This window comes from Periophthalmus magnuspinnatus, chromosome 14 (assembly GCF_009829125.3).
Source record: "Periophthalmus magnuspinnatus isolate fPerMag1 chromosome 14, fPerMag1.2.pri, whole genome shotgun sequence".
Classification (NCBI taxonomy): domain Eukaryota; kingdom Metazoa; phylum Chordata; class Actinopteri; order Gobiiformes; family Gobiidae; genus Periophthalmus; species Periophthalmus magnuspinnatus.
In genome coordinates, this window is record NC_047139.1 from 7,860,302 (window position 1) to 8,148,659 (window position 288,358).

At 39.9% G+C, this 288,358-nt stretch overlaps 2 protein-coding genes across 2 annotated transcripts; both read right to left on the bottom strand.

Annotated features, from left to right (window-relative positions):
* Positions 1-71,962: 71,962 nt before the first annotated feature.
* On the bottom strand, positions 71,963-155,431 carry nsg2 (neuronal vesicle trafficking associated 2). Its single transcript, XM_033978748.2, has 5 exons — positions 155,160-155,431; positions 154,668-154,848; positions 133,532-133,642; positions 83,829-83,939; positions 71,963-74,500 (listed from the first exon to the last, which is right to left on the bottom strand). Exons 2-5 carry the CDS (start codon positions 154,797-154,799, stop codon positions 74,300-74,302), a joined length of 555 nt encoding a protein of 184 aa, XP_033834639.1. The 5' UTR covers positions 154,800-154,848; positions 155,160-155,431; the 3' UTR covers positions 71,963-74,299.
* Positions 155,432-157,302: 1,871 nt separating this feature from the next.
* Positions 157,303-199,012, bottom strand: cpeb4b (cytoplasmic polyadenylation element binding protein 4b). The gene is made up of 10 exons (XM_033978747.2): positions 198,628-199,012; positions 196,008-197,230; positions 180,567-180,657; positions 171,912-171,962; positions 167,478-167,645; positions 167,267-167,356; positions 166,161-166,279; positions 164,903-165,017; positions 163,495-163,676; positions 157,303-161,415 (listed from the first exon to the last, which is right to left on the bottom strand). Exons 2-10 carry the CDS (start codon positions 197,181-197,183, stop codon positions 161,188-161,190), a joined length of 2,220 nt encoding a protein of 739 aa, XP_033834638.1. The 5' UTR covers positions 197,184-197,230; positions 198,628-199,012; the 3' UTR covers positions 157,303-161,187.
* Between the last annotated feature and the right edge of the window lie 89,346 nt (positions 199,013-288,358).

Consider the following 288,358-nt stretch of genomic DNA (forward strand, 5'->3'; position numbering starts at 1 on the left):
TTTATCTCTCTCCTTTCTCACACCCCGCCTCCCTCTTTCTCTCGCTCTCTTTCTTTTCTTTCCTTTCTCACCCCTGGGTCCCTCTCTCTCTCACTCTATCTCTCCTTTCTTACCCTCACCCTCTCCTCACCTCTCTTTCTCTCTTTTTCTCCTCTGTCTCTCCCCCTCTGTCTGTCTCTCTCCTTTCTCACCCCCACCTCTCTCTTTCTCTCTCTCCCTCTGTCTGTCTCTCTTCTCTCTGTCTCTCCTGTCTCACCCCGCCTCTCTCTTTCTCTCTCTCTGTTCTCACCCCGCCTCTCTCTTTCCCTCTCTCTCTCCCCCTCTGTCTGTCTCTCTCTCTCTCCTTTCTCACCCCGCCTCTCTCTTTCTCTCTCTCCTTTCTTACCCCCGTGTCCCTCTTTCTCTCGTTCTCTCTCTCTCTCTCCCTCTGTCTGTCTCTCCTGTCTCACCCCGCCTCTTTCTCTCCCTCTCTGTTCTCACCCCACCTCTCTCTCTCTGTTCTCACCCCGCCTCTCTTTCTCTCTCTCTCTGTTCTCACCCTGCCTCTCTCTTTCCCTCTCTCTCTCTCCCCCTCTGTCTGTCTCTCTCTCTCTCCTTTCTCACCCCGCCTCTCTTTCTCCCTCTCCTTTCTTACCCCCGTGTCCCTCTTTCTCTCGTTCTCTCTCTCTCTCCCTCTGTCTGTCCTGTCTCACCCCGCCTCTTTCTCTCCCTCTCTGTTCTCACCCTGCCCCTCTCTCTCCTCTCTCTCTCCTGTCTCACCCCGCCTCGCTTTCTCTCTCTCTCTGTTCTCACCTTGCCTCTCTTTCTCTCTGTTCTCACCCCACCTCTTTCTCTCCCTCTGTGTTCTCACCCCACCTCTCTCTCTTCTCTCTCTGTCTCTCCTGTCTCACCTTGCCTCTCTTTCTCTTCTCTGTTCTCACCCAGCCTCTCTCTTTCTCTCTCTCTCTGTTCTCACCCCGCCTCTCTTTCTCTTCTCTCTCTCTCTGTCTCTCCCCGCTTCTCTCTCTCTTCTCGCTCTCTGTTCTCACCCAGCCTCTCTTTCTCTTCTCTCTCTCTCTCTCTCTCCTGTCTCACCCCACCTCTCTCTCTGTTCTCACCCAGCCTCTCTTTCTCTTCTCTCTCTCTCTCTCTCTCCTGTCTCACCCGCCTCTCTCTCTTCTCTCTCTCTGTTCTCACCCCGCCTCTCTCTCTCTCTGTCTCTGTTCTCACCCCGCCTCTCTCTCTCTTCTCTGTTCTCACCCCGCCTCTCTCTCTCTTCTCTGTCTCTGTTCTCACCCCGCCTCTCTCTCTCTTCTCTCTCTCTGTTCTCACCCCGCCTCTCTCTCTTCTCTCTCTCTGTTCTCACCCCGCCTCTCTCTCTCTTCTCTCTCTCTGTTCTCACCCCGCCTCTCTCTCTCTTCTCTCTCTCTGTTCTCACCCCGCCTCTCTCTCTCTTCTCTCTCTCTGTTCTCACCCCGCCTCCCTCTCTCTTCTCTCTCTCTGTTCTCACCCCGCCTCTCTCTCTCTTCTCTCTCTCTGTTCTCACCCCGCCTCTCTCTCTCTTCTCTCTCTCTGTTCTCACCCCGCCTCTCTCTCTCTTCTCTCTCTCTGTTCTCACCCCGCCTCTCTCTCTCTTCTCTCTCTCTGTTCTCACCCCGCCTCTCTCTCTCTTCTCTCTCTCTGTTCTCACCCCGCCTCTCTCTCTTCTCTCTCTCTCTGTCTCTGCTATCTCACCCCACCTCTCTCTTTCTCTCTCTCTCCCCCTCCGTCTGTCTCTCTATCCCTCCTTTCTCACCCCGCCTCCCTCGTTCCCTCTTTCTCTTCCTCCTTCTCTCTCTCTCTTCTGTCTGTGAATACTTTTGCGCAACAAGTGGCGCCGCCGCTGGGCCCCGTGGGCATTAGAGGGTTGAGTGGCGTCCCAAAAAGCCGTAATTACCCTAAAAAGGCTCAGGTGATTTAAGAGTCCGTGAACATGCTGACCCACGCACAACACCTACACACACACACACACTCTACACACACTTTACACACACTCTACACACACTCTACACACACTTTACACACACTTTACACACACTTTACACACACTCTACACACACTGACATCTTCCCTGTGAAATATGGGACACATTTACAGGTTTAGTTTAAAAATATGAAGATAAAAAAACGCGGTAGTGATTCAAGATAAAATCTGACTTGCAGCTATGAGCCGGAAAATGTAGAATAAAATATGCAGTGTCTTTGATGTGTAGTTTATAACGTTTCGGGCTAAGTATATCAATGTTTTTTTGTGTATTTTTGCATCATTTTGATTTAATTTGTCGATAAAACTTGGCGTGAAACCGCTGTAACCATGGTAACCTGTCTCGTGTGCCGTCATAACACCACAACATGTAATCTACTAAAAGAAGAGTTACATGTGGATCCTGTGCCACATTTCACACTGAAATACGAGGCGTGTGTCTGCTGTGTGTCATTTTTGTTGTCGTTTGCTCATTTTAAATCGTAATTTTTATCTAAAACAACTTAATAAAAGAGAAAACGCTGCGTTAGAAAAACTGTGGAGCCCAATATCCAGTGGAGGAATGTAAAAAAGTTAAAGTAGTACTGCAGCAAAGTACATTTTAAAGTGGATACATTTTACTTTTACTTCACTACATTTGAGAGTAGTATCTGTACTTTCTACTTCACTACATTTCTGAACAGGACTGAAAAGTTAAAGTACTTTTTTTAAAATTATTGTCTGAAAAGGGTGAGGGTTCAGTTTTAACACGCTCATAATTTGCGCAAACAAAAATATACAAATAAAAACTGAATCTTTATCAAAAACTGTTCATTTGCAGCTTCATACGAACTCAAAATACGCACAAAATACTTTTACTTTTTATTCTTTAAGTACATTTTCAAACAGGTACTTTAATACTTTTACTTACACAGATTTGTTCATGCAATACTTTTACTTTTACTTGAGTTTTTTGGATATTTTTATTTATTTTTTTGCTCCGGTATGCGTACTTTTCCCTTGAGTACTTCTTGCGCCACTTCCAAATCCTACGCAGCAGTGGGCGGTAAAAACGGGGGTTGATTGACAAATAACGTCATGATTGAAATTTAAAGATGGCTGAAACGTGCATCAATCACTCCAAATACGACTTCGTGTGAGTAAACGCTGACGGGAAACTACTACGAACATGAAAAGTTGATTCCGCAGAACGGGCCTGCATTAACAAAACAAAAAAAAATCCATTATTTTATCTTCTGCAGTTGTTTTATCGGTTTATTTTTGGACAGAAAAGGAGCTAGCGGGACCCTACAGATGCTTGACCCCTACGCCAAACCCATTATACTTTTCTAATTTTACGGCCTCTTGAGTTAAGTGGATTCTGACTAAAAACTTTAAAATACCTGGCCCCGTGTGTGACAGGCTGTAATTCTGCATAGGTTCTTGATCACGGGTTGCTCTGTTCTCCACTCCCCTGCAGACTGCGCGGTGACACTAAGAATGTTTCTATTTAACAGGGTCAGAGCTAACGCGGCTAATGCGCGCGGGACGTCCCCCACCTCCCACCCTCACCCCACTGCCCCCCTTTTATCTTCTGCCTCTTCCAGTTTTACAAGTTTTACCTCGATGAGACTGTGCAAAAAAAAAAAAAACAGACCGGAGTGTTTGCGCAAAGGTCCACTCGAAACGCTCTCGTTAATGGAGCGGCAGGTGAGGGGTTCGGAGGGAAAAAGCGGAACAGAAAAGATCCGAAATGAAAGAGTGTTTAGAGCACATGGGTCAAACTCAAGGCCCGTGGGCAAAATGTGACCCTCCGCATCATTTTATGCGGCCCTCGACAGGGTAAATTAAAGGTATGATGGTCTTAAAATGTCGTTTTAGCAGGAGATACGCAGTGACACAGCCATATTTTTACATCTAGGCAAATACATACGCAATATTTGTAACCTGAATAAGTAATAAATACAGAAACAGTTAATTAAAAAGTACTTAGATTTATTTTACATCTGGCCCTTTGAGAGCAGACATTTTACTGATGTGGCCCTTAGTGAAAATGTGCTTGACACCCCTGGTTTAGAGGGTCAAAGGTCAGGGTGGGAGTGTAATTGAGGAGAGAATTGGTTTGGGTTATTAAGGAAAACGTTGCTGTTTTTAGTATCTAGAATGAAGAGGATGTTATACTTTAAAGCGTTGTAACTGTCTGGAGGTGGCTCTCAAACAGAAATATGTCATACTGTGGAACATTACAGCCAAAGGAGCAATTATTTCCATGGAAACAAGGAGGAGATGGTTCATTTCCGAGACAAATAACAGTCAGGTTTGTGGAAATGCAAGCCTGCTCACAGTAAGTATGCACGTTTTTTTTGTAGAATAAGCACAACCATAATAAAACGTTTTTCGCCAATGTTTAGCTAAAAGTTACATACGTTGGCTTTAGTACTTCGCTGTTTTTGGGGAATTTTCGAAGAGAAGTAGTAGAAGTGTCGAAGAAGTATCCAAAACAAATAGCCATAAATGTTGAATCAGCACTTATATTATTAGGTATTCAGTATATTCAGGTGTCAGCTGACCTCATTCTGCTGAACCTCGACCGGACCAACTGCAGCAACATATTTGCTTAGTTAAATCCAGGTGGGAGTTTTTTTGTTTGTTTTTTTTTTTTGGCTGGAGTACTGTTACTGCAAACTCTACTGTCCTCATTAGAAAATCTGGCCCAGAAGTGACCTGTCAGGAGTACCTCGCTGGAGGATTGGTCTATTGTATTGTAGAGTAAAACAGAAGGTTCAGGGAAAAACACACACACCCTGCAAAGAAAGGACTTCGGATTGAACCAAGGACCTTTTCATAAAATAGATATAATCCCACCTATAGGACCTTTCATTTGGACAATTATTTCTGGTTATTTATGTTTTGATTTCTCGTATTGTGATTTTAACGTCTTTCTTATTCTGTAAAACCACTTTGAAATACCTTGTGTACGAACTGTGCTGTACAAATAAACTCGCCTTGGCCTAATACACATTATAAATTGTAGATAGAAGCACTTACTGTATAAACTGACCCAGTTTCGTGACCTCAAATAGATCCATGCTTGTATCTTTACTAAAATAACACATGTATTATGCAACGTAATTACTAACTGGCAGCATTAAAATAACAAGGTAGACAATAAACTAGCTGTTACTGTTTTTAAGTGGCCTCAAGTTTTGGCTAGGTTAAGATTAGTTTGAGTAAAGTTTATGTTTGGCGTGTTTTGTTTTGTCGTGAAATATGGGGTTTTATTAGCTCATGTATACGGCAAATAATAATGCACTGCCTGGTAATATAAAGGAACGATTTAGACGTAGAGAGGGGAGGCATGGACTGAGAAGAGGGACAATTTTCAGTTAAGTAAACATCATCCCAACTACAAGGACAAGTTTCTGTGCCTGTGTGTGTCATGGCGAGCAGTACAAGTACTCACAAACGTAAGAAAATACATAAAAACATCATATTTTCACAGTAAAAAAGCAAGCAGCTACGAGGGGTTTTACACTTTATTTATTTAAAACAGACCAATTCTGCAAAATCGACTTTTCAGAGCGTGTTACAGTTGTTTCCCCCTCACCAGAAGCTGTATTTGGAGTGATTCTTGCATGTTTAAATCGCTTTTCTTTCAAGACGCCATATTGCCGGTCAAACCATTTTTGCCACCACCAGTATACGCCCATCGCTCTGTACAGTGTTCCCTTGTTTATCGCGAGGGTTACGTTCTAAAATTAACCCGTAATAGGTGAAATAAAGCAGTCAGCTTTATTTTTTACAGTTATTCTATATGTTTTTGGCTGTAAAACCCCTCACCACACACTTTATACACTTTTCTCACACAGACGTTAACATTTTCTCACATTTCTCTCTCGTTTAAACTCTCTCAAAGTTCAGAAAACCTCCGTAGGCGTCTTTGTCGGTGCAAAATGTTTTAACGACATTGTGGGTTTTGTCGGGGAGAAAACAAATTGCAAACGTACAGCACTTCAGAGTCACACTGCGATCCAACGTTTATGTAAATTTGTCTGAACACATTCTGTACTGTACAGGAGACACGGCACGGAGGAGACTGATGGACAATGGTCTACAGTCCAACAGCCAATCAGGACAAAGAACACGATACACATTTATACGATGTAAAAAACACGTAAAATTGCCCTAAAAAAATCTGAGAAACCGAGAAAGGTGAACAGCGATATAGCGAGACACAACTGTACTTACTTCGTTCTCCAATTTTAGTTTTTTAAGCAGTGATACACATAGGATTGGGTAAAAAAATAAATAAAAATCCGCTACCTACTAATGCGATGTGCGGCCGTCCATCAGAGGTGTCAACTTTTTATTGGGATGACGTTTATGTCGTCGTCAGCCCGGCTTCCAACGCAAAAGTTAATGGACTTGTTTATTTTATTAAGTCATTTTAGATAAATATTATGATTTAAAATGTTGAAATCACAACATAATGATCCACAGATGTCACAGATTATAACTATAGAGCAGGCACAAGGGTAATAGCTCTTCTTTAATTATTGTTATCAACCCGCGCTGTAACGGCTTTGTCTTGAGGAAGTACTTAACTATCACTTCCTCCCACTCCCTTTTCGAGCAAAGAGACTTTAGCCCAAAGACGTTTTGTTTATGCGATACATTTCATGCATTTTTTCCCCTTTTTTGGTAAATAATCCCAGATCAATGCTCATAATAAACAAATAAACATCATCACGCGTTTAGATCAGAAGATTTAGGCAAGAATGCGTGGAGAGAAGTTATGGAAAGGTCACCGGCTCAGTGCTTGGTATGTAACTGTTTAAACACCAGATTTTCACCATCATTACTCACCTAATCACTTTTACAAATAAGCCATGACTCTTTTACAATGTTATCAGCGGTTCATTTCACTACACCGAGCCCCGTCACTGTAGACTTAAGAGCGCACAACCAAATTACTTCAAGAGTTATGTTCCTTCAAAGTATGAAGCCGTCTCGCGGGGAATACGGTCCTGTTTACTTACTTTTATATGTCTTTTAAATCAAGCCGGCACTGTTGGTGGTCTCGACTCGAACTTAAGTTTACCAAAATATTTAACCAGTGTAAGTATGTCAAAGTTGTTTTTAAAAGCAACGCCACCACGTCTTTGAGAAAGGAAAAACCTCCAAACTGCGTTATCCAAATGGAACCGTTTTCCATTGACTTGTGTTTTACCAAATGAGCTATTAGAGCCGAGCGTCTCCCGGTCCTGACAGCGCCGGGTAAAGAGACGGTGCCTTTTCACATGTAATCCCTGCAGTTAACGCTGAGGTGCGGTGAATGACCTCAGTGGGATTAGGGATGACCTGACAGAGAGGAAAATTGCTTCTTAATTTGAAGTTGTGAAGAGCATGAAATACCTGAGGCTCTTCGTGCCGTGTCTGCAGCGGCGGTTTGATGGATTAGCCGACGCGCCGCAGCTCTCCTCCTCCTCCTCTTTTTCTGTTCTCAAATCATAGTTCATGTTTTCAGATGTCGTTGGCGCTCGTGTTGTTTTCCTGCTTGTGTCTTATTGGTCAATTTGTGGTTCATTACGGAGGTTGTAAATGGAAAGGAGCAAAACGTGCAGAGTCCAGTTATCCACCGAGTAGATTCGCTAACTGCTGTTGTGTCCTTTGGCAAGACACTACTTCTCTCTTGACTAAACTGAATGTGGCTTGTGCATTTGAGTGACAGCACCAGGTGTGGAGTGAATGAAAAATGCAATGTAAAGTCTTTGAATGTCCAAAACCTACTACATAAATCAGAAGCGTTACTATGAATTATAATCTGATTTTTCCTCTATGCAAATTGGGAAAGGATTACAAAATTGGTAAAGTTAGACAAACCTTTTACAAACGTCTTTATCTTTAAGCACTACGATCTAATGCTGCCGCAGTCTGTCAGAGACACATCTCCATATCGTGAGTTGGGTTTGGTCATCATGATTTAGCTGTTGTGCATGTTTCGGGTTGATCAGGAAAAAACAGAAAGCCTGGCGTGAAATCCACCCAAACTCCGCACAGAAAAGGCCTTGGAATTGAACCTGGAACCTTCATGTTGAGTCTACCTGAGTCAGTGCCACCCATAGACTGTAAATATAAATAGACATCCAGCGTTTTCCAGAGTATAAGTCGCACTAGAGTATAAGACACGCTGGAGTATAAGTCGCACTGGAGTATAAGTCGCACTGGAGTACAAGTCGCACTGGAGTACAAGTCGCACTGGAGTATAAGTCGCACTGGAGTCGCACTGGAGTATAAGTCGCACTGGAGTATAAGTCACACTGGAGTATAAGTTGCACTGGAGTCGCACTGGAGTATAAGTCGCACTGGAGTATAAGTCACACTGGAGTATAAGTCGCACTGGAGTCGCACTGGAGTATAAGTCGCACTGGAGTATAAGTCACACTGGAGTATAAGTTGCACTGGAGTCGCACTGGAGTACAAGTCGCACTGGAGTACAAGTCGCACTGGAGTATAAGTCGCACTGGAGTATAAGTCGCACTGGAGTATAAGTCACACTGGAGTATAAGTTGCACTGGAGTCACACTGTAGCATAAGTTGAACTGGAGTTGTGCTGGAGTATAAGTCGCACTGGAGTTGTACTGAAGTATAAGTCGCACTGGAGTCGCCCTGGAGTACAAGTCGCACTGGAGTACAAGTCGCACTGGAGTACAAGTCGCACTGGAGTATAAGTCGCACTGGAGTATAAGTCGCACTGGAGTATAAGTCGCCCTGGAGTATAAGTCGCCCTGGAGTATAAGTTGCACTGGAGTCGCACTGTAGCATAAGTTGAACTGGAGTTGTACTGGGGTATAAGTCGCACTGGAGTCGCCCTGGAGTATAAGTTGCACTGGAGTACAAGTCGCACTGGAGTATAAGTTGCACTGGAGTCGCCCTGTAGTATAAGTCACACTGGAGTATAAGTTGCACCTGCCAAAAAATGCACAATAATGAAAAAAAAAAAATTTCACATATAAACCACATCTGAGTATAAGTCGCACCCCCGGCCAAACTATGAAAAAAAAGTGCGTGCTTCTGGCTCCATCGAATCTGGCTCCTGTTCACTTTACATTAAAAAAAAACTGTGGCCCCTCTGTCTGTAAATGCAGCCGTGGGCATCGTCATTTTGGTCTTAAAATGTTCGTAATAACCCACTTTACATGATCCTGATATTTCGCTATTGTGTCCATAACTCAAGATACAAACATTAATCAGCAAATCAGCAAATCAGCTCCCTTCTTTCTCCGAGGTTGCTTCTTTTAGCATTAGCAACAGGTTTGATCAACAGCATTTGCAGGAAAGGGCGTTATCTTCAACAGCTACGCTCCTGATTGGCTCTTTGGTTGCTATGATACCGGTGACGTCACACTCCTTTAGTCCACTTCTTTATCCGGTCTATGGAGCCACTTGATACAACACTGCAACATCCCAATCCTTATCTCGGGTCATCTAAAGCGGTCAGTCGTTTGCCCTTTACCTCAGACTAAATACCTGCTGTGTAGTTGTGTGCGAGTGTGTGTGCGTCAGGTGGGACAGACATACCCTTCATTACAGGCCTGACATCTGTCCCTCTGTCCCCGGTGCACAATACCAGGTGTAATGAACGCCTTCGCTGTCACCATAATGAGCGTTGTGTGTATGTGTGTGTCTTCTCTCACATTATGGACTCTTCTGTGTAACTGCAGCTCAAGTGGAGGTGCTCAGCTCTTCTGGGGTTTAGCTTTGTTCTAACGCTGCACTTTTAGCTGAGCCTAAGTGGACCTAACCTACAGTAGTACTTAAGTTTATGACACAATGATTACAAATGAGCGGACACTGACTTTTATGTTCTTATTTCGAGGGATTTTTGTTTATGTAGGCTGACGTTTGGCGGTTAGACGTCAGCTTTGTCCGGTGCGAGACAATAGTTGAAGTTGAGTCATTTGGCGAGACGTTTTGCTCACTTTGCTTGTGTTTAAGGTGGATTTGTAGTGGTCAGATATGTGCTAAAGGTGCAGATTAATAAATAAAAGGACAGTTAATGCAAAAATTAAGTAAAAATAGCTTAAAATCACCCATTGCATTTGTCAAATTATGCGTTTTTATCGCTCAAATCGCTTAAAAAACATGCACTTTTGCTGTAAAGGGGCTCGTCTCTCCGCAGATCTAACCTGTAACTGCTTCCAACAGCGCCATCTGCTTGTTTCCGTGGCGACATATTTACAAAAAAAAACTCCTCACCTCCTCCCTCTTCACCTCCGTTCTCGCTCTGAGCTGTCACTTTCAGGAAGGCTCAAGTTTCAGCCTCCGTTCTCTCTCGCCGTTCCCAGGACCCCCCCCCCCCCTCCCTCACCCGTGGTCACGTGACTCGCCGCGTTTGCTGTGAGAACGCGCCTGCAGATCTCCGGCGACACGCAACAAAACATCATTACACAGCCCTGAAATCTAGACTTAAGACCTGTCAACTGTCAAGACCTGAGCCAGTCCAGAAACCAGTTCAGGGTTAGACCAATTAGAGCGGAGCCGCGCGGGTAATTGGAAACATTCAATCATTCGGCACCTTGAAACGTAGACAAAGAATCTGATCGTACGGTTTGTTACGAAGGAGTGGAGGGCTGCCATTATAAATACAATTATCATCTTAACTTAACTGTTTGTGTTACTTGAGTATAAACTAACTGAATGGAGGTGACACCAGAGGAAAAGTATAAAAACAGTTTGCACTATCGCGAAGTTGATGTGGAAGTTGAAGTCGTAACTGCACATGGAGGGCAGGGGGATCTATTACTGCATAAAATAAATACGTTCACATATGAATTTTGAGCCTCATAATTTTTGCTAAGGCTTGTGTTTATGCATAACGCAGCAGAAAATGGGTCGTACTTTACTTTAGTGACCTGTAATAGCATGAAGAAAGGATGAAAACTGTGATATGTGGGATTTGACGACATGTTTTCTTGTCTTATTTACACTGTGCATAAAATAATCCTAATCCTAAATGAGGTTAAACGTGTGAATTGTAGTTACCACGTCATAAATGTTGAGCTTCTTCCATTGTTACGTATATTTATTGCTGTATTGATCAACCAAAGGGACACTGAGCCCGTCTTAAATGTGTCTTTGTGTTAGCTTTTCAAAATAAATCACATTTTGCAATCATTCGTCTCAACGTGCAGTAACACTTGGCAATTACATAATGCACTAAATGATTTCAAAACACTGTTTAATTAATGAAGCAACAATTCGATTATATATTTGATGATTGTTACATAATGCAGTATTATAATGCGGCTGTGTACACTCACTTGTCATAATTAATCTATCGGTTTGAAGTCATTCCAACTGACGACGACAGCCACGCCTTTGATTAAATAACGTCCGCACTTTGAAAGTATTTGCAGAGAATGTAGTGCGTTGTTGTGAAAAAGTACATTAAAAGAACTGTACCTGATTTTTACCATCTTAAAAATGAGAAAAACAGTAAAAACAGATTGCATAAGTCCAAACTTATTTCACAACTTTCATAGGGCAATCAAAATGTTCATGTTAAACTGGGATTACAGGCCTGTGATTGAGTTTCCCTGTGTGCATGTAAACCTGAAGTAAACTGTGTACATGTTACACACTGGAGCTACGTGATCTGCTCCAGGACACGTCCCAATGCCAAGTGCTGCTCCTGGCCCGGCCCGGCTCTTTCCAGCACCTGTATCATTTTTATTTGACAATCAAAAATATATTAAGAGATTTAACGCCGCGTGTCTCCAGGGTCTAAGAAACAAACACGGCTTTTATTCCAGGTTGATTAATAGTGAAGTTTACTGATCTGTAATTAGCTCATTTCACATGCTGCAAGCCATGGTCCAACCACTGGAGCAGGAGACGCAGGAGAGGAAGGAGACGCAGGAGAGGAGGAGAAGGCAGGAGACGCAGGGGAGGAAGGAGACGCAGGAGATGCATATGAGGCAGGAGAGCAAGGAGACACAGGAAAGACAGGAGAGGAAGGAGAGCCAGGACACGCAAGAGACGCAGGAGACACAAGAGATGCAGGGGAGGAAGGAGAGGAGGAGAGGAGGAGAAGGCAGGAGACGCAGGGGAGGAAGGAGACGCAGGAGACACAGGAGAGGCAGGGGAGGCAGGAGACGCAAGTGAGGCAGAGGTGGAAGGAGAGACAGGAGACACAGGAAAGGCAGGAGAGGCAGGTGAAGCAAGGGACGCAGGAGACGCAAGAGAGTCAGGAGAGGCAGAAGAGGCAGGAGACACAGGGGAGGCAGGAGACGCAGGAGAGGAAGGAGAGGCAGGAGACGCAGGAGATGCATATGAGGCAGGGGAGTCAAGAGACGCAGGAGAGCAAGGAGACTCAGGAAAGACAGGAGAGGAAAGAGAGGCAGGAGACGCAGGAGATGAAAGATACAGAAGAGGCAGGAGACGCAGGGGAGGTTTGAAAGGCCGGAGACGCAGTAGACGCAGGAGAGGATAGAGAGGCAGGAGACGCATTAGAGGAGGAGGAGACGGGGGACGCAGGAGACGCAAGAGACACAGGAGACGCGGGAGACACAGAGTAACAGAAATCCAACCTGAACACAACTCAAGTCCACAGTTTCTCAAGCACCACAAACAAGTGAACCATCCCATAATATGTGAGTTTATTATTTACCAAGTTCACATATTTACACCAGATGCCCTTCCTGCATGAATCATTGTCCATTAGCAGAGACGTAAAGAACATTCTGGCGTCTTGTGCCTGATTATGGTATTTATTAAGTACTTACTAACACTGTATTTGTGCTTTTTTGTTTTTTTTTTCAGGTCTCCATTATTATTACATCACCTGGGGGAGTGGGTGGAGGTGGGTGTGGGTGGAGGTGGGTGGGGGTGCGGGTGCGGGTGGGGGTGGAGAGTACCTTTCCACTAAATTAAGCACTTATTAGACTTGAAAAGGCCGCAGGGTCCGTGCGGCGCGCCTCTGGGTGAGCCGGATTATCCTTCAAAGCTCAGCGTTTGGTTCTAGTTAGTCGTGACACTTCATATATTATGTCAGTGTCACAGGAGGAGGAAGTACTCACATGTGTACTGCTTCAAAGTACTTCAAATGGACAAACTCAAGGAAGTAAAAAAAAAGAACAGTGAGTTTCCGCGTCCGTCATAGTTTTTATTGACTGAAGTATGAACAAAAATCCTATTGTGTACTACTATTGTGTACTACTATTGTGTACTACTATTGTGTACTACTATTGTGTGCTACTATTGTGTGCTACTATTGTGTACTACTATTGTGTACTAATATTGTGTACTACTATTGTGTACTACTATTGTGTGCTACTATTGTGTACTACTATTGTGTACTACTATTGTGTGCTACTATTGTGTGCTACTATTGTGTACTACTATTGTGTACTACTACTGTGTACTACTATTGTGTGCTACTATTGTGTACTACTATTGTGTACTACTATTGTGTACTACTATTGTGTACTACTACTGTGTACTACTACTGTGTACTACTACTGTGTACTACTATTGTGTGCTACTATTGTGTGCTACTATTGTGTACTACTATTGTGTACTACTACTGTGTACTACTATTGTGTACTACTATTGTGTGCTACTATTGTGTACTACTATTGTGTACTACTATTGTGTACTACTACTGTGTACTACTATTGTGTGCTACTATTGTGTACTACTATTGTGTGCTACTATTGTGTGCACTACTATTGTGTGCTACTATTGTGTACTACTATTGTGTACTACTACTGTGTACTACTATTGTGTACTACTATTGTGTGCTACTATTGTGTGCTACTATTGTGTACTACTATTGTGTGCTACTATTGTGTACTACTATTGTGTGCTACTATTGTGTACTACTATTGTGTGCTACTATTGTGTACTACTATTGTGTGCTACTATTGTGTGCTACTATTGTGTACTACTATTGTGTACTACTATTGTGTACTCCTGTGTGTATTAATACTTTGAAGATAACTTTTCTAGTGTCCATCATATTCTTGACTCCATGGAGATGTTACGGCTTTGACTATAATGTTCCGCAGTAAGGCATTAGCAGTGATGGAAGAAGTATTCAGTTTTGTTACGTAAATTAGAAGTACAGATACTACAGCAAATAAAATATTCAAGTAAAAGTAAAAGTATCATATGAAAAAGTCTATTTAAAAGTATTAAAGTATTTAGAAAAGTGTTTAGAAATGTACTTAAAGAGTAAAAAGTTAAAGTATTTCGTGCAGGTTTTGAGGTTGAATAAAGCTCAAAGTTTTGTGCTGAAATTGAATCGATCATTTTTTCATAGCGGTTTTAATTTGTGTATTTTTATTTGCTCAAATTGTGAATATGAAAACAAATAAACTGCTCAGTCTTTCCAGCCGGTATCAAATTATCATAAACGTACTTTTACTTTCCAGTCCAGTTTAAAAATGTAGTGAAGTAGAAAGTACAGATACCTGCTCTCAAAAGTAATTAAGTAAAAAATGAGTCAGTACAGTTTTGAGGTATCTGTACTGGCTCCTAGTACTTCACGACTTTTACTTTATTACATTCCACCACTGAGCGTTAAACTTGGCATTGGGACAACTCCAAAAAGTACCAGAAAACCTCACCTGCTTATTAATGCTTTATACTGGAACATTTAATACCAGATCACATGACTGAACCGAGAAGGAAGAGAGGATTTTACTTCCTTTACTTCACAAAAACAGAAAACACTTCAAAGAAAGTAAAAGTAAAACTGGACACTCTGGTGACACAGTAGCAATTTAATAAACTGATAAACTTTATACTCAAACCTGCAACTGTTTTATATGGACTTGTGTACTTTGGTTTTGTGTGTTTTTTCTGCTTGTGTTGTATTTTAAACAGGCGCCCGTGAAAAAGAGACAAGAAGATAAATAAATGGATAAATAAACAACAAAAATAGATAGATAGAATGATAGGATAGACAGATAGAACGATAGATAGAACGACTGATAGAACAACAGAACAATAGAATAGATACAGATAGAACGACAGAACGATAGATAGACAGAACAATAGGATAGACAGACAGATAGACAGATAGAACGATAGATAGAACGATAGAGATAGAACGATAGATAGAACGATAGAGATAGATAGAACAATAGATGGAATGATAGAACGACAGAATAGATAGAACGATGGATAACCAGAACGATAGACAGAACGATAGAACAATAGATAGACAGAACGATAGAGCTAGATAGAATGATTGATAGATAGAACGATAGATAGAATGATAGATAGAATGGCAGAATAGATAGAACGACAGATAGAACGATAGAATAGATAGACAGATAGAACGATAGAGATAGATAGAACGATAGACAGAATGATAGAGATAGAACGACAGAATGATAGAGATAGATAGAACAATAGAGAATGATAGAGATAGATAGAAAGATAGAGATAGATCGAATGATAGATAGAACAATCAATAGAACGATAGAACGACAGATAGAACGACCGAACAATAGAACAATAGATAGAACAATGGATAACCAGAACGATAGAAAAATAGATAGACAGATAGAACGATAGATAGAATGATTGATAGATAGAACGATAGAACGATGGATAGACAGAACAATAGATAGAATGATAGAACGACAGATCAAAACAAAACAAAACATGTATCTCTATGATGAAAAACAGGTCACTTCACCAATAACAGGCCAGAACAATAAAGAGGCAAAAGAGGCAAGGTAAAAGCAAAGGTTAAAGGGCATGATTTTTATTTATTTTTTTTACTTTTTTATTTGATCACTTATTTTTTTTTTTTCAGTAAAACACCATCAAATAAATATAAGATTCCAGACGATGTAAAAACCCTTCCACATAGACGAGCATGTGCCTCCCTCCACTAAAACATCCACAACTTTAACCTTTAACCTATTACACTGGAGCTGCTGCGGCGTTTTTTATTTTTTGTTATTGTTTTTTTTACCTAGTACCGCTCACACCCTCCCGTCGTCATAGCAACATTTCAAAGATTTCATTGTTTCAGATTTGTTCGGCTTAAGTAACACTCTGTTTATTGAAAATGGACTGGTTTCATAAAGAGACTGACAGTGATGAAATGTGCGTGTTTGAGTGTTTTGTGTGAACACGTCAGGCTAACGTTTGCCTTAATGACTTATTAAGTATCTCATTACTTGATTTGACAGTGTGTGATGGATAAATTAGCCCACTTAAGGGAGAACATCCTATCCCCAAAAAATCTCAGTTAAAATTACATGTGTCAAACCTCCTTCCCCCCTGGAGGCAGTGCTGTTGTTTAGGTAGAAGCCAGAGGATTACTGTTACATAAGCCTATTAAAGATGTCATGGAGTCTTTCAATTTCAAGCTATTAGACTTTAATACAGTCTAGGCGGCCCGCCTAGACTTTTTTTTTTTTTTACCAGTAGATGGCAGATGTGAAACGTGTCACCCCTTCTGCCTCCCCTCACCTCGCTTTTTGTTTTTGCTCTCTGGTCTTCTTCTGTCGAGCCAAAGCTGGCGCACTATTGGAGAGAAATAAAGTAGGCAGCATCTAGTGGTGAAATGTGAGAATACAACAGGGCTTTAACCCTTTAAGGACTGAGCACTTTATAGACCAGTATAGCTCGCCTAGACCTTTGTTTTTTTAGCCATAAAAATCATGTTAAAGGAAGTATCAGCATGTACTTTTGCCTTTTTTCATACAACTACCTCTATTTTATGTATCCATCCTTATTTTTCTTTTGATGCATCAAATAACTGACTGGCAGAATCCTGGCGGCACCTACGCTCTGATTGGTCGTCTTCGAGGGACAACGTAAGCACATTACCGTAATGACAGTAACATATTTAAAGAGTCACATGTCTCTGCTTTGAAACGAAATTGCCAATTTGAAATTGAAATTTACATAAGAGCACAGTTGGTTGCAGAGTTACGGTAACGGAAAGTCCACAACCGCGAGTTTATCGGCAGCAATAGCATCGGACGCTATAGGGTTAATACACAGGTAACACACAATGTTCTTTACATCTGGACACTTTTCACAGTGTTGAATAACAAGAAGCAAAAGGGACACAACTTAAATAGAAGATAGATTTGGAGTAGCTTGTTTTGGGCTATTTTAGTTAGTTTAGTAAAAGTGTTATGCCTGTTTTGTTGGATGTTTGTGGTCAATATTTATATAGAGAGATGTATAGAGTAAACTGTACAGTAAATTGTGAAAAATACTTAGAGTAATTACACTGGTCCCTCGTTTATCGCGGGGGTTACATTCTAAAAATAACCCGCAAACGGCGAAATCCGTGAAGTATCAGCTTTATTTTTTACAGTTATTCTATATGTTTTTGGCTGTAAAACCCCTCACCACACACTTTATACACTTTTCTCACACAGACGTTAACATTTTCTCACATTTCTCTCTCGTTTAAACTCTCTCAAAGTCCAAACCTTCGTAGGCGTCTTTGTCGGTGCAGAACGTTTCATCGACATTGTGGGTTTTGTCGGGGAGGAAACTTGCAAACATACAGCACTTCAGAGTCACACTGCGATCCAACGTTTATGTAAATATGTGTATGTATGTGTCCCCCCTACAGGACTAAATGTAAAACCTGGAACTCCCCTCTTAAACACATACTTATTCACACTCAACATCTTCAAAAAAAAAAAAAAAAAAATCCCCGAAAACCCACATGTTTATTATTATAGTTGTTGTTTTAAATATAAATTGGACTTTTCTCAAACCGAAGTCAATAGAAAACAGCTCATAGCAAATCCTAACACATACAGAAACACAAAATATGTCCTTTCTAGACTTTATTCAGGGTAAAACGACACAGGACTTGACCCTCTTCCTATTCATTTATATTAAAGTGGACCCATGTGAAGCTTCTTGCCCCTAAAACCCCACATTTGTGTTGCCGGCCCTGCTTGGACTGTCTCCTCGCATTATAATTACCGCTTAAGTATGTGGCATGTACTGCGTGTATACTTTTAAAACTTCAAAGCTCCATCAGCATCGTCCACATAAACAGCCTGAGTGTTAGTCAACCGCTGGGCCCCTCCAAGTCCCAAACACAAGACCACAACCATGATTAAACCGCTCCTCTCTGCCCCACCGAGCACTCTGTTTACACACAGGCCTAATTGTAAATCAGGATTTTACAGGCTACAGTTAGAAAGACATTACGCTGTAGACATTAAGGCTAAATTAATCGCTGGGAGACAAACAAACACAAATCTGCTCCTCGGAATGGGATGCTTGGGATTCAAAATCAATGCAGCGGCGTAATGCGAGAACTACACGCTACAGCTGTTAATGTGAGCAGGTATGGGAGCATTACTATAGGCCAATAAGTAAACAAAAGTCGTATCTGCCATTGTGGTGTGTGGAATTTGCATGATATTTTATAACCAAGGATGAAAAAAAAAAAAAAAAAAATACAGCATTTTCTGGAGTATAAGTCGCACCAGCCAAAACATGTATAATAATGAAGAAAAAAAACAATTTATTGTCCAAAATCCGAGACTAAGAACAGACATTTCATCTTTAAAGGCGAAAATAACAATAATATAGAGAGCAACAGGCTGAATAGCAGCACAGCACGCTAACGTAACACACAGACAACGAACTGAGTGTCTGGTATGTTAACGTAAGATATTAACAGTTAATCAGACAACTAAAGCATAGAAAAGCAAGTTTACTCTGGATCTCACTCCATGTCACCAAATCCATTGAATTCTGTCGCTTCTGAACAACTTCGCCAACTCTGGAGGTAGATGAAGCGCCACTTCCTCTTCTGCGTGGCTGTCATCAGACTCAACAGAACACAGTTTTCGTTTAGGGGGCGTTTTTGTTCTTTCTCAGATGTCTTTCAAGTTACCATAATGTTGATTTTTATTTTATTTTTTTCCAATGGTACAGGAGGAGTAGATACTGTTACACAAGCCTAGAGTGTTGGTTGTGAGTGTGACAATAATGAAGATGTGAATATATATTTGAATCATTTCACATATAAGTCGCAACCTCGGACAGACCATGAAAAAAGTGCAACTTATAGCCTGGAAAATACGGTACATCAGGGGTGTCCAAACTTTTTTCACTGAGGGCCACATACTGAAACATATTTGAAGAGGAGGGCCAAAAACCAGTGTTACAGGGAGTCGAACGGTGCATTTAACACAGGTTTGACAGAGACATTGAAGCACTGATAGGACTTGGAAGATTATTTTTAGGTCTGTGTCACAATGCAGTGTGATGTTATTCAGGTTATAGAGGTAGAATCTCTGCAGTTTTCAAGTAAAAAATACTTCCCGATCAATTGGGCCAGTTTAGGAGGAGGCATGAGGGCCAAAAAAATTGGTCTGAGGGCCGCATTTAGCCCCTGGGCCGTAGTTTGGACAGCCCTAAGTACCTCAGTATTGTCTGTTGGTTTTGTTCTGGAGACATAACAGCACTGAGGCAGTAAATGTCAATGGAAAGAAATAGACACAAATAAAAAAACTAAAAAAAAACATTCAGACACAGTCACAGTAACAACTAGCATGCTAACAGCGAACCTGCATTAGGCCTACTTATTACTGCTGGTAGCCTAGTAGGGTTTAAACTGCATAAATGTGAGTACAACCGCTTTACTTTTCCATGGATTCACATACGGGTCACACTTACTCAGATGGTAGAGTGTTTGTCCAGTGATATGAAGGTTGGCGGTTCGACTCCCACGCTTGACGTAAACATCACTGGTCAGGATCCACTGGCACACAGGTTGGCGGCGCGATTCCACCTCCCACAGATGAATGCTGTCGTTGTGTCCTCGGGCAAGACACGTGTGCGAATGGACGGATGAGTAAACGTTGCTTTGAGTGCCTTGAAGATGGAAAAAAAAAAATTCTAAAAATGTGACCGTTTACATAACATCCTCGCTACCACTTCTGTTACCAACATTTCTGAACAAGTTTAGCGAGATGACTGATATGAAGTACTTAAAAATAAACAGGCTGTTGCTACTACTACTATTACCACATCTAAGCATTTCAAAGATAATTCCCATGGGACTGTAACTTTAACCCGAAACGATTTATGAGCTTCCAAAAATCCCTAAAAATCAAAGTAATGATCCCCTATAGAGCCCGAGGAGGTTCTTAAAGACACTTACAAGACAGCGGGCAGTGGGAAGAAAAATCAGCAGATATTTTTAGCCTTTTTTGACGTCATACAAAACAACTAGTCCCTGTGTAGCAGCATCTCTGGAGTAATGTATCATGGAAAGATCAAATGTTTTTTAAATGTTGGTTTGTGTTTTGACCCAGACAAAGCGACTCTGACAAAGCCCCAAATGTCAGACCACAACAACAGACTTTTACATTTATATAGATTTTTTTTACAAGCAAACAAGAGGATAAAAAGAGAAATGAAGATGGAGGAGTGTTGGGCACAGTAAAGTTGTCTAATGTTGCCTCAGACGGTAATGAGGGTTAAGGAAAAAAAAAGCGAATAGTTCAAATTGGTCAGCGACATATAACGTGCTATAACTGCTACTACTGCAACTAGTACTACTGTGAATACTGCTATTACTATCGTTTACTCAAATGTGGTTTAAACTTGGTACTTTCTTATAGTGCAGTCAATGTGAGAGGCTCTACTACCACTACTACTACTACTTCTACTACTACTACTACTACTACTACCTAGGCTGGCCAGATTTTCAAAATTCAAAACTGGGACACACCCGGTTTGTGATGGTTGGTTTGTTTAGTATAAATAAATTGTGAAAAGAGTCTAATCTGATCATCTGAGGGACTTCTACTGGTGTTTTTTTTTTTTTTTTTTGCGTTATGCTGAATGACAATATTGCACTGGTTCACATTAAATCTTAGAATTGACGTTAAAATACTGCTGATTACTTTTAAAGCCATCCACGGCCTCGCTCGTGTCAACATTTATGAGTTATTGTCACCATATGTCCCAAGCTGCTCCCTGCGCTCCTCAGAGACACTCCTCGCTGTGTCTCCCTCCCAACTGACCAGAGGGAACGAGGCCTTTTTGGTCAGGGCACAAAGCTCTGGAACGCACTGCCAGAGGAGATCTAATAAATAAAAAAAACATACAAAAAAAAAACAAAAAAAAAACACTTTTATAGAATGGCCTACTATAATGTATTTTTTCAAATGTGGTTTCCTTTTTAAAAATGTGTTACTGCTTGTTTTATTGTTTCTTTGTATGAGGTATTTACATGTTGTGAAGCATTTTGCAACTAATTTTTGAAAAGTATTATACAAATACAGGTATTATTATTATTATATTCTCTACTTTACTATTTGTGGATATCAGATTGGCCAAAAATAGGGACAAACTTGTGACATTTCTTGAATAAAACTGGGACAAATCACTGGTTCTGGATAAACCCGCTGTGACAGGTGAGACAGGGCTCAAACTTGGGGCTGTCCCGGTTAAATAGGGCAGTCTAGTCGCCCTACTACCCTACTACTATATAGAGTTTAGTGCGTGTGTACCTGCTCTCGTGAGTGCTACACAAAAGCATTTCTCCAGAGACTCTTACGGGGCTGAGTGGAGATTTGAGAGGCGTTTAAGTGACTCCTCTTCGCATTCACCAGCCTCTGTTGTGCTGAAATTGAGACAAGACATTTATGACAGAGAATAGAATGTGCCAGATTGGGTTACTTTGTTGTGTCAATGGGCTTAAAGTGGCGCCCCCCGCTGGAAATCCGGTGAGCAGCCTCTTCACTGGAGTAATCTGATAACAAAAGTATTCACATGAAGGTAATGCCACTGGGACTATATAGGAAAGTGTATTTTATTTCAGTTTGAATGCAGGTTGTGCAAATTTTAAATATTTCCCATCCACAGCGTTGCATTTTGTTGTTGTGTGCTTGAGCAAGACACTGAACCTATCTGCTGTGGAAACTGTAAACTACAACTAAAATGATCAACTGCGTATGTTCATTTACTAAACCAATTCTGAAATAAGAATGTTGACTACAAATCATAAAAAATGTTCAAGATATTTTTTTTATTTTTATTATTATTATTCAAAATTTCTTTCAGAATTCATTGATTTTTTTGTTGTTGTTTCATTGACACATTTTGTTGAATCTGGGTGAAGTTTGACCATAACATTTGGTATACAATGACTCCCCCTTGTGGCCAACTTTAGTTAACAACTTTTGTGCTAAACTTCTACAATCATTTCCTAATAATTTGCTTCTAAAACTATAGGAGGAAAAAGGATATTTTATGTTAGAAAATCATTGTCCGAGATTAATAATAATGACTTTACTGTTTTACTAATTTATGAACTGTGGTTTATTTTCTTCTTCTTCTTTCTTCAGGGTCACTGCTGCATGATGCCCTGCCTAAACCAGCACATACTGTTACCCCACTTACTGTGTTTTTGTTTATGTGTGTTCATGTTTTTCCACTTTCCCCTTAAATTGGATAAATTAAGTGCACACATGTATCTAATCTGTCTTGTCTTTTTAAAGAATGGCCAGCAGAGGTCACTATCACCCAGCCTCCACAAAAGTAGCTCCCTCACATCATATAGGTGTGTTTAGTTCCAGTATCCAGTTGTTTTGCATATAGATATGTCATGAATAAAACATCCCTGTGTCCCTGCAGAAAGTGACCGGCTCCTGACCGCTCTCTGCAGCTAAACCTTGGTCAGAAAGACATGTTTTAATGTAAAGCTTTAAGATTTAAGACCATAAAAACACATAATAGGTGATATTTTGAGAAGAAGAAGTAGTCCAGGATGATATATCTGGGAGGTAAAGTACAGACACAAGTGTATTTTGGATCCCAGGAAACTAGTTTGTTCAAATACGGAGACAAATTCAACCTATTTACCTTCCTAACACGCTTCTGGCCCCTGCTCGTCTCCATGGAGATGTTATTGCTTTGCCTGGAATGTTCCACAAAATGGCATTAAGCTTTTTCAATTTAACACCAGAGATGATCAGTGATGTTAGGTAGAAGGTGACACACTTTTAATCCCACACTACTGGCTGTAGGGCTGTACCTCTGTGTATTCTGTGTGTGAAGACGTAAGGCAGAGGAGTCAAACTCAAATTCACAGTGCGCCAAAATTAAAAACAGACAAATTCACAGGCCGAACAAAACGTGGAACAACTCAAGCTTGATATTACAGAGAGAAATTGAATTTGAAATAAAAGACACATTAGTAGTGTTCATTTTTTTACTTAAATAAATAAAATAAATTATGTCTCTCTTTGTAGTAATTAATTTGGCTGAGGTGACTAGTAGCTTGGTTGCTAATGAATGTCAACAGAAAAGGAGGGGCTTGCGCACCACCGTACTAGCAAAGCATTCTGGGATTTGTAGTATTAGAGGTGCGTGTGCTATATATACTAGCGGGCCAGCTCTAATGCACATTTGATATGATCTCACGGGCCAAGTATAATTACGCCGTGGGCCAGATTTAGCCCCTGGGCCCGAGTTTGACATACATGAGTGCAGTTCTCTCATTGACAATCTGGACACGTGGACTTTTTGTGTCTCAGCTACACCAAAAAATTACAGCTGAAATATCTTCTTTTACAGGATGGTAAATAGCACTTTTCTACCTTCAAGGACTCAAAGCTGTTTACGTCAAGGAACCACTCACACATGCCCAGTGTACGGAGACAACTGGGACAAAGTGGGACAAAGTGGGACAAAGGACACAGCAACACCATTCATCTGTGATAGCTGGAATCGCACCGTCCCAGTCAACTACTGCACCCGGGAATAAAAGTGAAGCGTGTGTCGTCCATTGGCAGAAGTTAGTTTGGACAAGATTTGAACTGGATATCCTGTGGTTGGAGGGCAAACACACCAGATTTGTATAAATGCAGAAATCTCAAGCTAAAGAAATGACTAAAGCTTAAAAAAAAATCAGTACAGATCAGCTCAGAATATAATACAAATAGAAATACATAAAACAATTAACGCTTTTTAGTCCAAAATTGGTCATAAATTTAAACTTGGTATCATTATATTTAAGATTTTACTAAAAAATCTTACCTGGATTTTTGTTTTTCTTTTGTTTTTTTTAGTTTTATCATTTTGTTGAAGTCTATAATTTGATTTTCTAGTTGGACGCGGGCGGCAGATCGGCCTATGACAAACGTAAAGGTAATTTCATAACTGTTACCTAGCAACCATAATGTTAATAACTTGTATATCTTGCCAATACTATTAAATAACAACACCTTCATATGTTTTAAAGAATGTAGAGGTATTGCTGTAAAACTATGAGAAATAATTACTACCAAACCAAGGAATAACTAGATCTACTGGCAATGGCGTCAACAATGGACTTTAACACTAATCTAATGTTTTGTTAGATGCTGTTTTCCATACGCGTCGGTAAAATCGAGTGTGTTTGTGAGCAGTAACAATATAAAACAGCAAAGTGTGTCAGTGCAGTGCTAAATGTAAAGCCCACTCCAACATGTAGCATTAGTCAGGCTAATGGGCCCACTCTGTCAGACTGCAGCGCTCTTTGTTCTAAGTTAATAATGAGCAAATGCCAAGTCTCCAGGGCCTCATTTAAACACATAATATTATCTGTCTTATAAGAGGATCCTGCAGTTTACAGAGGAGGAGTGCGCAGGAAAACATGATCCAGCTCATTGTTCTGTGGTTTCATTCACCTCTGCAGCTCACGGGAAGCAACGCATTCAAGAGAGTTTTTTGTTGTTTTTTTTTAACAAATGATGCACTGTGTAACTTTTTTGCATTAAAATCGAAATGACTATTTGAATGTACAGTGTGCGATTAGCAAATGACAAAGGCTGGATTTTTAAAAAGTACTGTATCATCATTTTCTCCACAAAAAACAACAATAAAAAACTGCCAACAAAGTGAAAGTAGTAAAGTACTGTACTGCAAATGTTAAGTATCTGTAGGTTACTTAAGTAAATTTTAAAATGGATACTTGTTACTTTTACTTTACAGTGGGTACTTGTTACTTTTACTTTAACAAGTATCCGCTGTAAAGTAAAAGTAACAAGTATCCACTGTAAAGTAAAAGTAACAAGTATCCACTGTACTTTTACTTTACAGCGGATACTTGTTACTTTTACTTTACAGCGGATACTTGTTACTTTTACTTTACAGCGGATACTTGTTACTTTTACTTTACAGCGGATACTTGTTACTTTTACTTTACAGCGGATACTTCTTTTACTTTACAGCGGATACTTCTTTTACTTTACAGCGGATACTTCTTTTACTTTACAGCGGATACTTCTTTTACTTTACAGCGGATACTTCTTACTTTTACTTTACAGCGGATACTTCTTTTACTTTACAATGGATACTTCTTATTTTTACTTTACAGCGGATACTTCTTACTTTTACTTTACAGCGGATACTTCTTTTACTTTACAGCGGATACTTCTTTTACTTTACAGCGGATACTTCTTTTACTTTACAGCGGATACTTCTTTTACTTTACAGCGGATACTTCTTACTTTTACTTTACAGCGGATACTTCTTTTACTTTACAATGGATACTTCTTACTTTTACTTCACAGCGGATACTTCTTACTTTTACTTCACAGGGGATACTTCTTACTTTTACTTCACAGCGGATACTTCTTACTTTTACTTCACAGCGGATACTTCTTACTTTTACTTCACAGCGGATACTTCTTACTTTTACTTCACAGGGGATACTTCTTACTTTTACTTTACAGGGGATACTTCTTACTTTTACTTTACAGGGGATACTTCTTACTTTTACTTTACAGGGGATACTTCTTACTTTTACTTTACAGTGGATACTTCTTACTTTTACTTTACAGTGGATACGTCTTACTTTTACTTTACAGTGGATACTTCTTACTTTTACTTCACAGTGGATACTTCTTACTTTTACTTTACAGTGGATACTTCTTACTTTTACTTCACAGTGGATACTTCTTACTTTTACTTTACAGTGGATACTTCTTACTTTTACTTCACAGTGGATACTTCTTACTTTTACTTCACAGTGGATACTTCTTACTTTTACTTCACAGTGGATACTTCTTACTTTTACTTCACAGGGGATACTTCTTACTTTTACTTTACAAACTATATCTGCTCTCAAATGTAGTGAAGTAAAAGTAGTAACGTACTGTACTACAAATTTTACGTATCTGTACAGACAGCTATCAATCAATCAATACATTTAAATAAATAAATAAAAATAATAATAAGGTGGCGGTCCCTGCAGCAGTTTTTGAACAAACAAACCAATTAAATATTATGTTGGCATTATATTTGTTTTCCTGCAGCGTGGTATTCAGGTATAAGGTGCTTTGGGGATTTGGTGGGATGATACCGGGAATATTTTTGTCATCACTTAAGTGGCAGTTGTGGGAAAAAAGGTTGAGATGTACAAAAATGCAGGAAGTAGCTGTGAGTCCTAAACCGGAATACACCTACTCTGTCATCAACACTGAAAATACACTCAAAGAACGCAGTGTTGTTGAATCTTGTTAACATTCTGGTTGGAATTACTTCTATGTGGATCGTATTCGCTGCTCATGTCCAACCAGGAAGTAGAATTACAGTATAAACTTCATTCAAAACTACCCAAAATAGCTATGTTTTAGTGTAATTAGTATTCGTCAAATGTACTTTTCCCTTCTGTTTAATAGCACTTAGGCCGTTCCATCCACTTAATAATAAAAAAGTAGTGCATTTTCATATAGGAGAATCCGTACGTATAATTCCCTATGAATAAGCTGCATAGATTTCCCAATTGCTCCAAATATGTGTCGGTGATGAATGTGAACGCTGGTGTGTGCGCAGACAGGAGACAGGAGCAGATTTTCACTATGGGTTTAATGAGTGTGAGTGTGGATTAGCCCTGATCAAAGACACTCTTCTGTGTGCTCAGTCAATGAGGATCAGAGAGCACATTACAGGGACATTAGCAGCTCATTTTGCATTACAGTCCAGTTACACGGGCTGCAGTACCGCTCAGGGACCTATAGGAGGTGGAAAATGCTACGAAAAACCCATTGGTAAAAAAGTAAATGTGATAAATACGTGAGGTTTTTTAGTATTATTTCCGGCGTTACATCCAATTAATAATGAAAACACACTGGACTTTTATATAGAATCTTCTTTTTTTTTTTTTTGTTGAAGGGTCTGCCATCTGTTACGTTCCACACTCTGGCATTTAACAAACACATTTCTCAAGACAAGACAAGCAGATGGCACGCTCCAGCCAAGATCTGTGGAGAGGCGGTCCCACTGAGAATGTAAGAATGAATATTTTTACAAAGATATTTCTCCCAATAAGAACAGCTGTAAGTGAATGAATGGAAGATAGACAGGTTTAATGCTGTACTAAATACGTCACTGACACTTTTAAATCTTCAGTAGTTGCTATAATTCTTAAGTTAAACTCACCAAATTTTAGCAGTAGGTAAACGGAACCTTCTGAGATTTTTGTCAATTTATACAGTTATAATTGTTCACTTAGACTTGAACTTATCACTACTTAAACTAGAGGAAGTAAAAATGACCAAATTTTTTAAAATAATGTTTTTTAAGTGTCCACCATTTTTCGTTTTCTCCCTGAACAGCCCGATCCAACACACTTTACTTAACATTTCAAAGCATTTCCGGGCTTATGTCTATTATTTGATCCTCAATACTATGTTTTAAGTCGTTTATTGTCTGAGGTTTATTCACAAACATCTTTTCTTTAAGGTCGCCCCACAGGAAGAGAAATCAGGACTAGTCAGGTCTGTGGAGATCACATACTACCCCCCTGTCTTTGAAAACCACTTATTATTCCTTTAATGGCGTTTACGCTCAGGGCATCTCTGGGATTAAAATGTCGAGTTTGACCCATGTGACTCAAAGTTCCACTGAACAATGAGGGTTCGTTCCTCGGTGCTGTATTTGCTCAGATTAATGTCAGAAGGGTAGCTCTAAATGCTCTGAAAAAATAAAATAAAAATATTTAGAAACAAAAGAGTTCAGATTTTTTTTTTTTCAACCATCAGTGACTTTTGTATAACATAAATTTAACGCCATGCTCCAGGCTCCAATAACTTAATACAAATAATAAAAAGTGGTGGACGCCCTCCCAAAAATGTTATAGTGCACTTTTTGTACCAGTGACAGTAAAGTTTTTTCATTTTGTTTTGGAGTGTTTTTAGCTTTAAGCGTGAAGCCACAAAAGTCACATCTTTCATGAGTTATCGAGTGTGGTCCTGTGGCTCTGTCTAAAGTGATAAAGCCTCACCAGAGATTAGTGCATTTCCAGACTGCGTGGGACAGACTGAACAGTTTGGAAACAACAGCACAGCATCTGCTTCTCCACTGGACCAAGAAGCGATCGTTTGCTGTGAAGTCACGCATCAAAGCTAAGACTACAAGTTTAAAGAGTGTTTATTTTAGATTAGTATACTGCACCTTTCAAATTTACCCAACCAAAGTATAATAAGGTAGATCAATCTGTCTTCTGTGTTTGACCCATCCTTCAATTTCACTGATTTAGAGGTTCACCAGATATTAAGATACTGTTTACAATCTGGAGTAGCTAGCTGGAGGATTAGCAAATTAGCAAAACACCATATAATACACATAAGGCATGAGAAATAACATGAATTTGCTGTCTGTGTAATTCCTCAGTCGTCCAGGTCCGATCCATAGCAAAAGATGAAATTAAATCTGTCAACTGAACAAATTGTTGTAGGAGTGAAGACGTTTCTGCTCATCCAAGCCGCTTCTTCAGTTCTGGTCAGATAGCTGGTGGACACTGCCTTATATCTGTCTGAAAGGAGGAGCCAACTACACTGAAACTGTAAACAGATATTGTTTCCAGTTTCAGCCTTAAAGACCCTATTTAACCTGTATTGTTCTCTTTGTTCCTGTTTGTTTTGGGTCTGAGGATAGAGTTGTAGATCAGTGAGAGATGATGTCTAAGACCCTCATTCCTGTTTAAGGAAGAATTGTCTTTCCAAACAAAAATAGCTTCTTTAACTCTCCTCTCAAACCATTTCTTTTCTCTGGCTAAGATCTGGACTTCACTATCTTTAAAGGAGTGGTTAGTGGCTTTGAGATGGAGATGTACAGCAGACTGGGGTCCTGAGGAGCTCTCAAAATGGTGTTGGTACATTCTCTTATGGAGTAGATGTTTAGTTTCTCCAATGTACCTCTCCCTGCACTCTTCACTACACTGAATGCAGTAGACCACATTACTTTGCTTATGGCTCAGTGGCTATAAACACTTTAAGACAGAAACTGGTTCACCCAAAGGACAAAACCCCGAGCCATAAACAAAGTAATGTGTTCTACTCCATTCAGTGTAGTGAAGAGTGCAGTGAGTGTTACATTGAAGAAGCAAACAGCTACTCCATAAGAGGATGTACCAACAGAGACCAACATGTACCAACTGCGTGAGAGCAGCTCAGGACCCCAGTCTGCTGTACATCTCCATCTGATCTGGATGAGCAGCAAAACGTCTTCAGTCCTACAACTATTTGTCCAGTTGACAGATTTTATTTCATCTTTTGATATGAATTTGCTTTATGATTATCCCCAAACTAGAAGTAAAGGAGGGCATGAGGCGTAAACCATGGCATACTTAAAGGAGAGTGTTTTGCTTTTGGTACCTGAAAACAAAAAAATGATTTAAGTGTTTGTTTATGAAACTCGACGTGTATCAATAATGTGGATGGAGATGCCCTCTAGTGGATTTTATGGTGTTCAGTCATCCATTAACTTCAGCATCTGCTTTTACAACTTGCCATTTAGCCTTTCTGACAAACAACGACATCACCACTGGTAAATAAACTCGTATTTTCTGTGTGACTTCATGTTAATATCAAATCAATATTTAATCTAAACGTGGGCGATCATAACCAGCTCAGGATCCATAAACCCCCTAGGGACAGTTTCGTTGTTTATGTCAGAACAGATGAGTGAATTTAAACGTGCGCTGTTGTTAACTTGTGTTTTGGCGTCCATCTTGGATTTGTGCGTGACTCCAGTCTTCCTCATTGGGGTTCCCATGGTGACGGCACTTTGATGTGGGATTTGGTTGCCCTTTTTTGCTCATTAATCACAGCTTTGGCCTTTAGTCGATGTGCACACTTTGCTGAGTGGCTCCGCGGCAGGGGGAGTGTTGTTTGTTGAAAGCAGGAGAGAAATTAAGAAATGAAGGCAACTGTAAAAGCAAAACAACAACTCCACTAACAAATCAGAAAGTAATCAATAGAGATACAGTTACTGGGATTGAATATCGGCACTGATGTTGAAAAATGAGCTGGTTGGTTATCAATTCCGTGATATTGGTTCCAGTTTGGACCCAATTGGATGAAAGAAGACTATTTACAAGTTCATAATGTTTGAGCTTTTATTCATACAAAGCTGTTCAGTAGCTATTTGTAGAAGAAATAACAGTTGCATAACACAGTTGGATCTTTTATGTAATAAGTTAACTGTGTTTTAAGAAAATACATGTCATTTTCTGTCCTTACCAGTTAATATCGTGTATACTCAAAGTCCAACGATCGATATTGGTGTCGGAACTGAACAAAGCAGGATCGGTGCAGCCCTAATAATCAAGGTAGTTTAAAGCAAAACTGAACTAAAACTGTGCAAAACCAGGATTGCAGAAACATGGAAAGGAAAAGTAGTACAGGTAGTAGTCGAATATCATGGACAAACTAAAACTAAACTATACAAAATCATGCTTAACAGTTGCCTGTGATCCAGAAAACACACTTCTTCAATACTTTATGAAGATGTGAGTCTGGTCACTGGTAAATCTTCCCGTTTTCTGATGGGCGTGATTGACAGGAGGATTAGCCAATCGGGGGCAAGTATGGTCCGTCCAGATCATAAAAAAATAAAGGAAAAAAATATTACATGGGACTGAAAAACGTCACGGATTTCAGCAGAATCAATGAGCAAAGCACTAAAACTCTGTTAATCTGAGGTGAGAGGAATTTGATTTGATTTGTAAATAAGCTCCTTTGTTTCAGTGAAAAGAGACAACGCTGATTGCACGTTGACATTTGGCCGGGTTTGAGACGCAACGAAGGACGTGGGGACCAGACTGATATCAATCTGTATAAAAATACACAGAGATATCATTCTGGATTTATTTAATTTAACACGCGTATACTGCCTAACTGATGGAGTAAACCAGGACAAAGACTTGATCTAATGAACTAACCCAGAATGGGCGAGGTAAACATATGTATATTTAAGGTGGAGGGTCTGAAACTTTATATTTTCCATAGACGTGGTGTTGTTTTCTCTGTAATGTTTCACAATCAGAATCAGAACCAGAATCAGAAGACTTTTATTGCCATTGTTAGTGAACACAACTCACAAACTAGGAACTTACTTCGGTGATAAAGTGCAACATAAAAACACTGAATAAGAATAATATAAAAAGTAGAAATATAGTTATTATAATAAATAAATATACACAACAACATCAGAACAACAGTGCAAACATGACATATTAAGGTGACCTGTGTTATAAAGTGTCCAGTTTCTGTCCAAAATGGCTCCACCAAAACAAGTATACAGTATAACGCCTGGAATTAAATGAGCAAAAGAAAACTTACATAGTGCACCCAGCTAAATAAACCATGTCAAAACCAAGTGTAGACAAGGCCTAATCCTAAATTAAGGTGAAAAGTAACCGTTGAGTAAAGTACTGAAGGCTCTAGACTAGGACTAAACCAAAGAAATTATGTCAAACCAAGTCTTATCCAGAAAGGCCAACCTAGTACCAGTCCTACTACATCAATTCTTACTCAAGTCTAATCTAGCACCAAATCTTCCGGACATTTTTCTACGTACATTTCATGTGGTGCATTGAAGCCGAGATGGCACGGTCTTTGGTGTAGTCTGGTGTTGCCGACAGCAGCAGAAGAGGATTATATTTGTATTATAGTTTCACTTCTAATCCATGTATCACTGTGAGCTGTGTAACAGGCTCCACTCCACAGCTCTGACACTTCTCATTACAAACTCGTTCAGAGGGTTTAGTCCAGGCGCCGAAGTCAGGTTTCTAATGGGCAGAAAGCATGATCCACTGGAATAAAGTCTGAGTGAGAAGTAATTACTTGATTCGGGATATGGCTGGACAAATGCAAGAGGGTTTCTGGTTTAGGCAGTTTCAAACGCACAAAAATGATGTGGTTTCCTATTTTTTTGCTTTGAGAGTGGTGAAAAATTAGCAAAGTTAGAACTATAGAAGCAATTCAAAACACAATATGACATTTTTTGAATGGTCATAGTCCTCAAAATGTCACGAGAAACAAGGAAAAAGCAGGTACGTGCAACATGTTTGTAAGATTAAAAAGGTGCATCTAAACCAACTTACAGGTCAAGGTATTTTTTAAACATCTGCTGAATAAATAAAAGATGGATAAGTTTGATACCATACTGTGGAACATTTCAGGCAAAGTGATATTATATTCATGGAGTCAAGCAGGCAGTGGACCCTCCTCAAAAAGTGACAAAAAGTCCTCAAAAAGCCTTCAAAAAGTCCTCAACAAGTCCTCAACAAGTCCTCAACAAGTCCTCAACAAGTCCTCAAAAAGTCCTCAAAAAGTCCTCAAGAAGCCCTCAAGAAGCCCTCAAAAAGTCCTTAAAAAACCCTCAAAAAGTCCTCAAAAAGTGCAGAACTGCCTAGTCTGGCCAGCCACAAATACTTCTTCCTCTGAAAACAAGGTAGACTGCTGGATTTTCATCTTTTATTTTAGAGGAAATGTCTTTAGAATTGTATAGACGCAAACAAATTTCACATATGACTATACTGTGTCTCTAATCCATCTTCATGCAGGAGCAAAACCATCAGCCACCTCAGCCTTTCCACCTTCCACAAATCTATTAAACTTTAACGTGGGGCTAAACACCTAAATTCAGCCTAAAACCACATTTCAAAGCTGCTGAACCTGAGCAGTACCAGGAGGACTAAAGAAGAGAAAGAGAGAGAGGAGGAAAAGGAGGCGCGGGTCTGGACTTATGAGGAATAGTGTGATTGGTCCACACTTCAAACTCCGCCTCTGCAGCCAGGTGTTTGTATTTCGAGGCGCCGGGCTGTAATCGGGGCAGTCGTTCAGGATGTCACCAAATACCTGAAATTGGCAGCGGCCACTGGAATCAGGACACAACATAGACTGTATACATAAACAGACATAACTAACCTGCTAGCTGCCGCATTTCAAATAGAAAGTGACCGTTGTCCCGCTTCCAGCTCCATCGACACTGGCTCCAATTCACTTTACATCGAGAAAAAAAAACATTCCCCTCTCTCTGTAACTGCTGCTGTGAGCCTTGTCATTTTGGTCTTAAAATGTTCGTATTAACCCGCTCTACATGATCCTTGTGTTTTTATTTCGCTATTTGTCCATAAATCAAGATATGAACAGACAAATCAGGTGCCATCTTTCCCCGAGGTTGCTCCCACTAGCGTTAGCAACAGGTTTGATTGACAGTGTTGCTAGGCGCCTGCTCCCTGCTAAACTAGAGGTGCACGTGGGAGGGGGTGTTACCTTCAACAGCCTCGCTCCGGACAGGCTCTTTGGTTGGAATTCTAAATATGGAACGCAAAATTCGCCTTATATTTGATAGCCTCGATGAGCTTTGACTGGAGCCAAACGCTATGGGTGACGTCACACTCCCTTAGTCCGTGTCTTCGTACAGTTTTTATACTTTTTTGACCACAAAGTTGCACTAGAACTGCCAAAAAGTGACCAGGAACAGTAGACAATGCTATTCCAACGCCGTATACCAAAAAAAAGCAGATTTAGTGTTTAGTTTCAACTAATTCTTGACGTTTCTATAGCAACAACAACTTCTATGAATGGATGACAACTTTACCAACTAATTATCGGTGCAAAAATAAGCAAACGGGCTATATTCTTCATAATAGACTCTTTAGATCAGGACATAGCTCGACATTCAGTTTCCATTGTTTGAATGTATTTAGTGAACTGTGCTTCACTGTTATAGCTGCAGGCTCCTCTCTCTAGACTCTTAATCAGCAAAATGAATGAGTCAGACTTGTACATTTTTCAGCAAATACTTTAAAAGACAACTACGCCGTGAGTTTGTGAATGCACCACCGAAACAGAAGGCAGCTGGCTTTAAATCTTGCTTATCTGTCTTACCATTTGTCTGAGAATAACTGTAAAAAATGCATCAAAGGAATTCATATCTCTCCATGTTAAAAGACTACACTCTATATTTTGGTAATGCTCATTCTGAAGAGATAAAACTAATCTTTGGTGCACAGCGAGCTATGGAAGATATCTATACAAAAGCAATGAATACTGAAACATGGTGATACTTAAAAGTTCATATAAAAGACAAACTCATGCACAAGAGAGAGCTTTAAACTACATGTGGAAGTTTTATTGTCCGAAATTGATTGATTAAAAATCCAGTCCAGTACTTTCAATTTCGAGCTAATACATTTTTAATCTCATTTTACTGGCAAATTCAGGTGATTTTCCATGATGATTTTTTATGCAGTATTGAGACCAAATCAAAACAGGAATTTAATGACAGAATTTGGAAAAGGCCTGATCTAAGTCCACACAAACGTTAGTACATTTGCAAAGTAGAATTTAAAAAACCCATTTTTACTTTGTGTTTTATCAAATGAGTTGCTTTTTTAGAGTTTGTCAAATCCTTGTTTAGACCTTGTTCATTTTACACAAACACATTCATTATACTAATTAAATGAGTTAAAGGTGCACTATGGAACTTTTCCGCTGAAGAGTTCACCACGATGTTATTGCTTTGCCTAGAATGTTTCATAGTATGGCATTAAATTTATCTAACTCTTTGTAAATAAACAGGTGGGACCTCCAAGCCGATGCAATAAAACACCAGCAGTTAAGAAGAAGATGAATAAGAAAATGAGCAGAAGGAAGGAGAATGTTTGCCCCCCTCTCATCCCAAAGCTGTACAGGGGTGATATGGACTGTCTGGTGGGGTGGCAGAGGGCATGACTGGAGGCGTCCCAGAAGCTGGTGGTGCTGCTCCTGGAGGTGGATGCTCTGAACCAACCAGGAAACAGTCCAATAATTTACCATCTCCAGCTCTAAATCCCCCCCCCCCCCCACACACACACACACACAGCCAAAACATGTCATTTTAGACTGAACACACAAGCCACAGTCCAATTCTTGTTACTGTGGTCTTCCTCATGGAACCCAACATGATTGTTTTTATTGCTATATTTTACAGATCTGCTGTTTTACATAGAGATGTATCACTTCAGATTTGAATAGTTTCCAATGTTTTACTCCAACCATTCAGACACAAAGAGATATTCACTTCCAATACGTCCAAACCATTTTTGGTGACTTTCCGTACCTTCATCTGTTTTGCCCAAACATGACTATGTTTTGTATAGGGTGACTGCAGAGGGCACAGGGAGTGGAGCTAAAAGTGGGCACATTTAAAAATGAATAAATAAATAAATTCTTTGTAAAATTCATTTGGCTTACTGCAGAGAAATGGAAAAAAATCTCATTATCTTACCCCCCCAAACTCTAACCCCCCCCCCCAAAAAAAAAAAAAAAAAATCAAGGTGAAGATAATTTTGACTTATGATGAAAGTCAACAGATACACACATTTCCAAAACATGCTCATTGTCTAAAAACTTCATGTTGTCAAAATTGGTCTGATCAGAATGAAACTCACACATGTCTGAAAACCTGTAAAAACAAACACCTGTGTGAACTTTCATGACAATCGAATAACCACAGCCAAAGCTATCACGATAAATGTACCCAGATACACACATTTCCCTTCACAAGGCACAAAGGGTTAACATGTTTTATAAATTTCACTTTTGTTTTTGACACTGTTGAGTCCGCCCTCCCTGAGCTAAGTCGCTCCCTCTTCAGAACGCTAACACACCCGCTAATGAAAGGGAAACTGAAGTTGTTGTGCATCATGTTTTGTATATTTATAGAGAGCTGTCCTGTGGGATCATGGGTGTTGTAGGTTTGTGGGCAAAGCATTAGACAGAATCTTAGAGCTAAACATAAGGAGGATTTGAATAATGCCCAGGAGAGAACGCTAAATTAATGAAACGTGCATAAACGCTAAATCAATAAAACATAAATGGATGATATCTAAAACCTCTACAGCATGTTTTTGATGACTGAACATCGTTATAACATGGTGGAAATCTCAAAAAGCTTATAGAGCGTATTTTTAATGCTATACAGCGGAACATCCCACGCAAATCCAAATAAACTCAACCGCGTGGATTGTGACATATATTGCTGCCACAAATAAAATTCTGTAGTTTATTCAGGTAAATACAACCATAACACGAAGTTCATCTGCTGTTTTTTATCAAAGCACAAAAACATCCCTTTGTATAAACACAGACCCAAGAAATCCCCCTATCCCCATATGTGTCCCTTCAGCTCGGTGTACTACCACGCCATCATTATCCAAAGTCTACCGTTCCCATTATAATTTTAGCTCGGCGTGTCTCCCCTCACATCAAAAAAGAGGGAAAATTCACAATTCACAACATAGGATTTCCATATGAAAGACACAGCACAGATCCTGTAGACGCACCGAGGCTTTGAAGAGTCTGTGCTGTTCAATTAGACAAAATGCCAGAAAAACTTAAGCTAAGTCTCAGCAGGAGGCTAGAATAAGATTAATGACTATAGACGTATGGACGTATTCAGTATTTAAATGGACAGTTGTCGTAAAGATTCACCGTTTCCTCTGTGTTGACCAGGTCTTTTCAATATTATCCAAATGGAACCTATTGTATTTTCTATTTAAAATGAATTACCATTGGCGTGTGGATATTCCTTTACTTTCTTATAGTACTTTTGAGACGCTAAGATTTAATTGGATATGCATTTTAAAGTGGCTGTACGTGATCGTTTCCATGTATTTGTCTTGTCCCAGATATTGTATAAGCAGCTTGTGAGGTGAAAATGAAAATGAAAATTGTATCGCTAATAGTTTTTAGCGTCAAAACTCCCCTCTGGTCTCTGAAAGTTGTGAAACGGGCTTGGAAACTCATCTTGGTGAATCATTTGGATGCTCAGAATGCGTACCACCGCACTGGACCACTGCAAATCGTCAAACTAGTTCTGTTTTTTGTGTTTTAAGACTGCAAAAATCAGAAACAGCGACTTTATGATTACATTTTGGTTACACTAAAAAACTGCCATGACAGGTACACTACAATTTACAGTTTACCTCTGCAATAGTGGACAAGCACTCTCCTCTTATTTGAACATAGCCTGTGTACAGGTCTATAGGGGCGACGGTAGCTCAGTTTTGGTCCATTTATCTGAAGGTTGGCAGTCGACATAAACATCATTGGTTGAGCGCTCGGATCCGTTGATTCCAGCTCCCACAAGTGAATACTGTTGTTGTGTAGGCGCCATATAAAAATGTGACCATTTACTATACGTCTACCACATCAATTCTTGACGTGTGGTTGCTATAGACTGTATATATAAATGGACATAGCTAACCTGCTAGCTGCCACGTTAGATAGAAATAGGAAGGTAATCATGGGCGCTCTACATGATCCTGGTATTTCTATTTGGCTACTGTGTCTGTAACGCAAGAGATGAACATTAATAAAAGACAAATCAGCTGCCTGCTTTCCCCGAGGTCGTTCCCACAAGTGTTAGCAACAGGTTTGATAGACAGTGTTGCTAAGCGCCCGCCTCCTGCTAAACCAGCGGTGCGGTGCGGGCAGGAAGGGGCATTAATTTCCACACCTTCACTCCAGATTAGTTTAAATTTGTCAGATGAAGATGTTTTGCTGTTTATCTAAGCTGCTTCTTCAGTTCTGGTCAGATTGCTGGTGGATGCCGTTTATCTTCAGACCCAAAGCAAACAAAAAGAACAATAGGAGAGTCATTGACGTTTGAATAGGGTCATTAAGGCTGAAACTGGAGGCAATAGCTGTTTATATAAGGACTGATATAAGGCAGTGTCGAGCAGTAATCTGACCAGAACTGAAGAAGCAGCGAAACGTCTTCACTCCTACAAAGATTCGTCCAGTTGACAGATTTAAACATCATCTTATTCATGCTCAAATAACGTAGAAATATTCATGACGCCTTTCTGAAAACTGAGTCTACAATGAGGATTTTTTTTAACAATTTACTCCACGTAGACATTTATTCCCAATAGACATCTCAAATTGTTTACAGAGCTAAGCCACTCTCTTTTTCCTCTCCAAACAATACGCCTAATTAACTTTTTTAAATACACCCAAACATTTGCGATCTTCAGATAAACAATGCATATTTTGAGTGCCCATAGTCTAGTACCCCCAGAGCTCGATGTATTAAAATAGGCGCACTGACTTTTGCCTTCCTCCATATTTGGACAACAGCTGCCAGATGTTGTTCCCTATTAAACTGGAGAATAGGGTCATAAAGGATCGCTCTATCAAATGCACAATAGTAATTAGCAGAGAACCTCAAAGTGAAGATAAAAGTGGAAAAAAAAAAAAACTGCAAGTACTCCTGGCTATAAAGCTTATGACGACCTCGACAATAATTACAATTCCTCATTATCCAACCTATCCGAGTTGTTGATTTCTATCTGAGAGTAAGGGAGATCTTTTATTATCAGAACAGACCAGAGGGCAGAGTTTCTCATCTTCTCGGTTTAATTGTAGCGTTTGCAACTGAGACTGTCTGTAATTACTGAACGCCGATTCACTCCTATAGAAACTAAGAATTGATCTGTTCATTTTCTAAACTTGGGATGTCTTTATAGGAGCAGAGGATTGGATTGGCGCAATTAGTACGACGCTCGCGATCAACTAATCTACTGGGTAAGTTATTAAAGCTGCACTCTGTGATTTCTCCAGCGAAGGGTACACCTGTTGTCTCCATGGAGATGTTGTTGCTTTGACGGGACTGGTCCACGGTATGGCATAAAAGGAGCAGAGGGTTGGATCGGTGCGATTAAAACTGTAATCTACTGAACTGGACTGAGTAAGTTATTAAAGCTGCACTCTGTAACTTTCCAGTGAAGGGTACACCTGTTGTTTCCATGGAGATGCTATTGCTTTGACTGGAACGGTCTACAGTATGGCATAAAATATATTTATCTAGCATTATGTCAGTGCAGATGGTTTTATAAGTCAAAAAAACGCCTTTAAAAACATCAATTTTTTACTGTGTAGGGGGTTGCCTCTTCACAGATCTGACCTGTAACTTGGCAACGTGGTGCCGCCTGCTTCTCTAGATAGGAAATTTCAAGCGGGGAAACTTCCAGGCAATGCAACTCCATGGAAATAAGCAAGAGACAGTTACACAGAGCTTTTAATAGCCCAATATGAAAAATCGAAGAAGACTATTCTCTTGAGGGGACGCTGTACAGTAACAATTAATACACAAAAAGTATATATACACAGAATATAACACAATATGCTTTTGGGTTATGACAAAGAAAAGTGAAGACATAGTGTACAAACCATTACCATACATATTTAAATTGATACTGGAGGCACTGCTCTGTCTGAAGCTCAAGTTAGACTTTATCCTGACCTTTGTTTTAACACAATTTAACCCCAAAGAACTGACTTAGCTTGAACTATAAGAGGTTATTCTGTGCTGTTAAACAAGTCCCTCTCAAATTACATAACACTCATAAACTAGCGAGGATTAGCCAATGTTTTTTTAGTTAGTCACGCTCATCTTTTTGTTGAAAATCAAACAAATAAACAGGACGATGATTCATATTAATCACAGGCTCCTGGAAATGTGTTGTTTAAATCCATTTTGTACTTTATCCTGAGTTTTCACATCATCTAAAAACATATCAGGCGGTGTTTGCTAATATGAGCATTGCGCCATCATGGTAACTGCTGAACATTCTGCCATAAACATGCATGAAGAACCCCTCAAGCATCATGTCACTGCAAAGTATCAATAGGAATGCATCCAGTGATTACATATATTAAAAGATAGATTTATAGTAAGAAGATAAGTCATAATAAAGTGTTCAAAACCGTGTTACTGTCTGTACACTCAGCTCTCGGTGCCATGTACAAACTCTCTCTCACTGAATTTAAATGGATCCAAGTGTAGCACATCCAAAAGCTGCCACTGCTGTGTCACTAGACTTCTGTTTATTACATCAGACTTGTCATTTAAAACACGGGGAGCGTCAAACAGATCTCTGCGGCGGCACAGTTTGGTGGGGTTTGTTTCCCGATGACAAACAGTAGACACAGATCTTTCAGATTTCTGGATGGGGTCAGGTTTTATACTGTAATGCCCCCATCTCAGGCAAGAAGTACACGTTTTGCTTTCTTCAAACGTGTTTATTATCCAATGATGGCTCTCAAGATCTCAGGATTCAGTCCCGCTTCACTCAAACCCATAATATAACAACTACTTCACGCTTTTTGAACACGGAACACACTCATAAAACATTCCCAGCGCCGCTTTCTAACACAACATGAACAGAACAAGGACATGGACCGGTACAATTACAGAGCTATTTCAATACTTCTATAGGGTTGGTCTGTATTTGAATACTGCACTCAAGCTGTGCTCCTGTAGTATTGTAATCATAAGAAGTTTTTAGTTCAAGGATGATCTCACCGCTGCTGCTCTGGCAGGAATCGCACTAAGCCACTTCAGCACTGTGCTCTGTAATACTGAGCTATAGGCCACATGATCCTCATATTCTCACACGCAGCATATGCACTACACAAGATAAATGATATACTACGGGAACTACCAGCTGCTGCAGTTTCATTGACAGCAGCTGGTTGAATGAAATTGCTTGAGAACTTGTCTTACAAAAGTATATACTGTACTATGCTTTTTCATGTTATCTCACTTCATAAATATTTCATGAGTTCTTGTTGTGTTTGCGCTGATATGTTTGAGTCTCAGCCATTTGTGGATTGGACCAATCAAAGTAAACATACAAAAGCAACTATTGACTCTATTTTAAAGAACATATGGATTCTTATGGCTTTAATTCCACTTTAAACATGCTTTAAGTCTTGGGATAAGTATCTTTCACTTCCTAATTTAAACACAAACACTTTAGAAACCATACCTCTATTTCTAGTGAGGTATTTAGGTACTGAACAATGGGAAATAAGCTAACACCATTTGCCAGAGGTCGTCCGGAGTTGGCGTATGGAGTTAAAAACGGAGCAGAAATCTGGATTTTTACCTATGACGCAACAATTCGGGCAAAACGCAAACGTAGCATGTTTAAATCCTCAAAAATGAAAACTTTGGATTCATGGATTTACTGAAAATTCTGTGTTTTCCTGTCTGCTTTCAACCCCCCCGCATTCCCCAATTTCAGATAGTTTACCCTAGTTTTAGCTCTGACACATTAGTCAAGTCTCGCTAACAAAAAGTTGATACTCTCCAGTACATTTTCTTTTCGCAAAGTCCTCCCTCTTAACAACAATACCGCACTGATTCATTATGTGTCTTTGTTTGGCTTCTTCCGGATGGCGCATGTTCCCATTGTCCCCTGAGTTTAAGTGTGGTTTTTGTGCCTGTTTTAACTGCACACGGAGCACTCTACAGTCCTTAAACCACTCACGGACTCGGTTGCCATTAGCTTAAATTACACCCTCTGCTCTTAACGCCATTGTGTGCGCTGGCTAAAAACCCCGGCACTCTCGCAAACTCTCTAATTACTTTTTGTTCTGATTTTAACAAGCACATAACATACTTCGCCATATCACACGGGCTATAGGTTTTCATTTTAGATTTACAGCATCGGGTCTCCCTGCGTTTTAATAGGCGGCAAGGGAAATGTCTTACAAGCAGCCGCCGTTATGTAATGTCGTCTGTACGAGGTAGGACTGCTGTGAGGGGCAGGTAGTGAAGTCTCCGGAGTGCCACTGCCTAACTTTGTTTTTCTTGTTTTCACGTCTTTAATAGCCAAATACACAGGGTCTGGAATATGTGTGTAGATGCAATGTATAAAAGTAGCAAAAGACGAAATTTAAATCTGTCAACTGGGCAAATCGTTGTAGAAGGACAGATTTAAACTTCGTATTTTGATATAGATCAGACCTGGACGACTGAGGCATTACACGGACAATGTAAATAAGTGCAAACTGATTATATTCCAGTGTTGCGCATCGTCAAATTAGCATTTTACTTACAAAATGGGGTCAGTTTTTACTGGGTGTTAATTGTTAGCACATGACATACTGTATTTAGATCACCACGTTACCTTTTGTTGTTTTGAAAATGCTGCATTCGGCAAAAAGAACGTATTAAACAGGAGAATTAGTTTCAGTTTCATTTTTGACTTTGAGTAATACCAGGTTTGTGAAGTTGTAGTGTATTGCGCTCTTGTATATTTATGAAAAATTGTCGTGTGGGAGCATGGGTGACATGGTAGCTCGCGGGCTCATATTGCTAACAGTAAGAAGGGTTGGAATAGAGCCTAGTAGAGATCACTAGATTACTCAAACGTGCATAGGTAACATATAACACGACATCAGACATGTTTTTGATGAGGGAACAATGTTTTAACATGGTAGAAAGCGCCAAAAAAAAAAAACTTCTTTAAGAAAATGCTGCCAATTACAACTAAAAAAGTCAGATATTTTGGAAAAGGAAATGTGTATGCAACAGTGCCCAAGTCCAAGTGTAAAATCTTCAAAAGTTTAAGTATATTTATCAAAACATATGTAAAATGGCTGGGTTTTAGATCACAACATTCTATAGGGCAATATTATTTAATACAGATGGGGGCAGCAAAATTAATATTATTTAAAAAGCAGATTTTCATTGTAATATAGCGAGGTCAAGGGTCGAGTCTCTAATAGAAATGATCAGGTTCAACATTTGTGGATTTACCTTTTGGATATTTCATTTCATGTCAAAGCGCAACGTAATCAATAAGGATACGGCTAAATCCACGCTTGTAGCTCATTAATTTGTTGCTGATAGTTCCGACAGCGTTCGCAGAAAGAATTCCTTTTGCTTCTTCCTCCAGAACATGACCAAATTATATTAAAAAGATAAAAGTAAACCTTGTTCAATTTACCTTTTTGTTGTTGATCTTTTCACACATGATAAAGCTGAATGGGAGTTTTTCTGCTGTGTTTATTTAACTGAAATTTAATAAATAAGTTAGTAGTTTAATTAATGCATTTGGAAAATAATTTGTACAATGAGCCTTGCTACATGTTACAGGCCAAATCTCTAAAGTAATGCACACACATATATATATATCCTGACCCGGCCCCTCTGTCACATTTTAGAGCGAATTGTGGCCCGTGTGTCAAAAAGTTTACTCACCCCTGGACTATGGCAGCAATATATCGGCCTCCACTGCAGCCTCTACGGTCTCCACGGCAACAGACCACAACAACAAGAACCACCTGTGTGTCGTACCTGGATGAGTTCTTGGGCTGTTTACAGATTACAGGTTAGTCGAAAAACATCACTAGAAATGGATAGTTTAGAAATGGGAGACGAAAGAGCGAAACATTGCATTGATCTGAGTGACTTGATCGACTCTTGTGAGGTCTTTAAATCGGTCCTGGACTCTCTCGAGAAAAAACAACGTCACTCTACGACAAGAGGTCCTAGAGGCTTGTAGCGAGAAAGAGAAATTTATTTTCCTTAAACTCGCGGTGAAAGCGGCTCTAAAAGAAAACAAAGCCCTTATAGAGAGGAACGAGCAGCTCACGAAAAAATACAAACTCACGAGAGAAAGCAAACAACCGGAACGTGAGATTGAGATGTTAACGAGCCAGAGAGACGAGTCTGTGAAGACCAGAAAAGACCAGAAACAGCGCCACCTTGAGGTAGGAACTGAGTATAAGTAGAATGTAGAAGATGCCAAACGTATATATGACAAAATATCGAGCGTGACACAGAAATTGGCCTCGGAGAAGAATTTGAGACAAAAAAATGGAGCGCTGGCAAAGCTGGGAGGTGTTTTAATAAAAGAAAATGAGAGGTTAAGGCAACATCTTCAGAAAATAACAAAACAATATGACGCGGACAAGATAATAGAATTTGGATATGAACAAAAACACCTGCAGATAGCGGATCTGCTGGGTTTTAATAATGAGATTCTGCGGGAAATTGAAGCGATGCAGAACGAAATTATACACCTGGAAGCTTTGTCCGATTGTCGTAAGGATAGTAACGGGAACACGGCAAAGATGAACGCTAAAATCAAGAAATTACTCAAGAAACAAGACAAACTTCGCAACGGACTGAAGAAGATCGTCTTCATCGAGTCTCAGAAGGCGAAACGTACAAACGATTTAGATAACGTGAGGATGGAGAACTCTGGCTTGCTTAGCGAAATCCACGCGTTGAATAAGGAGATTAAAGACCCTCGCTTGATCAAAATTCATTTGGAAATGTTAGAAAGTGAGGAGAAGGTGCTGATGCAAAGAAAATGCGTCGTAGAGAATAAGTGCTCGAGATTAATGAAGGTTAAGAAAAAGCAGGAACCTTTAACGGTCGAAGATAAAGATGGAAATTTGCGACGAGACAATGAAGGATTACAAAATGATTACGCAGAGGTGACGATTTCAGATAGCGGACGTTTACAGGAACAAATATCTGTGATGACTCAGAAATTGGCTGAAAATGAGATTTGGGAAAAGAAATGCGCAGACTTGGAGATGGCTGCGCATTTCCTGAAAAGCAAAAATGAACAGATAAAGGAAAGTCTTTGCAAAATAAGTAAAGAATACAACGGAGAAAAAGTACTAACGTTCAAATACGACCAAAGACTCCGTGAGATAGAGCGTCTGAAGAAATTAAATCACAAAATCCAGTAAGAAATTGACAAAATGCAGAGCAAAATTATAAACAGCATAGTCCTGTCTGACACTCATAAGAGAATTGATCCGGAATTGGAATTTAAGAAAGCTAAAAACAAGGAATTGATAGAGAAACATGACCACATTCTCCGCAAACTGCACAAACTTAAAGAGTCTCAGGAAGCGGTGCAGATATTTACATGTAGCACGGTTTTCTTGAATAACATTCGATCTGTCACTAGACCGGACATGGGCAAACTACGGCCCGGGGGTCTCACACGGCCCTTTGGGTTTATTAATCCGGCTACTTATTAAAATGACGTGATCTGTGGCAAAATGTTTACGCCTCCATCTGGTTGTATGAACTTATCACTTTGTAGAATCTGAAAAACACCAATAGCTTTATTTGCTTATTATAGTGGTACCAAATTAACCCCTAAATGAATGGAGATGTATTTTTTTAGGACAGCATTGAGAAAATGAGAATAAAAATGAGAAAATGAGAATTGATTACGATTATAGTGATTTGTTGTGTGTTGGCGTCGTTGCTTTAAAAATACCAACCCATCCTGAAGAGGTCAGTAAAAAGCATGTGATCAAATGTGTACAGTTGTAATATATCACTCTTTTCACTAAGGCGAGCTTTTACACAAGAAGAAGATCCATGTTTGCTTTAAATCCACATATAGCACTAATCTAATCTGGCAAAAAACCCAATATATACACAACCGCAATACATTATGCACAGTTGTCTATTTCTTTCTTCTTCTTCTTTCAAATGTGGATGTGTTAATTACAGAGTGGCAAATCCAGTGTGTGAACAGATACCACAGTGACATGATGTTTCAGACATATGTCACACACGTACACACGCCTCTGAGCTGTGCTACTGTTCTACATGAAGCTGCACCTCCGCACTGCAGGGGGCGCTCAAACGTGATGTCTTATCCGGCCTCTGTCCACTGCGGTCTATCCTCACAACATATTTGAGGAGGAAGGTAGTGATCAATTACATTTATTTGAGTAACTTAAGTAAGAAATTGTACTTTTCTGGCAGCATACTTACACCCCTCCTTGAGTCATATTATTATTGAAATAACAGTACTCTTAAAAGTTCTGTTTACTCCTCCAGCTGTGAGTAAGTCTACAAGTGACAGGAGCTTTATTTTGATATATATGAAATGATTTGCTCTGCTCCTTCAGATATTTGTCTCATGTTTGTGTCTATCTTTTGAAAATACCAGATTGTGTGCATTAGTTATTGTTCTGTCCTTCAAAATATATTAACTTCAAATTATAAATCAGATGCTATGTCCCAACAGTTTGCTCTTGAATGGTACTTTTTCCAAATACTTTTTTACTTGAGTAACTTCTTGGACCACTTCTACTTGAGTAATGTTATTCTAAAGTGATGTTGCTATTACTTGAGTACATTTTTTTTGACTAATCCTTTGCATATCTATGAAATCCAGTAGTTTGCAACCTACTCTGTCATACAAAGTTAGCATTTAGCATTGCATAGAATTATAATTTGTCATTTTACCATTTCATTTTATATTGTTTTATTTTAAAGGTTAAATATTGTGTTTTCTATTTGAATTTACACAATAGCGATGGCTCTTATTTCACTCATCAAAAATCAAAGGTTTACTGTCAAAACCAGACTTGGAGGGACTTATCCTTGCATTTGTCTCCAGTAGGTTAGACGTCCTGCTCACTGACCTCTCCGAACGAGCCTAAACACAGCTGCAGTACATCCAGAACACAGCTGCAGTACATCCAGAACGCTGCTGCTCGGGTCCTGACTAGAACCAGGAAGTACAAGTACATGTGTCCTGTGCTCAGGTCTCTAGCTCCTGTGACTCAGAGAATAAACTTTAAAGCAGCTCTGGTTATGTACAAGTCTCTCCTTGGCCTAGCACCAAAGTACATATCTTGCATTTTGAGGACCTCAGGGACCGGCCTCCTGCTGGAGCTCGGAGTCAGGACGAAGCAGTGATGCATAAAATTTGATCTTGATTTTTTCTTTCTGCAACATCAAAACTAATATTAAAAGAAAAGTACGGGGTTATAGTCTGTGTCAGAGTGGTCTGCTCTAATAACCCGTTTATCAAATAACTGCTATTGCCTTGCTTGGACATAGTGTTTTCCACAAATACATTGTACTGTTGTGTTTAATAATGCTCTGTTTGTACATAATATTTGTATCCTGCTGTTCTTAAAAGGTCCAAAACTGCATATTTGTTCTCGGCTCTTATGGTTTATATTCTTAAAACAATTTAGCATTTATATTCCAAACTTTAACTTATAATTAAATATATTGTTCAGTGCTGAAAGAGATTGATTACAGTGAAGGTGATATGGACTTTTACAAATGCATTTTTAGCATTTGTTCTGAAGGAGACAGCATCAAAACCAAATAAATCAAACCGTCCTGGGCAAAGTAAACCAAATCATATCAAGATTCCACAGTATTATATATTATATGTTTTGCTCGTGTGAATCTCTCGTTAGAAAGGATTGATTTTAAAGTGATTCAGAATGACTCACTGCTCTTGTTATCTCCTGTATCAGTGTCAGGTATGTTTGCTAATGTCATATTCATTGTTCCATTGTGTCTCCTAATGATACATCTGTGTTTCAATAACAGCCTCTTCTGATCCCTGTCGCCATGGAGTTCAGGCGCTGTAATTTAGTAATGCGACTCGTGTTTGTGCAGTGCTGACAGCCAATAACCCAAGCAACTGCTGGTTTTCAGATTCTACTGTGATAATGTTATACTCTCAGATGGAGGGCCAGAGGCAGGTTACTTTGTTCATTACATTGTACTTTACTATAAAATATCCAAAAGGTAAATTACACCTGGAGGAGGCCTCAGGCGAGACACAGGACATGTCTTTCTGCTGGCCTGGGTGTGTCTTGGGGTCCCACCGGAGGAGCTAAAGGACATGTCTGGGGTGAGGGAAGTCTGGGAACCCCTGCTAAGACTGCTGCTTCCACTAAGACCGGCCCTACCCTTTAGGACGCCCTAAGCAGTATTTGCCATTGGGGCCCTCACCTCTTCATTGCCACATATTCATATTTGACCAAATTAAGACATAATCTCAAACAGCTGCAAAAAATACTGAAAATTATAGAGGCTCACAACAGATTCACAACAGCAAAAGCCACAAGTATAACAGATTTGTGGTGCATTTGAATGTGTTCCAGTTACATAAAGTGAGCTTACATTTACTCTACTCAAAAAGCACAAACTAGTGATCCAAGTTATAGGATCTAAGTCTGGACATAACATTAGATTTAAAAACATCAGATGATTTGGAAGAACTGAACATTAAATAATGCACAACATCTATTAACTTCAAAGAACAGACACAAAAAGAGGATTTTAGGATTACATTATTTTGATTGTTGTTAGTTTTTTGTCAGGTTTTGGAAGCAAAGTTTAGGCAGGACACATATATTTGTATACAAAATTAACGGAAATTTAGTGTAAATGCACATATTTCCGCTGTCACTCTTATTTCATGCTCACAGCTCATCTCAGCTGAGCAGTGCTCTGTGCTGTGTGTGTGCTCTGTGCTGTGTGTGTGTTGTGTGTGTGCTGTGTGTGTGCTGTGTGTGTGTGCTGTGTGTGTGTGCTGTGTGTGTGTGCTGTGTGTGTGTGCTGTGTGTGTGTGCTGTGTGTGTGTGCTGTGTGCTGTGTGTGTGCTGTGTGCTGTGTGTGTGCTCTGTGTGTGCTGTGTGTGTGCTCTGTGCTGTGTGTGTGCTCTGTGCTGTGTGTGCTCTGTGTGTGTGCTGTGTGTGAGCTCTGTGCTGTGTGTGTGTGCTGTGTGTGTGTGCTGTGTGTGTGTGCTGTGTGTGTGTGCGCTGTGTGTGCGCTGTGTGTGCGCTGTGTGTGCGCTGTGTGTGCGCTGTGTGTGTGTGTGTGCTGTGTGCTCTGTGTGTGCTCTGTGTGTGCTGTGTGTGTGCTCTGTGCTGTGTGTGTGCTCTGTGTGTGTGCTGTGTGTGAGCTCTGTGCTGTGTGTGTGTGCTGTGTGTGTGCTGTGTGTGTGCTGTGTGTGCGCTGTGTGTGTGCTGTGTGTGCGCTGTGTGTGCGCTGTGTGTGCGCTGTGTGTGTGCTGTGTGTGTGCTGTGTGTGCGCTGTGTGTGTGCTGTGTGTTGTGCTCTGTGCTGTGTGTGTGCTGTGTGTGTGAGGAGCTGATCATAAAGAAGCACATTAACTGTTCGGCAAATTAAGCTCAGCTTTAATCACATGTGACTGTCATATGAATGATAAAAATATTTAGTATTAAAAAGGTTTTTATAGTTCACAGAGGACATCAGTGCAGTGCTTGTGTTTACAGTAGCATCATGCTAACGTTGCTAAGTGGCTCTGGTGATTATTTGTTCGTGCAGCGACTGAACAGAGCGGATTAGAGCTTTAAAAAGACGCACAGCATCAACACATGTGTCACAGTGTGACCCTGGGAAAAGTAACACAACACTCACTGTTATGCTAACAACTCGTTAGCAGTTAGCGCTTTAGCAGTTAGCTCGCTAGCAGTTAGCTCGTTAGCCCGTTAGCAGTTAGCTCGTTAGCAGTTAGCCCGTTAGCAGTTAGCTCAGGGCACAGTCTGCAAAGACAAAGTGTAAATATTACAGCCAGGTGTTTATCTAAATAAATGATATTAGAATTACACCTAAATACACTGATTTCAGTAGAATTTAAAAACAGCCTCAAATAAGTGTTCTAAGATTAAAAAATCCTATGAAATTAAATGAATTCGATTTACCTCTAGAATCAAACACCTGTAAAAAATAATGCCTGGTATCAGTACTTGGTATCAGCACATTCACAGGTCGTTCTCTAGTTCATCAGATGTAACAGGTTTGTGTCATGAGGTTTGATGTCACACAGGAGCAGAGACACTTTAACTTCACTCACATCATCTGATGTTTAGAGACAAAAGGATCAGACACAACCACAGTGTAATAAAGAGACTCACCTGGTGTCCTCTGTCCCTCTGAGGTGTGTCCTGTCTGCAGAATGAGCCTCGTCCAGCTTCACTCTTTTGTCCTGCAGGTCTCATGGTGTAAACTGGGACATATTTCGAGTCTTTTCTCTGAAAAGTTCTTCTTTCCCCAAAACCATCTTCCTCTGGACTCTTCATGCTTTGTCCTGTACTTTAGATAAACTGAACTTCACTAACCTTTTACTTTGTAAAACACTCATTCAAATGTCCCTCTGCTGCCTCAGAGCTCCCAGAGTGCACCTGGAGGGGAGGGGTCCATCATATAGCTGTCCACACCACTGCCCGACTCAAAAACAAATGTAGGCAGAACATATTTAGCTACTGGAAATAAAACTCATTCTAGAGTGACATGTAGACTAGTACAAACACCCGAGTACTGTTTAGTTTCTAAAAAAAACATTAGAAACATTATTTTCAATATAAATGTATGGGTTCTTGGGGCCCCTCTGGTGACCTTGGGGCCCTTAGCAGCTGCTTAGTCTGATTATAGGCTTTCACTTTTCAGTCCTGTTCAAAACTGTAGTGGAGTAGAAAGTACATATACAATAAATGTACAGTACTTTTAGTAAAGTTCCAATGCCTCCTCTTACTCTTCTTTTCCTCACCCTTGACAAATACTGAGTCCACTCCACAATTTCACAGTAGTCCAAAAGTGTCTAAAAAGCATGTCTTTTGTACCTGCTCATGGGGAGGTAATGATTTGGGACATTTTGGTGTAGCTTACGTCAGCCACACCTGGGTCTCCATGGCAACAGCCTGAAGCCAAACCACAGGAGGCCGGGATGGGACGTACACAGTCTAAACAGATCAATTTAGATTATCACTGAAATATGAAAGAAAAGAATCAAATGTGTCAAAATGATCAAAAGCAGTTTAAATTTTATCTGTGCCGAGTGCGTGTATAGATTTAAAAGAAAAATATTATTTCAATTCCTCTCTAGGTTAATTTGCACGAGGAGAAGGTTACCGTGTTTTTACTTTTGCGCGTGTACCAAAATTACTTTGAGCCAGAGGAGAATTTCTTCAGGTTAATAAAGTTAGCAAAAAACCCACATTCTGAAACACGTAATAAAAATATATTCAAGTTAAAAACACAAAATTAAAACTTTCTACATTTGTTCCCACGTATTTGAGCAAAATTCGCCTTGCCCCAGAGCATATTGTATAAGCAGCTCTTTAGGTAAATGCTGTGTTCTGTTTGCATCTAATTATGAAACGTTTTATTGTGCGATAATAAGGAGGTGCACCGTTGGCATGCTAATCACTTTAAACGCTTATAAACTTCTCATAATAAGAATAATTAGGATGCTCAGAATGCATAAGGAAAGTGAGGAATAACTTTTGACCACTGTAAATCCTCTTTTTTTCACCATTTTAAGACTTGTAAATTAAAAACATTAATTAAGTACAGCATCTTTAATTACATTTAAGATAATACAAAAATGGTCACACGGTCATATAGCGCTTTACAGGTTCAAAGCGCCCAAAGACGTAATGATGTTTATGTCAAGAGTGGGATTCGAACCGCCAACCTTCAGATCAGAGGTCAAAAACTCTACCCTCTGAGCTGCTGTTGCCCCTTTGACTTTCTAACTGTAGAGGGATACGTGTTAGCTGTGTTTACGTAACATTAGATGGCAGTGCGCATTGAAAACTCACATGATTTGAATTGACTAGTACAGCCTCAGTGTGTTAACCTTCACTGTAACCTCTTCTGACCTTTAGCTGCAAGCGCCACTGCCTTTTGTCTCAAAGAAATGTCACAAAATGGAGGACACACACACCGGCGCAGGTCAAGATTTGTGAATGGATCACTGCTCACTTCTGCCTCATTCAAATCTCATCTAATCCCCCCGTAAATGTCACAACACCACGCGAAAGAAGACGCCGACAAAGAACAAGCGGTGTCACGAGGAGGAGGTTTAATATATGAGCAAGTGAACGTGTTAATTAGGATTTCAATTCAGTTTTATTTGTAGAGCACAATTCATACACAAAGTAATTCCAAGTGCTTTTCAGAATAAGTAAAACCACAATATAACAAATTAAAACATAAATAATCACAAATAATCGTCATAAAGTTTACATCAAAAGAGAAGAGTGCAGAATAAAAACCTTTCAGTCATATGTACAGCTAAACAGAACCATCTTGAGCCTGTGTTTAAACATTGTAAAGTAGAGGCTGCAGTAGCTCCCTCAAATAACGAGGACCCATAGACATTAAAACACAATCAGTCACATTTTGAGTTGTACCTGATATGAAATAGGAGCCAGTGCAGGTGAGCAGCACAGGTGTGATGTGCTCTTGTCTCTTTGTGAGCAGAGGAGCTGCAGTGTTCTGTAAGTGCTGCAGGGAGGTCTGGTCCAGTCCCGCATACGTACACACACACACACATACACACAGATACACACACACACATACATACATAGATGCATACACACATACCCACATACAAACACACATCATACACACATACATACACACACACATACATACACACACATACATACACATACATACATAGATGCATACATACATATATACACATGCAGATACAAACATACACACGTACATACACACATACATACACACCCCTACATACACACACACATACACACACACATACGTACACACACATACATACATACATACACACAAACACACATACATACATACATACACACACATACACACACATACATACACACACATACACACACACACATACATACACATACATACATAGATGCATACATACATATATACACATGCATAGATACAAACATACACACACATACATACATACATACATACATACATACATACACACACACACACCCCTACATACACATACACACACACACATACACACACACCCCCACACCCCTACATACACACCCCCACCTACATACACACACACCCCCACACACACACATACACACCCCCACACACACATACATACCTACAGATGCAGCATTACAAATGTGTGAATTGCTTTTTCAAACTCCACCTGTGGAAGGTGGAGCTTTACTTTGGCACAGAGCCTCAACCAAAAGAAGCTGGACTTTATGATAGAGCAAAGATGCTTATCCAGTTTGAACATGGAGTCCACAATCATCCCACGATTCCTCACTGCAAGACGACAATAAGAGGACAGAGGGACAGAGGACCAATCACACTGTCAGGTCCAAGCAGTGGGTGAGTTTGACCAAACACCACAGTCTCAGTTTGATTCTGATTTAAGTTCAGGAGGTTTGTGTTCATCCAAGTCTGCACATCCCTGAAACAGTCCTCAGCCATGTTATGAAGCTGCTACCTCCTCAAAAACATAACCTGTTATTGGTTTTGTGTGTTAAACGTCTGTGAATGAAACAAAACACAACTCCAGGTTTGTTTGTGATGAGGAAACAACATTATAACATAGATCAGAAAATAGCTTAATACGGACTTTTTAATCAAAATCAAATTAAAATAAGATTAAATCAAATGTGCAATATTATAAAATTCATAACACAAGACACGTACAAAGTCAGTCTAGCTCATGGATCTGTTTTAGACAAAGGACTTACTGTTGTTGTCATTTATATATTGTTTACTTTTTTATATATGTATTTCCTATTTTATTTTTGAAAAGTACTTTTACATTAAGTTCTTGCATTAGCTATAGGTTCAGTTAGGAATTAGCTTTGTCTAGATGTCGTGTTTATGTGTGTATGTGTGTTTGTTTTGAGCTTTAGCATTAGTAGACCTATAGCTGTAGTGTAGATACATGCATAGATCAGTATTGAGTTAGTAGATATCTAAGCTGTTCACTTTCTCCTTTGGGATACTTTACTCACTTTACTCTCTCCTCCAGCCTTTACCCTGTGGGCTCAATAAAGATCCGTCATTTCTACTACTATATCCTGACTTATTCTCCATGAAAAGTACTACTTCAAAGTTCAAACTACTCCTATTATAAACTTATATTACTTTTACAACTACTTCTTCTTCTCCTACAACATAAAGCTTTTTCTGTGGCAGCGTCCAGATGATGGAAGAGCCTCTCTCCGCCTGTCTGATCCTCTCAGCCTTTAAAGCAGTTTAAGACTAGACTGAAAACCCACCTCTTCTCCCTGGCATTTAATACTAGCTAGACAGGATATCGCTGTGTTTTATTGTTCTTTTCCAATATACTGTCATTTACATAGCAGAAATAATGCATGCAGTTTGTAGTGAATGTGCAACACGGCCACAAATTGCACATTATTTATTTATGTATGTTTGTATTTATTTATTTATGTATTTAATTGTTTTATTTATGTTTTATTTATTTTTTAATGTATTATTATTATGATTATTTATTACTTTAATTTATTTTTTTTATTTTTTTTGTATTTTTGTTTTATTATTACTTTTTTTTTTTTTTTTTTTTTTTTTGCATACACCTAGGTTGATAAATGAGCCCCATAGTAATTTACCTGCATTCCCTTCCAGCTGTAAAAAGTGCAGTTCGATCTTCGTGGCTGGATAGTCCACATTTTCCTTCAGCGTTTTTCTATTTAATGCAATACTTTTCTTTTGTGTGTTCTAGTGCCTTCTGGAGACTCTTTGCTGTGGCGGTTCAGCTCCAAACTGTGGCTCATTGTTCCCTTTGTAACAAACAACTCCTTCACGAGATTCGACACAAGCCGACATTGGCAGAGCTGTCACTGGTGTTTACATCACTGGATTGAGATTTTAAAGTTATTACAAAGAACATTTCGCTAACTATGAATTCATTTATTTCCTGGCTCTCCTCACTGTCACAAAGATAGTCGTCACTGTCACAAAGATGCTCTGTTCATGACACACGCAAATGAGTTTGCTATCAGCTATACAGGCCTGTATGCAAAATGCTAATTAAAACAGCTCATTACTTTGCCATAGACTCCATTACAGTTATGTCATTTAGAACGTGCCAAACCAAAGAGGTAACCGTTTTCTATTCATCTTTGAGCTACATAGCCACCAGCACATTCTATCACACAATTCTATTATTATACACTCAAAATATAAGCTGCTGTGGTGGAGAGAGAGCGGATGGTGACCAGCAGAGAGCCATAGAAAAGATGCAAATTTATTATATACTTATTCTTTTTTAATTTTACAACTGTATTATCATTATTTTATTTATTTATTTATTTATTTATTTATTTATTTATTTATTTATTTATTTATTTTTATTTATTTATTATTATTATTTTATTTTTATATTTTTCTTGTATTGTTATTATTATTTATTTTTTCTTTTCTTTTTTTAATTACATATTCTGTGTGGTTTGTGTTTTGCTTTCTGGTCAACTTCTGTGCCCGTATTATTACTTTCCATAAATATTACCAATATTATTATTCATGCATTTATTTATGTATTTAATATTTTTTTATTTTTTTATTTTAAGTACTTTATGTATTTTTTTTTTCCATTTACATGTGTGTATGTATATATACTTTTTCTGTTCCTGTGCATCTGGGTGAGAGGGGTGGGAAGGCTGTAAAATGTTAAAATACAATTAAAAAAATATATGAATAACAAAAAAATATATATGTATAAGCTGCAAAATAACCTTAAAGATGAGGTATGATGCAGATTTTGTTTAGCTTTCTACCATGTTTTAATGTTTCCCCTCATCATAAACATGCCTGAAGAGGTTTTTGATGTCATCCATGCACGTTTGAACCTATTCAAACCCTCCTTGCGGTTAGCTGTAAAATTCTGTACGAGGCTCCGCCCACAAGTCTACATCACCCATGCTCCCAAGCGACAATTCTTCATAAACATACAAAAACATGATACAAAACTGCACACAGCAACTTGAAAAAACTTGATGCGATGTGCAGCAGTTTAATTAGCGGGATGCATGCGGATTGTGTTGTAAAAGTGCTCTGAGGGGGGAGCAACTTAGCGTGGAGAGCAAATACGAAAAGTGTAATTTATAAAACATGTTAATACGTTATTTTGGGGCGAATACAGCATTTTCAAAAGGTAAAAGGTAACGCAACATGGCAACCTAAATACGTAAGTACAGTTAATACCCCGGAGAAGTAAAATACCTCCTCTTTGACATAATCTTTGGCTAAAATATCATCAACATACTCCTGCACGAAACGTCTTTTCAAAGATTTGTAAAATGAATAATACATTAAGATGTCGTTCATTTTACCAGATGAGAATATGCAATGCACAATGGTCAGGAATTAAGTCAATGGGATGCTTATGAGGCCGCACTCATAATTATTATTTAAATTAATTCATATTTTAGCCCTGCTTCATGTCTCTTCTGCCTCTGCTAACCATCACATCAGCACCCCGCTCACAGCTGAGAGAGAAGAGAGGGAGAGGAGGGGAGGAAAGAGAGGATTGACAAGGGAAAGAAAGATGGAGAGGAGAGAGAGAGGGGAGAGAAAGGGTGGACAAGAGGAAGAGCGAGCTGGGTACAGGAAAAGAGAGGAGGATAAGACACAGAGGAGAGGGAGAGGGAGAGATGGTCTGACGCAGTGCTCCTCATTTTCATTCACTCCTCGTGGCTCTCGCTAATTAAACGGATCAATATAGTTTCCTGTGGCCCGTAGAGAGAGCTGGAGGATTTTAACTTCTGCTCCTTCTCACTTTGTCTCTCATTACACAGACCACTTTTAACTTCTCACAGGGTCAATTTACCAACAAATTGTTTACTTCTCGCTATGTGTCTTGCCCAAGGACACAACAGTTTTCACCTGAGGAAGCGGGGATTCGAACTTCTAATCCGGCCACAAAATATCGTCTCGCGGGCCGTAATTGGTCCCCGGACTGCGAGTTTGAGACTCCTGCCCTACAGCCAAAAGGTTGAGGGTTTGATTCCAGACCGAGTGGGCCCTTGTACATTCTGTGTGTATCGGTCTCTTCTGTGTGCTCTGGATTCTGCCGCCACTAACACATAGAGGTACATGGATAAAGTAAACCTCTCCATCTGATCAATGTACACCAGATAGTATAGTAGTATCAGTGTATGCCAGATAGTATAGTAGTATCAGTGTACGCCAGATAGTATAGTAGTATCAGTGTACACCAGATAGTATAGTAGTATCAATGTACACCAGATAGTATAGTAGTATCAGTGTACACCAGATAGTATAGTAGTATTACAGTAGTATCAGTGTACGCCAGATAGTATAGTAGTATCAGTGTACACCAGATAGTATAGTAGTATTACAGTAGTATCAGTGTACACCAGATAGTATAGTAGTATCAGTGTACACCAGATAGTATAGTAGTATCAATGTACACCAGATAGTATAGTAGTATCAGTGTACACCAGATAGTATAGTAGTATTACAGTAGTATCAGTGTACGCCAGATAGTATAGTAGTATCAGTGTACACCAGATAGTATAGTAGTATTACAGTAGTATCAGTGTACGCCAGATAGTATAGTAGTATTACAGTAGTATCAGTGTACACCAGATAGTATAGTAGTATTACAGTAATATCAGGGTACACCAGATAGTATAGTAGTATCAATGTACGCCAGATAGTATAGTAGTATCAGTGTACACCAGATAGTATAGCAGTATTACAGTAGTATCAGTGTACTCCATTCGTAATAAAGCACTTTACTATTTACTTCAAATGTAACGGTTGTTTGTGTGGAGAAATAGCAGACACTGATTCTGTTCTATAAAAAACAGCAGTCAACATCAATCAAATCATCAAAATTCTTGTAAATATATTGTACAAATGTAACACTAAAGCTCCTATATTACACAAAATTGACTCTTTTTTAGTCATGTTGTAATGTTGTTACTGCCTGTTCCACCTTGTGATGTCATGCAGTGGTAGTTTTCAAGTTAAGAGCTGCCGTTTACCTTTTGTTCAGTAGAGATCGGTATTTTCAGGGCTCAAACCATCCAAATGATTCTAGTGAATGTGTATACAGTTTAAATACACAATGGAGCACTTCCTGTTTTACGGCATGACATCACAAAGTGGAACAGAGCGTTTTCAGTTTGAGACAAAAACTCTCCTGAACTCTAGTCTAAATATGTAGGGTTAAACATGTGCGAACAACAACTCCAGTTATGTTTGTGATGAGGAAACAACAAACTAGAGATAACTAAAGATTAGATGATTGTAAAACTTAAAATATGAATAAATACAGTGTTAAATTTACGGTACCTGATTAAAACTTTAAAAATGTCTTAAAAACATCAAAAACAAAACTTTAAACGGTTTGCAATGATCCAGAGTTATTCCGAGCATTCTCATTATTCACCACAATGAGTTTATAAGCACTTTTCACTGCACAGTAACACTCACAACTACCATGTTAACCACACACGTCCTGATTCTCAAATAATAAAACGCTTAATCATTAGATGCGGACAGCACACAGTGGACCTATTTTGACTCCAAGAGGTGCTTATATAACATATCTGTTCTGGGGTAAGATGAATTTAGCTCAAATACGTAGGGAAAAAACGTGGTACAGGTCCTTTAAAACAAATAAAATCTAGTTCAGCGTTAATGTCGCCGAGTTCAGCTGTGAATAGGTCCTATATGTGTGACGGCATGAAACCCTCCATTATGTCGGATTTAGCCTAATAACACCTCTGCAGCCCCTTGTTACAGCCCGCCTCTATTCTGAGACAAAAGCTCCATAATGCTTCTGCTCTTTGAACACGACCTACTGCCAGGACTGTTTTACTAACCATTATTCTACAGCAAAAAAAAAAAAACTGCTGCCTGATTTTTGTCTATTTAGCTGAGCATAATTAGATTTGCCCCAGTACAGATATTGTAAAAGCAGCTCTTTGTGTAAAAAGGTCGCAGTGTACTGTCTGCATCTAATTATGGAGTGTTTAGCATGTTGTTGTCAGCTTTACTGTCATGGCAAAAGTGAACTCTGCTCGGTGAAAGTTCGAAAACATTAACAATTTGAGCTAATGTGACTTAACGTGGAACTAAACACTAAATCTACTTTTTTGCTACTAAACTGTGTGTATGTGGTGTTAGGGTAGCATTGTCTACTGTTCCTAGCCACTTAAGGTCATTTTAGTGCAAATTATGTAACTATGCAAATACAGTATGCATTTTTGTGGTCAAAATGGGTGTGTCCTGGTTCCAGTCACCACTGCCAACGTCAGGTTTTGATGACGTCATGCGCCTCAGCCCCAATTACATGCGTCTGATTGCAAATACCTGGCGTCAGGGGCGGAGTTTGAAGTGTAGATACCTGTTAGACTCATCACACTGGCCTTGTCCCCAATTTGACAGTCGGACACTTCGACATTCAAAGTACCCAGCCAACGAAGGGTACTCCTCTGTTGGCTGCAAAGGCCGTGTCGAAATGGGACAGGCCTATGCCACAGAGTGTACTTCAACTGCAGCTTACGGTACATCGCTTACGTTATGTCGCTTACATTACGTCGCCTAGCAACCGTGGCAGCTGCTGATTAATGAGTTATACGGCTGTTGACTCATGAGCTAAAGGTGTAAAATGGACAGAGAAATCATTACAGTTTTATTTTTTAATCTTTATTTTTTCATAGAAGAGTTAAGCTGTCGTCGTCGCAGTCATTTATTTCTGTTTAGATTGAATGTAGTAAGGAATTTATCTTTCTCTTTGAATATCAACAGGCAAATATAACATTCTAGGTGATTTTTTTTTCCCCAATTGTAGCTAGTATTACATAACTTTAAAAGAAAAAGAAAATATACCTTGTTTCTCCCGTAGAAGAAGTCACACGCGGTGCATGATGGGATATAGCAGTGCTCGAAGTGTGCTCGGATGCATGCTCTGTTCACGGCCAATCTCCATGGAAATGCAGGGCACATTTGTCGGCCGCAGTCGTCAGGTGGATGAAATGGGACAGGCCTCGTTGCGCCGGAAGTGCCCTTCAATGCGCCTGACGAAGTGTGCAACCATCGAACTGGGACACGATCACTGTTCCTTTTACCTCCAGACTCGCCCCACTCTCCCCTTTAGTCGTCCAGGTACTGCCCAGGTAACCAGCTCTATTTGAAATGTGGTTTTGGGCAGAGTTTAGGTGTTTAGTCCGACTTAAACAATAGAGACGGGTCAAATGCAGAACAGATTCTTTGCAGCTGGCTCCATCTCTTCATAGATTTTCATTTAGGCATTATATATTTTGTTTTATGGCTATGGAACGTTTTTGAAGAGACCTAGACTAAAAAATTCTCAAGTAAGTAAAGCCATGACTTAAATATTCTGAGCACTGATTCCTCAAATGCAGAAAATACAGAATTACTCAAATACGCATGAATGTATCAAATGAATATATCTTACATTTGTGCTTCATGGTGCAGATTTACTTGTTTTTGTCCATTTCATGTGCACTGGACAGCTGTCTGAAGTGACTTGTCCCTTTATATATTTTGCGACTTGCTCAGTGCAGCGTTACAAATGAAGCTGTACCATTTGATCCATGGTTTTGTGTTTCTATTATGTCTTATTTGATTTGACAGCACCGCATGAATCACAAAACCACCGCCACCGATTGTTTGGGTCACTTTCTCTTTGGGAGTCGCTCTGACTTCCAAAGAGAACGCTGACTTGAAATAACCTTTTCAAAATAAAAACATGTCTGAAAGTCTTGCCCTGGAGAAAATTTCCTAATTAATGAGGTTTTGATACATGGGTTTAGTATTGATTAAGCATAAAGAAGAGTTATAAAATACGTATGGCATATTTATAATGAGCTATTTAACAGAAAATCATTTACAGTGAAGAATCTGTTTAGTTGAGTCTATATTAAAGTTAATATTGTGACACATTGTCCAATCCTGTCCCCACTTAAAGAGGGACCCGCAGAGCATTATGTTATAACGTGCACATTTTAAATCGCAATATTCGTCTAAAACAACTTAATAAAAGAAACAAGTCCATTGAATTCCACGTTAGAAAACTGTGGTCCCCAATGGGACCTGAAGTTGCCGTAAATGTCACCACAACAAAGAGCGTCCTATAGATAACTGCACACGAGCGAGTAGAGTTTTTATTTTTATTTTTTCATTGTGTCAAAAGGACTGTGCGATGCTCCTGAGATTACATATTACAGATTAAGAAGAAAAAAATGGAGAATGAGCAGTGTACAGAGCAGTGGGCTTGAAAAACGGTTGATCGGATGATGGCGTCTTGAATATAGGCGTGTTAAGGTTACCCAAAAATGCACGAATTACAACTTTGAGAAGGTAAAGTAGAACGGGAATCGACTATAACATGGCTTAAAGCTCTGCCTGGCCAAAAAAAAAGTCGCCACCTGAATTGAACTAAGCAAATAGGTTGGAGTTGCTGCAGTTGGTCCGGTCGAGGTTCAGCAGAATGAGGTCAGCTGACACCTGAATATACTGAATGACCAGGTTATTCCATCAATAGATTTTTTCTTCCCTGATGACACGGGCATATTCCAAGATGACAATGCCAGGATTCAACAGGCTCAAATTGTGACAGAGTGGATCAGGAGCATGAGACAGAGAGAGACAGAGGCGTCATTTTCACACATGGATCGTCCACCACAGAGTCCAGACCTTAACCCCATTGAGAATCTTTGGGATGAGCTGGAGAAGCTTTGAGCAGCGTCAGACTCGACCAGCATCAATGTGAGATCTTGGTGGAAAATTAATGCAACACTGGATGGAAATAAATCTTGTGACGTTACAGAAGCGAAATCGAAACAATGCCACAGCGAATGCGAAAGCTAAAGGCGGAACAACCAAATATTAGAGTGTGTGACCTTTTTTTTGGAGGGGTGGCGACTTTTTTTTTGGCCAGGCTGTGTAGAATAGACGCTTTAAACCTTTACACCATGATTTTTGTCTACATCATCAATTATTTCTTACGTATGAGCGATTGGAACTTTCAGTGGTATTTCAAATGTTTCTTCGTATCCACTTCTCCCAAAATGCAGTATCACAGCATCCACACACGGTTTGGAGATCGATTATCCTCACCTCTCTAATACCTTGCCCAAGAGCACATTTAGCAGTTGACCACATGCTGGGTCTTGGGTTAAACTCTGGGATGGTGACTGAGGTCTGTGGGGGATTATCCCTCTGGCCCAGATTCGCCAGAGCTGAGTGAGCACAGAGGGGAATACACTGCAGCTACACAAAAATGCAAGAGAAGTGTGTGTGTGGGGGGCTCAGGGTCTTTTCATGGTAAATGTATGTACAAAGCAAATGATACAGAATGACAACACGACTGAGGTGCAAGAAATCATGCAGTTGAGAGTGAGGATTTAGTGACGAGAACACAATGCCAGTGCAAAAATGAAACGCATTACGATCGCAATAAAATTAAACTACTACAGTGGGATACTTAACAACAATGTTTTTGTTTTTTTCAACTTCAAAATCATGTTTAATTTAACTCCAAGCCAGATTTTTGAAACTTGATGTGGTTTGAATAGAATCACTCATTTACAATTAGCTACGTCGCAACAATCCTGGGAAATTTTAAAGCACGTATTTACATATCTGAGGTAACAAGGTAAAGGACTTTTTTACAAGTGTGTTTTAATGAGGGAACAATGTCATAAAGTGCCGTTTAAAGTCAAAACAATGCAATATTTTTCTGACAAATACTGTATATCTGACCGGGTTTGAACTCGGTGATTCCAGAGCCCACACTCTCCACGGTCCTGGCTGATGGGGGCATTCCCTCGTTCAGGTGGTACAGGTCTGAGTGGCACACCAAAAATCTATTTTAGGACAAAATACAAAAGGGAAACAAGAAAAACATTATACTAGAGCCTGGGATATGTTGAGAAATTGACTTTTGCCAATAGTAAAAAAAAAAGTTAAAATTTATCCCCCCAAAAAAAGGCGCAAAACAAAAAGATGTTATTCAAATGAAACAATCTTGCAATGTCATCTTCAATATAAGGGCATGAAGTGATATTTATGCACTTTTGTCCTCTCCAATAAATAAATAAATAAATTCAATTCATGCCACTACTCAAAACAACTTGGGTCAATTACGCGGTTTAACAATGATTTAAATCCACATCTGAAGAATTACTAAAAAGACATTGTTGCTAAAATGTGCTCAGGTTTGGTCTGTTATGAAGCCACTTTTACATAAGCTTCAAGTCTTGACATTCTGAACCGAGGAGCAGGTCTACGCCAACAGACACTTATCCAGTAGTATTTGACGTGTGAGTGCAGCGGTGACGCAAAGGTTTGGTAAGAACGGTCAATGGTCACTACATTCAAGACACTCAGGGAATCACTCACGCATTCACACGTTCATACACCAGTGTACACAGACACTGGGGACGAGGTGGGTTAAATGTCTTGCCCATGGACACAGTGACAGTATTCATCTGTGGGAGCTGGAATCACACCGGCAATCTTCGGATCAAAGGACAAACATTCTACCAACTGAGCTACTGTCGCTAAGAATTACACTAAATCAATCATAGTTGCATGTTAGCTTTTAAAAGAAAATACAGCAGCCTCTTTTTGCTGTTTTTACATTTTTTAATGGACAATAACTTACTTTCAGATCAACAAAACATCCCAAGACGGACAGGAACTGACATATACTGTACGTTATTTCTACACGTGCTGTTATTTTAAAAGCATCTCATTGTATAGCAGCTTTATTTCCAAACGCTAATTAAATTCTGGGCAAAAGTTTGTAAGAGTAAAGACGTTTCGACACTCATCCAAGTAGATTTTTCAGTTCTGAAGTCACTGCTTGATACGAGTTAACAACATGGAAACTAACACACCCTAGTTGTTTACACACCCTAGTTGTTTACATTAAGTCCATTGAACTACCCTAAGGTGTGAACTATCATCTGAGTTTTATTTTTGCGTGATCGTTCTTGCCCCTAATGGGTGTTTTTTTTTGTTTTTCGAGCAAAATTTGTTTTACCCCAGTACAGATATATTGCATATGTAGCTCCTGAGGTAAAAACAAGTCCACTGTCTGTCTTATCATAAAGCGTTTTACTGTCCAACGATCAGAAAATGAGCGGTTAGCATAGAGCATAGAGCGGTTACTTATGAAAAAACACTTGTAAACTCATTGCGGTGAATCATTTGGATGCTCAGAATGCATACAGTAAGTGAGGAATAACTTTGGATCACTGTAAACCATTTCAATTTCTGTTTTTCCATGTTTTTAAGTCGGAAAAAATCTAGTGCAGCGTTGTTTAATATATAGCAAATGAACACACACGTTAAAGTTGTTCTCATGCATTACTGTATTTACAAACCTCACCCCGAAATTGCTTTCCCCTTTCGCTAAATGACGACTTGTCCCTACCTGCGTTTGCCCGTAGAGACTTCCACTCCTCACTCCAGACACTTTGGTGAATAATTGAACTGCAAACTGGTGAATATTCCATGTCTCCCTGGGGCATAAGGGAGAGTGGACTGGAACGACATTCTCCTAAATGTCTGGGAAACTGGGTCAAACGTGGGACCATCTCCGCCGGGGCCCCTGTCTGCTCCATATTTTCACATTTGGACATGTTACATACATTATTCATCATTTCAAAAGCAGTTGATTTATATAAGGTGGGGACCCCTGTTGGTTTGTGGTCTTTGTTCTACGTTTCAAAGCGTTTGCAGACAGACCGGAGAGTGGAATAACTGCTTTTCTAAAACGATGAGTGGTCTGAACGGAAAAACGGAAAATAAACAACCTGGGATTAATGTCAAGACTATCCCCAATGTTTTTACATGTAGATTATTTAATTTTATAGATTATTTCAGTTCACAGACATGTTCTTTACTGAGCTTTTCACCTCATTTTACGTTTTTTGTGCTTTTTTTTTTTTTTGAGACGTGCACTGACAAGTCACTGTTCACCGCCTTATCTTTAAATATTTATTCATTTTAGTGCGACTCAGTAAAAATTTCATGGAGATACAATCGGACAGGAAGTAGCGACGCTCACACTGAGGTTGCACAAAGACACTTTTTGTACGCTAGATGCAATTTCTGTTGCAATTAGCTACGTTTATTCTGAATCGAAAGGAGACGGATTGGAGACGACAGTGGTGTAGTGGAAGGTTGCTAGTTCAATTACCGCCCAAGCAAGAATATAGGCCCACTGATGTTGTGTAATATTGCTTCTTGTGTGTGGAAGAGCATCCCAGATAAAACCAAATCATGCCACGTTTTTGTTAGTATTCCTGCAACTCGTCTGTGATGAAAAGCACCATTGCTGTAGCAGTTTAAAACTAAATATTCTATCTTTTGAGTGATGAAAAGTACTCAAAAATTGCGCTCATAATCAGGACGCTAATAGCTGCACTTTTAATAGCCTTAAAGTGTGGGGTATTATGCAAACTAGATGGGGTTTTTAGCTTTCTACCATGTTTTAACGTTGTTCCCTCATCAAAAACGTGCCTGAAGAGGTTTATAGATGTCATCCACGCGTGTTTCAGTGTTTTAGCGATCTCTCTCTTGCGGTTAGCGGTAAGATCCTACGCTCCCACACGAAAATTGTCCATAAACACAGTGGTCCCTCGTTCATCGTGGCGGTTATGTTCTAAAAATAATCAGCAATAGGCGAAATCTGCGAAGTATGAGCTTTATTTTTTACTATTATTCTATATGTTTTTGGCTGTAAAACCCCTCACCACACACTTTATACACTTTTCTCACACAGGCGTTAACATTTTCTCACATTTCTCTCTTGTTTAAACTCTCTCAAAGTTCAAAAAACCTTTGTCGGCGCCTTTGTCGGTGCAGAACGTTTCATCGACATTGTGGGTTTTGTCGGGGAGGAAACATACAGCACTTCAGAGTCACACTGCGATCCAACATTTCTCATATGTGCCTGGTGTTTCGAGCATTAAAAAAACTCGAGATGAAGTTATTTCCGGTCAGCGGTACTAAGAATCATCTATCAAAAGTGTTGCGCTCAAATGTTATTAACCGGCCGCAGGCGTGTTTCCTCGATGAGTCAGTGTAACCTGTGGCCAAAACGCTAATCTTTATATTCCCGCTATGTTCAATATAAAACACTCAGGTCTGTTTTGTCAAGCAGGAACTTCCCCTGTAGGCGCAAAGAATGGACTTTAATCTGCAAAAACTGTTCCTTCAATATCAAAACAACAACAGCCAATCACAACACGGAGAATTAGACGAGGAGGATTTGAATGGACTCAGCGGTGTGTGTAATTTTCTCCGTTTGTCTTTCCGGCGCTCTGCTTCTTCTGTTATCTGAAATATATTTGATTTAGACGCAAGAGAATTGAGTTCGGGTGTGGCATGAATGTGATACACTTTTTATTTATTTATTTGTTGAGAAAAAATGGGGGAAAAAGCAAAACTCTTTGACCTATTATTTAACATTTTTGGTATTGTGAGGTTTGGTTGAACAGTAAGCACAAAATTTTTACGTTGTTGTTTAAATATATTGTGTCACATGTTAAATAATAAAATATATACGCTATGTTTCTATTTGAATTTGTAAAAATGACTAGTTTTAGATCAAATAATTACATAAAAAAGGCCAAATAACATACTTAAATAGGGTCAACGTTTCATCTTACAGTTTGTGGAGATATGAACTAATCTCACGGTTGGTAGTTCAATGCCCGACATCTTGTGCTCTCAGGCAAGGCACTTCATTCACCACATGTAATTGATGGTGGTCACAATAAGTAATGTTCATTTTGTCCTGAGTAGTTGTCATATTGTATTTTATGAAATCCCAATAATATAGAGTTGCCAGATATTTTGCTCTGTGTTTATCTATTGTGTCATTTCTCTTTTGTTACATTTTGTAGTTTTTATGCTTCACTATTTGCCTGTGTCTTTTCTTCCTGATTTCCGTGGGCTCCCTGCGGCTCTCTCTCCTCTTCCTCCTCCTCTTCCTCCTCCTCTTCCTCTTCAGCTCCAGGACCCACCGCTGTGAACCTGTCTGACACCAGCGGGAGGTGGAGGTGAGGCTTGCGTGTGAGCTGAGAGCGTGCACGTGAGCTGAGAGTGTGCACCTGAACTGGGAGTGTGCACGTGAGCTGAGAGCGTGCATGTGAGCTGAGAGTGTGCACCTGAACTGGGAGAGTGCACGTGAGCTGAGAGCGTGCACCTGAACTGGGAGTGTGCATGTGAGCTGAGAGCATGCACGTGAGATGAGTGTGTGCATGTGAGATAAGACCGTGCACGAGAGCTGAGAGTGTGCACGTGAGGCGAAAGTGTGCACGTGAGCTGAGAGCGTGCACGTGAGCTCAGAGCGTGCACGTGAGCTGAGAGTGCATGAGAGAGGAGGCATTTGTCAAAAATGGATCAAAAGTGAATAAACATGAGATCCAGTGTCACATTCAGTCCACAGAGTCTGTGATCTCAAACACATCTGACCATGACTCAGTTTGTCATCTTCATTCAAGTTTGACTTAAAGTACATTTTTTTCGGGGCCAAACTGATTACATATAAATGGCCCGAGGGATCAACAGATTCATAATTTTCACTTCAAAAGTTTGTCTGCAAAGTAATGTATGTTTGCTTTTTAGAGGGATACACTGATATAGACTCACTTTCATCTCCTCACAGTATTTTCAGTGCAAAAATTAATTAAAACATATAGTTCTTACAAATCTCAGTATCCCTGCGTGGACTAAATTACACCCCCCGTCCCCACTCACCGTCCCCACCCCCCGTCCCCACTCACCGTCCCCACCCCCCGTCCCCACTCACCGTCCCCGCTCACCGTCCTCACTGAAATCCTCCTGCCAGGCCCAGTGTCTTTGTGTCTTTATGCAGTGTTTTTCTTAATGTTTAGTAAATGTGTTGTGTGTTACCTGCAGAGGCTCAGCAGATGGATGAGCGTCTTTGTGATCATGTGGTGTATTTACAGTGTCACTGTTACACATCTTCATTAATATGCACCGTCCTATCAAGTCAATACACTCAATAAACACACACCATGTTTCCTCTGGGCTGCATTTGTACTAAACACAGCGACTAGATCAATCAACACGAGTGATAGATGGATAGATAGATCGATGGATAGACAGATGGACGGACAGAAAGACGGACGGATGGAAGGAAAGACAAACAGAAAGATGGACAGATGGAAGGACAGACAGAGGGACAAACGGAGATAGATAGATAGATAGATAGATAGATAGATAGATAGATGAATGATAGATGGACAGACAGATAGACGAAAGGATGGAAGGACAGACAGAGGGACAAACGGGCAGATGGATGGATGGACAGACAGACACATAGACAGAGAGACGGAGGATGGACAAACGGATGGACAGACAGACAGACAGAGAGATAGATAGATGAATGGACAGACGGACGGACGAAAGGTTGGACAAACGGACGGACAGAGACTGACAGACGGGCGGACGGACGGAAGGACGGAGACAGACAGATTGATTAATGAATGGATAGATGGATGGATAGACGTATGAACGGATGGACAGATAGACAGGCAGACGCAGCCATATTGAAAGCATGTGTTCTATATTTCTCTCACCTTATTGAAATTGTGCATCCATTTTAGTCTTTTGTGTGTGTTTTGTGCGTGCTTTGTGTGTGTTTTGTGCGTGCTTTGTGTGTGTTTTGTGTATGCATGAATCATCTCGGTCTCAGTAAACAGAAGGAGGCCTGTGTGAGCGCAGAGAGAGGAGGTGACAGAGCTCGAGAGCGGGACTGGGGAGATGAAGTGTCTCAAAAACCAAACCCAAAATCACAAAAACAGCTCCAAGCAGTCTGCTGACGTCAGAGCAGGAGTGATCAGAATACAGAGAGGACATAAGAGGAGAGCGAGGAGCTGCCGAGTTATATCGCTAAAAAAAACCAACATACAAATAAATGTGATACTGCTGCTGTTACTATATGACTTTTACTATTGTTACTAATCCATATCACCTTGAGAATACTCAGATGTCACATGGGCCTGGTTAGTACTTCCTCCATCTTGTCTAGTGAGTGGTTGGTGGCGGTGGGAGGGGTTGAGGATGCAGATTGGCAGCCTCGCTTCTGTCAGTCTACCCCAGGGCAGCTGTGGCTACGATAGTGGTTTAGCACCGTGTATGGAGTGAGTAAATAATGCAAATAAATAATGCAAAGTAAAGTGTCTTGGATGTCTTGAATGGTGCTCTATAAATTCAAGGTTGCTCGTGCTGCTCGTGCTGCATGTTACAATTGAAACTCCTTTGTTTACTGTTACCACGACTACCACCCCCGCCCCCCCATGACTAGTACTTACCTACTTATCACCCACGCTACTGCTAATCACAATCTACCATCTGTAATATGAAAGCTCCTCGCTACACTTCAGTCGGTTTGGGCGTTACCTCTCCATCTCTCTCCACCTCTCTTCATCTCTCTCTCTCCATCTCTTTCTCCGTCTCTCTCTGCATCCCTCTCTTCATCTCTTTCCACCTCTCTCTTCATCTCTTTCCACCTCTCTCTTCATCTCCCTCTTCATTTCTGTCCATCTTTCTACCCATCTCTTTTCATCTCTCCTCATCTCTCTTCATCCCTCTCTCCATTTCTCTCTTCACCTCTCTCTCATCCCGCTCTCCACCTCTCTTCATCTCTCTATTCACCCCTCTCTTCATCTCTCTCTCTCTCCACCTCTCTCCCCCTCTCTCTCCATCTCTCTCTCTCCACCTCTCTTCATCTTTCTCTCCATCTCTCTCTTTCCATCTCTCTCTTTATCGCTCTCTACCTCTCTCATCTCTCTCCATTTCCCTCATCTCTTTCTCCACCTCTCTCTTCATCTCTCTCCCTCCACCTCTCTCCCCACCTCTCCCTTCATTTCTCTCTCTCCATCTCAAGGACAGGCGTATTTGGTTGTTCATTTCCACGTGTCAGATTTCATTTCCCACACCGCCGATCTCTTCACCTTTGCCTCTCCTCCCATCTTATTTTTCCCTCCCCTCTTTTCTCTTTCATTTTCCCTCCTCCCTCCCTCTCTCTTTCCCTCCCTCTCTCTTTCCCTCCCTCGGCACAGGTCTATCCAGTGACCTGTCGTCTCTAATCAGTCCCAGCACAGATCAGTATTGAATATGCAGATCTGTGGGGAGTTTAAGATGAACGAGAGCGCTCCAGTCATTTGCAGTGGTAATTACAGGGACACAAAGGGACCCGTGTGGTACAGGACGGGATCTGATTGTGGGACGGACTCGGCAACAGGAGGCCGGACAAATTAAAGCTCTATTAAACGAGAGAATGAACCTGCGGTGAAAAGACGGCATAACGATTACAATGAAGTGATGTCTGCAGCTTAATAAAAGCCCGGCACATTGATAAGGCTTATAATTGATTTTTGTTTAATTTAAAGGAGCACGGGGGAACTTTTCTGCTCAGGAGTACGTCACTTGCTTGTCTCCGTGGAGATTTTATTGCTCTGCCTGGAATGTTTCACAGTTTAGTGGAGACAAGTAGACGACACCACGGCAAGTTATAGGTTTGTTCACTTTTGTCACCAACGCTACAGCTGATCACAATCTGCCATCTGCAACGAACTCACTTCAGTCGGTTTGGACGTTACATCTCCATCTATCTCTCTGTCCATCCCTCTCTTCATCTCTCTTTCCATCTCACTGCCCATCTCTTTGTTCATCCCTGTCTTTATCTCTCTTTCTATCTCTGTCCATCTCTCTTCATCTCTCTCTCGCTATCTCTCATCTCTCTTCATCCCTTTCTTCATCTCTCTCTATCTCTCTGTCCATCCCCCTCTACATTCCTCTCTTCAACTGTCCATCTCTCTCTTCATCTCTCTCCATCCCTCTCCTCCTGTGCTCCATCTTTCTCTGGCTCTCTCTCCATCTTCATCTCTTCATTTCTCTCTCCATCCCTGTCTTCATCTCTTTCTATCTCTGTCCATCTCTCTCTTCATCTCTCTTCATTTTTCTCTCCATCCCTTTCTTCATTTCTCCATCCCTCTCTCCTTCTCTCCATCTCCGTTTCTCCATCTCTGTGTCCATCTCTCTCCTCATCTCTCTCTCCATCTCTCTCTCCATCCCTTTCTTCATCTCTCTCCTTGTCTCTCTTCTTCTCCCTCTGTTTCTCTCTCCTCATCTCTCCGTCTCTCTTCTCCATCTTCATCTCTTCATTTCTCTCTCCATCCCTTTCTTCATCTCTCTGTCCATCCCTTTCCACCTCTCTCTTCATCCCTGTCTTCATCTCTCTGTCTCTGTCCATCTTTCTCTCCATTTTTCTCTCCATCTCTGTGTCCATCTCTCTCTGTCTCTCTCCGTCTCTCTCTCCTTCTCTCTCTCTCTATTCCTCTGTCTGGAATGCTTCACAGCCTGGTTGAGACAAGTTACAGCTCAGGTTTGTGGAGAGGCGACTTGTCGTTCAATATACTGAAGCTGGAACATTATTTTTGGGCTCAGTTTTTATCGTGTGCACATTTTCTTTGCACAACTGGGACATTTTTGATCATTTTTGAGCTGTATGACACAATTTAAACCATAAAAGTCTGAATGAATCACTTCTATGACTCATTACAGACGCAAACTAAGAACTGAAGTGTTTCATTCTGCCGTTTATTTATTGCAACTCATACTTTTTTGTAGATTTGTGTTTTAAATCTGCTCTTGTGTCATTGTATCAGTGACATAAACTACATTCAACATCACCATTTATCTACATTTACTTCAGCGTTTAATCAGTCACACGCAGCTGTAAAAACACGCATTCTGACTGAGAACGGGCTCGCCGCTCCACAGATTAGACTTGTAACTTATCCTGAAGCAGTAAGATTGTGGCGACAAGCAATTCCAGTTTAGACCAGTCACATACGAGCTTATTTTTGAGGAAAAACTGAAGAAAACTGCGTAAACGTGAGAAGATTACGCACAAAGGATGAAGTATTTACGCATGGAGAATATCTTTGTGCGAACTAAACATTATTCTTCCATGTTCTAGTTTTTAAATATAAATAATCTGGGTCAAATTGAACTTCTTGTAGGAAGTGATACTTAATGATAATCTATTTACAAAGTATTTCCCAGCAGCGTCCTGTAGAGTCTCCCCCACTGTCTGTGAGTGTAGACCAACGTGAAGCATCTGCGTAAAGTCTCTCCTCGTCGCTCATGTTTCTTCCTCAGGCTTTGTTTTTGTTGTTGTTTTTTTTTTTTTTTACTCGGCGCTGCGATAAATCAAACTGACAGACACAGACGCAATCGCACGGGGCACAACTGTTTTATTCTCAATTCAAACCGAAAGAAAAGACACATTGAAAATACACCGGGTTATCGCTACATTTTCGACTAACAGCGTCACGATATCTGATCTTAAAAGCTGACAACAGACAACAGAAAAGCGGCGGGGGACAGTACTGGACTCGAGTCTACGGCGGATAGGATCTGCGGCGGAGGTTTAGGGCCACGACAAAGCGAATCTGAAAGAACGCTTTGAGGAAAATGGTGTTTGTCAGTGTCTCAAAAGTTTCCTAAAACCTTTTAATTGCTGCGATATCTATAACTATCTCACCGATGCCAAAAAAATAACGGTTCGAGTGGAGCAGAGATTAGCACTAGCTTCACTCTATGCGTCACATCAGGTGCAAGCTCTGCTAAATTTGTCCCTCGATAAATACATAAATAAACAATCACACGGATAGACGGATAAATACGTGACTTATTACGTGTTTGTCATAGAGGTGTTGGTTCAAACTCTGGTTAAAAAGTAGTGGAAAAACGAATACAGTGGTCCCTCGTTTGTCGTTTATCGTAACGGGCGAAATCCGTGAAGTATCAGCGTCATTTTTTACAGTTATTCTATAGGTTTTGCGGCTGTAAAAACCCCTCACCACACACTTTATACACGTTTCTCAGACAGGAATGCACATTTTCTCACATTTTTAACACTCTCAAAGTTCAAATCTTTCTCAAACCCCTGAAGAAGAAAGACTTTTTGACTTTGTGGTTTATCTGAGTTGGGAAAAGTGGAAAGTGAAGCTCATTTTTTTGTTGTATTGTCCATTTTATTTGATGAAATGTTCACTCAACGCCCTGATATGTTCTGGATGAAATGGTTGTTGAATTCTAATGTTTATAAGTTGGCTTCATTTCGATGTAAAGCCTGGAAGAAGCAGCAGATGAGTTTGTTTGAGTCTATTGTTTTGGACTATTGTACTTTGTTAATGGTGTCAAATCAATCAAATCAATCGTATATTATATCCCTCTTCCTTGACGATCGCTTTAAACGTGTTCGAGTGCCTCTGCCCCAGCGTTTATCTGCACAGAAACACTTATGAATCCAAAGCGTTTCTGTAATTTGTCGGTGCGGAACGTTTCATCGACATTGTGGGTTTTGTCCAGGAGAAAACTTGCAAACGTACAGCACTTCAGAGTCACACTGCGATCCAACGTTTACGTAAATTTGTCTGAACGGATTTTGTACTGTACAGGAGACACGGCACGGAGGAGACTGACGGACAATGGTCTACAGTCCAACAGCCAATCAGGACGCAGAACACAATCCATGTTCATACGCTGGAAAAAACATGTAAAATTGCGCTAAAAAATCCGAAAAATGAACCGCGACATAACGAGGGACCATTGTAAAACTTTTTTTGGAGTTACATTTACATCTGCAATTTTTTTTTTTTTATGTTTTGTGGCCCTAAAACTCTCCCAAATCCTACAAACATAACAAAAGCTGAAAAAGTGTTGTTCAAAACAGTCATACACATGTCTCGTTCTCATCGCGTGTTAACCAGCTTTCACATTATTATTGAGCTACAAAACTGCTAAAGCGAAACGTAGTCACATCAACACAAAGGAAAAAGCTACTACGATGCAAACGCACGAGAAACTAACTAGCGTAAGGGCTATGTACAGCAGGAATCACTGGGGAATTTCTGGTTTAAAACGCACAGCACAGCAACATGGATATGAGCTATGGAAAATCCCATTCCGTTAAGAAATCCTTAGACAATGGCTGCACCAAAATGGCAAAAATAAAACGCGTCTCCATGTGAAATCGTACAAACATTTGGCTGATATCGACTTACAAAACATCCTTATACAACAGTACAAAATAAATATATAACGGCAGTCAATAAATACATAAATATGGTTATGATCATAGTGAGATATATTGATAATTCCCCATCCAGACATTAAGAAATAGGAGTATTGTGGTAAAATTAAGTTCACTTTGCAAATATATGTTGTATATAGTATTTCAATCAGGCATTTACTTTGTTTTAATTGCGATAATTCTTAACAAAATACTTCTTTATTCTTCTTATAGTGCTCGAAATGAAAAGTACATCGTTTTATTATGTGCTGCAAAAAACAAATGAAAGCGTTTAAAGTGACATATAAGAAATTTCCACAATATTTCTATCGGTTGATGTAGCAAATTAGCACTGAAATTGAATGCAAATAATGTCTGCATGCATGTTTCACTATATACCATCTGCAGCTAGCATGTCCGTGTGTTTTTTTTAGTCCTAAACCTAAATGTTTCATATGTCTAGATGTGAATTAGCATGGTTAGCGCTGGAGCTAACTCAGTGGCCCTCTCCGCTGGGGGGCTTGGAGTCGTGATGCCCGCCCACCGCGCCACCACCGGGCAGCCAGGGGGAGACGGAGTGCGAGGTGGTCTGCTTGGCCATGCTGTAGTGGCTGATCACTGTGTAGAAGCGCCCCCTGGAGTTAGCATCCTGCGCGGCGTAGTAGGCCTCGAGGGATGCTGGGATACACCGCTTGTGCTGAGGAAGAGGGAGAGAGAAAAAGAGATTTCAGTAACTGTGGTCATATACAGTGCACCAAAAAGAATGGATTTTCATTTCTTTGACGGAGCGCCTGCGTACAGAGACGTAAAAGCGATTTTGTCTAAAGTTGTCGAATGTTTCCTCTTCTCATGTGTAAATAAATGTAATAATGTAAGTGTGAAGTTTATTTACCATCAGAACAGAACAAGCCTCTGGAAACATGAACCTTTAAGACATTGATACTGACGTCCATTATCTCTGCTTCATCTCTCTCTCCATCTCTCTCTCTCCATCTTGCTCGTCATCTCTCTCTCTCCAGCTCTCTCTTTCCATCTCTTCCTCCAACTCTCTCTCTTCATCTCACTCCCCACCTCTCTCTACATCTTTCTGTCTCCATCTCTCTCTTCATTTCTCTCTTCAACCCTCTCTCCGTCTCTGTCTCTCTCCATCTCTCTCTTTGTCTCTCTCCTCTCCATCTCACTCTCTTCATCTCTCTCTCTGTCTCTCTCGCCGTCTCTCTCAATCTCTCTCTGCATCTTTCTCTCCTCTCCGTCCCTCTCTCCATGTCTCTCTCTCCATCTTTCTTGCTCCATCTCTCTTCAACTCTCTCTGTCTCTCTCAATCTTTCTCTCCTCTCCGTCTCTCTCTCCATCTCTCTCTCTAGTTCTCTCTCCATCTCTTCCTCCAACTCTCTCCATCTTTCTGTTTCCATCTCTTTTCATTTCTCTCTTCAACTCTCTCCGTCTCTGTCTCTCTCCATCTCTCTTCATCTCTTCCCTCTCCGTCTCACTCTCTTCATCTCTCTCCTCTCTCTGTCTCTCTCTCCATCTTTCTCGCTCCATCTCTCTCTTCAACTCTCTCTCCTTCTCTCTGTCTCTCCCAATCTCTCCATCTTTCTCTCCTCTCCGTCTCTCTCTCTCCATCTCTCTCTTCTCGCTGGCTCTTGCTCTCTCATCATCTCTCTCTCTCTCTCACTGATAGCACTGTCCATTCTCTATGCGTCTGTTGTAGGGAGTATTATACCTCTGAAGACATAGACCACGATAATGAGGAGCTGACAGCGAGAGCCTCAGCACAGCACAGAAATGGAAATTCTCAAACAGTAAGCGAGTTTTTTAAATTTTATTTTAATGCAACACTGCGTAACTTTCTGGAGCTGGAACACCACCTGCATGATTCCATAAAAATAAAAAAGTTAACACCGGACTCGGGGTCATACATACAGAGTTAAAAGTGTCACACGGCCATTTACAACAATAAAAATGGTGAAATTGTTGCGCTTTAGACCTGTTTCTATTAAGTCGTTTAAAACCAATGCACTTTACAACGAACAAAATGCAAAATAACGATCTATATACGCTACAGCTTTACAGTAAATACTTGAGATTGTAAAAGCGTACGTATGTCTTCTTTAAACAGATCGACAGAATGAATCATCTCACCCACGCCAGACGGAAACCTCAAACTCAAGTCTTTTCGTTGGTTTGTGGCGTCGCATTTCCAGCTCTGTGTATACGCTCTAATCTTTGCCTGTAAGTGTAAGCGCTCTGCTGCTAAGAGGCCGCGGAAAGTGTTTAAACTGCACTTTCTTTTGCCTGATACGGGCTCGCTACAGATCTCTATGCAAACTGCTGACGAATTATCAACAGTATCGCTTTTGCTTTGACAGAAACGTCTCTCGTCAAGGTCAGCGGGCGGTTTAGACGTTGTTTTACGGCAGAAAGAAGTACAGAAAGAGACTCCGCCGCTACGCTAAACCTCAGGACAAATCAATACTTTTTCATTGCCGTGTTTGAAGTGGGCCTGGTTGAGACGAGAGCTTTTGAGAACGAGCCGGGCCTTGAAAAGTGCTTTTTTTTTTGTGCTTTGTGCCTATGTAGCTGGATCTGTTTTTCGCTCTCACACCTGTGCACTGCTAATAATAGCTCTTACAGAAAGCAGCGGAGCCCGTGCGGACAAAGGAGGTCTCAAAACGTTACCGAGAAAATATATTCTACCTGAAAAGATTCGATACGTCGAGCGTAGACGGGCAGACCAAGGTGACCCCAGAGTAAGTGCAGTTAGGCTCGAACACAGGCCTGTAATTTAACTTGTAAAGAGGGAACTGAAGTGACTTTGAAAGAAAATGGTGAGTTAATTATTACCTCTAACAAAGTGGCGGTAACTGTGTTTATTTTTAGCGCCAAGCTGAGACCACTGTGATTATCTAGACCAGGGGCGTCAAACTCATTTTCACCCAGGGCCACATCAGCAAAATGGCCGCCATCAAGGGCCAGGTGTGACTGTGCGGCAGTGTAAATGTCACTAAATGTAACTGAATGTCATGTAAAATAAATGTAATTACTTTTTTAACTTGTTAAATAACGGTTTCTGAGATAAACTGACATTTTTAAAAGTGTGTATCTGGTCGGGACACACCTCACAGACCTTCAGTTCGGCTTCAAATACGGCCTTTTACAGCCTTTTAATTATTGAACAATTTGTTGTTTTTCTTGCAGACTCACTTTTCCACACTTAGCTCCATGTTTGGTGTCAAAATGTCGATGTAGATTGTACCGACCCCGCCTCATAACACAAAAAACACACGTTTTTCTCCTCAAAGCGCAAACTTGTTTTCACCTTCACCTTTCTTCTTCCCAACTTCCTTCCACGCCGACAATTTTCCTCTTCATGAACATTTTTTGATGATTATTTGCAAATATTTCTTTGTTCCACTTGCTGTGAAAGTCTCATTAGTTTATTGTCAGTGCAAACATTAAAGCAGCAGAGACTTATTTTAAAATGACAGTCATGCCTTTTAATTTATCTTCTCACGGGCCAAATAAAATGATGTGGCGGGCCGCATTTGGCCCCCGGGCCTTGAGTTTGACACATGCGGTGTAGATACTCACTACATTATCGCACGGTAAAAAAAAGAAGACGGTCAGCTCATATAAAGTAAGGTCATTGAGTTAAATAATAAAAACATAATAATGATGTATCAGTGCTGTATACAGTGGTCCCTCGCTGTATCGTGGTTCTGCTGTTTTCGCATTTTCCATTACCGTAACTCCACAACCAATTGTACGATCATGTAAATTCAAACGGCATCTCAAAGCAGAGGCATGGGGCTCTTTAAATATGTTACTTATTTTACCAAAGATTACAAACTCATAAGCTGCAGAACTTAAGATATTCTTTAGTAAACATTCCAAAAAATATAACCTGGCAAAATCAATGTCTTAGCTGCATAAACGCCTGACATTTTTTTATAGGAAGAGCTGTAAAAACCTAACCCTAAGTACAATCTGCATAATCTCTTGTATAAATGTTGATTATTGTTCATATATGTAATTTAAAGTGTGTCTGAGCTGGCCAGATATTTTTTTCATTGTTTTCTTGCATAAAAGTTACTCAAAAGTACACTCGTTTTTATATTTTTCTTCTACTTAAAGCGGCATTTCACACTTATTTGATGCGTCAATGGAAAAATAAGGATGGATTTGTAAAATAGAGGTAGTTATGTGAAAAAGGGTAAAAGTACATACATGCAGATACCCCCTTTAACGTGATTTTGATGGCAAAAAAGAAAAAAAAGTCTACGTGAGCTATAATGGTCTATAATGTGCAAGAGAGAAATGTGCGAAAATGTGAGAAAACGTTAATGTCTGTCTGAGGAAAGTGTATAAAGTGTGTGGTGAGGGGTTTTACAGTCTTAAAACAAATAGAATAGGAAAAAATGACGCTGATACTTCGCGGATTTCGTCTATTGCGGGTTATTTTTAGAACGTAACCCCCGTGATAAACGAGGGACCACTTTTATCACGCTTTTCCAGACGCTTAGTCGCAAAAAGAGTTGGTTTGGCCGATATTAAACCTTAAAACAAGTTTAAAAAAAGTTAATAATGTTAAAAGAAAACTAGTATCGAAACTAGATACTCATTTGAGCAGGTATCGATGCTAAAAAAGCCACACAGTTTATCGTTTTTGTGCATTTATTCAGTTATAAGTGTTTTAATTGCCCATGAAAAACCTGCATTCTTATTGAAAACGGGGGTCACCTCTCCACAGATCTGACCTGTTACTCGTCTCCATGTAGGCAAATAAGTTTAACGCCAAACTGCGGAAAACTCCAGACAAAGCGATAACATCTCCACTTGAGAAAACAACCAGAAAAGTTACATAGTCCATCTTTAGTCTTTAGTTTGGATGTAGGTTTAACATCAGTGAAATCAGTTTGTAGATAAAAACGTAAAGTTATGTCGTGTTTTTGCTATTTATTTTGTATTTATTATGACTATTTATACGTTTTCTCTTTTGATTATATTGCAATTTTTGAGCTGCAGTGTCCAAATCATTTCCCTTGTGAACCTTGAACCTTCTACTCCACTGAAATTGATAATAATAACCAACGTGACATGATGGTTGCCAGATAATTACTGTCATTTGCTGTAATATCAGTGAAAAAACACACAAAAAACACAAACAAACATATAAAAACTCTCTTCTCGTATTGATTAATTAACGTTTGCTGGTCTAATTGCCCTGATTAGCCCCGAAGTTTGTCAAAAGCAGAAGTAGAGCAGGTGCGTCGGACCCCCCGCAGGAAGGGCCCGTCTCTTTATTTAGAAGGTTGCGAGTGCGCGGGGAGAGGCGCTGAAGGACGCGTTGCTCAAGGACACGGTGGCAGGTTTATTGTTTGCCATTACATGAGAATGACACCCGGATGGGAAAGTGTTTTATGAAGGCAATATGAAGCTCGTTTTGCCCTAGTTACAGGACGGAATTGGAGGCTAAGTCAATCGGATTTTGCTTTATAATTCACGGAGCTTTACCTGGATGTAAATTTGATCACCGCTGTATGAAAATCACACTCTGAATGGAGGCAATTTGCAAACTGTTCCGTCTTGAGTTGCGCAAAATTGCCTCTTGTGAGCGTTAAGCCGTGTTATAACGTTGTTGCATCATCAAAAACAGACCTGGAGTTGTGTTTTGTTTCATTCGCACATGTTTGAGTCATCGTTTTTTATTCGTCTGTTGACATTTACAGAGCTCAAAATGCTCTGTCGCACCTTGTGATGTCATCAAGTGATTGTTTCAGAAGTTGAAAGCTACATTTTACCTCAAATACTCGAATATAGAAGTAAAATATGTGGAATTATGCAGCAAAAAAACCCAAAAAACAGTGGTAAATAACTTATTTTTTTCTTTACAGTTGTGTCTCGCTATAACGCGGTTCACCTTTCATGGTCTCGCTGTTTTGGAATATTTTTTAGGTCAATTTTACGTGTTTTTTACAGTGTGTGATCGTGCATCGTGTTCTTTGTCCTGATTGGCTGTTGGACTGTAGACCATTGTCCATCATTCTCCTCCGTGCCGTGTCTCCTGTACAGTACAGAATGTGTTCAGACAAATTTACATAAACGTTGGAACGCAGTGTGACTCTGAAGTGCTGTACGTTTGCAATTTGTTTTCTCCCCGACAAAACCCACAATGTCGATGAAACGTTCTGCACCGACAAAGACGCCTACAGAGGTTTTCTGAACTTTGAGAGAGTTTAAACGAGAGAAATGTGAGAAAATGTTAACGCCTGTGTGAGAAAAGTGTATAAAATGTGTGGTGAGGGGGTTTTACAGCAAAAAAACGTATAGAATAAGTGTAAAAAATGACGCTGATACTTCACGGATTTCGCGTATTGCGGGTTATTTTTAGAACTTAACGAGATAAACGAGGGACCACTTTATCTCGCTTTTTCAGACGCTTAAAGTCAGAAAAAGAGTTGGTTTGGTGGATATTAAACCTTAACACATCAAGTTAAAACGAAAAAGAAGTTAATGTAAAAAAGTATCGAGAATCAGATACTAAAACTAGAATCGAAACTAGCTACTCATTTGAACGGGTATCAACGTAGCGTATAAATGAAATTACTACATTATTATTACTGGAATTACTACATAATTCCATATATCTTACTTCATATATTTGATGTCTTTTGCATCTATCTAAAATATAAAAAGTAGTACAAAAAAAAATGAGATGGTGTGTCCAAACTGTTGACTGGTAGTGTAAATCAGAAAATAAAATAATAATAATAATAATAATAATAATAATAATAATAATAATAATAAACTGAAAAAATAACATAAAATAAATAAAATAATAATAATAATAATAATATTAAATAATAATACATTGAAAAAAATAAAATATAAAAGAATAACATAATAATAATAATAATAATAATAATAATAATAATAATAATAATAATAATAATAATAATAATAATAATAATAATAATAATAATAATAATAATAATAATAATAATAATAATAATAATAAAGGCCCTGAAAGACTTGTGTTCTGAAATACTTGAGATTTTTGTATTAGTATCAGTACATATTTCTATCTTCTTTCAAATATCATGGCCCCTGGATGTGTCAAAAGTCTGGTCAAATCTTGTAGGTTTCGTCTGATGGAACCGTGAATCATTTTTACTCGCACCAAGCAGGAGATTTTTGATGGAAAGTGCCTCGATGTGAAAGTTACCGGCCGGAAAAAACCCTCAAAATCTTATTATTCATTTCATTTTGTTCTAATATTTAATGAATAATACATAATGGGCTTGATGGAAAAAGACTAATTATGTAATCAACCCAATCATGCCCGCGGGTGTAAGTCTGAACAAGGCAATATAACAAATGCTATGACATTAACAAAAGAGTGATGCAAGTCCCTGGACGTTTCTGTTAACCGGAGGCACTGCTCTGTCTGAAGCTCAAGGTAGACTTTAATCTGAGCTTTGTTTTAACACAATCTGACCTGAAAGAGCTAATTTAGCTGGAACTACGAGAGGCGAGAGGATCTGTGCTGCTAAACAAGTCCCTTTCACTTTCCATTACGGTCTACAAGCTAGCTAGCGTTAGCCAACAGGTTTTGGTTGAAAATCACCTGAACAGAGCCGCGAACGCTTGAAAATGTGTTGTTTTTTTTCCATTTTAAAACTATATTACAACTTATTTGGCAATGTTTGACCATGTGCGTGTCGCGTCACCATGGCAACTGATGAACATTTTACCATAGACATACAGCGGGGCAAAAAAGTGGTTATTTAGCCACCAATTGTGCAAGTTTTCCCACTTAAAAAGATGAGAGGCCTGTAATTTTCTCTTCAACTATCAGAGACAAAATGAGAAAAAAATGAAATAAAATACAGAAAACATTGTCTGATTTTTAATGAATTGATTTGCAAATTATGGTGGAAAATAAGTATGTGATCAGTAACAAAAGTTCCTCTCAATATTTTGTTATATACACTTTGTTGGTCTTGTGTGTCTTCCGTTTTTCTAATAATCGCTCCCACAGTTGATTTCTTCGTTCCGAGCTGTTTACCCGTTGCAGATTCAGTCTTCGGGGCCTGGTGCAGGTGTAACCCGCACTTCTTCAGTCTTTTATTGTGGATGCTACTTCCTGTTGCTGCGGTCAAAACGGGATTTCCGAACTCTCCACTTCTCAACGGCGAGTTATTGAGCACATCGGCATATTAACTTTAAGATTAGCGGTCGTGTTTCTGTTGTTAAATAACACTCATCGTTTTGTTTTGCCTCGATACAGCTCCCATTCCAAACTCCCTAGAGCCTCATGTATATTAGCACTGTCTAGTCGCGCTTGGAGTTTCTTAAAATATCGCTTATTTTGATTTAAATACAGAGCTAATTTAAGTTACGGTAAAGCCAAATTGTAAATAATAATAAAGTCACCAGGAGCATTGACTTTTATTGCTCTTCCAACTAAATTTTGTCCACATTTTATAACTTTTTGCGTGAACGCTAATTCAGCTATACGGTTTGTTTTGAATGTAGCTACGATTATTTCAATTTATTACGCAACTTTATTTTAATCTCAGCATCTGCTTGATTATTGAACTCTAATTATATTGAGTATTTTTGGATATATGGTGCATATATATAAGTGCACTTCTCTGTTTAATGAATTACTTATTATGATTGTGTTTAATAGTCTTATAAGTGATATATTGATAAAATGTATTATCTACAGCAGGGGCGTCAAACTCAGTTTCACCGAGGGCCACATCAGCAAAATGGTTCATGTCAAATTTGCAAAGATATAAAAAATATGTCTGTGTAACTGCGTAAGTCCTGATAAACTGACATTTTCACAAGACATACATTTAAATTTACCTTGTCGCGGGCCACATAAAACGACCTGGCGGGCCGCATTTGCCCCCCGGGCCTCGAGTTTGACACGTGATGTACAGTTTTGTTTGTGGTGTTGTTTACCAGCTCTTTGGTCTTGGCCATAGTGGAGTTTGGAGTCTGACTGAGGTTGTGGACAGGCGTTTTTTATACTGATAGTGAGTTCAAACAGGCGCCATTAATACAGGGAACGAGTGGAGGACAGAGGAGCCTCTTAAAAGAAGAAGTTACAGGTCTGTGAGAGCCAGACATCTTGCTTGTTTGTAGTGACCAAATACTTATTTTACTGAGGGGATTCACCAATTAATTCATAAAAAATCTTTCACTGTGATTTCCTGGATTCTTTCCCCTCATTCTGTCTCATAGTTGAAGTGAACTTATGATGAAAATGTGAAAGTGTGAGAACTTGCACAAACGGTGGCTGACTAAATACTTTTTTGCCTCACTGTACAAACACGTAACCTTGCGCAGCGAGTTCACCACCTCACGAGAATCCACGTCGACGTTTCCCAAGTGCGGAGCCAAAGGCAAAGCGCTCAAGCAACAAAAACAAACATGGCGGCGCCTACAGACGTACTTCAGTCTATTTTAGCATCAATACGACGAGTTTGTGTGTGAAAAACGTGCAGAAGGTAAACACTTTTGTAACAGGGAAGATGTCTGTGCTTTTCTCTCAACTGGATGTAAAAAGTTTGGTTTTTCATCTTGCTCCGCTTTTGTGATTTATTTAAGGCAAAAGAGATCAGTTTAATGCCGTACTGTGGAACATTTGAGGCAAAGCAACATCTCAACTGATACAAGAAGGTGGCAAACTCATCACCGCCATCGTTTACTTTAATTAGCATTTTTACCGTTTCATTTTTGCTTGTGAGGCTGAACACATGACCCACTGGAGCTACCGTAGTTGCTTATACAACACAATAAAATATGAAACTGCAGTACGGGCATCTGTCATAAAAACCCTACGCAGTACTTCATCCACAAAGTAATAAATGCATGACAAATCGCTTGGTTACTTTGTTAAACCAGCTGCACTCCCTTTTATTGACCCCGCGATCAAACCCAAAGACGAGTGTGCGTTTGTGTCGGTAAATCACACAAAGGAGGAAGTGGATTGGACAAGTATGTATTACCTTGTATATGAATCCATCTGGACAGGCGTGGTCGTAGGTGAAGGCTTTATAAACCACCAGGAAAACGATGCAGGCGAGGAAGGCCAGGGCAAGGATGATCAGTATGGTAACCTGCAAGGGACAAACTACGGTCAGTGCCACGGCGATGATACACAGCGAGAAGGATGGGATCATCGGTACGCTTTGGACGAGTAGAACAGGAAGAAGTAGGAAAAAAGTGATCTTGATTTGTATATTTACTTTACCATGGTTATAATAGGATGGGAACTGGACGGTATAACAAGAGATGAACAGTAAAAGTCAAAAGTAAAATCTGTCAACTGGACAAAAAATCCTTTTACTATGGATCAGACCTGGACGACTGAGGGATTATGCAGACGTATAATGAGATAAATGCATTTCGACACGCTTTTTCAATATTAACAATAAAATCCAAACTATTTTCCAGGTAATTTACAGTTTTACACTGGGTTAGGATGTGGTTTCCATTATTAGTTACAATGTAATTACAATAATAATACTAGTATTTACTGCGCTGTAATGTGCTACCAGAAAACAGCCACAGCAATCACATCAAAACTGGGACTAGAACTAATCCTGGACTAAACTAGGATCAACCCAGGACCAACCCAGGACCAACCCAGACCTAGAGCAGGATTAGACCAGAGCAGGATCAAACCAAGTCTACATCCAAATTGGGACTAGAACAAACGCTGGACTAGCCTAGGACTTAACCAGGACTAGAACAGGACTAAACCAGAGCAGGATCAAACCAGGTCTATATTCAAATTGGGACTAGAACTAATCCTGGACTAAACTAGGACTAGAACGGGACTTGAACAAGACTAGACTAGAGCAGGATCAAACTAAGTCTACATCCGAAATTGGGACTGGAACTAATCCTGGACTAAACTATTACTAAGACAGGACTAAACCAGAGCAGGATCAAACCAGGTCTAAATCAAAACTGGGACTAGAAGTAGTCCTGGACTAAATTAGGACCAACCCAGGACTATAACAGGACTAGACCAGAGTAGGACCAAACCAAGTCTACATCCAAATTGGGACTAGAACAAACCCTGGACTAGTCTAGGACTTAACCAGGACTAGAACAGGACTAAACCAGAGAAAGATAAAATTAGGTCTATATCCAAATTGGGACTAGAACTAATCCTGGACTAAACTAGGACTAGAATGGGACTTGAACAAGGCTAGACCAGAGCAGGATCAAACCAGCTTTACATTAAAATTGGGACTAGAACTAATCCTGGACTAAACTAGGACTAGAACGGGACTAGACCAGACCAGGATCAAACAAAGTCTACATCCAAATTGGGACTAGAACTAATCCTGGACCAGAACTGGACTAAACCAGACAAACTACTGTATTTTTCAGACTATAAATCGCACTTTTTATTAACAGTTTGTCCGGGGTTCGACTTATACTCAGATGCGACTTAAATGTGAAATTATTAAAATATAAAACTTCAGATCTTCGTTATTGTTACACTGTCAAACACTATGGGGTTGTGTACCAGTATCTACTACTCCTGTACCACTGAAAATAAAAAAGATTCAACATTACTGTCATTTAAAAGACATCTGTGAAAAATACGTTAGCCTGTTGTTCTCCATTTTATTGTTACTATTATAATTTGTCCTTAAAAATAAAATGTCTGTTCTTGGTCTTGGATTTTGTAAAATAAATTTCCCCAAAAAATGCGACTTATACGCGTTTTTTTTTCTTCATTATTATGCATTTTTTGGCTGGTTCGACTTATACCACGGAAAATAATACGGAAAATATATAAATAGTCTGCCTCACAACTAAACCCACAGAAGAGTTATGATATTGTTGGTTTGTTGTTATACGTATATTTGGATAATCGTATTTGCAGAACAATAACTCGCTTGGTGACACCCAAAGCACCCGTGTTAAACGCATGGGTGCAGAGGGGTAATAAATGGCAGTACAGTCGGTGTTTGGGGTCAGGCTGCGCTCAGGGCCGGTCGTGGCGGAGGCTGAGGAGATGGATGACTCCCACACTGTGAACGCACCACTCTTTTCCCCCAGCCCCGAGCAGATCCTTCAGATAAACACAAGACATCATTGACATAAGAGCGAAGATACAGTGGCCTAGAGGGACAATTTTATAAGCACATTAGTCTATGCATTTGGGAAGTTTGGGGTCCACGGGCAGTTTTTCAGATACTATAGCAGCATTAGAGGTTGTAAAAGTGTCAGAGTAATAACCGTAATTTAACCCAACGTTTTATTTTGTTGAAGGCTCGTTTTAGTTTTAGGATTTGTACTTTTAATAGGGATTGTAGTCTGGAATCCCACATGTATCAATGTTTTGTGCATGTTTTTGGATATTATGTAAAAAAAAAAAAAAAAAATTGAACAAAACAAGATTCTAAAAAGATCTTAGTTAACAAAAGTGATTTTTAACAATACGTCAATAGCAAATCCTTTACACATTGTTAAATTTGATGTCTCCTTTCTCATTAAAAGTGATGTTATAAATCATGATATTGCATGAAAAAAGAAAGGCAAAACCACACTTCACCATGATAGAGAAGTTTCATTCGAATATTACTGTTACGGCCCAGCTCGTGTGGGGAGTAACAAAAAAACAACCAAGATGGAAAAATGGTAAAGTAAGAAGTGATTTAATTAACAGGGATGGTAAGAGTAAACTAAACAAAAATGGAGTAAATATATATAAACAAATATTACCTTGCACCAGTTTAAACAAAACAAAGGTAAAGTTACTAAAACCAGAGTCAGTACTGACATGTGTCTCCTAACAGAGAGCCACGACCCCTGTACTGACAAAAGACACACACAGAGGCAGACTGGCCACACACAGGCCACACACAGGCCACACACAGGCCACACACAGGCCACACACAGGCCACACACAGGCCACACACAGGCCACACACAGGCCACACACAGGCCACACACAGGCCACACACAGGCCACACACAGGCCACACACAGGCCACACACAGGCCACACACAGGCCACACACAGGCCACACACAGGCCACACACAGGCCACACACAGGCCACACACAGGCCACACACAGGCCAGCAGCCCCAAACAGGTGTCCCAGTCTTCAGTAGGATGGGAGGAGGCTGAAGGTGGGGCCCCTTGATTGGCCAGGCTGGAAAACTGTCCTCCAATCACGGCCAAGGGATTCAACAGCCATGATTATGGGGAAAGAAGAAGACTCGGGGACACAGACAAAACATAAAGGACAAAAACAAACAACAAAAGGACTTAAGGCCCAGGACCGTAACAATTATAGCCAAAGGAACAAGATTTCCATGGAAACAAGCAGGGAGCGGCCCTCCTCCAGGCCAAATAAGAGTCAGGTTTGTGGAGATGCAAGCTCGCTCACAATATAAACACATGCATTTCTACATTCTTTAGTGCGATAAAAACATCCAAAATGACAAAAAGTGCATTTATAATCATGTTTTTTTTGGCTAAAACGTTACACAGTGGGGCTTTAACAGAACTTTACAGCAAACGTTTTCTAAACAGCGTCTCTCATCGATCCACAACCAGCAAATCAATCAATGTGTTGTTTACTATAATACATCCTCCTGTTTTCATCACCATCCCTCCTTCTCTCCCTCTCGCCTTGTCTTCCTCTTTCTCTCCCTCCTTCCTTCTTTTGCTCCTTTTCTCCTTCCTTCTCTCCCTCCCTCCTCCTCTCCCTCCTTCTCCCTCACTCCTTCTCTCCTTCCTTCTCTCTCTCTCCCTCCCTCCTCTCCCTCTCTCCTTCCTTCTCTCCCTCCCTCTCCCTCCCTCCCTCCTTCTCCCCCTCCCTCCTTCTCTTTCACTCCGAGGTTTCAATCAAATCGTCTCATTTCGTGTTTTCCATTTGTCCGTTATCCCACAGCCTGAGGTCGTGAGGCGACTCGTGCGTCACAAACAAAAACACAATTTGGATTTTAAACCAAACGTAAACGTCTCCATTCTATCCACGTTTTCGCAGATAGATATTTCGCGGCGACGTGCGGATAACGGTCGATAATGACGCTCAAATTCGATATGATGAGTTATGCGTTTATTCCTTGGACAGATGTAGACGTTTGTGCGTTTGACAGATTCATTTTCCAGACGTAATTTGTCACGAGTTGATTACCACATAAAAGGATGTGTTACTTTCGACTCACGGCCTGATTGGGTTTCTCCAGAAAAAAACACTTAATTAGAATTATGCAAATGTGAAGTGAAGGAGTGAAGTATCGCTCTGTGTAAAATGTACTGTCTGCTCCACGATGTACAACAGACTCTAATACTTTATATTTTTAAAGGTTAGAAAATGTTTTACCCTTTGTCAAATCTCTAAACATGTGATAAGGTGAAGGGGTTTGCAGACTGTGATGGGAGTAATAGTACAAGTAGAAAAGTAGATCATAGTAGTATTAGTAGTAGGAGCAGTAGTAGTAGTAATTGAAAGTTTCTATTCGTATCAGTGGTGTAGTGATAGTGCTTTGGGAAAAGTTATGTAATAGTTTTAGCAGTAAAACAAGTACTCGCAGCAGTAGTAGCACCAATAGTATCAGTAATGGCAGTAGTAGTAGAAGTTGTAGTAGCAGTAGTGACAGTAGTAGTAGCAGTAGTAGTATATGTTGCAGTAGCAGTAGTGGCAGTAGCACCAGTAGTAGCAGTAGTAGTAGCAGTAGTAGTAGTAGTAGCAGTAGTAGAGGCAGTGGCAGTAGTAGTAGCACCAGTAGTAGCAGTAGGTGCACCAGTAGTAGCAGTAGTAGAAGTATTAGCAATAGTATCAGTAGTAGCAGTAGCAGTAGTGGCAGTAATAGTAATAGTAGTAGTGTCAGTAGTAGCAATACTGGCAGTAGTAAGAGTAGTGGCAGTAGTAGTAGCAGTAATAGCAGTAGTATCAGTAGCAGTAGAAGTAGTGGCAGTAGTAGTAATAATAGTAGTGTCAGTAGTAGCATTAGTGGCATTAGTAGCAGTAGTATCAGTAGTAGTAGTAGCAGTAGTGGCAGTAGTAGTAGCAGTAATAGCAGTAGTAGCAGTAGCAGTAGAAGTAGTGGCAGTAGTAGTAATAATAGTAGTGTCAGTAGTAGCATTAGTGGCATTAGTAGCAGTAGTATCAGTAGTAGTAGTAGCAGTAGTGGCAGTAGTAGTAGCAGTAGTAGCAGTAGTAGCAGTAGTCGCAGTAATAGTAATAGTAGTAGTGTCAGTAGTAGCATTAGTGGCAGTAGTAGGAGTAGTGGCAGTAGTAGTAGTAGCAGTAGTGGCAGTAGTAATAATAGTAACAGAAACATATTGGTGTCTGTGGTGTAATATTAGTATTATGGGAAAAATTATATAACAGCTGTAACAGTTATTGCAGTAAAATACGTCCTAGTAGTAGCAGTAGTTGTATTAATACTTGTGATGTACTGCTGAGGTAGGAGTTGCAGTAGCTGTACTCTGCAACACGATTTACCATCAGTATCAGCAGTAGTAGCAGTTTTGGAAGTAGAGTTAGTAGAAGTACCACATTATCGCAGTAGTTCAAACATGCAGGTGTGTGATAGTCTGTCAGCGCAGTAACATCCAGCTCACTGCAGTGTAGCATTAAAGCTAAGTTACTATTACTACTACTACTACTACTACTTCTTCTCCCCTTTAACACACGTGTACTTTTAATCCCGTCATGTTTTTAACGCGTCTTTAAAGATTCAGCGCTCTTTATGGGACCTGTCAGTAATGTTTTATGTTCAGACCAATTAGCGCAGGTCGTTAGTATCCATCAGGTTTACAGGGGAGGACAGGGACACGCCGCTAAGTGTCTGTTTACACGCGGGACGGGGCTTGAAGTATTAGCCGCTGTTGACACTTGTGCTAAATTATATCTGCGCTCTTCACATATCCACATGAAAAGAACCCCCGCGTTTGGGAATAGTCCGCAGACAGATGATTAAAAGAGTTTGGTTTTTTTTTTCGATGGAAACACTTATTAAGACCAGGGATTACTGTAAAACTCTGCACAACTTTGCCTTGACACTTTAAAAGACTAAACGAGTGAATAAAATATGGGGAATTTTAAAATGACAGCGCTTTGAAATTTGTGGATAATTTGCTAAAAAAAAAAAAAAAAAGCAGAATTCCTCGCTCGTATTGAGGTCGTGGCATTGAAAAACATTGGCGTGGATTAGTGGGATTAACTGTGCCATAGAGTTAACAGTGAATGGGATTATGTGTAGTTTTAATATGTAAATAATCACAGCGTGCGTCAACAGCAGATGGGCCCATTGTGTGGAACATTCATCATTTATTATTCGCTTCTATTTAAAGAACTTGTTCAGTGTTTACCGTTTTGAGCAGTGGAAAAATATATGTATAGTTTGTTTTTAAAATGTTTGCATCTCATTCTTCACTTTTCTTACATCAATAATGTCAGATTACCTCAGAGCGATGAGTTTATACGTGTCACAACTGTCAGGGATTAAAGCTGCAAACAACTACACTGCAACAATTTACAGGTTTTTAGATGATGAAAATATTTCTATCAAAAATGTCCAAAGCGCTGTTGCTGGGCAGATTTTTTCTACTACTATTACTACTGCTACTGCTGCTACTACTACTACTGCTACTGCTACTACTACTGCTGCTGCTGCTACTACTGCTGCTGCTGCTGCTACTACTACTACTACTACTACTACTACTACTACTGCTGCTGCTGCTGCTGCTGCTGCTGCTGCTGCTGCTGCTGCTGCTGCTGCTGCTGCTGCTGCTGCTGCTGCTGCTGCTGCTGCTGCTGCTGCTGCTGCTGCTGCTGCTGCTGCTGCTGCTACTACTGCTACTACTACTGCTACTACTACTACTACTACTACTACTACTACTACTACTACTACTACTACTACTACTACTACTACTACTCAAAATGCTAGGTCCCCTTGACAGGTTAATGTCGCAACTACAATAAATTGATATTAATATGCAGATTTTTCTACTACTACTACTACTACTACTACAACCATTACTACCACTACTTCTCCTACTCCTGCTCCTACTACCATTACTACTACTACTATTACTACTACTTCTACTCAAAATGTTAGTTTCTCTTGACAGGTTAATGTCTCAACTACTATAAATTACTATTAATGTGGAGATTTTAACTACTACTACCACCACCACCACTACTACTACTGCTACTGCTGCTACTGCTACTACTGCTACTACTGCTACTGCTACTGCTACTACTACTACTACTACTACTACTACTCAAAATGTTAGTTTCTCTTGACAGGTTAATGCCTCAACTACTATAAATTACTATTACTGTGGAGATTTTGTCTACTACTACTACTACAAAATGCTACTTTCTCTTGACAGGATAACTACAAGAAATTACTATTACTGTGGAGATTTTTCTACTACCAATACTACTACTACTACTACTGCCACTACTACTACCACTAATACTGCTATTTCTACTCCTACAAATCCTAGTTTCTCTTGACAGGTTAATGTCACAAATACAACAAATTACTATGACTGTGGAGATTTATTCTACTACTACTACTACTACTTCTACTCAAAATCCTAGTTTATTTGAGCACCAGTTAATGAAGTTAGACGTGGTGCAGCATGTGAATGATATGAGAAAAATAATAATAAAAACAATAATAATAAATAATTACATTTTTGTGTCAAGCCTTGTGATTCAGATTAGATTTACAGTTTATAATAATATGATTCTATTCAAAGTTCACATTTTAAACTTGTCCAGAAGAAATCACAAAAAGACTTAAGTGACAAACTAATACAAGACTAATAGAAGAATCACGTTTGCACAGAACTACACGGTATTTTGTAGTTTTTGTGGAGGAAAATGTGTAACTCTTGCAGTTTTGGCGATTATCTAATTGCGTCGTTACGATTTTAACTCTTGCCGCTCTAGTTTGTGAAGTGACTTGCCCAAGAGCGCAGCAACGGTACAAATAACCTGCAGTACTCACACTCACAAGGTAAACTACTGCAGACTGAAAACACGCAGTACTTTCCTACGTTACTATATAAAATTCCCACTCACCTCGTCTCTGATTGTTGACGCAGCCGAGCTCCATTGAAATCCATTAAAAATCTATCTCGACCTTTCTCCATTATTCATAATCTGCAGTAAACCCGCGGAGGTCGTCTGGATAACGCATCACCCCACATACATGCAGTACTTTTCCACCTCGTAGGCTTATACTTGATAAATATCTAGAGCAAAGGGGAGCTCAGATTAACAGTCATGGAGGACAACAGCCGTGGTATTAAATATAGAACAGCTCAGTGATATTTTGAAAGGTTAAAACTCGACTTTGACGTCTCCAAACGTGGCATCTTCTCCTCCGATACTGCAGTAACACTAACAACGCTCTGCATGGGGCGAGTACACGCAGGGCCAGCAGAAAACCTGTGTGGCGTAGATAGTACTGCGTTCAAAGCTAGTTTTAGAGGGGTATATTTTTGAGATATTGTTAATTTTACTTGTGAAGATACTTTATTCTTATTCCAATCTTTAAGTGTTGTGGGAATACATGCAATAGTAGTAGTAGTAGAGGAGGAGGGGGAGGAGGAGGAAGAGGATTAGTAGTAGTAGTAATAGTAGCACGAGGAGTATTAGTAGTTGTGGTACTAGTAGTAAGAGTAATAGTAGTAGGAGGTGTAGTAGTAGTAGGAGGAGGAGGAGAAAGAGGTTTCATAATAGCAGTTTGAGGATTAGTAGTAGTAGTAGTAGTAGTAGTAGTAGTAGTAGTAGGAGGAGGAGGAGGAGGAGGAGGAGGAGGAGGAGGAGGAGGAGGAGGAGGAGGAGGAGGATTAGTAGTAGCAATTAGCAGTACTGAACATAGTAGTGGTAGCAGTAATAGTAACAGTAGGACAGTATTGTCCTACATATTACAGTGGTGTAATATGATGGATACAAGATGTACACAGTAGTTACAACTTAACTGGCATCAGCGTTGGTTGTAGTACTAATATTTGACTTTGAAGTCATCAAATGTGGCATCTTCTCCTCCGATACTGCAGTGACAGCGGAGAACGCTCTGCATGCCCCATGCAGAGCGTTCTCCGTAGAGCGAGTACACGCTGGGCCAGCAGGAAACCTCTGTGGCATAGATAGTACTTTGTGTGGCTTGTTTCAGGTCAGGAGAGAGTTTATACATTTCAGATGAAAACTGAGGCCAATGGAACTCAACAAGAGAGAAATGTCTGAGCAGAAATGTTCCTTGGGTTGAATCGAGTCTTTAAACTGATTTGTACAGGGTTAAATTCAGTTATTGCTCTAGATTCTCACACGAATAAACAAATATTTGACCCTAGGGTTGTGCAAAGTGTCAAAAATAGAAACTAATCCATACTAAAACTATTATTCAAACTAGATTTGAGCATTTGAGCGAGTATAAATACTAAAAATGTCACATTCACAGGACAGAAATGAACCTTTCCCAATAGCTTTAGAACAGACTAGTACAAACATGGACCACTAGACTTTAGACTTTACAGTTCCAGAGGGGAAATGCTTTTTCACAAACAGACAACACAACAGAGACATATCCAATTCAATTCAAGATTATGTATGTAGCACATTTAAAACAACTTCAGCTGACCAAAGAGCTTCACATAAAAGTCAGACATACAGATCACGTGATAAATAGGAAAAGAACAATGAAACACCAAAATCCTGTCCAGCTAGTGTTAAATACCAGGGAGAAGAGGTGGGTTTTCAGTCTAGTCTTAAACTGTGTTAAAGACTGAGAGGATCTGACAGGCAGAGGGCGCTGTTCCATTGTCTGGGCACTGCCACAGAAAAGGCTCTGGGAATCTTGGGATGAATGTGGACTCTATGTTCAAACTGGACAAGCACATTAGCTCTGTCTTAAAGTTCAGCTTCTTTCAGTTGAGGCTCCTTGCCCAAAGTAAAGCTCTACCTTCCACTGGTGGATTTTGAAAAAGAAATCCACGCATTTATAACGTTGCATCTGGGTTATGGTAGTTTTTTTTTTTCCGGTGGGGCTGGACCATGTCTGCCTGCAACTCTTATAGAATGTCCAAAACACTTCAGCTGACAGACGAGAGCACATCACGCCTCTGCTGTGACGCCTGCACCGGCTCCTATTTCATATCCAATGCAGTTCAAAATATGTGTTTTCTTTCTTTGACGGAGTTACTGCAGCTCTATACTCCGCCCTGAGCCCTGAGGTCAGCTGACCAGCTCCTGCTGCCCTCACTGCAGGACGACAATAAGAGGACAGAGGGACAGAGGACCAAGCAGTGGGTGAGTTTGACTGAACACCACAGTCTCAGTTTGATTCTGATTTAAGTTCAGGAGGTTTGTGTTCAGCCAAGTCCGCACATCCCTGAGTCCTGCAGAGCTTTGATTGTGTCATTGGCGTCACTGGCAGATATATTTCAATGTCATCTGCAAAACAATGAAATGTGACATTGTGCTTTCTAAAAACATTACCCAGGGGAAGCATGGACAGACTGAAGAGGGCCGGCGCTAATGTACAACCCGGAGGACATGTTCTAAGGGACACAGAGGAGGAGTATTGGTCTACGTCCACAGAAAAACGGGATCGAAACCAGCATTACAATAGACATAAGACTACACTCAGCAGGGCCTGTTATTCAGAAATGTGATGGCTGAGGGCAAAGTGGGTCCTCCTGCACCGGAACGCCCTGTACCCCCGTTCAGAGGGCGGAGGGGTCAGGTGTTCCTGTAATGGGTCAGTGGAGTCCTGTTCAATGGAGAGTGCAATGTGGCCCTGTTGTTAAGATCTGCAAGGCTGAGTGAGATGAAGACATGAAGGCAGTTCTAAGTTAAGGGACTGCCCCCCTTACGAGTAATCAACCAATCACAACAGAGAAGAAAATAGATTCACAATTAGACCCCAATGTAACCGGAACACTGTACATAATTCACTTAACACCAGTCTTTTGTGAGTTAAAAGTTAGGGACAATGACTAGAAAATATATAGATTATTAACACTAAAAAGGTAATAATTGTGTTCCATAAATTCTGACTTTTTTTTTTAAACAAAATAAGTGGCGTCTCCAAGAGTTCACATGAATCTCCCTCACAGCTCAGAGGACAAACAAATGTGCACTCTTCATTACAACACCCTTTTTGACATCATGACATTACATTAAACAATCATTTATCATTTAAGCCTTTTGGGCTAAGAGTTTGTAAAGTAAAAATCCAATAGTCTTTCCGTCTTTTTAACGCACGATCGTGGTCGCTCCCCCTCGGCGGAGAAGGCGCCTGCACGGTCCCACAGAAACGAAGTGAAGACACGTCACGTTTAAGCTGATTAGAATGAACAGCGACAGGAGAGTCTGGGCCTTGGCGTCTTATTGCGCTTTTGTGTTCACTTATGCATTTTGAGTTTTCATGTCATCTTTCCAACATACACAAGACCACGTGAGCAGCGCAACAATGAGCGTATTGAAAAAGCAGCACTATGACATGTACCTGGACGACTGAGGGGTTACACAGACAAAAGGGCACATGGAAATATAAAAAAGTACATGTTGTTGTTCTATTCTATTGTCTAATCTGGTCTAGCTATTATTTTTAGTCTAATCCGTGGTATCAGAAGTTTTTTTCTTAGCATCAAAATCAGGTTTGACATTTTAGTATCGTGACAACACTATTTGTTACTCCAAAACTGCCCACTTTGGTAATTGCATCCTTTCAAATTGCTATTTTGATTTGATTTTGATTAATCCTGCAGCCCTGTTTTGCCAATTCTTGTTTCATGTTATTGGCCCTGAACATCAAGTTATTAACCATAAACCAAGTAACATTACATGAATTATTGTTACTACACAACAGTGGTTTAGGTTGTGTGTAAACTGCGCACATTTTGGTCCTGATATATCCACACAGCGTTGTCATATACACACAATAAGTCAAAATACAGTTTAGTTTGCAGTGTTTATCCATTTATCAGAAGGTTGGTGGTGCAAATCCAGCTCCCACAGATAAATACTGTTGTTGTGTCCTTGCGCAAGACACTTAACCCACCTCACCCCCAGTGTCTGCGCACACTGGTGTATAAATGTGTGTGTGACTGAATAAGTGAAGTGTTTTCTTGTTGTAAAGTGCTTTGAGCGCCTTGAAGGTGGAAAAGCGCTTCATAAAAATGTGACAATTTACCATTTAAATAATTATTCGCAATGAAAAAATTAAAGTCATATTTAGAGTAGTGTTTGCTCGAGCTCTTCATTTATAACACTTACTAAATAAAAATGTGTCAGCTGTTTGTGCTTAAGAAAACGCTGCAGACCCTAAGTGAAAAACGACTAAATAACTGTGCAGCTTCCAAGGTTGACTTCCTCATATTTATTACAATGACCTCCAGCGTTAGGTCTGTGCCCAGTGGACATTAAGACAAAATGGATGGCTCTCCAAGGAACAATAGAAATAATAAAACAGCTATTAGACAATAATCATTTTAACATTGTCCCTAAAACATGTCCTGAGCCTAATGAGTCCAGAGGGAAACGCATTTGAATTCATTTACCTCGCGGAAATGTAACAGCGGGCCACGGAAGGTTCAGGGTCTTTGCACAGAACAAGGGAATAGTTTAAATAAGCAATTTGAAGTGTCACGATGTCCTCTGTAAACAACAAACATCCATATGCATAACTTTAGATCTTTATACGCTAGAAAATCACTAAATGATACTAAAAAAGTCACATTCACAGGACAGAAATGAAGGCCGCATGGGAATATAAAAGAAAGTACTATGATTTCATGTTGAGAATCACATCCTACTGACTACAGAAAGTGTTTTTAATTATCATTGTGTGTCCTTAATTCTGAAATCTAAGGGCGCATCTAAGGGCGCTTTAAAAGGGCACTTTAAAAGGGCGCATCTAAAGGCGAATCTAAGGGCGAATCTAAGGGCGCATCTAGGGGCGCATCTAAGGGCGCTTCTACGTGGCGCATCTAAGGGCGCATCTAAGGGTGCATCTAAGTGCGCATCTAAAGGGCGCATCTAAGGGCGCATCTAAGGGCGCTTCTATGTGGCGCATCTAAAGGGCACATCTAAGGGCGCATCTAAGGGTGCATCTAAAGGGCGCATCTAAGGGCGCTTCACATTACATTGGAAAATTGTCGCCCCTCTCTCTGTAACTGCCGCTGTCAGACTCGTCATTTTGGTCTTTAAATGTTCGTATTAGCCTGTTTTACATGATCCTGGTATTTTTATTTCACTATTGTGTCTGTAAATCAAGATATGAACAATGTATAAATCAATGACGAAGCCAAAAAGAAAAAACAACAGTGTATTTCTGGGTAGAGTAATAACCATATGACAGTTTTATTTGATCCGCTTATAGACTTTAACTGCAGATCTACTGGATAAAACTATAGAGCGCCCGACATTGACCATGATAAATCTTTGCAATATCAAAGATCTGCACAGACCATGTTCCCTTGTTTTCTGTCGTCCGTGTTACTTCCGGATGCGACACGCCTACATCTGTCAAGAGTTATCCCCCTACATGAAAACATACATACTCCCCTCCCTTTCTCTCCATCTCTCCCTCCATCCCTCAGCTCTCTCTCTCTATCTATTTACGCATCTTTCTCTCTCCCATCTGTCTCTCTCCCACAATCCCTTCCTTTCTTGCACTCTCATTCTCTATCTGTACATTTATATCTCCCTTCCTCTTTCTCTACTCCCTCTCTCTCCCCTCTTTTTCTATCTTATTTCCACTCCCTCTTTCTGTTTGTATATCTCTTTGCCCCCCTTCTCCCTATTTATCTTTCTTTTCCTCTCTCAGTCTCTCTTCCCCCTGCTCTTTACATCTTTTTACCTATCTGTCGTTCCCTCTCTGTACCCCATTTTTGTCTCTCTCTCCCCACAATCCCTTCCTTTCCCTCGTTTCCTCACCCTCTCTTCTCTGATCTCGCCCTAATGGCCTCTTACCTCTATCTATATCTCCCTTCCTCTTTTTCTACTGTTTCTCTCTCTTGTCCTCTTTCTATCTATAACTCTCTATCTCTCATTCCTCTCTTTAACTCTCTCTCACGGATCTCTCTCTATCCACCCATCTCTATGTATAAATCTCTCTCTTTCTCTCAATTCCTCTCCCTCCCTTTAACTCTCTCTCCCATGGATCTATCTCGCTCTATCCACCCATCTCTATCTATAAAACTTTTTCTCTCAATTCCTCTCCTTCTCTTTAACTCTCTCTCCCACCAATTTCTCTATCCACCTATCTATCTATAAATCTCTCTTTCCCTCTCTTTAACTCTCTCTCCCATGGATCTCTCCCTCTATCCACCCATCTCTATCTATAAATCTCTCTTTCCCTCTATTGCTCTCCCTCTCTTTAACTCTCTCTCCCACCGATCTCTCTCTCTCTATCCACCCATCTCTATCTATAAATCTCTCTTTCCCTCAATTCCTCTTCCTCTCTTTAGCTCTCTCCCACCGATGTCTCTCTGTATCCACCCATCTCTCTTTCCCTCAATTCCTCTCCCTCTCTTTAACTCTCTCCCGCTGATCTCTCTCTCTATCCACCCCCATCTCCATCTCGTTCATCTCCCTCTCTTTAACTTTGTTCCATGTCCTCTCTCTCTCTCCCCATCCCTCTCTTTTCTCTCTCTGTCTTGAATAAAAATGAAATGATAGCGATAAATGGTCTAACGCACAGACAGAGCTGTGAGAAATAAAGTGGAGATGACTCAGACGGTAAAGGCGGAGCCACAGGTCACAGAACGAGCAGGAGGCGCCGCACAATCTGCTCATGTATCCATCATTACCACGGCAACGGACCCGTCAGCCGCCATCGTCTGACCGTTTACTAGTTTAACACGAAAATTGTCTGTTGACCCAGTGCACAGGAAAATGACTATGTTACAAAGGTGCACGTGTCCCTCTGCTCTTAAATAAAACACCAAAAATAGTCTGTATTTCTGCTAAAATAGCCACAAGATCTTCCTCCCGAACGTTTTACTTTTGCTCAAGACGAACAAACCACTGGACTGGAGTTCAGCTGACAAAAGCATATTCTGTTCAACTCCTATTTTTGATTATTCAGGACTTTTTAAAATGAGTTTTCTCTTGGTAAAACTTCTGATCTGCCACTGTTGAGCTGAATGAAACTAAATAACAAGAGCTACTCACGATGATTTTGTCTATAGCTTTGAAGACTGTAACTGTACACTGTATATAAATGGACACAGCGAAAGCATTAGTCACGTTCCAAATAGGAAGTGAGCACGAGTCTGAAGTGGTTCCTCCGAGCTCTGGTTGCAATCTCTCTGTATCTGCTGCTGTCAGACTTGTGATTCTGACTTTAAAATGTTTGGATTAACTCGCTCTAGTGATTCTGGGGTTTATATTACACGATTTCACCCCTCAATTAAGAAATGAAAATGAAGAACTGACGCCTCGGTGCCTTTTTACCCTGAGGTTGCTCCCGCTCGAGTTAGCAACAGGTTGATGGACAGCCTCATTGATAAGCGCCTGCCCCCGCCAGACCACTGGGACGGGGCACGCTGGAGGGACTATGACTCTCAACTGGCATGGGAACGCCTTGGGGGTCCCACCGGAGGAGCTGGAGGATGTGTCTGGGGTGAGGGAAGTCTGGGAGTCCCTACTTAGACTGCTGCCCCCGTGACCCGGCTCCGGATAAGTGGAATAAAATGGGTGAGTTTAATTTAGTGGGAGCCAAACACTGTGGGTGACGTCAGACTCTCTCAGTCCACTACACAGTCTATGACCCAAATGAGGGGTTGGGGTGGGAGTCAACAAAAACACCATTAACCCACTATATCCATTTAAAATATTTCCAGGTTCATTAATATAACATTCTGGTGATGACTGAGTCTTCTTTACCCGAGCGACGTGACTGCAGATAAGGTAGCCTATTTGTGCAGTGTACCTTTAAGTGCTCCATTTTGCGAGTCCTGCCAGACCACATCCATTTCAAAGTTCCAGTGCATTAAAAGTAAGCTCACATTAAAAACACCGAGGCCGAGCGATTCATTCCTCTGGGCTTAGGCTGATTAATGAACCTAATGAACCAATGAGAGCTGCAGTCCACACTTTAACACTTATATCCTGGAGCAAGACTCAGGCCACTATATATAACACCACAGTACACCAAGGACAGGCCAACACCGGCGCTAATTTAACTTTGTATATTTACCATTATCGCACCTTGAAATACAACATGAGGGGGCTACGAATTAAAAACTATGTGATTCACTACTTTTCTGGTGCTTGTCTTGAGGATGTTCCATCGTGGTCCATGGGCGTGTACTAGTCTATGTGTCTTATACTTGTTCTGATACAGCTCAAGATCATTCTGAAGGGATTAAGGGAAGGTTCTGTTCTGTGAATGTGTCTTTAGTATTGATACCTGGTCAAATGAGTGACTAGTCAATAATAATTTTAGTAATGATTAGTACCTGATTTTCAATACCTTTGACAAGCCTATTGTCTATTGTTTTTCATTTTTAATTTTTTTGTTTTTATTTTTATTGTTGTTTTTACTTTTATTTTTGTTGTTGTTTTTATTTTTATTGTTGTTATTTTTGTTTTTATTGTGTTTTTGTTTTTATTGTTGTTTTTAATTTGGTTGTTTTTATTTTTATTGTTGTTATATTGTTATTATTTTGTTATTTGACAAGCCTATTGTTTTATTATTATTATTACTATTATTACTATTATTATTACTATTATTATTATTATTATTTTGTTATTTGACAAGCATATTGTCTATTGTTTTTATTATTATTATTTATTTAGATTTTTGTTATTTAATAAGCCTATTGCCTATTAGGATGAACAATAACAAGTTCATTTTGATTCTATTCTGTGTCTTGCCCAAGGACACACCAGTCACATCGATTGAATTGACAACCTTCAAACTGGAGAGTCATTTTGTCTGTATTCGTGAGGTTTTTCTTCAGTTTGTTCTTTCGGTCGTGTGAGTTCAAGTAGTGAGGCTGGTTGTGTTGAAACGAGCCTGTGTTTGTGAGCAGGTGTTTGACGGGGCGGCGCAGCAGGACCGGGGCATTTCACAACAGCACACGAGTATTGATTTTCCTGCACAGAGTTGGTTTGCTCAAGTCGCGGTTAATCGTGTGTCTTCTCCGCAAAGTATTTTTACCTGTTTTTGTTTTCAGAAGAACAAAGAAATGTCAGAGGACTGTGAGTTTGACCAAAAGGATGTCAAGGAGACTCCTGCAGCGAATGGGAACTCTGCAGGACGGAGTATCCACGTGAAATACAACAGGAACAAGCTGCAACCAGCCCTTTCAAATTATGGACAGTTAACATAGTCAAAACCAAATTTTCAGTTTCACATTTTCAAAAGAGCACAAACTGAAGAAAAAGAGCACAAACTGAAGAAAAAGAGCACAGACTGAAGAAAAAGAGCACAGACTGAAGAAAAAAAAATAAAAGAAAGAAGAATGAAGGAAGAAGAAGGGTGAAGGAGGAGGAGAAGAAGAAGAAGAAGGAGGAGGAGAAGGAGGAGGACGAAGAAAAAAGGAAGAAGAAAGAAGACATTTTGTGAAATTTATTATAGGAAAAACTGATTCCAATACCACAATGATAATTAAAAAAGACTTTTAGACAACAGAATGTAATATTCAACATTAAACTTTCTTTTATATTCCCATGTGGTGTTATATGTATATAATCCCTCAGTATACGTCCCATACTGGTGCATATGTGCGTACACTAGTCTATGTGTTTTATACTTGCTCTGATACAGCTCAAGATCATTCTAAAGTTTCAGGAAAAGTTCATTTCTATCTGGGAAATGTGGCTTTTTTTAATACCTGATTTCCGATACTTTTGACCGCCCTGAGAGCCTGTACTTAACGATATAAACGCCCTCTTATGTAATGAAAACATACAGTATAATTGAGAAAAGACGTAACATTCATTTTGCAAAGCCTCTTGTTGAGTAATAACTTGTGTCGACTTGTCAACGCCTGATTTCTGAAGCTAAACACGACTGGACCTGGTTAATACTTCGATGGGAGACGGTTGAAAACACCAGATGCGTGTCCTGAACGCAGCTATAAAACATGCATTATTAGACGCTACATAAGATAACGCATTCTTATTTTATCAGTATAAGCCTGTGATGACTTTTCAGATCACTAACTCTATATTTGAACTGTATTAAAATGCGTCGAGTCAAAGCGCTGCACATCTGCAGAGTCGAGGCTGTTTCCCGTTGAGCTTTGCAGGAGGGTTCAGCCGAGGTCAACGAAGAGCATTGTTAAATCTGAACAAGAAACAAAAAACGCAGTGTGTGTGATAGCGGGGTCTCTGCAAAATGGCCGAACGCACGCTGGTAGTGTGTGTTTAAGACGGGAAGAGGAATATAGAGGCCAAGAGGTGAAGCTAGCAAACAAGACGTGGGGCAGAAGAGCAGTGTAATACCGAATTTTGGGCTGCATCGGTGAGAGCGAGTACATTCACGCCGTAGAGGTCATACACGCTGCAGAAAAATACTGTGAGAAACCTTATGTCGCTAATTAAGACTCAAATAAAGCAAGATAATCAAAAATATCAATAGACGGTATCGTTAAAAATCATGAGCTGCAACAAATAAACAGCAGAATGCACCGATAATTAGCCATAAAACTTACGGATCTCACTCTTTATGGCTCAAATCTTATCGGATTAAAGCTAAAATAACAAAAATCTCTCCAATTTTGCAAGGAAAATGCTCAAAATACACTGTTTCGGCTCATATAAGGAACAATAATTCAGTGTACAGCATAGTGAGAATTGTATGAGTGTTATTCCTGTGTTTGTCTTGGTAATTAGGTCAACTCCACACATAAACATATCTTAAAAGCTGCACTTTGTAACTTTCTGGTTTCCCGCCTGCTCGTCTCCATAGAGATGTTATTGCCTGGCCTCAGGGGTTCCACACTATGGCATTAAACGTATCTATCAAGCAGATAACACCACCGGTCACATCTGTGGGGAGGCAACACTAATTACAGCATAAATTAATCAACACATGCTCAGCTCGATAGCACAGTATTTGAATGATCTGCTGTTGTGTCGAGTAAAACCTTTGACAGTTGTTTCTGTTTCTGTCTTACTGGACAATACAAGAGACATTTAAGGGCAAACGCTGTATTTGTCCCGTAAACAATGGAGCTCGATAATGACCGCCCAGACCAACGGTAACGGAAGTAAATTTCGCCTTAATTTTTCTCATCGACTTTCCAAAAAAATGTGTATTATACGTTCGAAAGCTTGCTCAGGGATGATCAGCTACGTGAAACAAACTCCCAGACTTCCCTCACCCCAGACACGTCCTCCAGATCCTCCGGTGGGACTCCAAGGTGTTGGCAGGCCGGCCGCAAGACATAGTACGTACAGCGTGGAGGTACTATGCCCGGAATGCATACCCAGGGAGGAGACATCCTGAACAGATGCCCGAGCCACCTCAATTGGCTCCTCTCAACGTGGAGGAGCAGCGGCTCTACTCCGAGCTCCTCCTGTGTGACTGAGCTCCTCACATTATCTCTAAGGGAGCGCCTGGCCATCCTGCGGAGGAAACTCATTTTGGCCGCTTGTATCCGCGATCTTGTCTTTTCGGTCATTACCCAGAGCTCATGTAGGTGAGAGTAGGAACGTAGACTGACCGACTAATCGAGAGCTTTGCCTTTTGACTCAGCTCCTTCTTTACCACGACAGACCGATACAGCGACCGCATCACTGCAGACGATGCACCGATCCAACTGTCAATCTCACAGTCACTGGATCTCCGGATATGAAGACTGGCTCTGGGGATATGAAATGTTCAAACGGTCTTTTTAGGCTTAAAACACCAACAACCGCATTATGGATATGAGTTAGCACGTAGCTAGTTCGTCTCCTGGAAGCCTTTGAACTCTATGGGAAAAATTAGTGGAAAAAGTACTTCCAGGACCTGAGCAAGCCGTCGCTGTGTCGCTCCATGACGCCACAGCCTTGACAACGCACAGAGTAATCACTTAAAGGCGACTATAATTTGAATCACGGCAAGACAGGTTTTAGTTCATTAAAACCTCATTTCTATATAAACCAAGCTGCTTTCGAATTGTCTCAAAACGAGCTTAACAGAAGAGTACAACTTACACCACAATGAAAACACATATTGGTTCTGTCATATTAAGTGCGTAACTCATAGGTTTTTACTTCCTGGAAAACGCCACGACAAATCCTTTCTCCCAGCTCCTAACCAGCTGAGATTTATGCTAATTAATCTAATGCTTTCCAATTAAGAGCCGTCCCTATGGAGACCAGACTTCAAAGGTGCTTCCCTGGTGTTGAATGACGACTACAATCTAACAGCAGGTGGGCCGTGCAGACAGTGAAAAAAGGACAAAGATTGTTCGTACATACATAATTACTTAAAAACACCAAACAGAACACAATTATAACAAAAAAATGTTGTTTTCATGTGCTACGGGGTTTGCTAAATGCCGCTTGTCTTGTTTAAACCTGCGCATGAACATCCCCTCACTCTATTTCTCGCTGGAAAACCGGGGGATAATTTTCATAAACAAGTTAAAAAGTTTGACCTTTCAACTTTCGAGCTGAATTTTCCGAGCCTTTATAATTATGCAGCATTTACAAATTGAATGTCAGCTCTACTTTCACCCAACATAATTAAATAAAACACTGCTACTGTCTATCTCAGGTGTATTCACTTGGTTGCAGTGTATGTGTATTGTATTTGTCGAGATAGTAGGTAGTGCGCCCAAGGTTTTATCTCCCTACGGTCCAAAAAAAACCCATAACACTCAAACGCAACGGACTTGTAATTCCAATTCAGAAGTGGCAAGGATCATCTCCATCAGCGGCGATATTAACGAAACCTCCGCAATCTTCCTGACCCGGCACCCTGTTAAGTATGCAAATGACTACAAATCCATGCACGACGAACCTCTGAGCGCGCTAACAGCAATTATATCAGAGTTAGCGCTCTCGGGGGAGGGGCTTAACATCTGGATTAGTCAGTTAATCAGGCGGTCCACAGCTGCGGGAAGACGGGAGCGGAGATGACAGCGCGAACCGTGAGACCGTCCTCTTTAAGTACTTGTTTACATCGGGATATGCTTCATTAGGCTAATGCGGACCTGCTCACAGACTTCGGGGACGTGTTCGGGGGAGTGTGCGCTGTGAGGCGAGAGAAGAGGTGGAAGAAGTGTAATCGTGTTTAACTTTCAACTTAAATAAACAATCGCATTACACAGCGCGGGTAACATAACGGCCCCGTAATGAAGTAGAAATGAAAACAGTAATACAAATTCTAACCGTGGAAATGACTTAACGACATGGATAGTTAGAATCAACATTTAGCGTAGTTGTGAATGAATTAATGGTGATTTAATTTAGTGATAAAACGGGATGTTGTTTGCCCTGATCAGCCCGTCCCTCCCTTCTTTCATAAACAAACACGTGTTCTTACTTGAGACGGTCCAATCATAGTATCCTCAGATGTGTTTAGTGCTTTTCTTGTTGATTCTGCAGGTTCTACAAAGTCTTATACGGCATCTATGAACAAACGATCTGCTTCTCTGATTCATTATTACACCTGTCAATCACGCCCACTGGTTAATCGTGGAGCCGGGGTACGGTTCCAGACCCACGCATCTTTGCAAAGTATTTTCAAAACGTGCGTGGTTACGGCTCTCCGGGCAAGAGTTGTCGTTTGGCCTGTATTTTTTCTTGGATTCTGTGTAATTGTGCGTTCAGATGGCAAAAAAACATGTTGGACGCCTTTGCATTTAAGGACAAACGCGGTGTTCGTGATGAGTGTCGTGAACGGCATGGACAAATACTTGTTGCAGTCTGCAGGTGCCTTTGGATGTCTTACTTTCCCTCTGTCATTGTGAACGACGCAGAGCGGGTTGAGACAGTGACTTTAGTGTATTACATAAAACAATGGAGGTGATCGAGTCAGCGGCGGCGGCGTGTCCGGGCCCGTGACTAGCAGGAGACCCCAGCGTAACTAAATTGGTGCTAGTTTTTGGCTGATGTTTATCTGCTTTTTCCAGACTTCGCTAAATCACTGGAGCGTTGTCTCTGATTGGTTGACGCTGCGCAACAAACGGCAAAAGTCCAGCCTTTTCAACTCTTGCGTCTGACGTTTTCGACGGGGAAAACGGAGCGTCCAACGTGTCAATGCTCAAGACACACTGAGCCAAAAGCAAAATGCAGGGTAAAAAAATTTAAATATCACATGAAAAAAGCGACTTAAGTATTAAAGTATCTGTTTAAAAATGTACTTAAGAGTAAAAATTAAACGTATTTCCCTCTAATGATTAAAGTGTGAAGTGCGGTGATTATTAAATGATACATATTTTGGTCAACAGTAGCAATACTAATCAATTTATTTATTTTTCTCATGAATTTTGTGTATTTATTTATGTTTGCTCAAAGCCGAAGCTTGAACTCGAAAACATTATTCAGGATGTTACCACAAACTAGGTCAAAATAGCCCCTCAAATCATATAAGAAGTACTTTTTACTTTCAATCCAGTTCAAAAATGTAGTGGAGTAGAAAGTACAAATACCCGCTCTCAAATGTAGTGAAGTAAAAGTTAAATTCAGTGCAGTACTTTTACTACTTTGTTACCTTCCCCCGCTCGGATTTATGAAAGAAACAGTTCGTAACTCTATTAAACAACAAAGCAAAAAGCAAAGCAAACAGCAGTTTTTTTGAGAGTTTACACAAATAGAAGAAAAGTCAAACGTAGCTCGCTCGGTTTGAACCTGTCAGACTCTCAACACATTTTTGGAAATCCTCAAAACAAGCCGTGTTTTAAAAAACGCAGTGAACGAGGAACGACAGATGCACTGGGCTCACGTAATGAAAACTCTATGATCAGGTTTGTTTGAGAAGAGATGGATGAGAGATCAAATCCACTTTGACAGACTGGGGCGGTTTGGGTCTGGGAGTTTCCACGAGGAGGATTTTGAGAGCGGTACATGCAGCCGAGAGGAGATGAGAGCTGGAGGAGAGATGGAGGAGAGGTGGAGGAGAGGTGGAGGAGGAGAGGAGGGATTGGTTTGACGAGATGAGGTTTCAGAGAAAAATGGAGGAAAAGGATCTGTCAAATCCCCGTAAAACCAAAGATCAATACTGCTTTTAGATTCAGTGCCAGTGTAAGAAGTTGGAGTATGGCGGCGTTCACTGGACGGGGATGTAGGTGGTATAGCGATCGCCTTATAATGAGAAGGTTAGCAGTTTGATTCCAGCTCTAAGCAACTTTTTACACTTCAGCCTGTCACGATAACACAGTTTGAAGGACAATATATTGCTGAAGAAAATATAGATGATGAGATCGAATGTAATTTATGCCACAAAACTGTTTAAAATGTGTTTCTAACCATATTATACAAACTGCAATAAATAAATAACAGAATAAGAATTCAAACTGGGCTAAAATTTAAAACAGACAAATTCAAGGACCAAACTCAACATTTATTAAAAAACTGACTGCACCTGATCTGTCATATTTAACCTTTTAATATGGAAACACACTTTTTAATTTTGCTTAAAAACAAAATCTGGAACAACTCAAGTTTGATATTACAAACAGAGAGAAATTAAATTTGAAATTAAAGACACATTAGTAGTGTTAAATTCTTACTTAAATATGAGGAGGGCCGCTTACTGGTCTCGACTGCGCACCACCGTACTAGCAAAGCATTCTGGGATTTGTAGTATTAGTGGTGCGTGCGCTATATACCGGCGGGTCAGCTCTAATGCACACTTTATATCATCTCATGGGCCAAATATAATTACACATATGTGCTTTAGGTGTTGGTTTGTGTCTATAATAAGTCATAGAAGTTATTTATTCGACCCTCTTCAGCTCAAATCTAATAGTAGAACAGGAAAAGTAACAAAAAGTTTCTGACTAGTACTAAGAAAAAGTCTCCAAACACTATACAAAAGGGTCAACACTCACATTCAGTCATGTTTAATTGTCAGATGCTTTGGTGTTTTTAATTGTGAGGTCTACAGTCAATTATTCTCTGCCAGAAAAAAACAAACAAAAAAAACAACTTTTGTTTGGAGTAGAGGTCAGACTTTGGAGGAAGAAACTGATGTTTTTGTGTAAAATTCTGAGCTGTTACATTCATAAAATCAACACTGAAAGCATTTTTTATTTTATTTTAGAAAAGAAAAAAATTGAGATGGATCAATATGAGGAAAAAGCATTTGTTTTTTAGTTTTTTTCTTTTTCTTTTTTTTCCTACCATATCATAAACCCTACTACACGCCGGCGTGTTTGGACCATTGAAAGTAAAGGGAGAACAGCCTCTCGATGTTGAAGTGCAGGTGAAGTGTGGTCCACAGTCTGTTTCCTAATGACTCTCGAGGCTCAGACAGTCACTGAGACAGCAACAAGGACGGGTAAAAGTCATTCTTTTACCAGGTTTCAAAGTAAGAGCAGCAGTTTTGATGTACTTGAGGGATGTCAAAAGTATCAAAAATCACATACAAATCGATACTAAAACTAGTATCAGAAGTGAAGAAGCTTTGGCGTTTCCAGAACAATTTTCGACATGGTATTTTTAAGAAAGTACTATTATTTTGTGCTGAAAATAAAGAGCATAGTTTTGAGTTTCAGTATCATGGCACTAGTACTTTTATAGTGGCCTACTTTTCATCTTCCCCCCCCTTTTTAGACCTCTACTTGCAGATGTGCGTTTCTGTCTTGCATTAACAAACCCTATTTTTGCGGTAAAAAAACAAGTTCACTCAAAAATATTTTTCGACCAGTCAAACTTCATCAAAAATGTAAAAAGTCCATTCATGGCCTTTCATCATATTCATTTTAGTGTGGAAAAAAACTGCATTCATAAAACTTGCAAAAGACTGAACTTCAATGTTACCCAAAATATCAAAGCTTTTTCCAACTCCAAATATGTGGAAACCCTGGGATGATTTTTAATTAAGCGATGCCCCATTTTGAAGAGAAATGTGGCTGTAAGAAAAACCTGGATCTGTGCTACATTCTAATTGGTTTTGCCTTGGGCTGTGGCCTGATTCATTTGCCAAATTTCAGAGAGTTATGGCACAGTAGATTTTGGCTGAATCCAACTGGTCTGAACAAACAAAGAACCCAGATAATAATGTTACACAGTGTGTTTATTCAGAGGCTAGACTCCTAAACCGCAGCTAATGTTCTCTAAAAACAATAGGACCAAAAAATAGAACGACAAAGGCATTTTTTTTTATTGCACATGTTAGAAACCCGGCCATAAAGCTGCTTAATGCTAAGTTACATTAAAGATGAACGCTTTACAGGGCCCATATTACACTATACAGTGGTCCCTTGTTTATCGCGGGGGTTACGTTCTAAAAATAACCCACGAAGTATCAGCTTTATTTTTTACAACTATTCTATATGTTTTTGTCTGTAAAACCCCTCACCACACACTTTATACACTTTTCTTACACAGGCGTTAACATTTTCTCACATTTCTCTCTCGTTTAAACTCTCTCAAAGTTCAGAAAACCTCTGTAGGCGTCTTTGTCGGTGCAAAATGTTTCATCGACATTGTGGGTTTTGTCGTGGAGAAAACAAATTGCAAACGTACAGCACTTCAGAGTCACACTGCGATCCAACGTTTATGTAAATTTGTCTGAACACATTCTGTACTGTACAGGAGACACAGCATGGAGGAGACTGATGGACAATGGTCTACAGTCCAACAGCCAATCAGGACAAAGAACACATACACTGTAAAGTAAACATGCAAAATTGTACCAAAAGAAAAGATCTGCGGAACAGCGAGACTGAGAAAGGTGAACCGCAATATAGTGAGGGACAACTGTATAAAAATCTGTTATAAAGTCATTTCCTCAGCACAAACAGACCTGGAGTTGTGTTTTGTTTCATTCACACATTTTTAACACACAAACTCTGCACCTATAGGTTGAGTTCTCCTCTCAAACAAAAAACACTCTGTCCCACTTTGTGATGTCATGTGGTAATACAAGAAGTGCTTCATTGTGTTTTTAAACTCCACACACCTTCACTAGAAACGCTTGGATAATTTCAGCCGTGGAATTGCCGATCTCTACGGAAATAAAAGTAAAAGGTAACTACCACTTCATGACATCACAAGGTGGAACAGAGCATTTTGAGCTTTTGAGATGTAGACAGACTAATAAAGTGTTACTCAAACATGTGTGAATGAAACAAAACACAACTCCAGGTCTGTTTTTGATGAGCTAACAACATTAAAACATGACTTAAAGCTCACGAGTCCATTTTGTGTAACGTATGACCTTTTATGTAACTTAGCAACAAGGACGTCAATGCTCATAAACCTTAACTCAAACCCCACATTTGCTAACTCAGCTGTGGACATCACTGGTCTAACTGTCTCTAGACCTGAATAAGTAGCTAAACATAAATCCACAGGTTTCAGACTAATGAAAAACTTGGATTGTTGCCACAATTCAAAATAAAATGTTGTATCATCTCAAAGGTCAAACTTCCTCAATAGTGTCCAAAACAGGAAGTAACCCACTGAGTGCAACCCGTGAATAATGTTCAACCCATCACTGACTTATGCACTTAGCTTGTAGCCAAAGTTAGGTTATTTATTTAGCATTTTCACTTGCATTATCTTTGTCTTTCTGTCAAAACGGTGGCTGCAAATATTCACCGTTCTACACAAAGAACAAAACAGATGCAACAATTTACGACGCGGTTTAATCTTAATTCCACCCTGACATCAAACAATAACAAATATTTTATAAAGACACATTTCCCAGTGATTTTAATGAGAACGTAGATATTTTCTGCTCATTTATCAACATTTAAATCCTTAGTTTTGTCAGCGTTCTGTCATTAAACTCATAGATAATCTCAATACATCAGTGAGGCAGCGTCCTTGTATAAAATGTGGGCTGTGGTCAGTCTGGGACCTACGCCGCAAAATGGACCTCAAATTGGATTTCCTCTACGCGCTGACCTTCGCCATAAACCGGGACGTGGCTGCGCGATTTGATTGTGTCCCTCGTCTGCTGAATGAATAATGCAGAGTGTATTCACAACAGCTGATGCAGACGGAGATGCCTGCTCCATATCTCATAAGACTGGAGCATAATAGAGACATCAAGGCCAATGCACGGCTACTAAGTCTCAGATGTTTGACAAAGAAATGTGTATCGATGTGTGGGAGCGATTATATAAGCTACAGCGGCTGAACGGGAACATTCTGTGACCAGAGTAACTCGATGGTCCTATATGTCACAATGGTAGAGACGGAATGCTGGGGAAAAACTTCAGCTGGAATCGTTGTTTAATTGAGCTAAAGCGTTGTCAAACTAAAGTATCACATGAAAAAATACAAAAATATCAAAGTATAAGTAAGTATTAAGTAAGTATCTGTTTAAAAATGTACTTAAAGAGTGAAAAGTACGTTTTTTGTGCACATTTTGAGGTCTTAAAGGCTTCAAATGCAGTGATTTTGATAGATTTGTGCTGAATTTGGCTGAACAGAAACAGAACAGAATCACCGGTACGTTTATATATATTTTTTTTGGTTGTTGAGATTATGAAGTCGATAAAAATACGCTAACGAGCCCGAAACTGTAAACATCTATTGTCTTATTCAACCTTTAATGGCCCTACTCGCTCGCACTATTCTTCTCTTTGTTTTTTGTTTGCTTCAGATAGATACTTTTTACTTTCACTACACTACATTTGAGAGCAGGTATCTGTACGTTCAACTCCACTACATTTTTTAACTGGACAGAAAAGAAAAAAAATATGACAAAAGCTCAAGTTTAAATCTGTCAACTGGACAAATCATTGTAGAAGTGAAGATGTTTCGCTGCTCATCCAAGCCGCTTCTTCAATTCTGGTCAGATTTACTGGTGGACGCTGCCTTATATCGTGCTGAAGCGAACAAAAAACAAAGAACAATAGTGCGAGCCAGTAGGGCCATTAAAGGTTGAATAGGGCCATTAAGGCTGAAACTGGAGACAACAGCTCTTTACATGTAGTTAGCTCCATTTTTTTGTCCAGTTGACAGATTGAACATTGTTTTTTGTCGTAATAAATACTTTTACTTTGCAGTCCAGTTAAAAAACTTAGTGGAGTAGAAAATACAGATACCTGCTCTTAAATGTAGTGCAGTAAAAGTAAAAAGTATCCAGTGTAAAATCTACTTAAGTAAAGTACAGAAACCTAAAATTGGTACTTGCGCATTGTACTTTTCTACTTTTACTTTGCTACATTCCACTAGATTTATACAAAGGCTGGGGCTGGATGATATAATTCAATTTTTGTATTTATTTTTCATTATTACACAACAAACTAATGATTAAAAAAATAATAAAATGCACGTATTCCTTTGAAACCTGGTCCTACATGCTCGTACTGTCACATACGCAAACTGTAGTCCAAGGTTATCGTTGACAATTCGAATTATTGGATGTCGATTTGATTAAAACGTGATTATCTACACAGACCAAATCATATCGGCATTAACAATCCTGCAAAATTACACCTGACTTTACATTAAACACGCCACGATGCAGTGTCTTTGTATTCTGTTATCAGCCCATCTCACCTGAGCGGTTTTGTGCTTCATAACCCAGACAGGACAGACAGGACAGATAGGACAGACAGGGCAGGAGGACACCCCTGTTTGGGAGACAAATGACTGGTCCCGGAGGCATGTGCGGGGCAGCAGAGAGCGCCCGCTTCACTGGAGCGAGACCAGACCGTCCTGCTTTGATTTCACTGTCACCGTTTTATAAAGTCAGAGAGTGTTATTCAGATGAGTCCACCTCCACGCGGGGACTTCAGAGGACCTATTGTTTTTATTATTGTTGTTATTATTGTCTGTTTTTAACCACAATAGTTACTGCTAATCTGCAAGGAAGCTGGGAAAACATAAAATAAAAAATGAAAAAATTGAAAAAAAATGCTTGCTGATGGTAAAAAGCCCAATATTTTTGCGACTTGGCTGGATGATATGAAGTTTTTTGTTAGTTTTTTTGTTTTTTTTTTCTCTTATATTGACCAAACTTAATCATAAACAACCAGATTTCTTCTTCCAAAATCCTAACTCTGCCCCGAACCATATGCTTTACTAACATAGACGTGGCTTGATCAAAAAACCCAAGCTGATCTTTGACGATTACAACTAAAAAACTAAAACATTAGGACATTAGCTTCCATTTTTCGGTAAAAAACAAGTTCTTCTTTTCAAAAATGCGATCTCTTCTGTTGATATAAAAGCAGTTTCGATACATTAACTTAAACAGGTCGATAGTGTCCAAGCCAACCAAAATTTGTGTTTGTCACCTAATAATTTTACGTATTAATAAGGATTTATAAGCGACAACAGCAGAAACGAGAAGTTAGTGAGTAGTTTAGCTGAAGAACTGGTGTGTTTTTGGTATTTGTATGTAAAAAAAAAGGCAGATTATAAACACAAATGATAAAAATACATTGTTTGCTTGTATGTTTTTCTGTATAAATGGTTGTTTTTGCATGAACTCCCCCCCGCTGGTGGGTCAGAAACAGATTCCATTCGCAGGACAAGCCGTCAACCAAGATTTCTCTTCCTACAGCTCTAATATGTCCCACTTTTTTTGTCTAGATTTCAAAACGAGATTGAAACTCTACATTTGCCAAACATTTGCCGTCTGGATCTGAACGACCACCCGACACAACAACGTCTCTTTAAACCAAACAACACGCCGAGCCGCCTTTAAGCGTTTTCCACGGTTTTATCTCTTTACGCGTCTTCAGTGACATTCTGTTACGTGAACTTTGACCCGCCCGTCTTAATCATTGCCAATACAGAAGCTGCCAAAAAACCCAAAACATCAACATCTGGCTCGAATCGTTCATCAGTGCTCAGCCAGATCTCTCCACAACATATAAAAATACAAGTGCGTGGACATGAGCCAGGAGCCGGGAGTCGGGAGCCAGGAGCCGGGAGCCAGGCAGCTGCTGTTTCTGTTTGGAGGCTTATAAAATTGCGCGGGTTTGATGAAAACGGGAGCTCCATCAAATGCGAGAGAGTTTGGAGACAACGGGGAGGTGCTCAGGGCGAGCCTGAGGGATAAGGCGGAATAACGTGTGATGAGATTGAACTGTGAGTGAGAGATGCCAGTGAAGACGCACACAATCTGTTCAGCCGGTTCACTTGTTTTAGTCATTTTGTTCATTAACTTGAAAATTCCAACACATTTTCAAGTTTAGTTTACGTTAAAGTGACTAAAACAGATGCGTCTACAAGTGAATCAAGTGTATTTAAAGAGCTCATATTACACCGTTTTCTCATCCAAAACAGACCTGGAGTTGTGTTTTGTTTCATTCACACACATTTAACACACTGTATATTTAAGATGAGTTCTTCTCTCATACAGAAAACACTCGGTTCCACCTTGTGATGTCACGTGGTAATACAGGAAGTGCTCTACTGTTTTTAAACTCCATCCAGCTTCGCTAGAATCATTTAGTAATTCAAGGGCTGACATGATCCAATCTTCACTGGACAAAAGGTAAAAGGTAGATGTTAAGTTGAAAACTACTGCGTCATGACATCACGAGGTGGAACAGAGCGTTTTGAGCTTTGGAGATGTCGACAGACTAATAATGCAGGGCTACTCAAACATGTGTGAAAGAAACAAAACACAACCCTGGGTATGTTTTTGAGGAAGTTACAAGATTATAACATGGCTCAAACCTCACAAAGAGTCAATTTTGCATAATAGAGTAACTAATATTATCACATTCAATAAATTTGGGATTCAAATTTTGAAGTTTACAGGTTTAAAGAGTGTTTACATTTACTAAATCAGAGTGTGAACGCAGCCTAAATGATCACTAGTTCTGTAAAGTATGTCATATTAGGAAACAAATATAACTAATATGTAATAACTGTGAAAAATTGTATATTTACAATTTTTCACTGTCAGTAGAAAAATTGTAAATATAAAATTTTTCCTTGTAAACTAAGACATTTGAATTTAATTAACTTTTTTTCAAATGCGACAACCAAAAGTAAATGTTCAAAGTAGAGATCTGTTTACCGATCTTTGGCCTTGTTAGCGTATGGGGTATCGGCCTTAAATCTCCAGCACGGACCGATATTTTGTTTTGGTCGATTTGCTGCCTAAAATATACACCCAGAGCTTTATTTTAACACTTTAATATGAAGAAACAACTGCACTAAATGTGAAACGCTGCTCTCTTGAAGGTTTGTGGATCCGTTTGGAGTCAATTTAAATGACATAATTTGAGGAAAATAATGAAAATCAGACTCATATATTGACAATCGGTTGCTCTGTATGCTAAACAATCAGTATCAGCCATGAAAAAACACATATCGGTCGATCTCTAATTTAAAGATACGCGAAATTGAACTGTTAACAGGAAATGCTAGCTGCTATAGGCCAATCCAACCAACAAGTAATTTAGCCGAGTGCAGCGCAGACCAAAAATCATCATCTTTCACGGCTAAAATATAAAAAAAATGTTCTGATGCGCCGGTTTTTCTGTTCCATTAGCCTGAATTTGTTACCATATTTGTCTAGCTCTATCCACAACGCCCTATACCCGCGCAGCAATAGCCTCACAATGGACTACATTATACACATCCGAGGCAAAATTCAAATTACCTCTCCCTATCTCCCAGTCTTTACATGCTCTCATTTACAATATTACTCGCTCGGTGCATTCATTTGTATTACTGCTACTAACCGCGCAGAGATAAAGGCGAGTAAAAGACTTGGAAAATGTATGAGAAGCCAGGAGCTAACACAAGATTGAACATTGGTCAGTGGAGAAAGTCACCCTTCTCTTACCAATTACTCTTCGCCTCTGGGTCTGCGGTCGGACCATAGCTGCTGCAGACTCCAGATAATAACGCAATTCTAATGCTATCCGTGGAGCTCCGAACCAGTCCCACCAACTCAACGTGCGAATAAAATACTAAAACTGGAGGAAAGAAGAACCTAGGGGCTATCACCGGATTTGTGCGCTACTTAAAATTACAACCCCAGAGGCAAATGCGGTTATAATATTCATGCGAAAATGAATTTTGTTTTAACAAGTGCGGCGACCATTTTAGGATGAGTGCGTCGGTGAAGAGCGTGGAGTCTGTTGGCAGATGCAGGTGAGAATGGAAAAATCACAGGTGGTATTTATAGGGGCGCTGGATTTTTTTCTGAGTTATAATGAGGTAGAGTTAAAGTGATGAAAGGTACTAATAAATGATGTCAAGTTAAAGATGTTTGAACAGCGAGAACTTTTAGAGAACAGCGAGCAAACAACTGAGACTGCGCCTTGGGGTCCCGTCGGAGGAGCTGGAGGACGTGTCTGGGGTGAGGGAAGTCTGGGATAAGCAGAAGGAAATGGATGGATGGATGGAAAAAGCAAGAGAAACTGAAATAACATAAATTTAACAATGCCAGTGTGTAACTAAGGCAATCTATGTAAACAAACTATTGTGCTATAATTGAAACGCCATGGAGAAAGGAAAGGAAGGAAGAAAGGAAAGAAAGGAAAAGGAAAAAGTAAATAAAAGAGAATGGAGACTCAACCCTGAAACTTCATAACTTTACTCAGTCATTCATTTTACGTGCTCAATAATAAAACATTAGCTCACTGTAAGTCCGCAGCCCACCCCCTCAACCCGCGATCGTTTTATTTCTGTTTCTTTGTACCACGTTTATCATTCTCTCGTTTCTTCGTCTCCTTTGCATGTTTCTATCTCTTGTCAAGTCCTGTTATGTTTTGTACTGTACTGTTTTTTGTTTTATTTCATGAATTAAATTAAAAAAAAGGTCCAATATCAAACTTCAACAAACAAGTGAGATATTAAGGCATTTCATACATCGTTTTTCTCGAGAAGAAAGGAAAAAATAAATAAAAGAGAATGGAGACTCAACCCTGAAACTGAACGTCAAAGCTAGTTTTAACTTCATATATAACTTTACTCACTCATTTATTTTGATAAGCTCATTGTGAACCCCTCAACAACCCACCCCAAGCTCTGATCATCATTTTATTTCTGTTTCTTTATCGTTCTCTTGTCTGTTTCTTCATCTCCTTTGCAAGTTTCTATCTCTTCTCAAGTCCTGTTACGTTTTGTACTGTTCCGTTTCTTTTTTTCCATAAATAAATTTAAAAAAAAAATTCCATGGAGCAAAAATGACCTTAACTAACCTCCAAATTAACGCTACCATCTGAAACTTTGGCTAAAAAAATCCCTGTTGCATTCTCATACATCACCACTAGGAGGCCATCTACGTTACTGCTGCCCGATCCTGCGCCAGCTTTACCCTGACAGACCAGAAACACAAATATTCAAAAGTGCATCGTATCCGTACTACTGCATGATACTGCTATTTCCTCCGTAACACATAATGTCAAAGTACACATCTATTGTTTGTATTATCTCGTTTCGGCTTTGTATTAGTCATCAATAGGAAAATACACGGACATACAAAGGGACGTGAGCGGCGGTAATTACATGTGGTTTTCTGTGGGCGATGAAGCTTTTATCACTGACAAAATGGAGGTAATAATGGATAATTCTGTTGCTGGAGTGACCCGCGGTGATGAGATGACCACAGGAAGAGGAGGATGTGTGATTATGTGATGTCAAAAGGTCTGTAGGTAGTATATTGTAGTAGTCGTTGTATTAGTAGTAGTATCGCACGCAGCTAGATGGTTCTGGGACTGCCTAAAGATCGATGTGTCCCTGCTCCTGACAGGCTGCCCCAGCGACATTGAAGGATGTGTCAAATGCGGGGTACAAATTTTCCTACAGGGGCAATAAAGTACGGCTTAACGTTAGTAGTACAGGTAGTAGCAGTATATCACTAGAGTATATCACTAGACCGGCAGGAAACGAAGCAACGGTGTACTTATATACGAAACAATAGAGCTGCAAGATTAACTGCAATCGAATCGAGAGCCTAGTTTTAATGTACGCAGTTAATAAAGCTTCAAGGATGTGGGGTTTTTTGCTATTATTCTATATGTTTTTTGCTGTAAAACCCCTCACCACACACTTTATACACTTTTCTCACACAGACGTTAACATTTTCTCACATTTCTCTCTCGTTTAAACTCTCTCAAAGTTCAAAAAACCTTCGTAGGCGTCTTTGTCGGTGCAGAACGTTTCATCGACATTGTGGGTTTTGTCGGGGAGAAAACAAATTGCAAACGTACAGCACTTCAGAGTCACACTGCGATCCAACATTTATGTAAATTTGTCTGAACACATTCTGTACTGTACAGGAGACACAGCACGGAGGAGACTGATGGACAATGGTCTACAGTCCAACAGCCAATCAGGACGCAGAACACAATGCACGTTTATACGATGTAAAAAACGTGAACCGCGATAAAGCGATGGACAACTGTACCATAATTTCCTCCACAAACAACAAAATACCCTGTTTTATTCTGCATATAACTGCTAATCCTGTAGCATAGACTGTGTATATGAATAGACGTAGCTAACATGCTAACCGCCGTGTTCCAAACAGGAAGTGATCATGGCTGCACTTCCGGCTCCAATTCACTTTACATTGAAAAACCGTCACCCTCTTTCTGTAACTGCTGCAGTGAGTCTCATCATTTTGGTCTTAAAATGTTCGTATTAACCCGTTCTACATGATCCTGGAGTTTTTATTTCGCTATCGTGTCCGTAAATCAAGATATGAACATTAATAACAGACAAATCAAGCGCCTTTTTCCGCGAGGTCACTCCTGCTAGCGTTAGCAACAGGTTTGATTGACAGTGTTGCTAAGCGCCCGCTCCGTGCTAAACCAGCAGGCGGGAACAGGGCGCGACCTTCAACAACCTCCGTCTGGATTGGCTCTTTAGTTGCAATGAAACTTACAGTCAGAATTTCAAATATGGAAGTCGACGCTAAATTCGCCGCTATAACTACGAGCCGCGACATTAGATCTGTATAAACATGTTCTGAAATGTGATTCGTTTATTAGTTTGTCAGTTCATATTTCAGTCTTTTTGTTCCTTGAAACATTTAAATGCACTTGAGCAGAATCTGATTATAAAACATGGATCGCAAATATAATCATAATACTTGTTTTTTTGCAAAATCGCGCAGCCTAAAACGCTAAAACAAAAATGTATAAAAAGGGGAGGAGTCGAGAAGCAAACTCACAACACATCTTAAACCAATACAGCACCAGACAAAGTATTTTTAACAGCACTTTGTACCGAGATAATACTTTGATTCATTACACTTTTTCTCACCTCAAGTACAGACTTTGATCCCTGTTATTTTCACCTGCACTTTCGACTTTCGGTGTGAACTTTGAAGTGTGTTTTGTGAATGAGAGAAGAGCCACACAGAACAGGAGCAGACAAATGAAGCCTCTCCTCCATCAGCTCCTCCACCTGAATCTCCAGAGTCCTGCTGCAGCCTGATAATCCACTCCTGTCTCATCTCTCTCTCTCCCTCCATCCTTCTCTCCCTCTCTCTTTCATCCTCTTTTTTCTCTAAGAGGATTTCCTAAGAGGGAGTGCAGAGCGGAGTGATGTTCCAGCTGACACAGGCCAGGGAGGCGACAGAAATGGTCATCAGTTACGGGGAAAAAGTTTTGGGCAGGCGAGAAAAAAATAAAAAAATAAAAAATGAAATGGGGGGGAGATGCTTTCAAAATGATAAAACTCGTTGCATCAATTCCTGCCAGATCGAATCAGGAGATGTTTGATGATTACGTTCACTAGTCTCGCACGATTGTCCGTTTGAAATCCAGATGCTTCATTTCTGCACGGCCCCAGTTGCGTTTCAATTTCATATTTCACTATTCACTTTATTCTGGAAGATGCCGTGGGAGCCGCCGCCGTCGTCTTTTGGGTTGTATTATTTTGCGAGGGGCTGTCAATCAACAAATCAACTCTACGCGGACTACGGAGACGTTCTAAAGACGCGGAGAATCGTCGTTGAGTTGTTGTTGTAGATGAACATTGATAATTTTACATTTTACACAAACAATTTTACTTTATATCATATTTTCACAGTAAAACTTTCTTTAATCCTCAAATGAAATGGGAATAAAGCCAGAGAAGGCGGAGTTTAGTCGCGTTTATGGCAAAAGTGGGCGGGGCCAAATAACGTCAATATCCGCTAGTCATCAAAAGTGCACTATGGAACATTTCTGCTTGTTTTCCATAGAGATTTGCTTGGAATCTTCCGCAGTATAGCATTAAACATACAGTCTGGTATTATTTCAGTTGCATGCATTTAACATGTATTGCTAAAAAAAAAAAAAATCATTATCATCGTTCTTGTCTCCATGGTGATGTTACTGCTGTGCCTGGCATGTTCCACAGTTCAGCATTTAACTTATCTGTTTCCAAGGAGACAGATATGAGACGCCACCAGACCAAGTATTTTTAGCAAGAAATAAGTTTAATGCCATATTGTGGAATGCTAATTATAACAAAGCAATAACATTTCCCTGGAGACAAGCAGAAATGTTACACAATGCAGCTTTAAAAAGGCCCATATTACTCAATTTTCTGATCTATGTTATAACGTTGTTTCCTCGTCACAAACTTATCCAGAGTTGTTTGTTTCATTCACACGTTTAACACAAACCCTGCATATTTAGGCTGAGTTCTTCTCTCAAACTTTAAACGCTCTGTTCCACCTCGTGATGTCATCATGTGGTGATACAGGAAGTGCTCCACTGTGTTTTTAAACTCACACGTTATAATGTTGTTTCGTCATCAAAAACAGACCTGGAGTTGTGCTTTATTTCATTCACACACGTTTAACGCACAAACCCTGCACATTTATGTTGAGTTCTTCTCTTAAACAGAAAGAAAACACTCTGTTCCACCTTGTGATGTCATCAAGTGGCGATACAGGAAGTGCTCCACTGTGTTTTTAAACTCCACACACCTTCACTAGAATCACTTGGATGATTTCAGCCCTGGAATTGCCAATCTCTACTAAACAAAAAGTAAAAGGAGCTGATCACTTGAAAACGACCACTACGTGACATCACAAGGTGGAACAGAACATTTTGAGCTTTGGAAGTTTTGAGTCTGGAGCATTTTGTGGTTCATGGACACGTGTGAATGAAACGCAACACAACTTCAAGTATGTTTTTGAGGAGGTAACAACATTCTAGTAAATTTTGCGTCATATCGGGCCCTTAATGACCGTAGTTGTTACCGTTTTGTTACTATTCATTTTCTCAGACCAATTAAAAAATAAATCCTGACCCTTCTGACCCTGAGAAACATAATGTGCGACTAACGACCAGGATGCCCTTCCCGATTCTCCGACGGGGGCAAAATGACTTACGGGACTGTGCTGCGGCTCAGAGCGGTGAGTAATGTGACACGAGAGCGACGGACGGAGGCAGAGGAGGGACGAGAGAGGGAGGGAGGGAGGGAGGGGGCGGGGCTTGTTTGTGTCAGGTGATCACACAAGAGGGACGACTCCAGTGGGACTCATTTGAGGCTGAGAATGATGGGAAAGAGGATGTTATGGTTTGTTTTGGTCGTAAAGCGTAACAGCGGTGTAGTTATAGCCGTTATGTACAAGGACTATAATGCAAAAGTTCTTAAGCATCTCAGTATAAATAAGTAAAAACACTAAGAAAAGAAACCACCTTTTTTGCCACAGTGGGAAAAGAAAACAGAAAAGTAACAGAACGTAGAATTTGAATAAAGACTGGCAACACTATACTGGAGAAATATTGAAAGAACTACCTATACTACAAGTAGTATATGGACAAGAGACTATAATACACTTAAGTCGCTCTGGAGTATAAGTCGCACCAGCCAAAAAATGTTTAATAATAAAGAAAAAAAAAAAAAAGTCGCACCAGCCAAAAAATGCATAATAATGAAGAAAAAAATATATATAAGTCGCAATTTTTGAGGGGAATTTATTTTACAAAAACCAAAAACAGACATTTTATCTTTAAAGGCAAGTTATAATAATGACAATAACGTAACACATTTATATTTATTCACCTACATGAAGCATAGACAGAACTGAACACGTGTCTGGTTTGTTAATGTAAGACCAGGGGCGTCAAACTCATTTTCACCGAGGGCCACATCAGTAAAATGGCCGCCATCAAGGGCCAGGTGTGACTGTGCGGCAGGATAAATGTCACTAAATGTAAACAAATGTCGACGCAGATAGTACCGACCCCGCCTCATTACACAAAAAACATTTTTTCTCCTCAAAGCACAAACTTGTTTTCACCTTTCTTCCTCCCAACTTCCTTCCACGCCAATAATTTTTCTCTTCATGAACATTTTTTGATGATTATTTACAAGTATTTCTCAGTTCCACTTGCTGTGAAAGTCTCATTAGTTTATTGTCAGTGCAAACATTAAAGCAGCAGAGACTTATTTTAAAATGACAGTCGTGCCTTTTAATTTATCTTCTCACGGGCCACATAAAATAATGTGGCCGTGCTAACAAAGATGTGAAATGATATACTTCAATAATACAACAACAACAACATATAAGTCGCATCCCTGGACAAACTATGAAAAAAGTGCAACTTATACTCCGGAAAATACAGTACGCATCAACATCAAGTAAAGATTCATTATTACATTTAGTTGAAGGTGTATTTTTTCACTTTCTCCCATGTTACAACGTCGTTCCCTCATCAAAAACCTGCCTGAAGAGTTTTTGTAGACGTCATCCATGCACGTTTGAGTATTTCACCCATCTCTCCCGAGCCCCATTCGAGCCCTTCTTACGGTTCGCTGGAAAATTCCCCGCCCACAAGCCTACGTCACCCACGCTCCCAAGTCTCCATAAATACACAAAAGCATGACAGATAAAAACTGTACGCAGCCACTTGACAAACCTGACGCAATGTGGAGCGCTTTGAAGAGGAACAAAACTGAATAAAACATGTTACTACGTAGTGTTTTTTTGGCAAATATAGAATGTTCAGAACAATAAAAGGTAAGATGTTGATGTAAATATGTAACGTGTGAGCAGTGAATACGACATGGAAGTAAAATATCAACTCTTTAAAGTGAAAATTAACGGAAATGCAAGAAGAGCTGGACTAAAACAGGACAAAATGAAAAGAAATACCTTCATATAAGCATAAAAAAACATTACTGACAGGGGTTACCATAAACAATAAGTAAATCCTGTGTAGTGTAGTGTCTTAAACATACAACAGGAGTTTGAATCTCTGCAAAAAGCATTTCACAACAGGGCACAGCCTTTTATTGATCAGACTCTTGTTAACAAAACCCTGAGTGACAGACCTGTGCACGGGGGACGTCATTAAAAAGCCGTGGACACGAGTGTTGGACAGGTGTGTGTGTTTTTCTCCATTTATTTTAGGTGGGTGCAGCTTTGATTTGAATTTGGGTGGAGTATCTGTACAACTACAGGCCAGATCTGTGGATTTCAACATTTTTATTATTATTTTTTTTACAATATGTCTGTGTAATCCCTCAGTCGTCCAGGTCTGATCCAGAGCAAAAGACGAAATGTAAAATCTGTTTGTGTTTATGATGTTTCCAGTTTAGGCATTAGGTTTTCACTATTTTCATTATTATTATTATTCAGACATTTCTGCCCAGCAACCGTCTCAACCAATCGGTGACCGCCCCGTCTCACTCCTCAACCAATCACGATTCATCAGCCGCCAGAACTTTTTAGTCGCAGTCAGTGTTTGGATTTTTTTTGTTTTATTTCATCTACAATTGTTGATGTGTCCTTGAGAACCCAAGTTAAGTATATCATTATTTTAAGTATTTGTTAATTACTTAGTTCTGTTTCCTTTGTTCTCCTGCTGTTACGCAACTTGTGCCGACTTGTGCTGCATTCACGGACCAGCAGACATTTGCATTTTGACACTTTAGGCGAGAAAGTGCCATGGTCTCACTTTTAGTTCGTTATTGCGTCGTGTTATTTTCTACAGTGTATTTCTAATGTTTCCTGTGTTTGTAGATTCTGTATTTTCAGGCTTGTTTTTATGTTTATTGTTACCGTATATTTGATATTTTATTTGCCGTTTCATTCGTCACATTCATAGTGTTTATTTCTGCCTTTTAGAAAAGATGAACATGAACAACCTGCGGAGACTGTGGAGAATAAACTCGTCCTAAATACAGTCCTTTTCCAAGGAAGGACAGAGGTTAGGGTTAGGGTTAGATTAGAGACAGGAAGAAAGACAGAGAGAGACAGCGTGAGAGAGGGAGAGACAGCAAGAAAGACAGCCAGAGAGAAAGAGACAGACGGCGAGACAGAGCGAGAGATAGAGCTTGAGAGAGGCAGAGAGGGGGAGAGACAGCAAGAAAGACAGCCAGAGAGAAAGAGAGAGGCGGCGAGACAGAAAGAGAGAATGGACAGAGAGAGAGAGCGTGAGAGAGGCAGAGAGAGGGAAAGACAGCAAGAAAGACAGCCAGAGAGAAAGAGAGACGGAAATAGAGAACGGACAGAGAGACAGAGAGAGAGATAGAGCGTGAGAGAGGCAGAGAGAGGGAGAGACAGCAAGAAAGACAGCCAGAGAGAAAGAGAGAGATGGCGAGACAGAAAGAGAGAACGGACAGAGAGACAGAGAGCGTGAGAGAGGCAGAGAGAGGGAAAGACACCAAGAAAGATAGCCAGAGAGAAAGAGAGACGGCGAGACAGAAAGAGAAAACGGACAGAGAGACAGAGAGCGTGAGAGAGGCAGAGAGAGGGAAAGACACCAAGAAAGATAGCCAGAGAGAAAGAGAGATGGCGAGACAGAAAGAGAAAACGGACAGAGAGACAGAGAAAGAGATAGAGTGTGAGAGAGGCAGCGAGACGGGGAGATGGATGGACGGAGAGAGGCATAGACAGACAGGAAGAAAGAGAGAGTCAGAGAGAGAGAGGGATGGATGGAGAGAGGTAGAGAGAGACAGGAAGAAAGAGCTCGAGAGAAAGAGAGAGAGAACAGACAGAGAGACAAAGAGAGAGGGATGGATGGAGAGAGGCAGAGAGACAGGAAGAAAGACAGCCAGAGAGAGAGAGAGATGGAGAGAGAGGAAGAGAGATAGAGGGAGAGAGGTAAATAGACACAAGAAGAAAGACAGCCAGAAAGAGAGAGACATAGAGAGAGATAGAGTGTGAGAGAGGCAGAGAGAGGGAGAGACAGAGAGGAAGAAAGAGAGAGACAGAGAGAGAGAGAGAACAGAGAGACAGAGAGAGAGGGATGGATGGAGAGAGACAGGAGACAGGAAGACATCGGCATCTCCAGGTTGTCTTTGGGAAACCCGCACGCACTGACCAAGACACAACAGCTCGCCAACATTTACATTTCCCCGTATAATAAACCGCATAAATAAAGTACAGATCTGTGACTAAAGAGCAGAAATGAAACCACTGTGTTGCCTGCAGCTCACTGTAGAGCGTTTTATCGCACACAAACCAGGAAGTAAGGCTGACGTGGCGTTAGCGCGATATCTGCTGTTAGCGTTGACGTGATCAAAGCTTTAGCCTCTGAAAGTCGAGGAAAAACACTTATAAACTCATCACGGAGCTCATTAGGATGTGAAACGTACCACGAGGAAACAGAGGGAAAAGCAGACCGCTGCAAAGAGTTAAACGTGAACTAGTCCTGTTTTTCATGTTCCAGCACAACTATAATGCCACATGATGGGATATTCCAGACAAAGAGCAGGTAGCAGAAGGTTACATAGTGCACTTTAAGGTTTCAAGTTATAAAGTGCAAATGATTTCGAGTGCTGCCCATTGAAATCAGCCACATTCAACGATAGTGAAAAACGCTCAGACAGCAGGACTCGTTTTACTGTCGAGTTTTCAAAAGTACAAGACGTCACCGGGAATTTGAAAAACTCGTCCAAATAAACTGAATCACAACATAAGACTGGAGCTTCAGTGTGCAGAATGAAGAAAAGAGCTGGGAGAGAGAGGGAGAGAGGAGGGAGGGAGAGAGAGAGAGAGAGGAGGGAGGGAGGGAGAGAGAGAGAGAGAGAGGAGGGAGGGAGGGAGGGAGGGAGGGAGAGGGAGAGAGGAGGGGTGGAGAGAGGGAGAGAGAGAGAGAGGGGTAGAGACAAGAAGAAAGACAGCCAGAGAGAAAGAGAGAGACGAAGAGAGAGAGAGAGAGAGCGTGAGAGAGGGAAGGGATAGAGAGAAGGAGAGAGGCAGAGAGAGAGCATGAGAGAGGCAGAGATAGAGAGTGTGAGAGAGAGGGAGAGATAGCGGGAGAGATTCAAAGAGACTGAGAAAGAGCGTGAGAGAGGCAGAGAGAGGGAGAGATGGGCAGAGAGATACAGGAAGAAAGACAGCCAGAGAGAAAGAGAGATGGAGAGAGAGACAGAGAGAGAGAGAGAGGGATGGATGGACGGAGAGAGGTAGAGACAGACAGGAAGAAAGAGAGCCAGAGAGAAAGAGAGAGAGATGGAGAGAGAAAGAGAGACAGAGAGAGACAAGACAGAGAGAAAGAAAGACAGAGAGAAATGGATGGGTGGGGAGAGGTAAACAAACAGAAAAGAAAGACAGCCAGAGAGAAAGAGAGATGGAGAGAGGGAGTGAGCACGTGTGAGATTATAGACATTTTGAAGCGCACTTCATCAACACAATCTGAGCAGCTTTGAAGAGGGATGTTCAGAGCTTTTCAAATGTTTGCTGCGCTGAGCTGCTGCAGTGTGTGTGCGGTGTGTGTGCGGTGTGTGTTTGGTGTGTGTTTGGTGTGTGTTTGGTGTTTGTTTGGTGTGTGTTTGGTGCGTGTTTACTGCGTGTTTACTGCCTGTTTACTGCGTATTTACTGCGTGTGACGACCTGTTTTAATGTCATCTTGTTGTTTAATAAGAGTTAGTTATGGTAATAGTAAGGATGGGGAAATATTGACCAAAAATCTGTTGTTTGAACAAACCAGATGACAATATTTGGACAAAATGATCCGTCACATCCATCAGAAATGTGCCAAAAGAGCTAAAACACGCCAATGACAATGATTAATATGTTCATAGTATTTGGAACAGAAATGTGTTAAAGCATGTGTTTAAATATATGAATAATGTTTAAATACTAGACAATGAAATAAAATGAATAAAAGTGCAGAAAAATCTATTAATATCCTTATTTTGAAGTTTATAGTGTCTTTTTTTTTTTTGTTATGGGCTATTTTTACAACATTTTATAAACTACATATTTCCAATTCAAATTTTGCAAATCAAAACATTCACATTCAACATTGCACATAATAGACCCAGGACCATTCCATAAGTATAAACTGTATTAAATTATTTGTCTCTTTCTGTAATAATATGCAGAGTTTTTGCATCATTTTCACTCCGCAAACACTTTTCTTCTTCATCATCATCCAGATCCCGCCCCTCAGATGTGGGAGGCTGTGGGTCGGTGTTGAAGATGACCTTTTCAAAATGGCCGTGCTGCTGTGATGTTCAAACTAATGAAGTGTAATTATTTTACTCCATTTCCAGCAAACATCCACACGGCGCTTTCATACGAGGAATGACAAAAATGACACTTGTAAATGCCAGCTCTTAATCTCCAGCTCTGTGAACAGCTCTGTTCTGCACTTACCCACAGGTCGACCTCGTGAGTTTGATCATTTCTGGACAAGAAAATGGTTTATTTGACAGAAAACATTTTGAATTTTTTGAAAACTCCACTATGTTAGTCATCCAAATGAGTATCCAAATGAGAATAAATCCAAGAGGACGCAGTAATTTGTCATTTGTGATACGATTTGTCAGAAACGTTTTTATTTCATTAGCTTTGTTAACTTTACATATTCATTTTTCTACCAATTTGAATCACATTTAACACTATTTATGTGTATTTTTATCTGTGTTTTCAGGTTGTTGTTGATATTATTCTACAGTCAAACTATTTTAGGACACATTTTGGTTTGTCTAGGGCACAATGCAAGTTTTTAGAAGAAGAAGAAGAAGAACAGCAACAACGCAAATATATTCAATTTAGAACATTTTTAAGAGTTTAGAATGTTCAGAATATTTTTTTATTTTTTGTAAACACACATGTCTCCTGCTCCTGTCAGCAGCTCTTCACACGAGACACATTGTTCCAAGACGCACAATTGTTTTTTCTCATTTTGTTTTTACTCAGGACAAATGTTGCTGTGTTCAGGGTCTTAATAAATAGTTTTTTGTTTTTGTCTTTGTCTTATCAAAATCATTAAAATGTCCACATATGGGGACATTCGTTGTACATCACTTAATAATTACTCTTTGTTTTTACACTCATCAGGTCCAATCAGCCCAAATAACAAAGAGAAATTAATAAAGCCATGAAAGAGCTCAGGTCTTAGGAGGATACAGTCATTTTTCTTGTTGATCAATAAGTTTAAATCACTGAAAACAAAAAAGACAAACCTCAGTAGAATCTTTACGTATCAGTTAATATAAATCGTCACTTATAGGAAACATCGACCAGTCTACTGCATTTACCAAACAAACACAAATGCCTTTCGTTTAACACAACCCTGACGATTTCTAGGTTTAAAATAAAAGCACATTTCTAGAGCGTATGTCCTTGGATAACCCCTCCTGTTCACACTTAGAGGCTGAAGCTTTGAAGACGTTTAGTTCATAAAATATGAATCCCGAGACTGCAGGGCTCAGGTGGCCTTATATCGAGTTATATCTGCGCTGATAAAACGGCACGGAATTACTGCGTGTGAATTGTAGGCGAATGAATCGGGGACAGGTTTAAGTAAACGATTACATGAGAGATTGACTTATTACTTCTGCAGACTCCAGGAAAAAAGGCAAAAGACGAGTGACGAGGGGTTGAACACAGGATCTACACTTACGTTTACGATATTTAGATGGAGTATGTGTATTTTTTTTTTACTTTTTACAGTAGTTTGGGAGGTTTGATGCACTGCACAGCCCTAATCTCTATATAATCTTTAACAGAACAGTATATTTTTACAGCATTAACTCGTAAATAATGTGTTTTACAGGGTCCGGTGTTATTGCTTTTGACAATATTTTGCGCAGTGACTCCTCTTTGGGCTGCAGGCGTCTGTACATCTCACCTCTTCACACACAAACGCACACAAACGCACACACACACACAGCTGAGGTTCACACACACCGTCGACAAGTGTGAAATTAAACAGCTCCAGTGTTGCCAAGTTTGTGAGTGCATTTCAGTGACACAGAAAGGCTCAACGTTCTTCTTTATTCACGATGATAAAATGCTGATCGAATACGCTTAAAAAGTTACAGTTAGAATGTAAAAAATATGGATACCGAGGTACAAATGTATAATAAAACTGCTCATTTAGACAAATATCGATACTGGGAAAATAAAAACACACGCTACATCAGAATATCACCTGTTTTTAGGTGTTTTTTTTACTGTTATTTACGATTTTGTCTAAAAAAATATATATATAATAATAATAATAATAATAATAATACATTTTATTTATAATGCACTCTCATTAAACAAAATCCCAGAGTGCTACAATAAAATAATATTAAAATGCTAATTGCTAAAAACATCAGCAGTAAGCTTTTCTAAATAAAAAGGTCTTTAAATTTGCTTTAAATAACGTTGTATTCTCGTTGTGTTTTTAGTATCGAGGTATTGAAATTGACATAGAATATATAGCCTTAAGTGTTAAATAACGCCAGTAACAAGTAATCTCGCCGTTTTGGGAAGTAAACAAGATTGAGACGAGAGATTAGAGACAGCGACTGGTTCAAACAGAGGTCGACTGTAAATGTGACCAATCAGAAGAAGCGTTGTAAAGACGTCCCTGACATTTCATCAGTTCAGTGCTAGTACATCGTCGAATACTCGCCGTTTTCAACACACATGAGGGTTTTTATTATCATTATTTGTCGACTCTTTGCGTTGGCAGCACAAATAGACGACTACAGCGGGAAAGACACGTGCGTTTGGATTACCGGGACAGAATAATTTTAGATTCTGGACTTTCGTTTCATATTATCTGTTTGGCTTCAGCCTGATGCGGAATCTTTTGGCTGCATCTTTACGCAGACGGATGCTTCACACTGGATATCTACTATGCCACATTTATTTGGGAATCGCGTTATTAGTGGGACCGAGGATCAGGGAGATTTTGGCGGAGTTTGGTTTGTATTATCTGTTTGGCTTCGACTTTGCAGAGACATTTCAGACTGTGACTGGATGTGGATTTAGTATTAGGCACATAGTTTGACTTTGAGACACTGTTTCTTCAGATATTCTGTTTTAGTGGTAACACAACACACTGGTTTTGTTTGGACACATGTAGGACTGTGTTAAAACGTGAGTGCTCCTTGTGCCATTAAACCGAAGAAGTGAAAGTTAATTTTTCGTTGCCTTTACTTACTGGACCCAAAACCGATTTCCAGCCCAGCCCTAGTTGTGACTGTACAGTTATGAGTCTGTTTTGGTGCTTTTGGGGTCTGTGGAGGACCAGATCAAAACATTTAGAAAAGTAAAAGCTCTAAATGTGTTTGAAGCAATGAAAAAAAGGGAAAAAAGACACGTAAACAGCAATTTCTTCTTTAGTAAAACACGTAACTTACAGCCATCATCTGTCATCTAATCCAGTTGTGCATTCTTCAAATATAAATACATGAATAAAAATAGAAAACACATTGTTGCTTCTTTGAATCATGGCCCTGATACACTGGAAATCAAATGACAAGTCTCCAAAAAGCGCCGCCCCTCACCTCTGCTCCTGTTCCTCCGCACAATCCTCTTTTCTAAGCCCAGGATTTCATGCAGTTGTGTTTTTGATAGACTCTTCAGACTGGGTCACACTGCTCTTTTTTACAAAAACACACTTATGCCCCCTCCTCCTCATCTCCGTCACTGCAAAACACTATTATGGTGTAAAATTATCGAGACGTATTGATCTTGATTTGTGTTAAATCTGGGAATATAACCTGGATGTATTGACCTGACTGGATACGTGGAATTTGTTTATTAAGTGTCAATGTGGTAAGAAAATGTCATTTGAATTTCTTACACATCTGGCAAAAGAATGTTCTCATTTCAAGCTAAATTAACTTTAAATCAGTCAGACATGTCAAGGAACAAGTTTAAAAATCTAGCTTCTACTCAAAAATAACTATATAAGCTCATCTGACCCGTTATGTGAACACAAATATATTTTTTACAGTGTTTCCTCTCTCCTTTCCTCATCTCATGTTTCCATGGACGCAGTTTCCTCCTCCGCTGCCATGACGACAGTGTTCTCTTTAGTTGCCCCTGACAACGACGCAGGCAGCTCCTTGGAGAACGGAGACGGCCTGAACGCTAACTCACGAAATCAGGATTTTCATTACGAACCGAGAAGAGCCGAGTAGAACAAAAAAAAAAATTATTGTTCTTTGTACTTTGCCAAGAATAAGATGTTTCAGTAATAAAACTAGATTTGAACAATGGAAGGAAACTGTGGGGGTTGAAATTTTGAGGCAGAAGTTTGTGTGTGTTTGTATAAATAATAATGTTTTACTAAATTTTTACTTTTTTTTACAGAAAATAAGCAGCAGAAAATAAAACTTAATATATAAACAACTATATAAACAATTTTAATATGTTAAATATCAGATCGGGAACCAAAAAACGAACTGTAATTCTGTTTAATGCACCAATCACATGTTTATGATGAGTTTTGAGGTTTTACTCGGAGGTTTGAACTCGGAGAAACATTAACTGCGCTTCCATCCAAATAAAATGTGCATATTTCCAACATTCACATTAGAAAAGCAAATGACAAATGCGACTTTATCCACATTTCCTTCAAAGTGCTCGAGCGCATAACTGGGTGTTGGTTACCTGGTTACGCGAGCTGTCCGTTTGCTCTGTATTGTGACATTGCTAATCCCACAGGGGGCGAACCGTGCACAGTCTGATTGGTTTGGCTTTGCTAGAGACGCGCTTTCTCTGATATTTCGCCGTTTGCTGCTGAAGTGAAGCCAGAGTGTGTGGCACAATCCCAAACACACGTGTAAACTGCAGCTACTCAGGTGACAATAGTTTCTGCATGTGAGTTTCTGCAAGTCAATCCTGCAGTGAATGAGGTACTAGCAAAGACCGAAGAGGAACGATGGTTAACGTTGAGCCTGATATCGAGTTGTCTGAGCCTCAACTCAACAACGGTGAATCTGAGGGTCTTGTAGTTGTCTCATCCCGTTCAGTTGTTTTTCCTCTTTTTTTTGGATAAGTCTAGTCAAGGCTTTAGAAATTGAATTGATAAAATGACTGATGTGGACTTTTGAAGTGGCCAAACCCCTGTCAGATGTTGAGATGGAGGTTGTTACATTAATGTAGCCAATCCTTCAGTGACAGGACTGTAATCAACAATTCATCTCATGTTGAGGAGCAACAGGAGTCCAAAAACATCTGGAGGTGAAGGTAGAAGTTCCATCAGAAGATCCGTACACTGCAGGAGTCCGTCCACTGGAGCCCGCCGATGAGGAGGAACGAGGGGGTACCAGTCGAAGGGGACGAGGCTTTTGCTGTAGCTGGTCCCAGACTCTGGAACAGTCTTCCTCTGGGTATTAGAACAGCTCAACCTTTAAATATCCTCAAATCTTTGTTGAAAACTCATTTGTTTGCACCGGCTTTTAACACGAGCTGAGCGGGACACTGGTATTGCATTGTATTTGTTGTGTTCTATTGGATTTTTGCGTGTTTTGTTTTATTAGATTGCACTTTATGTTGTACAGCGGCCGTTGTTTTTAAATGCACTTCATTAATTAATTTGACTTGACTTGAGGAGGAAGAGACGGAGGACCTACAAGCACTAGAGTTCCCACCTCAAGTTCTTCTTTGACATTAAGACATTTCGGCAAATAAAAAATGCAAGTTGTTATTATATTTTTCTATAGAACGTCTGCCAACTGTAACGCACCAATGAGTCTGAATGTGGAATCTGGATATATGTAAAAAACAATAATATGTAATACAAGTTGTGATTTTTGTTGTAATATATTGAGTTCTAGGATCAGGTTCAATGCTTTTGAAATGACCTTTTAGACATTTCATGGCAAAGTACAATGCAAACAATAAGAAAAACTGTCTGTGTGGCCGATACCGTTACCAGTATTGGATAGAAACATCGTCATATAAGCAGATACTCACAACTCCGTCACATCATAATTGGATTTTCTATCTTCGTAACGCCTCTACCCACATCTGTAGTACAACAACACTAAAACACCTGAGTATTCTTACGTGAACAAAGCCCATTTTGCGACACTTAAATAATACAACGGAGTAAATGAATACACAAAAACGCATCGACAAGAAACTACACAAACTCAGGCCATCGTAGGAAAGGATGCTGTGCTTTGGCCTTGCACATTCACGCAGAGGAGAGAGTTCTGCTGAAGACTGCAGGTAAAATGGAGCATGACTAAGCCTAATTATCCATCAGATCCATTGGAGACGCTCACTGTTGTGTAATGGCCATGCAGATATCCATGGCAACCATATTAACAAGCGAAGACCAACAGCAGCGATATAATGCAGCCTGTTGCGTAAGAAAATAAAACCTTGATAATGATTACGCCGGGAATAGATTCATTGCATTCAAGTAAACCTGCGCGGAGTCTAAAAAAGATGGAGTTCAGAGTCAAATGTAAAAACAGATCACGTACCGCAAACGGTTTTCCCATAATCCGCTTACCTTGAGTCTCTCGGAAACCCCGTCGGTGATGCTGATGGTGAACTCCTCCACCTTCGGCACCTTCAGCCTCTTCTTCTCCGTCTGGAACTCTGTGCGGGTCTTCACCACCACCTGGACCATAAAACATACGATTATTACTGTTATTATTGTGTTACATAGAGAACATGCAAACCAAGTGTTTCTAAAGTGCTGCATTAAACAAATATACCTTTTTTTTAGGTTATGTCACATGATCGTTACCGTATCGACTTATCGTTCAATATAACAAAGCTGGGGCAATATTTTTTGGGGTTAATATTTGGGAAATTTTTGGTTATTTTTTATCTTTATGATAAGATTTAAGCCATAAAAGATTGAATTAATAACTTCTATGTGTTTCGTTCTGCTGTTTATTTATTGCAACTCTTGATTTTTTAACAATATTGTAGATTTAGAATAGCTTTTATGGTTTAAATTTGAACTTGGGTTTTTTCAGAGGCATAAATTTGTTTCAATATTATCGTTTATTGTCTATAGTTACTTCAGCGATATATTAAACTTCATGTGTTATCGTGCCACACTTTCTTGAATATATTCTGCAGTAACCGACTACAAAAATATGACCAAATTTTAAAAAAAAAAGAAGTTGTATATGATGTAGCAAAAATTATCCCTGCCAATGTGCCAGCCTAACTATTTTGCACCATTTTTTGGATTAAAAGTCTACTATTAAATAAAAAATAAAATACCACAAGGCACACCAGTATTCCCTGGCACAGTCTTTGGAAACAACCTATAAAACTCATTGCATTTAAATATTAGAACTTGATATTTGAGTAAAAAGTTGGTAAAAAAAAAAAAAAAAGAAGTCCAGATGTGAAACTAAAATATGAGACAAGACCTGTGCAGATCTGGATTTGTAAAACCATCATATTCAGTGCTTTCACAGTGACTGTTTGCCTTTGCAGCCAGTATTTTTGTATCTATCTACAAAACACAAAAACTCAATTCAACTTTAATCTCGTATAGAATGGAAAAAGTAATCCATGAAGGTACAATATACGACAGACCGCGAGAAAACCTTAACTGAAAACTTAAGCTAGACAAACAACTAAACACGACGGTGCCTTGCTACTTTTGACCCCAAAGCGTAAAATGCAACTTTTGCGTTTAGCTCTGGGAGTTCAAATCCGCTTGAGTTTAGGATTTTGGCTACTCTGCCCCAAAACTGTCAGTCCAGCTCCGTTCAGGCAAACAGGTTTGGAACTGTGGTGTAAAACATGCTCCCTGCACACTGCGAACCAGAGGGAAAAGAGCAGATTCAACCAGTGCAAATAAACAAATAAACGTCCTCGTGATTTTAACTACAGGGAAAACTTAAGCTGACAAAGTGGTAAGTGTTGATGTCTTGGAAAGGAGTTTGTGTGTTCAGTTTCTAGATCTGTCGATAACTACAAATTGTCAGGATTTGTGGGGTTTTTTTTGTGTGTTCTGTGCTGTTTTCCTCCCTCCTTTCTGTGTTTGAGCCTGGAGCTGGGCGGAGACTCCGGCACCACCTCCGCACACCTGCTTCTCATCAGGTAATCGAGCCTTCACCTGCGAGTAGAAAAGGACTGAGGATCCAACGCTCAGGGCCAGATCGTCTCGTCATCTACATGTCACGCTCCGGTTTACTCGCTCGTCTATCCACCGTGACTCCACTCCTCGGAACTACCTGCGCCTCCGTCTCCGACCCAGCTCTCCACGTCCGGTACAAACACCCCAGCCTCTGACCCTGCGACCCAGGACTACTACCTACAACAGCGCTCCCGACTGTCTGTTATGATTACCTTCATTCAATTTCCTATCTCTACAAACAAACGACAAGAAATAATGTATGTGCCCTGAAAGGATTGACGCAGTTTGAATCGTGCTAAAACCAGTGTCCAATATTGTAAAAGTCGGTGCAAAGCGGAGACAATTCGAACTTTGAAATGATCAGAATCGTTAAACAAGAGCAAAGTGTAGTGAGCTCTAAATCTGATGTATGTTTTGTCAGTATAAAACAGAATTACACCATTACAGAATCCATACAGCTTCAAACGGAACTGAGGACAGGTATGAAACGTATGAAGGAATTTGCTGTTTAACTGTCAAATTGCAAATAGAGTTATGGTTAATATCTCTGTAAATACTAGACGTAGCCACAGAACAAAAACGGGCACAAAGTTCAATGCAAAAGTAAAAAAGCAGAAGTACTTTATTCATCCCCTTGAGGAGGGTCATTCAGGTGTCCAGTAGGTTTCTGTGACTGCTGCAAAATCATAAGTTTCTATATTTCTCCCAAAGATTTATCCACGCCTCTGCCCTCCTCTGAAATCACAGCATCGTCAAAATCTAGAGAGCGAACCCAACCTAAAGCCGTATCAATACCCGTTTAATCTAATAGGCCATGTTTAAAATGCTGCGCCAAGAACTGCCTATTTTGTTCTTCTAAATCTGATGCAAGCCGCAGAAAGACAAAGGTTTCTCTCTTTTCTCCAGCACCAAGTGGGGAATAATTGCTCAAACGCAAGATCCATGCTAATTATTATATGGGTCAACACTGACTGCAGGTCGCTTTGCTAAAAAAGGTACAGCCACAATTGCACTTTAATTTCTCATTCATCTTCTCTTTTGTTCTGCACACTTAACGTACAAGAGGAAATTAGTTTCAACAATTCATGGCCACAAAAAAAAAGTATTGACGTTATTATAGATGTGGAAGGGAGGAGAGGGATGAGAACGCTCGCAAACTGCATTAGAAGTGAACAATGTGTTGCATCCTAGGACGTATAATTGTACAATTTGTGTTTACAGACAAAGGCGACGCATTGTTACTAATAAAGATGGTGGTTTATTGAATAGAGGCCATTGTCAGAGATGAAGGCCGCAGAGGTGCAGCGTTTGATTGGGCTCGTGGGGGATGAATTTGGAGCTTGTGACTGATGCTTCAATTCAACGTGGACTTCCTGTTCACAAAGTGGTTCCCGGGTCTGCCCATGTGTCTTCATTACCGCTGTACGCTCCATGATAAGCTACGTTATATAGCCGCACTATATAATGCAATTGAGTTGGTTCAGCTATGAAACTGCAAAGTCTGCAGTTCTTTCGATAACAGAATGTCCTTTTCAAAGAACTAAATATCCCGTGACCCAGACGAAGATGTTCTGAAATGCCTGGGATTCTTGTTTTAGTTTATCAGCTCATATTTCAGTCTTATCTGAATATTAATGCTCCTGGAGTTTACAATGTGCACTTTGAATAAAATCCTACTTTTGATTCAAAGTCGCGCAGCCTGATCTTGGTCACACTTCTTTCTCACCAGGACAAAAATGAGAAGAATAACTATTAATGACGAAAGGCACTTAGACAGCAGAAATCACAGACTAATGGTCGCTCTTTGTTTCTGTTTGAATGCAGGAGAGTCTGGGTTTTCTTCAATCTAATCAAAGGTGTTTAGCTTCATTAAGAGTGTGCGTCTCAATTTTTATGGAGAATATGTGATTGTTCTCAGTCCTTGAAGTTATTTTGTTCTCTTTTTTGCTCAAGTAAGTCATTATATTTGCTTTGACGCAGTAGGACCGCGTGTTTCCCTGGTTAATCCCTGACAATCGTGCTCATGAGCTCATCTACAGATAGTTTTAAGTGCGCTGTCCTGCGTACAACGGGTTTCCACGGCGTCTACGATGAAGTGGACATCAATCACCGCAATTGCACCTCTTATATGGACTGAATAGAGATGCTTCAAGAGTCTGCCAAGAATAACTGTCCTTCATCTTCACAGGGATAGGCAGGTATAAAGAGGATCCAATGGCGTCTCTGTATGGGAAAAGACAATTATGGAGTAATTGTCAGTTCAGGTTTCCAGGTTTGCAGGAGCAGACAGGAGCAGCGACAGGAGCAGTGACAGGAGTGTGGGGATGTGAGGCTGCTAATGGTACCGCGGGGAAGGCTTCAAGTACTTCAGGGTTGGGAATTACGTAAAGCATCCTGTATGTAACTCTCAGCGCTTCAGGCTCAATGTCGATATGTTATTTTAGCGACAGGTTTGGTCATCGTTTCAGTTGGAGTCTCACATTTCCAAAAACTCGATCTTCGTTTGAACGTAGCAGTAGCTCGTTTTATGCGTTACAACTTTATTTTTCTGTTCTATCTTGATTATAATTGCTTACACGCGCGTACGTTTAACTCACGGCTGTTTTTTTTCATATATATATTTCTGAGTATGATGAAGTTTGATCTTAATCTTAATTGGATCTCTGTTGCCATGGTGTCTATTAACCTTCCTTCTCTGTAAACGTTCACCCTTTCCAATCGAATGTGACAGGAAAGAATGAGACGCACTGATGTACTTGCGAGTGCCTTGAATTTTAATGCAACTAAAAGCTTTAAGAACTTCGGTACGGCAGATGAAATGACAGATCTCAGCGTTACTGTTTGAGTTGAAGATCGGGATGTTCAGATAATGAGTTTGAGCAAAAATGGTGATTATTCGGGTGTCAGTACAATCGAGAACGGAAAGAAACGTGCAAGATGAAGTTGTGTCAATACAGTTTTACATTTTATTTGCGTGTTTACGTCAACTATATTATAATTCAGAAGGTGACAGATACAGTCGTAACATATTAGACAAAGTGTTGGGTTGTCTTTCAGTTGTTTCGTTTCAACAACTGCAAAATACTGACGCTTTTTCTCGCAATAATCCCTGCAAAAAACACTAAAAAGTTGCTATCGTGACCCTGATTGTGCGCAAAACGAAGGTGCGCCTATGTCTTTATATATCTACACACACAACGCAGCAGAACAGAGGCTTTAGCGAGATAAATGTAGATGATAAAAGTGCTCCAGGAGAAAATCTGTGTTATGTGTTTCCCACGACAGATGCGTAGGAGCGGGAGAGTCCAGCACAGAACTCCAGCTCTTTGAAACACCCACTGACTGTCTGCTACTGTGTGGAGTCTTATTTAACAACACTCCTGTATTACAAAACGGGCAGAGGACGGCCAAAAGTTTCTATAGTCGCGAGAATCTCTACAAACCAATACGGATGATACGATTGCATAGGATTTGAGTGTGAAATAATTAAACTGGTTTGTTCACACGAGGGATTATCACGTTTTAATCAGCGACTTTAGGTGTAACCATCATGACACATCTGCACCTGTTTTGCTATCAAAGTAAACCAAAGCACACTGGAGCTTTGCAACTTTTCCGATGGAGCGTCAGCCGCTTTGTCGCCATAGAAATGCGCTTTGCTTCGTCTAAAATGTTCCACAGTTTGGGCTTAAACTTCTCTAATCCCCATCAAGGTGCAGGGGATGTCATCAAGCCAAGTTACAGGTCAGATCTGTGAACTGCCGATCTGTTTCGCAGTAAGAATGTGTGTTACGAGTGATGCAGAATAGTTGCAGGATGTTTAATGCCGTATTGAGGAACACTCCAGGCAAAGTAATGACATTTTAATGGAGATAAACAGTTACATAGTGCATCTTTAAAGATCTTATATTACGCAAAATTACCTTTTTTGAGCTTTAAGACATTGTAGGAGCCATATGGGTGATTGGTTGCTATGGCAATGCTTAAGGGGCGGAGCGTCACGTGAGCAAAGGTGATGTACAGGTAGATTTAAAGGCACGGGATTTCCTGCTGTCTGGGAGTAGCTGTATTCTTCGTTGACTGCTTTGTTTGCTTGTTACTGTACTGTTTTTGTAGGTCTACGTTTTACCATCTCTGTGTGGAACCTGCATTCAACCGCCGTTTCATTAAACCACCAGAAAATGCTTTACGCGACTTGATCTATTTCTTACAAACAACGACGCGTCAGACGAAGGTACTGGACCCGGACTGATCTCCTCTCAAAGCGACAAAGCCTCAGTGTCGCTACAGCCGTGTTAGAATGTTGTTACCTCCTCAAAAACAGACCTGGAGTTGTGTTTTGTTTCACTCGCACATGTTTGAGTAACAATTTATTATTAGTCTGTAACATCTCCAAAGCTCAAGATGCTCCGTTCCACCTTGTGATGTCATGAAGTGGTAGTTTTCAAGTTAACAGCTATGTTTTTACCTTTTGTTTAGTAAAGATTGGAAATTGCAGGGCTGAAATATCCAAATTATTCTAGTGAAAGTGTATGGATTTTAAAAACAAGCAGCACTTCCTGTATCACCACATGACATCACAAGGTGGAATAGAGTGTTTTTTTTTTCCCGTTTGAGAGAAGAACTCAGCCTAAATAAGCAGGATTTGTGTGTTAAACATGTGTAAATGAAACAAAACACAACTCCAGGTGTGTTTGTGATGCCAAAATAACAGTATAACCGATCAGAAAATAACATAAAATGGGCACTTTAACTAATAATTGCGCTTGTGATTAAAAACAAACCCAGACTTTAAACTGAAACGACTCTTCTTCATCGCTTCATCGCATTTACACTCTGGTCTTTTCTGCTACTATATTAACATTTGAACAAGTCCATCTAATCTCACAGCACTCTCAGATCCCGTAATAGCCCGGCGAAGACGACATGTGACTTTTTGCACACTTGGGTTCAAAGTTGCACCCGAAGCAATTTCAGTTTGGCTCCGAACAATTCCCAATAACAGATTATCTCTCCTCGCTGACGGCCCGTTCATCTTTCCTACTCAAACACCGCATCTCCACAAACCGCCGCGACTATTCACAGGCGATAAATCACGAGTAGCACACGGGAAACAAAAGAGGAAGTTCCTGCTTTGTAACTGCTAAGTCTTGTTAAACCTTACACTGTGTATTTGCAAATAAGCCAGTGCATTTATTATTAATATGTTGCTTTGTCTGGAATGCTTCACAGCTTCACAGTAGGGCATTAATCAGTAAAAAAAACTGGCACTCTCACTGCATTTAGGTTGAATGTTTCCTTGGACATAGAGAGGTTTAATGCCATACAGTGGAACATTCCAGGCAAAGCAGTAGTATCTCCATGTTGACAAGCAAATGGCAGACGCATCAGAAATACTGTACCTTTAACCTAGTCTGCTGAAAATAACACCTTTTCCAAACTAAAATGAAAAAAAGATTACCGTTTTTCCAGAGTAAAAGTCGCACTGGAGTATAAGACACACTGGAGTATAAGACGCACTGGAGTAAAAGTCTAAGTCGCACTGGAGTAAAAGTCTAAGTCGCACTGGAGTATAAGTCGCACTGGAGTATAAGTCGCACTGGAGTATAAGTCCCACTGGAGTATAAGTCGCACAAGTCGCACTGGAGTATAAATCGCACTGGAGTATAAGTCGCACTGGAGTATAAGTCTATAAGTCGCAGTGGAGTATAAGTCTATAAGTCGCAGTGGAGTATAAGTCTATTAGTCGCACTGGAGTATAAGTCTATTAGTCGCACTGGAGTATAAGTCGCACTGGAGTATAAGTCGCACTGGAGTATAAGTCGCACTGGAGTATAAGTCGCACTGGAGTATAAGTCTAAGTCGCACTGGAGTATAAGTCGCACTGGAGTATAAGTCTATAAGTCACACTGGAGTATAAGTCGCACTGAAGTATAAGTCATATAAGTCGCAGTGGAGTATAAGTCTATAAGTCACACTGGAGTATAAGTCGCACTGAAGTATAAGTCATATAAGTCGCAGTGGAGTATAAGTCTATAAGTCGCACTGGAGTATAAGTCGCACTGAAGTATAAGTCATATAAGTCGCAGTGGAGTATAAGTCTATAAGTCGCACTGGAGTATAAGTCGCACTGGAGTATAAGTCTAAGTCGCACTGGAGTATAAGTCGCACTGGAGTATAAGTCATATAAGTCGCACTGGAGTATAAGTCTATTAGTCGCACTGTAGTATAAGTCGCACTGTAGTATAAGTCGCACTGTAGTATAAGTCGCACTGGAGTATAAGTCGCACTGGAGTATAAGTCGCACTGGAGTATAAGTCTATAAGTCACACTGGAGTATAAGTCGCACTGAAGTATAAGTCATATAAGTCGCACTGGAGTATAAGTCTATAAGTCGCACTGGAGTATAAGTCGCACTGAAGTATAAGTCATATAAGTCGCAGTGGAGTATAAGTCTATAAGTTGCACTGGAGTATAAGTCGCACTGGAGTATAAGTCGCACTGGAGTATAAGTCGCACTGGAGTATAAGTCGCACTGGAGTCTAAGTCTATAAGTCGCACTGGAGTATAAGTCTAAGTCGCACTGGAGTATAAGTCGCACTGGAGTATAAGTCTATAAGTCACACTGGAGTATAAGTCTATAAGTCACACTGGAGTATAAGTCGCACTGAAGTATAAGTCATATAAGTCGCAGTGGAGTATAAGTCATATAAGTCGCAGTGGAGTATAAGTCTATAAGTCGCACTGGAGTATAAGTCTATAAGTCGCACTGGAGTATAAGTCTATAAGTCGCACTGGAGTATAAGTCTATAAGTCGCACTGGAGTATAAGTCTATAAGTCGCACTGGAGTATAAGTCGCACTGGAGTATAAGTCATATAAATCGCAGTGGAGTATAAGTCTATAAGTCGCACTGGAGTAAAAGTCGCACTGGAGTAAAAGTCGCACTGGAGTATAAGTCGCACTGGAGTATAAGTCTATAAGTCGCAGTGGAGTATAAGTAGTACTGGAGTATAAGTCGCACTGGAGTATAAGTCGCACTGGAGTATAAGTCGCACTGGAGTATAAGTCTATAAGTCGCACTGGAGTATAAGTCGCACTGGAGTATAAGTCGCACTGGAGTATAAGTCGCACCAGCCAAAAAATGCGTAATAATGAAGAAAAAAACAAATATTTCACATGAAAATCGCATCTGAGTATAAGTCGCACAACTGGCCAAACTATGAAAAAAAGTGTGACGTAGTCCAGAAAATATGTTACATGTTTTAATTTGTTAAATTCTGAAAGAAAGAAAGCAGTGGCAAATAAGCAGATCCATCAATGTAATTTGATGTTGATATGGTGTGTTTTGATTTTGTTGACTTTTACATGAAGCTCTTTGTTCAGCTGCAGTTTTTTTTTAAACGGGCGATAGATACAAACTTGAATTGAACTAAAATATCCAATCAGAAAACGGAAGGAACTGCATAATTTGTGTTGCCACTGTCACTAAAACCAGTTTGCAACTAACCCACAAGGGGTCGCTATGATACGCTACGTCCATGGAAGTGTAATAAGATCTGGAAGATGAACCGAACACGATGTCTTATGGTTTTCAATGGCCTGCGCTCAAGATTTCCTGAATACTGGTTTAGCGTTGCCCACCATGTGACGTCAGAAACGTGCACGAGTTCAGTTCTTACGAATCAGAACGATAACTGCTAGAGCGGAGCAAGGCTTAATCTTACAAAGCTAACTTTTAGTCGCTTGAGGATTTCAAAATGTTGTGAAAATACAGGAGAACCCCTACAAAATCCAACCGTTGCGAAAGCTGTGGATGCCCTGTCGTCAAACGCACGCAGTACCCAGGAGCGGCCACTAGGAGATCTCATACAGGGACAGAGGGGGACTGTCTTATCCAGTTCTTATTATAGATCCATGGTTATGTCCTCAGAATATGACAGCTAATAGCCTCCCACGCTCAGTTGTGATTGTATTGCTGTTTTAAATCAATAAGAGCACACATTCCTTCCACTTCAAACACATTAAGTCACTTTTAAACTCAGTTAGAGCCTGTTTCACTCCGTAACACTTGTAATACTCATCGTACTTTTCTCTTTTGATTTGAATACAGGTCTATATATCGCCGGCTCCTATAGGACGCCCGAGGAGCAGTGGTTTTATAAGTTAATACCTTTCTCCATCGGTAGTCATTCAATTACCGTGACCTTTTAAAACTCAATAGAATTCAAGGCACTTTAAAATCAATATCAAGAGAATATGATAGAGAGACCGGAGGAGATGTTTAAAGGCCAACGACAATAGAGTAGCTGCATCCGATGAAGTAACATTAAAATATATTCATGGGTTTTAAATTCCTGTTTATAGGCGGCATTTTGAGCGATATCGGCCGTTCATAAGACATATTATTTCGAAAAAAATCAAGTTTTGAATTGTTAATTGCTATGTTTATGGTGACAATTTGTTATTTGACTGAGACCAAGACGGGATTTTAGCTGTTAAGCGTCACAAAAATGGAATAAACTCTACGCAAAACTGGATACGTTGAAAGAAAAAAAGAAGAAAGATTGTTTTTTTTCCACTCGCTGATGACAGAACTGCAGAAGTGAAGCCAGGATTGTTGACAAGTTTGATTCTTCTGATGAATTAAAAAACAAGAGGAAAGCGTCATCTCGATGCTGAGGGCTCTGGGGACTGAGGCTTAATCAAAACAGACGTCTCATCTAAATGATGGTAATTACGATGGTCATGGGGCTTGAGTTCACTTCAGGATGTTGACAGTTTAAAGCCGCGGTGAAACCCTGCGAGGACAAACCAAATACTGCGTTATCTCTGCAAGGAACGGTTTAAACGAGTCAACGTGGAGACTGATGGGCCCAATCAGCGGCACCTAAACTTATCTATTTTTGATACATTTGTCAGAGCAAAGTTTACATCTATAAGTTACTCTAAAGCCCTAATGGCACGGGATTAGTACTATCTGTTTTTACGGCCTTTATTCCGGGACTGGTGGACTGATTAACAACGAAATAAGACCAAAGATCCACTGAGTCCTCTGTGAACCCAAATAGCACAGTTACAAAAAGATCCTCAGCCTTTGCTCAGTCGGGCTTTTCTTTTTAAACCATCAGACGGTGGAATCAGCTCCAGACAGTCTGAAATTGTCTGTAGATCTTAACAATTTTACAAGAAAGGACATTTTAGATCGTCAAATGTGTCCACACGAGTTGAAACTTGCACATAATGATTTTTAATACCTATAGGGACTGTAGAAAACATCATGTATTGGACTTTTATTGGACATTTATTGTATTTTACAGCTAAAGATAATAAAGAACTGTTAGTCTTATAATGTATTTGTGATGAAATGTGTATTTTTAATGTGTGTTCACCTGCTCAGGGACTGCAGAGTGAAAGTAGCAGCACCTAAATCTGGTACAAATCATCTTTTCTTTTGTAAGATTAATGAATTTGTACACGGTCCCTGACAAAAAAAAGAAAGAAAGAAGACAAGAACCTTTTCATTCAACAGGTCGACAACGGTGCTTTTTTCTCTCTGTTAATCTGTTCGCGCTGATTCGGCCCCTTCGTCCAAACTTTACAAACTTTGCAACAAAAGCACGCAAACTTTTCACTTCTCCACGCTGTTGGTCGTCAGTTGCCACGACAACAGAGCTATACTTCAGTTCGTTTCATGTTTTTTTTACTTTTTTAATTGTAGAAAAAAGCATTAACTTGATTATAGTACGTCCCGTTATTAGTTTAGTTTGTATCTGGACCTAAAATGGGCTGTAGAAACACTTTGAATCACTATTAGCATCAATGCACGGATGAAAAACAGGACAATTTACAGATCTGAGTGTTCACATGGGACTAGAATTACGCGAGGTGTTTGCAGAATTACAGTAGGTCACATTCGAGTGACATTTTTACAGATGTGGAGGATTTGCACAGGACTACAAACACAGATCACACTCATAATTATTACAATTTACCATAGGACTCCAGGTAAAATGAATCCCATGTGAACAAACTTCTCAACAAACTTTGGAGAGTATTTGCTGTTAGTACAAAATTACAAATACAAATAAATGCACGTAATGATCTGACGAGTTACGTTTGTCAATAACGGGTCCCATTTCATGTATTCAACATCTCAGGCAAAGCAATAACGTCAGTAAAGCTCCATAACGCACCTTTAGCCAACCTGAATGAAATCAAAATACGCATTGCACATTCAACTCCTCCAAACTCTTTAGACATCGCACTGATTTAACTGCACGACTTCTACACCACAGACGTAATCACTGCAGGAGTTAACGGACTGCCAGGGAATCCTCTTAGACTCAGAAGAACAAGAGCCTGGTGCAGCCCAGAGAGACGCAGAGTTAAAACAAAGTGGAAACAAGGCCAGTGGAGCAGTGTAGAAGGGCCCGTTGTGATCTGTGACAGCAAAGCTCCAACAGAACAAAGCATCTCCTGTAAACAAATGTGTGCTCCAGAGTTGGCAACGTCTTCACAACGCAGGGTTTTAACTTGAAATGAAAGAATGTTTGGGAGTTTGATACCAAGAATAAGACTAAAAACAGGATTTATTTACACAAGAGAATGTGATTTTCAACACAAATCAACAAAAGTTTTGGATTTATTGTCGATGTAAAAAGGACAAAGGACATTCCCTGTAGGACCTTCTACAATATATTTATTATTTGCAGAATTGATGCTTGTTCACGTAAATATCTAGTTTCAATACAAGGCTTAGTATCGATTAAAATCAGGGTATTGACTTTTTTCTTGATAATATAGAGTCAATAGAGTGGCAACTGCAGCAGCATCACATATAAACACTAACGCTCACTCTGCAAGACTCTGCTCTACTGATATGTGAACCTATTAGCAAAAACATTATTTTTTAAAAAGAAATAATATAATACACAAACTAAATACAACAACAGCATTTTCGTTGTTTTTTTTTTTCTAGTTGTGAGTGTTTCTGATCAGTGTTGTTGAAGAGGCTGTGTCCAGATGGATCCAGATCTAATGCTGCTAATATGTCCTGCTCTGTGCAGCAGCATAACAACATTAGACTGACAGCTGCTAATATATGACATGTAGAGAGTAAGACTAAACCAGGACTGAACCAGGACTAAACCAGGACTGAAGAGGGACTAAAGCAGGACTGAACCAGGACTAAACCAGGTCTGAACCAGGACTAAACCAGGTCTGAACCAGGACTAAACCAGGTCTGAAGAGGGACTAAACCAGGTCTGAAGAGGGACTAAACCAGGACTGAACCAGGACTAAACCAGGACTGAACCAGGACTAAACCAGGACTGAAGAGGGACTAAACCAGGACTGAAGAGGGACTAAACCAGGACTGAACCAGGACTAAACCAGGACTGAACCAGGACTAAAGCAGGTCTGAATCAGGACTAAACCAGGACTGAAGAGGGACTAAACCAGGATTAAACCAGGTCTGAACCAGGACTAAAGCAGGTCTGAATCAGGACTAAACCAGGATTAAACCAGGTCTGAACCAGGACTAAACCAGGTCTGAACCAGGACTTAAACAGGACTAAACTAGATCTGAACCAGGACTAAGCCTGTACTAAATCATGTCTGAACCAGGACTGAACCAGGACCGAACCAGGACCGAACCAGGACCAAACAAAGTCTGAACTGGATCCATCCATCCATTTTCTTCCACTTATCCGTGGCCGGGTCGCGGGGGCAGCAGTCTAAGCAGTGACTCCCAGACTTCCATCACCCCAGACATGTCCTCCAGTTCCTCCGGTGGGACCCCAAGGCATTCAGGTCTGAACTTGGCCTAAACCAGGACTAAGTGGCGGGGCAAAACCAGATCAAAGCCAGGACTAAACCAGGACTAAATCAGTAGTAAACCATGTCTGAACCAGGACTAAACCTCTGCGCTAAACCAGGTCTAATCTAGGCCTGGCCCAGTAGGATCAAACAGAAAGCGAGAGCCGATGAGAGATGGAGAGAGAAAGGCAGAGTTACTGGTCTGGGGTCAGATTGAGTAGATAAATCGGATCATTCTGTCTGCTGTGGAGATTACACAGATTTTCATCACAAAGGTTTTATTGGACTGCCATATTTCGTGATTTAGGATCTTCGCACAGGTGCAGTGTCCTCCAGCTGCACCATGTCCTTAACACCACATTATTCAGCTGGTTCCTGAGTCTTTAGTCTTATAAAGATCTGGGAAATACATGAGGAAAAAAGAAAGTCCAATTCATTTACCTTGATGTTATGTAGGGTTGGGCAATCTTGTTTTATTTTTCTTGACAAAAATATGCACCAATTTTTTGCGACGCATCAGGAATGTGCCAAAACATGACGACAAATCCACAGTGTCGTTTGAGGATCCAGCCTTGTAAAAGTGAATGAATTATAATTAGCCACAAAACTGCAAAACTATCTCTTACTCTTGTTTCATTTCTAGATAACAATGCGCATTTCTTTTTGCATTTTCAAGCCAACTTTTCATAGCGCTCACATTTGCATATCCTCAAAACAACTACTTATATTATGATGGGGCCAAATAATCTCTATTGACCAGACTTGTTTATTGTGTCGTCAAATAATATGTTCAAAAGCGCCTGGAAATTAAATCATGATACTCTTCTTCTCTTCTGTCCATGAGTATAACTATAAGTACTACAGTATTCAGTTTGTACCCTAGCGTGTGTATATTTATATACGATGTGAGTATGAGCGCAAAGTATTTCCTTCAAACTCTCGTCGCAATTGACTTCTATTCAAAAAATGTCGCCTCTGTCTCTGTAACTGTTGCTGTCAGGTTTATTTTGGTCTTAAAATATTCGGATTAACCCGCTCTACTTGATCATTGGTGTTTTATTACGCCATTTTGTCCCTAAACTAAGAATATGAGCATTAATAACCAGCAAATCCAGCGTCTGCTTTCCCTGAGGTAGCCCCTGTTAGCGTTAGCAACAGGTTGATTGACAGTCTTGTTGCCAAATCATCAGTGTGAGCAGGAGGGGGCGTGTACCTTCAACAAGCTCGCTCCTTATTGGGTCTTTGGTTTTGCGCTCGGGTTTCCACGTATGGTCCCTGGTTGCAGATTAGCCGCTATAACTGTTAGCCTCAATGAGCTACGTTACGCTATCAATGACATCAAACTTACTTCGTCCAATTCTACTACACAGTCTGTGGATTGTCGTCACCTGAACTGGGTCTGAAAACCTAAGCGTAGATGATTGACAGCTCTTTAAACGTGACGGTGGCTCTTCCAACAATTTCTCGCTCAAACTCACAGACGGCAGCGCAGTTCAAAGTATTTTTGTCTTGCATTATGTCCAGGATTTATTCAGCATTTTCGAGACAACAGTTGTCTTGACAGTTACGGCTTTCACTGAAGACTTATTTGAAATATTTTGACAAACTTTTCTACAAATGATGAAGTAAAAAGAACCCATTGTACTGGCAGCGTGATGCTACTTTCACAGAGAGAAGGAGTGCACCCTGAATTATTACACAAAAATCTCTTATTTTTTCTTTTGTTGCAGAACGGGCAGAATGGCATGCCTCAATGCAGTGTGCAGAATATAATAGAAGAAGAAAATTGAAGAGGTTTTGATTTCTCTTTCTCTTTTCTCATCATGTATATTGTCTATTGATACTTTGCAGTGACATGACGCTCTAGACACTTTAATCTCCATCAGGACAGTAAAACAGGCAACTTTGGCCAATTTCTTCACAAAAATGCACACTTTTCTTATACACCATTGCTTCTATCAATCAAACTCCAGCCTGATGCAGAGCTACAGTTTTCTCCGTCTCCAGGCTGGAGCTGTTTTTCATGCATGAGTTGCCATGAAGACAAATTGCCGAACAAACTGATTTGACAAATTCACAACAAACTGACCTTTTACCAAAGCCGCAGTGTCACATGCAAAACACCACGGCAGCCGTCAACACGAGCAGCGAAAATGAAGGATCAACACACTGCCTTTAATCAAATATGTGCCTCTAGAGGTTAGAACAAACTTATAAGTGCGTATAAAGTGTCCATCATCTGAGCAACAAAAGCTTTTAATAAATGACTGTTGAGTTTCAAAAGCAAAAACCTGGATGATGTGTAACTGGAGGTTTATACGGCGTCAGTGGCAAATTGTTTGGAAATAAATGTCTCAAAATCACTTGAAGCTTGGATTTAATCTTTCCAGTATTTAGTCGACAAAAATATCATCATCACTGGAATCTTTATTTCAATTTTTTGAGGTTTTTGTCAACCGTATAACACTGACAAGTTCGCTAAGTTCAGTTTAAAATGTTGTTGTGTCCTTGGGAAAGATACCAACTATAGCAACATCAGGGACATCAGGTTCATTTGGTTAATCAAGCATCGTGATTAACCAGGCGGCAATATTGTAAGAACTAAAATGATGATCAATTATGGATTATTTCTGAAACAAACATTAAACACGCAATCCCTTAACAGTAGCTACATATAAAATGCTCTTTTTTATGTCATATAAACATAAGTTGGATGTGCCACTCATGTCTCCAAACACACTTTTAATGTAGTTGTACTGTGTGTCTAACATGCGTCTCTGTGTCACTTATTTCCTTGTCATGTGTTGTGTGTTAAAAACTCTTCTAGAGACAAGTGCTGTGAATTATCTCCGGCTGTAAGAGCTCGGAAACGTGCACCGAGCTACAGTTATTCAATGTTTTTGTATCTGTCCCTATTTAAATACAGTGGTCCCTCGTTTATCGCGGGGGTTACGTTCTAAAAATAACCCACAATAGGTGAAATCCGTATTTTGTACAATTATTCTATATGTTTTTTGCTGTAAAACCCCTCACCACACACTTTATACACTTTTCTCACACAGGCATTAACATTTTCTCACATTTCTCTCTCGTTTAAACTCTCTCAAAGTTCAAACCTTCGTAGCGTTTCTGAAATTTGTCATCACAGAACGTTTCATCGACATTGTGGGTTTTGTCGGGGAGAAAACAAATTGCAAACGTACAGCACTTCAGAGTCACACTGCGATCCAACGTTTATGTAAATTTGTCTGAACACATTCTGTACTGTACAGGAGACACGGCACGGAGGAGACTGATGGACAATGGTCTACAGTCCAACAGCCAATCAGGACGCAAACGTGAAAGGTGAACCGTGTTATAGCGAGGGACAACTGTAAACCAAATAAATACATAAAACAAGTAAGAACATTTAACGAAGCTGGTCAAATTTGAGATGAATGGTAATCAGATCATTCATATCTCTAGTGTTGTGTGTGTTTTTGCGTGTGTTTCTGTGTGTTTGTGTGTGTTTGTGTGTAAGGTTGAAGCCCCCAAAGGCCAATCGTACAGAACGCTCGCCACATTTCATCGCTCTGCTCCAGCTCAACTTTACCTTTGGAGTTTACCGCGAGTAGTGTAACATAAGCTACAGAACGAGTCTATCAAAGTTACCACAGTGTCAGAGTGTGTGTGTGTGCGTGCGTGTGTGTGTGTGTGTGCGTCGAGCGGGGATGAGCTCAGAGCGGTGGGGCTGTGGTGTCAGCATCTCTGGAGGAATGAGTCAAATCAGTGATAGTCCACAGAAGCAGCGTGACTCCTGTTTTGACGTCTCCGCCTTTGAAATGTCAACAAGCCTCAAACGCGCAGAGACGCCCCAAAGCTCCAACCCCACTGTACCCTCAGCAGGCGGACTACGCGTACAAAAACACGTATTTGAACAGTCACACAGTACCGTATGGGAAGCGTGTGTCAGAAATGGTTCGTATAAAGGGATTTCGCCGTTTTAAATGTTTGCGTAAAGGTTATAATGACAAAAAAAAACGTAAAAATTGTGCGATTATTCACGATTTCTGACACCGTGACCAAACAAGAGTCAGATCCTTTGATTGACACTTATTAAACGCACTAATAGTTAAGTTTTCCCTCTGTATTTGCGCTGAATTCCTCTTGCCCTATTGTAAAACCGCTCTTGACGTCAAAATATGTCCACTGTGAGCTGCAACCGTTTTATTGTCTGAGAGTACGTGTTAGCATGCTAGTTCTTGTTAACTGATGCCAAAACTCTGCTCTTGTTTCTGCAATTTACCAAAAGTGCTTATAAACTATAACTCTGGATCACTGCAAAGTGTTTAAAATGAACTACTTCTGTTTTGTAAGTAAAAATCAGGCACTTTTAAAGCCGGAGTACCTGATTTCCACGCCGCGGAGGGAAAAAGTAGGTATTTAAATCTGTCAAACTCGTCCCTTGCTCTCGTAAACCCTTTGGCACGTCGTTAAAATCCACATATATTCATTTTTGGAGTACGTGCGAGGATTTAAAACAGCTTTTTTTTTTTACAAATGTCAAAGTGAAACTGGGGTGGGCCAATCAGAGCGCTGCTTTCGGCGCTTACTTCCTGGTTTACGAGGAATACGAAAGTTTATTATTCGCTTCAGACGTGCGCAATGGCGTAAATAAAGTCATACGCCATGTTCAAACGCACGTTCAATTCCACTTAACACTCGACGTCCCTGTGGCTCCTCCCAGCGTCTAAAACTCTTCAGTATTCAGTCTGTACTTATGTGATTTGGGACTGCGTAAAATGATTGACAGCTCTTTAAACGTGTCGTGAACTGACGGTGAGTGTCTAAAACGATTTGTCACTCAAGCCCACACCTGCCATAACACTACAGCATAGAGTACAGGAATATCCCAGGGTCTTTAAACGCCTCATTGTGGCCCAGTAAACCTACGGAGTGAATGACATGTGATGTGTGATTGTGAATGGGAAGAGATTGTGCCCGTCTCAGCAGAATACACAATCAGTCCAGCTCCGTCTCCGGCTGGGATCTGTATGGGACCGCTGTGAAACTGCAGATTAAATCAAATGGAAAGTTTTTATAGAGAAAAATACACGATCAGGCTGTAAAAAGGCTTGGAGTGTTGGGTAAAAACTGGTGCAATTCAAGTGGCCTGCAAATCAAATTTAATAAGCAGATGTAACATAGATAAATGGAATCTGTAGGGTTTAAACGCACTTGTACTTTGGAAAAATAAATGAATACTACAAATTAGAGGCGAGTATATGTTGTGCAAGATAATACTCAAACTAACAAGAGTGACCACACTACAAGAAGTCAGGTTCCCATTCAAAAAAAATAAAAAAAATGTATAAAAAATATCAAAAATGTGAAAGGTTGCAGGTGTAGCTAAAGATCATCAATCATTTTATAATAATAATAAAAGTTAGAAAGACATTTAGCCAAATTTCAGGTTTTTTCAATGTGTTTTTTGGACTCGCTGAGCTTCCGTTGTGCCATTAAACTCTTAATATTTGAAATTTACATCTGGAATCTCAGCAAAATTCAAAGTGGGCGAGACTGTTGAGCTCCGTTAGTCTAAAAATAAATATAATACAAAGCAGCAAACAGAGCTAGTAAAAAATAAACTAAAACATGTCTCCCGTGGGCCCCGTGTCCTGGTGGCAGTGGGCGGCTCTCTGCGTTTGGAGTAGACGGCTCCTTTGACGGTGCTTCATTTTGGTTCGTGGTGGTTCAGCCTTAAGTTTATCTGTACTCAGTCTTGTGTATTTGTGTGTATTTGTGTGTGTGGGTTGTGTTATTGGATCGGACAGTTGTGGAGGCAGGTGTAGAGCGTTTGGGTGGAAGGGCACGTGGGATTGTTTTTAATAACTGTAATAAAAAGCATTAGATCGGGGCTGTCCAAACTACGGTTCAGGGGCCAAATGCGGCACTCAGACCAATTTTTGTCGGCCATCACGCCTCCTCCTAAACTGGTCCGACTGATCAGGAAGTATTTTTTACTACAAATTGAAGAGATTCTAATGATATAACCTGAATAACATGACATTGCGTTGTGACACAGACCTAAAAATAATCTTACAAGTCTTATTAACGGTACAATCGCTCTGTCAAACCTGTGCTAAATCCACCGTTTGACTCCGTGTATCGACACTGGTCTGTGGCGCTCAGCTTCAAATATGTTTAGATGATGCAATCTTTCAGCAAAGTGTACTTTTGTTTCGCAGATATCCGTCGTTCAGAGTCTACAATTAGCGTACATTTAGCCAACAATAGCCCGTGATATCGATATGCAGACGATGACTGACGAAGGGACACATTTCAAGCTAAAGTTATGATAATAAGCGCTCACGGAGTCAAATCCACAGCTGTAGACACCAGCCTTTTCTCCTTCAAACTGTCAGATTATTTTCCAATCCTCTCAATGAGCCGCTGTCGTCAAACTACGGCCCTCGAACTATAAAACGCGACGTGGATCAGCCGCTCCGTCTCGTCTAAGTTTGATCCAGTCCAGTTTTACTTCCGGTTTTGGTCAATGGGGCCCTTCGAAAGCCACTTATCTTCTGTGGCGAGATTTAATAATTTAATTTAATCCTCACGCGGTGCACCTTGAGCGGACGGACCAATTGGCCGCCCCCCGCTCGCCCTCCCCCCTCCCCCCCTTTCGCTATGGTAACTGGATTAACGAGCGCGCCGCAGTTACTATGGGACGTCGAGATGATGAATGATGTGTGTCTGGCTCCAAATCTGCCTCCTAATCTCAGCAGGAAAACAGAGGAGCAGACGTCAGACGGCAGACAAATGGAGGAGGGAGAGAGCGCGGGAAAGAGAGGGAGGGGGCAGTAACAGTCATTTACATATAATATGACACTTATGTAGTCCGCTAAACCTTCAAACGACTTCTAAGGTGTAACTGTATGTGTTTTATGCTTCGTAATAGTTATCGACTGGGGCACGGTGGTAGAAGAGTCGAGTTCGATCATAATAATAACAGTATTGATAATCAAAACGGGCTGTTGAGACCGTTGTGTCGTATTGACGCCGCGGGATTTGCATCGCTGATATGAGCTGACCAATGAAACGAGGAGGAAAAACACCCGGCTGCTACACTTCTACGATTGTATTTTGACAGACGACAAACTCCTGCGTCTGCTACCTGTGAATCACAACTGACGAGCTGACATTTTCAACGACTTGGCTAGTGAAATGCAGTAACATCTTTGCAGACAGGACAATTTATGCTGTACCTGGCCACACGTTAGCAACACACGTCTTTGCACTAGACCAGAAGAAGCAATATGATGCATTGAATTAGGAAAATTGCTTTGACAACGCACAGATAACTAAGAGAACTAAGCCACTGCCTGTTTTGGGTAAGACACATCACAGAAAACTATACCATGAAGCAATATGAGCCTATAACATACAAGCACTACCTGAGGAACAGCTGCACGCCAACTGCAAGAGGTTTATTTATGATGTCCATGTGGAAATTGTTCAGTTTCCTTGCCCAGTAAATGTAGATGTAGTTATCCCATCATGCTCTGCTGCAAATGACTACAAGATGAGGTAGGATTACGGTTTCTTTGGGATATATGGATGGGAGAAACCTACTCTACTTGCAGAATTCTAGCCATAACATGAGCTCTGTGTGTGTGTGTGTGTGTGGTGTGTGTGTGTGGTGTGTGTGTGTGTCTGCTGTCCCGCCCCGGGGCCCTTACCTTGTCCGGAGCTTGGCCCTGGAGGCTCCCCACGTCCAGAGGAGTGATGAGCGGCACGTTTTGGAAGCCGTCCTCCACACTCACCGCTTTGGCACTGCCTTTGTCCTGAAGATTACTCCCCAACTTGACCATTTTCACCGGCCTGATGTGATGTGGTCACGTATTTCCCAAAAAACTGCACCTGCGTGAGGAGAACGAGAGGATTTAACAGACATGAACGAAAAAGAAAAAACAAACAAAGTTAACACTGGTGTGAAATAAATACAAATATCGACGGTAATGTGCACCAGTGTTAAACAGAAACATTTCAGTTGTTAAATATATAAATATATATAATTCTTCTCCGGGTGATCGGTTTTAAACATCACCAAAACAAAACAATCACGTCGCGTTTTCAAAAGGCAAGTTTCCATTTGAGCACGCGCTTTTCTGACACGTGACCTCCATAAAAACAAAATGAATGTTTTCAAAGAAGTGTGATTTATTACTCACGGTATTTACGGTCCTTTGGCAGAGACAGAGCTGGACAGAGCGCGGACACAAGAAGAGCCCTGACCGCAGCAGGAGGAAGAGGAGGAGGAGGATGAAGCTGAGGGGAAAACAACGCTTCTCCGCCGAGGACCGAGCGCTGTCTGTCTGCAGGTCTGCGGTGTGGACCAGCAGCAGCAGCGGCAGCCCAACCCCCAAAGCCACAGAGCCAGCCCGCTCCACGCTCCGCTCCGGCACACGCGCACACCGGCGCAGACACACGCGCACACAGACACAGAGAGCAGGGCGCAGACACAGCGGGAGAGGCGCAGACACAGCGGGAGAGGCGCAGACACAGCGGGAGAGGCGCAGACACAGCGGGAGAGGCGCAGACACAGAGAGCAGGGCGCAGACACAGAGGGCAGGGCGCAGACACAGCGGGAGAGGCGCAGACACAGCGGGGCGCAGCTTCACATAAGGTTTGGTCAGTTTGGAAAGTAAATGTGACAGTGAAATAAACTGAACACATTGCAGGGAGAGTCTCTGGTGATAAAGTCTGTGGTTAATGCACAGGAGCCATTCACGTTTGAATTTCACAATCAAGAAACACTTGGATTAAGTCACAAACCTTCGGTAACTATCTTGTATAAATATATGATTTTATTTTTCTGGATAGTATTTTAAAACACCACGACCTACAGTTTGTTTATTATAAAAACAGAAGGCCTAATTGCCTGGCTCAATTGAAACTAGATGACAGTGCAACAGCGCCACGCGATGGACAAATGAGCAACTTACAGCTAAATGATTCTATTGAATAAAATACATGTATTATTAAAATGTGACTGTCTCATCCAGAGGTAGTAAGTCCACTGAACCAAGCCAATGTTTTTACACAGTACAACTAGTCAAATATTTAAGTTTTCATTGTATGTGTGATATCGTGGACACATGATCACAAATGTTTTGTCCTGGCTCTAAATCCATATTTGCAAGATTCGCAGATGAGTTGTGCTATTTTAAAACACAGATAATGTAGACCTACTTCTTGCCTCCATTCATAACCAGCTCTATCTGTCACCGCCTTTGTCACGTGGATTTACATAGTAACAGTTTCTCCTTTGACCAGGTAGTGGCGCAGGTGAGCTGTGTTATTACTCCATATTTCATCCTTTGCACTTGAGAAACAGCACAAGACCCGATGAGCCGTGTGGAGCCGTGTGGAGCCGAGTGGAGCCGTGCGTCAGGCTGTGCGTGGGGCTGCGCGTGAGGCTGCGCGTGAGTGCGTCTGCTGTGGCCGATAACACGTCCAGTATTTATGGATCGGTGCAGAGGTGTGGCCCGGAGACAGATTTAGGAGCCGAACCTTGGGCTGCGGTTTCATTAAAAGTGTGTCAGCTGCCAGTGAAATGTTTTACAGCAGAGTAATGTGTTTCAGAGAGTAAAATGTGAACATCACCAAAAAGAAAATGCTTAAATATGTTGGTGTGGCCTGTTATTGTAGTTTTAAAGTACTGACCCGCTTAAACATGTAGTAGTGCAGTGTCTTTTCTCATGAGGACTTTATTGATGTGAAATTACCTTAGATTTGACCCTTGACCCAGAAAATGCACAGACATCACTTTAGTTGTGTGAACATTGAGTGATGCTTAGCCTGAGCCGCAGAGGGATTAGAACCACTGCTCTGTACACAATATTATAGGATATAGGGCAGATTACTTTAAAGTACAAACCAAACCAGTCAAATGTTTTCAAATATACACAGAAGTTAAAATCCTGCATGCCTTGTCTACAAAGCACAAATACTTTTAAGGTCCAGTACAACTCAAGCCTTTTAGTTTACACTTCTTCCTACTTGTACAAATGCCCACTGAAGATGACGTTCTTGACCCACACAATGATGTTTGTAATCTATAATGTCACCACCAGGTGTCGCCAAAAGCCACGTCTGTATCTGTAGCGTTTGCACTTGGTTCCTGCTGAAGCAAAGCCCTCACTTCCTGATAGGAGGTCATTGGTCATTGTTTATTGGTGAGTGTTGGCAGATAAATAGGAAATGAGGGCAGCAGTGATGAAAGCCCAAGAATATGGCCAAAGTCGACTTCTGTGTTTAGAAATAATTCGAAAGAAGAAAATACTTTGTAACAATAACCAGGCCAGGGTCATATTTTCATCACAGTTAAGATTTATTTCATTCAACATTTCACATTACAAATATTTAAAAATTATGCATACTGTTATAAATAGTTGGCTGCAAACAATTAAATAACATTAGATTTTTCTTTTTCGTTTTTCACTAGCACTTCTACAGACCAACTCCTAGAAATATGGACATATCCATAGTACATAACTTAATTAGAAAGAAAAATACAAAAATAGGAACTTATAAAGTGAAATGACAATAAAAATTAAGGTGATATCTTAAGTAAAAAATGCTATTAATAAATACAACAACCTTCCCATACACAGTTAAAAACTATTGAAATCTTGCCATTAAGTAATATCATTAACAGACAAATATTTAATATTTATTTTCCTTCAGAAAATGTGAACCATATATTGTGGAGCACAATATAGCAATTAGTAAAAACTAGACACTTTAACATATTAAAAGCTTCACCTCAAAAATATAACAAAAATCTGATCAAAATTATAAAAATCAATTATACATTCCAATTAAAAATATACCAATAAACAGCTAAATACATTGTTGACCTAATAATTACAAAGCAATCAATCACAGTAGCTTGAAATAAAATAGGCAAATAAGCACAAAACCTTTTAATGTTTTAAAAATAACTTCAATTATTTATATTAGTACAAATAGTTTGATTTCTTTTCTTTTTTACAAACACCAGCATGAAAAGGATTACAATAACAGTAGAAAATGACTGTGAAAAACATATTAACATCTTTTTTAATTAAATGTCTGCAATTAAAAATGGCATTAAAGAATTACATTGCAAAGAGTCTTTATCTGGAAAAAGGTTCAAAAGAAGTATTGCACATAACAACTTGAAGTTAACTTGCAACATTTACCACATTCAAGTCTTTAAGCTCCCCTTCCTCCAGATAGGTCTATTATAGAAAGATCAAGACAGCTCAAGTCTAAGGTTAGAGTAAAAAACAGTGTTCAATACGGATGCGCTGCCCACTTGTCAATATAGAAAGTTTGTGTCGTTTCTCATCTTTAGAGGTCTGCGAATGGGGAAGCGAGGGGTTCTCAACACGTGGGGCGGGGTCATCGGGGTCTCGGGGGAGGGGACATCGTGTGGGACTATAGGGTGTCCTTAACAACGCAATATTTGAGAAACATTTGGTGCACACCACAACAATTAATTTTTATAGCTAATTCATGTACTTGTCATTTTCTCTTTTTTTGTCATGCATGCTAAGGATTACGATAGGTGCTAGTTGGCAAGTTCAAGAATATATATATAGATATAGATATTTATACTTTTTTTTAAATATTAAAATATCTAAACACCAAACATCCATTCGTGTGATACGAGATTCAGCGTTAAGCGTGAACCAAATTTTGCATTCTCCTTATAATAAGTTAATGACTCCATCTACGGAGAGGAAACCAAGACAGAAGTTACCATTTTCCAACTAGTAGAGCCGTGTTACAAGGCATGTACATCCATTTAATCACAACAACATGTTTTTTGTCTTTTTGTCGCCATGCTGTTACGGACACATCTAAAAGCTAAGACCAACAGAATGTTCACTTTGGTCTGTCCTCTGCAGATCTGAAGTCGCCTCAACACAAGTGCGCACTTATAGTTGTAAAGATTCCTCAGCACTGAAATGTATAAAAAGCATAATTGAAAATAATATATATTGAAATCACTCAACAGCTCCATATATGCAGATCTCTCAGTAACAAAAGTACAAAAGCTACCTTTCACAATGTGAAAAATTGAGGTATTGCAAAAAGGAGTTTCCCCATTCGTGAAAAATGTGCCTAAAATGACTGTTGGAAAAAGAAAAACTATTTAGAAAAGTAGTGCATAATAAATGTTTATATGTGCATGACAAAATAATTTAGCTAGAAAACACACTGTACCAAAAATCAGCAGGCCATGTATAAAATAATCTTTTTTTCTTCTCATTTTAAACAGCAAATTCTTCACAAAGTGTTTTAACTTCTAAAATGCTCCCCCACCACACCCACAAAACTCATGTCCGGGTGCAAACTGGTGCCGAGTTGACACCGCGTTACAAATGAGGGTAGGTAACTCACTAGTGTAGACTCAAGTTTCTGTAGACTGCTCCCTGACGTCACTCAAAACGACAAACCATTTTGACGACTGCGCCTGTCCGTGTGCACTTTGTGTGTTGTAACGCAAATAAGTCGCCTCCATTTTGAGCTACGGAGAAGTACGGGGTCTGACTGCACTTAAAATGTAGAAATATAATAAGTTCACAAGGCCAATCTTTGGTTTTACCAGAGTCCAACAGGTGCGTGACAGTTACTGGGTAGATAGTGATAAAAAAATATATGAGAGTAATATAATTAATAAAAAAACAGAAAATAAGCTACAGCGTGACCCACTACTGCACCGCCATCTTTGGTTCCCTAAAAACCTTTTCGTATGGGCAGCCCGGTTGACATGTAGTAGTAGTAATAGTAGTAGTAGTAGTAGTAGTAGTAGTAGTAGTAGTAGAGCGCACTGCATGGACTATCTTCATTTATGCTTCAAAAACACTGTTGCTGAGTTGGTTTAACTTGGCAGGAGGAAGGAGGGAAGGGGGTCACCGAAAACACGTACCCCCCCACGACTCAAATGTGTGCAGATGAAGTCAGATCATCTTTCATTGCTTTTGTGAGTTAATAAAGAAAGTAGCTGACTCCAGGATGCAAAGGTTTTTTTTTCCGTAAAGACTTGGGAGAATTGCACAAATGTATTTAAAAAACTAACTAACAGACAGGCTTTTTTTTTTTTTACCATTTGAAACTGCAAAAAAAAACGGAGGCCACTAGCTTTCTCTGGCTCGCCCCATGTTCGCATTCAGCTGAGGATGGTTAGTCTCCTCCTATACATTCCCCTAAAGATACTGTAGATGCGCTGTCCGTCTCTAGCACAACCCTGCGATTGATACAAAAATAAGGTGATGAAGCAAAGTGAGTACAAAACTGTGCCGTTCCCGTCACACGCAGCCGCCGGACACCTCACTTCCCCATCGTATCGGCGGGAAGGACGGCCCCGGCAGCACAGATAGCGCGTTATCTTCTGGTTAGTCTCTTCTGGAATCGGCACATTAGCAGCTGAGTTTGAGGTATTAGTTTTTGCATGTGTCAAAATGGAGATCCGAACCCAAATATAGTTATGTTGCTTAGAGATTTTCTTATGTGAAATTTCAAGTAAAAAAATTTGCGGTAGAGATTTTTTTTTTTCTTTGATCGAGGAGGGTGAATATTCGTCGCAGTGGGCCCTCTCTTGTGTTTGTCAGTGATGAGAAATTCAGCTTTGGTAAACTACAAGGGTCTCCTATACTGAAACTGCACTCTCTCTAATGGAAATAAGTGCACTCTTCTTTAGCAACACCCTTTTCAAGTCATATTTGCTCTAGAGCCCCGACCCTTTCCACAATAAACAGCCAATAATGCACTGTTCCCATTGCATTTGCCTCCAGACATAATACAAACTAAACAGGAACAGCTCTGCTACACAAAATAAAATTTTTAAAGTCACATTTCATTAGATTTTTGATAAAAAATATTTTTTAAAATGGTTCAGGCCAATTCAAAGCAGAGTACCATCACACACTTCAAACGTTCCTATATATCCATTTGTATGAACTCATAAAAATATTTAAAAAATCAAATTTATAAATTAAATTACATTACACGTCTTTTTTTCTTTTCTGGACATTTTTTCTTTTCTTTTTTTCAAAATATAGATATACTATATATTAACTTAAAAAACAAGAAACTTTTGGGTGAACTTAGAGCAAAAAGGAACCAGCAACAGAAAAGTGCATTTATTTGTACAATGATTGGCGACTGGTGCACTACCTGCCCTGCCTGTTGCCTGTTGCCTGTGGTTCAGTTCCAGCGGAAGGAGATGTGTCGGGGGCGGTCTCCTCCCTCCTTCACCAGGGGCTTGTGGAACTCTCGTCCGGCCCGTGAGTGGATGGCGGCCCAGCAGTACTCGCAGTAGTACTGGAGGCAGGTTACGTTGGCGCAGAAGAAGGGCGCGAACTTGCCCCCACAACGGGTCCCCTGGCATTCATCGCACAGCTGGTCGTCCAGCACGTATGGCTTCACTTCCACCTGCGAGAACCGGGCAGAGGACAGGAGTTTAGCACTGGTCTGCACGGGGGCTATTACAGCTGCTGAATGTCCTCAAATATTCTACAGACTAAGACGACCACTCACAAAAGAATAAAAACACCTTCTCTTATAGCAGTGGACTGGGAAACACAGGCCCTAATTTTATGTATGATCATTACAAAAAAAGACTCATTATATTGAACATTCAGAATCGCATGTTTACTGTATTTATAGATGTGTATATTGTAGTAGTGTTTATAAAAATATGTTTAAGGAGATGAACAGTGAAACCTTCCATTATTCTGTGATCCTTATCATGAACCCAACAGTTGGCCTTTTGTGCTTACACATGTTATTCATATTTGCTCTTATCTAGAAAAACTGCAGATGTCTGAAAACTGAGACCCTAAAGAAATGATGTATCTTTGAGTTTCAAACTGTATTTGCGGCTTGAGTTACAATTCAGTGTCCTCATACAATTAAGGACAATCTTATTTGTCAAAAGCTTACAGCTAGGGAAATTATATCAGTTATTCTTGGATGTTCTTCTTGGCAGACTTTTCAATTTTCTTACTATTTTCTAATTCTCTGCTAGATTTATTTGCATTTGAGGTTTGCACACTTATCCTTTATCAGCGTTCTCTGCAGATTGTGCTTTAAGATGCTTTCAAATCTCCACAAACTATTAGATTTTCTCTTTTGTGCAAATGACTTGGGCAGCTTGAACAGAAGTCTGCGTGCCGGCTGCTCTGGCAACAGAAGGTGAGGCTGCATTTGAGGCTGGACCTTGAGCTTTAGCCAAAAGCTTTGCATACCACGATGCAAAGTATAATACAAAACTCCACTGCAAGGCCTTTAGAACGGAGAGACTAGAGCTGGGATGGTGTGTGGAGTTTTATGTCAGGGCAACAGACACAAATACCGCTCCAGCTTTTCACAAACAAACTGGGTCACATCAGATTTGCCTTTTAGCTCAGGAATAATCGCTCTGTACAATTAGAGAAAGAGGGAACTAGCACATTATATTGTCAAAGAAGATTTGATCTCGTGCTCAGTGCTGTATAAACTTTAATGTACTTTTTAGTCCTGAATTGTAACAAAAAGTAATGCAGCCTTGATCATTTCTATGAACTAGATAAAACGTTGTGCAAATCCCTAGTTGTAAATATACAAAGTGAATAAGCGAGATATTTACTTTACTTCAATAAACACTTGAACACTCAATAACCGCAGCTCGTCTGAAGGTTACGTTTTAGTCCTTAAATGATATTCTATGTGTTTACACAGATGCATTTACCAACAAGTACTGAGCATCTCTTTTAAAAGGGTAAAGACTTTACATCATCCAAGGTTTATTTTGATTAAACATCATAAAGAGTCGATAATAATAAACTAAGTAGGAACAAATCCTATGAACAAATTCTGGTGGCTGACCAGACAGAATGGTTTTATAATAATTGAAGCTTAACATTGAATTAACATTCCCGATTTTTTCCCATGTATTTGAGCAAAATGTGTCTTGTCCCAGCACAGATGTACTGTATGAGCGCCTCTTGATGTCAAAGTACATCAGCTGTGTACTATCTGCGTCTAATAATAAAGCTTTATTGTTTGATAATAAGGAAGTACACTGTTAGCATACTGGTTGTTATTAGCACTATCAAAACTCCGCCCTGGCCTCTGAAAGGTGTGGAAAGTGCTTATGAATCCACTGCAGTGAATAAGTTTCAAGTTTCAAGTAAAAATCAGGCACAACGTCTTTAATGCAGGTTTTGTACTCTCTTACTCATTTGGTCTTGAATTGCTAAAAGCATCTTTTGACATTTATTTCCTTATATTTGGATGCCATTTCCTCTGTTGATAATAGATGATACATGCATGACTAAAAGGGTTCAAGCTTGACTATTAAAAGACCATTTCAAGGAAAAAGTGCAGTGGGTTTATTATTATTCCTTGTAAGTCCAGCCGCAGTCTTGTCCGTCACCCCACATCTGCATGAGATAAGGCTTGAGGCGTGGCTCTTCACAGAAATGGGCCAAACGCACAGACAGTTTGAGGTGTCCCGTTGTGTCAGCTCACCCGTTTATCGATCTCTCCATGCTGCAGCTGCACAAAGCGAGCACTGATAGCAGCTATGTAGCTCTGCTGATTAGAGAAGGCCACCCGCCCTGCTCCTTTGGGGTACTTCAGCTCTGGGTCTGTGTCAATGCCGGCGTAGCACACCCCTCCATAGAGCCGGTCCATGATCATTGCCAGTTCCACTGCAAAGAGGGGGGTGGGATCATATTAATTAAATATTCTGTATGTAGGAACAATCATCTGATGTGAAGTACAAATAGTGTAACAAACAGTGTGTGCTGGCTTCTGTTTGATTACACTGCACTAAGTCCATAGAGCCGGCTCCACGTGGACTCTGAGGCAGCACTGCTGAGCTCAGGGCTTTGACTTACCAAGCAAATGTATTAAACTCGAGTTTGATGCAGGAACAGTGAGGACAGAGTCTAAGGCTGCAGTAAAACATGCAAAAACAACACGGCTACTTTAACTCTTTCACTCATGGGCTTCATCCTCCTGTTTAATGGTGACATGTTGAGGACTTACAAAAGAGATAATATTTAGTTTTGAATTGTTAATTGCTATAGCTTTTATAATAACTTGTATAACTTTTATCATAACTCTGAAACCCATGGATAGATATGCCAAGTTACAGTAAACTGAGCTCTCTCAACTTGTTGTAACTGTATAGATTTAACATTTATTCCAATAACAAGATCAGTGTCAGTGACTGACAGCTAGTGGTTTGGGACAAATATGGGCAGAGGAGGATGAAGGAAACATTCATATGGTTGGTTTATTTTCAAGATTTAAGACTGTTAATTTAATAATGTATAACTGTAAAAGTGGGTCATAATGAAATAAAAGCAGTAGATGTAGTAAAACTGTTCCTACATTCACACCAGACGTACAGGAGTACTGCATACACCATGATGGTGGTGTACTATGGTGTAATAGTGTCATATTTGAACTGGGAGCTCAAAGGACCTCTGGCAACTAAAAGACAAACCTCAAAGACAATTGCCCACCATGAGGAAAATACTAATCAGAGGTGTAAGAATCAAACTGAAGTGACTACTCTCCACAGTGAGCCTGAGAGCACTTCCTGATAACACCAATGGAGAGACACACAGTCTTTCATCTCAGTCTGCAGCTGATCCAATGTTTATTAAGAACAAAGCCGTTTAGAGCTCCCCATCTGAGCCTGGGTGAATTTGGGACTGATATTATCTACATCATTCAGCAGAAACAAAACTTAAATAATGATTACACATTTGAAAGTTTTTTTTCACTCTGGTGGTAATTTAATCAAAGAAACTTGTAGATGAGTTTGTATCACAGTTTTAAATATAAAGTGTGAAAGTCAAACAGATCCAATCACACGAAAGGGTCTTAAATACACTGCAAAAGCTCAATAGAGGTAGAGGAGTACCTGCACGGAGTGGGCGGGGCACTCCTCCCACAAAGATGGTTTTCCTCGGGTCCAGAGGCTGCGAGCCGTCCATCACAAAGTCGCTGTCGTTCAAGTTCCAGGGTCGAATTTGAACCTACACAAATATATAGTTGGCATGTATGGTTATGGAGAGAGCTGTCAGTCAGGAGGCTCTGTTATCTACGGTATTACTTGTACAATATATGTCTTGTTTTGTGTTGGTATTTGATTATATTATATTATATATTTTCTCTTTCTCTCTCCGCTCATGCACATACACACACATTAGGGGGCGGGTCCACTGTGTCTGTGTTCTGGACATGAGGCAGAGAGTGACACGACAGAGACGAGCCCAAGCTCTGTCTGAGTTATTAAACTATTTAAAAAAAGAGTCAGTGATCACAGAGAAAGAGCCCACTAAAGTCTTCAAGCCGAGAGTGACGATAAATAGATGATTCAATATGCGCGGAGGATTAGCAATCTATCAGCGGCAATGAGCTGAGTTTACCGTTTGTGTCAATCATGTTTTCTTTGAAAATTATGGAGATATTCATGTTTTGTAAGCAGAGAGCTGGTTTGAACCAGGAATGTACCAGGACTAAACAAGGACTAAGTAGGAGGGCTGATTACCAGATCTGAATCAGGACTAAAGCGAGTCTAAGCCAGGACCCTGCCAGCCTTCTATTAGACTCATAGTGAGCAGAACGGAGCAGCAGACTTCACAGCAGAACCACAGGAATAAAGGCTTTTTGATATAAAAAAAAAAAACAGGTTCAACTTCAAAAGGTTAAATAAAATTCCTGTCCTAAATTTGAATGTAGACATGCTGGGGTTTTTTGATATTATTATTGAAAAATCCTATCCAAGTCAAAACAGCAAAGTTCTGGGTGAATACTACAGTATATTTAGCCCTAAATGGTAAAATGAAGAGCGGTTAAACTACTACTGTACAGTCTGTAGTCACTTTGTTGCCACAGCTCAAGCCACAACAAAAGTATTGCTTATGAAAATGGTATTTTGATTCACAATAGGGAGGGAATGATTTCAGGCTCCTGTTGAACTATATACCGTATGGTCGAGGGAAGTGGCTCTGTACTGGCCTCAGCGTTATGAGATTAGTTCCCGTAGCAGATAATTCGCGGAATGTCTCTCCCCAATCTTCACCCTTTTCCCACCTTTACTGTCCCATCCAATAAACACCTGTGCCCCACAAATATCATACAAACAACAAAAGCCAGTATGCTAAGCTTGAACTGACCGGCTTGTCTTTGATGGTGGGGCTGGACACGCACAGGTACAGTTTTCCGTCTTCTTCAATACAGGCGTCAATCAGAGCCTGAACAGAGCTCTCGTCCTGGAACAGCAGGAAGGCGTACCCTACACACACAGCACACAATCAGTACACACTATTGACAGGCAACACGCTGCAAGGTGTTCCTCCGATTATATGGTAACTCTGTCAGCCTCCAACATACAGAGCTCACAGCGGGGGGCTTACAAACACAGAAACAGACAAAACCTCTAGTCAAATGTTTGTGCCTGTTGTATAAACGTTTAAGGAGAAGTGCGGCTGGGGTATGTCTTATAGAAGAAGTCTTGTTGCTACAGTAAAAAAGCAAGTATCTTTACAAGGTACACTGTGTAACGTTTCCGGTGGAGGGTCTGTTTTTGCTTTGCCTGGAATGTTCCACAGTAGTGATGTCACGAAAAATGCAAAAATTTCAAACTTGATTTCGATAGCAAGGTGTAGACTCGATACTCTATACAAATTCAGATATCACGATGATAATAATAATAAAAAAGCTATTTTTTTAGATGATATAATGTGATTTTTTACATTAAATCACAGTAAATAAAGCTAATCAGGAAAGGTTCATTTCTGTCCTGTGAATGTGACTTTTTTTTAGTATCGATACCTGCTCAAATGAATATCTACTTTTGATAATAGTTTTAGTATCGATTATTATCTGATTTTCAATACTTTTAGACACAAGAAACAAGATGAGAAATTGATAAGTTTAATGATTTACTGTAGAACTTTCTGGACAAAGCAATAACCTCCCCATGGAAACAACCGGTAGCTTACTCCCCACCAAAAATGTTCCATAGTGCACCTTTAAACCGTTTTAGATTGACACGAATACTGGGACGCAAGTCTATCAGTAAATACGATACAAAAGAACAAGCGATGGTCTGTAACTACATCTAGATAATTGAGTGTGAACCTATTTGTCCACCTGCTAAACCTACAACTTAAATCAACAGTAATTCCAATAATTCTTTGTAGAAAAACAGATGTTCATTGAGCTTTTATGTTTTGCCGTGTGTAAAATGTAATTCAGCAGTACCAAAGTGGGCCTGTACCTTTGGGAGGGAAATAGGATTTGCTCTCCGCTTTGTGAGGCCAGTCGACAAACAGGTGACCGAAGCGTCGGAAACTGGCTGTGATCTCATCTGAAAAGAACCAGACGCACATGACATTTCCTTAAGGCTACATCTGTCAAAAAGGGCATTTCCTGTTTACATTTGGTCTCTGCTTTGACTCAGTCGGTCTATAAAAAAAACCTGTATGTACCTTCATCTATATCAGGAGGCAGTCCACCCACAAACACTTTGCGAGAGTAGCGTTCAACTCGCTCTCCGTTCTGATGTGGGAAGCAGTGAGGAGATCCCAGACCGGCCAAGCCCTCTCCACGCTCTTCATCGGGAAAACCATCCTCCATCGGGAAGAGAGAGGAATGGCCTATAACACAAGGAGAAAAAGACAGAGTTCAGAGAGAGGTTTATCTCATGGGTAAAGGGTTAAAATGAGGTCAGTGGGACATGGTGGAGCGGTAATGGCAAATATACAGTGGCAATTATACCAGTGCCTTGAGTCATCTACCTGATGGGAGGAAGTGAACCCAATCCGCAGTAGAAAACTGCCTTTCAGCGTATTTTAATGACGTTGCTTTTAACCAATACTTAAGAGTATTGATGCAAATAAGCAAAGGCCCTTTGATATATAAATCAGACTTGAAGTTACAGTATAATCCAGCCATATATATTCTGCTTCAAAAGCAAAAGCATGTTGCAAATGCCAGAAAACAATACACATAATTATTATTACAGGTGCAAACTCATTTATTTTATGGAAGTAAACATGTATAGAAAAGATAACACACTGTATTGATTCTCAAGACAAAGGACAGCATAATCTGAAAACACAGAAAAAGCATCACAAAAGCATCATGCAATTACAAAGATATGAATGTATCAATGAGTAAAAACAGCAAGCACTGGATGTACATAAAAAGGATGAGTGCAAAGTGACCTAAAGATCCTGTCTGTTGTGGATCTGAAGAGCCACACAGAGGCCAGTGTTGCGTGTAGCGGAGGTTAAACCCTCCCTGCCCTGTCCCTGCGTCCATACAACCTGCTCTGAGCTGCTTTATACAGATTTATGGGAGAGTTTAGCCTGAGCTTACACTGAGCGCTCCAGGCCATGTGCCGCTAACACAGAGTGTCTATGCCTCATTATGGAGCAGCCACTGGGGTTAGCATCTCCTAATGTGTGGCACTGAAACGTGTGTGAAAAACAGGCGTATACACTGAGGCTGAGCAATGACAAGTTTTAACAAGGCCCGACAGTCATGCAGACAGCGCGTCACTTCACATAACACACAAGAAGGATACGTATTGTATACAAGCACAGAGATCAAAGGAAACCAGAAAAACGGGTAAATTATAAGAAAAAATGTCTTGATGTCAAACTGAAAATTGAGACAAAAACAATATAACATATTTTACCTCGTCTCCTGCTATAATTCCTGGCTGCATGTGGAATAAGGAGAAATTTAAAAATGAACATTATGACTATGTCTTTGGGCCAAGAGTAAACTATGCAAAAACAGCACATTCAAGGTTTATTCAATATAGATTTATTACAGTGTAGTATGACCTCAGGCCAAAACATCTTAATGGTAAGGCAAATTATTAGTAATATTACCAAAGTGTTACCAAAAATATGAACTCTACCATTCTTTAAGAAAGCTTTCATGAAGAGTTTTGTTGAATCAAGGTCACGCTCTGCAGCTGCAGCAGTGGAAAAAAAGGGAAAAAAAGAATAGAAAAAAAACCTAAAAAAAACAAAAAAACAACTTGTACAAAATCTCATTCCCAGCCAAACTCCAAGGACAAAAATAGAGCTTGTAGGAATTTAATTATCACAAAACTATTGGAAAAATTAGTAAACAAATTAAATTTGTGCAACAGAATGCAGTTGACTGATTCAAAAAATAGATAAAACTCTCAGAATCTCAGAAAATAAGAACTAGGAACGGTCCGGGGATTGAACCCTGTGGAACTAATATGATTAAGATAAAGCAAGGACAGCAAAGGTACCGAGGACAGAGGAAGTAGGCAATAGATGTACTTCATGTGGGGTGTGTACCGACTAGCAGTGCAGTAAAACAGCAGAGCCAATGAAAAATCAGTTAGTGTAATACAAGCTTGTCATATGAGTGCAGCAGAATTCAGTTATTTCTCCCTGAGGACTGCAAGATCTGCCAAGAGTAATAAAGGATCCCAACATCGAAACCCAATGTCACACTTCCAAAGTCACAAACTTGTATAGAATATGATAAAAGCTGGGCCACAGAGGCACAGCACATACAGCATGTTTTTCTAATATCCCTCGACCACAGGGTAAGATTTCAAAACATGTCTATGTGACATATCCAAACGCCTGCCGTTTCTAATGCTGCTGATTCTAATGTAAACATGTAGCGGCGAAGACAGCAGTTGCACAAAGACGAGGCTTGTAGGCACAGAGCGCACTACATATGACTAACTGTGTTGGTTGACAATTATGAAACCTTTTCAAGCTGCATCTAGGGCAGCAGCAGCATACTGATTTCACCATAGAAAATGCCACTGCAACGCCAACCAAAACGCAACCCCAGAAATAGAGCAAATTGTGATAAAAGAAAAAACTAGGATACATTTGTTGAAAATAAATGGCAAGGGTAGCCGTGTTGCCGAATCTTTGGTGAGAAACGCAATCTTTTACAGCTCTAAAACGCGGGTATATCTCATCCCACAAAGGTCAATCAAACGAATCGCATTTTACCCCTCACCTGTTGGATTAGATTTTCCTTTTTATTTGCTTAGTGAAAAATAAGGTACTTTTGCAAAGAACCCTGGAGAATTGGTAGAAAGTCGAGTGAATTAGAATGAAGTGGACACAGGAGAGATTGAAACACTGACCCATCTAAAGTGTAAGAACGGGGATAGGATGAAGAGGTGGCCTGAACACACAAGGAAATAATCCACAGCGGTCTCAGCGGACTTTCCAGCCCAGATGGACATTAACTCTGTGGGAAGGTCAGAGGGAGCCGTGGCGAGATGAGAGAGAGAGATAGTAAAGCAGATTGGATGAGAGCGGGGAGTGCTATAAAAAAATGTGTGAGAAGCAGAAAAATAAAGCGTTGGATAAAGAGGCTGGTGAAGTGAGGGAGAATGAAGGGAATGATGCATGCGTGTTTATGAGACAAATCAGGGGAGGGATCCACTCAAGAGGCTGCTATTGCTGCTGTTGAGCTGGTGAGTCCTGCCTGTCCACTGCCACCATCTGTCCCCTGGCTATGACAACTCTTCACACCATGTGACCAGACCATGTGACTACTGTACCATGTGACCAGAGTCTTGTACATTCGTGGCTCTTGACCAGTTGGACCCAGAACAGTCAGGTTAGAAAATGTTAAGAGGCAAACAAGGCAACAAGGAGAAACCCTTAGTGCCAGCTGCTTAACCGAGGATGAACTACTGAGCAGAATTGTTGTTTAATATGTGAAAAATGATTAAAATGTACCATATTATTGTATTTGGTAGTGCTGTAGTCATTTAGTTGATTAGTTGGTCAATGGTGTCTTAGTTGGCGAAGGTAAACATTAGAAAACAAATCATTTTTCAGTAGATAAGAATTTATAAGGGACAACGGCAGAAAGGAGTGCGTTAGCTGAAGATTTGGTGTTTTTTTGTATTTATATGTAAAAAGGCAGATTAAACACATTCTGGCTTTACAAAATACATTATTTCCTAGTACTTTTTCTGCCTTAATAGTTGATTTTGCATGAACTCCCGCGGCCACGCCCCCTTTTTTAGTCAACTACCAATAATCAATTTGCAGGATATGCTTTTAGTCGACTGAGAAAATCTTTCGTTGATTAAGCTACCAAATACTAAGGCTGTAATCTTATAAAAAGTACGATCTCATTCGAAGCTATAAAGCTATGAAGCAAGCTATAAAGTCTCAATTCTTCTAGCCAAGGTTGCAGAAAGCTTGCCAAATAACAGTACAAATTAGTGGCCTACAATCTGATCATTGCATTTTCTATACCCTCGAGAGTGCTTAGAAACTATACAATGCTCACACATTTGTGCAAGTAGGTCACTGTGAGGCGGTAAACAGCCAAGACAAAACACCCATGGACCAAACAATGTCTGTTAGTCAAAATATCAATACATTATAATACGGATTGCACCATAAGTATCATTTTCAGAAACCGGCCAGTGTCCTTCATTTCACCTATATCCAATCCTACTATTTCTTTTGACCATACAGTCTCCTTGTTCCTTGTATTCTTAGAGCAAATATTACAAGAAGTTAAACCGTTGCATCAACTGTTTACGGTGAAGAAAACGGTTTAGTGTTGAAAGTACTTCAGCAGCCCGGGCAGAGGGTTGCAATGACTTGTGACATTTAGAAAGCAGAAGGGCACAAAGGGATGCAACAATGAAATATTTGGTTGGACAGAGTCGCTGACAAAAAAAAGGCAGACTCAAGAATCAAAATTACCAGACAAAAATATATTACAACTTATCTTTTTTTTTTTTTTTTTTTTTAAGAAACTAACAAATTGCGTGAAAAAAAAACACTTCTATGATTTAATACAAGTAGACGTTTAGCTTTCCACAACGAATTACAAACAATAAACCATGAATGCTTCTTAATAGACTTGCCACGTACCATTAAGGGACAGAGGGTTGTCTCCGCCTGGATGAGGGAACCCCAGACGACCTGCAAAAAAGACATAAAACTGTTTAATTATATGGTAAATACATGCAGTAAAACAATCCAGTATCAAGAATCACAAAACAAGCCAATGATGGTAAAATAGTACTAAAAATTCCACAGTTCTATAAAAGGTACTGGTCATTATCTAACTTTTATTTATATATTTTTTTCCATATAATACAATTGTTTACAACATTGTCCTGATTTAAACTTTAAGTAAAGTAAAACACGGTCACCCAATAGAAATATCAATACCAACACTCTCACATATTGTTAGTGCTTATCTGATCTTAATGTGACCTATTTCACGGTAAACAAAACACAAAACATCTCGCTCCTTGTTTATAGCAACAGCACCTTGGTATATCTTTGCATTGTTGCTCCAGCACATGGGGATTTATAGGCTATTTTTGAGATTTGTTATAAAAAGGTGTGATAAAATGCGAGCTCCAGTGGCGTTCGACACTATAAAACGACCTGGAGCTAGCTGCGTTGCTATCCGGGCTCGATCACACCACATAAATTAAGCAGCTTCCAATTTAGCAAAAAGCCACAAGAAACGAGAGCAGGATAATGTTCTTTAGTTATTGCTTCATGTGCTGAGATTTACTTTGCTGATGGCTGCAATTTCAACAATGGGTCTTACAATGTAGGGCACGTTCAAGACACAAGAAGGCCAAGGTAGCTGAAAACTCAATTGATACTCTACCTGTATATCTACGGTGGAACGTTCAGCAGTTACCACGGTGACACAATGCACACATTAGCGAACGCAGCCTGATAAATATTTAGAAAAACTAGAAAATGGATAAACAACTAATTTTTCAGGAGCCTGTGATCAAGTGTGTTCATGGCCCCGTTTAGGTGTTTTATTATCAACAAAAAAGGGTGAGTGTGACTAAGTGAAGCTGTTGGCTAATGCTAGCTAGCTTGTGACTGTAAATTGATATGTGAGAGACTTGTTTAACAGCATAAATCATCTCTCCAACTCAGTTCCTTCTGGTCAGATTGAACCAAAACCGAAGATCAGATTAAAGTCAAACAAAGCTTCGGACAGTGCGGTCTCTAGTTAGCATCGCACCCCGAGGGAATGTGGATGGCATCAGCTGCAAAGTACCAATATAATTCACAGCAATACACACTGCAATCTTATACAGTCCGCACCGTGCGCACATCACCCTCTCTTTCCCTGTCAGCTTCTCCGCTCTGTCGCGCACCATACATTTTACGTTGTTCCGTTTGCCAGGCCCTCAGATTATACACATCAACACACCATGCTAGCTTATGTTGTGATGCCAAACAAGCTTCAAAGTTATGCAAGGCCAGCTAACTCCGCGGCCAAAATAGTGCCACCATTGTTCCGACGGATACGGGCCGTCCTGCGATTGGTGCGTTCCTATTCCTCGGTCACATTGAAGTCTTGTGGCCCCTCCCCCCCCACACCGAGTATGGTTTGGAGCTGTGGTGCAGAAAATACAGGATACAAGATGAAACTGGACAGACCACCCATACATACAGGAGTGGCCCAAAACCATACAGTTTCACAGTACATTTATCACAGACTGGACGTAAGGATAGCTTCTACTGAGCTCAAGCTGCAAAACAATTTAGGTTTGAGTAGTCGCCCTCAAACTAAAAGCTAGGTGGTTCAAATGCAGCTTTCGACCAATGCGTTTTAGTGTTGTGACCTTGGGCAAGACATTTGGGAATAGTGTTGTCACGATACCGAAATTTCAAACTTGATTTTGATACTAAAGTAAAGCCTCGATACTCAATACCAATTATGATACCCACATTTGTTTTTCAATATCGATACTTGCTTAAAAGAGAACCCAGTTTCAATACCAGCATTTCATTTTCGATTCTTTTGACAACTCTAGTGATGAATGCTATGAGAATTTTCTTTAGAAATCCAAGAATTTTTTGATCATTTCTTGTACTATCCCTCGGCAGCATCTACTCAATTTACTTTTACACATTCTGATGACACAGTTATAGAAATAGATGCGCATGGAGGCGTGGCGGAGTCCATCTTGGCTCGGCACGGTGCGTCTCTCCGAAGCCTTTAATAGCATATGAAAGCATGTTTGCGAGCGCCACATCCCTGCGCGTCTGCTGCTAGCATGTGCCCGCTCTGTGAACCTGATTAGCATGCTGGCGGTTGCATACATGTACAGTACAGCCCACAGAGCAGCAGTGTGTCTCTGGACTGCAAACAGAGGGCTCCATTCTGCCGCACGGGACAATGCTGGAAGCCATTCAAAGCCACTCCAACAGTAGACAGTTTTTCTCCCCTCTGTGCCCTCACTTTGTTCAACGTGATGTGCTAGAAGAGCAAGAATGGTGTGGCCCAGTGTGCGTTTTGACATTGGTGTGTGTGTGTGTGTGTGTGTGTGTGTGGGGGTGTGTGTGTGTGTGTGTGAGGGAGGGAGAGAGTGAGAAGAGAGAGAGAGAATTTTGCAGTAATTATGTTTTTACTTGGCTGTGAGGGAAAATGGAAGCAGGATACGAGCATGAAGTGTAATTAGGAAAACAAGGGTAAACTAGGTTATTTGTGTTGTAGGCCAAAGGCTACTAGGACAGAAATGGAATGAGAAGAACACATCAAGTTGGGGAGTGATGCAGCAGTTTCAACGCAGAGCTAAACACACCAGAAATCTCATCTCTCTGTCTATGCGACTGTCGAGTCTCAAAAAGATAGAAAGAAGATCTAACTTTGCTATCGCACAATCATCAAAAATGCATTCTCTCGCCTCCTCCATCTTGCCATTCCAACTATTTGGCTTCAGTCTGTATAACCTACGTCTTTGTTTAGCTGTATGCTGTAGCTCTGACACTGTAGTGAACCCCTTGATCTCCTGTTTTATACAAGATAGTAGTGCTGTCATGATATTTAAATTTCAAACTTGATTTCAATACGAAGGAAAAGGCTTGATACTCAATACGAATTTTGATACTGCAATAATGAAAAAACAAACAAAAACAAAATAAACAAAATAAAAGTGCGTTCTTTAAGTTAAACGTGGGTCTATACTGGTGTTGATAAAGTGCCAATATTACTCTAAAACAATAAAAGGTATAATTCTTTCATATTTATGGCATTTTTTCTGTATCGATACTTGTTAAATTGAGTTTCTAATTTTGATATGGTCTTATTATCGATTAGCATCTGATTTTTGATAACCCTACAAGCTAAAAGGAGTTAATGCAGCTAATACAACCATTTGGCGGCATATTATTGAAACTTCACGCTTGTGTTTTGGGCAGGTGCAGGTCCACGATACTGTGTAGGAGTTTCGAGAGTCTGCAGCAAGTTAAAAATATATGCATTGTGTAATTGATGTAAAAGTTTAATTGAAGAGCTGTTGCCTTTTAACAGAGGCTGAAACCCATGACTAACCCGCACTATGGTTTCAGACACTAATCGATACTAAAACTAATATCAAAACTAGATACAGATTTGAACAAGTATTGAAAAAAAGCAACAAAAAAACAACTCACATAAACAACATTTTAGATTTTCTGAGCAGTTTTCATTTTGAGCTTTATCAGAACCAATATAAGTCCTCATGCTAAGAGAAGTACTATTTTGTATACGAAAGCTACATTCTATTACTAAAAAAGGAGCACTTTTATCTTTATTGTGGTATTGTAATTGGTATTAAGTATCAATAATCGAGTTTGAAATGTTAGCATCACTATAAACACTATCCTGCACTTTACTCTACCGTCTCTTTAATTGCTGGCTGAATTCTGCTAAATAATGAACCCACCAACACGCACGACCAAAAGCACCAGCTATTCATGGCAAAGGATAGACTACAAAATGAATGCATGATAATAATGTATCCAAAATAGAAATATGATTACAGAAAATAACTGGATGACAAATTCAGCTGTCTCCTATGGTTTACCTCCGCTGCACAACCTGTCACTACATCCTATTTTTTAAAAGTCTGGCTGATTTCTTCCCTAATGACGTCCCAAAACCGTATGGTGTTGAAGGCGCAGATAAACCTGTTATACACTCTCCGGTGCCAGGCTGCTTGAGGGACCGAGCTGCAGCAGTAGAGCGGATGTGTGCCAGCAAGACTAGCGCACGGATTCAGACGTGGCTAATGAGCTAGCCCTCCACTCCTCTGTGCTAATAGTGAGGAAGAGGTGCAGTGGTTTGACAGCACGACACTGGATCACAGCGGGAGAGCGGTTCAGCACGGGCTATGGTAAATACGAGCCGATAGTGAGGCGTCTGGAGAGGGTTTTCACCGCGTATGGCCGTCTGTCTGTTTGTCTACACTACGCCCCAGTGACCTTTGAGTTCAACGTTAGGCTGTGTACACATTCAACTTTCATCAAAAAATAATAGGGTTTAGTAAAGTAGAAAGTAGATGAGCTTACAAGTAGCAATTCTGCATGACTTACTCTAGTTGTTATTTTGATTTTATGGAAATAAGTAGTTTATGGAAAACTGGAATAAGTTGTCAGCTGAAAATGTTTTGTTTTTATTCCACTGTAGCGTTTTAAAGCCACCATCTGCAAGTTAATTTTATTTTTTCCACCAGTAGATGGCACATTTGAAACCTGTTCCTCCCTCCCCTCACCTGGCCTTTGTTCAGACTCATCTTTGCTTCCTGGTCTTTTTCTGTCAGGCCAAAGCTGTCCACTATCACACTGTAGCAACGCAGATAAAATCTAGCGGTGATATATGAGAATACAACAGAGGCGAGCCAGTCAATCATGATAACCTCAAGACTTGGTCCAACTGACTACTTTTTTAAAATATTTTGTTATCATTTCGGTCTATATTGAATCAGCTACAACAAAGTCCTTCCCTTCTGTTATGCTTCTTTTATGACATACTCTTCTGTTAACCAAAGACCGTGGATCAAATAATAAAAAATAAAAACAGAAAAAAGTTTAGAATTGTTAAAAACACGTCATGCACAAACTCAACTGTTGTGCTGCTCAAATTGCCGCTGGTAATCCATGAGTAACTGTTGAAATATGTCTCTAATCACAGTACAATATTTTAAGGTTGAGGTATCTAAAGTAATAAGGAGAGTAAACTATGTTAAACTCTAGTCATCTAGCACATCTTGTACAGCTACACCCAACTCTCCACTAACAACCATCACAAATTATGCGTGTTTAGTGCAATGAGCTGCCAGCCACTCCCATTCACAGCACAGAGGCTTCAGTTTACCGATGGTGCAGGTGTAGTGGGTTTTATTTGTTATGAAAATGTCAGAATGAGCTGCAATTTGTTCAGCTGGGGAAAAAACACCAAATTGTACACATTGTGCTTTTAGCTTTTCACCTAACCTGACCCATTTTCACTGTTGGTTTAAAAAGAAGGAAGAAAAAAAAAAAAAACAGAATGTCCCTGCAGGGCCACCATAGATGGGTAGTAATAAATGTGTGGTTTGTAATAAGCCATTATGCTGCTTGAAATCTAGTTAAATGAAAATTAAAACAACACAAAAAATACACAATTTTATTATACAGTAGTTTCAGGTTGAACCAAATCTTGTACTTATGAGGTACGTCTATTTTATTCTATTTTAATTGTGTAATTGTGTGAGGAGCTTTATAAAGAGTCCCTGCTGAGATTAACCAAGCACCCCTTTAATCAATAACCAAAGCTTTGCCTCCATTTTAATTGTTCTCCTCCAGAAGACACCAGAGTCTACACAAAGTGCCTTTCACCCCTCGCACATCATTTTGAACCGCGTGTCATGATCAAACTTCAAAAGACGAGAAACAAAAAGGCAAATCAAGCCTCTGCATCGCCACTACAGCAATATTTGGTGGAATAATCCCGATCTTTCATGCCAGTGAGCACAACTCTATCTCATCTCAAATGCCAGACTTTGTCATAAAAATCTGATGATCAAGGCGAAGAGTGAAAACAGAAATGTAAAAGGCGTGCCGACAGAGAGACGGTTTGGAGTCGGAATGAGCCCCGGAATGAGTCTTTCAATCTCAGTCCTAAATCCCCTCTTAAATACAAAGCCTAAGCCCCGGCAGTGTATTCTCTATGCGGCTCCTTCTTCTAAAAATGTATCGGGAAAAGAGGTCAGATTCAATAGAACACGTTTGACACACTACACAGAGTTTGGATTGTTAAATATTTGAGGAGTGAGGAGGAACAGAAAGCTAAAATGACCTCTCGACTGACCTTGTGACTAAATATGCCGCTATATAGTTGTTCCTGTTTTAATTGTTCTACAGTGTTCAGTGTTGACTTGAACACAGTATATGGCACACGAGTTGTCAAATTGAGTGACATCGTACAAAAAAAATCTGTCACTTAGGCTGAATTTAAATAGAAAGCTGACTTGGAGACATGGGGGTTGTGCAAGGATCAGCAGACAAGGCAAACCTATGCTAGTATACACTGTAATACACGTATAAGCCTCTTTCTAATTAAGTAATAAACGTTAGGTAACAACATGGTCGATTTACAGCTGTGGCAGTTTGCTGAATGTCTCTCCCTGCCCTTCCCCCCAGTTTTCAGCTAAACTATTCTGTATTATAAAGCATATATGGTCTGAAAACAAAGTCATAAAGTTCTCAGGGCACACCGACACAATAAGAATGACCTCTTGACCGACCTTGCAATTGTTGGTCATTTTGACACTAACAATGTGCAAACGTTGATACTTCCTACATTCAAGTATGCACCCAAGTTACATTTAGTTAGAACAATGTTGTGGTAAATCTACGTGAACAAATGAGTCCTTAAAATGTAGTGACAAAAATATTTGTCACTACTATTTTTATTATGAGGTTGCTACTTCAGATAAGCGAGAAAATTCTGTACGGCAGCGAGAATTAGTGGTATTTGTGATGAAAGTCCTTTTAAAAGCTGGTATGGAGAGACCTGTGGGTGAGGTGAATGAGTATGGGGCTAAACAGATATGCTGAAATCATACTGTGTATTTATAAATGGACAGAGCTAACCTGCTAGTGCTACGTTCAAGATAAGAAGTGATCATGAGCGTGCTTCCGGCTCCATCGAGTCTGGCTCCAATGTACTTGTCATTTTGGTCTTAAAATGTTCATATTGACCAGCTCTACATGATCCTGGTATTTTTATTTCACTATTCATGTTCATAACTCCAGATATGAACATGAATAAGAGATAAATCAGCTGCCTTCTTTCCTAGAGGTCGCTCCCACTAGCGTTAGCAACAGGTTACGGTAGATTGACAGCGTTGCCAAATGTACAGTAGGTGGTTTAGTACTTCTAATTGAGTAGCGTACAGAAAGTTAATGTGAGGCCTCCACTAATTCAACAGCTATCAAATTCAAAGTGATAAGATGATGCATTTTCTCTTGGATAGAAATAACAAAATAATATTGTTCATTAGACTTTGAGAACACTATTTGGGTAATGAGTATATTACCAATATGAAAGACTAACGCCTTTATTGTTTGGAATAAATTGTAGTTTGGTTGTAATCTCTTCATGTTGGAATATTTCACACAAAGACTAGGCTGAAGTATCTTGTGCATGTCTCAGGTTTGAATACTATACATGTAATTTGTTTCTTTACAACGTTAGCGCTGACATGTGCTGTGGTTGTAGGTTGGTTGAGAATATGCGTACATGTGTATTAGCTGGTTATTGTTTTGCTCATAGTGGCAATGTTTTACCAGATTGTTACTCTAGTCAAAAGTGGAAAGTAACTCATACATTTAAAATCAAAGGAATTACTGACTACAGTCCTAATCGTCCTGCCCTACTCTCACCCTTACTCCAATTGGTTGGTTCTCAGAAAAATCTTGGACTCTACTTCAAATGAAGCTTTGCAAGTTAACTAATCAAATTTACATAAAAGATTGGTCTAAAATGCTACTAAAATTGCATGAAGTGTGACGAAACAAATGGTACTGTAGTATTTTTAAGCATACAAATTTGATAGCAGTACTTGATATCGATAAGCGCTGCAAGATTAACCTCAGTCTGAATACACACAACTGGCAAATCGCAAAGGCCGCAAATCTTAAAATACCAAAATTTATTCCACAAAAAGCAGAATATTCTGTCTTATTCTGCATAAATATTATATAGTATTATAATATTTCAGTCTTTATGAATTCTTCTGCACAGGTTTAAAATGTAAACTTTGAAAAGAACTGTATTTATTAACAGAAATCACAAATCTAATCGCAGAGCTTGTAGGAAAAAAATGAGATGCGTTCCTCAAATTGTTCATGGCATTTACAGACAGTTAATCGACAACTCTACATCTATAAATGTGAAAGTAGAAGTAAAATGTTGAAGCTAACTTTGAGCCAAGCAAGCAGTGTCAATTTTTCATCTAACCTGAGAACAAGGAATAAATACATACGGTTTAAAGATACACTGTGTAACTTTTCTGGTGAGGGGTCCATCCCTTGCCTCCATTAAAGATTTTATTGTTTTGCTTTGAATGTTAGACTGAAGGGCTTATAGAAAAAAAAAAAAAAAAAGAGATATGTTCCCCAAACCGTTCATCCCTATAATTGAGTACATTTGTATTCATGTAACTGCACTTTTCTTCCCACCCCTGACTAATCGTTTTTAGTAGTTTGTGTGAGTAGTAGTAGTTTGTGGTTCACCTTTGAGGGAGTCCTGCTCGGCCCTCATGATGTCGAAGAGGGAGCTCTCCAGGGGGTTCATGTTGAAGCTGTCGAACGACCGGGTCCGCTCCTGCACAGACACAGACACCACAAACTATTTATCTCTAGACGCACAAGATTAAAACTAAACAAAAAACAAAAGAACTACTGACTGCCTCCCTGTCTGGACACACCGCAGAAATTACACTTATTTCGCATTACTTTGATTGAATTAACTTTAGTTTACACACCTACACCAGAGGAGACAGAGGGGTTTTTGAGCTGTGTACACAAGCAAATGGGCTGTTTTGCAATTCGGATTACCACCGAGTCTGGGCTAAACGATGACATGGAAAAGTTGAACGTATCATTACATTCAGATGAAAGACGCAGGATAATCTATATTTGAAGGAATCAAAATGAGGGAAACGAAAGACTTATGGCCCAAAATGCAGGGGCGTGGTGAAGGTGGTTTAAATTATAGAGAGACAGTTGGTTTCACATAAGTCTTCTGAAAATGCTTTTTGGTCTTGTTATATACTGCATCTTTATATTATTGTAAGTTTAGCGTGGGGTCAAGAGAGCACAAGGTTAGACAATATGGACTAGAACGTTCGAAAATAAATGTGAAGCGATTTTGCATGCATTTGCTTTATATTATTTTACCCAGACATATATAGTCACTCAATTGGCAGGTCCGATTACCATCAACCAGGAGAATCAGACACAATGCTCAGTGCTATGAGTTTTGCATGTCTACATTATGTCTTTTTTGCTATATTTTCATAACTACTAACTACTACATAAACAAAAAACAAGTACCAAAAATGTCAACAACTTAATTCACAAACATTTTCAAATTAACTTCCTCTTTAATACCACCAACACTCAGTTCTAGTTTTGACTACAAAACAAAAACATTGTGACTACCGCCAATTTTGACATAACATTTCTGACAGCCAATAAGCTGACATTGTTTTCACAACTGTAACTTTCAAGGATAAAAACTCCACATCAGCCATGCAAATTTCATTTATTTACATGTGGTTCCACTGAGAAGTTAAGCTAAACACGCCAGGCCTTGAATAAAAGTCTTTGTTGCCCACAGCGAGGGCATCCTTGGCATCCCAACCAAACTGGAAATGCAGTATGCTGATGAGGCATGTAAACATACTTCTATACTACGCACTCAAACATGTGTCCACCCAGCCAGTGCCGGCAGATAAGACTGTGTTGTGTCTCCGCCTCGCTTTGGCAAAGTATGCGGCTCCAAAAAAAAAAAAAAAACAACTTCTGTGGCCCACATGAGCACACCGAGAACAGACAGTCGCCACTAAATATCACATGAGTGTCATAATGCTGCCTTATCGTCTGCCTCTTCCTTTATTCTCAGCGTGCCATCCTAAAATCAGAAGACAAAAAGTCCTGCAACAAAGATCACGCGTAAGGAGTGACTAAACAGTTACTCATTACTCTGCCTCTGATGTTCTCCGTGGCATTTACAAGAGTCACTACACAACTCTACATCCTGACAGAGTGCAAACTTTAAATGTGAAAGTAGAAGTAAAATGTTGATAGCTAAGTTTGAGCCTAGCTAGTAGTGTCAATTCTTCATCCAACCTGTGAACAAGGAAAACATTTGATTCAATGATACAACAGTTTAAAGATACACTGTGTAACTTTCCTGGTGCGAAATCCACCACATGCCTGCATAGAGATTTTACTACTTTGCTTAAATGTTACACTGAAGGGCATAAAACATATCTATATTGCATTTCCTCAATTACAGTTGCTACTATTGCTTAAAATACCTTGAAAAACATACATTCTTGCAGTGAGTGTGGTTGCTTCTCCACAGATCTGACCTGTAACTTTGTCTGTTGGCGTCCATGGATATAGATTAAGGTCATATTGTGGATAATTTCACCCAAAGCACAAACATCTCAATCGGGACAAGCAAAAAAAACACCAGAAAGACCACCAAAAACTTACATATCACATCTTTAACTACAAATGTACAGGCAATTATGTTAAAGTTGGACCTCAGTATGTACCATATATAGACGTTATTATACAAAATTCAGGGTAAAGAGCTGCTTAACAGGGCAATTAAAACATATCGATAACAAAACATACAGTGACAGTGTAAAGTCTGTTCCATTTCAGATAAACATGAATGGTGAGATATATTACGGTTAAAATGGAGGGGATCCAGACCTATTTCACAAAGATAAGAAACTGAAAAGGGAACTATTTTTTCACAGAGAGGATCATTCAAACTTTTCCTGGTATCAGGATTACACAAGGCAAATAGGGTCAAAATGATAATGAAATCAATAATCGCAATGCAAGCTGTACTATTTTTGCCCGTAAACTGATCTCTTCCAACAGATTTGTGTTCGAAATATTCCGTGGAAACATAACCAGCTGATGTCACGGGGTTTAGTTTTACTTTGAGTGTAAAAAGATCTCTAAAGCAATAATAGACTGTCCGGTGGATCTCACTTCCTGTCATATGTGCAGCCTACATAACAGTCAGACACGTCGGGTTGCCCTGGGTCTGACCGATAATCAACAGCGTGGCTTGCACAACACCACTTACCAAACATGTCAGCGACTGCCGTGTGTGACCAATCTATACGAAACAATCTTTCTGTCACTCCGTCTACACGCGACTGACGCTTTATCTCTCCAAAAAATGGCACATGCCTCCAGCTCCCAGGCTACTCCCTTGTTTTGGAGCGCCAGGTACAAAATAGTCTTGGGAAGGAGGGCACCGTGCGTACCGGGTTACACTGTGAGCTCATTGGGTTTAGATAGTTAAAACGTTCAAACAGGAAGGTAAAAAACTAGTCTCTCATCTGTTCCAGACTGGGTCAACTTAGGAGAGAAAACTGAAAAGTACAATTATTTTTAAGGAATTTGATCATATTTTTTTTTTATAAAAGGTATAATGGAGGATTCTGGAGCTAGCAAATACACGTTTGGCTTTGTTATTAATGATTTTAGTAAGAAAAAAGTACTTTTCAACAAAATAAAGAGTAGCAGTATCTTTAATATTATTGTGTGGCCTTATGCAAGTTCTGATATAGGTAAAGATTGTTCAAAAACTATTCAGAAGATGTTAATGCCAATGTTATATTATTTTGGGTACTTGATGAAATTAGTTTTTTATTTTTGATACTAGTTTCAGTATCTAGTATCTCAGATTTTATTTATTTGTTTTACCTAGAAAAGTACATTGATTTTATGTATAAAAAGCAATGCGTTCTGCTAAGTGCTAAAGGCTAAGCTAGGTTAGTATAAAATATAACACAACACAAAACAAAGCAAAATGTTATGAGAAGAAAGTATTTTTGAACTGTGATGAATAAGAGTGTGGAGCTTTAAGCAACGTCACCCAAACCCAAATGTGCTCTGCCTTCAGATATAATCTCCCCAAAACATAACGCAGCCAGATTCATACTGGACTCCGCCAAGTTTACCATTTGGTGCTGCGCAGATTTCCCACGCTGGCAAAAAAGAGCATGCAAAGATGACACGAAGGAGGAACACACCCAGCTCCACACTCTCTCCCTCTAAACAAATATCCACATAAGGATATACAGACCGGGACTACCTTTCTCTCATATCCGCCTTGGTAACCGGCACTGACTTAGCCTATAGCTAGGGGTCAAATTAAACAAGCCCTCACTTACATGTAAAAGAAAACAACAACAGGAGTGCATGTTGAAGGAGAGCCGGGCCATATGGAAACGGCAGTCACGGGTTTACTGGGAGGATAAAACTGGATTGGACTCTAAATTGTTCCATTTATGTGAACAGCCGAAACATGATTCAGTGATTATGTGACTGACTCGGCCTACGTCCATGTTTTTATAGGTATATTTTTGCCATGTTTGGTATAGTCTGTTCTGATCTGGTATGACAAGCTAAAATTGCTGCACATTAATAGTGAACGGTGAGGCGTAAAAACCAGGCAATAGCTCAGTGATTTTATGTAGAGTTCAAGAAGCATGACCGTCATATAGAAATACAGCACTGATCCAGTCATCGATTTTTAAATCTTTTTTAACGGAGCATTTATGAAAGATTGCTCAAAAAAGGTGAAGAGTGCAAGCCTTATTGAGCTGAGCTGGTGTTTTGAATGGATGTCGATGGGTACAAGGCTTTTTAGCGCCTGTACTCAGAGCATTCCTTTAAAGCAATGATCACTATGTCTGTTGTGTTGAAAAAATGTGTGTTGAAGAATCATTGAATTGTTATTTTAGCTATTTAAAATATGAATCTAGTCTAGTTTCACTTTTCTAAAATAGAAAATCACGTCCAAAGAAAACATTTATTTGTGTTTGTGATCCCTGCTCATCACATTTGACTTGACAAAGAAAACATCTAGAGATACAGGGCAACCTTGACAAACAGGATTGTCCTCTTGAAGGAATTTTCAGTCTTATGAGAATAGTGACAGGTTGTAATGGTCAGATTAAGACTTTAAGAAACTGGTAAAACATCTTTTTTTTTTTTTTTTTTTTTAGATTTGCCACCATTATGATTTTATTATTGTGCATCATTGTGAAAGAGAAGTGCAGACTAGAGTTTCAGCTTTCACAAAATGCATTTTGCTTTAAAACTGTCTCCAATTCTACTTTAAGAGAGCATATTTGTATTCCTGTTTACTTCTATGTGAACTCAGCATCATTGACTTGACACAAACATTAATCTCTTCCCTGAACCCACCAATCACAAAAACATCTCCGTAAGTCTAATCCAATGTCATTTTTCACGATGAGATCACTTTAGAATGAGTTGTGACATTGCAGGGAAGTGTACCATTGTTACACAGGAGAATGAATTCATTTTGAAGGATGAAATGCGTTTTAGACTGGCGAGGTTGGACGTGAGGCCTGTGTGCCACGCTGCAGTTGCTAAGCATTGGCCCGGAGAGCTTCAGATGGCGATTAATCATCAAATCTGCCCCTCCCGCCTCTCACACACATGCACACACACGCACATGCACACACGCTACTGTCCAGCTGATCGGCAAAGCACTGCACACACGTTATTATGGCCAGTCATCATGGTCAAAACCACTCTGCAGGGGAGACACACATCATTTAAAGGGCTGCTGTCATCTCGCCGAGCTGGGCCAAAGGACTCAAGGCTGCAGGTATAAACATCCAAGACAGCGTGTTAGCTCCGCGGGCTTTAGCAATGAGCCATTTCTGTACACAAGATGCATTATGGGAGAAAGTCCGAGCTAAAAGGGTGGATATCCGCACCCTCTTCCTCGATCACTGTCACTGAAAAGTCCAAACAATGCATTGATTTACATGAGGCAGCGCGGTGCCTTTGCTTAACCAAGTCTGACCTTCATCCAAACTGAAATAGTTAGGGATATTGAATTTCAAAGCATGTCAGCGGATTATGGAAATTGAATAAAAGTCTAAGTATGTTCTATCCCAAACAATATAATGTGATCAATAGAAAGGAACGATGATAAAAATGCAAAGAGAGGTACAGGAATAATCTGCGAGTGCAGCGTGTCCTTGGCTCAAACGCAGAAATATTCATGTGCAGTAACGGCTTCACTCAAACTTCACTCATGTTTATCAGATTTTTATTTAGTGCTGATGAGTCGGGCTAACAGTGGGAACTATGGCGTGCTACCAAAATGCCATGGAGAATTTATTTAAATAGTTTTGAAACTCTATAAAACTTCACTCACGCTGAAAAGTCTTTAACTGGAATTTGTGAAGAAATGATAAGATACTTGAAATGTTTAAAACTTTGTGCCCAACTAAAACGGGTGCAACGAAAGGATAATATATGTATTATCAGGCAATTGTAAGAAAAACCTCAGCAATACTTCTCAAAATTAGTCAATCATTGAGTAATTTGGTCTATAAAGCCCCACTGAACAACTCAAATGGGAAAGCCACTGCCATGACTTTTGTCAACAGTGTAAAACAGTGCTTTGTAAAGTTGCCATTGTAAACACACGCAAGAGAAAAGTGCTTTTAAATCAAATGCAGAATAAAGCAGAAAGGACAGCCTCCTCCAGAGCTAATGACACTTCTAGAGGTACAGAATGATTAAATACGACATGCTGGGGCCAATTTACCCAAACATTCATCTTTATGTCACCTCTCACTTAATGAAAACGAAAGGTTGAGGCAGGCGAGGAGAGGACGAAGAAAGAACCTTGGCTAGAGAACAGAAAAATGGTGTGGTCTGAGATATTTGTAGCATTTACAGGTTTTGAAGCCTTACAAAATCATTTAGAAAGAAAAGCACTTCCCTCTTTTACTTGGTGGGTTTCTAAATCTCATTTCTGACACCGCAGAGAGACTTAAAGAGGAAGCCCAGAGCAAAGAAGGGAAGAGGGCCATGGCAGATGAAAGAGGCTTGTGTGATGGAGGGAGAGAAGGAAACAGAGAAAGAGAGAGAGAGCCAATGGTGAGGTAAGTCAAAGTCCACGCACCATAGGAGAAAGGACAGCCAGGAAGGGGAAACAGGTTAGGCGTTTGATGCCTGTGATTACGTTTCTTCCTGGTCCAACTATTTCAAAGCCCGGCGTTGACATTAAATACCCCTACTGTCACAAACAAGCTATTACGCACAGCCCGATGAAACAGGATCGAGCCAGTATATTCGCAGCACTTGGAGAGATTAGACCAGAGTCGCTCTATCGTATGTGCTAACGGCTAATCGTGGAGGACTTGTGCGTAGTAGACTTTTCTCTTTGTTTTAAACACATTTCCGAAGGACACGGGCCAGAGACTAATTAGCCCGAGCACACGCTAGAATTTGCGCGCCGGCTTTCTCTTTCCTGTTACCCGGCGTCTGTCAAGGGGGCAACAAGGGCAAGCTGAAGCCACATTATACCGTATGAGAGCCCCGTGCTTGGCAAGAGAGGCACAGGCCACTCATTAGTCTGGAAAACATTTGCTCATTTAGCACTCGAGGCACACAGGGTCCACAGCCGAAGGTCTGTGCAGATCTGTGCATAGTGAAAGCAATAGGTGGGTTTGCATTAGAGCTAGGATTAGATTTGCAGGAATTATCAATAAAGAGAAAGTACAACACCATTCACAGTAGAAACGAGATTTTGTTACAGTTTGAAGATTAACCAAAATCAAATCCAAAAGATATTTTAGGAATATTACTACATACATAGTTTTAACCCATAATCGTTCCCTCACGCTCACCACCCACAATCACCCAATCCTACTTTCAACCTGCCCACTTTAGCTGTTAATATTTCAGGTAAGACATGCATGAATTAATCCAATTTGAATGGAAAGTAGATCCCATCATTTCAAATTGTCAGTGTTCGGTTTGTATATTTTTAATCATGAGATATACATTCAATCCTGTAAACGCGGTTGGGCCAAGTTCAGACTTTGGAGGAATACATTTAATTATTTTCTTTTGTTTGTTTAAGTTCATGAAATGAATAAAGCTATTTTATTTTATTTTATTTTTTTTTAATTAGAAATCAAACCAGAAATTGTGACCAAATCAAACAATAATGATTCATTTTTATTACTCAGCCTTCATTTCAGGGTTAATCTCAAAATTTGAAGCTTCCAAACGAGCACTGTAACTTGATTCTTGATTTAAATATGTTGTGGATCTAACCCAGATATGGGCAAACTAAGGCCCGGGGGCCCCACACGGCCCTTTGGGGTTGTTAATCCGGCCTGCCGAACGTCACCAAATTATATTAAAATAAGTGAGGGTAAACCTTGTTCTATTTACCTTTTCAACAAGTTGTTGATCTTTTGGCACTTGATAAAACTGAATGTGAGTTTTTCTGCTGTGTTTATTTAACAGAAATTTAATTAATTAATTATTAATTGAATTAATGCATTTGGAAAACAATTTGTACAATGAGCCTTCATATTCATGCTTTGCTACATGTTACAGGCCAAATCTCTAATGTAATATATACATCTATATATCCTGGCCCGGACCCTCTGTCAAATTTTAGAACCCATTGTGGCCCGTGTGTTAAAAAATTTGCCCACCCCTGATTTAACCACATATTTACTTTTTGTACCAATACAAACAGCCAAATTAAACTGCAGTTGGTTCAGTGTCCACACACTGACCTGGCCATAGCCCGACACACAAGTGCTCTTCAGGATCACAGCTCAGGTGGCTGCCCATTTTGAAAAGATATTATTTTGATAGAGCCACTAGATCGATCAATGCTGGACACTTGTCTCTTATAGAAAGTGAAACTGAACTGCGGTGGACTGACCTTACACTAAATGTTGTAATAAAGTATGTAGCCATAACTACTATTGAATTAAAAATTTGCATTGTGGGTGTAGAGCTAGAGCTAGTACTATAGTAAATGTGTGTTTTTCATTTGAAATTACTGGAGAGACCCTTGTAATTACACCAAGCTCTAAAATTAGACCTAAGGTACTCTATTACTAATCCAAAGGCCTGGGTTTAGACATTGGATTCACAATTTAATCCCTACAATTTTAGCTTGTGTCTGGGTATGGCGTGAGGTCCTCATAATAAATAATGTTGGTGGTTTGAATATTTAGTGTGATTCTACCCAGGCTTGGGACCAGCTCAAACGAGTCGTGCCTGGAGATGATGCTGTTCCTAATATAACTGTAGGGGTATGATTCTTTTTAATAATACAGTGATCTAGATGGAGAATTCCTCTGACCCAGTTTTGGCGCTAGCTCACTGGCGGATGTTTGCTAAATAAAGACAGCAACAGAGTAGTGGATAAATAGTTTACGCGCTTTAAATGAAGTCGATGATGAGTTTATTGTCGCCACATGAGGCTTGAGACAGTTGTTTGCTATGCTCTCTAAATTAGCCTGAAAACGAGCATGGTGAAGTGACAGGATGGGCGCAGATATAGAAGTGGCAGGGGCGTCTTGCAGCTAATCCTCACTTCCACAGATTCCCCTCGCTGCCCCTCAGTGCTCCCACTATTTTTACTGGCCCGGCGTTCACCTGTCAGTAACACTACCTTAGCCAACAGCTGCTAATCACATGCTACTCTCAGGAGCTGCCACCGCTAGCCATTCCTCTACTGTTGACTTTTCCCTTTGAGATAGACGCTCAATTATAGGTTATTTGATTTCATTCAACTCACATAGTATGCATATTTGAAATGGAGTCTAGGTCAACAGACAGCATAGGTTAATGTAACTCCGGGAAAAATAGTGAAGTAAGCTTTTGAAACCTGATAGTGAGTTAGTGAAAGGCGTCAGTTATGTCAAATATTGATGGTATGATGTCAATATAAGTATTAGCTTCACGGTCAATTTTAGCATGCAACAGAAACCCTGACACGTCAGAATACGCTCGAGCCGCAACAGAAGCTGACGCACAGCTGCAGTAAAGTCATGGGGCACGGGGTTTAGCTGCTCTTACACCTTTTAACCCGCTCTCCCAGATGAAAAGTACATTTGGACAAGTCAAATAAGACAGCCGCTGCAAGCAACGTGGTTAAATACCAGCCTTGGTCAAGAAGGGCAAAACCAAAAAGGATGTGGTTGCTAACCTACTGGTAAAATAGCAAAATACTTCAAAAGTTCATAAAATATGATGAGTCAAAGATATTAAACAAAAGAGACAATTAAAAGGGCCAGTCTCAAAGTTTTAAACATAAAAAGAGTGCATTTTCCCCTGAACAAGAGACGCTAATGTACAAACTCTAGAAAGTTCATTTCAAAGTTTTCCTGTCATATCACATTTAATAATGTGACTGTAAATAATGCCATGGTCAAAGCAGTGTCATGGTTCATAAAAACAGTAGGAGTGAAGGCTAGCTCTCCTGATCTGCACAAACACTAGCCATAAGCCGTCACCAGCAGTTAGCAAGTAGCTTACAGAGACAATATCCTGTGCTGGCTTCAGTCTATGCAGCCCTGCAGCTCTTTGGCCTGTTCCACTGGTTCATATTAAGCTCCTGACGCAGCAACTCCATCTGACCTTCACACACACACAGGTGGGGACAGAATAACAAGTGGACAGCAGCCTACGTCGCCTTCTTTCTATAATAAAAAAAGTATGGCCAAATCATACTCCTCTCGGGTCAGGCTGCCAGTGTGTTCTCGGAGTCTGGCACAGAGCCCGACCTAAAGCCCATGAGAGTGCCATGGCGCTGCTCGGCACTTTGGATAAAATGTCCACCCAACGGCAGGTGGCTTTCAGTTCAGATTGCACCAACCAGTTGCCAGCCAGATTGATAGAGAAGATTCCACTTTCTACTTCTACTAACTAATAGCATAAGGGCTCAGAATATAGTACGGGTGAACAATACAATGGAAAATTAAAAACCCATCTCCATGAGGCCTGACCCTGTAGTTTAGATCCTTTAATTGCAGGCGAGTATTTTTAGCAGTATGTAACTTAAAGACGGGCAATGATGCCAACGCCTTCCAATTGACTGTCAACATAAAAATACTACGTAGTGAAAGTAAGTCAACATTTTGATAGGGATGCACTGATCCGGTTCGATTCTGATATTGTGGCTTTAAGTATCTGCCAGTACCAGAAACTGAAATCAACATTTATTTCCTTAAAATAAAAATAAAGGGGGGACTGATCCAAATGTGTTATGTAGCTGTTATTTATATCTCAAGTAACTGCAGAACAACTTTGAATAAATAAAAAATTCAGTCATGAGATTTTCTGGACCAATTATGACCAGTAAATAGTCGTATTACTATTGGTCCTATTAGTGTTGTTATTATTTAGAACAACCAGGATATCAGCTGAATCGATATTTGAAAGGTGATATCCAGTCTAGAGTCTAAGATCAGTTATTTCTAATCATATCACAATATCCAAGTTACCTTCAATAGCTTTACTGTTACATGGTTACAGCCTCTATTGAGAGTTCAAAAACAGCCGATGATGAGCTAACATTGTTCTGAGCAAAACAAAGGCAATTGTGAGGCAGAAGCGCCTAATCCCCAGTGTGTTGTGTCAGGACTAAAATGGAAACTATGTGAAGCACGGTGAACTGGACTGACAGCGCTCCTCTGGGTCTGTGCTGCCCGCAGGGGTCGGCCATTTCAATAACAAGAGCCCTGAGCCTGGCGAGGAGCAACAGGCTGCAGGCACGTGGAGCTGATGGACGTAAACACAGGGATAGTAAGCATTAGGCTAACCCGCTGGAGCTGTGCGGTACAGTGCACAATAAGAAAACGTTTAATTGGGATTATTTAATTTCCCATTAGAATTCAATCTCCTTTTTGTGTGTTTAGAGTATTCAAATGGATGATTTCACAGCTGGTTAATTTTTTCTGTTTTTTTTTTATCGACTTGAAATGTTCTTTACACATTTTGTATTTCAGATTGTTCATAGTACTGCTAAATTGCTAAAATAAAGTTGTTCATACTTTAATGCCTTTAATGATCTGTCTCATTGATACTAAACATTGACATTTTATCCAGAAGACTACAGGAAAGGTATTGGGGATTCTTTGGGTCATGTGTTTTTCAATATTAATTTAATTTCTTTGTGAATGACTTTGTAACTTCCCTGCCTAATTTGTCCTCTTCTTACCAGATCTCCCATGACAACAGCATCAGACACATGGCCTCCTGGTGGCTTCTCCTCACCGTGAAATTGCAACATCTTCAGTTTAAGAAAGTGACAGCTGCTATCTGCCCTGAAATGGTGTCTCCTACTATTTTCTTTTGTTTATTGTAAATGTGCTACAGTTGCATAATCAGTCACACAGCAGTGCACAGAGGGGCCATTCTGTTTCTCCACAGCCTCCCCCTTTGGCCTTGTTGTCTGAGGACAGAAGGACAATGCTACTTTGGCTCATCTGATGTGGGCACCAGAAAGAGCACCGCGACGCACAACTATAATAACGCAGGCTATGGCTTTAATCTGCCAGTGGGATCTGACAGGGCACAATCGACAACCAGGGCACAGCAATGTCCTCTGCGGTGGCGCTGGTGTAGCATCTGCAATCGTGAAGGAGACGCACTTAAAAATAGGCTTGTCAAAAGTACTGAAAATCAGATACTAATTGATGCTTAAAGTAGGATAAAAACTAGACACTCATTTGAGGAGGTATTAAGAGAAAAGAAATCACATTCACAGGACAGAAATGAACCTTTCCTGAAGAGCTTTAGAATAATCTCGAGCTGTATCAGAACAAGTATAACATAGAGGGATTACATAGATATAACACCACATGGTAATATAAAAGAAAGTACTATTATTTAATGTTTTATTGTCTAAATAAAGAGTGTTTTTTTATTTGTATCATCATAGTATCAGAATCAGTGTTAAGTATTGAGCAAATCCTTTTCTTAGTATCTAAATCTCACAATAAAATGTTTTTTTCACACGGAAAATGTACAGACAGATTTGTTCATAGTCTGAATTTGTGTTGACCTCGTGACACAAAGCATCAATTAGCCTGTTGTTTTAGAGTGAGCAGTGGTACAGTTGGCTTTTCTTATCCAGGGAAACAAGTCTAGACATGTCGTTTTGACCTAGGTTCCTAAGTGAGACATTAGAAGATAGCATAATAGAATCCAATGCCGTACGATCGCCAAAGCAGCCACTCAAATGGCATCTCTCTCATTTCATTCACTGCAGTGAAATTGTCCATTTTGGAGCAACCTTGTACAATGTGATAAGAAATTCTTCCAATATGCAATGAACAGATAAAGGTTTAAAAAATGTTAGTGGCACGAATTATTCAGCCCTCAAGCGCTTAGGATAGTTTCAGTTTCTAAATTAAGAATGTGTTCTTCTCACTTATTTCGTGCTTTCAAGTGTGGAAAACCCGAACTTCAATACTGTTGTTTACAGGTCAGAAATGCTGCCTTGTTTTTAGAATAATAACAGCATTTGTGTAGGTGAAAAGAAAAAGGAATGCCAAATTATAATTATGCACATCTTGAAATGCATTCTTCTACTTAACACTTAACAACATAATTTTGCAGACTTGCTGATAATATAACAGCATACGATTGTCAAAAATATTGAAAATCAGAGAGAAAATAGATACTAAGACTAGGCTATATCGATATTTAAAAAGTCACATTCACAGGCCAGAAATGAAGTATAAGACCACATAAGACTAGTATATGTGGACTACCTGGACGACTGAGGAATTACACAGAAAAGAAAGTACTAGAAATTAATGTTGGAAAAAAAGTATCTGAAGAAAGAGTGTCAATTCCTTGGTCTCGAAATTGTAGTATCATGACAACACTCTAATCGAATGATTAGACCTGATGGAAAGGGTTAAGATTCCAGCCCCCACTTTCCATTTGAAGCAGTCTATTTGCGTCTCTGGTCCTTGTTAAACCATGGCAACCCTCATCCCTGCCCTACCCAGCCTCCTTGTAATGACCGACTCAATCAATCACCTCAGGATCAATACAACGAATTCATCCCGATGCTGCTTTTGCCTCTTCCCATCAATCGTATCGGCTGTCCCCAACAAGCGATAATACAGTTATCTCAACCATCTCCTTTGACTGTATGTGTGTGTGTGTGTGTGTAGGGGTGTGCGTGCACGTGCATGTGTGTGCGTGCATCTGTGTGCGTATGTGTGTGGGGGCAGCTATCAAAATCACATTATAAGTAGGCTGGCATTTTCCAAACGTGTTGCTAGGCTCTTGCTCCAGCCATGTCCTGTGTGATTAATAATACAGTCGTAATCCAGAAAATCATTAGGCGTTCGTTTCACAGTATAAAAGATGGACTGATAAAGCTGTTAGAGGGAAAGTGTAAGGAGCAGCATCAATCAAAAGGCACGCTACAACCTCGCTTATTTTATGAATCGAGGAATCTCATTTTAACTTCTAGATTCTTTACTCTAAATTTTAACTCAGACGAGCACTGTCATGATACTAAATCTTCAAAAATTGATTTTGAGGCTAAAGAATAGACTCGATACTCAATACAGATGTGTTTTTTGACATTAAATATTAGTACTTCACTTTATATTACCATGTGGTCTTATACTTGAGTGTGATACAGCTCAAAATCATTCTAAAGCTTTTAAGAATGGTTCATTTCTGTTCTGTGAATGTGACTTTTTAGTATCGATATTTGCTCAAATTAGTATCTAGTCTCAATACAAGATTTAGTATCAATTAGAATCTGATTTTCGGTACTTTTGACAACTTTAACTCAGACATTAGTGTGGGTTCACGTGATATCGCCACATTATGAGCTGCCCATAGTCTCAAATTCTACTGTAGAACTGTCAAAATACAAATCTCGGGTTTATGGTTAATATCTCTGTAAGTATTATATCAATCGATGAAAAACCAAAGTTGATATGATCTTTGACAGCCTAAACTGATCCATGTAAAAAAGTCACTCATGCAAAATAAATAGAGGCAGGATTATTCAAATGTTGTCAGATGAAAAGATGTCAAACCACATTATATAGGACATATTTCTTTACAAAAAAAATGACAAAAAAGATAATTCACCGTTCGCTTTTGAAAGAAAAATACTGAAAATCCACAAAGAATTGTCCATAGAGTTAAAGGCAGCTACTCTCCTCCTGAAACTATGACATCAGACTCTAGAACATCGTGAACGCACTCTCTCTCCTCCTATCTGCCTCTCCATCGCCCTCTCCTCCTCTCTGGTGTCTCCCCCGGCCCCTGCGAACGTGGCACACACCGCTGCAGTGACAGTCCCACATTAGTCATCATCAAAGGCCCACAGCTGCACAGACTGCGTACCCCGAAGACTGCTGCTTAAGCTAATGCGCTAACAAACGCACCATGTAAATCCACTAGCCCTCCCCCTAAGTCTAAAAATAGCAGCTATACATGAAGCATGAAATAATACCGCTAATATCTAATATGACTGACATACAGGTGAGTGCGATCGTTCGGGTCAGTTGATGAGAATAAATGGTGCACAAAGAAAGATAAAGGAAAATGCACAATTCTTATGAGAAATTAAATTAAGATATAAACATGGACATCAATCTTCTAATCCCATACCAGTGTCCCTAAAGAGGCTGAACGTATGATTAAATCTACAGATCTACTGTTCACCATTTTACTCTACTGTTTACATGTCAGGGGCATTTGTGGGTGTGTAGCTTTCAGCCAATCACAGACAGCAGAAGAAGGGGAAAATATAAGCAGCGGTGGGACTAGAGGTGGTTCAATAAACAGGGTAAACCTACATTGGAAATTTGGTGAGCTCCACTAGGGAAAAGGGGCAAGTGAATTTACGTGTTTGTGCTGGTAGAGAATTGAAAATCAAGATGAGGGTATAGGTGCAGGAATATCTTTACTTGAACAAACGTTATGAATAAAAAGGAAATATATTTATTGGTTGTTTGTATCTTGGCCTGGCATTTTTGATCGTTGCTATATGGATCATAGAGAGATGAAGGTAGCATTGAAACATTAAATGATTAACCTCGTCACCTCTGAAACAGGACTGACCTGGAAGGGGAAGATGTTGTCACCGCGTCCCACTCCATCGTCGATCCAGGACTTAGGGTTGAAGGCGGGGCTGTTGCGCGGGTACTTCTGCGAGGCCACGTGGTTGTTGGGGAAGGTCTTCTTGAGAGGAGAGATGGAGTTGATAGGGGTCATTCCTCCGTTCAGCCCTCGGCGATAATCTCTGCCCTGAGAGCCGCCCCAGCCACCTCCACCTCCGCTGCCATAACCTCCGCCGGGGCTCCAAGACGTGGATGAGCCGGAGGAGGGCGAGGGGCTCTGGTAGCTGGCCGGGCCCCAGGGGGAGGGGGGCTTGTTCAGGCTGTTGGACAGATGTGGCAGCTGGCTGAAAGCAGCGTTCCTGTGGGAGAAGGGCGGTGGCGGGTGTGGCGAGGCCGGGGAGCGGCGGTGCTGCTGGTGCTGGCTGTGCGGGTGCTGGAAGTGGTGCGGCGGAGGAGGCGGGTGGTGCTGAGACAGAGCCGCAGGGCCAATCTGAGGGGAGAAGTTCCCTCCAAAACCCGGGCTCACGTGGTGCGGGAAGTTCTGGAAAAGCAGAGGGCCGTTGTTGGCAGACGCAGGGTTAAAGAAGCTCACGTCTTCGTTGATGATGGTGGAAGGCGCAGGCGGGATGGCAGCCGACCAGTTGTTGAAGCCGGTGAGAGAGGACGAGGTGGTGCTGGACTGGACCGGCCCCGTGCCCCCAAGGCCTGACTCCTGGTAGTCAAAGCCGCTCAACACCGGAGACTCTAGGCGCAGCTTTTCTTTGCCATTACTACCCTCAGAGTTCCCATTCTCAGTTTTAGCCTCGTCTGAACGCGCTTTTTCCAAATCTGAAATGATTCCTCCACCACTTCCCCCATCCTGGTGACTCCCAGGAGACAGCTGCTGCTTTTCTTGCGTTTCTTGCATTTCCTGTTGCTGTTGCTGCTGTGCTTTGGGCTTCTCTCCGAGGATTTCGTCCTGCACACTGCTGTGGGTGGCTGAGGCGGGGAAGAGCCAGGGGGAGCCTCCCGTGGAGCCATTGCCCGCGGCTGTGCTGCTGTTTATGAAGGCGGCGGGACTCTGCGACACATTCTGGTGATGGTGTGGGGGCGGCAGGTGTGCGTGGATTCGGACCGGGAATGTGGACTTGTTGCCAGTGTTGTTTTGAACTAGGACTCCAAAGCCGTAATCCCCCATTTGTTTTCTCCCCCCACACACAAATGCAATCCCGTGATCGTTCAGACCTACAGAGACAGAGCACACAGAATGGCATGAGTTAGCAGAAAGCCCCTAGTACGTTTTTGATAAAGAAATTTGGAAACAAGGAGAAGATAAAATATTTCCGTGTAGGATAAAAGATGTTTTTGTTGGAGCCATGTTAGTCCTTCAGTGATTTCTCAGACATATGATAATCACACAACACTGACAATGAATGAGCTCATTCTCTAACTGAACAATCTTCCCTTCTTACTTTGAGCTGTGGAGAAAAAAGCAAACCAGTTAACGTTACATCTCTGGCTAATTATAACCCCGTGACGTTGCCAACTTGTAAGACTACAGCTGAGCTTCTGGCAGCTCTAACGCTGCGAGTAACACTGCTGTGCAGGACCCACACATTCCTGACTTAAATACCCTCCACCAGTGCACAGACACACACTCAAATGAACCACAGCCCTGCCCTAACAGAGCATAGCAACACTAACAGCAACAAACCACATGAATATAATTAATTATTAAGAACTAGGCACTAGTCAAGCCCCCCCCCCCCCCTTTACATACAGCTGGACATTCTGGCTTTAGACAAGTGTCACCTGACCCATATGTTTCTCACAGCTTCCTCACATGCAACTACTACATCTATCCTTCTAGTATTTAGCTATAAACACCCAGAGCTACTTTACCTACACCAGCCTAGTCTACACCCATGATTACGCAGATAGTCTCCTTCACCTTCTACACACTTCAGTAGGGCTAGAGTACAGCCAAATATGGCTCATCTGCTTCGAGTTCTGGCCTGTATTACAAATGGATTAAATCCTGTAAAAATGAATTTACAGAATTTAAACCATTTGTAGACCAATGTTTTTTCTTTTTTTTCAATCGGACAAAATGGTATAAGTAACCAAACGTAGATTTTGGAAGGACGTCTATGTAAGTAGTGTAATAACTGTCATGAACATACAGCATTCAGCTCAAATATACAACTTAATGATCCGAATTCGTAATGCTCCACCTACTTCTCAATTCAAGACACTATCAGCTGAGAGACACCAATAAAAAGACTGCCTGAATATATGAGCGTGACATAAAATAGCGACAAACTATCCGTTTAAACGGTATTTCCAAACGTTAACGTTTATCTGTAAACTGTCGACCTTGTTTGACAGCTGTCACAAGATCTATAGTTTCTCTTGCACCTTTTAGGAGCCGAAAAACTACATCATTTTGCTGTAATTCCCTATGACATCGTCACGAGTGGCTTGACAGTCGACAGTCACACCCTTTAGATAAAATAAAACATTTTCTTGTCAGTTTGGTGACGTTTTCAACCCATGCTAACATACGTTAGCACGTTAGCTCCTAGCCGTTAGCAGCAGAGCTAGCTTCAGACTGGAAACTGGAGAATAAAACCTCTTTTCACCTTCTGCGATGTCTCTGCGGCGAGCCTTCCCCTCGGGGCTGAGGGCGAGGTGATGTCTTTAGGAGGAACACAGCAGGCAAACGCTTTTGACGATGGAAAGACTGGAGAGCTGACTCGTACAGTGCAGTCTTTTTTTCTCCCTTCTCCTGACGTGTCCTGCCTGCTCAATGACACGGCTCCCTAATCTGGACTAAAGCATTAAAATAGATTTATGGCAGCGCGTGAACTACACTTGTCTGCAGCTGCGTTACAAGCCTTTTTCGATCGGTTTCATTGTCCGCTTAATTCCGTTATATATTTATCTCTATCTTCCCAACAGAGCCAGCCTATTCCTGTGCGCTTCTTGGCTGCCCCTGTCTCCTGAAACCGACCGCGGCCGAATGACAGCGAGAGATCAGCCGAGGCACGCTTCCGCCTCTAACTCCGCCCCCTTTGCGTAAGACCGCCCCCGACGAGCCACACCTCGGCTTCTGATTGGTCCAATGCCCTTCAGCCCCGCCCTGCTATTTACTATTTAAAGCCCACGCACCAATAACACGCATGGATAGACTATACGCACTGCCCACTGAGGTCAGAAATTAAAGCGAAAAAAAATCTCTATACCGTGGTGCTGTCCTTTCACGACGCAAGCAGCCGGTATCAGGTCGTGAGAAAACTGAGATACCCAACCCCCCCTCGCAAGGAGAGCTAAGTGAGTCTCAAAAAGGGGAGCAGAAAAAGCATCCTTGGCCGGCCTTTTATCTCATGCCCCGTTGCTGTAATGTGGAAATGAAACGTGGAAGGTGTATAATAGCTGGTTTTGTTCTTTTGTTCTGATGTGTATCCAGTACTTTCCAGCTAAAACCAATTTATAATGAAAGCTCCTCATTACCAATTCTGCACTGCTTCATCCCCTCTGTCTGCATTATAGCATTATACTTCACAAGCAAACACGTCGACTATGTCATCTGCACTAGTCAGCACTTATTTTGCATTGCAGCTGCTGTGTGCATTCACCACAGGCAACAAATGTAATACCTATCTAGCCATAAGCATGAATATAATGGAGCTAAAGCCTGACCAGAATCAATATAAGGGTTATTATGTCGAATTACTGGATCAACCGTACTGTAGTTTTGAGACAGGCTACATTCAAAGCAGGAATATACTGAGAAAGTATATGTATGTATGTATGTATGTATGTATGTATGTATGTATGTATGTATGTATGTATGTATGTATGTATGTATGTATGTATGTATGTATGTATGTATGTATGTACGTATGTATGTATGTATGTATGTACGTATGTATGTATGTACGTATGTATGTATGTATGTATGTATGTACGTATGTATGGTGGACACTGCAGTACCAAGTAACAAGAACATCAGGAAAAAGGAACATGAAAATACAGAGAAATACCAGGAACTCATTGAAGAGCTGGAGAAGGCCTAGAAGGTGAAGGCGTCAGTGGTGCCCGTGGTCATCGGAGCCCTCGGGGCAGTGACCCCCAAACTGAAGAAGTGGCAACAGCAGAGACATCTCAGTCCAGAAAAGCACAGTACTAGGAACAGCAAAGATACTGCACAGAACCCTCATGCGAGTGTGGAAAAAAGGATGAGACCACCCACGGAGGGTAAGGAAGATTTTATATATATATGTGTGTGTGTGGGGTGTGTGTGTGTGTGTGTGTGTGTGTTGATGATTCCAGCCCAGCATCTCTGCTGAAAAAAGGGTAAAATAGTAGCTAATAAGTTGAATACTACAACTACATGACTTCACAAGGTGGAATAGTACATTTTGAGCTTTGGAGATGTAGACATAATGATAATAAGGATTACTCAAGCATATGTGAATAAAACAAACGAACAAAACACAACTGTTTTGGATAAGGTAATAACATTCCAACATGACTTAAAGGACACAATTTTGTTTAGAACCTTTAATGTATGTTTTATACACACATGAAGTTGAACTGGTCCGTTGATTTATATAGGTGAATAACAGGAAAGAGGCAGTTATCTTTGTTGAATAAATGCATTGGGTGTATTTTGAAAATTTTGTAGTTTTATTAAAATACTTAGCACTTGGAACACTGTGGTCTTTCTCACTAAAAATGAGATCTTGACTTTATCCAAAATCAAGGTAGCACACTAAAGTGATTTTACAAGTGTATGAATGAAGTGTTCTCAATGACCTGAGCCAAGTTTCATCTGGTCATACCCTCCACACACAACATAAGGTATTTTTCTACACTGCACACTGTCGATGCACACTAAACACCTCCCAGCATTCATTTTATACACACGATTGAATTATAGGTTATGTTTTAATTACATTCAATTAGCCATCTGAGTAATCTGAGTAATGGTAAACTAAACATGGAGAAACAGGGTGCATACTGTAATATAAGATGCTGAAATGTTATGACAGTCACTGTGCGTGTTTGTTGAAAAACCTGAGGGGAGAGCTGCCCTTTTGTCTGTTTTCATATTGCATCTCATATGTCTCTTATACATAACGTAATTAGCTCTATTGATGCTATACATTCATTTGATATATTATTCATATAGCTGTGTGTTATAAGTGATTTACACATTCACAGCAGTCTCAGAAAACATCAAACTTTCAAATACTTTATACCTAAGCAATATTATATTATTTGTACAAATGTTTAAAGGTGAACTGTGTAACTAGGGTCTGCCAACTGCTTGTCTCCATAGATTATAGATTTACTTTGCCTAGAATGTTACATAGTATGGCATTAAATTTGTCTATCAAGCAAGTGACACCACCAGGCTAAGGCTACAAGGCTACAGGTCAGATCTGGGGAGAGGTGAACCTGCTTAGGTAAGAATGAATGTGCATTTTTAGCAACAAAAAAACAAAAAAACACGTGTAATTGGATAAATCGAAGTGAGATACATTAACAAAATTCAATGTATTTTGTCTGAAAATACACACCTTCCCTATGAACATGTCCAAGAATATGAACAAGATGAACATTGCATTGGAAAAAATATTTGTATGTTCTGATTTTTGTAGAAGTATATTAAAAAAATGAAGATTTATAGCAGTAAGTAGTACAATTTTGCTTTACTTTCCAAAGGGGTCACCTGTTCCGCAATAGTATAAAGACAATTCTGTGGTAAATACAGTGCAATCTGCTGTTCTAAAAGGTTCAAATCCCTCTGTTTATGGTTTATACAGTTTATACAGACTTTGGGCAAGACACTACCCCCAATATTTTTATTAAAGTGTAGTGTGAGGCACAGATTGGAAGCCACATCTTTCTCAAACTGTCACAGGATCACCAGTCGAACCTGCACCACTGAGACCCACTGCATTAGATCTATAGCCATTTCCCATTTTTACATCGTGTCTTAGTCTACCCAAGGCAATGTCTATTTGTCCCCTAGCTGCAGTAACACTGTACAATATATCTGATATCGCTGACTGGCCCTGACTTCACACATAGGCCTAGATCCCAGATGTGTCGCTCCTTCCCCCTCATCACGTGCCCAACTGTCCCCTATCTAACTCTATGTCCTTGCGTGTGTCCTTCTATCTTGTATGGTCATTATCACCTGGGGGTCATCAAACAGCTTTGACTCTGTCTCCGTAGCGACCCTCCTTTGGCAGCGGGACACGGGGCCGCAAATGGCTATCTAATAAATCTGTCACTTCCAGTCCAGCTGCAGCCGAGTGATAAATTAGGGAATGGGGAGTTTGTGTTGGTAAAATGTGTACAGAAAGGATGAGCAGGTTAGCAGAGGTGGACACGCGTTACACAGGCAGGTATTGGCAGGGTGAGGAAGTAACCGGCTTTAAGTAATCCGATTAAAAAAATAGATTACAGATGTCTGATAGTGACACTATTCACATTTAGGCTGTAAAGCAGTGTAAACGCGGGATAAATATCAGGCTTTAAGTGACCGTAAAATTGAACGCGCTGGAAAAGTTAAACCAGAGAATTGGATTTTTGCATTATATTTCCAAAGAACTCGGTTAAATAGACCTTAAAAATCCACTTAAAATCTCTATTAGTTTCCCAAAGCAATGGCCATCAACGCAATATCTCCACAACCTCTGTTTTAATTTACAGCGATTATAATTATAAGCAGTTCTCAAACAAAAAATGGCGATATCTTACATGAGTCCTGGGGCTTGTGTTCTCCCATGATTCTCTAATAAGCGTAATTCAATTAAAAGCACGCACTGGATGTTTATGTAATATAGTAATGTAGCTCTATGGTAACGTGGTGCTAGGCAAAACAGCTGGGATAGGCTCCGTGTGACCCTCCTGTGACCTGCGTAGAACTGAACAAAAGAAGAATGAACGACTGGGGATGATGAACTGTCAGGAGAATACTTCAATTTACTTGGCATGACCGCATAATCAATATATTGATACTATACAGGTAGTGACGCGTTATTGCACACCATATATGAAATCTATATATTAACTTTTGTCTTATAATGGCAGCTGGTGCGGTGAATTGTTTGTCTTTGTCAAATTAAGCTCAAATTGAAATGAAGCGTGTTGTTAATCATCAGAATTTTGCATAATTATTTTCTTAATCAAATGTACAAATTGGATATTGTCTTGCTGTTATAGACTAATGGAAAAAATAGCTTGTTTCATTATGATTGCGTTGGATATCATCAATCATCAGCCATCAGAAGCCAGCGCGTTATGAGGTTATGCTACATCCAGGGCTGGAGTTGGACCAGGAAGGGCATCAGGTATTTAATTTAAGTCAAATTATTGCACGCAAGAAGATTTTGGAGGAACAAGAATCGAATATTAATGGTAAATTGTCACACTTTTACATCAAGGAACCGCTCTCCCATTCACACGCACATTCATACACCGGCGTACGCAGAAATTGAGGTAATAATTGTAATAATAATAATAATAACAATTGCAAAAACGCACAGATTAAGATTATCAGATGTTCACGAGACGCGTTTTAATCATGTTGTCATTACCGCGCGTGACCTCGATCCAAGCTCTTAACTTCCACAAACAAAACTGTTTAAGTGAATTGTTAATCAGTCTCTCGGGGCGCAGAGTCAGCGGGAAGAAGAAAAAAACGTTTGATAGTTTCGCACGTGGCAAAGCAGCCATGCACCGTGTTGTAACATAGGGCCTTATTATTAACAGTGGGGTGGAAAATGGTAAATAGCGCTTGTAGTGTAAATGGATTTCTAGGACAAAATAACCGGTCTTACTGGCCTCAGACGTCAGGCAACACCCAGCTCTGTGCCTTTAGCTTTCACTCTGCGCAACCAATACACATTCAGGTTCATGTAATGGTCTGTTTTCCCAATAGTAAGTGAGAAAGAGTGGGAGAGGAGGGGATTTTTTTGGGGGGGTCACTGTAACCTCTTCAATTCTACCAAAGCAATGTGTGTCACCAGTTTGGGTGCTTTTTTACTATCCCGAACAATGGGCTGAATTGGTCTCAGTGGATTTGAGTTGGGTTTGCAGAAGGCAGGGCGAAAGGTTTGCAGAAAAAACTGACAGAAAACGAAATAAAATTGGGTAGTTATACAGAGGAGCCATTTTGGAAGAATGCATTGCTATTATGCATCGGATGGAGTGTGATCAAGGAAAAAAAAAGGCTCACGTTTTGCTTCATTAGACGGTAAAATGTGGCGTTAATTTATTTATACATTTTTTTATTTAACCTTTGTTTAACCGGGAAAGTCCCATTGAGATTAAAAACCTCTTTTTCAAGGGAGTCCTGGCCAAGCTGCAGCAGCAATTAAAAAATACAGTTACATAATTACAAAGAGACAACAGGAAAAGACAAACAGATTATGAAAAACAAGTGCACGTTATGGAGTCAGCCTCGAGACCTCTCAGTTTAGATTTAAAAGCATTCAAGGAAATCAACTCTGTCAAGTTCCAAATCAAGGGAATAATAGTTCAATTAATAGGCAAGGCAATAGCAGGATGATGGCGTATATTGGGAATAAATGTTTTAACACAACACAGATGAGAGATATGCAACTCTTTTATGTGTACGTTTTGTCAAAATTGGCACACATTCGGATACGTAGATTGATCATGGCACAAGATCCATGCAAAAACAGCATATTAACACTCTTATTAACAATACTTTACATTCAGTTCTCCTTCTATAGCCGCACCTGCCCTGGGATTGATGTATGGAAACATGGCTGCCAATCTGCACTTAGAAACACACACGCTAAGACACAACAACATGCCGTGGTCAAAGCTGGTATCAAACGTCAGCTTTGTAGACAGTGGGACACTCCAGTATGATTAAGTTTGCGTAAAAGCACAGCAAAAATCAACTTGACAAATCATAGGCCAAGTAGGCATCCGTTTTAGTTGGTATTTTGAAATGTTGTCCCTAGCAACCAGTCAGGAAACATACATTCATATAAAAGTTTGACTCAATACAACATTCAACATACAAAGTACCATTTCTATATAACTTCTATTAGTAGTAAACAGGGACATTTAAAGCATTATAATCAGTGTTGGTGGCCAGGCGTTAAATAGCCAGTTTTTAACATGTGTTTTCTTTTGGCAGCTCGTCGGTGAGTGTGTGTTCTGCCATCCCGGCCTGGATAGGTGCTATGAATAAACCATGAGTCCATTAAAAAATTAATTGCCTCTTTCTTAGCCATAATTACGGTGCAATTCGTCCCAGTGGGAATTAGTGCCAATACAAGACCTTGTCTGTGGAACGTGTGAAAATATTTTTATCAATTTAAATCTGGTTTGGACTGGTGAAACTCAGCGATGCATTGGTGACATTTGGGAAATCTAGATGCTACAGTGTTTGTGCTTGTTTAAATTAAGTCGCTGTTTGCATTTCTCATGTAGGGAACCATTTTCTATTTGTTTGGCCTATGAAATATTCAGGAGGTGCACCATGATGTTGTTAGCAAAATGGTGCAGACATCCTCCGTGTGTGGTTTATGTGACACTAGGACCCCGGGGTGACAGGTGAAGAGGGGAGGAGGGTGAAATTAGGCTGAACAAACAACTCAAGATAGAAAAAAAGGCAGGCTATTAAAAGGTATTGTACCATTTATTTACAAGGACACATTAGGCTTTCACGGTGTGATGGTAAACGGTTAGTTCTCTAAACTGTTTGTGCATTTACACAAGGTAAAAATAGAAACCATCTAACAAGACAATGTAATATGACACTGGAACAGGTTAGGTAAAAAAATATTATTATGGCAACGCTGTCCGCTCAAACAGATCCACCACCATCACCAATGTGCTGTACTTTTATAAACTCCTCCCACGGCATACACACAAACAGGATCAAATATGGGAAAAATGATCTCAAAGGGTGGAGCATCTATGCAAAGTTTTGCCACAAGTCTCATGGTTTCTGTGTGACGAGTTTTGGATTTGTACAAATTGCTCTCATTTGGACATATGAACTGAAATTTTAATCAGTTATTAAACTCCCTGCCCTAAAGCTACTAAATTCCATTTTGGCATCCTGATCCAAAAAGTCAAGGCCACCCATGATACATTTTTTACGGCGTGGCCACAGCGATGACAGAAACTCTCCATCTTATTCTAATGGTAAAATCACCAAATCTCACAATGGGTCACAAATTGAAATGGCTCCAAAGGCGGCATTTCCTGTCCCCGCACTTTAATGAACTCGTCCTGGGGTTTGTCCCCTAGCGTCACCAGAACCATTCTGTATCATCTCGACAAGTTGGACATGACAATTTGTTAAAAGCTCTTTAAAAGACTCAATGGTGTTGCTGTGGCAACGGTGCAAACTTCAGGTTTGTTTTTGCAGCTCGTCATTAAACTTCAACTAGTGTTTGTTCCTACTTTGGCTGATTCTACTCAAACTCTTACAGCTGAAGGACTCCCCAGCCCTGAACTGACTGATATAAGAAAATCCAAAATGGGTGTTGCCTCGTAGGAAATTTGTATGGAACAATAAAATTTTACTTTGTCGTAGACAGAGAAAATTTGGTACACATCCGTGACATGGTCTCGATCAAAAAGATCAATGACGACCACACCTCATCTCCCATCGTGTTGCCTCGGCAACAAGCCAAATATCTGGGAATGACAAAGGGATGTCCTGAAAAAAACTTGGCAACAACATGGCAATATGGAACAAAGAATATATTGTGACCACCCCTCCTCACAAACCAAAAGACATATGTCATAATGTGATCCTATGACGAGACATTGAATTCAGCCACGTTTTCATTAATTAAACATTAGCACTCTGCAAGTCCTCTGGATGGCGGTGAGCTAGGGGCGATCATTGCTGCTTGTGACTATATTTAATTTTATATTTAATTTAATTGTAAACCTTGATAAGCCTTGAAGATATACTATGTTACTTATTTGCCTGTTCCACAATATAGTAACAAACTTAGAAACAAGTAGGTGATGCCACCAGTTAAAGATCAAATGAGGTAAGTCCGCTCAAAGTAGAATGAATGTTTTATGATCTATTAAATCACCTGCAACTCAGTAAATGCCAGTAAATTTCAGGGAAAGCAATAACATCTCCATGACTGACCATCTATCGGTGCATCTTTAAATGTATTATGTTCACACAGAAACATGAATGTGCAACTCTTCTTGTGTGCATTTAGTCCTTTACATTTTTAAAAATATATTCTTTTAAGTAAAAAAAAAAAAAAGTATTATGTATTTTATATATTTAAATAGAATGAATACAATAGACTACTGACTCTACTGAAAAATCCTTGACAAATATTGCATCACCTCAGTCCCTTGCTAATACCTCCTGTCATAACATTATTGATCAGCCCAACGCTCATAATCTGATCAACCATTTCCAATCATCACTCTTTACCTGTACGCTCACACCACGCTGTCAGGACTGTGTTATTTCTCTGACAGCTCCAGACCTTTGCCAGTCCATGTCCATCCAGTGATCGTGATGTGGTCCCCCCGCTGCCTTTGTGCTAATTAGGCTTAAGAGGTGAGTGCAGCGGGGGAAGCGTCTGGGGAGGAGAAGGTCCGGGAGGTGCTGGTGTGTCAGTCACAAAGGCCAGGCCAGTTTAACAGAGCTAGGGGATAATAAATTACAGCTCGACAGCAGCTGGGGGTCTGTGATGTGCTGCTGTCTATAGAAGAGACATGGACTGCATTCAAACTGATGAGACTGAGGCTCACGGGGGCTCACGGGGGCTCTTCGGGCGGGTGTTTCGGGCTCCAGGAGTAGCTTTAGTTGCACGAAATAAACAAAAAAGCGGTAAAATGCTGAGTTGCAGTAATGAAGATAGCAAGATTATTCAGTTGATTCATGATTTTGATTATACAGGTCACAATATAAGCGTAAAAACTGGCAATAATCGCTGTGAGAATCTTAAATATACATGTTTATATTATTCTATAAGGCTTTGGTGGTTAGATTTATCATTTAAGTGTTATGCGATATAAGTCTACTGCACTATAAAGTCTTATGATGTTGATAAATGAACACTTCTTACATTTTTTTTTGCTAACTTCGCTAATTTGGTATGTAATAACTGGTATGTATGTTTTATATAATCTATAAGTTTTTTTAAAATATATATATACTTTATTTTTAAGTATTTTTATAGGTATTTTAGAACAAGGAAAAACAGCAGACCGCAAAACAATACAAAGGGTACAGAAACAATGCAAAGTATAGTTATTCCAATATCAAACATAATAAAATACCTAGTTTTTTAACAACAACAAATCCATTTCTCCCAATATCTTTTGCATCTGTCAGCAGAACGTGTCAGTGAAAAGGTTAAAAAAACGTCTCTCCATGTCATAGATCTCCTTGACAGCCTGAATCCAGTCCGTGAGCGTAGGTGCGTCCTTAAACAACCGTTTGACAAAAGATATTGGTCAGATCTCTGCATCCCGTGGGGAAAGTTGCTCAAATAGACTTCAGTAAATCCCCACGTCGAGCCAGGTCCAAACAAACCCTGGATTGCTTTGCTTCTATCACCGATGACCAGTAGTGGGCGATCTTCTCACAGTATAATCTATAAGAGTTTAACCAGGTTTGGGACTGGCAACAATTTGTTTCGTTCCTCTATGTTGAAGATTTGAATCCATGACGTTGGGCATCAGCAGCTACAGAGGCTCTTCTTTGTATAATTTAAATAAGCGGTTAGACTATAGGCTATATTTAAAATAAACATACACATAAATGCATATTAGACTGTGTTATATATCAAATGAAGTGCAATGATTGTGCTTAACATTTAATCAACCATGAATGCGCTCCTCTGAGAATATTAACATAATTACAATAATGAACATAAATAGTAGGCGATTGCATCCGTGTTAGCTTCATTTATGAGCGCACGGTTCTCTCTTCTATACTGTGGTACAATGCGAAACGGGTTTGTCTCGGTTTACCAGTACTGTTACCATGGCGACGTCAGCAATAAGCATACATTTGTTTTTTAGAACAAAATAAATGGCATTCAAGACTTATTTCCATACATTTGCATTTCCATTTAGAGTATCTTCATTATACAGCATTTACGGGCCAGTATTGATTGCGACTCATGTTTGGACCAATCAGGATGCTCTAAACGAGATCATGTAATTAACTATACGCCAAAAAAGCATTATACGTTTTGAAAGTGGATGAGGCAATACACCACACAGACTTGCGTATGACGATCTATTATGTTTAGATTTAAAGTCACATGACCTACAGTGGGAGTGACGTATTGTAATTGGGCCTTTGTTGCATCAGTTTAATTGAATTGGCCCCAGACTCATTATATGAAAATGGGGTTATAATACAGAGGCTTAATGGACAGTAATTCTAATGTATTTTAATCCAATTTGTTTAAACAAGCTGTTGTCGCTGCTCTGTGTAACTAGCATGGCAAACCACAAGAAATGTTATGGTACGCTATGATAACCACAACACTTTTTGGTTTATCTTTACAGAGGGATTATTGTGGGCTATGGGGATGTGTCTCTATGGAAATAGTTGCTACGGCTGCAAATAATGATTATTTAGCGGTCCAAAAGTCAGCATTTTTTTGTTTTTTGTTTAGCCAACTGGTCAAATGATTATTTTCATTGTATATTAGACACATTTTTAGACAAACCAAGGCTGAAATATGCTTTAAGAGTTGCCCAGATAACGATTATTTTAGCGGTTGACTAAGCTGACTGGTCAAAACTATTACTATGCAAAGTTACGGTTAAGATCTGCGTAGAGGCGACCCTGTTCAGACGATGGAACAAATGATTTATAATGAAGTATTTTTGCGCAATAAAGTAATCCGTCATGAAATAAATGGTAGATAGATATGCTTGATGCCGTACTGTGGAATATTCCAGGCGAAGCAATGACATCTCCATGGAGACGAGCAGGTAAGGAAGGAAAATAAAGCGTTTTTTTAATATGTTCTGGACTATGCCGTCAACGAATGATCAAAAACATCTACGTATATTACTTTAAACACAACGTAATCGCTTTGTATTTGCATATTTTTGGAGTAAATAACTATGTCTGCGTAAATTAGATCCATTCATAGCTTTCCAGTTTTATAAAACAGCCCCTGACAGTTTGTTTACAGTCCCCCTAACATGAGTAAACATCTTTGCTTGTTATGAACCCACCCCGAGGCGACATTGATCCCTCCGCCCGGATCAAATGCTTTGTCCACTGACCTGCTAAACTTCAGCATCGCTCCACCTCCTCTGTTTGTCTAGTGTTTGTTATCTTCATCCCACACACACCTACACACACACATGCACGCACACACACACACATTACTGACAGAGCTAACAAAGCCGTGGTGCTGATTGGACGAGGCGGTGCGCTGAGTCAGCTGACCCCAGTAAAGGTACAGAACATGTGACCTCATCAATAATGGACGGTCCCAAAGTCTGTGAGGTCTGTGTTAGAGAGAAAGTAGGTCATAGAAAAATGAGTTTGTTTAGTTTGATTGAAAAGTCATAAACTAGAGGTTACCGTGGGGTCAGACAGACATCTATGTGATAAGAGAGAGGACAAAATGTGTGCTCAGGCTAAATGTGCTGCAATATGTCTATGAAGGAGTGAGTTAATACACCAAGAGTTATATGGGCATAATATAATGTTAAAAACACTATAACCATTAGTCATTTACACACCTCTGCAAAGGTTAGTCCCTAGGCATGTTGGTACAGCGCTGCGTCTGTATGTATTGGCCATATATTTATGGGACAGTTATTACTTAACGTTGTTTTAAAAGTTACTCTGACTAAAACTTTCTAAATAAATGGGCTGTCTGACTATCTAAATTTAGTTTTGTTTCTTGAGTGTGAAGTTCTTTGCATGAGATAAACAGTCTTTGGAATTTTCTGACAGAAAAAGGAAGTTGCCCTCATTAGCCTGGTTAGATCAAAGCCATGTGATGTCAGATACCCTTGTTTTGCATATACATGGCCTATAGGTGTGTTCCCTCAAAAATCTAGCCTTCACTTCAGATTTTGAGAATTACAAAGTTGCTGCACGAGAAATGACTACAACTTCTGAAGCTATCACAGCGAATAGCACTGATAATCTTACTGCTCTTACTACTAATAACTGTACTACTAATAACCCTGCAGGTGCTACTCAAGGGTCCGCAGTGACTTCACACAGTCGTTCTTACTGTCACTTTGAGGACAGAAGGCACTGTGCCGTCTGCTTGCTGTGCTGAGCACTGTACCAACAAGTCTCAAAAGAAAGGATTATTACATCCCTTCTATAAGACTCTGTTTGTCGCCAGAAATGGATTACCGCCGTCAGGAGGGACTAGCGGTTTTCCCCAACAACTGACTCCATCCTGTGCAGTGAGCACTTTCTTTTACGTAGCGTTAACTTGCTTACAAACCATACATTGCTAACTGCTGCGGTTAGACTTGACATTAGTCTACTTACTCTCCCACAGACAAAGACCTATTTCCTACTGTCCAGGTGGTTTATTTTCGGATCACTCACCCGCCCGGACACAAAGCAGCGATATGCCTCGGTGCTCCTGAGTACCTCCAGGGCTTGTCCAGTATATGGAGAGGACTTGTGAAAGAGATAGATGTAAATATTTGTAAAAGTTTGTTTCAGCAAGCTTTCACTGCTGTTAAGGGGTGTCAGCAACTCGCTACGCAGCAGATAAGGATCAAATCCCCAAACCCCAAGTCTTCTTGAAGTATCTCCCTGTTTTCCTTTTCAGTGAGGTGCACTGTTTTTTATATAACGTGATGACTTTCCAATTCCTCACGAAAACAAAAACGTCCTGTGACTGAACCTTGTCAATACATCATGTAACTATAGTCTGTGTTAGTATAATCACTCATTTGTGCTGTCTGCTCTGTACAGCTAATGCGTTGCAAATGGATGTTGCTAATTGGTTTTATGAGGGAAATGTGTCTACTGCTACTACTATTGTTGCAACTCCTTCTGAGTACAGTAAATAGATCGCATTTAATTGACGCTCTAAATGTAGCACTTCTAATACTACAACTATGAAGGCTTACTGTTGTTTTTAAGATAGTATATTAGGCCTCCTGCTTCTACCACCTCTACTCCTACTACAGCCTTACATCAGTTTGACATATCTGGCCTATAGGAGGTTGTACCCTAAATGTGAACACCTCAGAAGTTGAGTGCAGATTTGAGGATTACAGAGCCGCTGTAGGGGAAATGTGTCGCTAAACCCCAGGCTGCTTGTCACTTTCAGCTCCTGCCTCAGACCGGATTTGACTACAGCTCGTACAGGATCCTCCGAGGGGCAGCTGTGTGTGCAGATAACAAACTGCTTCAACTTTGATGAAGGAAAACCATATCTCTCTCTAGAACTACACTTAGTGGCGTAAATGAAGCCCTACTATGATAATAATAACAGCTTACACATGTATTGCACTTTACAGTCTTATCAACGCCTCTCAAAGGGCTGCACTGTAGTCGTTATTCACTCACTGCGTACTCGGTGATGGTAAAGTATTACTGTAACCACTGCTGCTGTGGGAAAGACTGACGAAAAAGCGTGAGTCTGTCTTTGCCATCGATGCACCTACATTTAAAATACAACTTCAGCTGCGCAAAGTACTCACACACTACATTTATACTATGCAAAATGGGTAAACGACACAACAATAGAACTTTGTCTGCGTGTTTCCTGTTGCATGGACCATCGCTCTAACCACTGAGCCACTGTCGCCCCAATAGGAACTTGTTCATAAGAATAGAGGACTAATCTGTTTGGTCGGCTCCTTTTATTACGTAGTCTCAGATGTGGCGGCGCTTTTTTAAACCTGGTGGCTGCGCTTCAGGTGTTTTCCAGATTATTATTCAAGCATTTTGTTACATTTTCGATTACACTTTTACAATTGGACTGAGTAAAATTGTCAGTATAGCTGGTTGGTGCAGTGTAAAAGTGTGTGCAGTAGACCTATAATAGTAAAGTATAGCAGTAAAGTTAAGCAAAAGTGTAAGTATAACTAACATCCAACTAAATACGCACATATTTTTCATTTATATTTAATCAGTACGGATATTTTGACGATGTAACGTAGATTTAGTGTTTGCCCCAACCTGCAAACTAGATCATTTCACCGCTGCATTTAAGAACCATTCATAACAGTTGTCAGGAGTCATATTCGCAGTATTTATCATTAGTATGCCATAATAAACGTATTTGATATAGTCTTGATTGCCTTTGGTATTGTTGTCGTGTATAAATCAGCAGGAGAACGGCGCCTTTAGGGGATATGTGCAGGCTTCTTGTGTGAGTGATTTATGGTTTAGATGCAGATTGTTTCGAGTAATTACTCTGCCAGATGCTTTTGTTTGAGCTGAGATGAGTTCAAATCAAATACAAGGACAATAATTATTTTCTAGGGTAAAGATAGTTGTGCGCTCTTTTGTAGCGACACAGAGATTAGACAACCTACTGGCATTCATGCAAAATGTAATGATTACCATCTGTTTGCTGCTAGCTGGAAAGTCTTTGAATATAAAAATAAGTATTATGAGACCAGTTCAATTTGCCTATATTTGGCTTTTACAGCGTCAGACTAGAACTACGTGTACACTGTTTAAATATTACAACAAAAGTATTATGCCATTACCTTACGAAATACGATACCTGGTGGATTAGGGAGAGAATTATGGAAAGTTACGAGGCAGTGTCACCCAAAATGAAGGATGCAAACTACTACTTTTCCAGTTTTTTATCAGTTTATAATGTAGTTTTGCAGATTTCTAACAGATATGAAGCAATACTAAAACTAGCATCGAAACTAAATACATTTGAGCAGGTATCAGAACAAAAAAATCAGATTCACAGGACTGACATGAACTTTTCTTGAATAGTTTTAAGTAGTATAGTAGTATAAAACAACATAGACTAGTATACGACCATGGACCACTACGGAACTACCTGTATGACTGAGGGATTACAAAGATAACATCTCATGGTAATGTAAATGAAAGTACTTCTCTCTTCTCTCTGCCATTACCTTATGAAATACTATGCCTGGTGGACTGGTGGACATTATAGAAAGTTACAAGGCAGTGAAGGATGCAAACTACAGCTTTTCCTCAATTTATAATATAGTTTTGTAGATTTCTAACAGATATGAATCGATACTAAAACTAGTATCGAAACTCAATAATCATTTGAGCAGGTGTCAGTACAAAAAAGTCAATGAATGAACCTTTCTTGAATAGCTTTAGAACAGGGGCGTCAAATTCATTTTCACAGAGGGCCACATCAACAAAACAGCTGCTCTCAAAGGGCCAGATATAACTTTAAGACAGTATAAATGTAACTAAATATAACCAAATGTAATGTAAAATAAATGCAACTACTTTTTAATCTTGTTAAATGGATCGTTTCTATATTTATTGTTTATTAAAGTTACAAATATTGCATACGGATTTGCATAGATATGAAAAAATATCTGCGTAACTGTATCTCTTGACTAAAACTGATATTGAAAGACAGTCAGACCTTTTAATTTACCTTGTCGGGGGCCACATAAAATGACGTGGCGGGCCGCATTTGGCCCACGGGCCTTGAGTTTGACATGTGTGCTTTAGAATGATCTTGAGCTGTATCAGAACAAGTATAAGACACATAGACTATGGACCACTATGCATGACTGAGGGGTTACACAGATAACACCTCATAAATGCTAATATAAATAAAAGTACCAGTCTTCTCTTTGTCACGTGTGTGTTTCCCATGACGTGGGCGTGACCAGACCAGGTTTGGCAGATGGCGCACCTGTCCACAATCTCACCTGCATCAGCAGATCACGCTATCGGTTTGTTGTTGTTATAAACTCTTGTGTCATCTACTTACTTATCTGCTCATAGGTCTGCTCCCTACTCTACCAATCTGCATATTTGTCAATCTGCCAGCTCTGGTTAATATTCACCAAAAACTCTTGTAATAAACCAGCGTTAACCTTTCCTGCTGCGTTCAGTTTTTGGGTCGAGTGAGAACTGTGACTACTGTTTAATGAGGAAAATCACATTATATAACAAAAGTGTTTTTAATTAGCATTGTGGTAGCAAAATTTGTATCACATTTATTCCTTTAAAATCAAAATAGTTTGAAATTTTAGCATCATGATACTTTATTACTATTACTAACCTCTACAATTTGCATGTTTCTGCCATTTTAAGTTTCTTTAAATGAATTCTCTCAATAAATGTAGCCATTTAACTTGAATGCACTTCTTAGTGTTAATCCAAAGCTAACTGGATATACTGAATATGTCATTTGTGATTTATAATAAGCCTGTTAGCCGTTGTGTTTCTGATATCTTTCATACCGCGGTTAGAAAAGAATGACCCGGACCCACCACAAAAGGCCAGTATTACATAACACCACCTTTCATTTTGTAATGTGCAATAAAAATGCTGATCTGAGCCTTTATCCCAGCGCTCGGGGGTTTATTTAAACTAATTTGAGACAGGGATCCCACTCAAAGGTCAAAGCGGAGGTCACATGGATGTACCGGATTGCAGTAATCTTATTGGCCGCGATGATCGTTGTTATGGGCTGCGCTCAAATTATTATCAGGTTGAGACTTTGTGACCTTTCAGAGAGCAACAGTGCAGAGCGAGGGGGGTTAGTAAAAACGGGAAAAAAAAGCATTGATCCACCGCAGCCTCGGGAACTGGTGCGTTTATTGACCCCCGCTAGCTCAGTTGAACATTGGGCCCATTGGTAGTTAGAGGCATTGATTGGAGTATAACACCTAGATGATCAATGTGTTAAAATCTCATAAGCTGCATGGAGTTTTTTGCCTTTGGGTGGTGTAAAAATGTGACTTTATGAGCACGACGGGGGTGGAGTTAAGCTCTAAAGGGTCAAAGTTCACGTTCACTGTACATGACGGCAGTTGCGCACATCCGAGCAACCCAGCTGTGACAGGAGCGGCGGAGGAGCGTGTAGTAAGCGCTGAGCAAACATGCATTAATCATGAAGGGTCCGTATGCATCCTGCCGGCTCACGCAAATGTCATTGCGCTGAAAATCAATACGTGAGAAATCTATAATGAGATGTTTAGCATATTAGCCCGTTGTCTGTAATGCAGGCCTATCAAGAACGATTAAAGATTGAATCAAAAACTGACATCGCTCTGGCTTTAGACCTTGAGTTTACGTGCAAAAATACACGAGCAAAAAGGACAAATAGGACAGATTCAACACAACAGTATATTTGTTGCGTTTAAATAGAAGTATCACCAGTAATAGTCGTAGTATTTGCTGTAAGAGTTATAGTAGTAGTTGTATTTGTAACAGTCGTAGCAGTTGGTAAAGTGTTTCGCCACTGATCTGAAGGTTCGACATAAACGCCATCGGTTGAGCGGTCAGATCCACCGTCCCACAGGTCGCCGGTGCGATTCCAGCTCCCACAGATGAACGCTGTCGTTGTGTCCTTGGGCAAGACATTTAACATTTAACCCACCTCCCCCCCAGTGTCTGTGTACACTTGTATGTGAATGGCTGACTGGTTTCTTGATGTAAAGTGCTTTGAACGTGGAAAACTACTGTACAAAAACGTGACCATTTGCCATTTAGTAGTCGTATGGAGTAGTATGGAGGAGCTGGAGGATGTGTCTGGGGTGAGGGAAGTCTGGGAGTCGCTGCTTAGTGTGCTGCCCCCACGACCCGACCCCGGGATAAACGGAAAAAAATGGATGAATGGATGATTAGTAGTATGGATTCTGACTCATTTGACTCATTAATTTAGCTACTACATCACATTATCAGCAATAACCAATCAAAGGTCATACTTTTTTACTGACCGTTAACTAATTGTTCCCACTATTAGAAAAATGTGAATCTGTTGACGTTGATGTTTAATTAATCACGATATCCTTCCCTTTGCGTAATATTGTCCGCTAAAGCCAATGCATATACGTAATCGTTATTAAGCTGATCGTTATTTTAATTATTCCCGTCCAGTTTAAATCGATGCATTTACTGTACACTGTTGTCGCTTTAATTATTCATTAATCCTCCAAATGGGTGTTAATGTGGTATTTACGCAGAGCAACATGCAGTGATTAGCATATGGGCCCATCTGCTAACGCCGTATATGGACGATTAGACCAGGAAGTGGTAGCCGGGGGTATATAGTAAATGAAAAGGTTTGAGTACGTTAGACGCTTTTTGCTAGGTCTGCGGGGGTTCAGACGTCACGTACTCAGACGGGGCATGAGGTAGTACTCTTGAAATGATCATATTATTAGGACATTTTACAAAACAAACATCCAAAACGGTAAAATTTGCATCATCTCATTATCGTCTAGACCTAGTTCATAATCACTGTATGGTCCGAACTAAACAGCATCAGCTACAGACTCTTGCGATACTTGCCGTCTGAAGTACAGCAATTAATCACGCAATACGAAGTAATAATAATATAATATAACAGCGAATAACTTGGATTTATATGGCGCTATTCAAGGTGGGACTACTGAAAGCGCTTTACATTGCAAACTCATAAACACAATCATAATCTGAGCCATCAACCGCTCAAACCACCTCCACATTCATACGAAAATGAAGTGGGTGAAGTGTCTTGCCCAAGGACACGTTGACAGCATGCGATGGTCAGAACGCTAAGTTAGTGGGCGAGAAGTCTAACCACTAAGCCACTGACAGTTATTGCAATTGTAATATTTAATCCTAACAGCCATACACATTACGTATTGTGAAGCGATTCTTTCAATACTATTTACTAAATGTATTTCCCTTGATTCTCAGTGTGCGACACAACATGGCAGGTTCACACGGCACCTCCATTTCGAGCGTGTATGACTTTGCCCTGTTCTTTCTGCTTCAGCGTTAGCCCGCACAGCCCTCGCGAGCTGCTCTTGTTTCGCAGAGCAGTGGCCAGTCGTGGACAGATGGCGAGATCAAACCCCATCAAACATTTACAAGCTCCTCGACACAGACACTGCCTCTTACATCTGAGAGTGCGGCCACAGCCTCCACCCCCGCACCAACCAGCCATCCACCTGCCCTGCCAGTCTATGTATAGAAGACTGTATACAGAAACTGTACAGATTATGTATATATATAAAAAAAAACATCTTACATGTCAGTGATTCTGGAGAGTAAGGACAAAAGAAATTTGCAGGAAAATTCAAAATATCATAATTGGCATACATATAAAGACCAGCCTAAGGGAGATCTGTACACTGGACACATTTATTTGTAATTTTGTGAGGTTCAGAGAGTTCACCTGCTCAAAAAAACATTTAAAAATCCTATTTATAAAATTGCATTAGATGCTATTAAAGGGTTTCAATAAAAATGTCAAAGGTAAATGTTTGAAAATATTTTTCTTCAAAACTCAGCTTGTCACAGTGCTCCATGTTTTTGTCAACTCCGTCAGAGATCGTGTCATTATTGTGAAGTGTGGTCGGTGCTAAACCTGCAGCTTTTGTTTACATCTGGATTAAAACAGATTTGTTCAGTTTTTGTTAACACATTTTTATCAACTCAGATACAGGTATTTGGAGGATGTTTCCTCCAGTTATTTTTTAAATAAACTTGACCATTGTAATTCAGTTTATGTGGTTTAAATAATAAAGTATAAAATTACAATTTATGTTTTAAAAAATACTTTAATTGGACACAATGGTAAATAACCCTTATTACAACATAGATTACAGTTAACATTATAGTTAGAATGTAATAGATGAAGTCTGATGTTTGAATTTGAATTTATTCAGAAGCTGTTCCATTGCATTTCTGTAAACCTCACAGATCTACAGCTCAATAAATGTAGAATACTTTTGAAAAATCTTTTTCAAAACCTATTTTGTCCCGACTCTCATGAATCACCTTTTTTCATCCTTCTTAGAGCTAAAGCTTTCACTTTCACTTATGAGAGTGAGGTTATTGGTCAGTAATGCAGTGCTAAAGCACTTTTAGCAATTAAAGCTTTTATTTTATTTTTTTATGGTCTGGTATGAAGCTCTGTGGCTGAAAAGGAGGAGCGTGGATCTACTCTGCACTTGTCCTTTTTATTCATTTTTTTAGTTAATATTAGTAGACGAGAACACTAAATCAATACTAAAACTAGTATCAAAATTAGATACTCATTTGAGCAGCGTACTAAAAAAGTCACATTCACAGAACAGAAATGAACCTTTCCTGAACAGTTTAATAATGATCTTGAGCTGGATCAGAACAAGTATAAGACACACAGACTAGTATATGACCAGGGACCAGTATGGAACACACTGAATCACTGAGAGATCACACAGATCCCTCAGTGATTCAGTGGTTCAGTCCCCACCACATGGAAATAGAAAAAAGTACTACAATTTAATGTTTAAAATCACGTTCCACTGTCTAAAACATGAGTGTGGTTAATTATCATGATTATATTGGAATTGGAGTTGAGTATCAAGTCTATGCCCTAGTAATGAAATCAAGTTTGAATTTCTCTGTGATATTTATTATTATTATTAGTAGTAGTATTATTAGTATTAATTCGTAGTTATCTTAAGTGAACGGTAGTCAGACTTCATGTAAGAAACTGTGAAAGCAATAGAGCAGAAAAGTGACGCATCGATTTTTCCATTTTTGGCACAGAAAGCTAACCATGCAGCTTTTTCAACTGCCACCGAAAATGCAAACTTTGCTTAAACAAGAGACGCCTTCCTGCTGCACCTGCAAAGGGAGCGGGCATTGTATTCTAAGAACCAGATCTGCACGAGTTGCACAGTGCACAAAATAACACCATAAAAAGGAGTTATACAAGTATTATCCACATAGCAGTAGCTTGAGGGCTATGCAAAAAGGCAAAACCAAAACATAAGCACATTATTATAGCACTGGGCCATTTCTGTAGAGTCATCCAGAGAAATGACCAATACTGTATATGTTATTTTTTAGTGATGGGACGTTCAGCTTTTACGGGATCTGAATCTTTTGAATCTGTTTATTTCAAAGAGCCGTTCAAAAGACTGGCTCTTTGACTATTTGTTTATATGACAGAAGCCAATGTGAGAACTCATTTTAACAACAAACTAATCAACGAGAGAAACGACCAAGGCTTAAATGTGTTCCTGTTTTGGTTCAGCGTTAATCAGTATAAAAATGCAAACAAATTAGACAAAATAAGATTCGACTCTTTTCAAAAATGAGACCTAAAAACGGATCTAACCATTTACGTTAAGGAACTGTTCAAATCACGTCACATCGCTATTGTTTTTTTTATATTTAATTGTCGTTTTTGTCATATAACATTGGATCATTGTGTTTTATATGGAATATGTCAGTTGTTCCATATTCAGTGATTCAAGTAATTGTGATTCTGATTTTTTTCACTCTCGGGCAGCCCTAGATGTACGACTTCAATTAACACTTTACACAAATTGCAATTTCATGTTTATATGGCTAATGCTAGTAACGCATCACCCTCTAGCTGAAGCGGTAGTGGGATCTCGCTTGTAAAACGGGCAATAAAATCCCCTAAATTTGTATTCTGAACCGCTCACTCACTCTTGCTGGAGTTCAGAATATCTCAGTACCATTGAACAGACAAGGTTGCTCAAATCATTAAAATATTTCGATACGCGTTTCATCAGGACATATTTTACTGCGCTGACTCCCCCGAGGCTTGTATCTGCAACAACAGCCGAAAAACGAACAAGGACGGGGCAAAAGACGGTGAGGAGCGCAGCTGAAGAGAAGCAGGAAAGAACCAAAGAAACATATGACCACCAGCGGGGGAGGAGAGAGAGAAAGAGAGAGAAGGAGGGGGAGGAGAGGAGGCGGAGAGAGAGAGGATGCAGGGGAGGAGAGCGGTGGGTGGAGGAGAAAGAGAAGCGTGAGATACAGAGACATGGGAGGAGACAGATGGGGTGAGCGGATGAGTAGAAAGCAAAGAGTGTGTATAAATGGACAGAGCTAACACGCTAGCCACCACACTCGAAACAGGAAGTGCTCATGGGCGCACTTCCGGCTCCATCGACTCGATTCGCTTTACATTGAAAAACTGTCACTCCTCTCTGTAACTGTCAGGCTCATCACTTTGGTCTTTAAAATGTTCATATTAACCCGCTCTACATGACCCTGGTATTTTATTTCACCATTGTGTCCGTAAATCATGATATCTCCCGCTAGATCAGGTATGACCAATCTGCGGCCCATGGGCTAAATGCGGCCCTCAGACCAATTTTTTAGGCCGTCAAACTTCCAGATGAATTGCCTATATTACTCTAAACAGTACTTTTTACCGTGCATTTCTGAAAATCTACTTTAACAAGCTTATATCGAATATTTAATGTGTCCTATTGAGGATGTAAGCGTGAATAAAGGTCTAGTGGTTCAGTCTGACTTGTAATAATAACACAGATTTGAAGTATTCACTGTATTCGCGACCAGTCTATGGTCTCTAATCGGCGCTTAGCTTTGTCTGTGTTTTTATATTAATGACAAAAGTTTGGACACCCCTGCGCTAGACTGAGCAACAGCTTTGATTGACAGCGTTGCTAAGTGCCCGCTCCGTGCTAAAACAGCAGTGTGGGCGAGAAGGGGTGTGACTCTTAACAGCCTCGCTCCAGATTGGCTCTTTGGTTGCTATGATACTTGCAATCGGAATTCCAAATACGCAACTTGACTCCGAATTTGCTCCTATAACCGCTCTCGCCTCGATGAGCTTCATGTGACCGGAGCTAAACGCTGCGGGTGACGTCACTCTCACTTAGTCCACTTCATTATACAGTCTGTGGTAGAAAAAGATAGAGAGAGAAGTGGGATAGAGGAAGAGAGGAGCGAAGGAAGAGAGATAAACAGACGTGAGAGGTGGAGAAAGAAGAAGATGAACGAGGGAAGAAGAGACACGGGCGGTGTGGGGGAGGACAGTGAGACAGAAAGACGGCGAGAGGGAGGGATACAGGGGAGGAGAAAAAGCTGGTAGAAGAGACGAGGAGAAAGTAAAATAAAAGAGAAAGAGAAAATAAACGGAGGAGGTAGATAGAGAGAGAGTTAGAGGAGGTGGAGGAGTAGCAGAGGAGGAAGAGAGACACAGAGAGACGGGGGAGGAGTGGAGAGAGAGAGGACACGATTCACTACGGTCAGATACTGCAGTGCCTGTGTCTCCAACGTCCTTCAGATTAGTGTAGTTTTAGCCTTGGATAATGGTTTTAGAGATTTTCTACAAATTACTAGAAAGCATTTACCCCGGAACTAGGTCAAAGAGGTGCGTGATGCGGTTGTAAAAGAAAAAAAAAATGTAATTACGATGTGACGCAGTGAGAATTTGCTGGAGACGGACATAAAGGACGGTCCCTTAATGTTCCCATGATGGTGCATAAATACGTCTATAAATCGTATAGTATATAAATGTACCGCTACCTCATTTTGTAACTGTAAGTAGTTCATGAGTAAGTAAATTCTAATGAGCCAATACCCCAAGCGTACTTTAGATCATTTCGTAACTATGATTTATGATTTAGTCAAAAGCAGGTCGGGAGGGGTGGGGGAGCGCGGAGAGAAACACATGATCTTGATTATTCACCAGCCTCAGATTACAGAGATGGAGCTGATAAATCTCAATAATCATTAGTCTGTTTCTATACCAACAACCGCTCGGTGATTCGGTTGTCAAGTCAACGGCAGCCTCCTCGAAGACGGCAGCACTCGGTCCGTTTCACCTCCAGAGGATTCAGATCTGTCCTGATGCTGTTCCTGTAAATACGGTACAATTCTCTGAAAAACACACACACACACACACAAAAAAAAGACCCGGTTGTTAATTATTGCTGTAGCGGGAATTGAGCTAAAAGCGAATCTTTAGAAGCTTTGGGTCAGGTGGTTTGACAGAAAAGGCCAAAGGAAAGAAGACGAGTGGATGTGTCAAGTGCCTCAACGCTGCCACTTGCACTATTGTGGACGCATGTGGTACTGCAGTGTAACGGAGTAGTTATGTACGTACGAAAAGAAATAGTGAATTGTGACAAAAAGCATAGAAAATACAAATTAATGTGATCCAATGGCTATCATAACATCATCATTCATGCAAAGTAAATAGATATATAGATTCTGCTTGTCTACACACACGTGCGACCAGTGTCATACTCCACATAACACAAGCATTCAAGTCTATACACCTCCATACTGCGCAGGGGCTTCTGTGTAGCTGTATATAAATCCCTGCTCCTCTGTGGCAGCAATCTCTTTTTACAAGAAACTCTCCAGGAATACAAATGGTGACTTTCATGCACAACTTCACTGACACAGCACAGCTACTCTGCTTTTTTCAGAGAAGGAAAACACAACAGCGAGTTGAACTTCTGTACACGCAAATACTGCAAACTACGCATCAATATAACGGGACCTTTGAACCCTGTGCTATCTGTTTGCATAGAGGAGCCACTTAAACCATTATGATGTGCTTAAAAAGATGTATGTTATGGCTACCTTCCCACATACTGTATGCTAAGTAATGTTAAGTGTTAGTTTTGTGGATGTATTGTTGAATTTGAATGTTCCAACTACACTGCGCATGCATAGGCCATTTTGTACAGTTAGTTGTATGTAGTTGTTGTTGGCACTGCGGCTGCACACACTAACCTGGATGTAAAACTGATAAAACGTCATTGGATATATATTTAGACTAGTGTTCATAATAATCAGAGGATATGTTGACAATCCAAAGATTAAGATTACAGTATAAATCTATTAATCTGTTTGATAACGTGACATAATAGCACTACTACAGTGTCAGATCCACAGATTTGAAGTTTGGCGGTTCAAATCCCACTCTAGACGTAAACATCATCGGGTAAAGAGACCACTGACCCACAGGTTGGTGCAATTCCAGTTACTTTGCCCCCAGTGTCTATGTACACTGGTGTATGAATGAGTGAGTAGTTCCTTGAAGGTGGACAAACGCTGTACAAATGTCTCTTACTATAACGCCGTTCACTTTTCGTTGTTTCGCAGATTTTTTGTGTGCAATTTGACATGCTTTTTCACAGCGTATGATCGTGCATCATGTTCTGCGTCCTGATTGGCTGAGGGACTGTAGACCATTGTCCATCCGTCTCCTCCGTGCCGTGTCTCCTGTTCAGAATTCACCCAAATTTATATAAATGTTCGATGGACACTACATATAAATATCTACCTCTATGACTATTTTATTTTTAAGCATGTCTTTTTTAACTTTATGTATGTCCTTATTTGTATTTCTACTTTTCTACTTTTTTGTATTTTTTATATTATTATTATTATTATTATTATTATTATTATTATTATTATTATTATTATTATTCAGTGTTTTATGTTGCACTTTATCACCGAAGAAAGTTCCAAGTTTGTGAAGTTGTGTTCACTGACAATGGCAATAAAAGTCTTGTGATTCTGATTCTTCTGATTCTGATTCTTTTGATTCTGATTCTACAGCGGAGCGACGCCAGGATGATGAGGCGCGGTCAGAGGAACTGTGAAATACACGAGAGTCGCTATTAATTAATTAAACAAGAGAGAAATGTGAGAAAATGTTAACGCCTGTGTGAGAAAAGTGTATAAAGTGTGTGGTGAGGGGTTTTACAGCTGCAAAACATATAGAATAATTGTAAAAAATTACGCGGATTTCGCCTGTTGCGGGTTATTTTTAGAACGTAACCCCCGCGATAAACGATGGACCACTGTATATAAAAATGTGACTATTTACAAGCGGGAAAATCTCCTTAAATCACTACCATTGTCCATTATTCACTCATTCCTCACACTGGTGTTTGACGATGTCTGAAGCCACAGCTGCCCTGGGGCTGACAGAAGAAACCATCATGACCAATTTGTGCCAACAGCTTATACGACCACCACATGTCACATTTTCAAAGATGTGCTGACAATACTTCCTTGATCTATAGGTCTTTTATGATCACATACAAATCCAAAGGGAATACGGTCTAATCTCATTACTCATATCTGTTTTTACTATGTTTTCCTCAGACACAGAATAAAGTTTATGACAACCGTTTACCCACAGTTTATTCTCCCCATAAACCGTTTTATTGTGATGGAGTTTTAGCTTTTAAACACTGCAGACTTTACTATTTAAACCAGCCATTTCACCTCAGAGACAATAAAGGCTGGAAGGATATCGGTTTTGTTACCTAAAAAAGACTGCGTGCAACAAATATTTAATGCCATAGTGTCAAGGTGCAGACGTATTCATTCACGTCTCAGCTGGTGAAAAGAGGTTCGTTTTGTAACCACAGCCGACCCTCGGGCAAATTGAGGCATTCATAGAGATTTAATTGAAATTTGAATGGTCTCAGTAAGTATGAACAATAAGTGCAACGATCCCCATCCAAACAGCAAGGTTTTTGTACGTAACAAGGCAGAAAATGTTATTTCTGTAGTTTAGACCTCTCCAAGGATGGTCCAGTGAGGTTCATCTGATCTCCTGTGTAATCCCTCAGTCGTCCAGGTCTGATCCATAGTAAAAGTCAAAGATAAATCTGTCAAATGGACAAAAAGTTGCGTTTCGCTGCTCATCCAAGCCGCTTCTTCAGTTCTGGTCAGATTACTTGTGGACACTGCCTTATATCTGTCTGAAGTGAGGAGCTAAAAGCACTGAAATTGTAAACAGCTACTCAGTTTCAGCCTTAATGACCCTACTGGCTACCTCTATTGTTCTCTTTGTTTCCTTTGTTTGCTTTGGGTCTGAGGATGGAGTTATATATGACGGACAGGTGATGTCTAAGGCCCCATTCCTGTCCAAAATTGGTTCGTTAACCCTCCTCTCAAACCATTTATTTTCTCTGGCTAAGATCTGAACCTCACTATCCTCAAAGGAGCGGTTAGTGGCTTCTGTTAACTTATTTTAATAGATTAATTTTCCAGTCCAAGGTTTAGTTTGTTTTCATACCTGACAGTTTCGATTGCTCACTGACGCTCTTTCTCCTGACTAAGACCAGGGGGCGGGACCACATTACACCGGTTTTAGAATCCCTGCATTGGCTCCCTGTGTGTTTCAGGATTGACTTTAAAGTTCTTTTACTGGTTTTTAAATGTCTTAATGGTCTTGGGTCTTCTTATCTTACAGAACTGCTTTTATCCTATGAACCCTCGCGGCCCCTGTGCTCCTCCGGCAGCAGGCTCCTAGTCATCCCCAAAGTCAGGACACACACTCACGGAGAGGCCTCTTTCCAGTTTTATGGCCCCAGTCTATGGAACAGCCTGCCGGAGGACCTCAGGGCCGCAGAGAACATTCAGGTTTTTAAAAGCAGGCTCAAGACCCATATTTTTAGCATAGGTTTTGACTAGTATTTATCACTTTAGTTTACTTCTCTATTTATTTAGGCTTATTTAGGCTGGCTAGTGTGTTTATGTTGATATCCATGTTTTACTTATGTCTTATTTACTTGTTTAAGCTTTGATTTATTTTATTTCTTTTAATAATTTTAGATTTGCCAGTGTTTCCTCTGAGGAGCCCTCTGCACCGGGAGCTGTGGTTGGCTGTGGCTCGTGGGCCCTGGAGGTTTGGTCTTGACCTCATCTCATTTTGTTTTTGTGTGTTGACGGCACGGTGGCTGAGTAGCAACACTCATGCCTCACAGCAAGAGGGTTTGGTTCGATCCTGGGTCGCCAGGCCTTTCTGTGTGGAGTTTTTCATGTTTCTCCCCGTGCCTGGATGGGTTTCCTCCGGGTACTCCGGTTTCCCCCATCAACCAAAACATGAACGCCCTTCGAGACAACTGTTGTTGTGATTTTGGGCGTTACAAAAATAAATGAATTGAATTGAATCTCTGGGCCCTGGGCTGGTGTCCTGTGGCTGCGGGTGACCCTGCTCCTGGTGCAGATGGTTCCTCTGGTGGCGCTCTCTCATCTGGTTCATCTTTATCCAGTCTATTGCACTTAAACATATTTTAATGAAACCAAAGGTATTTTTACATGTGTTGGGGTGGTGGGTGGGAGTGTGCGTTGGGGTGGGGGGTTGTCTGGTTGTTTATTGATGTGCTGGGGTTGGGTTGTTTGGCTGTGGGGTGGTTGGGTGGGTTTGGTGGGTAGGACTGTTTTTAATGCACTGTAAAACACTTTGTGTTACATTTTTTGTATGAAAAGTGCTTTATAAATAAAGTTTGTCATTGTTGTTGTTGTTTCTCATTGGGAAAGAGGACAAAAAACATCGTCACTGGATAAGGAGTCAACTGAAATATGGAAACATGCCCACAGGACTTTAAACCGGGACAAGGGGCTTTTTCACTCTCACACACCTGGTATACTGTCTTGAAGTCAGGTTGCAGCTGGCGATGTCGTCTTGCCTCCACTGGTAGGAAGACAGGGCCAAAACCTTTAAACCAGCTGCCCGGAGATGTCACAGAAGCATCTCGTGACCACACTGAGGAAGAGCGCGAGTGAGCAGTCGAAACTGTCAGGTATGAAAACAAAACTATTAAAATATCTGTTAAAATAGCTCTATAAAGATGCTCTCAAGTGCATGAAATTCTTGAATCAGTTTAATAGTTTATATTTCAGTCAGTTTTGGTCTTTCAAGACCTGGACTAGATTAAAATATACACAGAAAGGAATTGATAGAACAAGTGCATATGTCAGGTTGGAGTATATTTTCACAAAAGCAAGCAACATCATTATATTTAAGGTTAACTAAAATGTTTACCTAGATGTATAAAGTTTTATTATTGTTATTTCAGTGTTAACAAGAGCCAAAACTTGTCTAAATTACACTATAGTTATGATTAGACAAATAAAAATGTAAAATTCCCTGCATTTTGGACAGAATTTCCAGTGTTGATGACATAGGTAGACATAGAACTCACCACTACTTCCTGTATTTTTGTACTTTTCTTCTCAACGGTTTCCACCTATATTATAGATACAGTTATATTAAATAAAATTATACTAAACTGGTGTAAAACTATGGTTCATCCCTCACATATGTAGCTGTTTACGATTGTAAGGTCATCTCAAATCTCCTTCACAAAACAAAACAAAGACCTGATAACAAAGGAAAGAGAAGATGTCACACAGTGCGCATGTCTAAGCCGGGCCTAAGTCCATTTACACTCGGAGGGAGGCACACGGATCCACCCACAGTTTGGAGCGACACTTTGGCCTGTAATAATCCCCCGTGAGTCATCAGCCATCATCCGGACAGGTAATTATAGATAATGACATCGAGTTTTGTAGCAAACACAGAGGTCGCACTATAACATCCTCATCAGCTCAGACACGGAGACGTAAAAGGGAAACCATCACCAGCGAAGTTCCATTCATTTGAGGTGATGCAAAGAGTAATCCTTGTCAGTCTTAACAATCCTTTGTGATATGTGATCTTAAAGTTAGATTAACGCGTACAGCTGTGGAGCAAGAACAGAAGGATGATGGTCCTTTAAACGAGGGATGAAGTCACTTACAGAAAGAATGATGTTGAACAATAGGAATCTGGATCAAACGTTATTGTCAAAATCCACCATCGTAGTTATGAGCGGGCAAAGCAAAAGTACAAGTCCAAACAAATGTAAACAACAGGATCAACTTTTTCAGTCACAGTCTATCTAAAAGTCATAATCCAGATCCATCTAGATTCTATAGAACAATGTATCATGCATGTTCTCACAAGATCAAATTGGCATGAGATTTTGTAGGGAAAAATGATCTTGTGAGATTTTATCCTCGTCTTTACATTTGGCGTGGACATGAAAGTGCCATGCCTCACTCAGGCTCTGGAAAGTAGTATTTCCCTATTCAGACAGAGAACACTTTAAACTCAGCCCGTTTTCATTTGTAGTGATAGGACCAATATCAAAGCAGATAATCTGTGCTAAAGTTGGTTAAAAAGAAGATCGCTAAACAATATAATAAAATATATAGACAGCGTGGAACAGGCAGGGTTTTCTTCACTTAAACATTGTTTGAAAAAGATCCTCAAAGAGACGTTTAGGCTTTTTTCATTCATAACTTATTTTAAAGTAAAAAAGGAGCAGAGAGACGTGCTCCTCTTCTGTTTCCCTCTGCACCATGTGAGTATAGAGCAGCAGCAGGGAGGGGAGGAGGAGGAGGACGAGGAGGAGGAGGAGCGACACAGAACAGAGGAGCTGGTCCAGTTTTAGTCAAATCATTTAAATAATAACAATGAAGTGTAGCTGACATATTGAACATATTGCAATAATAAGTACTGATGCATGTGGGGGCTTGCACTGCAGAAATGGTCTTAGTGTTTAAATATTGACTAAAGTGTTAAAATAATTACATTTGTCATGTTTTTTGGATGATACGAAAATCTTTATAAATACAGTGTTCAAATAAATAAATACTGACTACAGTTTGTTTAGACAGACAGATAGATATATAAATGTAGATATAGTTATAGTTAAATGAGACAGATTAATGAAACAAAATGAATGAGCTGAATTAAGGCCATCTTTAATATACGGATTTGACCCAGTGTCATAATAACAGATGAATATGGGGCGGTGAGGGAGAAGAACATTTAGAAAAATGTCAGATTCAGAAATAACCTCATGACGTTGAAGCCAGCGCAGATCCTGGCGTATGCGCTTCAGTTTAGAGCACTCAGCCACTCATGTTATTATGCCAGTCAAAACACAATATCCTTTATATTAGTGGGTTGACCAAATTCAATTAGTGATTCACTGCAGCAGGTCCGGTGTTGACGGGTTTGACTCACTCTGAGCTCTCATCCACAGTCATTGAAATGCACAGCGAGGCCCGTGCATAGGCAAGCCAAGTCGTGGGGCACATACATTACCACCAAACACAACATAAACCGACAAATACTTAAGCTATACACAACCACAGATGCGCAGAGGAGACCACACAACCCACCAATCCTCTCAAAAGGCAATTAGCATCTCACTTTTTAGATCTATATTCAGAAAATGTGGGTCCATTTTGACTGAGGCGGTGCTGAGGCTGCAGAAGCACTGTATCCCAGCTGCATATTACCATAATTGAAAAAGACTCGTTCACAAGTGGCCCCTAAATAACCCATTTAAGAGTGCACTTTACGCCTATTTTGGTTCTAATAGCTGTGAATGGACCGCGCCGTCTTTTGTAGCGGGGAAGTCTGGATCATGAAGATGTTACCTGTTGGCTCACTTCTGTTTCCGTTCCAACTGTGCCACAACACAAATAAATAAATAAAAAGATTTGCACTACAAAGGCGCTGTTTGGAGCAGTGTGCGTGAGCAGAGCCTTTGAAAATGGAGAGTGGAGCTGCTTTGTGCAAAATCCTGCATCAGTCAACAATCCTGTCAGGGATGACGAAACAATTCCGAAACACCTCGGAACAGCTCTTTTGAACCGGAGCAGGCAGGAAGCAGATCAATTTATGGAGGTTATGGTTTGTGTTTGGAGAACTGTTTAATGATTTGGTTATTTGAGGTGGATGTGTTTGGTTGGGGATTTAAAACGGTTAAAAACAAGTCAAAATATAAGATTATCATACCATAATATTAAAATGTTTTATTTTAAAAAGTTAAAGAAGACATATTGTGGTTGTGTGTCTGCTCTATAATTATAATCTATGACACCTGTGGATTATTATACCATCATTACCAAATTTTAAATCGCAATATTCATCTAAAACGACTTGACGTAATAAAAAAAAAGATAACAAGTGCAGTGTCCAGTGGGAGCTGACGTTGGCGTAAACGTCATCACAACAAAAAGTCGGCCTCTGATAGCTGCAGATCACGCTTTTTTTTTTTTTTTTCCAAAATAACTATACAACACTGCCGAGTCCTTCACATATCATCAATTAAGAAAGTAAAATTACACAATGAAGTGCACACAGAACAGATTGTGCATGATAGGTCTGCTTTAACTTTTTAATACAGATAGATTTTCTTCGTACAATGTTGCTCCCAATGTGAAATGGCTACTCAAGACAATAAATATTTAAGAAAAAAAATAACATTATAAGTGTAATAATCCCGTCCAGGTTTGAATTCCTTCCATACAGTAACTGTGAATTTCCTCCTTCAAAAGACATAAACAGAAATTACATTATACATATTCATTATGATAAAACACATAAAAAAGAACTGAGCGTACATATATTGTGTATCATGTCAGTAGAGATGTTATTGCTTTGTCTGAATATTCCACCGTATGGCATTAAACTTATCTAAATCTAGACAAGTGGGTGACACCAAGAGGCACTGGCTTAAACCTGTGAAGTATTTTGATTAAACATAAGCAGAAAAGTTGCACAGTTCACTTTAAAAGACGATGTTGATTACTTATTTTCCAACATACTGTAGCTTTGTTGGTTAAATTGCCCATATTACAACAATTTCTGATCTACGTTATAATATTTCCTGATCAAAAACAGACGTGGAGTTGTGTTTTGCTTCATTCACACACATTTGAACACACAAACCTGCATTTAAACATCTGAACATATTGTGAAACCAATGTATACGAGCTTAAGGACTCATCATTTAATGTAGAGGCAGAAAATGATAATATGTCAATTACACCGTCTGCAACAAACTCACATCCACTCCACGTATTGAACGCGAGCTCTGGTGCCTATTTCTGCTCTGTAAAACCTCTTTGATGGTATATACAGTGCATTATGGGTATTATGGCTTCCAGGAACATTTCACATCTCCATGGAGACAAGCAGCTCGCAGACGTCTTATCCAAAAAGTTATTACCTGCTGCTACGCTAACAACGCATAAAAAACAACACTATTTGAGTAAACCGAGTAAAATGAGCCAATAAAAATCACAGATGATGTACATATACGAATATATTTGAATACAGATGTTGCCTGGTGTAACATATGTTTATCGTTTAAGTGTGTGGGGGTAATTACAAGATCAAAATCACCCCACCCGACGAGTACAGAGACAATAAAAGGTGTTGGGTTAGCCGTCAGTCACTTGGCCACTTAATCTTGTGTGTGAAATCCTTATAAGTACTGGTCAAACAGCCGTGAAATTAGGTTGGATATTCACGGTCCCCAAGGAGTGCGCCCTCAACGTGCCCCCCTGCTGACCCCATTATCGCACAATACAAAGGAGTAACCCAGCCATTTTACCAGCATTTCAATGTTAATTGTTCAAATATAGAACAATTTGTCATCTTTAAGGACAAAACGTGGAAGAATTAGAGTGATGAGATGTACGCTATTTGAATAGTCGTGCAGTGATTTCCCAATAGAGTTTAGTTTGTGTATTTTGTTTTGTTGCTTAAAGATATTGCATTGACTTTCCTGTAGGTCTTTGAGGATCAACAGTGACCGTGCACGACTTGGTTCTGGAAGTAAATTTCCCAATATGTTCCCCATATATATAACAAAAAATAACAATATTGAAAGTTTGAAAGCTCACTGAAGGCTAATTAGCTACGTGGTAACTATAAACTGTATATATAAATGGACACAGCTTACACGCTAGCCAAATGTGCCAAACAGGAAGTGATCATGTGCGCACTTCCGGCTCCATCGACGTCACGTTACATCAGAAAATTGTCACCCTTCTGTCTGTAACTGCTGCTATTGTGTCCGTAACTCCAGATATCAACATTAATAACGGACAAATCAGCTGCTTTCTCTCCCCGAGGTCACTCCCACTAGCGTTAGCAACAGGTTTGATTGACAGCGTTGCTAAGCGCCTGTTCTCTGTGAAACCAGCGGTGCAGCTGAGAAGGGGTGTTATCTTCAACAGCCTCGCTCCTGATTGGCTCTTTGGTTGCTATGATACTCGTGATCGGAATTCCTGAAACTGGGCTCTAAATTCGCCGCTATAACCGCGAGCCTCAACGAGCTTCATTTACACAGTCTGTGGTGTTAACTAATGCCTAAAGATCACAAATTTATTTAATTGTTTATTGCAACAGCATTGGTCCTAATTTTTCATCACTCTGAAACCAATTTTATGTAAGAGTACAACAAATATTACAACCGCTCCCCATAAGGATGATGACTACATATTGAAATTATAGCATGCAGACAAGAACGGGGTAGTATGATGTAATGACATGCAAGCAGTGCGATTATTAAAAACATTATTTTAAAGACTGGGTATTATGCGAAACTGACTTTTTGAAGCTTTCTCCCATGTTATAACTCATTTTAATTCATCCAAAACATGCCTTAAGAGGTCATCCATGCAAGTGTGAGTAATTTAGTGATCTTTCCCAGGCCGTATTTAAATGTCCTTATGGTTAATTGTACAACTCTGTTCAATTTTCATGCTTCCATAAATATACAAAAGCAGGATACAAAACAATACACTGTAACTTAACAAACCTGATGTGATGTGCAGTAGTTTTATTAGCGAAATGCAACGAAATGCAAAGAGAAGGGGGGACTCAGAGCATAAAAAACGAAAGCGAAACTAATTAAACATAATATGGTGTTTTTGGCAAATACAGCATTTTTAAAACAATCAAACCTAATGTGATGACCTAAATATGCTATGTGTTTGGCATTAATACCCCATAGAAGTATAATACCCCCTTTTAAAGTCCTGTTGCACATGATTTTAAATTTTGAAGTGCGCTATAGAAACAATAGAAACATTAATATTGAAACTTCTATATATCTGACACAAAAACCCTACAGTGGGATTTGAAATGTACATTATTGGTAGCAGAATGAAACATTTTGGTTGTTCGTTTGCATCTATAATGAGTCATAAAAGTTATTTATTCAACTCTCTTTTCCCCACTTGTACAAAGAAAGTACAAACGAGTATTGACCCTCCAAAAAGTACTGTTCAGCTTTATTTACTGAATCATAAGTGAGTAGAGTATAATTTATCGTGACAGGTCTAAATGTGAAAATATGTGTTTGTTTTTTCTTTATATTCCCATTAAATGCTAAAACTTTTTTGGTCTTGTGCGGTAGTCGTTTCCACTCTTATCTCAGGCTCCTTGGGGGATTTATGGACTCTTCCTACCGAACATTATCCTCGGAATATAAAATAATAAAGTTTGCGGTTTCACTAATTAATATTTCAAATGTGTCGATGCTTCTCTCTGGAGACTGTGGCTCAGACTCAAGGACATCCCTTTCTCTTCTCCGTTTAAGAAATTGGATTTTTCACAGCAGCCATTACTATTTAGTGACTCAATATTCCTCGAACAGTAAAGTCTACATTGAACTTTTATAAGATAATAACCTGATAGTGTGGTATAATTGGGGTCAAGGGGAGCTCATCGCTTATAAAGAAATATAGTCCCGTTTGCTTCCAGTTCCAAAACATTTTATCAATTTGGGTGAGAATGGGACAAGATGTGACCTTGCAGCTACAGACTGGTTCATATGTAATGAGAGAGAGAAAGAGACAAAGAGGAAGAGACAGAGGCAGACAGAGACAGAGAGACACAGACAAAGAGACAAAGAGACAGAGAGAGAAACAGACAAGATGCTTCAGACCAGTTCATATCTAATGAGAGAGAGAAAGAGACAAAGAGAAAGAGACAGAGGCAGACAGAGACAGAGAGACACAGACAAAGAGACAAAGAGACAGAGAAAGAAACAGACAAGATGCTTCAGACCAGTTCATATCTAATGAGAGAGAGAATGAGACAAAGAGAAAGAGACAGAGGCAGACAGAGACAGAGAGACAAAGACAAAGAGACAGAGAGAGAAACAGACAAGATGCTTCAGACCAGTTCATATCTAATGAGAGAGAGAACGAGACAAAGAGGAAGAGACAGAGGCAGACAGAGACAGAGAGACACAGACAAAGAGACAAAGAGACAGAGAGAGAAACAGACAAGATGCTTCAGACCAGTTCATATCTAATGAGAGAGAGAAAGAGACAAAGAGAAAGAGACAGAGGCAGACAGAGAGATATAGACAAAAGAGACAAAGAGATAAAGAGAGAAACAGACAAGATGCTTCAGACCGGTTCATATCTAATGAGAGAGAGAATGAGACAAAGAGAGAGAAAGAGGAAGAGGCAGACAGAGACAGAGAGACAAAGACAAAGAGACAGAGAGAAACAGACAAGATGTGACCCTGCAGCTTCAGACCGGTTCATATCTAATGAGAGAGAGAAAGAGACAAAGAGAGAGAAAGAGACAAAGAGAGAGACAAAGAGAGAGAGAGAGACAGACAGAGGCAGAGAGACACAAAGAGAAAGTGACAGAGACAAAGAGAGAGAGAGACAGAGACAAAAAGACAAAGAGAGAGACAGAGGCAGACAGAGCTAGAGGAACAGAGAGACAGAAACAGACAGAAAGAGACAAAGATAAAGAGTCAAAGAGACAAAAAGAAAGAGATAAGGAGAGAGACAGAGAGAGAGGGAGACAGAGAGGGGGAGAGACAGAGGGAGAGAGAGACAGCAAGAGACAAACAGAGAGACAGACACAGAGAGAAAGAGACAGAGAGAAAGAGACAGAGAGTGAGTGAGAGTGAGATAGAGGGAGCGACAAAGAGAGAGAGAGACAGAGAGGCAGAGAGAGAAACAGAGAAAAAGAGACAGCGAGAGAAAGACAGAGAAACAGACCGAGAGAAAGAGACAAAGAGACAGAGAGTGAAGGCAATAGAGAGAGAGAGACAAAGAAAGAGACAGTGAGAGAGAGACGGAGACAGATAGACAAACAGACAGAAAGATAGATAGAGACAGATAGGCAATGAGAGAGACAGACAGAGACAAAGAGAGAGAGACAGTGAGTACAACCATACAGAGCACAGGACTTAGCTCGTGTTGTGTGGTCGGGGGAATCACACTGTCGACCACGGTGTTAAAACAAAGCACGGCTAATTATGCCACACGCAGCATAAAAACAAAAACATATAAACCATTCTCGTCCATACGTCACTATTTGCGTTCCGTCTCTTCATATCAGTTTTCACACTGAGCCTAATCTGTAACACTGTTGACATGGTGTTCTGCAGATGACATTTGAGACTCCGACTATCTCCACCATCTCGCATTGCTTATCTTCTTGTCCTCCATCTTTTTTTATTTTATTCTGATGCCACTGATTTCCGCAAGAAGCAAAAAAAAAAAAAAAAAAAAAAAAAAAAGAAAAAAGGAAAAAACTCTCAGATTTCCATGACAACGTGAATAAGTGACACAGGGGTTAGGTCTGCCGTCATTTCAATTGAACTCAATGACTCTGATGAATCATACAGAGAAATGGGAACGGTGCTGAACGCCAATGTGTGCTACAAGATTAAAAAGAAGGAGGGACCACCAAAGAATATGATTAGAAATGTAGAAATGTTTCCTTTGGGTGCTCGTGTTTTCCTTACACAACTAAAAACATGTATTACGCTAATATATAATGTCTTTTGGAAGGTAATAAAGCCATCTCACTCAATTAACATATAGGAGGAGTGGGCACAGGGATCAAATCTCAAATAGACTCATATCACACAGCCATAATTGAGAGATTCTCCAAAAAATATGATTATTGTGATTGTCTGTGTAATCCCTCAGTCGTCCAGGTCTGATCCATAGCAAAAGACGAAGTTTAAATCTGTCAACTGGACAAATTGTAGGAGTGAAGACGCTTAAAGACAAAAACTGGTCCACCCAAAGGACAAAACCTCGAGCCATGAACAAAGTAATGTGGTTTACTCCATTCAGTGTAGTGAGAGGATGCACCAACACCAGTGTGAGAGCAGCTCAGGACACAAGTCTGCTATACATCTTCATCTCAATAACGCTAACCACTCCTTTGAGGATAGAGAAGTTCAGATCTTAGCCAGAGAAAAGAAATGGTTTGAGAGGAGAGTTAAAGAAGCTATTTTTGTTAGGAAAGACGATCCTTCCTTAAACAGGAATGAGAGCCTGAGACATCATCTATCACCCATCTATAACCCCATCCTCAGACCCAAAACAAAGAGAACAATAGCAGACAACAGATGTTTACAGTTTCAGTGTAGTTGGCTCCTCCCTTCAGACAGATATAAGGCAGTGTCCAGCAGTAATTTGACCAGAACTGAAGAAGCATCTTGGATTTGCAGTAAAACGTCTTCACTCCTACAACAATTTGTCCAGTTGACAGATTCAAACTCTTTTGCAATTATTATTATTATTATTATTACAATTTTTGGTTCATGCATCCATTTCTAAAGTCCTATAGGCCCTTGATATTTCACTGAAGGATGATTATTGTTATGTAAAGTGCAGTTGTTACAGGTTGTTGAGGTCCAATAGTCACTTTTGTTTTTTTCCTTTTGGTTACTTCTTATAAGAAAACAATGCCATCAAAGTGAGGAAAATGGCTACTTGAAGTCTGACTTAACTACCTGCTGCAGTATAAATATCTTGCAGTTCTCGTATCTTTTCAGTGGCTTCACATCAAACACTTCCTGACAGATTTCGGTCTCGTTTGCACACCTCTCTCATCCCCCTCTCTCCCCGTCTGTTATTACCTGAGCCTCCCGTCGCTTCTCACTTGTCCTGGTCCAGTTGTGTTTCTGCCCTCAGCCTCATTATAACCCCCATCATCTTCAATTCTGAGCCCTGGCTCCATCCCGCCTCTTCAAACCTCTGAGGTGGTCCTTTTGATGCTTTTTGGTTTCTTCACTTTTCTGTAGCGGAGGAAGAAAATTGCAATGTCAGAATTGTGCAGTTGGTATAGAAAATAATAAAATGGGGCTAGAGAAAATACTGTAAAAATATCTATTGTGCAGAAGTAAGATTCTTCATTGAACAAAATTTTCTCTTTATTTATTTTTATTTTATTTTTTTTAGAAATTAACTTTTTTCAACTTAACATGTAAAAAAAAAGTTATGATTTTTTTTTTATTAATAATTTTCTTCAGCTCGTCTATTTTGACAATATTCAATTAACAATTATTTGTTAATTAAACTTACTATGTATAGCCTGTTGAAATATCCAAATAAACCCATATTTGTTCATCCAATATCACATGTATTGCTCATAGTGTGCTGCCCTACCCAAACCCAAAGGTTGGTAATTCAATTCTCACTACATGCACAGCTTAGTGTTGTTGTGCCTTTGACCAGGACACCCATGTTGCTGTATAATTGTGGTTGGAGGTGGTTGGAGGTGGTTGGAGGGGTAGTCGGAGCAGCCTGGTTGAAAGTCAATGCACAAAATATATGTTTAAATGAAAATACGTATTATTAGTATTATCTTGCCTTGTAAAAAGGATCAGAAATATGTTGGGTTTTTTTTGTTTTTTGTTTTTTGTCAACTCAATCCACATATTTAACTGGATTTGATATCAAAATGCAATTTGGGAAAAAAAAAGAAAAACAAAAAAAAACTTGTTGAAAACCCAAAAAGTTACACATGGCCACAAGCGTAGAAGTGTTGTTTTTTTTTCTTCTTCTTATTATTTTTTTAATAATAATAATAATAATAATAATAATAATAATAATAAAGGTATACAACATTTGTGGCAATAGAACAGTTCCACAATTAAAAGTTATTATATTATAGTTATTATTATTATAAGTAGATTATTATGAAGGAATACTGAAAGAAAGAAATGAAAAAAAATAAAAAAAATAAAAAATAAAAATAATAATAATAAATACATAATAAATGTAAAATATTACATTTAAAATAAAATCAAATAAAAATATAATAATAGGGGTTGTCCATAAGAATTAGATTGTCTATTCCATTTTTAAGTTTTATAGCATCTTTCTTTTCCATAAAACTTACGAATGAGAAAAAAAGACAAAGTTACAAGCTTAGAAGTTTATGTGCCAATTACCTCCGTGCTAATTGCTAAATATTTCATGGCATATCGCACGTTATGGAAAAATCACAGCAAAACCTCTGGATGTTTGTAGCGATGAGGGAAAGAGGCTGAAATTAAACCACGGAGAGCAGGGAGGGAACACTTTGGTTAAAACAGAAGTAGGTCAGTTTGAATGGGGCGATGAGTTTAGCATATAAATAAATAAGACAGGAACGTGCTATAAGGGCTGTGTGGAGGTGAAAAGCATGATAAATGGACAGACACACAGGCAGATGTTGTGTGTGACCTCAAAAGGCTTCATGTTAAGACAGTATATATAGTACAGAGGAGGGGAGATATGCACGTACTCGAGTAGCTACTATAAAAATTACTTCTACGTTTTTCAATATGTATTTTTCACGTGATATTGTTTGGAAGTTAAGGGTGGAGATGATATTAGGGCTGTGTTTTGGGTGTATCTTGATAATGAAAAGGTTTTACTATTGTTTCAAAAGCTTTACATCCTGCAAAAAGTGATATCCATCCATCTTTTCACTATTATATAAACTGTTTTCTGTCTTGGAGGTAGCAGCAGTGATTGTTTCGTGAGCTAACGTGTGTGGCGTTGGTGTGGACGTGGCGCTGTGAACGATTGGAGGTGCGTTTCACAGATGGGACCCGTCAGAGGTCACATCTGTAACCAGGACGACAGGAGGACGCTCATACTCGACAGCGTTCGGACGTATTGAGGGATTTGTATCATCTTTACAAGGAGAACTGTAATTACTGGACGTGTTTCTGTCAAGGATGGAAACGAGGAAATGACGACGGTTACCTGTGTGGACTTGAGCGTTACACAGTCTATCGTTTATCTAAGACGTCTCCCCGATTGTTTAACCTTTTAGTGTTCTGTCGGGTCTAATAATAAAGAAAGTGAGTTGCTGCGAAACATTAAAAGTATGCTAAATTAATTTTATTTCTTGAGGTAATGTTCTTAACTTCTATGCAATAATATTGTTGTTGTTAAATAGTTAGGTTGCTTTTATAATTTGTGTTGTCATACGCACAGATGGGGGAAAGACATTACCAAAAGGACAAAACACACATGTTTCACCTGCTCCTTTATCACAATCAGAATCAGCTTTATTTAATTCCATTGCTTGTGAACAAAAGTCACAACCTAGGAACTTGCTTTGGTGTTATATATATTAGTATTAGGCATAGACTGGAGTTTATAAATGTACATAGCTAACCTGCTTGCTGTGATATTCAAAATAGGAAGCGAACCTGGGTGTGAAATAGTAGCTGCGGCAGTCAGACTTGTCATTTTGGTCTTAAAATGTTTTAACCCGCTTGTTATGGACCAGTCTTGTTTCGGCCTTGCCTCCACCCACCCCGATCCACCCACATGTTGAGCCACACTCGGCGCGGTTCAGCAATCAACTGGGGAATAAAAGCCCAGAGCGCGCAGCACATCAGCGACCAGTGGGTCCTCCGCTGCAGCATCGTTTAGTTATTGTGTATTTTATTTTTTGTATTATTTAGTTGTTTAATTTGTTTTAACTGTTGAACATTATTTTTGTAAGAATAAATTTACTTTATAATTTTTTGACCATGTCCCCACGCCCCCCGTTTTGTTCTACACCAGGGTTTAACATGATTTCATTGCGTGCCACCACCCTTGGACCAATTGCGTGCCACCACCCTTGGACCAAGCGGCACACAACACCGCTCTTGTTTTTATTTCTGTCGTAACGTCTGGGGAATCAAAGATACAGACTCGGAGTAAAAAGTTGAACAGTGTTTATCTGCAAACACGGAAATGTAAATGTAGATTGACGGTGCAGATAGTAGATGGTCATAGGAAGCTGGGTCGGAGGCTGGGGTGTTCGTACCGGTTGAGCAGAGCTGGGTTGGAGGCAGAGGTGTAGGATCTGGCAAAAAAACGAGAGAAACCAGCTGAGTACTAAGACCATACAAACGAAAACTAGACTGAGCCAAGCGGAACTGTACCAAGGGGGAAACGCAGACGATCTGGCGGAGTTTGCAGGATCCTCAGTCCCTTTGTACTCCAAGGTGCAGATTGCTTGTTTGCTCATGTGCTGCAGGTGTGTAGTGGGTGGTGCCAAAGTCTCCTCCCAACTTCAGACAAGAACACAGAAGAGAATGGGAAAAGACAGCACAGAAACACAAGGACAGACTGGGATCTTGACAATTTCACTATTTCAGCTGTAAATCAAGACATTAATAGACATCTTTCCCTGAGGTTACTCCTGCTGGCGTTAGCAACAGGTTTGATTGACATTGTTGCTAAGCGCCCGCCTTGAGCCAAACCAGCAGTGCAGGCAGGAAGAGGCATTAATTTCAACAGCCTCACTCCTGATTGGCTCTTTGGTTGCTATGATACACACGCTCAGATTTCCAAATATGGTCCCTGCTGCTTGACTCGACTGGCTTAATTTGGTTGTCACACTCCCTTAGTCCACTTCTTTATACAGTCTAGGTCTTGAACCCACTATACGCAAAAATCTGCATATTGAAACGATAATTTTACGTGTCCCCTCTGAATAAAATCTTGCTTGATTGCGGCGTCTATTGCGATCGCATTGCCTTTTCTCCACACCTACTGTCCATCAGCAGGAGCACATTTGTGACACTAAAATCAAACTCTTTCTCCACTCGCAGTAAAACTTGAGTGCCTTTTAAGAGTAAGTTCTCCCCGGACCGCTCTGAGGTCTGCAGTGTGCGGTTTTAAAGTGTCTTAAGTGACTGAGACGCTCACTCGCCTCACACTGCGGAGCTGGGACATCCTCTGAAGACCCACACACCCTATGGAGAGAAAGAAGTTAGATTAGTGTATCTGTGCAGGGCAGGAGGATGTTACCATGGAAACGTAATGTATTTCTTAACTAAAATATTGCGTATTTCAAACTATACAAGAATTGAACAGGTGAAAATGGTTGAATATGATTTAACTATGGTTCAAAATAAAAGGAAAATAGTCAAAACTGAGCAGTTTTTGGGCATGTTCTCATTTCTTTTTGGGTGTTTTTTATCTTTATTTAACCAGATAATAACCCGCTGAGATCTATTTGAGCGGAAATACTATATCTGTATACATTGCAAACACAACAATTACATTAAAACAATACAATAACAACAAAAAGTGCTAATTGCAGAAGGCTGCTGCTACCAAGACGAGCTCCACGTAATAAGAGGCCTTACTCACAGCATTTATGTAACAGATGGGTGCACAGATGATTTGCAGAGATAACATTTAGAGACACGAGCTGAGATGTTTCAGGACAGTGGGTGGAAGCTGAAAACACGACTACGGCAACACAATAGGGACATGTACGCTCCGCAAGTCTATTTTTACAGCATGGGCAAACATATTATATTGAGTTTATATTCACATGTACCGGTGACTGAGGTCTCTTCAAAAAACTTAACAAAACACACTCTTGAAATCCATCTTTCTATCGGCAAACCGGGCTCAGATGGGCTTCTGAGAGTCTCGTTTTGAAAAGATCTATTTAAGTAAGCGCTGCATTAGTCATGGCTGAATAAAAGGTGTACCGCACAGTCAGTATTACTAATGAAGAAGCTGCCTGTACAATATGGAGTGAACTAGATCAAACTTTTGGGCTTTTACTCGGTGTATAGCCCGAAACAACGTAGTCCCATTTTACCCCCCGCTGATATCTAGGACACTCTTGATTCTGACACATTTCCTTTGCAGCTTCTATTCAAAATATTTCTTTCAGCTCAATTAGGGGATAATAAACCCACCTTTTTACATTCTGTTTGAAAGAAAAGAGCAGGAGCAACAACACCAACACCTTTTTGAGCCGTCGTCTTTTAGCGCTTTTAATATGGCCTCACCTTGTCCTTAAATCACTGCTACCCTCAAACTAGCTCAAGTCTCAGTGGGGGTAGCTGAATCACGTAGAAGCATTAGTTATACAGCCCGCAGTCTACGATAGGGAAGATTTTTTTTTATATCGTTTTCCTGTTGATGATTAGAGTGGTCTGGCTTGCCTCGTACTGTGCGACGAATGGTAAAGTCAATTGTTGAGTCTAAATTTAACTCTGACGTAACTCTACGTTTAACTTTATTGTCCCCATAGAAAGCCATTTTCCACTTCTGACCCAAATTCAATGTTTCTCTAAAAGGCGTCACGTCATTCATTCACTCCACATCATTCTAAAACATTTACTCGAAGTTGTGTTTTCTTTCCATTGATGGTTTCAGATGACGTAGTAAGTGTTTTATTCGGTCGTTACGTTCAAAATCAAACATTATTCGACTTGTAGAAGGTTGGCTGAAGTAAAAATTACGTATAATGCTTGATTATTTAATAATAACGCACAAAAACTCCAAGAAAAGCAGCATCAGTTCTACAACAAATGACTCAATATGTAAACAAAAGAAAAACTGCAAACCATAGCAGTTCACATAAATCATTCCTGCATCCTGTAATTTTCAAAAAGTAATGTTTTATAACTATTTTAAATGCTTCTTTTGTGTAGGAGCTTTTTAATTTATCATCAAGGTTGTTCCACACACTAACCTCTCGAACACAAATACAATGTTTTTCCTGGTTCTTGTCTTAATTTTTTTTTAAAATACCTGTTCTAAGATATTGACTCTCTCTTATGATTATTTGCCTTATACATCATTACAGCTGTGCTCAAATTAACAACATCAAGCAATATTACTAGTTTTAACTTAACAAAAATAGGATTTGTTGGTGTGAGATCGTCTGCTTGGTCTGCTAGAAAAAGTTGATTTTATGTTAGATTTATAGGTATTACCCCAAATTTTTACACAATAAATTCAAATATGGTAGGAATAGACTATTGTACTATAATTTAAGTGAAACCTGACACAGCAAACATTTAATTTTACTCTTTATAGCATCAATTTTGTCTAAATTTGTCTGAAGAACGCTAATGTGTATTAAACACAGATGGGGGCAGTTAAATTAAACTTCAAATGCAGGTTTGTGTTGTAATACTGTGAGTTCTTGGGTCTAGTCACTAATAGAAATGATCAGGTTCAGCATGTGTGAATTTACCTTTTGGATATTTCATGGTAAAGTACAATGTGGGTAAGCTGGACCGATGTGGTCGAGGAAAAGGAGGTAGCCTCGGAAAAACTCCCCAATTATCAAAATTTATTTCAATCACCGTGGTAATGCCTGGAAAAAAAATAATACATATTTACAAAAAAATAACTGTGCTCAACATAAGCAAAAAGCAACAGATATTAAGAAACTGAGGAAACACCCCACATATATCCAGGTACCGTAAAACCGCTACGGTAAAAACAATTTACTTCTGAGGTACAGTAGGTACAACTTTAGCAGGATCTCATACTGTACTGCTTTACTTCTTAGGGCCTAAATCCCTTTACCTCAAAAAGGGTTTAAAATTAAACAATAAACACTTCAACATTTCAAAATACAAAAAGAGATCCACATGGTCCAGCCCAAGACCACGCCCAAGGCTTTAAAAATGGCCGACATAGGACCTCTGTGTCAGGACCATGTGGAGATTCAGGTAAAAGTAGATGGATGTGTTAAACTGAACTGACTAAATATAACTAAATAAAATATCTTTAAAGCAACAGGTGTGTGTGGTGATTAAATTAAAGTTAAACTAACTGAAAAACTAAACTAAACAAACCCGGGATAGTTCTGTTTAGTCGTATATTGCAAAATTATTGAAAATGACCACATACTTTGTCACACTGTGCCTCTTGCCCCGCATTTCGGAGTACGACATTATCACATTTTAGACTCTGAAATCCACCAATAGAGGGTCACACCGTTTGCCAAAGCTACAATAATGTCCAACGTCTTAACTAAATGCAAAACACCTCACTGTATCTCTGGTTACTGTTGTCGTAGAAACAAATGCTAATACATCCCGAGGACGACAGCTAATCTCCACCTATCACCACAATCAGTTATTTCTCATTAGCCACATCTTTATGTTATGAACGCTTTCTCTTGTGAAAAGGTTAATAATATTCGCACGTATTGTCCTTTCCTGCTAGAGCCGATTAAAATATGTTTTAAGATTAGACTAAATCATTCGAGACATTTCGTGCCAGTGTTTTAGTGGCAGAATCAGCAGGGGGCTCGGGCTAGTTTTTATTCTCGCCGCTAATTTCTCCTGCGAGCCAAATGTTTACCAGTTTCATTGCTCACCTTTTCTAAATGGGACCTTGGATAATCATTGGAGAGGAGAATGATGGCACTCTGCAGGCTGAACAGAACAGACTACAGACTAGATTATAATGCAATGTTTATGTCGCTGGTTTTAGATCACATGACACCACAACATTATATAGACCGATAATATTATTACAGATGGAAGGAAGCTTATTATTGTCAGTGCCTTACTTTGCGATACCATATCTTTAGTCCAATGTTTTAAAATGGTTTCCAAAAAGCTGTACAAATCCAATAAAGTATTACAGGAAATGATCAAACTGGGCCAGTAAATTCTGACTGAAGAGAAGTGGAAAAACGCAGCCAGGGTGGGCGCCTCTCCATAGATATGACCTGTCTCTTGGCTTAGCAGCATCACCTGGTTGTTTCTTTGGCGACAGATAGATCAGTGCCATACTTTGGGATGTGTTACAATGCCGTTACAAGCCAAGTTTCTACCTTTTATTGGCCTTCAACCTTTTATTGGCCATTTTATATAATATATTTAATAATTTAAACTAATTTATGTTGTTTTCTTATGACAATGATAATAAATATTAAATCTAAATATGTCTAAATCGCCTGAAACCTTAACCAAAACCCAAATGAACCCATATCTTTGGGTTCATTTAGGCTGTGTTTTACCTTATGGGGACATTATTAACAATTTATTCAGATTTCAGGCTCCACAATGTGATAAATACAGCTCCCATGCCCACCCAGAGCTGGCTGAGGGCCCGCAGAACTGAGCTGGCCCTCGGATGAAGTGGGTATGTATAAATTTAACATTGTGAGGACTAAAACACACATATATTAACTTATTGCCACTGTAATGGGAACAAAAATCAGGTCCTCACAATGTCAATCCTTTATTATTTGATCAATGGCATGGTTTAAAGTAGCTTAATATTGTTATAATGCAGATTTTTGTGAGTTTTTTGGTTTGGTCAGTTGTAGAAATAATCAGGTTCAACATTTGTGCATTTCCTTTTGATATGTCCTTACAAAGTAGAATGTAATCAATAGGAAAATGTGGTTATTGTCATCATCTGGGGGTAAAACATCATCAAATCCTACAATTTAACCCGCCATTTTGACTAATATCCTTCTCTTTATACAGTATTATAACTTGAACAAAGCTTTTCTAGTAATATAAAAGAAATTTACATCATGAACTTCAACAGTGCTAAACTATTAAACTATAAACTATTGTAATTCGCTTGGTAGGGGTGAGGAGCTCGGTCACACGGGAGGAGCTCGGAGTAGAGCCGCTGCATGCCCCGGGGAAGACACAGGACACGCTGGAGGGACTATGTCTCTGGGCTGGCCTGGGAACACCTCCAGCTCCTTCCATCGGAGGAGCTGGAGGACGTGTCTGGGGTGAGGGAAGTCTGGGAGTCCCTGCTTAGACTGCTGCCCCCGCGACCTGGCCCCGGATAAGCGGAAGAAAATGGATGAATATATACAAAACTGTATCTCAACAAACAAAATATGGGGTCATTGCTATTGTATTTACGCTTCATTCACAGAGATTAGATGGGTAAAATGTCTTGCCCAAGGACATAACAGCGATATGCATTCCCAGTATCGGGAATCCAACCACCAAGTGTTATCCCATTATACTTAAAAAAAAAGTATTTATTTAATATGGACATAGCAATTGCGTTGGATGTACTAAGTGTTTATAGCATAAGCGCTAATTTTCAACACCTGACCATAGGGGACTTAAAGGGACAGAAGTGAGAGAGCTTCCACGAAAGAAATGAATCGATATTTCTGACGCTAACTCTTCAAACAGGATACCGCAACTATTTATGCACATATAAATGACTTACTTAAAATAACAGTGTTCATCTTGTTATGACTCCCTTTGTGTAATCTGATGAAAATGTATGCATGTTATTGTCACAGCCTGATGTGTTACACCAATTATCGATGTGTTTACTGGTGTAATGTCAATCAAGCTAATAGACGAAGCACTTGCAGCCATTACTAAGATACGCCAACAGCGAATTACACAGTACTGTTATGCAGAGTATAGCTTTGTGAGGGTGATGTTGATCAGTCAAGAGACATACTGGATATTTATAACATGATAATATATATGCATATGTTTTGTTTGATCAGTGGTTCTCAAATTGTCGTGCAGGTACAACTTGTAGTAGTACGTGGGGTCAGCTTTAGTTCTAGCCGCTGATTAATTTAGAGACGGTTTTAGTCACATTGGAGATCGGATAGGTCCCACTTCAACATAGGAAGTACCAGTTCAAGCGGCGTTCCAAGGCATGTTTTCAAGTGGAAAAAAGGTGGATAAATCTGCCTGGAACTCACCATCAGTCCTATTTTAAGACCTGGTTTAGACCTGGTACAATTCTGCTACAGACCTGGTTTAGATCTGTCCTCGAAGAGCCAGATATTTTCGTGTACTTGGTGTGAGAACCATGTGACCAATCCTCCCAGAAATCTCCCCTCAACAAATGATTGAAGATCTACTTAAATAACTTCATTGCATACATAGATCGTATAAAGATATGGTAGAAAATCAAATTAATCTGACTCTTACAATGTGTTTCTTTCTCATTTGTAGATAAAAAGAACAATATCAAGACAAATACAACATCAGCAGGTTGATACTGTGGCCACATTTGGACACTGTTATATCTTTTGGGGTATATAAAGACTCATATGTACTTTTATAATTTTGATCCCAGTTTCTCTATATTCAGTGTCTTGTTCACAGCGTTCACAGTGAGACTTTCTCCGGTGGCTTTGATGGCAGCGTGCCTCCTGTTTGCTTGAACTGCGTTTCTTCTCCGCGTGACTCGGTGTGATGTGGGAACGGTCGAGGCACAGCTGCTGTTTATGATCCCCTGTTGCTCCTTTGCCCCATTAGGGCGACTCCAGGGCAGCTGACAGAGCCTGTACACGCACATGTACACAAATAATACACAAATATATACATGCAGGTCTGAGCAGAACCAGCACCTGCTCAACTCAGGCAAAACAAACAGCAGGAGGGATATAGGCCTGCTCCAAAGTCACACTGTTCTATTCACACGTGCATATAATGGACTCACTATGGACCACTACTGTGTTATAGGGTAGAGTAAAGTTTCAAGCTGAGACCAAGACTGTAGAACTCCTGTTGGTTATATCATAATAACAATAATGTATTTGAAGCATATTCTAGACCTTTACGTTGCATTATTAATTCACTCTACACATGGAGCTGCTAGTGTGGCCAGAGTCTCTGTGTGTGTCAGTCTGAACCACTGCCCCACCAACCATCACTCTCTCACAAATCACATTTATACAAGGTTAGAGGGGAAACAGGCCTTGCCCAAGGACACAACAGTTTGTATCTGAGACTGAACCCCCAACCTTTGAGTTGACTCTAACCACTCAGCCAACTGCTATAATGTATAATGTTATATCAAATCATTAAAAGAAACAACTATAATTCATGTGTTTTAGCTTCTTGGTATAGGACTTTTGTCTATTTAAAGCACATGTGACAAACTCAAGGCCCCTGGGCCATATGCTGCCCCCCACATCATTTTATGTGGCCCTCGACAAGGTAAATTTGTCATTTTATCAGGAGATACGCAGTTACACAGCCATATTTTTGATATCTATGCAAATGAATACACAGCATTTGTAACCTGAATGCGTAATAAATACAGAAACAGTTAATTAACAAGTTTAAAAAGTAGTTACATTTATTTCACATCTGGCCCTTTGACAGCAGCCATTTTGCTGATGTGGCCCTCGGTGATAATGTGTTTGACACCCCTGATTTAAAGCAAATTATATTTAATAAGTCCAAACTGTTATAGCCACTGTTTTAATTTTTCATAATTCTGAAGCCTATGGATATCCTTAGCCCACAGAGTAAGATCAACAGCCACAATATGACTTTACAGAATTAAATAAAATCACTTATGATTTAATACTTATTGATTTACTCATTATAAGCTTATGGTACGAGTTCTGACTTGTAAATGACAACTGGAACCAGCCACAATCTCATAAGTCCTAGTCAGAAAGTCCAACATGGCTACACCCTGCGTAGATGAACTTTGAAGTCCAACAGTTAAAATATTGATAGTACTTGTGTGATTTTGCCTTTAGTTGCTCCCTCCTGTCCACCCACCTCTGTGCAGCCTCTGAGCCTCTGCACTCAGAAACACGCTGTTATGCTCTGTGCTAATGTTGCTAACATGTAGGCTACACAGAGCTAATGTCAACAAAAGCAGAAATTCACCGGTCAAACGTTGATTTAGCAACTGTTAAGGTCCGGGTTACTCGATCAACTTAATCTTGATTTGGTCTGATTTGAGCACTATCCTCGTATGTATTACTTTATTGAATCTTTACTGTCATTTACTGGTTTTCTGACTTCTGTATCAATAACTTTTAACATAAATGAGAAAGTGAAATATTAATAATAATATGTAGTAATAGGAGTTTTAAGAAACTAAATACAGATTCATAGTAACTCTTCAATCTTTTAAACACCACTATCAATTTGAGCAGAAATACGTTCACCCCTGCAGTACACAAAAATAACTCCCTCCTAAAGTTCAGAGGTTAAATTATTTCAAAAAGCTGTTTATTCTGCACCAAATAGAACATCTTGAACTGTGATTCTGTGCCCACCTTCCTGTCTCCACCTCAGTTTAGAGCACTTTGTGTCCACAGCGTCGCCAGCGCCAAGTTTATGGAGAGAGTAGTCGCGGTGGGCAGCGAAGGCCAACACGAGAAGGACAGAACGAGGCGCCGGGGGTCAAAGGTCATGATGCTGCTGCAAACAAGAGCCAGTCTGACTCACTTATAAAAAACACAGCAAAGGGATATTGATTTGAGCAGCTTTGATTTAATAGAAAAGACTGAGAGCAGAATCGTGTGCACGGTCATCCTCGGTAATGCTTGAACCAAATTATGAGATAAAAACTATAAAGTGAGAATTTAAGAAGTTTGTGTCAAAACCATAGCTAACCTGCTAGCCTCTGTAACTGCTGCTGTCAGACTCGTCATTTTGATCTTTAAATGTTCGTATTAACCAGCTCTGATATTGATCCTGGTGTTTTTATTTCGCCATTATGCCCGTAAATTAAGATATGAACATTAATAACAGACAAATCAGGCGCCTTCTTTCCCCGAAGTCGCTCCCGTTAGTGTTAGCAACAGGTTTGATTGACAGCGTTGCTGAGAGGCTGCTCCGTGCTAAACTATAGGTGTTACTTTCAACAGCGTTGCTCCAGATTGGCTCTTTGGTTGCTATGATACTCACGATCAGAATTCCTAATATGGATCTCAGACAAATTTGCTCCTATAACTGCATCGACGAGCTTCATTTGATGGGAGCGGAACACAATGGGTGATGTCACACTCTCTCAGTCCACTTCTTTTTTTATTTTATTTTTTTTTCAGTCCACTTTTTTAATTTATTTATTTATTTTTTCAGTCCACTTCCTTATTTTTTTATTTCTTTATTTATTTTTTCATTCCACTTCTTTATTTTATTTATTTATTTATTTTTTCATTCCACTTCTTTATTTTTTTTATTTTTATTCATTTATTTATTTTTTCAGTCCACTTCTTTATTTCTTTCTTTATTTTTTTTCAGTCCACTTATTTATTTTTTTATTTTTATTTTTTTAGTCCACTTCTTTATTTATTTATTTTTTTTAATTCTTTTTTTAATTTATTTTTTCAGTCCACTTCTTTCTTTCTTTCTTTTTTACAGTCTAAAGTCAAGACGTGTTGTATGTCATTAAGCCAAATTCTCAAACATAGAGAAAAAAAAGAAAAAGAAAAAAACGGTTGTAATATGACAGCTCGGTGATATAGTATTTTTGTGTTTGTATATCACCCGACTCACCAAAAACATTTCAATCAAAACAAAGCACTTGTATGTGTTATTGTATTCTAGGCAAGCTAAACTTTGAGCCAATTTAAAGTTTTAAAACATCAATACACATCCCTGGAGCATACACACTCCACAAAGTGACAAGAGGCGAGGTCATCTGCTGAATATTTCAAACCTGTTTTTGATGTTACATTGTCTGAGTGTGAATGACTTCTCTTTTGATTTTCAATTCCAGGGGGAAACATTAATTTTCACTCGTGCAGTTTAGAAGTTAATTTAACCTCATAGACAAAGGGAGGATATGCATCAAACAATTAAATCACCAAATTATATCTAAGTAATATCATTCTAACTGACAACGGCGTATTTAAAAGATGAATTTACCCACTTTTGCTGCTTCATAATTACAAATAGTTTAATTTTAGAATCTGTTTATTGATCTGTGTTAAAAGCCACACAAACAGTAATGAAATGGAAACAAAGGTGACACCATTATAGTCAGATCTGTGGAGAGGTGACCCTGCTCACAGTAAAAATGTTTCTTTAATGTAAACACCTGTAGTTTAATAAATGATAGATAGCGTTTAAATCAGGGGTGGGCAAACTTTTTGATAGAGGGGCCGGACCAGGATATATATATATATGTATTTTGATTTGAGATTTGGCCTGTAACATGTAGCAAACCATGAATATGCAAGGGTCATTGTACAAATTGTTTTCCAAATGCATTCTTTTAAAAACATGCCTGCGGAGAAAGGCTTGCTAGCTTTTGTCAATTTGAATGCCAGCAAAAAACTTTCTTTTCTTTGATAAGAGAGAAATACACGTCAACAAGGTAGATGTAGCTGAAGTGCTCCATCTTTTGGGAAACGTAAATTGAACAAGGTTTACCCTTACCTGTCCAACATGCCATGTGTGGCCCCCGGGCCGTAGTTTGCTCACTCCTGGTTTAATGCCATACTGTGAAACATTCCACGTGCTCCATGAGTTTAGAGGTCTACGGCTGTGTGTTGCATCAATGATAAAACAAAACATTCAATACTTGGGTTTAAGGTGATTTGGACAAGAGCTATATTATAATTTTACCGGAACCATCGCAATTTTGTTTGAGGTTTTTTTTTTTTAAATCAATTCCCGTCCAGAAGCATTCACATTTGAGATAAGACTGAAATACGAATTGCTAACTGGAGACTGGACGTCTGTTCTCTAATGATTATTCTATCTCCACAACCAGTCAAACATATGGACACAGTTTTCCATTTATGTTTGTTCTTTATTTTCATGACTATTCACATTGTAGATTCTCGCTGAAGGCATCAAAACTATGAATTTGATCCCTGGTTTGGACAAGATTTATTATAAAAATCACCGAGAAGGCCAAAGGTTTGCAGCACTGTCACAAAGCAAAGAGCGGATACTTTGAGGAATCTGAATCTAAAATGAGTTATTAGTCGCTTTTTGTCTTTGCTACATGATTCCACACATCTTGCGTCATATATTTGATGCCTTCTGTATGTATTTAACATGTATAAAATAGTAAACAGTAAATAAATAAGAGGATATGTCCAAACTTTCTGATTTATGACCTCTACTCATCAGTTATAACATAATCCTGCAGCTGTTTGTCACTATGTTGAACTCTCACATTGGTTATTCACATTTCTTCAACTAAAAATGTCCCTCTATTGTTGTATTTGTTTTATCTTTGTACTGACTCACAGGGCTGTCTCTGAAGTCATGTGTTTGGATGCTGTTTGTTTTCTAAATCCAGGACACACTGCGGCTGGGAACATTGCGGAGTCGTCCCGGGACACTCTGGAACAGTGAGGGGATTGTGGAGTCCAGCCCCGAGCAGTGGCAGACACATCAGGTGACTCTGATCATGTGACCTCTAGACCTTCTATGGAGTATATATGAAGGATTGTATTACTATTATATATTTTGAAAGAAGAGTATATGATTATTTAGGTTTATAACAAAATGATACTGCAGGTTTACTCTATACAACACTGGTCTATCGTAGTAATACTCAACATGATATAACTAGAGCGAGAAAGGTGCTCAGTTGGTACAGTGTTTGCCCACTAATCAGAAGGTTGGTAGTTCAATTCCTGCGGCGTATAAGTGAGTGTGTGTGTTCCTTGATCTAAAGCGTTTGAGCGTCTTGTAGGTGGAAAAGTGTTAAAAAATCTGACCATTTACAAGAAAAAGACACAAAAACACTGACTGCAAACAACAAAATATCCTCTTTTTTACCTTATTATAATACCTGGTAAAAAATGTACATAGTTGAGATTTCTAAAAATATCCACGTTTGCTTAGGAAGGATGGATGGAAGTTCTTTATTCAGAGAGTTTTGAAAAGAAATCTAAAAAGCTTTTCAGAACAACACAATCAGATGTTTATCTTTGCAAAACTGAAGCACTTAAGCGTTACATGGTTAAGTGCTTACATTACACAAACGTCATAGTGCTTTCTTTTATGACAATGGTTGAGCATAGGTTATGATTACTACTTCCTACTACTACTTACTACTAATTACTATATGGACTTAATTGTTCAATATATGAAAGCTAGCTGGGCCTCATTATTTATCATGAGGACTTTTTCTTAGCAAACATGGGGAGATTTGGGGTATTTTTGTTGTATTTTTGTTGTAATACGATAAGATTTGAGCTGTGGGGGGTGATTAAGTCCCTTTTATGGCTCATTATTGGTACATTCTGCTGTTTATTTGTTGCAGCTCATGTCTTTTAATGAACCAGTCTATTTAAAAAATGGTTTACTGGGATTATCTTGCATTATTTAAATCTTCATTAGTGGCAAAAGTAGTTTCACTATTATCGTTTATCGTGATATTTCTCTGTAGCGATATATAGTGCTTCAGAATTTGTTATTGTGACAGACGTAGTTGAGCATTACATTACTTTATTTTGATAAAAGTAAAAGGCTAGGGGCAAAGAGAAAATGCAGGAAGCAATTAAAAGCCTATGTGTCCTACTACTTTGTCCAACAATTTTATCAGCGCTGTGGCTGTAAATGGACAGTGTTCAATTAGAATTATGGTTTATTCCAATTACATTATGTGCTATTAATATAAACTACAGAGAACGTGTGTAGTTTTCATGATATATATATATATAAGAACCAAATGTCCAAAATACTATAACTCCAAGCTTTTGATTTGCAACTAATAAAAGAGAAACACTAATCTTTTCTGAATAAACTATGTATTTTTCCTGTTTGAGGGTGTCCACTTGTCAAGTTATTGTTTGGAAAAGTTGCATAGTACAACATATCCAGACAGAAATACATTTGTTCCGTTATTTCTTCTTATTTCTATCTTCAGGGTTACTGTAATAGGTACTTTGTAGGTAGTTTCTGCAGGTATTCATATATTATAATATAATTCTAATTGCATTTCCATACTGACAGAGCGGTATAGTGGTACAGAGTTTTCTACTAGAGAAACAGTCCATGCATTTTAAAAGGACTATATATATTATGCATTATTCAAGCTTTATAAACTACTTTTGAACACCGTAGCCTTGGTCTGACACGCACACATTAATGTCTGCATGGAGGAGGAAGGGGATTTTTTATCATTTGTAGTATAGTGGCTGAGGGATGCTGCTGAAATCTATGTGTAGCACCATTTTAAGAAAAAAATCTCAGAGCGGAAAATGTACAGTGCAGTGGGCGTGTATGTCGAGAGGGTAAATGAGACGGGAAGATCTTAATTAACCACAATAAAACATGAAGAAAGACTTTAAGAACAGCCTTTTTAAGAGCGATTCAAACTTAGTAAATGTGAAAAAGTTGGTCTTGGTCCCTTTTAATATCGCTATAATTTAATTTATTCACATTCGTTCATTTCCAATAATTTAACAGAACTATCCCGGGTTTGTTTTTCGTTTTTGAGTTAGTTTACCTTTAATTTAATCACCCCACATACCTGTTACTTTAAAAATGTTTTTATTTAGTCATATTTGGTCCATTCAGTTTAACACATCCATCTACTTTTACCTGCATCTCCACATGGTCCAGACACAGAGGGGGCGTGTCCTATGTCTGCCATTTTTAAAGCCTTGGGTGTGGTCGTGGGCTGGACCATTGGACCATGTGGAGGGGAGAACTGGGTTAAGTTCCTTTTTTCCAGTGTCTTTGTGTATTTGTTGCCATGTTTAAGTGTTAGTTTTTTAATTTGAATTTTAGTCTTTTAATTTACCTTGTCACGGGCCGCATAAAATGACATGACGGGCCACATTTTGCCCACGGGCCTTGAGTTTGACACATGCGATCTAAAACCTCTACAGACATGTTTTTGATGAGGAAACAAAGAGGGGATATTGTGCAAATTTCCACCTTTTTTTGGAACATTAAGTAGGGTTTGGATTACTACGCCTGGATCATTCTTAATAAACTATTTGTACATTAAGAGTCACGTGTTTCTTCATGCTTTACGACGCCTTTTAAGGTTTTTGTCATTATGAAGTGTTACCGCAAAAACAATTATCCCACGGTTAAAAGGTCTTTACAGTTGATTTTGCATAAATGACATTCGTCTGACGCACGTCCCTGTTTCACCCCATCTAGAGTATGTTCATTCTGTCGTCCTAACAGCATGCAGAAGCGCGAGGTGGCTGTGTTCGATTACAAACGACAGCTGATATTAGGGAAAGTGTCGTCTTGGTAACAGACCAAAGGACCATCTCCAAACGTTTTTTGACAAGATAATTACTCTACCCCTGAACGAGAGCAACGTCAAAATGTTTAAGTCACACTTTCACAGCCCTGCGCAAGAGGTATTCAATAAGTCTGAATATGTAATTACAAATGAGGTCAAACAATAGGAGGAAGTACTTATCTCGTGACAGTACCAGCTGCAGCAGTGAAAATAGAAACGATTATGGTTAGCAGTGCAGGGGATTATCGTGGGCATACTGCAGATCTATATAAAGACTTTTTAGGAGTGTGTGAATCTGAATGTATTTATTTGATCAGGTTGAATACAAAAACATACAGTATTAACATATTAAAAAATATATCATGTGCCCCCTGGGGTTCACTGAAAGGTTTTTATTCAGTTTTTATTGTAATGATTATTTATGTTTTGATTTGTTTGAATTGTGATTTTAATGTCTTTCTTATTCTGTAAAGCAATTTTAATTAATTTGTGTACGCATTATGCTATACAAATAAACTTAAACAGAAGTAATTATCTGCAGTTCCTGGACGGGGTTGGTGTTAAAGTACTAGAAAAGTGAAGTAAAACTTGAACCGAGGGCATACATCGTTCACTATAAAACAATATGAGTGGACGCTCTTCTTAATGTCCATTTATCTGGACTTAGGAGAGACTCTACTACTGTAAAAGGCAAGTCATTGTTACTTCAGTTTGTTATTTAAGATGACAAGTTTAATAAAGCAAAATATATGTTAACGCTATTTATAAGTCAATCACTGATAACCATGTGACCAATGGGAGCACAGTTATTTTGAGTAGTGTAGAGGAAATTGATCAAAACCCCAAGCCATAAACAAAGTAATCAGGTCTACTCCATTCAGTACAGTGAAGAGTGCAGTGAGCGTTACATAAGCAGCTACTCCATAAGGGGATGTACCAACACCGGCGTGAGAGCTGCTCAGGACCCCAGTCTGCTGTACATCTCCATCTCTAAGACACTAACCACTCCTTTGAAGATAGTGAAGTTCAGATCTTAGCCAGAGAAAAGAAATTGTTTGAGAGGGGAGTTAAAGAATCTATTTTTGTTAAGAAAGACAATCCTTCCTTAAACAGGAATGAGAGCCTGAGACGATCTCTCACTGATCTGCAAGTCTATAAGATAAGATAAGATAAGATAAGATATGCCTTAATTAGTCCCACAGTGGGGAAATCCTATCCAATATCCCAAATTCCTATCCTCAGACCCAAAGCAAACAGGAACAAAAAGAACAATAGACAGGTTGCATAGGGTCATTAAGTCTGAAACTGGAGACAACAGCTGCTTACAGTTTCAGTGTAGTTAGCTAAACCCTTCAGATAGATTTAAGGTGAGCTTGTCCTCCAACAATCTGACCAGAACTGAAGAAGTGACTTGGATGAGCAGCGAAACGTCTTCACTCCTACAACGATTTTACTATGGATCAGACCTGGACGACTGAGAGATTAGATCAAAACACACTGTAATAGACCAGTGCAAACCCAAGTGCATTTATTACCAACAAAAGGAAGAATATTTACACATTTACTCCTTTTATAGGACACCTCCCGCAACTGGCTACCCCACACTCCAGGTGGGGTTTGGGGTAGCCCATTGAGGGAGGCAGGTAAGTACTGGCAAGTTTAACTATATATATTTTAAAGTTAGCCTTGACAAAACAGTGTTAACCTTTATTCAATCAGTTCAAATACAAAAATTGAGCTCTATAACTAATTTGCCCCAGAAACTTCTTAAGGTGCTCCGGTTCCCTGGGGACTCTTGGCCAAAACACCAATTCAAACAGTTCAATTACACGCAATTACTCAGTGCACTTTTCATTTCTTTCATTACAGGCCACTTTAACTGCAAAACAGCATTTCGTTTAATAAACATTTTAGATTTCTTATGATTTTTGTGATTTTTCCCTGTTAGCTTAAGTTTCAGCCGATGTAATGGACTATCTACATTACACACGTCTAAACAAATTTAATGACTAATGACTATTTTGATTTGGCGCTATTAAAATGTAAATAAATCTAACGATGAGCACTTTTTTCAATACTTTTTTTTCCCCAATTTTTCAACAAAATATCTGGAACAACTTTGAATTTCTCAAGCTGAAAGCCTGTGATGAATAATTGATACATATTTTAATTGTGTTTTTGTTACAACTCGCCCGGGGTGCTTCCAGCCACTGTGGTTTATGTTTTTGTAAATGGCCTCATACACTGGCGCTCATACATTTAAAACAAGCCCAAATAATTTACTGAGAAATGCCTCTAAACATAGCACATAGAAGTATTTATGCCTGTCGATCCCAGAGGGCATTGCCAAAAATATGACTCCTGTTCAAATGAAAGGCTGTGATAATGTGCAGCCATTAGCAATGCACTGAGGGAGATGTGTGGGTTTAAATTACACTGAATAAAACTCAAAATTTGTATTGTTTTTCTCAACTCTGACCTTAAAGTCTTCCCAAATGTATGACTACTACCACCACTACACCTACTACTATTACTAGTTTTACTGTAGTTCTACTGCAACTACCACAACTAGCATGTTCTATCATTTTTCTTTAACCCTTTAAGGACTGAGCACATTATAGACCATTATATCTCGCCTACACTTATTCTTTTTTAGCCACAACTACTTCTATTTTACATATCCATCTGTATTTTTCCTTTTGACGAATCGAATAACTGCGCTCTGATTGGTCGTCTTCGAGGGACAACGTAAGCACATTACCGTAATGACAGTAACATATTTAAAGAGCCCCATGTCTCTGATTTGAGATGCTGTTTGAATTTACATGAGAGCACATTTGGTTGCGGAGTTACAGTAATGGAAAGTCCGCAACGGCTAGTCTGTCGGTGATGATAGCATCTGACGCTATAGGGTTAAGTTATCCTCTACAGCAGGGGTGTTAAGAGCCACACATAAAAACACAAACAAAGCTGAGGACCGATTGAGGGCCATAGACTGGTCGCCGATACAGTGAATACTGTGTTATTGTGAACCACTAGACCTTCATTCATGCTTATATCCTCAATAGGACAGATTAAATATTTGAGATGGGCAGCAGGAAGCATATGGGCCGTATAAATGGATATAATGCAGAGGTGTCCACACTTTTCTCATTAAGGGCCACATATAAAAACACAGACAAATACTTCAAATCTGTGTGTTTATTACAAGTTAACCTGAATCACTAGACCTTCATTCATGCTTACATCCTCAATAAGACACATTCAATATTTGATATGAGCAGTAAGTCGATTTTCAGAAATGTACAGTGAAAAGTACTGTTTAAGGTAACATGGGCCAATTCACTCGGAAGCTTGAGGGCCTAGAAAAATTGGTCTGAGGGCCGCATTTGGCCCCGGGGCCACAGTTTGGACATGTCTGATCTACAGGGTTGTCATAGTAAATCAGCTGTGTGTATTGTTAAGCCCTTCCTGGCAACATGATACAAGCTTGTGAGTGCCCATTAAGACTGATACCTGATGTACACTATTACTACAGACACTACAACACTACTATACTAAAACATTTTATAGACGTATTTAAAGACGCACCATGCAACTTTTTACAAGGGGCCCACCACCTGCTTGTCTCTACGGAGATTGTTTTATTGTTTAGAAAAATAACTTGAAAAACATTAACTGTAACTTATTATAATAATAATAATAATAATAATAATAATAATAATGCATTTTATTTATAAGCGCCTTTCAAAACACCCAAGGACACTGAACAAGATAAAAATTAGATAAAAAGATACAAATACAATAAAACATGACAAAAAACTGATCGACAAAAGATGTGTGATTGGTTACAAGAGGTAGGACAGTCTGAACAGGTGAGTTTTGAGTCTGGATTTGAAGAGTGGAAGAGAGTCTAAGTTGCAGAGATCAGGAGCTGCAATGTGGAGGAGGTCAGATATGTATGAAGGGGCGAGGTTGCGTGTTGCTTTGAAGGTGGTAATTAGTATTTTGAAGTTAATTCTCTGTTTTATGGGGAGCCAGTGGAGTTGTTGTAGGACGGGGGTGATGTGGTGGATAGTGGGGGTCCGTGTTGTGACTCGGGCTGCAGAGTTCTGAAGGAGCTGCAGTTTCTGGAGGGATTTATTGGGGAGACCAAAGAGAAGAGAGTTACAGTAATCAATGCGGGGAGTTACAAGGCTGTGGACTAGAATGGCAGTGGTGTGAGGAGTGAGGGAGGGGCGAAGACGAGAGATATTGCGTTAATGGAAATATGCAGACCGGGTGACATTATTGATGTGTGAGTGAAAGGAAAGTGAACTATCGAGGATTGAGAAGCTGTTAGATTTGGAGAGTGTGGATGGGGTGTCTATTAGGAGGACTTCTGTTTGGGAATTGTTTAGCATGAGAAAGTTAGTGAAGAACCATGTGTTGATTTCCTGTAGGCAGAGGAAAAGGGAGGATGGTGGGAGTGATGACGAGGGTCTGGAGGAAAGGTAGAGCCGGGTGTCATCCGTGTAACAGTGAATGTTGTGCTTACGGAAGATGAAACCAAGAGGGAGGATATAGATAATAAAAAGGAGGGGCCCCAGGACAGAGCCTTGGGGGACCCCAGCGGATAGAGGGAAGGTGTTGGGTGTGTGTGATTTTAAATGAATGTACTGTGTGCGGTTGGTGAGGTATGAGGTGAACCGAGTGAGTGGGATGTCAGTGATACCGATGGAGGATCGTCTATGGAGGAGAAGGCTGTGGGAGATGGTGTCGACGGCTGCGGTTAGATCGAGGAGGATGAGGATGGAGAGTAAACCGGTATCAGCTGCCATGAGGAGGTCGTTTGTGATTTTTATGAGTGCGGTTTCTGTGCTGTGGAGGGGTCGGAAGCCTGATTGAAACTGTTCATAGAGATTGTTATTATTGAAGTGGGCATGTAGTTGAGAGGCAACGTTTTGTTCAAGGATGTTGGAGATGAAGGGTAAGTTTGAAATGGGAGGGAGGTTGTTGAAATCATTGGGGTCTAAACCAGGTTTTTTAAGAATTGGAGTGACTGTGTCAGTTTTGAGTGATGAGGGAACCGTTCCAGAGGTAAGAGAGGAATGAATAATATTGGTGATGAGGGGAGCTAGTACAGGGAGGCAGGTTTTGGCTGTAGGGAGAGGGTCAAGGGGGCAATAGGAGGGTTTGGACTTTTTAATGAGTTCTGTAATGTCCATGACAGAGGGGAGGTTAAAGCTGGAAAAATGTGGTGCCGGGGAATGATGGAGGGGCATGGATGTCTACTCCAGAAACTGCAGCTCCGCATGATGTACGGTTTTGGTGGATGTTGATGATCTTAGATGTAAAGAATGACATGAGTGAATTACAAAATCGGTGGATTGCATGCGGTAGAGGAGTGAGTCAGGGGGTTTAGTGATGCTGTTGAGAAGGGAGAAGAGAGTCCTGGAGTTATGTTGGCTTAGCTGAATTAGACCAGAGTAGTAGTCAGACTTGGCAGAAGAAAGAGTGTCCTTATTGTGCATTTCTTTGTGAACAGTGAGTCCAGTTTTATTGTATAGTCGTTCTAATTGTCGTCCTGTTGCTTTAAGTTGTCTGTGTGCGGAGGTGAACCAGGGTGCAGAGAGAGAGAAAGAAACGGATCTGGTTTTCAGGGGAGCACGGGTGTTCGGGAGGGTATGGAGGTTATTGTTGTAGTGGGAAACCAAGTCTTCTGCAGATGTAATAGTGGTTGTACTGGGGAAATTGTTAATGTCAGATGAAAAAGTGTCAGTGTTAATGTTCTTGATGTTACGGAATGAAATGCAGCGGGGACGGGTGACTTTGGAGAGTGAGAGGTTAACATTGAAGGTGATTAACATATGGTCAGTGAATGGCGTTGTATGTGAATTGCAGTCCAGTCACTGTCACTGTGAGCGATGGCCTCTCCACAGATCAGACGTGTAACTGGCAGCACTGATTCGTCTCGTGTAATGACAGTGCAATGACATACTGTGGAACATTGTGGGCAGAGCTATAACTTAAAGAGGCGAGCAGGTGATGGACATTCAGCAGAAGAGTTACACTGTGGATTTTGTTCAGTCGTGACAAAATGTATCTGTGAAAATGTTCCCCTCGTTCTGCAAAATCTTAGAATAACCACAAACTGCATCATTTGTTATTTCGTTGGTGAGGCTGGAATATTTGGCAAATTTGTTTGTGCTAAATTTATAGAACCCATCACTCTGCTAATTGCCTTGGCGTTTGAACACGGTGCACATTGGGTGATTTTAATGAGAAATTAACAGGCAAAAGTAGGTCACATTGTTCCAACACCTGCAGAGTCCTGTTTGTTACATATTTGAAGAGGTTTCTATATTAGTTTGACACTGCAGCTTATAATGAACCAAACGCCCACAGCTGCATCACCCAACACTGTCTTTATTTAGTGTTACTTTGTCCCCCGCTGAAACTCATTAGCAACTCTAAAATACGAAGGTGTCAGAGGTCTAAGGTCACGCTAAACTTACAGCTCTGTGAGGGTCTTACATGACGGGTTTACGGGGTGTTGTGGTCGTAGAGTCGCCAAAAACTGTACTTTATATGACTAAAAAGTGTATTTGGGGAACTAGTACTCAACTAAAAGTAACCCTGGACCATAGACTGTATATATAAATGGACACAGATAACCTGCTAGCCGTCGTGTTTCAATTAGGAAGTGAACACACATGCGCTTCCGGGTACGTCGTCTCTGGCTCCAATTCATTTTACATTGGAAAACTGTCGCCCGCCACTGCTGCTGTCAGGCCCGTCATTTTGGTCCTAAAATGTTCGTATTGATCACGATCCTGTTTTTTTTTTTTTTTTTCGCTATTCTGTCCGTAAATCAAGATGTGAACATTAATAACAGACAAATCAGGCGTCGTCTTTCCCCCGAGGTCGCTCCTGGTAGCGTTAGCACCGGGTTTGATTGACACGGTGTTTTATTATGTGGTTCAATACCTTTTCTGAAATAAAGGAAGAAATAGTACAATGTTCAGCTTCACTTCTGTCCTATTCATTCACTATATATGACATGTAGTGAAAGCTGCAGGCACGAGTTAGCGTAGCATTAGCAATCTGATCACATGACTGTGTGTGTGTGCGTGTGTGTGTGTGTGTGTGTTTTAATAATGACACTGACTTTTGTACTGGAGCAGTTTGGGGCAACAAGAAAGAGAAAGAGAGAGGGAGGGGGGGCAGTTAGAGGATAGCGGGGATAAAGAGAAGAGTGAGAGAGAGGGGATAGAGAAGAGAAGAAGACAGAGGAGAGAGGGGGAGAGAGGAAGAGACAGAGAGGGGATAAAGGGGATGAAGAGAAGGAGAGAGGGGATAGAGAAGAGAGGGACATAAAGTAGAGAGGAGGGCAGAAAGATGATAAAAAGAAGAAAGGGAGAGAGAGAGAGAGAAGAGAGGGGATAGAGAAGAGAGGGATATAAAGGAGAAAGAGGGGGCAGAGAGAGAAAGGCTAGAGGGGATAAAAAGAAGAGAGGGAGAGAAGAGAGGGAGATAAAGGACAGGAGGTGGCAGCGAGAGAGAGAGAGACAGAGAGAGGAGAGAGGGCATAAAGAGAAGAGAGGAGAGAGAAAATAGAGGGGATAGAGTGGAGAGGGAGATAGAGGAGTGAGAGAAGGGGAGACAGAGCGGCTAGAAGGGATAAAAAGAAGAGAGGGAGAGAGAGGAGAGAGAGGGGGCAGAAAGAGACAGAGAGAGGAGAGCGGGGATAAAGAGAAGAGAGGAGAGAGGGGATAGTGAGAAGAGGGAGGTAGAGGAGAGCAGAGAGGCAGAGACAGAGTGAGAATAGAGAGGATAAAAAGAAGAGAGGGAGAGAGAGGAGAGAGGGCACAGAGTGGAGGAGATAGAGGAGAGAGAGAGAGAGAGACAGAAAGCCAGAGACAGAGAATAGAGGGGATAGAGAAGATAGGGAAAGAGAGGAGAGAGGGGATAGAGAGGAGAGGGAGATAGAGGACAGAGAGAGGGGGAGGAGGGAGTCAGAAGACAGAGGGGATAAAAAGAGAGGGAGAGAGACGAGAGGGAGATATAGAGGAGAGAGAGAGACAGAGAGAGGAGAGAGGGGATAAAGAGAAGAGAGAGAGAGAAAGAAAAAAAGAGATAGAGAGCAGGGCTAATCTCGGGACCGGGGCACGTCTCTGCTCCTCCCACCGCTTTGTTTGCTCAGACACAGACGAGTTTGCAAACGGGTCGTCCTCAAAAACAACAATGTCAAAAGATGTGTGTTAATCATAATACATGCACGTGTTACAAAGTCGGCAGTATCACACAGGGTGAAGAGTTCAAATGTGCAATATGTCTTTGGATAAGCAGACTGCTCAGCCACGAGGCCATATGTCGTTATGTTATGTTTGTAAAATAGTCGGATGGTGTTGGTATCCAAGGGCAGCTGCAAGAGAATTAAACAAGACAATAAAGAAGATGAAATAGAAACTTGCACTGGAGTTGTACGTCAATATGTCAATCATGTGTCAGTCATTGTTTTTTGCTGTTTTTTGGGTGGATGTGTTACTGATTATTGTACTTTTTACCCTCTATAAATCTACTGCAATAAGATTTAAGTGCTTTAGTACATGGAGTTACATTACTACACTAGACATGACAGATCACAAAGAGCATGATATATTGTTTTATATGTTTTCCAGCTAAGTTTAACTTTATTTGCTGAACACGCAGACACCTGGTTGTATCTGATTTATACTATTCTGTTTTGTTGCTATTCATAGTTTGTCTTTGCCTTGAAAATAGTAATTCAGTAAGGTTATGTTCATCTTTAAGCATAGTGCCAAAAGTGTTTTTTTCTTTAAAAGCGGTAAATACATATGCACCGCTATATAGGATTTGTTTAAAAGGAGGATGAGGAACAAGAAGTACGACTAAAACATCAAAATGAGCAAATATCTTCAGGGTAGCAATGAGTTATATATGGGGTTTTTTTACGTTTTTTGGAGTGAAAACTGTGTGCGTGTAAAGGTTAAGCGATAAAAAGAACCATAATACAGATGCAAACTATGCTAGCTAGATAACGCAAACCCAGAGAAACACAAAATCCTAGAGTACATCTGAAAGAACAAGATGACAGAGGAGCGTCCAGAGCAGGCTTAGCAGCTCGCTCCATGTGTCCCGGGCCAGAAAACCCTAATTGATTGAGACAGCGAAGTTGAGAGTAATTCAGCTGATGAGGCTTTTCCCTGTCAGGACTTGCTGGCTGGACACAAACAGCCGTGAGCGGGCGGGCCGGGGCAGGGGGACAGAGGGGTGCGTGGGCAGACAGTCATAGGCCCAGGCAGCCAGGAGAGATAGATGGTGTTTTGTTAAGAGTGTCAGCCCCCCCAACCCACCCCTCACCCCCGCTCGCGATCGGCCACTGAACATCTGAGAGGGGAAAGCGCTGACGGAGCTGTTCCCTTTACGAGGCCTGTGGAGCGGACACACGGCTGGATGGAGCTGTGAGGGGGATGTGGCACGCGACAGAGTCTACAATGGGACTGCGCTGGGAGAAAGACAATATATAAAATGACTTCTGAACATACTTGACTACTCCTTTTTGAGATGTCTAGACTAGTTGGAAAAGTGGATTTTTTTGTTCCTGAGAGTCAGTAGGTCCAAACTATTAACTACATATTTCTCCATATTTGTATGCCCCTTACTCAAAGCACCAAGCACAAGAAGATAGTTTACTTATGTGCAGATAACTTCACATAAAAAAACCAAAACAACTTCAACACTTAAAAATTGTCAAAATAGCTTGAGTCAGTATTCAAATAATGAATCCTCAAGTCACGTTAACTGCATGTGGAAGTGCACTGATTTAAAGTGGGTGGGTGACATAAAACTGAACAGCTATGGAAGCCCTGCAGGGACATTTTGTTCATAACTAGATCAACTGATTGTTTAGAATCCAGAGCGACTGAGGCTGATAAGCTCTGACGATATTTTCGAGCCGATACGTGGGCTGGATTTTGATTATTTTAACTTTACTACAAACATACCCACAGTACGTTTTACCTCAAACCCTTAAGACAGAGGTGCCCAGACTTGTTTTATTGAGGGTCACATCTCAAAACGTATTCAACCGGTGATCAGTGCAGTGCGATGCTTTAAACACAGCTTTGACAGAGCCGCTGTGTATTAATAAGGCTTGAAACACATTCATTTTACGTCTGTATCACAATACAATGTGATGTTTGAGGTTATAGTGGTAGAAATAGTTTCATTTGCTGTTTAAAGTGCTGCTTATGATCAATGGACCAGTTCAGCAGGAGGATTGAGGGCCGAATTTGGTCCCTGGGCCACGGTTTGGACACCCCTGCTTTAAGAGAACAGTGTACCTACGTTTTGTGCAATCATCTCTTGCATAAAAGTTAAAATAAAGCTGTGTGTGTATGTTTTAAGTCAGCCAAAACAAAATATGAGCCTGTAAGTCCAAATATCAACCCCATATATCAGTCAACCGATATGAGTCTATGTCTAATCATAACAACGTAAATGTACACATCCCTGACTTACTTTACAGAGATTTTTTTAGATTTTTGTATTTTAGCAAGAAAAATCCTTCAAATTTGCCAAAGACCTTACTAAATTTTGCAACAAATAAACAACAAATCCAACTTAAATTCTGAGTTTCACACCCACAGCAGGTTAAAGGAAGATACTTCTCCACACATTTCACCGAAGGCTTTTCTCACCACTCCTCCTCCTCTTCCTCCTCCTCCACTTCTCTCTCTCCCCCCCCCCCTCAAGGCTTTCCCAATCTCCTTCGCATGAGAAAGTGTGCCAGAAATAGCCTCACCGGGCGAAGACGAGAGCGCGGAGAGAGATCTACATGACCTTAAGATTACACCTGCCACGCGGCTAAAATCTGCTACAACTCTTCCCATTATTTTTGCGAGAGGAAATGGTGCTCAAGAACGTCACTTGCCGGGTATGCGTCTGAGAGGGGGGGTATGTAACGCGCAGGACCAGATAAGATTGAAAATGCTCCATCACATGTATCTCCCACACTGCCGTTTCTATTCAGGTTTCCGAGCTTCCCTGCAAAGATATTACACAGATATTTCATCATGGCGGCAGATTAGATTTCTGTCTTTAAATCCCTTTTCATACTCCAAGCATGAATGTCAGAAGTATTAGTTGGAAAGCAATAATCTGCAGCAGTGTGTGAAAGCTATAGGTCTGAGAGGAGAAGGAGGAGGGGGTAGGAGGGGGGTAAGGGGAGGCAGGGGCGTGGGCCGCAGACGGGGCAAAGATTGGACCTCTAAGTGTGTGATGTCACTTATAGGAAGTCGTGGTGTAGATCTGTGAAGTCAGCAGATTTAATGATCCTGTTTGTGGAGTGAAATGGTCAGGTATAGGGCTGCACGATAGGAAAAAATGTATTAAATATGTTTATAGATCGTACAGGGCAGGAAAATTTGACCAAAACAAGACTAAAGCAAGACTAAATACAACAGTTTACACACATTTTAGTGTTATTAGGGTAGAGTAAAAAAACTACAATGTCAAAATGAGTTGGTAACGATGCCCCCTCTGTCCAAATGTGGAAAAATTTTATATCTGAGACGGTCTTAAATCCAATCTTTAAAAAAAAAAAATGGGAAAATGTTCTGGACTGTCTGAAAATTTAAAGGGTAGTGGTGTAATACTGACAATAACTGCTGATTGTTGTTTCCATCTTAACGAAAAGGCTGCATTGATTGATTGATTCAGTTATTATGTTATTCATTTGCTGATGTAATATGCCATGCTGTGCTAGTGTTCTTTGTGGTATTTATTTTATTTTTTTTGTTCTTAGTTTTATTTGTGTAAAGCAAAAAATTCAATACAAATAATGAAAAAAATAAATAAAATACATGCAGTCATTATTTTAACTTCATTTGATCAAACTGAATTTAATTTGATTTATATAGCGCTTCTTTCATTATATAGTGCTCTCATTCATTTATTATTATTATTTGTATTATTTTGTATTATTTTATATTATTTATATTTTATTTTTTATTTGTATTTATTATTTCATTATAGAGCGCTTCTATCATTTATATAGCGCTTCTTTCTTTCTTTTTTCATTCTGTATCTATTTATTCAAGAGAACCCAATGAGAACAATTGGGCTCTTTTTTTTCATGGGCGGCCCTGTTTAAAATGCAATACAAGCAGAAAAACAAACATACAAATCCATATAAAACATTAAAAACAGGAGTATAAAAGTTCATTACCAGATTATTAAATTACGATTGTGTCATCAACGTATTCAGTTCTGCTTTTCCTTAAAGTGTTTTCCATTTTTATGAAGCAAAACAGCTAAAAGCCTCTATTCTGTATCAGTTTTGGTTCGGCTCGTCCTTACGCCGTCATGTGATCTGGTGTTAAATGTTCCAGTATCAATGATTAACAAGTAGGTGATGTATTCAGGCAGTTTTTGAAGTACAGTCGTCCCTTATAGACACATTTCATACAGTGCTGTTCTCTTCTAACACACAGTGATGGCCAATCCACTTTTTTCATATAGAGAAACGTGATGTGATGGGTTTCAGATCCTTCACCTGTAATAAAACGAAAGGCCGAGTGAATCCGTGGATCCAACGGTTTCAAAGCACAGTCTGAAATCTGCACGTACACCACATCCCCATAATCCAATACAGAAACAAAGGCTGCTTGCACTACTTCACTATTTACAAACAACTTCAGCTGCCCAAAGTGCTCCACAGCCCCATATACAAAGAATTACAATAATCCAGTTACAAATGCACAGTTGCAAAGCTTTTTATTCGATTAACAGTCCCTCCTTTGGGTTAATCTAATCTGGTTGTTTAAACTGACAATTTCGGTAACATTGGTCTTTTCTTCAGTTACAATAGAAATAATAAAGTACTGTTTTGTTAGAGGCGATGCTACATACTTTATTTTAATCCTGCGTCTAAGTCTACACGCTGAAGCCGTCCGTTCTAACCCTCGTCTTGAGCCTTTGAATCGTATTTTATAATAAAGCGCAGTATAGTCTTTTAACTTTGTATTCGTAACAGGTTGGTTGGGTCCATACCATTCAAAATATCATATTAATATCTCTCGAAATGTAATTGCTTATGTGTTTAAGATGTTTACTGAAGCTTAGCACACACACCGGGCTCACGCAGGTCTGCCAGCTGTCACCCACGGCAACCAACCTCTGGGATTCACAAGCATAGCCTAACGAAAACAAAGACGGGACAGAGTGGGAATCTGCTCAAACAATGGCTTCATTTTATCCCCCCCAAAATTAGATTGTAATTTGTGTGGAACTCAATAACTTCATTTGAAACTACTTTTTTATGTGAGTGAAAAAAACACAGTGCTTATTCCCAGCGGAGAAACAACCATATGTCTTCATCATCACAGAACAATGTAACAATAGACTCGCTCACTTCCTGTCTGTCTCTGTGATCCGGTCCTCGGGGATGTTCATATATTGACGATTGTGCAACATTTTTTGATCAATAAGCACCAGGCGTCTCGGAGCCAACTCCTTTTACCCTATATCTCTCGTATAGACGGTCTTTGTTTTCGGGACAACTACTTAAGATTAAAGTAGATTGAGTTTAGATTATGGACTGTATATATGTAAATGGACGTAGCTAACCCGCTAGCCGCCGTGTTGCAAATAGGAAGTGATCATGGGAGCGCTTCCGTCTCCATCGAGTCTGGCGCCAATTCACTTTACGTTGGAAAATTGTCACCCCTGTCTCTGTGAGCCTCATCGTTTTGGTCATAAAATATTCATATTAATTCGCTCTATATGATCTTGGTATTTTATTATGTTATTTTGTCCGTAAATCAAGATATAATCGCTAGCACTGATGAGCTTCATTTGACTGGGGCTGATCACTATGGGTGACGTCACACTTACTTAGTCCACTTCTTTGTAGAGTCTATGGCAGGCATGTCCAAACTGTGGCCTGGGGGCTAAATGCGGCCCTCAGACCAATTTTTCTAGGCCGTCAAGGTTCCCGGTGAATTGGCTCATATTACTTTAAACAGTACTTTTTACTGTACATTTCTGAAAATCTACTTTAACAAACCCATGTCAAATAATTAATGTGTCCCGCTGAGAATGTAAGTGTCACTAAAGGTCTAGTGGTTCAGTCTGACTTGTAATAATAACACAGATTTGAAATATTCGCTGTATTGGCGACCAGTCTATGGTTCTCAGTCGACCCTCAGCTTTGTCTGTGTTTTTATATGTGACTCTTAATTGGATGATAATGACTAACATTACTATTGCTTCTTCAACATGCACGAATAAAAACAAGAGGCTAACAACAAATGGCTAAATAGCACCAAGCACAGGAAGACAGCTTTCTTATTTCAAGTGCCGATAACTTCATATTAAAAAGAAATCTTACTTAAAAATCGTCAAAATAGCTTGAGTCAGTATTCAAATGATGAATCCTCAAGTCACGTTAACTGTATCTGGAAACGCACCAATTTAAAGTGGGTGGGTGAGATAAAACTCAACAGCTATGCAAGACCTGCAGGGACATTTTCTTCATAACTAGATCAACCGATTGTTTAGAAATCAGAGCGACTGGCGGCTGATAAGCTCTGACGATATTTTTGAGCCAATACGTGGGCTGGATTTTGATTATTTAACTTTACTACAAACTCACCCACGGTACTTTTTTCCTGCAAATCCAGTGTTGCCATGTTTTGTGCAATCACCTCTTGCGTAAAAGTTAAAATAAAGCTTTGTGTGTGTGTGTGTGTGTGTTTCAGGCAGCAGGTCAGCCAAACCAAAATGTCAGCCTGTACTATTGCTTCTTCAACATGCAAGAATAAAAACAAGAGGCTAACAACAATAAAAATCTAATTGGCAATCGCTCTAACCAGGCAGACGAAGTGCAAGTAACATTTTATACAGCCATATTCCAGGGCTAAAACAATACATCAGATTAATTGAATTTTATACTGAACTAATCCCAAAGTACTTTACTAATGACTATATTTGGACTCTAACACATCACATATTCTGAGAGAAGAAGATTATATGATTCAGACTGATCAAAAATTGCATTAAAATGACACAAGTTTGGGTTTTGACATACAATACACTACAGTACAGTACATATTATATCAACAAGCAGCATCAATTTTGACTTGCGTGGATCAAATTTAGCAAAAATCTTCTTCACGGGTCTTTTGTGATGAATAAATAAGTTGATTCGCAAAATAATTGTGAGTTTCCTTCCTGTTTTGTTGTCTAGACACAATGCTAAGTCAGATTTAATGCACATATTTTGTCTGTCGTTCTTATTTCCGATGTCACATTGATGTATTTCAACATTGTGATCCAAAATCAATAAATACAGACAAAAACATGTATAAACACAACTCATCGCTAAACATTTATCAAAACGCGCACATGCAACACTTAAAACTACAGCCACGGTGCCCGAAACTTGACGTCAAACCCCGAAAAGGCATTTCCCTAAAATATGGGAAACATAACTCAAAGTGGACTGTAAGTTAATGTAATGTAAACAGGAGAATGGGAGTCGTCCTTGGGCTAAATCTGTCAGTCAGGCTCCATTGATCTGAAATAATGAAACGACAAAAGATCACCACCAGCCACTGTGTCTCTGTAATTACAATGAAGAATGGCTCTATTAGATGCACAGTGAAGGGTATTTCCATTCAGAAGTACAGGGGCTGGTACTAAAGTGTGAGGCTAGTTTTGCTAAGAGAAGCTACCAGCCTTTTTAAGTACGAGTATATTGTTGATTCGAAGTCGATTAGCAAATCAGAAAGCAGAATGAGTCCCAGGGTTGCCATTGGGTTGCCAGATCCTACAAGTAAAACCAAATTATAACCCCAAAGACTTTATTATGATGCCCAGGATGCAACGGCTAATCAACGTACTTTGCTTGTTTGAAGGACTAGAAGAAAAGATAAAAAAAATAAATAAAAAATCAGCATTCAGGTGTTTTTAATGGGATTTTATGATCATTTGCATACAGGGATTATAGGCAATTGTAGCAGCAGTACTAACTCCAACCACAAGGGGTCAGTAATTGAACAATTTATCTTTATGCCAGTTTGTCATTTAAATATTTTGTGAATTCCTCATACAAAAGAATTACTCATAAATAAGAGATTCCTTCGTCTCGGTGTCATTGCGAGATAACATCAATGCCTTTGCGCCTTTCTTCTCATTATGTTTATACAGTATTACATTTCTAGCATATCTAACCACGAAATATTAGTTTCACTCTTGATATACTCGACCAAACAGCAAAATGTACTAAGGGCATGAAGTTTCTTTTCCTCTGTGCGTGGGTTAAAGTGCTAAAACTTTCTACTCAGGAGGAAAATGATCAGGCTCAGATTTATGGACCATTTCTCCATCTAGTTTAGCAGGTGGTTGGAGGTGTTGCCATGGAGACGCGGGTGAGCCTGAGGGTAAGGTGGGGTAACGCCGTGATCTGCATTCAACCAGGAGAAATAGAAAACCGGGAGAAACGTGGATTTCATTTGGAATAAGGCCCTGGTTTGTTGCCGTAGAGCTATATGTTGGAGATGGTTTGTTTTGACGCTCTATTGTCCCCAAAATGGCCGTCAATCTCGGTTCAATCTGGGCTACGATAATATCCCAGATTACTGCAGCTAGAGGAGGCCTCACGCATCTTTCTGTCAATAGTCCTTTGCTTACTGGTTAATAGCGGATTACTTTTACCAGAGTATTTTAGTTTGACCTATTTAGGGACAGGGCCACTGCTATGGATTTGGGGGCCCTGAGCGGTAACGCCTGGTGGTGCCCTATGATCCCAGCCCCACAAATGCATCCAGTTTTGCATTGTATTGTGTGTTTTATGTCTTTAACTTGTTCTTTAGTGTCCTTCATAGGTCTGTCACAATAATTTTTGGGGTCATGTGTACATTTTCTTTGCACTACTCAGAAATTTTGCGTTATTTTTTAGCTCTATGATAAGATTTAAGCCGTAAAACTTTGAATTAACAACTACTATGACTCATTACAGATGCAAAATCAGTACTAAAGTGTTTTGTTGACTAAAGTTTTTGAGTTCAAACTTCGACTTTGTGCAAACAAAAATATATAAAATTCATAAGAAAAAATGAAGGAAGTGATTTGTATTGTTACTGACAAAAATATGTATCATTCTTATTCAATATTACTACATTTAACACATTAACAAATTAATAACACTTAACAAATACCTTTACTTTTTACTCTTAAAGTACATTTTTAAATGGGCAATTAAATACTTTTGCTTAAGTAGATTTGATATGATACATTTACTTGAGCAACTTTAACTTGAGTAATTTTTGGTTATTTTTTGGTAATATAATAAGATTCGAGAACTTCTGTGACTTATAATAGAAACTCACTAATGGGTACTTTAATATTTTGCATGTGATACATTTACTTTGACTTGGGTAACTTTTTGCCTTTTAGTTCTAGTTTTATTTTTATTTTTTATGTATTGCATGACTCACATTCCTGAGGGTGGTCTGAGGGTCCTTCCTCATAAACTTTTGAACCAAATTCACATCATGTTCTGTATTTTGCTGCATTTTATGAGTAATAATATTAGCATCCGAATTCAACAGTCCTTAAAACTGTATCTGGGTTTAAAATCTGACTGCTTATGACTCACTGACTCACTACTTTATACAAAATAGAAATAAACTTCACTAAAGAAAGACCAGATACTAGAAATGCACACAGAGTAATGCAGATTAACTGATATAGGTTGGGAATGGGCTGGTCACGATCCCAGTAGTACACTTTTCTTTGCACTACTTGGAAATTTTTGGTTATTTTTTGGTAATATAATAAGATTCGAGAACTTCTATGACTCATTATAGATACTCACTAATTACTGAAGTGTTACATTCTGCTGTTTAATAATTGCTGCTTGTGTTTTTTAACAATATTGTAGATTTAGAATTTATTTATTTTTTAGCTAAATCTGCTTTAGGGTTATTGCGTCAGTTGTATAATTTAGTTTCTATGTCAATTATCATTTGTTGTCTATATTTACATTGGCAAAATATCACCTAGTTGGGAAATAAATGCAGTTTTCATCAATCTGGGCCATTCTGATTGACTGAAAGTGGTAAAAAACACATGGAGTGGTATAGATGGACTCACATTTCTTATAGACTACGCACCATTTTGTCACACAATATGTTCAGACTGTCAATCATCTCACACTCAGAAAAAAGCAGCAATACATCCTATTTTAGTTCAATAGCAGACACCTTTCAGTCTTTCCAATGATCCAATCCCATATGATACCTTACCATAGCAGAACATAAGGTCATGAAGTCATTCAGGCACAATCATACACCAGAATAGACTGTCTCTCAATAGCAATCATGTGCAGGGCCAATTCCAGCATTTTTATGAGCAATAATAACCAAATATCCACAGCCAGGACACACACGGAGAGACCGAGGACGAGACTCTGCCCGACAGGAAACGCAAACGCAAACTAATATGGGGCCTATTACTAAGATATGAGACCTGTATGGTGTAAAAGATAAAATGAAGAATGTATTGAGCTAACCCATGCGTACTCCTCCACAGGTGCTTCTCAACGAATGTAGCTCAAGATCTGGAGATGAACCTTTACTGCGCTTTTTTTGGGGGGCTATTTCGGTAAAAATAACTGGCCAGAGACTCGAACTGACAAAAATATACAAAAAGTGTTGCCTCAAAACACTGTAACAGCCCTTAACGACCCTCAACGAAGCTTAGTTGGTGGAGAGTTTGTCCACTGATCCGAAGGTTGGAGGTTCAAATCCCGGTCTCGACGTAAACTTCAGTGGTTGAGCTCCAATGGATGAATGCTATTATTGTGTCGTTGGGCAAGACAACCCAGCTTGCTTCCGATATCTGTGTACTTTGGTGTGTGAATGGATGAGTGAAGGTGGAAAAGCGCTATATATATGTAAAAAAGACATGACATTTTTTATTCTTAAGCTAAAACACCTAATATTTTTTATTATTTTTATTATTATTTTTCAAGAAGAGCTTCTGCCCATTCGCAAACAAAACCAAGACGCATCCTAATAACAGCAAATGATAAGATTAGTATTCATGAGTTATGCTATATTCCACACCGAATATAGCCCTATTAAGCGCATTACAGTTTGGCAGCCGAAGTATAGCCATTTCCATCACGGACACTAATAACATCAGTCCGTCTTTATAATTGAAAACATCCTGGTCACTATTTCACCTTTGACACCGACTCAGATCCCTCCCCTTTGATATATCTCTTATTACGGCAATGACTTTATGAATACGTAATTTCACTGTTGCTCATTTGACAGCTTAATTCGAGCCGACTTCACTGGCGCTAATATCCATGTATAATTGACGCACAGTTGATTCAGGATAATTATGAACGCCCGGTCTGACAGTTGGTTTTGACACGCGGCACTCTGCGACGCCAAAATGCAAATGCTCGCCACACTTCAGGACCATCCTTTTTTGACGCGTGCTGTAGTGGCGTAGTAGTAGGAATAGATTTTGTGATAAGTAGGCTGGTGACAGGAAGGCGGCAGACGTATAAGTGGCCACAGCGGGAGCTCGTCAGACGTTTAGAGACAGTAGGTTCGGAGGAAGAGCGGCGCGAACAGGCAGAAACGCAATAACGAGAGACGAACGTGCAACGTATCGGTAGTGAATTCATCTGTATTGGGGACAAACAGTGGTCCAGTGAGGTTCATCAGTTGGTTTTCCGTTAATTTATTTTAATATTTTAGCAGAGCCTGAAAAACAAAAAGGAAAAAAGAATGTAACCATGGTAACATTGCTGTACATTAGGGAGAAAGTGCAGAGGGCAATGAAAAAACACAAGATAAACACGGCAGTAAAACCGAGCAGGAAACTCGGGTAACTACTCATCCACCCAAAAGATAAAGTAGAATCGGAGCACAAATGTAATCTGAAAATACCCGGCATGTCTTGCAATAAAACATACATCAGGGAAACAGGGAGGAAGAATGGAACATAGGTGAGGATGTGAGGAGGAAACAGTGAATGTGTGCACACGAGTAACAAAATAGAAAGCAAAACAACTCAAAATGGACATGTCTGACCACTGTAAAAGAGAGAACCACATTATGGACTGGGACGGAGCAAACATCACTGGGACAGAGGACAACAAACATCGCCGCTGGATTAAGGAGGCAACAGAAATACAGAAATGCGCAAACAGGACTGTAAACCGGGACGAGAGGGCTTCTTTACTGTCACACACCTGGGTTACTGTCAGTGTAAAACGATGTAGCGCTGACATGATACTAACATAAAAAAAACAATCTCAATAGTATGTAAAAGAATGGATATACCAATTTCAGTATCACAGCAGTTGATATTCCTTCTGCCAGTCTTATCTCCATCAGTCACTCTGGTCCCCACATAAACTATCGCACCATCATCCAGTTTCGTATTGTATTGTGTGTTTTATGTCTTTAAATTGTTCTGTAGTGTCCTTCGTAGACCTGTCACAATCATTTTTGGGGTCATGTATACATTTTATTTGCACTACTCATAAATTTTGTGTTATTTTTTAGCTATGTGATAAGATTTAAGACGTAAAAGGTCTTAAATCTTATCACAAAAACTACTATGACTCATTACAGATGCAAAATAAGTACTAAAGTGTTTTGCTCTGCTGTTTATTTATTGCAAATCATAATTTTTTAACAATATTATAGATTATAAATAGTATTTGTTTTAGGTTATTGTGTCAGATGCATAAATTAGCTTCAAAATTCAACAAAATAACAGATTTTTCCTTAATGTTCTCTTATACTGTGCTGACATAGCTCTAGAACATTTGAAAACTATGACAGAAAATGCCCTTTGTATGTGATTTTGTACACTAATATTCATTTTTACAATAATGTTACAGTGTTAAATGTAGATCTGGCTAAGATTGGCTATGATTATGTCCATAGTCTTCCATATCTTTGGCCATTCATATATCGTTATCAGCCGAAGTGCGCTTTTGATCACGTGAAATACTAAGTGCGTGGCTTTATTACTGCGCTCTTGATAAACGAGCTTGTCCCAGTCAAACCAGGCCACAGCAGCCGATCCTCTGGGCACGCGGCGCAGGCGGAGCTGGACTCATATTATGGAGGAGATTACAGTGAAGCCTCAGCCTGCAGGGATGGGCAGCAGAGCATGTACACTCTCCATGTGTGGTCTGAATGCATGGATGACCACTCCCGTTGCTTTTGTCCACACGGATACATGTGAGAGTCTAATGCATGTCCCTCTCTGTCGCTTTATGTCTGCGTGCGCTTGTGTGTCACTGTGGATGTGTCACTGCTCTGTGTTAGCGCAGGGAGGAAGCGAACAGCATTAGTTGGAGCTTGGATAGAAGAAAGATAGTGAATGCCAAGAAGAGTATTATCTTGGAAATGTGGAATTATTGTGGAAGATAAGGCTGGAGCTGAAGTGGGATGTTTGTGGAGCTTGTTGGGTCTGGGAGCAGTTTTCCTTTGGTCTTAAGGTTTGAATAAAAAACATTCATTCATTTAAATTTTGACTGTGAACAAGAAGCAGTGGTGAATGCTAACCTCCTCCTGGTCTCTGTAGTGCCCGTTATCAGATGTAGTAGATAAATGCTATTGCCAGACAAGTCCTCTTTGTATTTTTTTATGCAGAGATATTTGGTCCCCATTTCCACAATTGTACCTTGACCCAGGCTCAAATGTGGCCGCACAATCAGATAATTTACTTTTTTTTCCACTCATAATTCTGCATAAATCTACAATGTTTTTCAGTCTGCTGTGATATTTCTTTCATTTTTTCCTCATAAGCCGCCATGATTTGTTTTTATATTAACATTTGAGTTCTTTGACTTAATGTTGCTAAATTATAGTTGTTTACGGTCAGTTGCCTATATCATAAAAGCAACAGATTAGCACAAGAAAGACCCAACACCACTGTGCAAATGTATTAAGAAATGTTAGTTCGCTAAAGTAAAAAGCATTGTAAAAAAAAAAAAAAAAAAAAAAAAAAAAAAAGGAGGATGTTTTCCAAAGCAAATAAGATCCATCATTTACGCAGAAGCCATTAGCCACAGTCAAAGCCATGGAGATCAAATTACTTTTCCCATCATGCATTTCATTTGAGGCTGTAAACATTTTATGGATGCACATTTGGTACAGCTGATCAGTCAAAAGATACAATCCCAATCCAGAGAGATATTATATAAGGTTCAACTCAATGAACAATCAAAATATAGCCAGACGTTACTCCATCTAGTGGCTCAAATTTGTAAAAGTCACAAACAAAAGAGGCATTTTAATCACACATTGTAACACTATCTCATATTCTCTAAACTTAAAGTATAGATCTCTGGTGCTCTGAGTGCAACAACTGCAAATTTGAGCCCCTGAGCTGAACGAATGTTAAATGTTGAACTAAATCAATAAGAAAGAAGCAGGAGCTGGTCATCACAGCTGTCAATCAATACAAGGAAGTCAGAAAATACTGCTGTGTCACTGGGCGGCGGTAAATGTGATATCACTAGAGAAAATGTAGCACAAATATGATCATGTTATTAGATTATAGTTTGGTGTTGAAAACGAATCTAGATGCTGATTAAGATTAAAAACACATGTATGTCCACACTCCAGTATAAGACGAGTCCATGGGGTTATTCCATAAGTAAGTGGACAGTTTAAATGTGTATTTCATCTTTAAAATCCTTAATAAATGTGTTCTTTGTGTGAGGGAAATGAAGATGATGATGAGGAAGTCATTTGCATCAGGGTCAGTGGTTCCCAAAAATAGAGGAGACTGTAGTGGCCCCCTATTGTTAAATTTTTTCATTCATTTACAGCCCTTTAAACCTTTATCAATCAGTCGAAATTACACATTTTTGAGGGAAGTGTCTTGCCAAAGGACACAAAAACATCAGGTAGGGGCTTGGTGTAGAGGTCAAATCTCTACCGCAGAATCCTCCACATGCTATAATGGATTTCAACCGTCCCACACACCATGAAGTCAGCTGCATTTCCAGAAGTAAACTACCACATACAAGGTTTGTTTTTTTTATTACAAAATTGAATACAAACATTATGGGCACAACATGATTTTTTCCATTCAAAAAACACATTTAAAACTTAAAAATTATGTGTTTTTTCCAGAAAACGTCTGGTAGTTTCACTTGTAGAACCCAAGAAGTGAAAACTGTTGCGCTCCTTAAGAAACCAATACTATAGGCGTCTTTCTTAAATGCACAGCTCCAGACTACAGACCTTGATCACTTATTCATTCAGACCAGAGCAGACAGTCAGAGGATCCGGTTTCCCTGCGACTACCCACACACACACACTTTACCTAGAGCCCAATTCAATTACCACCATCACACACACGTCTGCTACCCTGCACCGCGACACACAAACACTACGGGATCAAATGCGCCCCTATCCCAGGCACAGATCTCCTTCCTTTGCACACCATCCCTCTGCTGCCTGCAACCCTCCACCTCCTCCCTCAACCCCACACCCTCCCTCCGCCAGAGCAGGGTCCCATTATAGCCATCATTTACAGTCAGTATTGATTACCCCGTGGCTGCGGCTAGCTCCTTTAGGCTCAGCTGCGAAGGAATGCTGCTAAGAGTGATAGTGGCCGGGGTGCGGAGGGCATGAGGGAGACTCGTACTGAATTTTCATTTTCAAAGTCAATTAAGGTTAATGGTGAAAGGATTGAAGAGGACAATGGGGGCTTGTGCATATATTGTTTGTAGGAAAATAAACAGCAAAGATGGCAGACTAGCGAACAGTCAGAGTTTAAATCCAGGCCCAAAACGGATCTTTTTAGCTGTGCATATGACCAAAAGGTTTATATCCTGCACACTTCTCTTTTAATGTTAATTTTATGATGATTATTTGTGATTATTTATGTTTGCATTGTGATCTTAACGCCTTTCTTATTCTGTACTTCTGCACTTTGAATTACTTTGTGTACGAATCGTGCTATACAAATAGACTTGCCTCGCCTCGCCTAGTTATTTGAATGTCGTCCAACGTATAGGATTCTTGCATTAGCTTAGCCGTCCATACACTGCCTGGCTAAAAAATAAAGGTCACACATTCTAATATTTCGTTCTTTTCGCTGTGGCATAGTTTCAATTTCACTTCTGCAACGTCACAAGATTTATTTCCATCCAGTGTTGCGTTAATTTTCCACCAAGATGCTGCATTGATGATGGTCGAGTCTGACGCTGCTCAAAGCTTCTCCAGCTCATCCCAAAGATTCTCAATGGGGTTAAGGTCTGGACTCTGTGGTGGACGATCCATGTGTGAAAATGACGTCTCATGCTCCTGATCCACTCTGTCACAATTTGAGCCTGATGAATCCTGGCATTGTCATCTTGGAATTTGCCCGTGTCATCAGGGAAGAACAAATCCACTGACGGAATAACCTGGTCATTTGGTATATTCAGGTGTCAGCTGACCTCATTCTGCTGAACCTCGACCGGACCAACTGCAGCAACACCAACATATTTGCTTAGTTAAATCCAGGTGGCGACTTTTATTTTTCTGGATTCGACATCATGAATTGCAATCAAAAGTTCAATTCTAGCAAAAGAGAGAAAATCAAACGTCTAACTTCCCAATTCACCAAAGGGGTATCAATGTTATAATCGCACACAACCATAAATATACAGACAAATATTCAGACACAATTGTAATGGATCACAACTTGTTTAATCTGAAACACGCATTAAATTCAGTTAGAGTTCACATATTTCAAACTAAGTGAACTCAGTCAAAAGTTCAAACACAATAACGCCAGGAAATCCAATGTGACTTTTTCAACAAAACAGGTTTTCCAAAATGGGACAGTGAAATGGGTCTTTTCAAGTACTACTGGAAAACCACTTTATTCTGAGGTCAAACTCAATGTTATGGACAAAAGGTGACTGTAAAATGTCCTGTACACTTCTTTGTTGCAGGTCGAATCAAGGACGTGGAGAGAGTGCGGCCTTGGATCTTCGCTAAAGTGTTTGAAAAGCCAGAGCGGGTCTTAGATCATCGAGACACACACACACACACACACACACACACACACATTTGAGAAAGACGTTTAGTGAATTTAAAACGGTTTCAAACAGATTCACACAAATGAGGTGCACTATAGACGCGCACGCTACATCTCAGCCTATTGATTTGTACTGCATCTGAGATCAAGCCTCTACATTACACTGCTCCATCTGCACTGCTTTGTCTCTCAAATCTCATCAACCGACTATTCTTGGCTCAGACTGGCTTTCTTCAGACTGAATAGGAAAACAATAGTGAAATACAAGTAGGCAGCCCTTAAATATATATATGTTGGTGCAGCCAGAATTTAGTTTGATTTTATCTTGCCAAATGTGGTGCTCTTACACTATTTCTGAGGTCAAACTCAAACTAAATCAATCCAAAAGAGCTACAATTTGGTCATACAAATGTGTTTTTCCTCTAATTTCATCCAATACAATAGTGAAATACAAGTAGGCAGCCCTTAAATATATATAATTTGGTGTAGCCAGAATTTAGTTTGATTTAATCTTACCAAATGTGGTGCTCTTACACTATTTCTGAGGTCAAACTCAAACTAAATCAATCCAAAAGAGCTACAATTTGGTCATACAAATGTGTTTTTCCTCTAATTTCATCCAATACAATAGTGAAATACAAGTAGGCAGCCCTTAAATATATATAATTTGGTGTAGCCAGAATTTAGTTTGATTTAATCTTACCAAATGTGGTGCTCTTACACTATTTCTGAGGTCAAAACCAAACTAAAACAATCCAAAAGAGCTACAATTTGGTCATACAAATGTGTTTTTCCCCCAATTTGGTCCTACAAATGTATTTTTTTCCCTAGTACCAATGCCTTTTGATACTAGTTTTCATATAATTACTATCAACGCAACTAACTAACTAACAAAAAGAGGTATATTTACGCATGGTGGTCACATGATCATAGGTCACATGATCAGTAAAGTGAACCCTAAGGTCTTATGCTTATAATATATGTCAATGGCTTTGTGTTAATCATTGAAAAAGCACATTGTTGACCTGAACTGAACCTAAATTAGATAGGGCTTATGTTTGTTCTTGTCTCATCAACAGGAATCACACTCAAGTCACACTAAAGTCACACTAAAGTCACACTAAAGTCACACTAAAGTCACACTAAAGTCACACTAAAGTCACACTAAAGTCGCACGTCTTCAGTCTGGAATAAATGTATAATCAGTACTTTGGGCAATTAGCACTACAGTATTGTGTTTTTTTAGTTAGCCGCACTAAACAAACACATAAAAAGACTTTAAATTCAACTATGATCATTTTTCGACTCTACTGACTATATATTAATGAGTGATTTAACTAAAAAAGTCTGCTCTACTGCTTTTACTTACCTTAAAAGGGTTAAAAAAAGACCATGACAGTTTAAAACAATTGGATCTACAAGTAAATTCAACTACATTTTGATGAACTGCACAGCCCTAATAATTACGTAGCCTTAATAAATAATAACAGATTAAGAGCCCACTTGTTGAATTGCATGATAACTTATGACATTTGAATTACCCGTTTGGGATGATCAAAAATAATACAGGATTGTTCCAAAACATAATGAAAGGACTGCGGACACCTGAGCCACTCGTCCCGGCGCATTGATTCTGTGCATGTAAATCAGCACAGCTCCATCTCACTGACCAAAAACATTGACATTCAAAGCGCAAATCCCTGGCATGCGCTTCCCTGACAATTAGCACAGTTCAGTCAGTCTTTTGTCGAACATAAAGCGGAAGATAATGAATTTTTGATACAGCGTGGCTCTCTTATCGACACGCCATATGGGTTTTGTCCGCGTCCCAGTTCTTATACCTTTCCGAAATCGTATCTCGGCCGCATCGTGTGCCGTCCTCCGAGCGGGAAACAAAGTGCTAACAGCGGAAAAAGTCAAATAAGGACAGGTGATGTGGGAATCGACGTTGTGCGTGGAGGAGAGGGGAGGAGGGAGAGAAGGCAGCTGCAGTAGTAGTATTGTCATGATTGTGTCACATTTCCATAATTTCCGTATACAGGCTGCCAGAGATGAGAAAAGCCTGGCTAGAGACCAACTGTGCCACGTAAATGACAAGTGGTGGCCTGCTTTCTGAGAGGAGGGAGAAAGAGAAAGAGAACTAGAGAGAGAAGATAGAGGAGAGACAGTGAAGGAGAGGGAAGAAATATCGGATGCTGATGCTATTTTGCCTTGCTAATCCAGCCTTAGCATATCTAGGCTTTTAAACCTTACGGAGACTCCAGTACTTTGAAAGATGGAAAGTAGGTTAGGGGGGCACACGATCCGTCAATAAGGTAAATTAACTTGGAAAAAGGGAGTATGATGATGCAGGGGGCGGGGTGGAGTTACGGAGGGGAGTGGCCTGGACTTTGATTGACAGGTGCTACAAGATATGACTGAAACAAGAGCAAAAGGAAGACGTGAAGGGTGTGGTAACGAGATGAAGACATAAAGACTACATCGCTGTGGCGTGCACTGTCTGTTCTGAAATTATGAATAGAAATAGACAACTTTCACTGGGCTGCGTTGGCCAAACAAAGACCTATAGTTATTTTCACTGTGACCAAGTGGGTCTTTGTCCATTTTAATATGACCTTTTTCATCAAACATATTTGTTACTTATTGTTATTGTTCGTTATTTACTCAGTTTAGTTCAATAGATTCACCCACTTACCTGAATCTCCACATGGTCCAGACAAAGAGGGGGCGTGTCCTATGTCGGCCATGTTCATAGGCTTTACTTTTAAACACTTTAGTTAAGAGACTTGGGCCCAGAGAGCTGGTTTAGCAAGAGATACAGCTAATGTTATACCCACAGCACCTGTTAAGAATTTGGTGTATACCGGGGGGAGAGAGGGATATATAAGCGGTGCCAATCAGATGTTTGGGGGGACATCAGTGTAGCCAGGGTACATATGGATTTTCTCCTCAGTTTCTTAATTTCTGTTGCTTTTTGCTTATGCTGAGCAGTTATTTTTTTGTAAATATGTATTATTTTTCCAACTCTTTACGATGGTGATTGAAATAAAATCTGATTAGGGAAGCTGGCTTGAAGTGGTCGAAGGAGGAGGCAGAATTCCACAGTCACATTGCAAAGAATACATGCTGGATAATGCTACCTTTACTATAGCTTACTCTAAAAATACTGCAAACAGTCGTACATGTACTTGGACCTCTCACGATAACACATTTTGAATCGCTGAAGTAATTATAGCCGTGAAACCATGTTGAAATCAAACCTTAAAGCAGAATTATCTCCAAAAACGTACTCAAAATGTGCAATATTGTTTAAAAATATGAACAATATGCAATAAATAAGAAAATGCAGCACTTAAGTAGTTAGTAAGTTCATAATGTAACCTGCTATACTTCAAATTTCATTGTAGTACAGATATTTAACCAGTAGTACGATGAAAAAATACACACGATAAATATTGACAGCAAAAATGATTGTTATTCTGTTACATTTCGAGTCGATATCGTGACAGATCTACACATACTACTAAAAAAAGTCAAATTTCCCTGTGATGTCAGTTAGCAAAATCAAAAAAGCTTCGGGGATACGTATGATGTGATGTAATATAACCTCAACAGCGCTGATAATTTCCAAAGACATCTGCTCAAGCTTGATCTTTCGCAGACTTTTTCACCAAAAGGACAAAGAGCAAATTCCACTCGGGCTGCGCTGGTCACAATATTAGACTAACAAGGGCAGAGAAATGAGAAAAGGGACTGTCGGGTGGGAGTACGGCGGCAGAAGGATGGGGAAAGACAGTGGGTAAGCAGGAAGGAGAAGAGGTGGCTGCAGGAGGAGATTTGGTGCTGATGTTGCTGCCATGGAAACCGGCGTCACCGCGGAGAGGAACAGAACCGCTTCAGGGAACGACCCAGTGTGTGAAGAAACTCCACCATCACAGATTCATTTATCATTTATCAACACCACCACGAGCAGAACCAACGCGCCGGAGCTATTTTTGGACTCCGAGCCTTTATGGAATATGAAAAAAAAAAAACGGTGGTAGGTTCAGAGCGCAGTGATGCCCTTCTGGACACCATGTTTAATTGATACGGCTTATAGAGCACGCCGGCAACGTCTCAGATGCCCTTTGCTAGAACATTTTTTTTGCAAGAGCCGCACGGTTTTCAGCGACGAGTATTGAAATTGCGATTAGCTTTGCGTTTTTTGTTGTATCTAATTCATATTTTAAACAGTTTCGAGAGCGTTAACATTTACGTGAAGACTGACGCATGAAAAACTAAACAAAAACAAGAATCCTGTACATTTTAGAACATGTTTGCTGAGGTCAAAACGACAAGGGAATACGCAAGTTTCTGTCTATAACAAAACGGTTGGACATGGGCGTCTTGCTTGCAGAAATATCAGGGGAATTTTCAAGGTTTTCCAGATTCCTTTGGTCAAATTCTGAGCGAGGTGGAAGAAAGGAAAGGAAATCCAGTGTCTACATAACTGCAGCGTATGCCATTTGATACGTCTAATATTGCAAATTGCGCTTTCGATTCAGTTGCGTCGAGATGTGCAGCCCTTATTTCGACTCCACTCCTTTTTGAAATACAGCATCTCTTGCGTTCAACTTGACATAGCTGCTTGAATGAACTTGATTTGGATGAGTGCCCTTGAAAAATCCTTATACAGTACGTCTGAGCTACTGTACGCTCAATATGGATGCATACAGGGCTGAGAGGGAGAGGAAGCCACCATCCCCCCACGCTTTACCCACAATGCAATGCAAATCTGCACCAGGGTATACGAGTTTTAAAATTTTTTTACCCTATTTCTCTAACACTATCTCATTCAATTCACTTTCCATGGGTGTAATTACATGTTCGATTACAAGTGAACTTAAATCTTCTGGCGGGGTCTCTCTTTCTGCACTTTGATCATTGTTACTATTGTATAAGACACGCCGTGAACTTCTATAGGTGATTTATAAATAGTCTTGGCACATAATGTATGGCTATAGATGCATGGAAATTGTACTCAGCCTCCCAAGAATAATTAATTTACCCAGAGCTGAACTTTTCAATTAGATCTGCAAATATACTTTAAATAATGGAGGGATTTTTTAAATGAGGTTGAGCGGGCTAATTAACTAGCCGCGGAACTACGTGGACCACGCTAACCGATCTACCCAAGAGGAGACGTGCGGACAAAAGACAAGACCAAAGCTGTGAGGAACTGTAATTTAGGTAAAGCCGTGTTATACTGTGCAATTTGGGTGAAATCTTATAAAATTATAACATGTCATGCTGCAGTAGGACGGCTAAAATCGAGCCTAAAGACCAGCTGCCTGTAGCTTTTGTTCAGCTAAAGATGTGAATGCACGCTATATTTAACAGTAGCAGTCAATAGGAAGTTGGTAAGTTGGTCTGGACGTGTCGAGTTCTTTGTTATGGGTTTATGTTGTAAAGTATCAAAGAACTCTTGTTGTTTTTCATTATTACTTTAGATACAAATGCATACTGTCCATACTATAGGCATCTTGCAGCCAGGAATGTAAAATAAAATAAAAGCTTTTGCCGCATTTAACACAACAGTGTGGTTTTCTTGCACACATTTTGTACAAAAGCAATACTAATTAATTAAGCAGAAGAAAGGCCAGAAATGCAATGATACTCAATGGGGTATTTTACTATACTTCATGACGCAGTAGATCCATTTGAAAAAAAACTTATAAACAAGATATAGGACTAAGAATGGTAACGCATAATTAACTTTTTTTTTAAATTGTATTTATGTGTATTATATGTAGACTTGTCTCCATAATTACTACACCCACTTATCGTTCAATATATAAAAGCTGAATAATATATATTTGAGGCTCAAAATGTCAAAATCATATGTCATTTCTTTGTAAAAAAGGGAGCATTTTGAATATTTTTGTTTTACTACAATAACATCTGAGCTGTGAAGGGTTTAATAAGTGACTTTTATGGTTAATTATTGTTTCATTCTGTTCTGACTCAAGAGCCCATGCCTCTTAATGATGCTGTTTATTTAAATGGTTTACAAGGATAATCTTGCTTTATTGTTACAGTGGCATGAAGTAGTTTCAATATTATCGTTTATCACAGTGTATTGCGCTTCAAAATATGTGATCGTGACAGGTCTCACTGCAAGTCATAGCACGACATTTTCAAAAGTGTAAATCATACGCTGAGAGACTTATCCAGTAGGTTAGACTATTGTATGTGCAAACGAGCCTTAAGACAGAACAGTACATCCAGAACACTGCTGCTCGGGTCCTGAGTAGAACAAAGAAGTACTTCACACATGCGGCTCTGCTTGTGAACATGTCTCTCCATGGCCTGTCCGACATGTTAGTCCCATATGAACCATCTCACACTCTGAGGACTTCAGGGACCGGCCTCCTGCTGGTGCCCAGAGTCAGGACTAAAAATGGAGAATCAGTGTTTCAGTTTTCTGCAGCTAAAACATGGAGCAATCTTCCTGAAGATGTGAGACAGGCCTTGACTTTGACAATGTTTAAATCCAGACTCAAAACGGTTCTGTTTAGCTGTGCACATGACTCTTTTAATGTTAAATTTATGATAATTATTCATGTTTAGATTTGTTGTATTGTGATTTTAATGTCTTTCTTATTCTGTAAAGCACTTTGAATTACTTTGTGTACAAATTGTGCTATACAAATAAACTTCTTGCCTTGCCACACTGAGGACATTGTGCGCGTTATTGCAGTACTGTATATTATGTTTTTTAAGTTTTTTTTTGCAGGTATTATGAAAAAGATACATTTCGAGATACACATTGTGAATTAAAAATGCCATTCATTAGCACAGTAAATGTTCAGTACTCTATAAAACACGTTAATAGTTTAAACTGTCATACGCAACACAATAATACCATTTAGCTGAAAGTTTTAATACAACTACAGGGAATTAGACACCTGTGTACTTCATGTTCCAGCCCCAAGCCTGGATAAGCAGAGTGGAGATATAATTTCAGTATGCAAATCACTGCACACTGGAGACAACAGCTGTAAACCTGGGAGAGCAAAACTAAAGGGACACGAGAGTAAGTCAAGACAAGCACTATGTAAATTCAGCAGCTCTCTAATTCCAGAAAGCCTACACTTAACAGTTTACCATATTGCATTAGTTCGAGAGCCCCCACTCCAACAGATTCAATGCATTTTTTGCTATTTATATCCTCGTATACGCCGCAGGAGTGATTAGTGACAGATGCAGCGGATGCAAGGACATAGCACGGTGAGAGATGGAGGTGAAGGAGGTGACGATTCGGGAAGTGGAACAGCTAAGTGCCCGTGGAGACGCCTGACAAGCTGAAGCCAGGTGGGATAAACAGGCAAAGTACAATCTGCTCCCTCAAACGCGTAGCGATCCAAAAACGTGATTCAGAGTCGTCAGCAGATCTTCAGTGCGGTATTTGCCAGATGCCAGCTTGATGCGTGTTGACTTTCCCTGATCTGACTGTGAGCACTGTTAACGCGGCTTTGGAGCAGCTTTTTGCAATGATGTACTTTCCAATGTGGTGTCAAATATAAGCGGATAAAGTGAACCGCGGATATTTAAAGGGAGTTTGTACGATGCCGCCGCTGTAGGAAAGACTGGAGCGTATAGGCATGTATAATTTAATGTACAGAATGAAGCGCAGACGAGCAGATGGTGCACTGTCAAAGAAGTGAGGCAACCGGGAGGTAACGTCA

What these genes read in the sequence shown, in the direction of transcription:
- cpeb4b (XM_033978747.2), bottom strand. Translation starts at nt 197,183, where the DNA reads ATGGGGGATTACGGCTTTGGAGTCCTAGTTCAAAACAACACTGGCAAC. An exon ending in GCCTCCTGATATAGATGAAG is followed by an intron (nt 167,357 to 167,477) that starts GTACATACAGGT and finishes GGTTCTTTTCAG; the next exon opens with ATGAGATCACAGCCAGTTTC. An exon ending in ATGGAGAGATCGATAAACGG is followed by an intron (nt 161,416 to 163,494) that starts GTGAGCTGACAC and finishes CGGTTCTCGCAG; the next exon opens with GTGGAAGTGAAGCCATACGT.
- nsg2 (XM_033978748.2), bottom strand. Translation starts at nt 154,799, where the DNA reads ATGGTCAAGTTGGGGAGTAATCTTCAGGACAAAGGCAGTGCCAAAGCG. An exon ending in AGGGCCAAGCTCCGGACAAG is followed by an intron (nt 133,643 to 154,667) that starts GTAAGGGCCCCG and finishes TTTATGGTCCAG; the next exon opens with GTGGTGGTGAAGACCCGCAC. An exon ending in GGGTTTCCGAGAGACTCAAG is followed by an intron (nt 83,940 to 133,531) that starts GTAAGCGGATTA and finishes TGTCCCTTGCAG; the next exon opens with GTTACCATACTGATCATCCT.